Genomic DNA, 279,434 nt, shown 5'->3' with positions numbered 1-279,434 from the left:
TCTCTCTCATTTCCCAGCTCCTTCTGTAAATATGTCCCACGTGCTCTCGCGATCAGGCTGTGACTCCCTTCCAGTGTGGAAGGTGGCCTCCCAACAGCCTCTGTGCCCAGACAGTCTCCCCCATGGCACCTGGCTTAGGAGTGACCCATGACCTGGTTCTGATCAAGGAAACAAGGAGGGGAGGTCTTCTGAGGGGCGGCACAGAGGGGGCTCCCAAGAGGAAGACCTCAGAGGACATGCTGCCTCTGTGACTCTGGATGTTGTCATGCCCACTGGTGACATGGGCTCTCTGGTAGCCCTCATGCAGCCGCGAGGAGAACTGGCCAGAGGACAAAGGCAATAGTGGTTCCTGAACTGCCGGTTACACCGTGCCAATTGCCCACCTGCTTCTGGACTTCTTTCCACGTGAGATAATGAAGGTCCTCATTCGTTAAGCCAGTTTGATTTGGGGTTTTTTTTCCCACTCACAGCTGAATGTATCCGGCCTGATCTCTCCAGCTCCTACCTGCACATGCACCCAGCTCCGGGTTTTGTTCTGAGGACCCCAAGATGAGCCAGGCTCTGTGTTTGCCCTGGGGAAGCTCATAGTTGTGAAGAGGGGCTGGCAGGTAATTAGATGGTTACAAGCTTGTGAGCAGAGGTTGAGAGTATCTGGAAAGGGACAAACTGACTGTCCTGGGCAGTAAGAGAAGGATTCTGGGAGATGGGTTTTGAAGGATGCCTAGGAGTTTTACAGACAGATGAAAAGAATGTCTTCCAGGCAGAGCTAACAAGGTCAATGAAGGGGTATAACTTTGCTTAGAGAACATCAGTTCAGTTCAGTTCAGTTCAGTCGCTCAGTCGTGTCCGACTCTTTGCGACCCCATGAATCACAGCATGCCAGACCTTCTTGTCCATCACCAACTCCCAGAGTTCACTCACACTCATATCCATCAAGTCCGTGATGCCATCCAGCCATCTCATCCTCTGTCGTCCCCTTCTCCTCCTGCCCCCAAACCCTCCCAGCATCAGAGTCTTTTCCAATGAGTCAACTCTTCGCATGAGGTGGCCAAAGTACTGGAGTTTCAGCTTTAGCATCATTCCTTCCAAAGAACACCCAGGGCTGATCTCCTTTAGAATGGACTGACTGGTTGGATCTCCTTGCAGTCCAAGGGACTCTCAAGAGTCTTCTCCAACACCACAGTTCAAAAGCACCAATTCTTCGGCGCTCAGCTTTCTTCACAGTCCAACTCTCACATCCATACATGACCACTGGAAAAACCATAGCCTTGACTAGACGGACCTTTGTTGGCAAAGTAATGTCTCTGCTTTTCAATATGCTATCTAGGTTGGTCATAACTTTTCTTCCAAGGAGTAAGTGTCTCTGAATTTCATGGCTGCAGTCACCATCTGCAGTGATTTTGGAGCCCCCAACAATAAAGTCTGACACTGTTTCCACTGTTTCCCCATCTATTTCCCATGAAGTGATGGGACCAGATGCCATGATCTTAGTTGTCTGAATGTTCAGTGAGGCTCAAATTAGGCCCATTGAGGAGTGGTGAGCAGGGACTGAACATCTCACCCAGGAGTTGTTCCCAGGAGCGTACACAGGAGTCTGTGTACACTGGGGAGCCAGTGAAAGCTTCCTGCAATGTGTGCATCTTGGATCAGAAGAGCCTGGGTGCTCAGGAGAGACGTGACCGAGATCTTGCCTGGGTGGGGACAGGAGGGTGAAATGGGAGAACTGGTGAAAGAGGTGTTCTAGAGGCCCAACCTTGGGCCTTGGTGACTGAGGGAGAGAGTGAGAGTGGAAGGGGAGGGAAACATGATGGCTGGATTCCTGGTATGTGAGGAGGAGGGGTGACTGTATAAGTCTTGGAGGAGAGAACTATGGTAGCCAGTCTCCAGGATGGCCCCCCAACAATCCTGTGCCCAGACAGTCATGCCATGTGTAGCTCCCTTTCACACTGTTATCAGGAGACTGAGGGACGGGACCACGAACATAGGCAGAAAGGGTGATATGTGACTCCCCAAAACTGGATCAAAAGCCGTCGTAACTTCTGCCTTACTCTCTCTTGCATAACCAGCTATGGGGGAAAGCCAGCCAGCTGGCGCATTGGGTACATTCAAGCAACCTCATGAAGAGACCTATGTGCTACAGGAAGGGGCCTTCTCTCAACAGCCAGCAAGGCACTGGGCTCTCCTACCAACAGCCATGTCAGTGGGTAGCCATGGAAACAGATCTTCCAGTCCCAGTCAGGTCTTCAGATGATACCTTGGTTGTAACTTCAACAGAAGCTTTGAGGGACTTCTCTGGTGGTCCATTAGTTAAGATTCTGCTTCCACTGCAGGGGGCTTTTGATCCCTGGTTGAGGAAATAAGATCCGGAATGCCATGTGACCAAAAAAAAAAAAATAGAGAAGGCTTGAGCAGGACCACCCCGTGAAGTTGCTCCCAAATTTCTGACCCACAAAACCTCTGAGATGATAAATATTTGTTATTTTAAGCTGTTAGATCTGGGAGTAATTTGCTATACAGCTATAGATAATACTGAGACCTAGATCATCAAGATCTTATTTTTGTACCTATCCTTCCCAGAGTGGGAGAAAATTATTATCATCACTGGGAGGGATGCCCCCCAGCCCACATGGCCCATGCCGTCATCCACCTCTCTTTATAGCTTACAGAGTGTTTTTACATAAGGAAACTTTTCACTGTTGCAACCAACTCCAGGAGGTGGTTATCATCCCATTTTAAAGAGGGAGAAACAGAGGCCCCACAAGTTGGCGTGACTTACTGAAGATTATATAGGTTGTCAGTGGAAAGCCTGGACCAGAACCAGGCTCTGAGTGGATCCACATCCCACCTGATGTCCATCAAAGAATGCCGCCCACCACCCAGTTCTACAAGGATCAAGTCATTAGCCACTACAGTTACTGACCTATATATCCTGAAAGGAATTTAAGACCAAGAACAGGACAAAGCACTCTGTGCTTTGAAAAAACAGGCCCCTTAAACAGTTAGATATATCTCAGGAAGAATTATAATAGACCAAGATTCTTGCACTTTCCTATACATAGAAAAAAAAAAAAACACTAAAATCTAACTGAGATATCTGTACCTTGTATCTAACAGTGACCTTCTACCGAGAGAGATACTGGATTGCCTGTATTCCGCAGCCAAAATCATATATACATATATCCTGCCTTCTCTATGCCCGAACCTCTTCAGAGTAGTACCCTCAGAGCTATTGAGAGACTGTTTCCCAGGCTAGAGTCCTCGGTAAGTCTCTGAATAAAATCTGAGACTTAGAACTCTTAGGCTGTGTGTTTTTGTTTTTTTTTTCTCAGTCAACACTGAGCATACAGCAGGCCCTCAGCATAGCCTAGGGCCTGAGGGGCCAAGTGCAAAGCCGGGAGAGCCCAGCCCAGGAGCCCAGGGGGGGTGCTGCTGCCCCAGCCTCCCAGGACCCCTCCAGGCAGGTAGATCTATTAGCGGTGGCCCTGGCATTCACAATGATCTTGGAAGGCCAGCCTAGGTTCGATGGCACTCTCTATATTATTCAGTAGTTCTTCCCTGGTAGCTCAGATGGTAAAGAATCTGCCTGCAAGGAGAGAGACTCAGGTTCAATCCCTGGATTGGGAAGATCCCCTGGAGAAAGAAATGGCAACCCACTCCAGCATTCTTGCCTGGAGAATCAGAGGAGCCTGGTAGGCTACAGTCCATGGGGTCGCAAAGAGTTGGACACGACTGAGTGACTAACATTTCAAGGAACCCAGCTTCCTCACCTTTCAGGTCCAGGCCTAGGAAGTGCTTGATGCCAGGGACTAAGCAGCTGGTTCCATACTTTGAGAAGCGCGCGTGCAATGAAGGAATCAGGGAGGGAGCCCAGAAACATCCTTAGTTGGGGCTGAAGGAAATTGGCACAGCATCCCTTGCCTTGGCCTTGAGTTCCACCTCCATTGCAGAGCCCTTTATGCTGCAGCAAGTGGGGGAGGGACCATGAAGAAAGAACCCTCAAGGGATTTGTGCACCCACAGGGAGGCAGGCAGACACCTGGCAGCTTGCCAAGCAGCACAGAGGTGCTGTGGGTTGTACGAGGCCCCGGAGTGGGAGAAGCAGGGTGAATTCAATGCCAACCCATAGGCCGGCATGAGGAGGGCTACTTGCTGGCCTCTGTCAGTGGACTCAAAGGGCCTGGTCTCAGCACTGCCCTTCTGGAAAGTCTGATCTATCGTTCTCAACATTTCCATATATCCCACTGGCCCTCCAGGCATTGGCCATTATTCTTACTAGCCTCACTCTTACTATTCTGCCATGTGTTCCAAACAGAGGTTTATACAAAGGGCTATGGGAACACCCAAGGAGGGAGTGACATGCTCTACCAGAGGGGTGGCAGTCAGGGAAGGCTTCATGGAGGAGGCAGCTTTTGAGCTGAGGCTTGCGGGGTCTTTGGGAACTTGCCAGGATGAGAAAGAAATTGCAGGCAGGGAGGAAAATGCACACAACAGCATGGTAGGCGTGGTGATTGCTATGGCCTGGGGATGGATGGTGATACAAATGAGGCCAGCCTGAAGGGCCCTGATGACCAAGCTAAGACGTCTGTGCTTTACCCTGAGAACATTTTTCTCATTTTACTCAAGGGCTTCCCAGGTGACTCAGTGGCAAAGAATCCACCTTCCAGTGCAGGAGGTGTAGGTTCAATCCCCGGGCTCAGGAAGATCCCCTGGAGGAGAAAATGGCAACCTGCTCCAGTATTCTTGCCTGGGAAATCGCATGGACAGAGGAGTCTGGAAGGCTACAGTCCATGGGGTTGCAAAGAGTAGGACGTGACTTAGTGACTAACCACCACCAACACCTTACTTGACACCTCAGTGGCATTTGACCTCTTTGTCCCCCTTTCTTCTCTCGCCTTCTGCAGTTAATGACTCCCTGGCATTCCCTTCCTCGGCTCTTGCTCAGGGTCCTCAGTGAAATCCTGCTCCTCTACCTGGCCAGCCAGGGTCCTCGGTGTAAGGACCCCCTCACACCTCAACTATGTTCCTGTCCCGCGGAGCATTTGCGTGGTTGGTGATTCGATATTCTATCGTTTGTGTGGCTATGTGATTACTGGCTTTCTCTCCGCCAGCCTGTAAGCTGATCCTGTGCACCGCACCCGGCTCTTAGCAGACCCTTCATGAACGAGCTGATGAACAAAGGGCAACATGTGTGCTGGGGGAGGGGTGGGGAGGGGAGGCACCACAGGGGTGTGAACCGGGAAGAGCCCTGGCTTGTTTCCTTTATTCTGGTCATTCTGTTGCTTCCTGATCAGAGGGGGCAGGAAGGAATGGGGAATAAGGCACTGGCTGGAGAGGGGAGACCAGAGGGGAGGGAGAGAGGGGAGACCAGAGGGGAGACCAGATAGGAGGCTCTCAGGTCTCTGGTTCTGCCTCTGAGCACCTCAGACCACTCCAGGTGGGCCCTCAGTGAAGCAAACAGAAATTGAGAGATTCCAGCCTCTGCATTCTGCCTGTGTGCAAGTTGTCTCTGACTCTGTGCGACACTATGGACTGAGTGCCAGAGAATTGATGCTTTTGAACTGCGGTGTTGGAGAAGACTCTTGAGAGTCCCTGGGACAGCAAGATCAAACCAGTCCATCCTAAAGGAAATCAGTCCTGAATATTCATTGGGAGGACTGATGCTGAAGCTGAAGCTCCAATACCTTGACCACCTGATGCAAAGAACTGACTCACTAGGAAAGACCCTGATGCTGGGAAAGATTGAAGGCAGGAAGGAAAGGGGACGACAGAGGATGAGATGGTTGGATGGCATCACGCACTCGATGGACATGAGTTTGAGCAAGCTCTGGGAGTTGGTGATGGACAGGGAAGCCTGGCGTGCTACAGTCCATGGGCTTGCAAAGAGTTGGACACGACTGAGCGACTGAACTGCACTGATGGACTATAGCCCGCCAGGCTCCTCTGTCCATGGGATTTTCCAGGCAAGAATACTGGGTTGCCACTTCCTTCTCTGGAGGATCTTCCTGTGATTCCCACCTCGCGTGTCTCATCTCTGGACACCTGGCTTCTTCCTTGTAGGAAGAAAATGCCAACACCCAGCCACCTTCTACCCAGCCAGTTAGGGGCAAAGGCGGCAAAGAGAGGGCCAGCATGGTTTTTGAGTGAGCCTTCTTTCTGTAGACACAGCTCTGTCACTGCACCAACTGGTCCAGAATGCATCCCACCCTCCAGCCGTTGGCAGGAACATCCACAGAGACCCAGCAATTCCCAGGAAAGCCCTGAACAAGGGACCAGAGCCTGGAGAAGGGTGATGTCTGGTAGCCTTGTTTGCTTCTGAGCAGGGATCCAGACCCCTGGAGAGGTAAGGTCTGCTCATACCCCTGCCCCCTTAATCCTACCCTCCCAGGGCCCTCAGGGGGGTACAACCCCCTGCAAAGGATGAGGCTTGGGTGCAGGGCAGTGAGGGAGGAGAGACAACTTGGCTCCGGGTGTGGTTCTCACAGTAGGACATCAAGCACTGGGGAGAAATGCCCATTATATGGATGAGGCCCAGACTGACTGTGATCTGTCCCCATTCTGCCCAAATTCTCAGAGTTAATGGTCTTCATCACATTCAGCCTCCACAGCATCCCTCAGCTGCTCACCTTGGTAACAGGACCACACCATCTTCCGAAGCAGCCTGCTCATCCTTAGATGGGCCCCGCCCCCTCCGTACCAGCTCCCGGAGCAACCTCTGCAGTGGGCAGTATGACCTTCATTTTGCAGTTGAGTGACCTGAACTGGAGACCAAGGTCACACAGTAAAGCAGGCCTCCTGATGGCCATGCCGCTGCCCCTTCTCTCACACCAGGGAGCAGGCAGCACCCCTGTGGTCCTTCCATCTCCGGGGCTCAGCCCTGCCTAGACAGCCCCATCCTCCTCCTCTCCCAGCAGAAGACACACACACATGCGCGCGTGCACACAAATACACTTCCAGCACCAAGGTCTGTCTGCAGACATCAGCCCTGGGTGTTCTTTGGAAGGAATGATGCTAAAGCTGAAACTCCAGTACTTTGGCCACCTCATGCAAACAGTTGACTCATTGAAAAAGACTCTGATGCTGGGAGGGATTGGGGGCAGGAGGAGAAGGGGACGACAGAGGATGAGATGGCTGGATGGTATCACCGACTCGATGGACATGAGTTTGAGTGAACTCCGGGAGATGGTGGTGGACAGGGAGGGCTGGCGTGCTGCAATTCATGGGGTCGCAAAGAGTCGGACACGACTGTGCGACTGAACTGACTGACTGACTATATATATCCGGCAAATATTTGAGTGCCTGCCTGCTAGATGCTTGGACAGAGAGAATGAGAAGTGTTCTGGGCACAAGCGAGGGATAACACTGTGGATGGAACCAAGGCTCTGATCTCATGGAACTTAATATTTTTTTTTTAGTCATGCCGCTCAGCCTTTGGGATCTTAGTTCCCCAGCCAGGGATTGAACCCATGGTCTTGGTGGTGAAAGCACAGAGTCCTAATCACTGGAGAGCTAGGGAATTCCTTCATGGAACTTTGCATATATGTTGGGGAGGGGTTGGGTGAGAAGGAGGGGCTCCCGAGAGGGTAAAGGGGAGAGGAGCTCTTGGAGGGGGAGGGGGAGAGTGGGCTCCATGCAGGAGAGGGGCTCATGAAGGAAACTGGCCCCCCACCCCGCTCACATGCATGCACACACATGCACATCGAAATACAGATGTGTACACGCACACACATGCCTGCATATGTGTGAGAGCTCTGAGAGGACCCAGGTCCTTGCTGCCACCTCCAGCAGGCATTTTGGCCACCCTCTCTGCAAACCTGCTTCCTGGCCATGAGCAGGTCAGGATCAGTGGGCTGAAGACCTGGGTGCTCAGTAAGACTCTGCTTTCACTGGCCAAGTTGCTTTCTTCCCAGAGCCCCAATATGTTCATCCATAAAATGGGAGTGAGTCCTGGCCTCCCAGGGTGAGGTGGCAGGCTCAGGGACCCTGCAGGGCAACAGGGAAAAAAGAAACCAGGTCTCACATCCTCTGCCCTCACCCTGGCCTAGCTCCAGCCTTCAGAACAGGTGAAGGGGCATGGGCTTGGCTTCTGAAGACTGGAGAGAGCTGGAACTGTTACCTAATGCCACCCGGGGCCTCCCAGGGTGAGCCAGAACCTGACCCGGCTAGACCTTGGTTCTCAGGGAAACTGACACTGGCCCAGGTGCAGAAGCCACCAGCAGGGCCTGGCACCCTTGGGAAGGGAAAGTTCTGGGGCCTGCAGGGAGATTCGAGTTCTTCCATCAGGACTCGGGACTGCAGCATGAAGGCTTAAGGCTAGACTCCAAGCAGAGAGTTTCACCCACCCCAAACATTCTGGAGGGGTTGGCTGGACACCAAGAGGGACCGACCGAGCTATGCTGGCTGGAGGGGCCTGGGCGGAGGCCGACGCAGGGCAAGGCAGGGGAGGACAGGGCCCCGGCAGTCTTCTCGTGGGAGATAGTCTCTGGGGGCGAATGAGAGGCTGGCATGTGGGGTTTGCATCCACTCCCTGTGCAGCCTCGGGAAAGGCTTCTTTCCTCTCAGGACCAGAGGGTCTAAGGATCTTTTCAGCACAGTCATCGGAGCTCCGAGGCTGAACCAGGCTGGGGAAGGACCTTTCCCACTGGAGAGTATCTAATAGGCAGCACCGCCCGCACCTTCAAGCTGATCCACCTGCTCCCACGTTGAACACACAGAGCGATGCACTGGCCCATAACCTCCCCGAGCCCCCATACTCAGACACATTCTCAGCTGCTCCTCCATTCATCCCTGGGTTTCTCCCGGGAGGAAGAGGGGAGGGGGACGACATCACTGGGACCTACAGCGCTACCACTCAGGCCCAGCGGAGGTCCAGGTGTCTCCCGTCCCTCCTCACAACTCAGATAAGGGATACCAGATGGACAGGATCTGACAGCTGCTCTTAAAGCCAGCTGATTTCTCTTCCATCTGGAGGCCAGGGAGATGCAGGCTCAGGACTGTCCCAGCAGCCAAGATGGTGGCCCCCCCAACCTATCCCCACCGGCAGAGCCCTCGGGAAGGGAGAGCTGAAATACCCTCCTTTTCCCCACCTCCCACTTCCTCAGAGGGGATGAACTCAGGGCAGGTAGGATCTGGGGGCTGGGACACCTGGGTTCCAACCTTCCATTCTGGGAGTTTGGCTCTGCCCTGCTTCCCCGGTCCTGGCAAGCCACCCTCCTGTGCACCTGGAGTCCCGAGAGTTCACAGAAGAGGGGCCACACCTGGGAGCGGAGCACAACAAAGAACAAACAGGAGGCTCAGGGATTTTAGATTTCTTCTCCACCAACCACAGGAATGTTCCTGATGGCTCTGCAGGGGGCAGGGGGGGGTGGCGTGGGGAGCCCGCCTATCACACAGAGACCCAGAGAGCTGGCTCACCCTTAGGCAGAGAGCTTGGGTACATGGAAGAACCAGCTCTGCCTGTCCTCCTCCAGCCCCGAGGGCCCTGGGGAGGCGGGGGCAGCCCCAGGGGAGAAGCCTGGCTTCAACTGTGTGATTTGTGAGGCTCCCTCCAGACCGACCCCAGATTCCTGAACTGGGAAACCCGCAGTGGTCTCCACCACCCCCAGGGTCCACTCCAGGCTCCTTAGGCTGGCCGTGAGGGCCCTTCCCGCCCTCACTGCCATGGCCTCTCTGCGTCCATCCCTTGGCGCTGGCCCCGTTGGCCCTTCTACAGCACACTTTCTGGGCTGGCTGGGCATCTTGACCCAGGCTGCCCTCTCCTTCTGGAATGCCCTTCTCCACATTCTATTCTGGAGAGCCCTGCTCAGCCTTCCAGGCCAGGTGCGGGGATCGCCTCCTCTGGGACACCTTCCCTGGGTCCCGCAGGGCTGGCTTCTCCCTTGGCTGCGGGGGTGAGCAGGGAGTCTCTCCTGGAGCTGGGGTCTCCCAGGGAGCTTTCTGCCTCCCTCACCAGACTTCGATGAGAGCGGGGCTTGGTCATCTTTGTGGCCCAGCCCCTTGGATGAGGCCCAGATGCGGCAGATGCTCAGTAACTATCTGATAAGGAGATGAGTGAATGAATGAGGGCAGGCAGTGTGAGGACTCGGGCTCCCGGGATGTCTGACTCTTGACCGTGAACTCCCTGTGGGCCAGGTGGTTAGGTCATCATGGCTCAGAGCACCAAGCCATGAGCAAGGGTGGTGTGGCCTCCCAAACCCAGGCTGCCCACGTACAGATTCCCAGGGGAACAAGCATTCATTGAGCACCTACTGTGTGCATCACCCCAGGCCATTCTCCCCCATGCTCTGCCCTTCCCATCTGGCCCTTTCTTTGTCCTTCTTCCACCTGGAATGCTCTTCACCCAGATCCTCTTATGGCTATTTCTTGGATTTCATCAGATCTCTGCAGAAAAGTCACCTCCTCCAGGAGGCCTTCCATGACTTACGGTTCTCCCCTCTCTATGCCTCATTGTCTTGTCTTAATGCTCTGTAAGGGCTTCCTGATGGCTCAGTTGGTAAAGAATTTGCCTGCAATGCAGGAGATCCCGGTTCGATTCCTGGGTTGGGAAGATCTGCTAGAAAAGGGATAGGCTACCCACTTCAGTATTCTTGGGATTCCCCAGTGGCTCAGAGGGTAAAGAGTCTGCCTGCAAGGTGGGAGACCTAAGTTTGATCCCTGGGTCGGGAAGATCCCCTAGAGAAGAAAATGGCAACGCACTCCAGTTTTCCTGCCTGGAAAATCCCATGGATGGAGGAGCCTGGCAGGCTACAGTATCCTTGCCTGGAAAATCCCATGGATGGAGGAAGAGCCTGGTAGGCTACAGTCCATAGGGTTGCAAAGAGTCGGACACAACTGATTGACTTGACTTTCACTTTCTTTCATTTCACTTTAATGCTCTGCACCATGCTATCACTAGCCTCTATTTTTCATTTATTCATCTGTTTGGTAACTGTTTTTCTCTTCCTCCCTGCCCCCGACACACAGATTGTTAGGCTCTTTAAACGTAGGCATTTGGCCACCTTGCTTTCTGCTCCATTCCCATAACTGGAATAGGGCCTCACATAAAGGAGGTGTTCAGTAGATGTTCAGTGAATGAATAAACACAAGCCAGACAGTCCCCGTTTTCACAAGGTTCAAGGTGCAATAGACAGGCACCTGCCTGGAGAAGGCCACCCGCATTGGCCTTTTCCCCATCCACGGAAGCTACAGTCACGTCATGATAGTGCCTCTATCCTTTACTGACACCCCTGAAGGAAGGGATGGCTCTTTGCGTTTGACAGGTGAGGGAAGGAAGCTCAGGTGAGGCTGTGTGTTTTGCTCTCAGGTCACACACTAGGAAAAAAGCATGTTTATAACCCCTCTATCTATTACCTGAGGCTTTTCAGGTGGCTCAGTGGTAAAGAATCCGCCTGCCCATGCAGTAGACTTGGGTTCCACCCGTGGATTGGGAAGATCCCTTGGAGAAGGAATTGGCAACCCACCCCAATATTCTTGCCTGGAAAATTACATGGACAGAGGAGCATGGCTGCCCACAGTCCTTGGGATTGCAGAGCCGGATATGCCTTAGCGACTAAACAGCAGGAGCTTTATTACCTGTGTAATTCTCCCTCTGCCATCAGTGGCCTGCCCAAGGCCTGGTAGCCAGGAGAGGCTGCTGGAGCCTTGAGGCCCCCCGCTGCCTTCTGATCAGTGCTCCTTCCTGGGGCTACTCATTCCAGCCCTCCCTTCTCTCCCCGGTGGCCTGGGGAACTGGGTGAGGGGCGAGGTCTCTACCCTCCATGATCTGGGTTCTAGCACCATGTCTTTCCAAGGCCTCAGGCCATCTCTGCCTTGTGACCTCACTGGGCCCTACGCGGCATATCCCCTGAGCCCCTGCCCGCAGACCACCTCCCTCTTCCAGCTACTGTCTCCAGCAGGGAGAGTTCAAAATGTCATTTCTCTTCTACTTCCCTCCCGCTTTTCCTTCCCACCGCATGAGTACAGGATGCCATGGAACTGACCACGTTGCTGGAGGAGAGACGGGGGTGGGGGGCCCCAGGTGCAGGTAGAGGAGCCAGCTGTGGGGAGCTCCCCAGATTCTGTGTTGGGGTGGTGATGCCCTGAATGTAGCCATCTAGGGAGATGACCTTGCCTGTTTCCCAGAGCGGCTGTAACAATGCACCCCAAACTGGGTGGCTTCAAACAACAGACATGGAGACGTCCCTGGCAGTCCAGTGGTTAAGAGGTCGCTTTCCAATGTAGGGGGTACAGGTTCGATCCCTGGTCTGGAAGCTAAGATTCCACATGCCTCATGGCCAAAAAACCAAAACATAAGACAGAAACAAAACTGTAACAAATTCAATAAAGACTTAAACAAACAAACAAAAAAACCCAGACGTTTATTCTTTCACAGTCCTGGAGGCAGGAAGTCTGAAATCAAGGCATCCAGGGGCCTGTGCTGCCCTTGAGAGTTCTAGGGAGGAACACTTTCTCCCCTCTTTTCAGCTTCTAGTGGTTCCTAGCAGTCTTTGGCGCCCGTGGCTGGGAGACACGTCGACCCAGACTCTGCCTCCGTCATCACACGGCCGTTTTCTCCCTGTGGGGTCTCTGTGTAGCTTCATCTTTATGGGGAAGCCAGCTGTTGAGTTTAGGCCCCACCTGAATCCCATATGACCTCATCATGTCACATTCACAGGTACAAGTCAGGGCTATGGTTAGGACTTCACCATATTTGAGGGGACATGCAAATCCCATGGACGGAGGAGCCTGGTGGGCTGCAGTCCATGGGGTCGCTAGGAGTTGGACATGACTGAGCGACTTCACTTTCACTTTTCACTTTCATGCATTGGAGAAGGAAATGGCAACCCACTCCAGTGTTCTTGCCTGGAGAATCCCAGGGATGGGGGACCCTGGTGGGCTGTGGGGTTGCGCCGAGTCGGCTACAACTGAAGTGACTTAGCAGCAGCAGCAGCAGCAGCAGCATCAACTATAGGGTAAGGGAATTAGAGAAGGTGAAGGCAGAGAAAGAAAGAGACGGGCACTTTACAGGAACAGATCACCTTTAATGAGGCAGCATTAGAAGGGGCAGCAGTCGGGTTAGTGGGCTGCTGCGCTAAGAGGAGAGCAGGTCTATATGGAAAACATATACATGCGGAGATGCATTGTTTCGAGGGGTCTGTTTCTCCTCAAGATTATTTTTGATTAGTTAGCTTTCAACAACTGGGGCAAGGATTTCCTGAGACCGGCTGGAGACTGGGATCGGCTGGGGGCTGAACGTAATCAATCTTAACGTCCATTCCTTTCTTCGGGGGAGAAAGTTCTTTATTCTGTATAGAATGGTGGGAAGGACCTGAAGGGGAGGTTTAACTCCAGGCTATTTTGAGCCGTGTAGCTTTCCTTCACCAACGGAACCCACAGCCCTGACCACAGAGAGTGCAGGTTGGCGTGGAAGGCCCCTAGGTAAGATTTGTGAGTTCAGAATGTCGTGTCTGTTTTTATGTGACTGAGTTGGGTGTGTGTGTGTGTGCTTTGTGTCCCAACCGCCCCAAGCCCTGTCCGGTGTTGCCTCTGTGGGTAGCCCACCTGGTCCTTGGCTCCAGGGATGCTGTAGCCAGGCCCCTAGGAGGAGGAGTCCATCAAGGAAGTAGCCTTGGGGTGTTTAAGCAGACTCGGACAGGCCACCTTTCATGGGAGAGGAGCTCCAGGCTCAGAACGAGCAAGATCCTGGGTGGCCTGGGACCTGGAGAGGTGTGGCGGTGCTGAGCTTCGAGCCCAGGTGGGGGACTCGCTGCCTCTGGCTGCGGGCAGTTATCCAGGCAGAGATGCTCTGAGCAGAGCCCTGAGGGCACCCTGGGATGCAGGCCCGGGGAGAGGCCCCTGCAGGTCTCAGGAGCCAACTCCATCCTTCTCCGTCCCCTCATTCCTCACTTGGGGGAACCTCATCCTACAGGACTTTCCAACCCAATCCTGGGCCCTCCCCCACCCTGCCACCTGCAGGTGGGCAGACACCTTCCGGCAGGGCAAGAGCACCGGACACTGGGTGGGAGAGCTGTGTGCACACGCTTGGCCACTCACCTGCTGTGACCCCAGGAGGTCACTTTGCCTTCTAGGCTCCATTTCTGTCTGTCCCACCCCTCAGCCAGGGCCTCAAGCTGGGCACCCATCACTTCCAGCTCTTTCCTAGCTGCACATAGCCTCTGCCCTGCCGAACTCCCTTCCCATCTCTGCTCACACTATCGCCCTGGGTCCTGCCTGGTTAACTCCCCTCCACTGCCCTCCCCAGTCCCACCCCGCCCTGCCAGGTGGGCACACCTCGCCTCTGTACCTGGCTCTTCTCCCTCTCCACAGAGCACGTCTCCCACAACAGACTGGGCATACTGAAGCCTGGGCTCCTCCTTTTCTTTCTTCATGTCCCCAGAGCCGAGCACAGGCCTGGAGCTCTTGTTCCCCGCAAGTGAAGTGAAGTCGCTCAGTAGAGTTCGACTCTTTGCGACCCCATGGATGGTGGACTACCAGGCTCCGCCATCCATGGGATTTTCCAGGCAAGAATACTGGAGTGGGCTGCCATCTCCTTCTCCTAGGGCATCTTCCCAACCCAGGGATCGAACCCGGGTCTCTTGCATTGCAGACAGACGCTTTTACCATCTGAGCCACCAGTTGCCCGCAAAGCGCTTGTTAAATGAAGGAATGAACCAGCAGGCATCTGAAGGAGCCGGGCCTCTCAGAGCTGGGCGTCCACGCCTCTCTTCCAGACCTTATCTGGAAGGTCACATTTATGCACAGAGCTGGATCCCCGGCCCCACCCCAGAGGGGGCTCCTCCAAGGACGGAAGCACACTGTCTTCCTCCTGTAGTCCCAGCACCAGCCCCAGGGAAAGATTTCAGAGGTGGCCAAGGGGCTGCTTCTCTGCTGCCCCCTGCTGACGAAGAGGGGGAACTGGAGGACGTCTGGAAGCTTCTCTGGCCATCAGTGGGTCCGTCCTAGCCTGGGGAGCGGTTTCTATCATGCAGGGGAACAATGGCCTTCCCTTTGCCTGTTGGTCTGTGTTCTTCATGCGCCTAACAATAGCGAGAGGACCTAGTTAGGGCTTTCCCCTTTCCCTCCTTCCAGGGCCACCCCGCCCCCATGGAAGGATGTGTGGTCGGTATCCGACTGACCCCCAGATCTCCAGGCTGGTCTGGGGGCCTCTTCTGATGCCTGAACAGCGCCACTGAATTACAATTTTTCAATTGTCTACTCTCCCCCACTCCCAGATTGAGATCCCCAAGAGTAGGGCATCCCAGTTCATTTACTTGGTCAACAGATCTTCATTGTGTGTCAGCCCCGTGTTGGGGGTTTTCCGCCCTCACGGAGCTCACCTGTCTTGTCGAGGCCCAGCCTGAGGCTTGGCACACTCGCACAGAAGCGGGTACACATGGATGATTCAACAGGCAAGTGGGGGAGGGCTTTGGGATCCCCTCTACAAGTGCCCCTGCTCTGGTCCAGGCTGCCTGCTGCGCCCCAAGCAAAGCCCAGGGGAACAGGCAAAGAGCCAATTTCAGAGCGGCGCTTGCAGCAGAGGATGGGCTGCTGTCGGCTGCTCTGCCAGACCCACCCCACCTCCCAGGAAGCTGGTTAAGGAAACCAGTGGCAGAGGAGACGATGGAACAGAATGACCTCAGATGACCCTCACAGCCCTGCTACCCAGGGTCGCGTGAGGGTCCTTGAGCCTGGCCATCCACAAGGCAGGCCGCCAGCCTCTACAGCTCTGGCTGATCCAACCGGGAGGGCCAGATACAAAGGAGGTGATGGTAGCACGCTGAAAGGTAGGTGGCCTCCTCCCCTGCCTCTGGGCACAGGCCTGGGACTGGAGTCTGCAGTGGAGGGATGACGACTAGGGGACACACAGCAGTCTGCCCTCACCAAGTGACCCTATGGGAAAGGTGCGGGCGTGGTGGGATGTACCAGGCTCTTGGGACTGCAGTCTGGACTCCTCGGTTGGTGAATCCTGTTCACAATCCTCAGGAGCCACCCTCCAGGCTTCGTCCCCCCTCCCCAGCCAGTGCAGGCCATTCATCGCCCTGACCACTGCTGCAGATCTGTGGGTGTGTCTTATCCATCTCTAAGTCCCAGGCCTCTCCAAAGAGCCAGCCTAAGGTGGCCATCCAGCTCCAGGAATACACAAAGGCCACGTGTTACAGTGTTTGTCAGGACACCCGCACCAGGAGTGTTTCCTCAACGTGAGCCCACCTGGAGTCCAGCCGACAGCTGATCAGAAGCTACGAGCTCCCCCGGGCCTGATCAGGTGCCCGTTGGCTCAGTCACCTTCCTGTCCTGCCCTGCCCTGCCTCGAGGGGTGGGCATGGGGGAGCTGATTCCTGCGGACCACAATTCCTGGGCTTACTCGCCAACAGCTTCATGGTTAATTTAGCCCACGGGATCTCCTGCTGGGAGATCAGGAGACAGGCAGAGGCCAGGGCTCTCCTCCCTAACTCTTGCTTCTCACAGCGTCACCGCCAGTGCCCATGTCTCTCCTGTGTAAGGTCCCGCCAGGAAGCCCTTCTCACGGTGACCCAGCCTGGAGTGTGGGGACCACCACTGTGGCTCTCTGCCGTCCACCCATCTCAGGGTCACCAAACCTTCCCGTTTGCCCTTTCAGCTCTCCAGGGAGCCTCGTATCTCCTGCCCCATTTCACATCCCCGCTGGGGCATCGTCTGCCCGGCTGGACCTGGCTACAGTTCTCTTTGCTGCCCTCTGTATTCCCCGATCATAAAGACACAGCACGCCAGGGGCAGGCTGGAGGCAGTTTCTTTATACAAACGTAACCAACGCGACGGACCCGTCAACATACTGCTGGGGCACACGCAGGCCCGTCTCACCACCCCTGGGGCAGAAGTCTGGGTGGTGGGGGTGTCACTGCAGGGGAGAAACACTGCACAGGCCTGGGGACTGGCGAGCACACCAGCAGGGAGCTCCTGAAGGGCACACATGAACACACGGACACTGGATAACCAAGAGCACTACGCACAAGGCCAGGAAGGAGCAGAGAGCTGGGATGAGCCGCTGACAACCGATCCCCCTTCCCCGAGGTTTCTTTGGGGCGGGGAAGTGGGTGGGAGGGGCCTGGGCCTGAAGCCAAGCGCCCCAGCTGTGCCACAAGAGCCACGTGTCCTGACCAGGCACCCTGCTTTCTGCATCTGGGAAGTGGGGACCACTGTACTTCACGAAGCTGTCATGAGGGTAAACGAGATGAACAGGAACACATATCAAAATACTCAACACAGAGCGTGGCACATAGAGGTATCCAATAAATAACTTCGTGTCAAGAAAATCTTAGCTCACAGAGGCCCTTTTTGAGAAGGCCAGGAGGGGAGATCGCATCCCTGGAAACTTTCTCAGGGCATCAGGACCCTTGAGCACTCCTTAGAGCCTGTGGCCGCTGGAGTGGCCAGAGCCCCGGAATACACGGTGCCGGGGCAATTGAGGGGGGCAGGGGGCTGGACTCCCAGGGAGGCACCCGCGGAAGCTGGGTAGACACCCGACGAGTTGGGGGTTGTGCCAAAATGATTCTGCACGTAGCACAGGCCGGAGGCAGGCTGGTACGGAGGCAGGCTGGGCATGTGCCCAGGAGCACACGACGGCCAGGCCGCCAGTTTCTGGCCACTGGCGTGCTGCATCTGGGCGGCAGGGTGATTTGGGGTCAGGTGAGGGTGGCCGCTCTGCGTGGGGTAGGAGCCGGGCACAGGGTTCAGCCTGGAAAGGAACAAGAGAGAAGATGGGTGCTGAGCTAGTCATGCCGGGGAACAGAGCACCCCGAACTGCCGACCCGCAGGAGAAAGGCCTGGGCTCGCTGCACTGCCTTCTATTACAACATGCTGTGGACAGGCATTTCCTGTAACCAGCTGTACAAGTGCCACATGGGGAGAAAGAGTCGTATAAACTGAACAGAAAACAGGTGCCCACTCACCGCCCTGCAGTAAGCCAACAGGATGAGGGGCAACAGACCCATGCCTGAAACCCCTTGAGGTGTAAGGGCGGTCTGCAAGTCGGATGGAGTTGGGGATAGGATCACGGTAGTTAGTGTCTTCTGTGGCTGGCCTAGTGATTCAACCAAAGAGAACAGGTCCACTCCTGTGGGAGGTCGGAGGGGAAGGCTCCACCTGGGCAGCACAGGGCTCGGGCCCAGGCCTTGTCTGCTGGCAGACAGTCTACCCATGACAGCAGGAAAGAAGGCTTATAGCTCTAAGTCCTGGCAGGCAGGAACGGACACGACAGATGCGGGGAGCTGTCTGTGCCGAGGTCGAAGACCCTACCACAGACACAGGTGACTGGGACTACAAAGGAAGACACGTTCTAAGGGATTTAGCCTTCTGGAGTGGGTTGCCATTGCCTGTGTTAGGTAATGATTAAACCTTGATATGCTTCAGTCCAAACCTAGGCTTATAAATCAACTGAAGTACAGACGCACAACATTTAACAGCACTTTCAGAATTTGAAAAATGCACAGGCTCTGGCCTATAAGAAGCTTGGTAAGAGCCTCCAAGGGAAACAAAGCTGTCCAGGACTGATGCCAAAACCAACACATGTGTCAACGCTGCCCGTGTCCTGTTGTTGGGTCATCAGAAACATCATGTTCTGTTCTGGGTGGCTGCAGCAGGCCAAGATGTTACGGGGTGGGACACTACGCCATGTGGGTCACCATATCCCCAGCGAGGTCTGCACGTTATGGGGAAGCAGGATCACTGGGCACCACGAGTGTCACAGTTACAGAGAAGTGAGTGTGATCCAGCGTGCAAGACTGTCCTCACTGGGGGCTTCCTTGTAGAGCAAGGCCCCAGCTGCCAGGGGTCAAAATAGTCACCCTAGAGGGGCTTCCTTCACTGAGTGCGGCTGAGGAGTTTGCAAATGAGGACCCCTAAGTTCTCTCTGAACTGAACTTAGAACTAAGGTCTCTCTAGATTCTGTGAGAACAGCAATTAAGAACCAAAAAGCTATACAATACAGCTAATTCTAAATGTAAACACCTCCCACCTGTTGTTGTTGCCATTCAGTCGCTCAGTCGTGTCCGACTCTTTGCGACCCCATGCACTGCAGCACACCAGGCCTCCCTGTCCTTCGCCACCTCCCAGGGCTTGCTCAAACTCATGTCCATTGAGTTGGGAACGCCATCTAACCATCTTATGATCTGTCGCCTCCTTTTCCTCCTGCCCTCGATCTTTCCCATCAGGGTCCTTCCAAAAAGCTAAAATACAGCTAATTCTAAACGTCAGCACCTCCCACCCACTGAGACTCCAGGAATTCCTTGCCTGAGATAAAATGAGTGAATGTGCGTTTCTATTTTTCCCAGTACCCGTCCCTGCCGTTAAGCAATGGCCAGAGCTGGGACCTCCCCAGCAAGGTCCAGTGCTTAGGACTTGGCACTCTCACTGAGGGGGCCCCAACTTTGATCCCTGGTTTGGGGAGGGGGGTTAAGATCCAACAAGCCACACAGCATGGCCAAAAAAGAAAAGAAAAGAAAAGAAAATTGTCAGAGGGCTCTGAGTCACTGAAGGCTGAGAGTCCGCCTCCTAATATAAACTACAAGGAACAGCTTCTGATTCAACCAAGATCCTGCCTCCAGGCCAGCGTGGGGGACAAGATGGACTCCACAGCTGGCTCAAGGCAGAAATGGGCCGCTGACAAAGCACTCTGACTCTGCAGTGAGCTCTTTCTCTGGGAGGGAAACCTCCTCCGTCAGGAACTCTCAGCATCGGCAAAAACCAGTGCAGGCCACCTGAGGCTGGCAGCACATGTGCAGGGGGGACAGGAAGTGAGCAGCACCCGGGAGCAGGAGCCCCTGGCTCTCGACTGGGCACTTCTGGCTGTGTTACCTGGATAAAGACATTTGTCCCCTTTGGGCCTCCTCTCTGACAGGAGGGAGGGAGGCTGTGTGAGAGCTCCATTGAGAGTTAACGCACCTGGACTGGAAAACAGTAAATAAACTTCGCCTTCTCCTGCCAGGTGGCCAAGAACACCCTGAGGTTCGGGCCACGCCACCTCCTAAGCCTCCCAGTCAGTCAGGTGGATCACGCTTCTTGCCAGTGTCACCTGCCGGAGCCCAATCCCAGCCTCCCAGAAGGCTTGTCAGTGCTGAGGGCTGGTGATGCCACTGATGGGGCTGCAAGTCCCTCAGGATTATGTGCAAGGGCATTGAATGCTCTTCCTGCTTGGACCCCACTTTGGAAGCAGCTGGGCAGAGTCCAGGATGCTCGGGAGAAATCTGTGCACAGGTTTTGCTGGGTAGGCCCAGGCGACCTACACCCTCTTCCCTGTTCCCCAGGACACCAAAAACCAGTCGCACCCTATACAGCAAGGGTCCTCAACCTCTGGGATCTGGTGATCTGAGGTGGATCTGAGAGTAGAAATAAAAGTGCACAAAACATGTAATCGCTTGAAATACCCTGAAACAACCATTTCCCCCCACCCCGACCCCACTCCTGGTTTGTGGAAAAACTGTTCTCCTCGGAACTGGTCCCTGGTGCCAAAATGGCTGGGGACCGCTCTTTTATAGGCCCTGGAGCTGCTTCAGGAATAAAGCAAGCACAGCATTCTGTAACTTACTTTCGGCTTTGGGCTGCCCTCCTTTCGGCTGAAGAGCCGGAGATGTACTTGAACATCGAAATCCTCCTCATCAGGCTGAAGGGGAACTTCTGGTCGAGCTTCATGGCAACTTGCTCTGGGACGTCAAAGGAGAAGCAGTAGGTGAAGCCATCTGGGGTTGGCGTATTAAGGAGAAGTGGAGAGAGCTGAAGGGAGGGCGCTGCACACTGCCCCTAGGACAGAGGCGCCCACGCTGGCTCCATGGGGGGCCTGGGCTTATTCCACTATCATCTCTGGACTGCAGCTTCAAGCTCAGGGGACACAAAGAGTTTCTAGCCTCCGTACCTTGCAGCAAACACACACACCAACAGGACAGGCAGACAAGTGCTGACACCTCACCCATCCTCTCTCCTGGGCCCCTCGGGCTCCTGGAATGACCGTCAGAAGCCAGCATGCACCTCTCTCTCTAAGTGGGATGAAGCAGGTGGCTAGTCTAATACCCTCTGGGAGGTCTGACATCTTGTCCTTTGTCCCAGGTAGAAGGAGCCTTGCTTTGATGTGACCAAGTGAGCTTTCCGTAGGCCTCTGTGGCAGCCCCCCCCCCCGCCCCCACACCGTTACCAGCTCCCAGAGAGGTGAGGGTACCCTGGTCATCTGACCCGCATCCGCCCGTCACTGCTGAGACGGCCAAAAAGAGTCAGCCTAATTGCCAGAATGTTTATGCAAGGAATAGAAGGCTTATTCTAAGTTTCTAACCACTCATACTGTCAAGGCCTACCTTAAAAAATTTTTTTTCTTCTTCTTCTGAGAAAAAGACTAAGCCAAACAAAAACAGAGAAACCTGTTTCCTGGGAATACCTTTTTTTCCCTGGGAATACCTTTCATGCAACACCTCTAGCTCATGGTTATTTCAGGATCCTCCAGTAAAAAAAATTAGTCAAATGGGTTTACACCTTGAAAAAAACCAACTGGCAGTGCTGAGCCATTGTATGGAAAGAGCTAGGGGGATCTCTTCCAGAAGAGAAAACTCTGCCATAAAGAAGGGAAGTGACCTGCCTGAGGCCACATGGTTCCAAATCTGAAGCTAGCACACAGAATACCTACATGTGAATTCTACCTGCCTGAAGCCCCTGCCCCAACCCCCAGGACCTACAGTGTGGTTCACCCTTTGGCGTGTCAATGTTACTACATCAGCCCTCTAGGAAGGATACACGCGAGCCCGATTCCCAGGCCACAGACGTTACTGAGGAAGGAGGTCTGGGGAATGAGCCAGGAGGCACAGAGCAGGAGCCACGGCACCACCAGCGAGGGCACCACCATGCCGAACACCAGGGCCCGTCTCATCCGAGAGCGGACGCAGCTGACTCCCAGCATGGCAAAAGCCACGGGGGTGAAACCGCGAGCGTCCTCCACCTCCCCGAGCTTTGACAGCGATGACACAGCTTCAAATGACAGGAAGATGATGGCGCAGATGACGGCGAAGACCAGAGTAAAGAAGCAGTGGCGGACGGTGCCCACGGTTCTCTCAAAGTTGCCAGCAAAGCGCCAGATGACGATGGCTCCGCAGAGCAAGGAGACGGGATTCTCGTAGACAAAGATGTAAGTCACGAGCCTGTAAACTGCAGAGGGAACCGAGTTAGAGGCCCGGTGGTGGCTTGCTCCAAAAAGGGAAAAGCCAGGTTACAACCCACCTAGGAAAACGGGGAGCAGCTGGCTCTCGTTGCCAGGGAAAATCAGCCCGGAGCCAGTGGGATAAGCAGAGGGGAGCAACAGCGAAGGACCCAGGACTCAAAGTAGAGGCGGGGATGTCTAATCTTTGCTCTTTCCCAGACCTGGAGCAAGTCTTATCTGTGACTGGCTTCCACGTGGGGGAAAAAAAATAACGCTTTTTAGCATGGGATGGTCTTTTACAATTTGTAATGTGCTTTATAATCCTCTTTGAGGCTTTAATACTGACCTATCTCACCGGGCAGTTTGAGGGTTAATTAATTGTAACAGCTTCAGGTGGATTGAGTGGGTGTCACTTAACACTCTTTGTGCCCGTCTCCTCGGCTGTAATCCTGACCTCTCCTTCCATAGTGGCTGTTCAGAGGAAGAAAAAAGGGACCATGAATTATTGTGCACCTGTAAAGATGAGAAAACTATCACTAAGAATGTAGATACAGAACTCAGAAGTCTTTCTTGCAAGTGCTTATCCGGTCTTAGAGGCAGAGTGATGTTTGATATGCAATAAGACAGCAAAGAATCTTTTATTCTTCTAAAAGCAGTCCTCGCTTCTATATTTTTACATCCCTGCAGGCCAAAACACTAAACTGAAAGAGGGGGGTGATCAGTGAAGTGGCAGTAACATCGGATTTGGAAGCCTAAAGGAATCTTGGCTCTGTCACGTCTAGACTGGCTTGAGTTCAGTCCAGACACAGGGCCCTGTCGGCTTCAATGTTCTTATTGTAAAATAAAATGGATACACTCGAGGCCCTCAAAGGTCTCTTACGTGTCTAATACTCACATTGTCCATGAATCCCACACTCAAGAGAAGCCGCAAAGTAAAGGAAAAAAAAAAGGGAGCTCAGTTTAGGCTGGCATTTTGCATCTGTCTCTGAAGACAGACATGCTGTGTATATCCAGGGTGAGGGTGAGGGTGAGGGGGACCGCTTTTAGATTTGAGCAGGGAGGCAGGCTAAGAACCATATACCTCAGTCAGGCCATCTCTGTAAGGCTTCATTATCTGAAGAGTACCGTCATTACTTGTTGAGTACTTCCAACACTGAAATCCCAAGGGTACATGTGAAAATTCTAGAAGCAATTCTATATAATTTGGGGATTAGAAAGCCCAAGGTTCCAGTTCCAAGACGTCACACGATGCAAAGAACAATACGGGTTCCTGTGTCAATCGTATGACTCAAAGCTCCATGAGTCTTCGCTTTAAGCCTCAGTTTCATCTAAAGAATGGACAACAATAAAGCTCATGGGCAATAAAGCCTACAGTGATAATACGTCATGGGATCACCGTGAGAATGAAAAGGGATTAATGCCTGTGAAAGTGCAAAAGTCATACAAATCTCCCATTTTCCTCCCCAGAAAAGAATGGGGAAGAAACAGAGACTAAGAACATCTTTTATGAGCAGATATTTGTAATTAATTGGTCTGCAAAATCTCTCCATCTCCCCAAGAAAACCAACACCTCTCCCAAAGGTACAAGACACTCCGCTCCCGCTATAAGCTGGGAATCGGAGTCAGGATTAAGATAAAAACGAAGATGCAGAAGAAATTCTAAACCCCAGGAGGCCAGGATGCTTACAGAGGTGGCCACAGATACAGCTCCAGTGTCTTGAGAAGGTGAAAAAAAAAAAATTTTTTTTTCCAGTAGGGGGCTGGGCCCTAAAACAGACGTAGGAAAAAATAAATAAATAAAACAGACGTAGGTGTGATTGCGACAAGGCAGAGAAAAGTCCTCCTCGGCGAGCAAGCAGGGTGGAATGAAACCTAATTACTACAAATGGATATGGGAGCCTTGACCAGTACGATGGCGACAAGGACCGGAACAAATCTGGGTAGGGAAGGGTTACAAGGGATGACCAAGATGAGGCTCTGCACAAAGACGTGGAATATGGGGCTGGTCCTCCAGGTGGGGAGAATGATGCGGACGGAGATGGGGTGGCGTGGGTGCTGGGAGGCCGGAGCCCAGGGCCTGGCGAGGTCGGAGGAAAAAGGACTGGCACCCGGGACCCGGCCCCGCCCTGCTCACCTTGCCAGTTGTGCAGGGCCTCGGACCGCAGCGAGAGACCCGAGGGCGCCAGGGGCTGCTGCAGCAGGAACAGACGGGGCCCGGATACCAGCAGCGAGAGCAGCGCGGTGAAGAAGGTGGCGGATGGCACCTCGGGCCGCAAGGACCAGCTTCGGTACCCGGGCTCCGAGACCGCCATGGCCGCCAATGCTCCCGCTTACCTACGCAGCTCTGGCTGGTCTTCGGCTCCTTCCGCCTCCCTGCGGCTGTCACCCCTGGCAACAGCGGCGGAGGTGGCCGGAAGCCCCGCCTCCCAGAGGCCCCGCCCCGTGCGCCGTTACCCAATCCAGTAACTCGCGCTGGCATGCCTCCCACGCGCGTGGGCCGTAGGGAGTCCAGCCAGTGAACTCTGGCTGCAGCACCCTTGGGATCCGCTACGAGTCCCGTGTGGGAGCCGGTTGGGGGGCGCCGGGCGGGGCGGCTCGAATTTTGGATTTCGTCATCTCAGCTCTAACTACCTAATGAATAATGTGCCTTGCAGTTTGCAGACCCATCTTTCTCTCTCTCTCTCTCTCTCTCACACACAGCCTCCATTATCTGTGTTTACCTTCATTAATACCAGTGAAGACACTAGGGTCTGGGTAATGCAGTTAGATGGCAAAGACAATTAGAACGCAGGTTCCCGCCGTTGCTATGGCCTGGAATTGGCTACTGGCAAAGGGTTTGGGGGCAGGAGGAGAAGGGGACGACAGAGGATGAGATGGCTGGATGGCATCACCGACTCGATGGACATGAGCTTGAGTGAACTCCGGGAGTTGGTGATGGACAGGGAGGCCTGGTGTGCTGCGATTCATGGGGTCGCAAAGAATCGGACACGATTGAGCGACTGAACTGAAGTGAACTGAACTGAAAGGCAGGTTTTGGTGCCTGGATTAAAGTAACAGGGTAGGAAAGGAAGGAGGACTTCCACGGAAGGCCCTGAAGTGTTGTCCAGTCGCTAAATTGTATCCGACAATGACTGACTCTTTGCGACCCGGTGGATTGCAGCACGCCAGGCTTCCTTGTCCTTCGCTATCTCCTGGAGTTTGTTCAGATTCATATGCATTGAGACAGTGATGTTATCTAAGCATCTCATCCCCTGCCGCCCTCTTCTCCTTTTGCCTTCCATCTTTTCCAGCATCAGGATCTTTCCCAATGACCTGAAGTATTAGGGATGTAGTATAACAATAATAATAATCAAGGTCTGTTTTAGCCCTTAAAGTCTGAAAAGCACCTTCACCAGAGAAGAAAAGCACCTTCACCTTCACCAGTTGTTTAGACAACTGAACTATTGTTTCCTCAATTACAGATTCTCCAAACTAGGACTAGGATCTGAATCCTTGTTTGCTAAGTGCTAACTTTCTTCCCTTTTCACTATTTCCCTCCAATATCCTGCCTACTGCTACATGTATATAAATTTGACTACTGAGAAATGAACAAATGTTTCATTCTCTGTGCTGGACTTTCAGATTGGTTCCCAGACCTAGTCTGCCCCCCTGTCAATGGTTCTGGCAATGTCTGTGTTCCCATAAACCTCAGGAAGGGAACCTGAGATTCTTTTCATTATTTGTGTTTAGTACTCAAAAATAACTGTAGTTTTGCGGCTATAAATATACAGCCATAGAACATATTTCAGCGAATTCTATGTCAGTTCAGTTCAATTCAGTCGCTCAGTCATGTCCGACTCTTTGAGACCCCTTGGACTGCAGCATGCCAGGCTTTCCTGTCCATCAGCAACTCCCGGAGCTTACTCAAACTCATGCCCATCGAGTCGGTGATGCCATCTAACCATCTCATCCTCTCTTGTCCCCTTCTCCTCCTGCCTTCAAATTTGCCCAGTATCAGGGTCTCTTCCAATGAGTCAGTTCTTCGCATCAGGTGGCCAACTTATTGAGTTTCAACTTCAGCATCAGTACTTCCAATGAATATTCAGGACTGATTTCCTTTAGGATGGACTGGTTGGATCTCCTTGCAGGCCAAGGGACTCTCAAGAGTCTTCTCCAACACCACAGTTCAAAAGCATCAATGCTTCAGTGCTCAGCTTTCTTCACAGTCCAACTCTCACATCCATACATGACTACTGGAAAAACCACAGCTTTGACTAGACGGACCTTTGTTGGTAAAGTAATGTCTCTGCTTTTTAATTTGCTGTCTAGATTGGTCATAACTTTTCTTCCAAGGAACAACCATCTTTTAATTTCATGGCTGCAGTCACCATCTCCAGTGATTTTGGAGCCCAAGAAAATAAAGCCTGTCACTGTTTCCATTGTTTCCCCATCTATTTGCCATGAAGTGATGGGACCAGATGCCATGATCTTAGTTTTCTGAATGTTGAGTTTTAAGCCAACTTTTTCACTCTCCTCTTTCACTTTCATCAAGAGGCTCTTTAGTTCTTCTTCGCTTTCTGCCACAACGGTGGTGGTGTCTGCAAATCTGAGGTTATTGCTATTTCTCCCGGCAATCTTGATTCCAGCTTGTGCTTCATCCAGCCTGGCATTTTGCATGATGTACTCTGCATATAAGTTAAATAAGCAGGGTAACAATATACAGCCTTGACATACTCCTTTCCCTATCTGGAACCAGTCTGCTGTTCCATGTCTAGTTCTAACTGTTGCTTCTTTACCTTCATACAGATATCTCATGAGGCAGGTCACGTGGTCTCATATTCCCATCTCTTGAAGAATTTTCCAGTTTGTTGTGATCCACACAGTCAAAGGCTTTGGTGTAGTGAATAAAGCAGAAGCAGATGTTTTTCTGGAACTCTTGTGCCTTATCAATGATCCAGCGGATGTTGGCAATTTCATCTGTGGTTCCTCTGCCTTTTCTAAATCCAGCTTGAACATCTGGAAGTTCACGTACTGTTGAAGCCTGGCTTGGATAATTTTGAGCTTTACTTTTCTGGTGTGTGAAATGAGTGCAATTGTGCAGTCGTCTGAACATTCTTTGGCATTGCCTTTCTTTGGACTTGGAATGAAAACAGATCTTTTCCATGCTGTGTAGATTTAAACTAATGCTGCTCATGACACAGCAGTGGGCGTGAAAATGAAGGTTTTACTCAACAGGAAGCAGCATATGACTCCGAAGTGTGGTGGAGCAGCTAAAAATAGTGAGTGGGGACTTGGGCTGCTGGAACTAGAGTCTGGGCCTTGGAAAGAGGAAGGGAATGGTGGTCCCATTTCCTCTGTGCCACTCCAGGAGTTCTGGGTCTACTTTCAGACATATATTTTGGAAAAGGAGGTAGAAAAATTAGGGCTTGTCCAACAACAAGTGACTAGGATGGGGAGGGAAAGGGGGACTTCAAATCCTCTTTGATGAGGGACAATTAAAGAGATCAGAGAGACTTGCCTGAGAAAGCTTCAGGGGTCCTGACCACTGACTGACTATGTGAAAGGCTTTCCTGGAGGTGAGGGAGTAGACTTACCCTGTGTTACTCCAGGGGGGGAGACCTGGGGATGAAAGGTGGAAAACGATAGGGCGACACACTGGACTTATGAAAGAACTTGCTGACAATCTGGGTTGTCCATCTATGGCATGAGGTGCCTTAGTTGATAGTGAGCTCTCCATGACTGGAAGTGTGCAAGCAGAGGCAATCTGGGGACTTGAGGAGTCTATTGAAGTGATTCAAACGTCAGGTTGGAGATGGAACTAGATGCGTTTAAAATTTTTTCTGGACCCTCAGTTCTAAGGCTCCATAAACAAACAAATGCATATAGAGGGTTGAGACACTTGCCATTTACTGGGGTTGTTGTTCAGTTGCTAAGCTGTGTCCGACTCTTTGCAACCCCATGGATTGCAGCATGCCAGGCTTCCCTGTCCTTCAGTATCTCTTGGAATTTGCTGAAACTCATATCCATTGGATTCCATGCTATCCAATGGTGATGCTATCAAACCGTCTCATCCTCTGTGACCCCCTTCTCCTCCTGCCTTCAATCTTTCCCAGCATCAAGGTCTTTTCCAGTGAGTCGGCTCTTTGCATCAAGGGCCAAAGTACTGGAGCTTCAGCTTCAGCATCCGTCCTTCCCATGAATATTCAGGGTTGATTTCCTTTAGGATTGACTGGTTTGATTTCCTGCTGTCTAAGGGACTCTCTAACGCTTGCTCCTTGGAAGAAAAGCTATGACCAACCTAAAGCATATTAAAAAGCAGAGACATTACTTTGGTAATGGTCTGTCTAGTCAAAGCTATGGTTTTTCCAGTAGTCATGTATGGATGTGAGAGTTGGACTGTGAAGAAAGCTGAGTGCCAAAGAATTGATGCTTTTGAACTTGGTGTTGGAGAAGACTCTTGAGAGTCCCTTAGACTGCAGGGAGAACAAACCAGTCAGTCCTAAAGGAAATCAACCCTGAGTCTTCATAGGAAGGGCTGATGCTGAAGCTGAAGTTCCAAAATTTTGGCCACCTGATGCTAAAAGCCAACTCATTAGAAAAGACCCTGATGCTGGGCAAGATTGAGGGCAGGAGAAGAGGATGACAGAGGTTGAGATGGTTGGATGGCATCACTGACTCGATGGACATGAGTTTGAGCAAGCTCTGCGAGTTGGTGATGGACAGGGAAGCTTGGCATGCTGCAGTCCATGGGGTCTCAAAGAGTCGGACACGACTGGGTGACTCAGTCATGTCTGACTCTTTGCGACCCCATGAATCGCAGCACGCCAGGCCTCCCTGTCCATCACCAACTCCCGGAATTCACTCAGATTCACATTCATCTAGTCAGTGATGCCATCCAGCCATCTCATCCTCTGTCATCCCCTTCTCCTCTTGCCCCCAATCCCTCCCAGCATCAGTCTTTTCCAATGAGTCAACTCTTCGCATGAGGTGGCCAAAGTACTGGAGTTTCAGCTTTAGCATCATTCCTTCCAAAGAAATCCCAGGGTTGATCTCCTTCAGAATGGACTGGTTGGATCTCCTTGCAGTCCAAGGGACTCTCAAGAGTCTTCTCCAACACCACAGTTCAAAAGCATCAATTCTTCGGCCCTCAGCCTTCTTCACAGTCCAACTCTCACATCCATACATGACCACAGGAAAAACCATAGCCTTGACTAGACGGACCTTAGTTGGCAAAGTAATGTCTCTGCTTTTGAATATGCTATCTAGGTTGGTCATAACTTTTCTTCCAAGGAGTAAGTGTCTTTTAATTTCATGGCTGCAGTCACCATCTGCAGTGATTTTGGAGCCCAAAAAAATAAAATCTGTTTCCACTGTTTCCGCATCTATTTCCCATGAAGTGATGGGACCGGATGCCATGATCTTTGTTTTCTGAATGTTGAGCTTTAAGCCAACTTTTTCACTCTCCTCTTTCACTTTCATCAAGAGGCTTTTTAGTTCCTCTTCACTTTCTGCCATAAGGGTGGTGTCATCTGCATATCTGAGGTTATTGCTATTTCTCCCGGCAATCTTGATTCCAGCTTGTGTTTCTTCCAGTCCAGCGTTTCTCATGATGTACTCTGCATAGAAGTTAAATAAGCAGGGTGACAATATACAGCCTTGACGTACTCCTTTTCCTATTTGGAACCAGTCTGTTGTTCCATGTCCAGTTCTAACTGTTGCTTCCTGACCTGCATACAGATTTCTCAAGAAGCAGGTCAGGTGGTCTGGTATTCCTATCTCTCTCAGAATTTTCCACAGTTTATTGTGATCCACACAGTCAAAGACTTCAAATTGAACCGAAGGGGCTCTCAAAAATCTTCTCCAGCACCACAGTTGAAGAGTATCATTACTGTCCCCTGGTGGACAGTTCTGTGCAGGAGTCCTTTTTAAGTTTGTTGGCGAAGAGGCCACATCTGCAGCAGAATTCTGCCCCCTTGCCGGCTGTTCGGGGAAGTGGCTCACAAATAGATGGATGGCTTGATCTGGGGACACCTGAGTAGGTCCAAAATCCTGGATGGCCCCCAACATGGCCTCCAAGGTAATGTAGTTTCAGCCTTCCATGTCATTCATGTGCTGTGCCAGCCTACCCCACCTCTGTTTTCCCACACTCGTGGAGTGGGGCACATAGCAGCAAGCCCACTCCCTAAATACACATGCCCCCAGAGAAAGGAACACTGGTCCCAGGACATCTTCTGGCTGGCATCGCTGTTTCTGCGATGATCTTCCTTGGATCTCTCCCAACACTTGGTTTCACAGGGGCCTGGGAAGCCACACAGTGGAAGCCCTTGCCGGCTGTGGTGAGCAATGTGAATCTTATTCCAAGAAAGTGGAAAGTTTAGAGGGGTTAAACCGGATTTTCCTGAACCATTTATGGTTTAGAAAGTGAGGAAATGAGCCCTCTCAGACACTGGGAGGATTGAAAGTTGGTGGAATTTCTGTAGAAGGAAATTTGGCAGTATTTTGCAAAATGACTAATGCATTTATCTTTGATCCAGCATTTCCGCTTCTAGGATTTTAACCTACTGACCTGTTTTCATCCATGGAAAATGTCTTACATAAAACGTTAGCTACTGCGGTAGTAAATGCTGGAAACAACCAGATGTCCATCATGGAAAGAACGATGAATAAATAATGGTGCATTCTTCAAAGGAATATTCTATAACCATGAAAAGAAAAAAGAACCTGAGAAAGCTATGTATCAGTGTGGGATGATATCTGAAATATTTTCTTGAGTGGAGAGGCAAGGTTAATACCAGTGGATATACCGTGCTGCCGTAAATATAAAGAGCTGGGGAGAAAAAGTTACCTTACTCTGCAGGGAATAATTCTGAGGCTTCCAGGGAGAGGAACTGAATGACTGGGGAGTAGGTCTGGGAGGGCTCACTCCTTTGTAGACTCTTGGATACATTTAAAATTTTAAACCATTTTGCCATGGCCTGAATGTTTGTGTCCCTCCAATTCATATGTGAGTTTCCCTGGTGGCTCAGACAGTAAAGAATCTGCCTGCAGTGTGGGAGACCCAGGTTAGATTCTTGGGTCAGGAGTATCTCCTGGAGGAGGGCGTGGCAACCCACTCCAGTAATCTTGCCTGGAGAATCCTATGGACAGAGGAACCTGGGGGGCTGCGGTCCATAGCGTCACAAAGAGTCAGACACGACTGAACCAACACAGCACACACACTTATGCACTTAATGATTAACTGAGATCATTCCTCCTTTTTCCCTTTAAAACTTATCATGGCTGAGCAGAATCTTCAGGATTGGTCTCTGAACTTATCAGTTCACCCTAAATAAGGTAACTTTCTTTTCGATCAAAGCTTGCCTTGTTGGCTGTGGAGTGGTGAGTGGCTGAATCTGAGTCCAGTTACAGACCTTCACCAAGGCTCATTATGCCTCAGTTTTTCTCTCCAATCCTCCTTCCTTCCCTGGCATAGATGCTGATCCCAAGAGCGCTCCCCAGTAAATGACCACCTCTCTCTCAGAGTGTGCTTCCCAGAAAACCCAATGCATAAAGATAGAGTTAATTTTAGGAGTTTTCCAAAGTGGTAGGGTACTTTATACTCCTCCCGACAGTAAAAATGAATTCCAGTTGCTACACATCTTTGTCGATACCAGGATGTAGTCATTGATTTAATTTGCATTTCTGTGATGACTAATGATCGTGGCCATTTTGTGAAATGCTTGGATACAAATAAAATGTTAAAAACGAAACAAAAAAGATGCCTTGGAGAGAGATGACCATGGCTGGACACAGCAGCCGAGGTGGAGAAAAATAAATGGATGTGGAATACAATCTGGAGGTGGCACCTGAGTTAGCTGATGGAGTGGGAGTGCAGAGTAAGAGAAAGAGAAAAATCAAGGGCAATACTTACATGAATTACGGTACCCCATAAAGATCTGGGGCTTCCCTTGTGGCTCGGTAAAGAACCCACTTGCCAATGCAGAAGATATGGGCTCGATCCCTGGGTTGGGAAGATTCACTGGAGAAGGAAATGGCAACCCACTCCAGTAGTCTTGCCATGAAAAATTCCGTGGAAAGAAGGGCCTGGTGGACTACAGTCCATGGGGTCGCAGAGTTGGATGTGACTGAACACACACACAGTACTGGTGAAAGGACCGGTGGACCAGTGGAGTAAGACAGAGGACCCAATATATATAAACCCTCACGTATGGGATCAATTGATTTTTTTCTAAAGGTTTTTGATGTGGGCCAATTTTTAAAGTTTTTTTAAATTTGTTACAATATATGTTTTGGTTTTTTGACTGCAAGTCACGTGGGATCTTCCCGACCAGCGAAAATCTGGATCCCCTGCGCTGGAAGGCAAAGTCTTAACCACCGGATCGCCAGAGAAGTCCTTGGTCAATTGATTCCTGACAGAGGCACCAATCCCATTCAGGGGGAAGGAATAATCTTTTCAACAAATGATGCTGGGAAAGCTGGATGCCACATGCAGAAGAATGAAGTTGAATCCTTTTTTTTTTTAACCTCAGCACACTGGTTCCATATATATATATATATATATATATATATGGAAAGTTGGATCCTTATACCAAAAAAAAAAAAAACCAAACACAAAAATTAACTCAAACTGGATCAAACCCCTAAAACTATAAAAGCTCTTTGAAGAGAGCATGGAAGAAATCTCCATGACATTGGACTTGCAGTTATTTTTGGATATGATGCCAACAGCACAGACTATAAAAGACAAAATAGATACAGTGAACCTCATCAAAATATGAAAATTCTGTGCTTCAAAGGATTCTGTGAAGAGAGTGGAAAGACAACCCCCAGAATGGGAGAAAACTCTTTGAAGGAAATATAGGTGTAAATCTTTGTGACCTTTGATTATGCACTAATTTCTTAGTTTTTATACCAAAAACCCAAACAACCAAAGAAAATAAAGATATATGGAACATCATCAAAACTAAGAATTTTTATGTGTCAAAGGACACTATCAAGAAAATGAAATGACAACCCACAGAATAGGAAAAAAGTGTTTACAAATCGCATATATGGGATATAAGGGTCTAGTATTCAGTTTATAGGCTTCTTTGATTGCTCAGTGGGTAAAGAATCTGCCTGCTAAGGCAGGAAACACAGGAGATGTGGGTTCAATCCCTGGGTTGGGAAGATCCCCTGGAGGAGGAAATGACAACCCACTTCAGTAGTCTTACCTGGCAGGATACAGTTCAAAGGATCTCAAAGAGTCCGATATACAAATAATTTAAGAATAAAAAGACAACCCAGTTTAAAAACTGGGCAAAGGATCTGAATGGACATTTCTCCAGAGAAGATATACAAATAGACAACAAGAAAATGCTTAAGATCATTAATCTTTTGGAAAATGCAAATCAAAACCATAGTGAGATATCACTTTACAATCCCCGGGATGGTTATTTTTTTTTTAAAAAAAGGAAATTGCAGTGTTATTGGGGATGTGGAGAAGTCAGAACCCTCATAACTGCTGAGGAGAATGTAAAATACTGAAGCTATTGTGGAAAATAGTGGTAGGTTTTCAAAAAGCTGTGCATAGAGTTACCATATGACTCAGCAATTTTAACCCTGTGTACCTAACTTGAGAGAACTGGAAAACCAGCGTTCAAACAAGAATTTGCATAGGCGTGTGCATAGCAGTATTATTCATAATAGCTAAAATGTGGGAACAACCCAAATTTCCAGCTACTGATAGATGGATAGACAAAGTGTGGGGTATAAATACAGTGAAATATTTAACCATAAAAACGGATGAAGTACTGAAACAGCTGTAACATAGATGAGCTTTGAAAACATTATGAACAAGGTCAAAAGAGGGTCATATTGTGTGATTCCCTGTTTTTGAAAAGCCCAAAGTAGGTAAATTCAGAGACAGAAAATACGTTAGAGATGGCAAAGGAATGGGGGAGAGAGAAGGGATGAGGGAATGAGTACTAACAGGTATGGTATCTCTTTTGGGGGCTGATAAAATGTGTTCTAGAGTTAGTGGTGATGGTTGCATAACTCTGAACATGCTAAACACGATTGAGGGAATTCCCTGCTGGTCCAGTGGTTAGGGTTCAGTGCTTTCGCTGCTGTGGGCCTGCGTTCAATCCCTGGTTGGGGAACTAAGATCCCATAAGTCGCATATCATGGCTGAACTTGCTTTCAAGGCACTGCTTGGCTTCCTATCCCAGCTTTTCCACCACCTTGTGGCCGGCAGTGTTAGTGCACCTGAGACATTCAGGCCACTCTAAGGGACCAGACTTCCCTTGGTGGCTCAGATGGTAAAGCGTCTGCCTACAATGCGGGAGACCTGGGTTCAGTCCCTGGGTCGGGAAGATCTCCTGGAGAAGGAAATGGCAACCCACTCCAGTATTCTTGCTGGGAGAATCCCATGGATGGAGGAGCCTGGTGGGCTACAGTTCATGGGGTCGCAAAGAGTTGGACACGAATGAGCGACCTCACTCAGTCAAAGAATAAAAACCCAAAAGTAACTGAACTCTATAAATAGTGAATGAATTTTATGGTATGTGAATTATATTGCAGTGAAGAAAAAATGTGCTCAAAAATGCAAATAAAAAAATAAACTAAAAACTGACAGGATTGTATACCCCCCCCCAATGAATTTTCTTGTGTGTAAACTTAAAATAGAATTTTTAAGTATGAAGGAATTTCAGGTTTCTTGTGGGCAGACCCTATGTCTGCATCAAACCGATAAATCCCAGAAAGCTGAATACACTGCTTTATGCGATAAATCCCAGAAAGCTGAATACATTGCTTTATGCTTAATAGCTGTGGATTAAAGTAAATGATTATCAAATCCAAGTTATTTCCTTTGGGCGAGCATCAGCACATTTGGGGCAATTACTCTTAGATTTCCGCAGTTTAGGGCTGACAAAAGGTTCCTGTTTCTCTGTAATTGACACGTCTTCAATTACAGTGAACGCACATTGACCTGCAAAGTCACTTTCTAAGGTGTTGCCAACTGCCAACTAGGGTCAACGTACCCTAAGCCTTCCAGAGAAATAAACCTCCACCCACAACTTTTCTTCTGTGCTGTCTAACCCAACTTCCTCATCTCCTCCCCAGATCCTATACATGTGTAGATACTCAAACCCACAGTGAATTGTGACATAAACAAGAAATAAACGTTCGTTGGGTCAAACCACTGAGATCTGCTGGTCTATCTTTCTTATCAAGACCCTGGAGTAAAAGGATGACAGACAGACTCAAAATGGGGCCACGAGGCTCTTGGGACTTCCTTGATGGTCCAGTGGTTAAGAATTTGCCTGCCAATACAGGGTTCAATCCGTGGTCTGGGAACTGAGATCACACATGCCTCGGGGCAACAAAGCCTGTGTGATGCAATTAGGGAAGCCCGCCTGCTTCTCTAGACATAGAACAGAAAACAAAAACCTCCAAGACTCTATTTTTAAAAAATGGGACCCTTAAGGGAAACTTGGTAAAGGGACTATTTGTAAAGATGTGGCCAGGTAGGCAGGTAGGTACCCCAAGACTGGGAATGACTAAGAACCATTACACCTCCAGAGCCTGAGAGGCAAGAGGTACCAATAGAGGGATGACCCAATATCCGCAACACAAGAATAGACCAGTCTTCCCCCAAAAAAGATAGGGGGGCATTTTCTTTCAAAACCCACCTGCAACTTCCTCACCCCCAGAAGTAAGCCTAACCCTGAACTCCTCACTGTTGGGAAGTAGGTAGGAACCCAAAGGAGAAATCCGAGAGAGAGATCTAGCTATACAGGAGATGGCAAAGGCACCCACTGGCTGGAGGAATACAAAGAACTAAGGTGGGCTGCCGTCCATGGGGTCGCTAAGAGTCAGACACGACTGAGCAACTTCACTTTCACTTTTCACTTTCATGCATTGGAGAAGGAAATGGCAACCCACTCCAGTGTTCCTGCCTGGAGAATCCCAGGGACGGGGGAGCCTGGTGGGCTGCTGTCTCTGGGGTTGCACAAAGTCGGACACGACTGAAGCAACTTAGCAGCAGCAGGAGAAAGTGAGTAGGCTGGGGGAGATGACAAAGGTCAATCTGATCTCATAGGAGGATTTAGACTTTTGGAAATGAAGCAAAGTAAGAGAGAAAGGCAAGCAGAAGTATGGAATTTACAATTCTTTGGGCAGAAAGAGTAAGGAAAGCCAAGAACTGATGCTTTTGAACTGTGGCGTTGGAGAAGACTCTTGAGAGTCCCTTGGACAGCAAGGAGATCAAACCAATCCATCCTAAAGGAAATCAGTCCTGAAAATTCATTGGAAGGACTGATGCTGAAGCTGAAGCTCCAGTCCTTTGGCCACCTGATGCAAAGAGCTGACTCATTGGAAAAGACCCTGATACTGGGCAAGATTGAAGGCAGGAGAAGAAGGGGATGACAGAAGATGAGCTGGTTGGATGGCATCACCGACTTGATGGACATGAGTTTGAGTAAGCTCCGGGAGTTGGTGATGGACAGGCAACCCTGGCATGCTGCAGTCCATGGGGTCACAAAGAGTCAGACATCGAACTGAGCTGAACTGAACTGAAGAAGGAAAAGGGAACGGGGAAGGGGAGAACCCAGCGAAATTCTCATCCAGTTGCCCTGGTTTCAGACTCCATCCCCACCTCCTGGGATGAGTCAGGAGAGAAAACTCCTGCAGATGAGGCAACAAGAATTGGGAGAGATCACAACTCACATGTGTTGCCTTGGCTCCGTCTTGGAGCAAATCTGGGGAGACTTTTGAAAAGGGTTTGTGACTCTGACCCACTCCCAGGCAGTAGGTTCTGGAACTGCATGAGTGCTTTGCTGCCTGGTGAACGCAGAGACTCCCCTTCCAGGCCCCTGGGTGGGTCAGCCTGACACTGGCTTGGCATCCTATGATCGCATCAGCCAGGCAGCCATCCTCCAGGGACTGGGGCGTGGGCCTCGTGCACTGAGACATTTAAGCCCTCGTTGGAGGAGACAGGCAGTGTGAAGCAGAGAAGACACCCTGCATGGGAATTTCAAGACCAGGGCTTATATCCCAGCCTAGCCTCCTATGTCTGGCTTTCAGGCATCATTTCAGCTCCTCTGGGCCTATAAAGTAGGCCTAATAAGTCCCAGCGAGGCTGTTCTTATTCAGAATCAACCAATTTTCTTTCTTTTTTTTGGCTGATTTTTGGTTTCTTGAATGGCCCTTCTGGGGAGTGGACAGGGGATGGTTTAAAACTATATATAGGCGCATCAAACACAAAGAGAAGGTTTATATGAAATCAGAAGATACAAATTTGGATACATGAAGTCACATAGAAAATGTTCTTCAAATCTTAACCTTCCTACCCAGATGGCAAATTCCTCTCCATGAAGCACAGTCTAATCTCTCTCACTCTTTTTAAAAAAGGTTTATTTGGTTTTATTTATTTTTGACCATGCTGAGTCTTCATTGCTGTGGGCTTTCTCTAGCTGCAGAGATTGGGGCTACTCTTTGTGGGGGTACCCAGGCTTCTCATTGCAGGGGCTTCTCTTGTTGTGGAGCACAGGCTTTAGTAGCTGTGGCACATAGGCTTAGCTGCTCTGTGGCGGCATGTCGGTTCTTCCCAGACCAGAGATCGAACCTGTGGCCCCAGGCAGATTCTTGACCACTGTTCTACCAGGGAAGCCTCTGGTCTCTTAGGCAGAAATCAGTTCCTCCCTCCCCAAAGTTGAGTGATACTCAGCTGCCCACTTGGGACTTGAGTAAGTTACTGCTTTTCACCAACTTGTTTCCTCATCTGAAATGTACTTAACTTCATAAGTGTTTCTTGCCCACTCCTGATGTTTCCCTCCACGTGGTGGGAGTTCATTTGCATTACACTCCTGGCCTTCCTCTGTCTGTCCGCTTACTCTGTTCCAGAGAAGTTGGAATAACTCAGTTGCCTGGAAAGTTTGAAGGAGAATTCAAGTGTCTCTCCTCACCACCCACCCTCTTCTCCTTTGCTTTAGAGCTGGTTCTTTCCCTTGGAATATATTTTCTGTTCTTCTAAGAACAGGTTCCCCGCCCAAGCCTGCCCCATCCAGCAAACCAGTGACTGGGCAGCAAGGTTTTTAACTCTGGGCTTGTATATCTGATCCCATTATGGCCCTTATACCAAGCTGCCATTCTCCAACCTAGCCTATATTAGTGATAAAGGAGTCATTTAAAAAAATACATATTTATTTATCTATCTATCTGCACTGGGTCTTAGTTGTGGCATGTGGGATCTAATTCCCAGACCAGGGATCGAACCCAGGACCCCTGCATGAGGAGCTCGAAGTCTTAGTCCCTGGACCACCAGTGCTGTGTGCTTAGTCTCTCAGTCGTGTCTGACTCTGCAGCCTCATGGATGGTAGCCCACCAGGCTCCTCTCTCCATGGGGATTCTCTAGGCAGGAATACTGGAGTGGGTTGCCATGCCCTCGTCCAGGGGATCTCCCCAACCCAGGGATCGAACCCAGGTCTCCCATATTGCAGGGGGATTCTTCACCATCTGAGCCACCAGGGAAGCCCAAGTCCCTTAAAGGAGTCATTTTGATTGTCTATATGTTGTCCCCTTTGTCTTGTGTTTTAGTTCAGAACTCAGGTAGAAGGAGGGTTCTGTTATTTACAAAACAGAAACAGACTTACACACTCCGAAAACAAACGTGTGGTTTCCAAAGGGGAAAGAAGGGAGAGGAGGGATAAATCAGGAGATTGAGATTAACATACACACACTACTATATATAAAATAGATAATCAACAAGGACCTGCTGTATGGCACAGGGAACTCTACCCAATATTCTGTAACAACCTACATGGGAAAGGAATCCGAAAAAGAAGGGAAATATGTGTATGTATAACTGAACCACTTTGCTGTATGTCTGTGAAAGCTGGGCTTTCCTGGTGGCTCAGATGGTAAAGAATCTGCCTGCAATGCAGGGGACCCGGGTTCGATCCCTGGGTTGGGATAAATCAACCACAACCCAATGTAAAATAAAAATTAAATTTCAAACAGAAGGTTCTGGAACTTCCCTGGTGGTGCAGTGGTTGAGACTCCGTGCTTCCAATGCAGGGGCATGGGTTCCATCCATGGTCAAGGACCTAGGGTCCCATGTGCTGTGAAGGGAGGCCCAAAGAAAAAAGAGTTCTGTTCATTGGCCCCGTAGTAGGTTGTATTATTGTTCCAAACATTTACTGTTTTTCCCTAGAGAAGATTATTCTCTCCACACTCCTAAAGTCAGGATCGGCATTTATTGAATGTAGCTAATGAACCACGCAAGCACAAGTGTCCTAAGAGGCAATGCATGCTTCTACCATTCCTGTCCATCCTTTTTCTCTGCCGCAAGCCTGGCTTGTTCAGATATGAGCTGTTCTTGAAGCCTGGGATATGTGAGCATAGCGCGGCTAACCACAGAATAACACGCAAAGTGAGCACAAAATAACCTTTACCCTTTTTTTTTGGTAAGCAACTGGGATTTATGGGTGGTTACTGTAATATTATAGTGAATAATGACCTGTACAAAAATTGGTACCTAGAAATACGAACATCTAAAAATAAATTGCGTTGGCAGTCATCGGAGACCCAGGGAAAAAAATGGCAATTTGTGTTGCACAGTGGCAAAAGCTTTGTCAAAACTATCACCTGAACTAACTGGGAAGGAAGTTGACTTAGCTAATGAATTTTTGGCTTTGGGGTAAAGAAATGCTGTGACTAGGTTTCTCTCGGTTGCATCTGACATATTCATGAAGCTAACTAAATTCTTGAGAAAGTTGTAGCATCAAAAGAACCATTCATCTGAACTAATAAGGAAGTATTTCAGTATTTGAAATAATCCTGGGACGCTTCAACATTCTAAGGCAAGAAGGAAGCTGAGAAAGCTACTCAGCTTCCACAGAGAACTTGTGGTTCAAAGTCTACTTCAGATAAGGCCGCTGGGTATAATGGTGTACACAGAGCTTCTTCAAGGGCAAGTTCAAGAGCCGCAGGGAACAAGGACGAGGGAGACCCTCCCAGAGACAGAAACAATACCCAGTCAAAGAATTTTCCCCAAACCCAGGTAGGCAGCCTTCCATCTTTCTCTTGTTTGAGTGGGAGTGTATACTATGGTTAACCCTTCCTGTTATGCCGTTGTGTGTTTGTGAGTATTGGGTTAGGAGGAAGTCCAGAGATCAAGGAATTTCCCCCTACCCCAGTTAGGGAAATTTGCCAGGAGGATTTTAGAAATGGCTTATTAAAATGCTATTTAATTATGAAATGAAATTTAAAAATCATCTTCTTTTGGGAAAACATGAGCAACTTTAGGGCAAATATTCCTCCAGTCTCGTGGCCCAGTGCTGACAAGAGGTTCACATTTCTCAGCATTACCTTCACTGACATGAACACACGTTGACCTGGATCCGGGTCTGAGATGCTGCCAACCAAGGTCACCGTGCCTTACAGAGAAACAAACTCTCAATCTGACTGTGTCCTAACCACAGCTTCTTCTACGCATTTTGATCCAACTTCCTCTTCCTTTACGTTCTTTCCAGCTGCAGCTGAATTTCTCAACACACACACACACAGATACGCATACACTCACACCCTTATCTCAATCCCTTGACGACTCCCCAGACCAAAACACACACACACACACAGACACACACACACACACATCCCTAACTCAATCCCTTGACAACTCCCCAGACCAAAACATACACACACACACACACTCACACACACACACACTCACATACACAAACACAAACACACCCCTATCTCAATCCATTGAGAATTCCCCAGACCAAAATGTTCCCTTTCAGCTAGAGTTCAGCTCTGTGGTAAACCTCAGCTCTGCTGACAGCCTAAATTTAGATGAATTTCATTCTTGTTAAAGAGTTGAGAATTCCTGTTCACAGAGAGAACCCATCTTTATTTCACAGGAAGTCCCCTCTGAATCATGGGCAGAAGCTCCAGGCTCTTCAAGGCTGCCCTCTATATGGACAGGCTGGGAGAAAATGTCCAATCAGAGCAGACTTGGCCAATAGTGAGCAGAGCTTGTTATTTATACTCTAAGCTCTTTGCCTTAGACATTTTTGCCACAAGCATTTTCCCTGCAAACATTTAAAAAAAACTTTTTTTTTTTGCAACCTAGGGCTACTCATTGGAAAAGACCCTGGTGGTGGGAAAGATTAAGGGCAGGAGGACGAGGGGGCGACGGAGGCTGAGATGATTGGATGGCATCACCGACTCAATGGACATGAGTTTGAGCAAAGTCCGGGAGATGGTAAAGGACAGAGAAGTTTGGTGTCTACAGTCCACAGGGGTCACAAAGACTTGGACATGGCATTGAAAAACAACAAATTTGTCATCAGGCAATTTTACTGTAAAAGACAAAACAGTGCAAAATGAAAGAGGGACATTAAAAAGGACACCCTGAAACATGAAAACTGAATAACAAACTCCAACTAAAAAAACTTTATCACAAAATACAAAACATCTGAATAAATTGAACAGGTGTGTAAGTTTGTGACAAAACTGCGCAAATAAGTTATTTTGGGATTGTGCCTAAACCCTCGTCTTTCATAGTGTCCTGTACGTCTTTCATAGCATCATACATTTTTCTGCTTGTTGATTTGTATTCTCATTATACTTTTTTCCCCCCTTTTTCCCTAAAATTTCTTTTTTCAAGGGAGGTGTCAGTTTCCAGACGCTGGGATGTGTGTTTGTAACAGCTCCATCCTGCATTGGGAAAGCCAATGTACTGTTTTTGTTCTTGGTGTGTTGCCATATCCGGGCTGATAGATGTTCTATGGGAAATGTGGGTTCAACTCTGCACCTTTAAGGCCCTCAGCCTCTTTTTCCTCCAACATAGTATATTTAAAAATAAGAAACCAGCTGTTGGGGAACTCCTTGGCGGCCCAGTGTCTAGGACTCTGCTTTCACTGCTGAGGGCACTCAAGTTCAACTCCTGGTTGGGGAACAAAGATCCCACAAGCTTCGAGTGGGGGAGAAGAAAAAACATCCCAGCTCTTGGAGCCAATCATTGTCATCTATCAGCTCGATAAATCCATCAGTTAACATCATTAACTGGAAGAAATACTAACACATTTCAGCCAATTGAAACCGAAGTATTAACCAGTTACAGGAAGTCCCCTACATATGAACTGTCAAGTTGTAAACTTGTCAAAGAAGCAGACGTGCCTCTGTATGCCAGCTGTTGTACTATTGTACTTTCCAAGATACTCTACTGTAAGATTAAAAATGTTTTCTTTATTTTTTGTTTGTTTTTTATGTACATATTATTTGTTTGAAAACTATTATAAACCTATTATAGTACAGTATATATAGCTGATTGTATTAGTTGGGTACCTAGGCTAACTTCGTTGGGCTTACAAACCAATTGGACTTAACGAACATGCTCTCAGGACAGAACTCATCTGTATGTAGGGGACTTATTGTATTTTATCTTTCAAAGCCAATTAGCTATGTGGCGGCTTCCTGGATGGCTCAGTGGTAAAGAATCTGCCTGCCAATGCAGGTTTGATCTCTGAGTTGGGAAGATTCCCTGGAAGAGGAAATGGGCAGCCATTCCAGAATTCTTACCTGGGAAATCCCATGGACAGATTTCCATGGAAAATCTGGCTGGCTACAGTTCATGGGGTCACAAAGAGTTGGACACAACTGAGTGACTGAGTACACACAGCTGTGTGGTGAAAATGTTTGTAGCAAAAATGTTTGTGGCAAAGATGTCGACAGCAAAGATGCTTGAAGGCGAAATTACCTAGAACCGTTTCAAGGATAGATAGAATTCTGACCGCGTCTGGCAGGTGTGACACTGGTCAGTGATAAGTTCTCCTTACTAGAAAGGAAGCCTAACTTTCCACTCTGGGCCCAAGCTGCCAACACCTCAGTACTGCTCTTTGGGCCCAAATGTAGACGCTGAGATACAGAGCTCAGGGGCACAAGGGGAGGGAGGGCTGGCCTAGGGAAATAAAGCTATTTTCTGATTGCATAGCTGTTTTCTGGATGGCATCACCGACACCATGGACATGGGTTTGGGTGGACTCCGGGAGTTGGTGATGGACAGGGAGGCCTGGTGTGCTGCGGTTCATGGGGTCACAAAGAGTCGGACACAACTTAGCGACTGAACTGAACCAAAAGCTAAAGTAACACACATCTGTTGAACATCTACTTTGTTCTACAAGGTTCTTCTGTGTATTGAGTCTAGCAGGAGGCTCCAAGCTGGTGAAAAACCAGTCCCCACAGCAGAGCTGAAATGAGAATAAAGATCTCATCACTCTAACTCAGTACTAAGGAAATGTCCTTTATCAGCGTGAGTGGGAGCTGTGTTTCCTCTGGAAGGGGTAGAAATTTCACTGTAAGACAACCTGGAAAGAGGCCAGTCCTTGGACGGTAAATGGTGGTGGGGGATGGGGGAGACAGGACTCAGACTGAAGGAGAGCAAAGGTCTCTCTCTGTTCCCTGGCCTCAGGCCCACTGAACCTACGCTCTGAGGCTCAGGCAATGGAATGGTTCATTTTACGTGTCAACTTGGCCAGGCTAAGATGCCCAGGTGTTGGTTGAACACCTGTCTAGATGTGGCTGCGGAGGTATTTTTTAGATGTGGTTAACATTTTTTAAAATGTTCATTTACTTTTATTTGCTTATTTGCTTGCACCGGCTCCTAGCGGTGGCACTGGGATGTTCGATCTCTGTTGCAGCATGTGAGGTCTTAGTTGTGGCATGTGGGATCTAGTTCCCTGACCAGGGATCGAACCTGGGTCCCCTGCCTTGAGAGTGCAGAGTCTTAACCACTGCACCACCAGGGACATCCCCAGCCATGATCAACATTTAAATCAGTGACACTGAATAAAGCAGATCGTTCTTTGTAATGTGATGTTGCTGTTCATTTGCTAAGTCGTGTCCAACTGTGTGACTCCATGGACTGCAGCACACTGGGCTTCCCGGTCTGTCCTTCACCATCTCCTGGAGTTTGCTCAAACTCACGTCCATTGAATCGGTGATGCCCTCTAGCCATCACATCTCTCTGTCGTCCCCTTCTCCTCTTGCCCTCAATCTTTCCCCGCATCAGGGTCTTTTCCAGTGAGTCAGCTCTTCGCATTATAACGGGATGGGCTTCATCCAATCAGTTGAAGGCCTTAAGAGCAAAGCCTGAGGATTCTGAGAAAGAAGGAATTCTCCTCCAGACTGCAATACACAAATCCTCTCTGAGCTTCCGGTCTCCTGCCCTGTGAAACTTCGGCTTGACACTGTGACATCGGCCTGAACTTCCAGCCTGCCATCTTGTCCCACAGATTTTGGACTTGTACAGTTCATGTGAGCCAATTCCTCAAAATAAATCTCTATCTCTGTTTCTGGAGCTATAGATAAACACCCTATTGTTCTGCTTCTCTGAAAATCCTGACTAATGCAAACAATTTCTCCAGAAACCAGCTCCTGAGAGGGCTGGGGCTGGGAGTTGGGCAAGAATGGAGTTGGAAAGGAGGCTGTGGGTGGATTGATCCCTGTGGATTTGGGCTGCCGTCCCTTCCAAAGCTCAGCTGGGAGGGTGTGGATCAGGGTCAGCAGATGATGGCTTGTGAGCCAAATCCCTTGCAGGCCACTGTGTGCAGCCCATGGAGTTAAGATGGGGTTTTTCATGTTTCAAGGGCTGTCAAAACAATCAGTCAAAAAGAATATGTGATAGAGATTGTCCATGGCCCACAGTGCCTGAAACATTTATTATTTGGCCTTTTACAGAAACAAATCTGGAGACCCTGCTATGGATTATTACCCATTAATGTCCAAGATAACTATTTTAAATGCTAATTCCTTTATTTTATTTTGGGGTCTTCACTGCTGCGTGGGCTTTTCCGTAGTTGCAGAGAGCAGGAGCTACTCTCATTGAGGCATGAGGGCTTCTCATTGCAGGGACTGCTCTTGTTGCGGAGCAAGGGATCTTGGGCTCTTGGGCTTCAGTACTGTGGCTCCTGGACTCTGGAGCACAGGCTCAATAGTTGTGGAACACGGGCTTAGTTGCTCCAAGGCATGTGGGATCTTCCCGAACCGGGAATCGACACCATGTCTCCTGGATTGGCAGGCGGATTCTTTACCAGGGAAGCCCCAGTGTTCAATATACATAGTTTTGTTGGTTACAGTCTGATCACAGCTGCTCTGTGGGGAACTGAGAGATATATGGGATCAAAGAAAAACTGTGTCTTCTCCAGGAGTCAGAGAGATGAGAGCTGTGGAGAATACTGTCAGGAAGGGGAGCCAGGGCATGGTCATCTCATAAGACACAGATGTGGTCAGAAGGCCAGAGGGGAAAAAAACTGAGAAATTCACCTGAGTCTTGAGAAGCAGTCCTTGGGGAACACACAGAAATGACAGGTGAATAATATGAGGGGAACTGGGTCCCTATATTGGTAAAGCAGGCTCTAGGTAAATCTCATTTGGGGGTGTTTAACGAAATTAATGGACTTCATTGGGGAACTTCTGAACTTTTAAAAAAGTGTTTATTGAATTTGTTACAATGTTGCTTCTGTTTTCTGTTCTGATGTTTTGGCCTGCAGGCATGTGTGTGGGGTCTTAGCTCTATGAGCAGGGATCAAACCTGCACCCCCTATATTGGAAGGCAAAATCTTAACCACTGGACCACCAGGGAAGTCCCTGAATTTACCTTTTTTGTGAATGGAAGATCAGAATTATTCAACATGAAAACCAAGTTGGTAAAGTGAGGGGGTTGATAGGCAAGGACTCGAAGCCAAATTGTTCGGCGGGTCGCGTGTCATCCAGACTCTGCAGAAATATTCAGACATATTTCTGCTCCAGGAATAAGGATCTCTTTCTAATGATGAGATCCTCTTATTCATCACAGAAATACAGCTTAAATGCTAGGATATAACAAGACCACACAAAGTTCTTCTGAAGAAGCCTAAAATAAAGAGTCCTTTCCCCAACTTGAATATAGAAACTTTTAGGGAGAATGATGCTTGTTTATAATATTGTACTATTTATAGAATATTATTTATTAATTTAGTATATGTTCATTTCTTAAACTGCATGTTATAATGTATATATATATAGCAACTTATTAATTTGCAAATATTGGATTTCCCACTCTCTGATTTCATGAAACTAATTTGTCCAAATGCTTTCCTGAATCTTTGACACCAGTGGCTTTATTATTACTGAAATCCTCCTCTTAAACACACACACACCCATACCTTTCTATTTCAGAACATTTTAAACTTGTATCACATCAAGAGAACAGTACAATGAAACCTCAAGTACTCTCCAGTCATTAACAGTGCCTGGACAATTTCATTTTCCTTGTGTTCACCCTGTTCATCTCTCCCATATCATCTTTTTCTCTTTTAAAAATTGAGATAAGGACTTCCCTGGTGGTCCAAAGGTTAAGAGTGCGCCTATCAATGCAGCGGACACAGGCTTGATCCCTGGTCCAGGAAGGTTCCACATGCCGTGGGGCAAGCAGGCCCACGTCCCGCAGTTAATGAGCCCATGTACCCTAGAGCCCGGGCTCTGAAACAAGAGAAACCACTGCAGTGAACACCGCCTCGCCTGAGCACCACCCCGCTTGCCACACTTGGGAAGCTCACACATAGCACCAAAGACCTGCTGCTGCTGCTGCTGCCGCATCCCTTCAGTTGTGCCCGATTCTTAGCGACCCCATAGACTGCAGCCTCCAGGCTCCTCCATCCATGGGACTTTCCAGACAAGAGTACTGGAGTGGGGTGCCATTGCCTTCTCTGACCAAAGACCTAGCACAGCCATAAATAAATATCTTAGAAATTGAGGTAAAGATTACATAAGATTAACCATTGTGAAGTGTATACAATTCAGTGGCTTTGAGCATATTCACAAGGTACAACCACGCGCTCTAACTTCAAAATGTTTTCATCAGCCCCAGATAAACTCCTTACTCCCATTAAGCAGTTTCACCATTAACCACTAACCTGCTGTCTCTTTGGGTTTACTTTTCTGAATATTTCATACAATCTGTGATCTTTTGTGTTTTGCTTCTTTATGTCTTTAATAAATAAGGCTTTGGGATAATATAATTATAATGACAGTCTCCATTATGATAGAATCGTAATGACTATTACAACATCCTTCAAAATCAACAAGTTTTTAGAATCTCCTAAGACCCAATCTGGGTTCAGTTTTCCCAGTTATCTCAAAAATATCTTTTTATCATTGATTCATTCCAGTGAGACCCCTGAATAGGCCCACACAGTACACTCAGTTGCAATGCTTCTTAGATCTCTCTTTCTTATAATATTTCATCTTCATGTAGTTCCATTTATTATAGAAAATAATATATTAAGAATACTACTTCCCCCACTCTTACATTTCATGCAACAATTTTATTCCAACACAGCAATGCTTCTTAAGTCTCTTTTACTCTCTCTCTCTCTCATAATCCTTAATTTCCACGTAGTTGCACTCTTCATAGGAAAGAATATACTGATCAAGAATACTGCTTCCCTCACTCTCACATTTCATGCAACAGTTTTATTCCAACATGTGTATGTCTAGAGCAGTATTTTGAATTATTCAGGAGGGTAGCTGCAGTACAGCCACAGCACATACATATTGAGGATGTCTCTGGGTTTTATTAGAGCACTTTTAGAAACTGTGTATGATGTCATCATTGGAAATCTTATCACAAGCCAGAAGCAACCATCTGTGACATCTACAAAACTTCCATATTGTTTATTTTTTGCAATATTTTTATCGCTAAGTACTGTATTGCTTTTGTCCTCCCTTGTATTATGGAATATTTTTTTGGAATATTTTAAACATATGCAAAAATAGAACAGCATAGTGAGTTTTCATTTACTCACCACCCAGCTCAACAATCATCAGTTTATGACATCAAACTTCATGTGTGTGTCTTTCCATTTCACCCCCTCTCCAGTCTGTAGTATCTTGAGGCCATTCCCAGACATCATATCATTTCAGCTGTAAATATTATGTAAAAAATATAAGGACTCTCTTTAAAAGAACACCTATAATATCATTATAGCTAAAAAATTATTAATTCATTAATGTTACTAAATGTCCAGTCCATGTCCAATTCATCCAATTACTCCATAATATTTTTTCTAACAGTTGGTTTATCAACATTTTAACAAGGTACATACATAAGTGGTTGATATGTCTTTTTTGGGAGAAGTAAAGACTTTTTAAAATTAATCTTCATTGGAATATAGTTGATTGACAGTGTGTGTTAGTTTCTGCTGTACAGCAACATGAATCAGTTATGCATATACATATATCCACTCTTTCTTAGATTCTATTCCCATGTAGGTCATTACGGAGTATTGAGTAGAGTTTCCTGTGCTATACAGTAGGTTCTTGTTAAATATCTATTTTATATATACTATGTATATGTCAATCCCATCATCCTAATTTATTCCTCTCCACCTTTCCCCTTCATAACCTTAAGTCTGTTTTCTACATCTGTGTCTCCATTTCTGTTTTGTAAAAAGGCCCATTTGTACCATTTTTTCTAAGATTCCACATATAAGCAATATCGTATGATATTTGTCTTTCTCTGACTTAGCATGACAATCTCTAGGTCTGTTCATGTCTCTGCAAATAATTAATCATTCCTGAATGTCATCAGATGGCCAGTCTGTGTGTCAGATTTCCCCAGTTAGCCCTTAATCTATGTGCATCTATGCATACATCTTTTACAGTTGGTTTGTTTGAATCATTTGGTTTATTTCAAGGTCCACACATCGCAGTGGTGATGTGTCTTTTAAGTCTCTACTTCGGCCAACTACTGTTTGGCCTCCCTCCATCTATATTTTTTCCCTTGGAATTTGTTGCTTGAAGAGACTGGGCTGTGGACCCTGTAAAGTTCCTACATGGCAGATCGACTGCCTGGGGCACTATTCATATTTAATGTCTCCCTCTGTCCCCTCTAGTTCCAGGAAACCTATGATCGGTGGCTTAGTCTGTTTCAGCTTTAAGTGTTTTGCAAAGACTACTTCCTGGGTCACTGCGACCTTCCATTAGGAGGAATCTCATGCCCCTGTCTTTCTCTCTCTTTGTGATATCGAACGAAATGATCTTTGCCTGGATCCATTATTTCATTAGGAGGTTGAAAAATGGAACATTACGATCTCATCATTTCTTTCTTATTTATTAGTTGAAATTCATGGAGAGGAAGGTTCCCTTGGCAACTACTAGGTTGCCCTGGATACAGTTTGCACAGGAAAGCCAGATTAATTACTTGATTTGTTTTTCGGGTTTTTTTTTTCCTTTAGTTTTCTGGATGAGTTGTTTCCTTAGCATCCCTTAAATGTTAGGGGTTGAATTGTATCCCACTGTCCAAAGGATATATTCAAGTTTTAACCCCCCAAACCTCGTAATGTGAGCTGTTTTGAAAATAAAGTGAAAATAAAACTCACTCAGTCATGTCCGACTGTTTGCAGTCCATGGAATTCTCCAGGCCAGAATACTGGAGTGGGTAGCCCTTCCCTTCTCTAGGGGATCTTCCCAACCCAGGGATCGAACCCAGGGATCGAACCCAGGTCTCCAGCACGGCAGGTGGATTATTTACCAGCTGAGCCACAAGGGAAGCCCTTTTTGGAAATAAGGTTGTTGCTAACCCTAGGACAAGCCCTTAATCCAATAGGACTGGGGTCCTCATGGGAAGGGGAGATGATGGCCATGTGGCAATGGAAGCAAAGTGGCCCTCCCACAACCCAAGGGGTACCAAGGAGTGCCAGCAGACACCAGAAGCTGGAAGAGGCAAGGAAGGGTTCCTCCCTACAGGCTTCAGTTGTAGTGCGGACCTGCCAACACTTTCATTTTGGACAACTGGCCTCCAGAACAATGACACCAAACATTCCTCTTGTTTCGAGCCTCCCAGTTTGTGACACTTTGTTACGGCAACTCCAAGAAACTAATAGAGTAACTGATGAAGTTTCACTTTTCTTAGGTTATTTGTTTATTTTATTTCAGTTTTGGCTGTGCTGGGTCCTCAGTGCCGTGTGGGCTTTCCTCTAGTTGCGGAGGGCGGAGGCTGCTCTCTAGTTGCGGCGCGAGGGCTCTTTGCGGCAGCTTCTCACGTTGCAGAGCACGGCCTCTGGGGCTCGCAGGCTTCGGCATTTGGGGCACGTGGCTCAGTAGCTGCAGCGCCTGGGCTCTAGAGCGCAGGCTCAGCAGTTGCGGCGCACAGGCTTGCATGCTCCGTGGCACGTGGGATCTTCCTGGATCAGGGATTGAACCTGTGTCTCCTACACTGGCACGCAGATTCTTTACCACTGAGCCGCCAGGGAAGCCTGAAGCTTTATTTTTTAAGTGCCTCTGTGAACTCACAAATTTGACCATATTTTTTGTTTTAATCCATAGCAGTTCATAATTTTTGTTGCATTTCGAATTGTCCAGTCTTTAGTCACTGAGGCCCTCTTCACCTTGACACCTTCTCCCCTTTAGCACAATTGCAGTCATCTTTGCTTTTTTTGCTTATCTTGGATATTTCCAATCCCAGAACTGAAATAAGTCATTTTCTTTCAAAGTTCTCTGGTTTCTTTAGTGGGAAATAGTATTTAGAGACCACATTCTGGGCCTCTTAGGATTGCCCATTGCTACCATAAGTGGTCATTGTTCTGGGCCTTTTCAGTGGACAGAGCTAAGAAATATGAATTTATTTTTCTTTCTTTTTTATCAAAGAATAAAATCTTTACTGATACAGCAGTTGGTCTTATGATTTTCCTAGTACCACACATATTTCAAAAAATATATACAGACCGCTACCATTATTATTGTTGTCAACTTCAGATATGCAGAGGATACCACTCTAAGGGCAGAAAGCAAAGAACTAAAGAGCCTCATGATGAGGGTGAAAGAGGAGAGTGAAAATGCTGGTTTGAAACTCAATATTCAAAAAACGAAGATCACGGCCACTGGTTCCATCACTTCACAGCAAATAGATGGGGGAAAAGTGGAAACAGTGATAGATTTCATTTTCTTGGACTCCAAAATCACTGTGGATGGTGACTGCAGCCACGAAATTAAAAGATGCTTGCTCCTTGGAAGAAAAGCTATGACAAACCTGGAAGTGTATTAAAAAGCAGAGATATCACTTTGCCAACAGAGGTCTGTATAGTCAAAGCTGTGGTTTTACCAGTAATCATGTACTGACGTGAGAGTTAGACGTAGAGAAGGCTGAGCACTGAAGAACTGATACACTGAAACATGTATAATGTCTCAAACTGTGGTGCTGCAGAAGACTCTTGAGAGCCCCTTGGACAGCAAGAAGATCAAACCAGTCAATCCTAAAGGAAGTCAACCTTGAATATTCATTGGTAGGGTGAATGATGTTGAAGCTGAAGTTCCAATACTTTGGCCACCTGATATGAAGAGCTGACTCATTGGAAAAGACCCTGATGCTGGGAAAGATTGAGGGCAAGAGGAGAAGGGGGCGACAGAAGATGAGATGATTGGATGGCATCATTGACTCAATGGACATGAGTTTGAGCAAACTCCGGGAGACAGTGAAGGACACGGAAGCTTAGCAGGCTGCAGTCCTTGGAGTCAAAAAGAGTCAGATACGACTTAGCGCCTGAATAACAATATTCAATTGCATGGGTATTTGTTGTTGTTGTCACTAAGTCATGTCTGACTCTTTGTGACCCCATGGACTATAGCCCACCAGGCTCCTCTGTTCATGGGATTTCCCAGGCAAGAATACTGGAGTGGCTTGCCATTTTCTCCTCTATGGGATCTTTCCGACCCAGGGATCGTGTCTGCGTCTCTTCCTTGGCAGAAGGATTCTTTACCACTGAGCCACATGGGAATCCCTACTACATTTTATTTAACTATTCATCAGTTGATAGATGTTGGGTTGTTTCCACTTTGGAGCTATTATAAATAATGCTCTAAACATTATGCCAAAGTTTATGTCTTCATTTCTCTTAGTCATATACCTTAGAGAAAAATTGCTGGGTTGTATGCTTGACCTTTTGAAGAACTGCCAGACTATTTTCCAAAATGGCTGTGCCATTTTACATCCCTACCAGCACTGCATGAAGGTTCAAATTTTTCCACATCCCCATAACACCTATTTTTATCTGTGTTTTTGATTAGAACCATTACAGTCAGTATAAAGTGCTATCTCATTGTGGTATGAATTGCATTTCTCTCATGACTAACAATGTTGGGTATCTTTCCTCATGCTTATAGCTCATTTCAGTACCTTATTTGGAAAAACATCTGTTCAGATCCTGCCAGGAGCCAGCAGGGGGAACCTCGCCCATGGCAAAGGTCATGAGGAAGGGGTCTGACATGCAAAGGCGGGATCAGGCCTCGTGGGGCCCCCCTGGAACTTCTCGAGCATCTACCCCCAAACCAGAATCTGTCTGTCTTATCATTTCATGACTTTCACCGACTCCTCTAACATTAACAGGGGGCTATCCCCGACCAACTTTCTCTGGAAAAGGTTAACTTAGAGCTCCAGTTAATAGTATCCTGCATATAAAAGGAGTGTCTCAGCTCAAACCCCTCTGATGGCTCTCTGACTTGCCTGACAGTTTTCCCCGGACTTTTACAACTATGCATGTGATTGTTTACAGCCCCTCAACTGTGAGAGGCACGGGAAGCCTAAAACATAGAGCCTTTCAAAGAGTTAAAAGCTATTAGAATAGTGTTGGTGTAAGATTTCACTGTTGAGCCAATGCTTGCTGCCAAGTTCCCATATCCCTTATCCACTGTGCACCTGGGAATGCATTAGTTAACATAGTTGGAATGTAAGAAAAACAAGTGTAGCCTTGAAATTAACCACATCAGATCTTTGAGCTAATTGGTTCTTTCTTGTAACTCACTGCACCTTTACTCTGTGAGAAACGTAACTCTGTTTGGCATTTTCTGAGGCTGACATAGATTAGAAATAAAAAGAAAAAAACACTTTGAGGGAAAATAAATTTTCTAGTTGAACAGCCTTTATCAAAAGAGGGTCATAAAATGTTCACAGGCCTCCAAGGCCAGAAGATAATATACACAACATCATTTGTGGGAAAGGTTTGCAAAAAAAAAATCCTGGTTTCGATAAGGGCAAAACTGCTGGAATGTTTGGGCTGACTGTATGACCTTGAATCTTTCATTTCCCTCTATGTACAAGTTAAGGTATAAAAGTCCTTTTCGAAAATAAAAAGGGGCCTCACTGGAAGAAGCTTGGTCACCCCATGTCTCTCTCTCTTTTTTCTTTCTTTCTCTCTCTGACTCTCTCTTTCAGGCTAGTTCCCATCTGGAACACAGAGGTCCACCGTGTCTACTTATTTGCCTGGGTTTCTAAGACCTGAATGGGAAGGCGCCCTGCGTCTTCACTCCCTTGGGAGACCGGGAGGACACCTGTGGCCTTACGTAGACAGTGGCAAGTCTCTTGTCTTGAGACTTTATTGATTTTCTGTGTAAACCAAGGAACATCAGCCTCTTTCTCTCCTCTATTTTCTTATCTGCAACATTCTTTCTTTCTCTCTCTCTCTAAATCATTCTCTTCGCCTCTCTCTAAATCATTCTCTTCGCCGACGCCATCATATTTTGGATACCCTGGATCCAAGCCAGGGCAGGACCCCGGCAAGATCCTTTGTCTATTTTTAATCAGGTTATTTGTCTCTTTATTATTGAGTTATAAAAGTTCTTTACATATTTGATGTACAAGTCCCTTATCAGATGTATGATTCACAAATATTTTATCCTTTTCTGTGAGTTGTCTTTTCACTTTTTTTTTTTGAGTAGTTTTATTCATTTGTTTGTTTTCTTAGTATATATATTTTACTGAAGTATGTTTCAGGGACACAGCAAGGCAATTCAGTTATACATACACACATATATTATTTTTCAGATTATTTTCCTTTATAGGTTATTACAAGATATTGACTATAGTTCCCTGGTCTTTTCACGTTCTTGATAGTGTTCTTCACAGCACAAACTTTTAAATGTTCATGAAGTTCAGTCTATCTGTTTTCTCTTTGGTGGCTTGTGCTTTTTCAAATATAATTTTGTTTATTTATTTTGGCTGTGCTGTATCTTTGCTGCACAGGCTTGTCTCTCGTTGCGGCAAGCAGGGGCTACGCGCTCGTTGCGGTGAGCAGGCTCATTGCGGTGGCTTCTGGGGTGGTAGGGCACAGGCTCTAGGCTAAGTGGGCTTCAATAGCGGTAGCACGTGGGCTCGGGAATTGCAGCTCCTGGGCTCTAGGGCACAGGCTCAGTGGCTGTGGCCCCTATGGCATATGGGGTCTTCCCAGATCAAGGACTGGACCATGGAACCGGTGTCTCCTGCGCTGGCTCTTTACCGCTGAGCCACCACGGAAGCCCTGTGCGTTTCGGGTCATATTGAAAAATCCGTTGCCAAATCCAGGAGAGTTACCCCTATGTTTCCTTCCTACGTTTCATAGTGTTAGCTCTTGTGTTTAGGTTTCTGATTCATTTTGTTGGTTTTTGCATGTAGTATGAGGTAGGCGTTCAATTTCTTTCTTTTTGCGTGTGGATAGCCAGCTGTCCCAGCATCGTCTGTTGAAAAGCCTGTTCTTCCCCATTGAATAGACTTGGTACTTTTGTCAAAAATCAGTTAACTGTAAGTGTGCTATATGCTTGGTCGCTCAGTTGTGTCCCACTCTTTACGATCCTGTCAACTGTAGCCCGCCAGGCTCCTCTGTCCATGGGATTCTCTCCAGGCAAGAATACTGGAGTAGGTTGCCATGCCCTCCTCCAGAGGATCTTCCCAACCCAGGGATCGAATCCAGGTCTCCCGCCTTGCAGGTAGATTCTTTACCATCTGAGCCACTAGGGAAGCCCGTGAATACCAGAGTGCATAGCCTATCCCTTCTCCAGGCAATCTTCCCAACCCAGAAATCGAAACGGGGTCTCGTGCATTGCAGGTGGATTCTTTACCAGCTGAGCTACCAGGGAAGCCCTTGACTGTAAATATAATGATTTATTTCTGGGCTGTTAATTCTATTCCACTGATCTTTACATTGATCTTTATACCAGTATCAAACTATCTTGATCGGTTTGTAGTAATTCTGAAATTAGGAAGTGTTAGTCCTCCAATTTTTTTTCTTCCTTTTTGGCTATTCTGGGCCCTTTGAATTTCCATATGAACTTTAGAGTCAGCTTGTCAATTTCTGCAAAAAAGCCACCTGGTATTCTGCTAGTAAATCAACTTCTGGAATGTTGTCATCATAGCAATAATAAGTCTCCAACCCATAGACATGGAATGTTTTTCCATTTATTTAGGTAATTTTGAATTTCTTTCAACAATGTTTTATAAAATTTTTTAAAAAACAGTATTTTGTAGCTTTCAGTATATAATTCATTCACCTCCTTGGTTAAATGTATTCCTGGTTATTGTATTCTTTTTGATGCTATTGTAAATGGAATTGTTTTTCAATTTCATTTTCAGGTTGTTCACTCCTAGTGTGCGGAAATAAATAATCTTCCCCCCGCCCCCGGGACATACCATGCAGCTTGTGGGACCTTAGCTCCCCAACCAGGGATTGAACCTGTGCTCTTGGCAGTGAAGGTGAAGTCCTAACCACTGGACCAGCAAGAAATTCCCAGAAATATAACTTTTAAAATATTGCTCTTGTATCCTGAACTCATTTACTAGCTCTAATTGCGTGTGTGTGTGTGTGTTTGTGTTATTTAGGGTTTTCTATATATAATGTCATGTAATCCACAAATAGAGATGGTTTTATTTCTTGATTTCCAATCTAGATGCCTTTTTTTTTTTCTTGCCAAGTTGCCCTGGATAGAACCACCAGCAAAATGTCTACTAGAAGTGATGAGAATAGACACCCTTGGTTGTTTCTGATCTTAGGGAGAAAGCATTCAGTCTTTCACTATTAAGTACATTGTTAACTGTGGGTTATTTGTAGATGCCCTTTAGCAGGTGGGGAACTATCTGCCTAGGTTTTGAGTGGTTTTTCATGGAGGTGTTGAGTTTTGTCAAATGCCTTTCCTGCATTTATGAGATGATCGTGTTTCTGTCCTTTATTCTATTGATACGGTGTATTACATTGATTAATCTTTTATGTTAAAACAACCTTGCCTTTTTGGGATAAGTCCTGCTTGGTTATGGTGTATAATAATTTTCTTATGCTACTAGATTCAGCCTGCTAGCATTTTGTTGAGAATTTTTGTGTCTATATTTATAAGAGATATTGGTATGCAATTTTCTTTTCTTGTGATAATTTTGTCTGATTTTAGTAGCAGGCTGATACTGGCCTTATAGAATGGGTTGGAAAGTGTTTCCTCATTTTCTATTCTTGGAAGAATTTTTGAAGAATTGATATTACTTCTTCTTTAAATGTTTGGTGGAATTCACCAGTGAAGTCATCTGGGATTCAGCTTTTCCTCGTGGGTGGCTTTTGATTACTAATTCAATCTCTTGTCATAAACCTATTCAGAGTTTCAGATTATTCTTGAGTCAGTTTTGGTAGTCTGTGTCCTTCTACGAATGTGTCAATTCTGCTTAAGTTATCCATTTTGTTGACAAATAGTTATGCGCATTATTCCCTGTAAGCACTGCTTTAGTGGCAACCCATAAGCTTAAGTATAGTATGTTTTCATTTTCATTCATCTCAGAGTGTTTTCTGATGTTCCTTGTTATGTCTTTTCTGACCCATTGGTTATTTTCCTTATGTTCTTAATATGTATAGAATCTGCAGTGAGAACATCTCTTTTGTTCTTTATCCACCTAGCTAGAATTATTAATAATTTTATTAATCTTTCTAGTGAGCAACTTTGGGCTTTGTTACTTTACTCTACATTTGTTCTCTATTTGATTGATTTTTGCTTTTATTTTTATTATTTGCTTCCTTTTGTTTACTTTGGATTAATCTTTATAATCTTTTTCTAGCTTCTAAAGATAAAAATCTGGGTCACCGATTTGAAACCTTTCTCTCTCCCTCTAATATAAGCATTAACAACTATAAATTTCTCTCTAATCACTGTTTTAGTTGAATCCCACAACTTTTAATATGTTGTATTTTCATTATTACCCAATTCAAAAGCTTTTCTAAGCTTCCCCTGTAATTTCTTCCTTAATCTACGCATTATTAAGAAACGTGATGTTTAATTTCCAAACACATTTTCGTAGATTTGGTATTAGTGGTTTTAATTTAATTCCATTTTGGTCAGAGGAAAATGTCAGTTTTTAATATTTCAGTTTTTAAAAAATCTATTTATTTTTGGCTGCTGTGGGTCTTCCTTACTGCAAGCCGGCTTTTTCTCGTTGCAGCAAGTGGGGGCTACTCTCTACTTATGATGCATGATTTCCCATCTCTGTAGCTTCTCCTGTTGCAAAGCAAGGGCTCTGGTTGTTCAGGCTTCAGTAGTTGTGGCACATGGGCTTAGCTGCCCCAAGGCATGTAGGATCATTCCAGCCCAGGGATTGAACCCTTGTCCCCTGCATTGGCCGGCAGATTCTTAACCACTGTACCACCAGGGAAGCCCATATTTCAGTTTTTTTTTTTAATGTACTGAGAAATTGGCCAAGCACATTGTGTATTTCAATGGCCATATTATATGTATTTGGGAAAAAATATATTCTGCCTTTGTCGAAGGTAGAGGTCTATAAATGTCAGTTAGATCAAAGCTATTCAGAACTTCTATGTCCATACTGATTTTGAATCCACTTCTTCTATCAATTACTGAGAGAACTGTGTTATAATCTCCAACTATAATCGTGAATCTGTCTTTTCCTCTCTTTAATTCTGGCAATTTTTCCGTATGTGTCTTTGATTTATTTTTATTTCTTTGGCTGTTCTGCACTGTATGCAGGACCTTAGTTCCCTGACCAGGAATCAAACCCATGTTCCCTGCACTGGTAGTGCAGTCTTAACCACTGGACTGCTAGGGAAGTCCTTTTCTTCATGTATCTTTAAACTCTATTAGCAGGCATATACATATTTATAATTGCTATATCTTCCTGATGGATTATCACAAAATGTCCCTCCTTATATTTATATGTCTTCCCCCGTCTATTTATTTTCAACCTATCTGTGTCTTTATATTTAAAATTCATCTTTTGTAGACAGCATGTAGTGGAGTCTTGCTCTTTTATCCAGTCTGACAACCTCTGTCTTTTAATTGGAATATTTAGTCCTGTGCAGAAAAGAGTTATTCATAGCATAGTCAGCCTATCCTTAGACCTAGCCTTAGAAAGACCTGCTTGGTCTTTGGTTGGCATCTGGGAACTTGGTCCTTGGAGTGCATGCATGCTAAGTCACTTCAGTCCTGTCCGACTCTTTGTGACCCCATGGACTGTAGCCGCCAGGCTCCTCTATTCATGGGATTCTTTAGGCAAGAATACTGGAGTGGGTTGCCGTGCCCTCCTCCAGGGGAATCTTCCCAATCCAGGGATCGAACTTGCATCTTTTACATCTCCTGCATTGATAGACGGGATCTTTACCATTAGTGCCACCTGGGAAGCCTGGTCCTTGGAGTGTTTTCCTAGTCAATAGTTAACTAGATAAGGAAGATTCATTCTGGCCAGTTCAAGCAATATGGTTTATGCTGAACACCTGCCTTCCTTCTGGGATTCTAGAATTTGGTATGTTCCTGCCAAAGAGTGGGCTCCCCCTTGATGGTATCCCACCTGCAATGCAGGAGATACAGAAGACATGGGTTTGATCCCTGGGTTGGGAAGATCCCCTGGAGGAGGGAATGGCAACCCACTCCCGTATCCCTGCCTGGAGAATCCTCTGGATAGTGGAGCCCGGTGGGCTACAGTCCATGGGTTTACAGAAAGTCAGACACAACTGAACAACTAAATACACACACACATCTCACACTTAGTAACTCAGCTAAGTCTTTGACAATGCTTTTGGGCTGGCAAACAGGGTGGAGATCTCCATGCCCATCTTACAGGTGGGAAAACTGGGGTTCAGGGAGAATTAGTGAATTGTCTGCTCTCACTAAGGAGAAGCCAATGGCACCCCACTCCAGTACTCTTGCCTGGAAAATCCCATGGATGGAGGAGCCTGGTAGGCTGCAATCCATGGGGTCGCTAACAGTAGGACACGACTGAGCAACTTCACTTTAGGAAATGGCAACCCACTCCAGTGTTCTTGCCTGGAGAATCTCAGGGATGGGGGAGCCTGGTGGGCTGCCGTCTATGGGGTCACACAGAGTCTGACATGACTGAAGCGACTTAGCAGCAGCAGCAGCAGCTGCTCTCACTAAGCCGCTAAGTAGCAGAGCTGAAATCAGAATCTATCAACTCTTGGTCCAGTGTCTTCCCATGTGGCTGCAAGACTGCAAAATAGAACTGCTCATGCTGTGCAGACAGCGTCTCCTCTTGGCATCATCATATTCTGGGAGACTCTGTCCATCAGGAAATCATTCCTTGTAAGAAGCCATTTGTTAAGATCCTTGGTGGCAGAACCCAGGGGAAAGATGAGCAAAGTGGGCTTTCTCATGTACCCTGTCTTCCTGCTGAGGTTGTAAGCCTCCTGAGGACAGAGGGGGTTCACGGGCAGAGTGGTTGGTGCGGAGACTCTTCCCATCTCCTCTCTCAGTGCCATTATCTGTTTTGGTGCCTCCCATCTCTCCCAGGAGCTCATTTAGAACCCCATCTCCTCCAGACTCCCCAAACTTCCTGGGTAACTAACTACCCAACCCAACAAGGACTTTCTTCTGTGGCTTGAGCCACTGAGCCCATGGGTCTTGGATGGACTGGACATCACCATAATTCCATCACTCATTTCTACTCTTGCTTTGCAATTTGCAAAGTGCGCTTATAACTCTGTCATTCAAGCCTCCTACTGGTTCCAGAATGTAAGACAAGCAAGTACATACCAGAAGCATAAGATTTCCGATGATTCCAACCAATCCCACGAGATTTGGAGTCAAGCAAGTGGAAAGAGTGCGTCTGATCCCAGACCCACCTCTTCAATATCCTTGGGCAGCCCAGTGAAGGAGCCTCTGTGGCTCCAGCCTCAGTTTCTTTCTGTCTTGGGGAAGAAATCCAGCTGTGATAATCCTTCAGGAAGAATGCCCTTTCACTTCTCCTTTTACTGAGGTCCTTGGCCGTGAGCTTTTGTGGTCAGCAGAATCTGATCCTTCCTTGACTTCAATCAGGAGCTCTTTCTGCAAGAGAAGGATGGGACCTGGCCTTGGGCAAGACAGGAAAACTTGGTGGCTAGGGCTTCCTGTCCGCAAGCCTGGGGAAGCGTTGACTTCTTAGGCGTGGCATCCTTAGCTGTGGCCCATCCGAGGGACCCTGTGCACATGCCCAGAGGCCTTCCCTTCCTCTTGCACCCACCTGCTTTCGGTGAGCCTCCGGTTAGTAAATACCTTCCAGCCTCCCTCTCAATACCACTGTTTCCCCTCCTTGCATCTCCCAGGACTTAACGGCCATGAGTCCCCTAAGTCCTCAATCTGGGTTCCACCCAGTGGTACACCAAAGCTAGCTCATCCCACCTGGGACAGCATCTCTTCCCAACTCCATGTTCAGGTTGAAAGCTTGGGATCAGGCATGTGAGGAGTATTTACATCATGTGTTATCGTTTAGCCACTAAGTCACGTCTGACTCTTTGCAACCCCATGGACTGTAGCCCTACAGGCTCCTCTGTCTGTGGGATTTCCCAGGCCAGAGTACCTGAGTCAGTTGCTATTTCCTTCTCCAGGGGATCTTCCCGACCCAGGGATCCAACCCACGTTTACCACTGAGCCACCAGGGAAGCCCATTTACATCATAGGAATGAGCAAATGTTGCAAAACAGAGCTTTCCTCTCAGAACCAGTTAAAGACTTAACAGGGCATCACTGGGCTGCATCTCACCTGTCTGTCAACCAAGAGCTGCCAAGGTATTTGCTGATAATCACTGGTGTTGGTATCAGTCACTTCGTTGGAATTTCTGAGTCCCCTTCCCCAGCAGGTCAGCCTGACCTCAGGGGGCAGAGTCAGCCAGGTACTGGCAGATGGAAGCCAGGCCATGTGCCCTGAATTGATAAGAACCAGGGGATATGGGCAGACCATGAATAGTTTCACACACACACAAACACACATGCACACACACACATACATACTCACTCCTGGTTTACTTTAATATTTGTGGGTTTATTTCAATGCATATTGGAAAAAAAAACAGCCAGGACATTAAATCTGTGATTTCAAGGATTTTGTGTGTGTGTGTGTGTGCTTTTTTCTTTTCTTTTTTTTTGACTGTACACAAAACTTCAGGGATTTTAGTGGCCTGACTAGGAATCAAACCCAGGCCCTTGGCAGTGAGAGCACCAGGTCCTAACCACTGGACTGCTGGGGAACTTGGTCGTGGATATTTTTGGATGAACTCAATTTCAATTAGGTGTAAGATAGACTGGGTGGTGGGTAAACATTCTGGAGATGATGGAATGGTTGAAAGTGTAGTTGTTGGTGATGGGGTCCTAGTGAAGAATTCTAGGCAGGGGAGTGGGCTGGGCGGTTTACACTGTAGGAGATTTCTCCAATCTGTGCGCAGAACAGATGGGACGAAGGCAAGTTGGGGGGCAGTGGGATGGGGTTGAGAGGGAACAGGTGGGTCTGGGAGTGAAATAGGTTCAATCAACAAAATTGGCAAATTGGCAAAACCAATACAGTATTATAAAGTAAAAATAAAAAGTTTTAAAAAAAATTAGAGACATTGTTAGATATGGGGAAGGGGACAGTGGTGACTTGACTGGACGTTAAGGAACAATACAGGAGCTGCATCCGGGGCAGGACCATTGAGGTATGTTTGTGTTATCTCTGCTGCCAACCTCCCAACCTCAGCTCCTCTCATCACCTTCCAGAACTCGGTCAATCCGTTGCTCACCAGGCTTCCCATTGGCTTAGAATACCTTTGACCCCCTCGCCCCGGGGGAGTTCCTGCTGTCTTTTTTTAAAATTAATTTATTTTTATTGGAGTATAGTTGATTGATAAAGTTGTGTTAGTTTCAGGTGTACAGCGCAGTGAATCAGTTATATGTGTACATATACCCACTCCTTTTTTTAGACTCTTTCCCCATATAGGTCATTACAGAGTATTGGGGTAGTGCTCCCTGAGCTAAACAGTAGACCCTTATTATCTATTTTATATATCGTGTGTATATGTCATCCCAATCTCCCGATTTATCCTTCTCCCTTGCCCCCTTGGTAATCGTAATTTTGCTTTCTACATCTGTGACTCTATTTCTGGTTTATAAATAGGCTCATTTATACCATGTTTTTTTTATGTATAAGCGATTTTCTATGGTATTTGTCTTTCTCTGTCTGACTTACCTCACTCAGTATGACGATCTCCAGGCCCATCCGTGTCTCTGCAAATGGCATTATTTCATTCTTTCTTATGGCTGAGTAATATTCCATTGTATATATGCACCAAATCTTCTTTATCCGTTCCTCTGTCAATGGACATTTAAGTTGCTTCCATGTTCTGGCTATTGTAAACAGTGCTACAGTGAACATTGGGATATATGTGTATCTTTTCAAATTACAGTTTTCTCCAAATATATACCCAGGAGTTGGCTGCCTTTTCTTCCTGAAGCTTCCCCATCCCCTACATAGAGCCATGTTTTCCTTTGTGCTCCCAGAGCCCTTTGACCCTTTGTGCCTGGCAGGTGCTCCGGCACTAGCGATGACTCCCCCTTGTTAACATTTATTGCAGGTCAGGCACCCTGCCAGGAACATTATGTACAGCTAATGGTTCACTCTCTTCTCCTAATACCCCTGGGAAGTAAAGGGTTTCATCCCCACTTCACAGATGACAAAATCGAGGCCAACAGAGCCAGGATCTGAACCGTCGCCTAAATTACCTCTAAAGTGCATGCTCTTAATCTCTCTGCTTCCTATGCCTTATCATGCTCAAGTGTAATTATTCATTTGTGTGTTTGTCTTTGCACTGGACTTTGAGTTCTAGTGGCACTGAGTCTGAAATGGGTCCTTCCCTGGATCCCAGAACTTCAGAGCTAAATGGGACTTCTTCATCTAAAGCTTGAATTTCCTACTAGGGAGGTCTTCCAAGAAGTGCTTGCATGGCCCACTTGTTGGGGATCTCGATACCATCCAAGGTGGGCAGATTTGTCTCTATATGGCTCTGGCCACTACTAATATCTTCCTTTGTGGAGCTTTACCTCTTGATCCCTGCTTCTGTCTTCCTGGGACCTCCAGTGTCTAAGACCTAACAATGTGCCTGTATGCTCAGTTTTATCCAACTCCTTGCGACTCCATGGACTGTAGCCCACCAGGCTCCTCTGTCTATGGAATTCTCCAGGCAAGAATACTGGAGTGGGTTGCCATTTCCTACCCCAGGGGGTCTTCCCGACCCAGGGATGGAACCTGCGTCTCCTGCATTGCAGGTGGATTCTTTACCATCTGAGCCATTGGGAAAGCCAGGTGGTAGCACTGACTCTGAGATATGCAAGGGGACTGTCTAGTTCCCTTTGGTTTGGAGTTGTCCCAGTTCACTAGGCAGCCTGGGCTAGCTGGTTAGCAGTACCACTGTCTCTGCTCCTGCTTCCATTAAGTTGAGCTCTGGTCTCCGATGCTATAAGCATGTGTGTTAGTTGCTCAGTTGTGTCTTTGCAACACCATGCACTGTAGCCCATGAGGCTCTTCTGTTCACGGAATTCTCCAGGCAAGAATACTGGAGTGGGTTGCTGTTCCCGTCTCCAAGGGATCTTCCTGACCCAGGGATTGAACCCAGGTCTCTTGCATTGCAGGTGGATTCTTTACTGTCTGAGCCACAAAGAATTCCCTACTACAAGCTTGATGTATGATAAAAACAAATAGAGTGAATGCATCAATTCATACTGCAAGAATGATTATTTTCAATTTATGAGACTTTAATAGTTCTTATTTTTGAGTTCATTTTATGCACTGAGCCGCTGACATAATCATATCTTTAGTTTTTATTCCTTGGTCAAGAATCCTATTTTACCAGTATATTTATATATATCATCAATAAACAGGCCTACAATTATATTTTTTGATTCATTACATAATATTTCCTAACCCTGTTTCAGTTGGAAACAAACATCTTACATATTGGTGGTGTGTGTTTGCTGAAAGACTCAATGCAGTTTATTTCATTCACTTTTGTTAAAGATGAGGGTTAATTTTGTTTCTCCTTTCTTCTTTTTCTTTTCAGGAAATGTAGAAAAAAATTTATTTTAAATTCCTGGAGTTAGAAGTAACCAATGTGAATATTTTGGAATTGTTTTTAATTTTATTTTTAATTGGAGTATGATTGCTTTACAAAGTTGTGTTAGTTTCTGCTGTACAACAACGTGAATCACCTGTGAGTTTACATATATCCCCTCCCTCTTGAGCCTCCATCCTCTGAACCTTCCTACCCATCTAGGCCAACAGAGAGAACCAAAACGAGCTCTCTGTGCTATACAGCAGCTTCCTCTCGGCTATTTCACACATGGTAGTGTATATACGCCGACGCTATTCTCTCAGTTCATCCCACCCTCTCCTTCCCACCCTGGGTCCGCAAGTCTGTTCCCTTCATCTGCCTCTCTATTCCTGCCCTGCAAATCAGTTCATGAGTACCATTTTTCTAGATTCCATATATATGCATTAATATATGATATTCGTTTTACCTTTCTTCTCTTGAAGGAATAAAAACCATTCTTGGGGAGGAATTGAGACGTGAACATCTCTAACTAGGAAACATTTCTTACTCCATCCTACCTCTCTGTTAGCACCCCACCCCCCGGCCCTGTTTGTGTGGATCATCACCAAGCGGTCTTTTATCTGCCCCCAGCCTTGGCCACAGGCCTTTATTTTTACCCTGATGCTTGCCAATTGACACCTTCATCTCTATTAACTATTTATTTGCCTTTGAGATTACCTCATATTCACTTTCCAAATGTGCCTCAGTGGCAAAGAATCTGCCTGCTAATGCAGGAGTCTTGGGCTCGATCCCTGGGTCAAGAAGATCCCCTGGAGGAGGAAATGGCAACCCACTCCAGTATTCTGGCCTGGGAGATCCCATGGAGAGAGGAGCCTGGCAGGCTTATAGTCCATGGGATCGCAAAGAGTCAGATGAGACTTAATGACTCAACAACAGCAATTTTTTTTTTTTCACAGCCCAGTAAAATAAAGGTGTTTCATGAAAAAAAAAAAAAAGTTGAGTTCTGGGAAGTCCTCCCATCAAGAGATCAAAGGGCAAGGTGCTTCATAGCTGTCATCTGTCTCCCATTGCACTGCCCAGGGCCACTTCCCTTCCGGGATGGGGCTTAGGGTATGTGAGGAGATGACCGCCCCGTCAAAGAGCTCCCACTGGTCTATCAGTGGGCCGACCTCTCACCCGAGCACTCACCCCCACCTACCCCGCGATGCAATGAAGGCATGTTCTCAGATGTCCTCGTGAACTTTGGGCTTTTGAGTTTCCAAGCCAAGCAAAAATGAAATGTACAGGAGGATCCCCTCCCTGCCCTCGAGGCCCCTCCTCCCCACCTACTCTCCCAGACATGAGAGGAGAGGGGACATATTTCTAGACTTGGTGCTACGACTTGCCACTTTGTCACCTCCAGGTAAGTGGCTCCCAGGACCATCCCCTGCTCCCAGTCCTTTGGGACCGTGTGTGTGTTGGGTAACGGGCGAGGAGGGTACCAGGGATAGCAGTGATACCCCCAGCCTTCTCTCCCCTGAAACTCTGCATGTCCCACCCCAGTGCCCATCCATCCTCCTGGCTCCTTCCCGCATCTCCCTCACTTTCCACCCCAGACACTCTGTCTTCAGCCACCTTCAATTAGGAGGTCGGGGCAGGAATCCAGGAGAGAGCTGATGGAGCCTGGTGCCGTGGTTCTTCACCGGAAGATGGAGGACCAGTCCTGCTGCATCACGGCTCTGGGGCTTGAGTAGGTCATTTAACCTCTCTGAGCCTCAGTTTCCTCACCTGTGAAATGGGAATAATAAAGGATCAGGTAAGAGGTCAGAAAGGGGCTTCCCAGGTGGCGCTAGGGGTAAAGAATCCGCCTTCAAATGCAGGAAGTGCAAGAGACATAGGTTTGATCGGGAAGATCCCCCTGGAGAAGGGAATGGCAACCCACTCCAGTATTCTTGCCTGTAAAATCCCATGGATGGAGGAAGCTCAGGGGTGGCTCAGTGGTCAAGAATCTGGCTATCATGCAGGAGATGCAGGTTTGATCCCTGGATGGGGAAGATCTCCGGAGGAGGAGATGGCAACCTCCTCCAGTGTTCTTGCCTGGGAAATCCCACGGACAGAGGAGCCTGGAGGCTATAATCCGTGGGATAGTAAAAAGTCGGACAGGACTGACCAACTGGGCTTGCATGCACGCCTAAGGACACCAGTTATATCGGACTTTATCTCTTCTGAATGACCTCATTTTAACTTGATTGTCTCTGTGAAGACTCTGTCTCCAAATCAGGTCCCATTTTGATTCTGGGGGTTAGGACCCCAACACTCATTTTTTGGAGGGAGACAAAAATTCAACCCCAAACTTTGTTAACTGATTGATTCTTATTTTATTCAGCTCGTCGCTATCCACTATTACTGATCCAATTGTCCCAGACTTGGCCAGTGTGAGCTCCGGCAAGCTAGCTCCTGTGTCCTTTGGACATATGAGTCTTTGGGCAATTTCTTTCTTTCTGGCACCAAAAGGCTATTCCAGTTTCTGCTTTCTTTGAGCCAGCACTGGAATCGTTTATTTCTCCAAGGAGAAATATCTTTGCTAGGTATGCTCATCACTACTGTTTCTGAAAGATGATATTTACATGGACACCTCTGCTTTCAATTCAGCACCCTTGGGCTCACTCACTCCTTCCCCTGCTGCGTATTCTCTTTTTAAAACAGTTTATTTATTTGTTTATTGTTGGCTGCGCTGGGTCTTCGTTGCTGCACTGCCTTTTCTCCCGTCGCTGCAAGCGGGGGCTACTCTCTTTGCAGGGACTTCTCTTGTGGTGGAACACAAGAGTGTGCAGGCTCAGTAGTAGTGACACACAGGCTTCCTTGTCCTGCGGCATGTGGGATCTTCCCAGATCAGGGATTGAACCCGTGTCTCCTGCATGGGCGGGCAGACTCTTAACAACTGGACCACCAGGGAAGTGTCCCCACCCTTTGCATATTTTCAACACTCTTCTCCAAGAAGGACAAACCTGGCTTCCGTGATCCTCATTTCCAGAGGCCTAGAATACAAAAAAAACTCTCTTATTGTAAGCTATTATGTGCATGTGTGTGTATGCTCAGTTGATCAGTTGCATCCGACTCTTTGCGAACCCACGGGCTGTAGCCCATCAGGCTCCACTGTCCCTGGAATTTCCCAGGCCAGAATACTGGAGTGGGTTGCCATTTCCTCCTCCAGGGGATCTTCCTGACCCAGGGATCGAACCAGCATCTTCTGAGTCTCCTGCATTGACAGGTATATTCTTTACTACTAGCACCACCTGGGAAGCCCATTGTAAGCTGTTAAAAGTCACTTGTGTGTAGAGGGAATGAGTGTCTTTTATTGCCTTTTTATACAGTAGGCTTTGATATAAGAAGAGACAGAGGAGTCCCTTCTTATATCCCTTAGGATATAAAGATATAAGTCCCTTAGGAGGGTCAGGGGAGGAAAGAGAGAAAAGGAGGCCCTCAAAGCTTCATCTCTCTAAGGACTCGGCCACGGACCCTGCCAAAGGAAGCTTCCTTTTCTGCCTGCTTGCCAGGAAGTGTGCCCAGGGTCGGGGAGAGCCAGGGGAAAACCCACCACTCCCTGCCCGCCTGTGTGCCCTCTCAGATTTCATTCTCATTAATCAGACCCTTGGATGAAACTCAGGCCATGTGAGGGAGATAGACGAGATTTTTGAAACTGGGTGCGGCCTTAATGAAGCCTTCAAGGTCCCACCATTTGACCAAACATTTGGAAGTTTTCCTCAGCAGCTTCTTTTTTTGGGGGGGTGGGGGTGTTGTACTGCACGACTTGTGAGATTAGTTTCCCTGCCAGGGATTGAAGCTGAGCCCGTGGGGGTGAGAGCAGAGTCTTAACCACTAGATCGCCAGGGAATTCCCTCCTTTAAATTTTAATTGAGATAAAATCCACATCGCATAAGAATTCACCATTTTAACTTCTTTAAAATATACGTGTAAGTGGCATACTCACAACTTGTACAACCGTCACTACTATTAAATTCTAGAGCATTTTTATCACCTCCAGAAGGAACTCTGTATCTCCCTACTTTCTCCTCCTACCAGGCCCCCAGCAGCCAGTAATTTGCTGTAAGCCCCTATGGATTCGCCTGTTCCGAACATTTCTGACAATGGAATCATAGTGTCTGGACTGTGGTGCCTGTCATTTAACATAATGAATACGTCGGTACTTCGCTCCTTCTCGTGGCTGAATAAAATCCCGCGGCATATTCCACTGCACCCTTGCTCATCCATTTATCATTGGAGGGGCCTCAGGGTGTTCCCACTTTCCAGCTCCTATGAATAATGTTGCTATGAAGGTTCAGGGGCAAGTCTCTGTGTGAATGTTTGTTTTCCATTTTCTAGGATGAGGGTGAGGGTATGAAGTTATTGGGTTATATTGTAACTCTACATTTAACTTTTTGAGGAACTGCCAAATTTTTCCATAGTAATTATACCATCTTACATTCCCCATGAGTAATGTGTGAGGGTTCCCATCTCCTTGGCAACACTTTTTATTTTCTGTTGGTTTTTTTTTTTTTTCATAGCCATCCTTGTGGGTGTGAAGTGATATCTCATTGCTTTTCCCTATTGACTAATGATGTTGAGCATCTTTTCATGTGGTTATGGAACGTTTGTCTGTCTTCTTTGGACAAATACCTAGTTAAATTCTTTGCTTATTTTAAAATTAGATTTTTTGTCTTTGTATTGTGGACTGATCCTAAAATTATCAGATAATTACCAAATATTCTCTCTCATTATGTGGGTTGGCTACTCACTTTCTTGAAAGTGTGCTTTGATTTGCAAGAGTTTTTAATTTTAAAGAAGTCCAGCTTACCTATTTTTTCATTGCTTGCTTGTGCTTTTGGTGTCATAGCAAAGAAACTGTTTACTTAATCCAAGGTCACAATGATTTATACCTATGTTTTCTTCTAAGGGCCTCCCTGGTGGCCCAGATGGTAAAGAATCCGCCTGCAATGTGGGCCACCTGAGTTCTATCCCGGGGTTGGGAAGAGTCCCTTGGAGGAGGGAATGGCAACCCACTCCAGTATTCTTGCCTGGAGAATCCCCATGGACAGGGGAGCCTGGCTAAGAGTTTTATAGTTTTAGCTCTTTCATTTAGATCTTTGCTCTATATTGAGTTAATTCTTCTATGTGGTATGAAGAAGGGTGTCACTTTATTTGCTTATGGATATCCAGTTGTTCCAACGCAACTGTTGAGAGACTGTTCTTTCCCATCAAATGAACTCTGCACCCTTGTCAAAACTCAATCGACTGCAAATGTAAGTGTTTCTTTCTGGACTCTCAACTCGGTTCCTTTAATCTACATATCTATCCTCATGCCAGTATCAATCTATCTTGATTACCTTAGGATGCAGTAAGTTTTGAAATCCGGAAGTGTTAGTCCTCCAACGTTGCTTTCTTTTTCATGATTGTTTTGGCTGTTCTGAGTTCCTTGCACTTCCACTTGAATTTTAAGATCAGCTTGTCCATTTGTCTTCTTTTTCTTAACCTTTTTTCTCCCTCACGTTCCCCCTGTATTTCTAACACCCTACATGGTGGTTGAGGTTTCAGCTGGGACTCTGGGACTAGGAACAAGTTACTTCACCTCTGTGCAACAAAATGAGTGATATCTACTCCATAGGGTCATTATCGTAAAGATTAGATTAAATGCCATAATAGGTCACTGGAAGAGCCTGTGGATTGCTTAGTCGGTTCACCAGCTTGTAAACAAGTTAAACAAAATGAGATGACCACCTTTTGTTTGTTGAAATGTTCTAATAGGTATACACTTTAGTGAACTATCTCTTTGGTAAATGAGCCAATATTTTTGTAAAATTTTTAATGCTTCCAAGTCAATGAAGAGTTTATAAAAGGCTCCTTACAAAAGGCATTTTATATGTCATTGCCTGGCAGATTATAAGATACAATTATCACTGTTTTGTACTTGATATATTATCTCCCAATGAAAGAATGGTCTTTCTATGAAGAAATGAACTTTCTGAGTTGTGTTCACTCCTGGATCTCTTGTCCCTAGAACTTACCTGCTATTTATTCAATAATAAATATTTATTGGGAAATAAAGGAAACACATAACCATCTTTTTTGTGGGCATTTGATCTATCCAGATGGGGAGCCAAACACTTGACATGAGTTAACTTCCTGAGCCCTCATAATAACCTACAAGGCAGATATTGTCACTACGTCCCATTTTATAGACGAGGTGTGGACGCTAAGGCTTGGAGGAGTTAAGTAACACTGGCCACCCAGCTGAGTTAAGATTTCAGTCCTGGCAGGTGACACTCCAGTCTAGAAAGGTGGTCCATGGGACTCATGTACACCCATGGTGGATTCATGTCAATGTATGGCAAAACCAATACAGCATTGTAAAGTAAAATAAAGTAAAAAAAAAAAGAAAAAAAATAGAAAGGTGGTCCTCTGAGCCATGGCTCCTGGTCAGTCTTCTCAGGGTTTAGGGAGTGGCTTTATTTTTTTTTTAACTGATGCAAAATGTTTATTCCAAGTTGGGAGGGGCTTTAAAAGATGGGTTCTGGACTGACTTCCACAAAGTGGGCCTTATGAAACCTGTGGATGCTTCTTACCCACAATCCAGGACGCACCAGGCCAGTTCAGTTCAGTTCAGTCGCTCAGTCGTGTCCAACTCTTTGCGACCCCATGAATCGCAGCACGCCAGGCCTCCCTGTCCATCACCAACTCCCAGCCTATCATTTTGCCTTTTCATACTGTTCATGGCGTTCTCAAGGCAAGAATACTGAAGTGGTTTGCCATTCCCTGCTCCAGACGAACCAGGGGTCACACCCAGATTCTGCATCGCCCTCTCCTCTAGGCACCTCAGGTCGGTCTAATGTGTGGAGCGGAGCCAGTTAAGCCCTCTTGACCCCTGCCTGGCTCCCTGACCCTGGGAAGCTACGTAATCTCCGATCCCTGCCCCCAGTCCCTTCCTATCACACCTGCCGGTGGATCCAACCTGACTCGAGACCACAGATCTGACCTCGCTGACTCTGGACCTCAAAACTGAGTGGCCCCCCGCCAACAGGATCAAGGCTGAGCTTGCCTGGGGAGAGGCACCACCTGAACCTTGAACTCAGGTAGAACTCAGTTCAAATGCCAGCTCTTCCCTTTCCTAACCTCGGAGTTTCGGTCTCCTTGCCTATAAGGTGGGGGAAATTAACGCAGACAAGGGCTTCAAAGTACTTAGCAGTTTCATCGGCAAGTGGGGCTCTGCCCCACTGGTCTCCTTTCCTACCCCATGCACCCCAGCAGAGCATCATAACCCTTGTCTGTGGTCTGCTTTTGCACCACTTAGGGTCATCAAGGCCCATTCTTTCTTGCTGGGACACGTCTTCGTGTATGGAAGTCGTTTCTGGTCCAAGCTAAGAGCTCACCTCTACTGGTCAGTTCTTATGAGGATGTGCCTTGGAGTGCCCTCGTCCATTTGGCCGCTGTCCATTGGCCCAGCTTCCCTTTGAATTCTGAGCTACATCGTCGCTCATGGTGTGGCTCACCCAGGAGAGGCAACCAGGACAGCACCCTGGCTACTGTTCACGAGGGCAGGACCACTGCCGCCTGCTCCCTGCCAGGAGCAGCTCTGATCGCCCCAACTGCCCAATTCCTCCCCAGGGCCAGCTCCTCTGTACAGAACATCAGAGGGGAAAGGCCCTCAGCAAGGACCTTGGCCAGGCTTCTCAGACTTCAGATATTCTTAGATTTCAGATATACTGCCTCTGTTTCTGTCATATTTATATACCATTTGTTCTGTGATTTGCTTTATTTCGTTTTTGTGCCTCAGTTGGTAAAGAATCTGCTCACAATGAAGGAGAAGTGGCTTTGTTGGTTAAGAATCTGCTTGCAATGCAGGAAGCCTGGTTTCAATCCCTGGGTCAGGAAGATCCCCTGGAGAAAGGAATGGCAACCCACTCCAGTATTCTTGCCTGGAGAATTTCATGGACAGAAAAGCTGGGCTGGCTACAGTCCATGAGATCTCAAAGAATCAGACACAACTGTGAGACTTTCAGCCTTCGGGTTTTTTAGTCAACTCATATTTTCTCTATCACTGTTATAAATACAAAACCCCTCATCATAGAGAGACCCTAACAAGGCATATTTAAATTAAAATGAAAAGCATCCATTCTTGTATCACCTGTGGTGGTATGACTGCCACACCTGGGGAAACGCAGTCTGGCCAACACTCCCACTTCTCAGATGGACAAAGCACGGCAGGGGAAGGGGCAGGGTCTGAGCTGGAGTGGAGGGGCCCAGGGTGCTTCCCGGAGCAGCCCCCTCTCTTTTTGACCACCTTGCAGCATGTGGGATCACAGTTCATGGACCAGGGATCGAACCTGGGCCCCCAGAAATGGGAGCTTGTAGTCTTAATGAATGGATTCTTTCCCCAAGTCTTTGCATCCACTGTCTTGCCCTCCTGCCTTCCTTCTCTTTCTCTAGTTATCTCTTTCTATTCTGCTTTCTTGGAACCTTCAACTTACCCCTCTCTTACTTTGAGTAATTGCTCTGGCTGTTGGATTCCCCGCTTCAAGCGGGAATATGCAGGTCCCCGTGTTGGGAGTCGGGGTAAGTGGCTCTGTGGTGACGTCCAGTCACCTTTTGTAGATTTCATTTTTCCCCTTTGTAAAACGGGTTGGTAATCCCTACCTTACCTGCTTCCCCAGACAGAGCAGTGAGACTGGGTATCGTGTTTTGTTTTGTCTTGAACTGGCCTCTTTTATTTTTTTTAAAACTAATTTTTATTGGAGTGTATTTGTTTTACCATGTTGTGTTTGGGTGGGTTTTTGGTTTTTTTTTTTCTTTTGAAGTCTCTTGGGAAAGCCTGTAATTGGTGTTAACTAATCGGGGTGAGGCACCCCACCCCAAACCCTCCCGCTAGATGGCCTTCTGCCATCCCACTCTGGTTGCAACACATGGTCAGTGCACGAAGGCTTCCCACCCCGCTCAGTCCAGTCCCCACACTTCTCTGACGCGCTACTTCCCTTCCCAGTGCCCCCTGAGTCATGAAACCCAGACAGCAGGCTGTCCCCTCTGAATCACTGAGGAGCAAGGATTAGAAGGGGCGCCCTAAAATGGACTTGTGAACAGCTCTTGCATATGAAAAGGGCTCTCACTGAATGCTCCCATCCTCTGTCAGCTGAGAGTTGCCACTGCTGGCTGGGGAGGAGCTGAGTGGGGTGCTCAGCAATTTTCACTCCATCAACACGGCTCTGCTGATCAAGGCCTTCCCAACATCAGCCCTGTCCCCATCAGAGCACCTGCAGCGTGCCTCCCCTTTAGACCCACTGACCCCAGTCGGGCTGGGCAGTGATCCCACGGGAGTCCCTGATCCAGAGAGTGACCCAGAGTTGGTCCATCATATATTCATTCTACAAATACAGGCCATGGAAAAGGTGACCTGCATGGGACTTGGTGGAAATGGGACATTGATCTCAAGGTGTTCATGGTCGACTGGGAGACATAGACACACAGCTGGTCACCATCAGCCAGGTGATGTGGGCCACTGCCGTGCCCCACAGGTGTGCTCTTGCAAGGCCAGAGTGGAGAGGCTGGAGGAAGCCGGCTATTCCTGTGAGAGATGGAATGGAGAGGACAGAGTAGATTTGGGAAAGGAAGCAGCAGTGACCAGAGTCTCTAAACATGAGGTCCCAGGCTGGGAGCCAGGAATGGGGGACGGAGTTGGGTGGATATCATGTTCTATTCAGAGTGACAACTGAGCTGAGTATTATGGCTTACAAAGCTCTAGGACAGTCCCCACTGCCTTTTATCCGCCAAACCTCAGCACAGCCAACCTCACACCCTCCACAGGGCATCCCCTACTTTCTTCCTTGTAGAACTAGCCAGTCCTTCCAATGTCCCCTTTTCTCAGGTTTGGGTCCCTAAAGGAGACCCTGAGATGAGGATTCATGGGCCAGTGGTTTATGCAACAGTGCTTCCAAGGGAAACCAGCTGGGGAGAAGGGAAGCAGACCCCGAAGGGAGTCACTCAAGCCTTGTCTCACAAAGAGAAACTGACTCAATCCCGACAGGAACACTGGAAACTGTGTAGATCACACTGGACCTGAAGTCTGTACCTCTCCAGCCAGCATTGGTCAAGGGCTTCCCCTAGGATGTAAGTTTCCAGACACTCCCCACTTTCCTAGAGCCTGCAGGCTAGGCAGCTCTGGTAGCTTGGGGGCTAGAAAGGCAAGGTCACCAAGAGGCGGTGTGCATGAGCATGGGCAAGGGGTCTGAGGGGCTGGAGACGAATGATATGTGACTCTACGCCCACTCCGCCAGCACCTGCAATAGCTGACTCTGTGCACTTGATCTTCTATGTGCCTCCCCACTTAGAAGCCTGGCACAAGGTACGTGCCTAATAAGAGCTGCTAAATGAATGAGTGGACGATAACATTACCCATTTTCAGATGAAGAAACTGAGGCTCAGAGAGGCAAATGACTGACCCAGAGTCCCGCAGGCAGTGGCCAACATAGCCAGGCTCCGTATCAGCCTTCTGGCTGCATCCAATGTGTTTGCTCTGCACCCTGGCGGGGGAATCCCCTCCTCTTCCAGCTCTTTCCTAGCGTGCTCAGGATAACCCCTGACTCAGCTGGCAACAACTTCCCCTTTGGAGATCTGAGGCTTCTAGGACTTTGAATGAGGTGGGGAGGCTCCCCAAAGAGAGGCCGCTATATAAACTGACGTTTCCTCCTAGCTGCCTGAAAAGGGCCAGAGGGTAGGTCGAGTGCTCTCGTCCCAGCCGTTCTCCTGCCCGCAGCACTGAGCCCTGAGCTGCCCTCTCTACTCTCCAGGACATGGCAGGGCCCGTGACCCTGGCAACCAGCCTCCTGCTCTTGGCCCTGTGCATCACCCCTACAGGTAAGACCTCTGACCCCATCCTGGGTCTCCTGTCCAGGATGGCCGTCCCAAGGGCATGACTGGAATGGCGCAGCAGAGCGTGGAGGACCGAGCAGCCTGGGTCTGCAGGGGAATGGTGAGAAGGGGGGCAGTCCAGTGGCTGGACTGGAGGTGTTCATGCAGGGTGCGGGTATGCTGTCGCTTAAGTCATGTCCGACTCTTTGTGACCCTATGGACTTTAGCCTGCCAGCCCCCTATGTCCATGGGATTCTCCAGGGAAGAATACTGGAGTGGGGTTGCCATGCCTTCCTCCAGGGGACCTTCCCAACCCAGAGATCCAACCTGTGTCTCTTGCGGCTCCTATGTTGCAGGCAGATTCTTTATCCCTGAGCAACCAGGGAAGTCCTTAGGGTACGGGCCCTTACTGAAGCTCAGAGTCTAGGGCAGGCTAGCAGAGACCATGGCTCTTCTCTCTCCTGTCTTCTAGACTCCGTGATACTCCCCTCTTCCTGTTGCATTACCTTCATTTCCAAGAAAATTTCTGAGAGACGAGTGATTAGCTACCAGCTTACCAACAGGAGCATCTGCCCCCAGGCAGGAGTGATGTGAGTACCACTCAGGAGGGGAGCGGGGAGAGATGAGCCTCCAGGCCCACTGAGGGCCCTGCTCTGAGATCCCGGACAGGTCACCCAACCTGTCTGAGCCTCAGCTTCCTCACCATGAGACTAGCAAGAGGATTCAGAGTTGACCATCATAAACATACAAGGCAACCTTTGGGGCATATTTTTGTTGTTGCTGTGTAGTTGCTCAGTTCTCCTCACCCTTTGCCATACCGCAGACTGTAGCCCACCAGGCTAGTGTCCATGGGATTTTCCTGGCCAGATTACTGGAGTGGATTGCCATTTCCTTCTCCAGGGGATCTTTCCTGACCCAGGGATCGAACCTGTGTCTCCTGCTTTGGCAGGCAGACTCTTCACCAGTGAGCCACCAGGGAAATCCATCAGGACATATAACATTCCCCTAACTAACCCTCTCGGCCGTTATATCAGCTGCAGTTGATTATCCCCATTTGACAGGGGGAAATTGAGGCTAGAAAGGTGACTTACTCAAAGTCACTTAGGTCTTGAAATAAACTTCAGAGTTGTGAGACAGCAAGTGGGAGCTTACTTTGTAAAGAGCAGCAGCATGCCACAGAAATGTGATCTTTTCTTAACCCAAAAGGCGGTATTTGTTATGCATAACCATTTCCTTGTAGTGAATTGTTTAAAGCTGCTAACACTTGTTTAAATTACTTTGCATGCTCAGTCACCTCAGTCGTGTCCAACTCTTTAAGATCCTATGAACTGTAGTCTGCCAAGCTACTCTGTCCATGGGATTCTCCAGGTAGAAATACTGGAGTGAGTCGCCATGCCCTTCTCCAGGGACTCTCCCCAACCCAGGGATCAAACCCACGTCTCTTACGTCTCCTGCATTGGCAGGCAGGTTCTTTACCCACTAGTGCCACCTGGGAAGCCCCAAAAGCAAGCATATATGCAATGGTTTACAGAATTCAGAGAATTGTTTTTATCAGTCTGGAAGTTAATTAAAACTTTGAATCTTTATTTTGTCTGCATCTTTGAGGGGGATTAAAGAAAACCATTGTATTATTGTTGGTAATTTTCTCCATTGGCACCAGACCCAGCTCCACAGCCTGGCATCCCTGGCTTGGAAGAGGGCATTCCACTGCCTCCTCCCAGCTCTGGCATCCTTATTGACCACCTTTCCTTGCACAGCGTGTGAACTGGAGGCCCTTTTGTCTTGGGGGTTTTCAGCGCAACTTCTCCTCTCATTCCCTGCGCGTAGACACTGTGTCTCTCCCTTCAGACCCAGAGTTCTCTGCAGGCAGGGCTGGGCTCCCCCATCTGACAAGGAGGTTACTGAACATGAACATGAAGTTTTTGAAACAAAGGGATGCAGACGCCCAGAGAGAAGACATTGTTTTCAGAGCCTGCCAGGAGGCCGGGGCCGCGCATGTTCTCTGGGCTTCCGTGTGCCCTCCTCAGGAAGGGAAGGGATCCCACCCCCTGCCCGGCTTCATGGGTGCCCTGTCTTCTCCCCACAGCTTCACCACCCGGAAGGGCCAGAAGTTCTGTGGCAACCCCAAGTTGCCGTGGGTCCAGAAGTACATGAAGAACTTGGATGCCAAGCAGAAGAAAGCCTCCACTGGGACCAGGGCGATGAGCACTACAGCCCCCTTCTGGAGACACCCGGCCAACAGCACCTTCATCTAAGCCCTGCCCTGGCCCCCAGTCCTGAGCTTGGGCCTGGGTCTCGCCTCCTGGCAGGCTGCTTGGGGCCTGGTGAGCCAGCGGTGGTAGGCAAAGGACTACTGTTGCCGTTTCTTTCCATCATTCTCAGGGGATGTGTCTAGTTTATTTAAAAAACCCAAGGCTCCAAGGATCCCAGCCTCTTGCTTTTCCTGAGCTGGGGAGAGAAGGTCCTAGAAGCAGGGCCGTGGCAGTGCTGACCTGCAAACAGATTCTGTTTGTGCCTTAGTCTGCAGGTGGCTTCGATGGGCCTTCTGGTCTTGTAGTGATGCCTCCAGGCTGTCTGCCTGCCTGCCTTTCTGTCTGTCTGTCTGGGGATGGGTGACCTCTCAACACCTGTAGCTCTCCATCATGATGAGGATGCTCCTGGGATGTCCTACTCACAGGTGAATAAAAACCCAACCAAATCAGAGGGCTCTTGGTCACAGGCATTGCCAGATCCTGGCCTTCCTTGCACACCTCCGTGGGACATGATTAATAATGTTTTCAGGAACTCATTGGTTTTTGTCATGAAATCGACCTGGAGGACTTGGGTGAGGGGCCAGCCTTGGGAGCTGCATTCTTCTGTGAAGATATGGGATTGAGGAGATGTTTTGCTTCGTGGCATGTTTTGGCTTCCCTGCTGCTTTGGGGACAAAGACCCACTCTGCCTTTGAGGCTGGCCTTTCCCCTACGTCTTGCTGAGGGGTAGATGGGGTGGGCGTTGCGGGCGAAGAGGATCCCAGTTTTTTTACTACACCATGTCATTTGTCTGTCAAGTGTAGATGGACACATTGGATGTTCTGAAATGACAATCCAAGTAAAACAGAATCTTTCCTTCGAGGCTGGTCCTGTCTTTCCTGTTCTCATCTCCCTCAGGTGGGAGGTTTGGGATGTAAACAGTTGAACGTGTGCCCCAGAGATCACCCTGAATGAGTTGCCCATTCAAGGCTGGGAGGGAATGAAGGCAGCCTGAACCCAGGGCATCCCAGGGGTGGTCTTGTCCTGCCCTTGGGAATCCTGTTATGAACTTTGAAAAACAAACATGCACGGCTGGATTCAATTAAATTTCTAAACAGTTTCCACAGAACACATTGTTGCACAACAAGCTGTTTAGGCATCAGAAGACTATTATAAAAGATGGTCTCTGGTTTCAAAGGATGAGGGAGAAAAATAACACATCTACACTCACAAGTCAGAAGCAGTATAGCTTCCATACCAATCCTGATTGATAAACTGCGGGAGCTTGAAATATGTCACTTAACTTCTCTGAGCCTGTTTCCCTCATCTGTAAAAGGTGGTTGCTGTTGTTGCTCAGTTGCTAACTCGTGTCCGATTCTTTGTGACCCCACGGACTGCAGCACGCCAGGCTCCTCTGTCCTTCACTATCTCCCAGATCTTGCTCAAACTCTCATGTCCATTGAGTCAGTGATGCCATCCAACCGTCTCATTCTCTGCCACCCCCTTCTCCTCCTGCTCTCAGTCTTTCCCAGCACCAGGGTCTTTTCCATTGAATCGGCTCCCCAGGTCAGGTGGCCAAAATGTTGGAGCTTCAGCTTCAGCATCAGTCTTTCCAATGAATATTTGAGGTTGATTTCCTTTAGGATTGACTGGTTTGATCTCCTTGCTGTCCAAGGGACTCTGGGGAGATGAAACACTTTTCATTTTTGTTTGAATTTTCCCTAGAAGCAGTCCCCAGAACAAAGACTGGGGTTAAAATACTGCATTTGGGAGGTACTGGTCGCACGCACAGGAACCACCACCAGGAGGATGAGGATGTAACATGAGAGACTGAAAGCAGCCAGTAAGAGTGTGACATCAAGCAGAGGGGAATCAGCTCCAGTCACCGGGAAGTGGTGTGAGACCCACCCCTCAGCATTACACCTCCCTCCATCAGTCATTGCCAACTGGGAAGAGATCCCCAGCGGTCTTCCTGCAGGTGGGAGGCAAGCCAACCTTCCGCGGTTCAAAACGAGCTTCCAGGTGCAGGAAGTCTGAAGAGCACTGAAAAGGCCTGGCAGTAAACACTTCAGGTTCTCTGGTTGTTGTTGTTCAGCCGCTAAGTTGTATCTGACTCTTTGCGGCACCGTGGACTGCAGCATGCCAGGCTTCCGTCTTTCACTATTAGCTTGAACTCACGTCCATTAAGTTGGTGATGCAATCTAGCCATCTCATCCTCTGCCATCCCCTTCTCCTCCTGCCCTCAATCTTTCCCAGCATCAGGGTCTTTTCCAGTGAGTTAGCTCTTAGCATCAAGTGGCCAAAGTGGTGGACCTTCAGCTTCAGCATCAGCCCTTCCGATGAATATTTAGGGCTGATTTCCTTTAGGATTGAGTGGCACCTTCTTTTAACTCCATACAAAGCAGAATAAGGGTATGGGTAAACCACGCAGAAAAGAGGACATTCTGATGAGGGGGAAGAGAGCCTGCAGAAATCCTTAACAAAGAGCTGGCATCTGAATGGTGACTGAGCTTTCCCTCTGAAAAAAGAGTGGTTTTCTAAGGATGGAAGAGAGCTTTCATCTTCAGGGATGAGAGACTGAACCACAGATAGACATTGGTCTCACAGGTGACGCAAAGCCTCTGCAGCAACCAGCTCAGAACCATCATGAGATGGGTCAGTGACTGCCAGCGCCTTAATGGTCTCCCTTTTCCAACTCAGAACCAGCCAGAGAAAGCCAAATATATTCCTGGGGTTTTCCCTGGAGGACCAGTAGTAAAGAACCTGTCTGCCAGTGCAGGAGACACAAGAGACTTGGGTTCGATCCCTGGGTCAGGAAGATGCCCTGGAGTAGGAAATGGCAACCCACTCCAGTGCTCTTGTCTGGGAAATCCCAAGGACAGAGGAGCCTGGTGGGCTACAGTCCATGAAGCCACAAAGAGTCAGACACGACTGAGCAACTGAAAACCAGTTATTAAGACTCTTCGTCTTCCAGTGCAGAGGGTGCTGGTTTGATCCCTGGTCGGAGGAGCTAAGATTCCACATGTCTGGTGGCCAAAAAAATAAAACATATAAAACAGAAATAACATTGTAACAAATTCAATAAAGACTTTTTTCCCACACCAAAAAAAAATATATTTAGAGAGACAAACAAACTCCCAAATCAATCACAGTTGTCTGCTTCTAGTTATCCCATCTCCAGCTTCCTGACCCCAGCTTCTAATGAAGACATCTGTGCCTTCCTTCACGTCCTTGCTGAAACTCTCCCACCCACCCCCCTCCAGTGGCCCGTGAATCCCTGCAAAACGCGAATGATGCATCCGACTCCTCTGCTGAAGCAAGCGCTGAACGAACTGTCTTTTCTGGTTCTCATCTGGCAGTTTGTGCTTGTTCCATCAGATCTGGTACAGCGGCATCCAGGCTCATGAGAGGATGGAAGCAGATGACGGCGAGGAGATGAGTGCCCTTGAGAGGGTGGAGAGGCTGGAACTCTGTCCTACAGCTGGCAGGTGTGTCTCCTGGTCCAGCCTCTTTGGGTGGTCTGGGAGCATATGTTAAAAGCTTAAACACACATACCACTGACCCAGCAATTCCACCTCCAGGAATGTGTCCTACACACTTGCACAGAAGTGCATATAGAAGCATGCAGGAAGCGCTGTTCGTGTGTCTTCCCTTGTTTCAGAGCACGGGCTCAGTAGTTGTAGTTAATGGGCTTAGTTGCCCTGCGGTGTGCAGGATTGTAATTCCCAGACCAGGGATAAAACCCATGTCCCCTGCATTGCAAGGTGGGTTCTTAACCACTGGACCACCAGGGAAGTCCCCCAAGACATATTTTTAAGTGAAAAAAAAAAAGCAAGGTGCATAAGGGCATGTGGTTGTACGATCCTATTTGTGCAAATAAAGATGTTTGTATGCTTGGCAACTTGATGGACACAGACTACTCAAGGGTGGTTGCCTTTGGCAAGTCAGAATGGGAGTCAGAGAGACAGGAGATATTTCTGGGGTGTTTAAACTTCTTGCTATGTGCACTTATCCCTTTTGTAGTAAAAACTAGTGTACAGAAGCTGTATTGTCTGTGCCCCCTTCCCTTGGGCTGTGTACCTTCGGTGTGCTCCTGACTTCTTCCAACAGTCAGGAGGATCGGTGGCTCTGTGCCTGGCTACTTCATTCTTTGCCAGAAATACCAGGGAATGAAGAGCCCCAGGTAGCCCTCAACCAACAGCTAGTTAGAGTGGATGTCTTGAAGAAGGAAATGGCAACCCACTTCCGTATTCTTGCCTGGAGAATCCCATGGACAGGGGTTGAAACTGGTGGGCTATAGTCCATGGGGTTGAAAAGGCTGGACATGGCTGAGCCACTGAGCACGCATCAGTGTAGTAGCAGAAAGAAAAACGTCGTGTTCTGTTAACAAATAGAGTACAAATAAAATTAACAGAAATAAAATAAAGTAGACATCGAAACACCATCCCACGTCCTAACTCCTTAGTGGAAAAAGCCCTGGGGAATGTGTTCTCCTCTATCTGCCAACAAATCACTGTGTTTCACAATCAATTATAGACTTGACAACACACCCTTCTGGCTGCCTGTCCTTCTTGCTGGTGTGGCTGCTTCTCCTAAATAAACTGCATACTCTTGGACCCTCATCTCAGGGTTTGCTTCTGAGAGAATGCAAACCAAGTCAATCAATTTAAGTGACCAAAAAAAATAAATAAATAAAGGAGAGACCACTCAGTCTGAGGAGTCAGATGGATTTGATCCCAGCCCCCTCCAGTTTTGGCTGTGTGATGCTGGAGAAAGTTAATTGAGCTCCCTGGCCTCAGTTTCCACATCTGTAAAATGAGCATAACAGAAGTATCTGCTTCATGCGTCGGCCATGAGGACTAAATAAGGCACTTAATGCATGGGAAACACTCATCTTAATGCCGGGCACGTGGTAACTACTCAATGAGTGTTAACTGCAGGCAGGCTCAAGTTAAGGCAGGAGGCAGAGAGGCTGAAGCTGGTCCTGCTATGGCCAGGGCACCTGGTTGACTCTTCTGTGGCCATTCCAGTGTCTCTGTGTCCCCCTACTTCCTCCTGTCTCATTTCTCTGATGGCCGTTAAGCGCCTCTGCAGAAAGGAGGTCCTCATTGCAATGCTGACTGCGGAGCAACTGAACTGTGCACTGGAAGTCCCAGCCGGCCTTGACCCTGGTCTCTCTTTAGAATGTGAGCCTTGGCTGTGGGTAGTCAGTCTGTGTGTAGGGAGGTGACACCCTCCTGCCTTGCTTCTGGGTTGACCACCAGCACGATGACAATGCGTGGAGTCACCCAGTCTTTCTCCTGCTACCTTGAGATATTCCCGAGATGGAGAGGGTGCTGGGAGTTGCTGTGCTCAGGGAGAGACAGAGCTTTGTGAAACCAAAGTTGGCCTGTGTTTGGGAAAGTCAGACAAAGCTGTCATGACTCATTGAAACTGAGTTAATAAGCTCTGTTATAGCCCACGGCTGGTGGATAAAAAAGTATAATCGTAACCCAAGGGTAGGGGAGGAAGTGAGTACAAGTGAGCCCCTGAGCCCGAGGAGGGGGTATGAAGGAGACCCACAGAACAGCAGTTCTCAGCCCCCCGGGGCTTCAGAGTCTGGCCTGCTCTAATCACGGCGCATGGACTTCTCATTGCGGTGGCTTCTCGTGTTGCAGAGAATGGATTCCAGGGTGCACGGTAGTTCAGTGGTTGTGATGCATGGGCTTAGTTGCCCCTTGGCTCGTGGGAATCTTCCTGGACCAGGGATTGAATTCATGTCCTCTGCATTAGCAGGTGCATTCTTAACCACCAGACCACCCAGGAAGTCTCTGTGCAAAAGCTTTTCAGTTTAATTAGGTTCCATTTCTTTATTTTTGCTTTTATTTCTATTGTTTTAGGAGAAAGATCCCCCCAAAATATATTGTTATGATTTATGCCAAAGAGAGTTCCATTTGTGTTTTCTGCTGGGAATTTTATGGTTTCTGGACTTACATTAGGTCTTTAATCCATTTTTAGTTTATTTTTGTATATGGTATCAGAAAATGTTCTAATTTCTTTCTTTTTTTTTTTAGTCATTTAAGCTTTTATTTTTGTGAGAGGGTTCAAAGGAGAGCTTTAATACAGGTGAGACTTGAGGCTTTTGAAGAAGATCTAAGACTTGAAGTGATTCAGACTCAGTTCTTGAACGCATAATCATGGTAGGCCCCAGGGTCTTCAAAAACTTGTACTTGATGCTTTCCCAAAGAGCTAAGATTTGAATGCAAAAATGCAAATTGATTCATGTTTCTTTCCATTAGTGGTCCATGGATTTCTTTAAATGAAGTCCGTGTTAGCGTCCACAGATATCAGAGATCTGCAAAACCGGAATCCACTGTTCCAGGATGACCACAGATGCCCTGCCCCCTAATTTCATTCTTTTACATGTAGCTGTCCAGTTTTTCCAGCACTGCTTGTAGAAAAGACTGTTTTTTCTCTATTGTTTATTCTTGCCTCCTCTGTTGTAGATTAATTGATCATAAGTATGTGGTCACATTATTTCTGGGCTCTCTATTCTGTTCTGTTGATTTCTGTCTGTTTTTGTGCCCAAACCATATTGTTTTTATTACTGTCACTTTATAAAATGGTCTGAAGTCAGAAATGTGATTCCTCCAGCTCTGTTCTTTCTCAAGATTGCTTTCACTTTTTTGTGTTTCCATACAAAATTTAAAACTATTTGTTGTAGAGCTTGTGGTTGCCAGAGGGAAGGGTGGTAGGGAGGGATGGTTAGGGAGTTTTAGGATTGACATGTACACACTACTATATTTCAAATAAATAGCCAGTGAGGGCTTCCCTTGTAGCTCAGTCAGTAAAGAATCTGCCCGCAGTGCAGGAGATCTGGGTTCGATCCCTGGATTGGGAAGATCCCCTGGAGAGGGAAATGGCAATCCACACCAGTATCCTTACCTGGAAAATCTCATGGACAGAGGAGCCTGGTGGGCTGCAATCCATGGGGTCGGGCATGACTGAGTGACTAACACTGAGGACCTACTGTATATATATATATTTTTTAAAAAAGCAAGGTCTTCCCTGGTGGTCCAGTAGCTAAGACTCTAAGCCCCCAAATGCTGGGGGCCTGGGTTCAATGCTTGGTCAGGGAACTAGATCCTACATGTTGACATATGGCAAAAGCCACCACAATATTGTAAAGTAATTATCTTCCAGTGAAATTAAATAAATTAATTTTTTAAAAAAAGAGAATTCTGAAACTAAAAGACCCTGCATGCTACAACAAAGATCCAAGATCCTGCGAGCTGCAACTAAGACCTGGTTCAGTTCAGTTCAGTTGCTCAGTCGAGTCTGACTCTTTGCGACTCCATGAATCACAGCATGCCAGGCCTCTCTGTCCATCACCAACTCCCAGAGTTCACCCAAACTCATGTCCATCGAGTTAGTGATGCCATCCAGCCATCTCATCCTCTGTCGTCCTCTTCTCTTCCTGCCCCTAACCCCTCCCAGCATCAGAGTCTTTTCCAATGAGTCAGCTCTTCGCATGAGGTGGCCAAAGTATTGGAGTTTCAGCTTTAGCATCATTCCTTCCAGAGAAATCCCAGGGCTGATCTCCTTTAGAATGGACTGGTTGGATCTCCTTGCAGTCCAAGGGACTCTCAAGAGTCTTCTCCAACACCACAGTTCAAAAGCATCCATTCTTCGGTGCTCAGCTTTCTTCACAGTCCAACTCTCACATCCATACATGACCACTGGAAAAACCATAGCCTTGACTAGACAGACCTTTGTTGGCAAAGTAATGTCTCTGCTTTTGAATATGCTATCTAGGTTGGTCATAACTTTCCTTCCAAGGAGTAAGTGTCTTTTAATTTCATGGCTGCAATCACCATCTGCAGTGATTTTGGAGCTCCACCCCCCCCAGCCAAAAAGTCTGACACTGTTTCCTCAGCTATTTGCCATGAAGTGATGGGACCAGATGCCATGATCTTCGTTTTCTGAATGTTGAGCTTTATGCCAACTTTTTCACTCTCCTCTTTCACTTTCATCAGAAGCTTTTTAGTTCCTCTTTACTTTCTGCCATAAGGGTGGTGTCATCTGCATATCTGAAGCTATTGATATTTCTCCCGGCAATCTTGATTCCAACTTGTTCATCTTCCAGACCTGGTGCAGCCAACTAAATAAACTAAAAAAAAATTTTTTTTTTTACCAAGGGAAACAGAAGAAATTGTCAAAGGAAAAGTCTGGTAGATGTGATTAATTTAAATGGAACAAAAAAAGGGAAATTGTTGAACGTCAGTTAGCAACTGAACCAAGTTAAATGGTAAATGATAAATTGAGGGAATTATACTTTAAACAAACATAGCAGATAACATATAAAGGACTTTTACAAATCACTAGGAAAAATAAATGGACCAGTGGAAAATGAGTAATGGATAGGAATAAAGGAATTCACACAATAAGATAAGCAAATGGTTTAAAATATACATATATAGAGAGAAACATAACAATATTACTATTTAATGAAATAGGAAATAAGATTTTTATATCTAAATGGCAGATCAAATTTCCACCTTTTGTTGGATCCTAGAGAAAGCAAGGGAATACAAAAAAAAAAATTTTTTTTAAGTAGATGACAGAGCTTAAAAAAAAATTAGTTCTAGCTCTTTGGAAACATGTTCTTTGTATTTTGGGGGGAGGAGGGAGGGGAAATGCATGACAGTCTTTTCTTTTAAATGATTTTCAGTACACCAAGTAGTAACATGTAACAAGTTAGTGAATTCTAATCTAGCAATTTTGAATAAGAGAAACTAAAAGCAGCCCAGTACTAGGACCCATTGTTCTAACTCTTAGCCGGAGAAAGTACTGTATTAAGGCTGGCTGCTGCTTCACATCAGTTATAAATAACTACTACTTTTTTCAGAGATAAAGCCCCTGACCTTCAAGAGAGATTTAGGGAAGGAAATATTTTAATCCCATTCTTTCTTAAGAAAATTAGGTTTTTAAAAACTATCTAAGGAAGAAAAAGTCAGTGTTGATAATATGCTGCTTGACCGAAAAGGCATAGAAAAACAGACAACATATATCCATTAAATTTCTAAGATATATGAGGTAAAAAGATACAAGCTTTGGATAAGCTTGCAGCCTGTACAAAGAATCTATGTTTTCTATTCTGCAAAAAGTGAAGGGACCTACTACATAATACACAGAAATAATTTAATGCCTTTTTGTAAGACTATAACTCCAGCCTTGCTCAAGCCTCAGGTTCCATGAAGGCATTCAAAACACCAGTCCACAGAACAGGCGCTTTTCTCCCGCCTCTATCCATTTATGCGGTAATTCTCATGGATTTCTGGCCAGATGGCGCAGACAAAGGCCAAGAGGTTATCCAGGACTTCATCCCTGTCCTGCCGGAAGTAGATCTGAAGGATGGTCATGTTCTCGGGTGTCCTTCTCCATGTCAGGGCTGCAGCTACCGTGGGATCGCAGAGCCCAGCTTCCTGGGCCTGGAATTCCTCCTCCCGACTGACTAGCCATGTCGGTGGCAGCAGCGACTCCGAGGCGGCAGGTGGCAGCCGGCAGCCTAACTCGGCCAGATCACCCCTGTCCTTTGTGTCTTGAAAGGGACTGCACTGAATCTACAGATTGCCTAGGGACCGCGCGTGCCCGCGCCACGTTTGGGTCATGTCCGATTCTTTGTGACTCCAAGAACTGTAACCCGCCAGTTTCCTCTGTCCTTGGGATTATCCAGGCAAGAACACCAGAGTGGGTTGTCCTTTTCTCCTCCAGGCGATCTTCCCGACCCAGGGACCGAACCCGAGTCTCTGGCCGCTTCTGCACTGGCAAGCGGATTCTTGCCAGTTGGGAGGCCCAGATGGCCTAGGGTAGTATGGTCATTTTAACGACATTAAATTCTTCCAGTCCACATCCTAAAGTCTTGTACTTGCCCAAAGCCTTTGAACTTTTCAGAGCGTCCTCCCCTCCCTTCTTCTCCTCCTCTCCCACGTCTCCTCCTTCATCTCCTCCTCCCTTGGTTTTTCTCCTCTCTCCCACCAGCCAGCCTTCCTACCGGGTTCAACAAGGTCACCTATTGAGAGGACGACCGTATGATGATGGGAGTCCCTGCACGGCTGACTCCCCAGTGATCGGTTCCTTCAGAGAAGCAGCGGTTCTCTTCTCCCCGATTCCCACTTCCTTCCTGGAAATGGACCTTCTGGGAGGGGTTACTGGCAGGAGGCTTTGTTTGGCAGAGAAAGGTGTTTTCCTATCAGAACTTCTGGAGTCTTATTCCAGATCTAGATCTCAGCCCTTGCAAAGCTATTTGTTCCAAAGAATCCCATGGCCTCATCTCTTCAAGGCCTTGTGAAAAAGTGGTGGTTGCTTAGTTGTCAAGCCATGCCTGATGAACTGCAGCAATCAGGTTCCTCTGTCCTTCACTATCTCCTGGAGTTTGCTCAGACTCATGCCCATTGAGTCGGTGAAGTCATCCAACCATCTCATCCTCAGTTGCCCCCTTAGTTGTCCGGAATTCTCGATGCTCCGGCGGTTAGAACTCTGCATTCCCCTCAAGGGCTCAGATTCAATCCCTAGTTGGGGAATTAAGATCCTGCAAGCCACGCAGCCAAAAAAAAGTTATTATTTAACTTCCCAGAATTACATATTTATCAATTTCCAGGAAATCCCTTCAGAAAACATTCAGCTTTCACTCGCCTAAAGCTGTGTGCCTGGGTCTTTCACCCCAGAATTCCACCCAAGAAACGGGCAAGGCTAGGGCAGGAGGGGGAGGGGACGTAGGGAGGATAACTCTGGCACCTCCCCAGCTTGACTCCTGACCAACCCCATCTCCTCTCTTTCTGCCCCTTCTTTGCTAAGGGGAATAACCACGTTCAGATAAGTTTTGTTTGGCCTTTATATTTCTTGATTCTGGGGAAAAAAATATCTTGTGAGTGGCTTTCCCTGGAAACCTTGGTATCCTTCTCCTGACTCTCTGGTTGGTGGTGGTTTAGTTGCTTAAGTGGTGCCGGACTCTGCAACCGCATGAACTGCAGCCCGCCAGGCTCCTCTGTCCATGGGATTCTCCAGGCAAGAATACTGGAGTGGGTTGCCATTTCCTTCTCCAGGGGATCTTCCCAACCCAGGGATCAAACCTGGTCTCCTGTCTTGCAGGCAGATTCTTTACTGACTGAACTACAAGGGAAGCCCTAACTTCAGAACAGTGATAAACCCTAGGGAACATGCACTTCTTGTCCGGATGCTGTGGGTATGACCCCCCTGGTGATATCACCCAGGGACCTGTTTCCAAGAGTCACCTGGAAAAACATCTCTCAGATCTCAGAATTAGGAAGAGCTGCACGAATCTCAACCAGCGGCTTGCTTTTATGTTGTGTATGCTGTGAATCCTGGCACTTGCCTTTCGATATTATTAGCTCGTTGACAGCTTGCCAACCCTCGAAGGCAAACAGGTGCCGCACCTTATCTGTCCGTCCTTATTAACCCTTTGCTTTGACGTTATCGCCTAATTGAGGAGTTTGGCTCCAGGACAGAGCCTGAAGCAAGTCAATCTTGAGGCCCTTTCTCAGGGTAGGGGGGTGGGCGGGGGACAGGACCCTGAGACACTCAGAGGCAGGATAAGACACAGGCATGAGACAAAGCTGGCTTTGAACCTTGGCTCTGCCACCTGCTGTTGGGCTTCCCTGGTGCCTCAGCGGTAAAGAATCTGACTGCCAATGCAGGAGACACAGGTTCGATCACTGAGTTGGGAAGATCCCCTGGAGGAGGAAGTGGCAACCTACTCCAGTGTGCTTGCCTGGGAAATCCCATCACCAGAGAAGCTTGGCGGGCTACAGTCTGTGGGCTACAGTCGCAAAATAGTCAGACCCAACTTAGCGACTAAACAACAAAACAATCTGCCACCTGCTATCTGTGCGACCTTGAACAAATCACCTCCCTTTTCTGAACCCCAGTTTCTTTGGATGAAAAGTAAGGATAAGAAAACGTCCCCCAGAGAACTGCCATGAAGATAGATGGAGTGACTGGTAACAAACAATACCCTCTCCCCTCACCAAAAAAATAGCTTGTCTTTTTCCAATTCCTGGAAAGATGTTTTCTTTTCTGGACTCCATCCAGACTAGGATACCACCTGGGCTCACTGGTAAAGAATCCGCCTGCCAACGCAGGAGATGTGGGTTCAATCCCAGGATCGGGAAGATTCCTTGGAGGAGGGCATGACAACCCACTCCAGTATTCTTGCCTGAAGAATCCCATGGACAGAGGAGCCTGGAGGACTATAGTCCATGGAGTCTCGAAGAGTGGGACACAACTTAGTGACTAAACAACAGAACCCCAAGGACACTGCCCACCTCCGGGAGAAACCCTCCTGACACACTGTGGCTCCTTCTGGCCTCTCCTCTCCCTGATGGAGTTTCCACTGCGACCTTCCACAGGTGGACGTCATGCCCATTTACTCAGCTTTGGTAAGGACAGGGCTGGGTCTTGTCCAGCATGATCCGTCAAAGCCTTGGGGAGCTCCTGGGCACCTGGTAAGAACTCAATAAACATTTGTGAAATCAATGGGTTCCAGGCTCTGTGCTGAAGGCTTGTGAAGACAAACAAGGAGGCTTCTTACTTGTCTTCCGCATCCTGCTTGTCCCTCCCCAGTACACCCTCCTTACAACAGCCAGGGGGTTCTTTATAAATCTAATCTTATACACCGCTTTAAATTCCTTAATGTCTCCCCATTGTGTTTAGGATAAAGAAGAAAATGTTAGGAATTCCCTAGCAGTCAAGTGGTTAGGACTCTGCACTCTCACTGCTGAAGGGCAGGGTTCAATCCCTGACCCGTGGTCAGGGAACTAACATCCTGCAAGTCATGTGGCGCAGCCAAAAAAAAGAAGAAAATGCTTGACCCATGCTCTACACAGAAGGCAACAGAGCAGAGTCAGAGGAAATTTACCATGAGGCCTGTCACTTTCAGGATCCCTTCCAAGCCCTGAACCTCATTTGGTAGCTTTGCATCTAAAAAAAAAAAAAGAAGAACAAAAGGGCCACCAAATGTGTAAGCGTTCAGTCAATTCAGTCACTCAGTTGTATTAGACTCTGTGACCCCATGGACTGCAGCACACCAAGCTTCCCTGTCCATCACCAACTGCTGAAGCTTGCTCAAAATCATATCCATTGAGTCAGTGATGCCATCCTACCATCTCATCCCCTGTCATCCCCTTCTCCTCCTGCCTTCAATCTTTCACAGCATCAGGGTCTTTTCCTTTTTTTTTTTTTTTTTTTTTTAAGTGAAGTCAGTCAGTCATGTCCGACTCTTTGTGACCCCATGGACTGTAGCCTACCAGGCTCCTCCCTCCATGGGATTCTGGAGTGGGTTGCCATTTCCTTCTCCAGGGGATCTTCCCGACCCAGGGATCAAACCCAGGTCTCCTGCATTCCAGGCAGACACTTTAACCTCTGAGCCACCAGGGAAGCCCTAGGGTCTTTTCCAATGAGTCAGTTCTTCACATCAGGTGGCCACAGTAAAGGAGCTTCAGCTTCAGCATCAGTGCTTCCAATGAATATTCAGGATTGATTTCCTTTAGGATGGACTGGTTGGATCTCCTTGCAGTCCAAGGGACTCTGAAGAGTCTTCTCCAACACCACAGTTCAAAAACATCAATTCTTCGGCACTCAGCTTTCTCTATAGACCAACTCTCACATCCATACATGACTGCTGGAAAAACCATAGACTTTTCTGACTCCCTAGCCTCATTCACATTCCCTTAGTCTACACTCTTAACGCTCCCTGTGCTTCCCCATCCAGGTAGAATTAATAATCCATTGCAGGACTTCCTTGGTGGTCCAGTGGTTAAGAATCTGCTTTGCAATGCAGGGGACAAAAGTTCAATCCCTGGGCTGGGAAGGTTCCACGTGCTTCAGGACAGCTAAGCCTCAGGGCAACTAAGCCCACGCACCACAACTACTGAAGCCCGCTCGCCCTGGAGCCCAGTGCCCTGCAGCGAGAGAGCCATTGCAGTGAGAAGCTTGCGCACTGCAATGAGAGAGTAGCCCATGAACAGCAACGAAGACCAAGCACAGCTAAAAATCAATTAATTAAAAAATAAGCAACTGAGTGATTGCTTTCTGTTCAATATCTAGTCCCTCCACTAGAATATACACTCTCTGATAGCAAGGACTGCGTGTCTTGTGTTGACTAAAAAGATGCATGACGTGAGAGCTGGGAGTTAAGTTTGATTGGGGGCAAAATGCAGGCCGGGAGACAGTGTCTCAGATAGCTCTGGGAGACTGCTCCAAAGATGCAGTGGGGGAAGGTCAATATATAAGATATTGGTGAAGGGGGAGTTCAGTAGAATCAAGTGCTTACTTTAGAAAAGGTTTTGTGCCAGTGATGAGGATCTGATGTCATCATTTAGTGACTTAGTGCTCTTCTAGATATGAAGAGGTGAAAGGATTGGAATCATGAAATCAATTCCTGAAAATATGTAACTATCTGTTAGATAGTTCTAAGGAACAGGAAAGACGGGTTCCACCAGCTTCCCTTTTCATACCGTTCATGGGGTTCTCAAGGCAAGAAGACTGAAGTGGTTTGCCATTCCTTTCTCAGAAGTGAAGTGAAGTAGCTCAGTCGTGTCCGACTCTTTACGACCCCATGGACTTAGCCTACCAGGCTATTCTGTCCATGGGATTTTCCAGGCAAGAGTACTGGAGTGGGTTGCCATTTCCTTCTCCAGAGGATCTTCTCGACCCAGGGATCAAACTCGGGTCTCCCGCATTGTAGGCAGACACTTTACCATCTCAGCACAAGAATTACACAAAAAAGATCTTCATGACCCAGATAACCACAATGGTGTGATCACTCACCTAGAGCCAGACATCCTGGAATGCAAAGTCAAGTGGGCCTTAGGAAGCATCACTGTGAACAAAGCTAGTGGAGGTGATAGAATTCCAATTGAGCTATCTCAGATCCTAAAAGATGATGCTGTGAAAGTGCTGCACTCAATATGCCAGCAAATTTGGAAAACTCAGCAGTGGCCACAGGACTGGAAAAGGTCAGTTTTCATTCCAATCCCCAAGAAAGGCAATGACAAAGAATGTTCAACTACCCCACAATTGCACTCATCTCACTCGATAGCAAAGTAATGCTCAAAATTCTCCAAGCCAGGCTTCAACAGTACATGAACTGTGAACTTCCAGATGTTCAAGTTGGACTTAGAAAAAGCAGAGGAACCAGAAATCAAATTGCCAACATCTGCTGGATTATCAAAGAAGCACGAGAGTTCCAGAAAAACATCTGCTTCTGCTTTATTGACGATGCCAAGGACTTTGACTGTGTGGATAACAACAAACTGTGGAAAATTCTTAAACAGGTGGGAATACCAGACCGCCTGACCTGCCTCCTAAGAAATCTGTATGCAGGTCAAGAAGGAACAATTAGAACTGGGCATGGAACAACAGCCTGTTTCCAAACTGCGAAAGGAGTACGTCAAGGCTGTATATTGTCACCGTGCTTATTTAATTTATATGCAGAGTACGTCATGAGAAACACTGGGCTGGAGGAAGCACAAGCTGGAATCAAGATTGTTGGGAGAAATATCAATAACCTCAGATATGCAGATGACACCACCCTTATGGCAGAAAGTGAAGAAGAACTAAAGAGCCTCTTGATGAAAGTGAAAGAGGAGAGGGGAAAAGTTGGCTTAAAACTCAACTAAAAAACTTAAAACTTAAAACTCAACTCAACTATAAAACTAAGATCATGGCATCTGGTCCCATCACTTCATGGCAAATAGAAGGGCAAATAATGGAAACAGTGAGAGACTTTATTTTGGGGGGCTCCAAAATCACTGCAGATGATGACTGCAACCATGAAATTAAAAGATGCTTACTCCTTGGAAGAAAAGCTATGACCAACCTGCTGCTGCTGCTGCTAAGTCGCTTCAGTAGTGTCCGACTCTGTGCGACCCCATAGACGGCAGCCTACCAGGCTCCCCCGTCCCTGGGATTCTCCAGGCAAGAACACTGGAGTGGGTTGCCATTTCCTTCTCCAACCTAGTCAGCATATTAAAAAGCAGAGACATTACTTTGCCAGCAAAAGTCCATCTAGTCAAAGCTACGGCTTTTCCAGTAGTCATGTATGGATGTGAGAGCTGGACTATAGTCCAAGAAAGCTGAGCACTGAAGAATTGATGTTTTTGAACTGTGGTGTTGGAGAAGACTCTTGAGAGTCCCTTGGACTGCAAGGAGATCCAACCAGTCCATCCTAAAGGAAATCAGTCCTGAATATTCATTGGAAGCACTGATGCTGAAGCTGAAGCTCCAATATTTGGCCACCTGATGTGAAAAACTAACTCATTGGAACAGACCCTGATGCTAGGAAAGACTGAAGGCAGGAGGAGAAGGGGATGACAAGGGATGAGATGGTAGGATGGCATCACTGACTCAGTGGACACAAATTTGAGCAAGCTCCGGGAGTTGGTGATGGACAGAGTGCTGCAGTCCATGGGGTCACAAAGAGTCACACACGACTGAGTGACTGAACTGAACTGAACTGAACCAGTTTCCCTGGAGCACAGAGTGCCTCATTCTCCGGTCTGAAGTCCCCTCAGGGGGTGTCAAGGTCCACAGCTGCAATAGCACAGGATTCAGTCTCTGCAGAGGCAGATGGCAAACATCCTTGCTACTGTTTAGTCACTGGCAGAGGCTCTTGGCAAGTGCCAATGTGTAGTTGACACTTGTTTACCTCTGGATCTCAGCACCTAGCACTGTGCAAAGAGCATGAAAAAAAATAAATGTTGAATGAGTGAGTCAGTGAAGAAAGAATTTACTCTCCAGGAAGGAAGGTAGATAGATAAGCTGGTGAGTCTGAGAAGAGATGATGGTGCTGTCTGTGGTTCAGTGCTGCACAATGTTTTCTGGGAACCAGGGGAGAGCTTGGAAGGGAGGATGGAGGAAAGGTTTTGTGAGCTGGTGACATAGGTCATAGGTACAGAGAGGGTGAAGTCTCTGCAGAGGCAGCACAGGGCGCAGTGTCTCTAGCAGAAAGATATGTGGTTGTACCCGTGAGTCCACACATAGCAGGTACTGGGGGTGCTCAGCCCACCTCCCTTCACACCCAGCCTCCTATTTTCATTGCTCCTTCCATCTCCCATCTGAATGCACCTGAGGTGATTTACCTGAGGGCTCCCTCCAGGCCCACGTGCCCCCAGCCAGTGGTGATGGGAGGTGGAAGATGAAAGCTGCAGCTTCCTGGCCCTCAGTCGCAAGGACTCAGATTCTTGTTCAGAGGTCTGACGGAGCCATTGCCCTCAGTGGGAACATGCTTATTAAGCTGCCCGTTCATTATTGGCTGCCTTCCCATCTCTGTCTCACTCCTCCACACCCCTGATGCTATTTCCTTCGATCTTTACCTAAATATGTTGTTTGCACTCAAATTCAAGTCTCAGGGTCTGCCTCTGGGAAAACCCAACCTGGGGAAAAAATACAAGGAAGAGGAGAGAAGCCCTCACAGAAGCATGAGGCCGTGTTATGTAACTCAGGCTGCTGTAAGGAAATACCACAGGCTTGGGGGCTTAAACAATAGACATTTTCATTTTCTCGTGATTCGGGAAGCGGGGACTCCAAGGTGTCAGCAGGATTGGTTGTTCCAGGGCCTCTGTCCTCGGCTGGTAGGTGACCATCTCCTCCTGGTGTCCTCCGACCATCTTGTCTCTGTGCACACACATCCCTGGTGTCTCCTCCTCTTCTTTTTTAAAAACAATTTTATTTACTTAATTTTATTTTTGACTGCATGGGGTCTTCACTGCTGTTCACAGGCTTTCTCTAGTTGTGGTGAGCGGAGACCACGCTTCTTTGCGGCCCTCAGGCTTCTCATTGTGATGGTTTCTCTTGTTGTGGAGCACAGGCTCTAGACCTGTAGGTTCAGCACTTGTGGTGTGTGGGTTTAGTTGCTCTGCAGCACGTGGAATCTTCTTGGACCAGGGATGGAACCCATGTCCCCCGCATTAGCAGGTGGACTCTTATCCATTGGGTCACCAAGGAAGTCCTCCTCCTCCTCTTATAAGGACACTAATCCTATTGGATCAGGGCCCCACCCTTATGACCTCATTTGACCTTAACTACCTCTTTGAAGATGCTTATCCCCAAATATAGTTACACTGGGGAGTAGGGCTTCAACATATGAATATGAGGGGAATAAAATTAAGTCCATAAAGAGGGGAGTTGGGAAAAAGCAACTCAGCTAAGGAAAGTTGGGCTTAGAGATGCAGGTCAGTTGTTGAAGCTCAGTGCCCAAGATGACAGCACAGTAGGTCTGATTCCAAAAGAGTGTCCATAGCAATGGAAATGCAGATTTGACAGTTCATAACTTGGGAACCACACAGGATAGGGGTTCTGAGATACCCCTATATATGTGCTGGGAGCCCAGCTGGCAGGTTGGAGGGGAGGGGGCAGGGGCTTCAGCCATAGGGAAGGGTCTGGGAGGAACAGTGGGATCCCGGGCCACCAGCCATGGACTGACATTAAGGACATACTCAAGGCCCTGGCCAGATGGGCCTACTACACAAGTGCCAAGAAGAGGTTTCAGCAGAAGTCTATTTACAGACATGCTCCCTGTCTTTAGAGACCCAAACGCCTCACCGATACATAATTATTAACCATAAGAGGGGAAAGTTGATAATTTGGACTGCCTTGAAATTTGGAATTTATATTCATTCAGTTCAGTTCAGTTCAGTTCAGTTCAGTCGCTCAGTCATGTCCGACTCTTTGCAACCCCATGAATCGCAGCACCCCAGGCCTCACTGTCCATCACCAACTCCCAGAGTTCACTCAGACTCACATCCATCAAGTCAGTGATGCCATCCAGCCATCTCATCCTGTGTCGGTCCCTTCTCCTCCTGCCCCCCGTCCCTCCCAGCATTGGAAGACACCAATAAGGGAGTGAAAAAGCAAGAGATTTTTGCAATACACCTAGAATGGCTGAACTGCAGCCCTGCCCCAAATTCATGTCCACTCAGAACCTCAAAATGAGGCCTTATCTGAAAATACGGATTTTGCAGATATAATTATTTAAGCTAGGAAGAGGTCTTCACTTGGACTCTGGGGGTGCTCCAGATCCAGGAATTACAGCAGCCGTGACAAACTCTGGAGAGCAAGTAGGAACCTGGACGTTGAAGTTGGGCATGACGCTTAATATAGACTCTGCCAGGTTGAGGAGAGGCAGGACTTGGAAGAAGGAGGTAGAAACAGTGCGAACACACGTGACCTGAACCAGACTTGTAGACATACCGGAGGAAGGAGAGAGCTGATGGATTGCAAGAGTGGAACATGTGAAACAGCGAGCTAGTGGGAAGCTGTTATGTAACACAGGGAGTTCAGCCCGATGCTTTGCGATGACCTAGAGAGGGATGGGAGGAGAAAGCAGTGGCCCCCCACTCCAGTACTCCTGCCTGGAAAATCCCATGGATGGAGGAGCCTGGAAGGCTGCAGTCCATGGGGTCGCCAAGAGTTGGACACGACTGAGTGACTTCACTTTCACTTTTCACTTTCATGTATTGGAGAAGGAAATGGCAACCCACTCCAGTGTTCTTGCCTGGAGAATCTCAGGGACAGGGGAGCCCGATGGGCTGCCTGCTATGGGGTCGCACAGAGTCGGACACGACTGAAGCGACTTAGCAGCAGCAGCAGAGAGGGATGGGAGGGAGATTCAAGAGGCAGGGGGCATATGTATACTTAATGGCTGATTCACACTGTTGTATGGCAGAAAGCAACACAACACTGTAAAGCAATTATCCTCCAATTAAAAAATTAAAATACAAAAACAAAACAAATTAAAAAAAAATGTGTGGGCTGATGTGACAGCCAGCCAGCACTTTTCCCTAAAATGAGAAAAACATTCTCAGTACTAAAGGAGGAGGAGGAGAGCAGGGAAATGAGAGGTCATGACACCAATAAAAATTAACTGCAGAGGGATGTGTTTTAGTCACCATTTCCTTTCCCTTGATTAATTTATCAGATCATGCTTATTGAAATATAATACACACATCCTACGGATACAGCTCAGTGAATTTTCACAAGGATAAAAGGGTCCTCTAGCACACAGATCAAGGAATAGAGCATGTACCAGTCCCCCAGGCCCCCAGCTTGGCCCTTCCTTCCTTCCAGTCACTATGCCCAAGGCGTAACCCTATTCTGATTTTAACTGGAAGGGGTTAGTTTTGCTTATTTGGTACTTTACATACAAGGAACCCCATGATGTTTCTCGTTCATGTCTGGCTTCTTTTCCTCAACACTGGTCATCAGATACTTTTCCACATGTGGTGGTTTAGTCCCTCGGTCGTGTCGGACTCTGCGGCCCCATGGTCTGTACCCCACCAGGCTCCTCTGTCCATGAGATTCCCCAGGCAAGACGACTGGAGTCGGTTGCCATTTCCTTCTCCAGGGGATCTTCCCAACGCAGGGATCAAACATGCATCTCCCGAATTGCAGGTGGATTCTTCACCACTGAGCCACCAGCGCTCATTGGTTATGTGTAATTCTCGTTGTTGTGTGGTATTATATTACATTCATAAACCATGATTCATTTCCATTCCCTGTTGATGGATACTTTTCATACTTTCCAGCTTGAGGCTATTACAAGCAATGTCTTTAGGTGCGTGGATGTACACATCTCTGATGGATATACACCCAGGAATAGAATCTGTGAATGTTCATTTTTAGCAAATACTGCCAAGAATTTCCACTCTCACTGGCAACACGTGAGTTTCCAGTGCCCCATATTCTCATATTGAGTGTATTCCATCTTTTTCATTTTAGTCATTCTGATAAGGGTGTGAGTAATAGCCCATTCTCATTCTAGGTTGTTTGTATTTCTGAGAGTCCCTTGGACTGCAAGGAGATCCAACCAGTCCATTCTGAAGGAGATCAACCCTGGGATTTCCTTGGAAGGAATGATGCTAAAGCTGAAACTCCAGTACTTTGGCCACCTCATGCAAAGAGTTGACTCATTGGAAAAGACTCTGATGATGGGAAGGATTGGGGGCAGGAGAAGGGGACGACAGAGGATGAGATGGCTGGATGGCATCACTGACTTGATGGACATGAGTCTGAGTGAACTCTGGGAGATGGTGATGGACAGGGAGGCCTGGCGTGCTGCGATTCATGGGGTCGCAAAGAGTCGGACACGACTGAGCGACTGAACTGAACTGAACTGAATGACTCAAACAGCCCCTTTTCCTTTGCCATTAGGGTTTCCTCTTTTATAAAGTTTCCGTCACTTTTTTCTCTTGGGTTCATTGGTTTTCTCTTGTATCTTCCTTGTTGACTTTTAGTGTTCCTTAGAAATTCCGAGTTCTAGACCTTACAGCTACAAGTTGCATTTGTTTCTCAGGGCTTCTGGAACAAATTATCACAAACCATATGGCTGAAAACAAAAGAAATTAGGTTCTGGAGGCTAGAAGTTCAAAGTCAAGGTGTCAAGAGGGTCATACATCCCCCTGAAATTTCCAGAGGGGAATCTCTCCGTGTTTTTATCTTTTGGAAGATCCTGGGTGTTCCTGGGCTTGGAATGGCATCATTCCAATTTTTGCCTGCGTCTTCACATGGCCTTTTTCCCTGTGTGTCTCTCTACCTCTTCATATGGAACTTCTTAACAGGATCCCAATCATTGATTTAGAGCTGAAAGGGGAAAAAGAACCTTGGTTTTCTGTCTACTCAGTGAAACGCTGTACTCTGCATACTTTACTTCTGATGAAGATGTGGGACGGTTTTCCTCACACCCAGCAATTCTCAGACACCAGCTGAGTACCCTACAATTTATGCAGTTCTGACTCTGTCTACCTGGAGATTGTTTCAGATCCCATAGGCTAAGGGTTCAGTCCCACGAGATGGCACCCACACTTCAGACACCCATTGCAAGCCCAGGCTACCACCTTGTAACTGGACAAGACCCTGGGAGGTCTTCCCAAGACAGACCCATCCCACCTCCATCCTTCGTCTGCCTCTTTTTAATTACTGTTATTTATTTTTGGCTGCCTTGGGGCTTCCTTGCTGCTCGGGCTTTTCTATATTGGCGGTGGGTGGGTCTGCTCTCTGGCTGTGGGGGTGTGGGCTTCTCGTTGCGGTGGCTTCTCTTGCTGTGGAGCGCAGGCTCTAGAGCTCGCCGGCTTCCGTAGTTGCAGCTCGTGATCCCAGTAGCTGCGGTTCCTGGGCTCACAAGCACAGGCTCGGTAGTTGTGGTCCATGGGCTTAGCTGCCCCACAACATGTGGAATCTTCCAGAAGCAGGGATCGAACCCATGTCCCCTGCATTGGCAGGCAGATTCTTAACCACTGGACCACAAGGGAAGTGCTATTTGGGGATGCTTATAGAGGCTTTACTGTGCAGGCATAATTCATTAAATCACTGGCCACTGGGGATTATTTCAACATTCCAGATGGTTGTGATGTTCTAACAGACTTTGAGACCCTCTAAACTGGATGAGATACCCCTAAGTGGCCCCCTCAAGCAGCTCTGGCACATCACCTATGAGGTGATGTGCAGCACTGGGGTGCTAGGAAGGGCACATACCTGGAGCATCATTCTTGAACATCCGTTGTGTAATCACACTGCTCTACGCTCCTCTCCTGAGACTGTCCAAATGTCCCTGAGAACAATCAACACTTCAGAAACCATGAAAGCTTTGGCCAAGAACCAGACATCTATCTGGAACAATCATTGATTTATAAAAGCAATTGAGGTCAATTCACCAGAATTCTTATTTCATTTCCTCTGTTTTTGCTTCTAAAATAATCCAGTGTTGACTCAAACCATTCCACTGGCTGAGAGAGGTTCATGGTGTCCTGGCTCCTCCCCTCCCATGATACCTCCTGACTTTCCAGTCTCCTTTTCACAGATATAAGGTTGCTTCCCACTGAAGGGTCAAAAGAGCTGCTTTTGTGCTCAACCATAAAATTCTCTGGAACTACCTCCAGGGTTGGCTCAGCCCCATAAAAGAGGGTTCCTGACAAGACAGAGGAATTAAAAAGAAGGCTCTGAAGGACCCAGCTTGCACCACGATGAAGAACTTCCCTTTGGCTTCCCTTCTTTTCCTGGTTCTTATCCTGAGTGTCGATCTCGGAGCTGCCACACGTACGGAGCTGCCCCACTCCCTTCCCAGGCTGACCAGGGATGGAAGCAAAGGGCCAGCTCCAAGATCCTTCTTCTCTCTGTTTTTTTTTTTTCCTCTAAGGTGGCAGTGATGTGGCCAAGTTCTGCTGTTTCCAATACAGCCAAAAAACCCTTCCCTGGAAGCAGGTGCATAGTTATGAATTCACCAGGAACAGCTGCTCCCTGAAGGCTGTGATGTGAGTATTTCTCCTTTGGGTTTTTTTGGGGTCCCTTACCAGTTATGTAGTTCGAAAGGTGCTGAGCAGACCACACCCCCCACCCCAGGGCCAGGATGAACCTCAGGCTGGAAACCTGGTCAGTCGGTTATTGCTTAACCTCGGGCATTAACAAGCATGACCCTGAGCTTGGTTTCCTGACTTGCAGACCATGATCCAGGGATCTGCCAGGCACTGTGCTAAGTGCTGGGTATAAAAGAATAAACAGCTCTTATAGACCCAGGTGGCACTAGTTGTAAAGAACCACCTGCCAATGAAGAAGAATGTGGGTTTGATCCCTGGGTTGGGAAGATCCCCTGGAGGAGGGCACGGCAACCCACTCCAGTATTCTTGCCTGGAGAATCCCCGTGGACAGAGGAGACTAGAGAGCTACCGTCCAGAGGGTCCCATGACTGAAGCAACCTAGCATGCTTGCATAGATCTTACATCTAGCATCAGAAAGAGGGCATTAAAAGACACTTGCACAAAATAGGTCATCTCAGTTGTATGAGTGCTTGAAAAGGGCAGCAGGAGGGAGCATGTCATCGGAGAGGAGGTAAAACTTTATCTCTACCCTCCTTGGGGCTCTGGCTGAGCCTGAGAATTAAATGGACATAAAACAGATTAACAGCAGGAAAGCATACAGATTGTTTCATGCACATGGATCCCCACAGGAAGATGAAGACCCAAGGAAGCAGCAATATCTACATGCTTTTGTCCAAAGCCTACATGCTTTCGAACAAAGAGGGAATTGTGGAAAAGTAATTAAAATATATGGGGGTGAAGAAAGCTAAAGACTGATAAGAGTTATCTTAATAATGTTTGTTTGTACAGAGTTTTCTTGGCCTTGACTATCTCTGACGTTAAGAATAATTTTTCCTCCAGGTACAAGGAGGACATTTTTCACATGGGAGTTTTATCTCCTGCTTTCAGGAGGCAAAGGGGAGGTCAGAATGCCCTTCTTGCACTTGCTGGTGTTTGGGTTTTTCTGTTTCATTTCTTGGGGTTTTTTGTTTTTCGAGCTTTTTAGTGTCTTTAGCTCAAAATAATCCTTTTGTCAAAGTGGCATATTTGGGGGCAGCATATTTGAGTACCCTTCATCATAGTCACAGGAGGACCTCACTTAGCATTAGGAGGCTTTACTGGAGGAGATGACATTTACACTGAGAACCCCCGAGGGTAAGTGGGAGCAGACCAGGTGAAGGGGGCTGGCAGGAGCGTGGTGGATGGGGGAAGGGTGAACATATTTCTGAAAAGGCAGACAGGTGGACAAGAGGCAGGTCATGCCAAGCTCAGCAGCAGCAGGAGAGATGACATATACCGGGAAGGGCCCCTGGAAGGACTAAATGAGGTTAGTATATGCAAAGCGCATAGCTGAGCTGAATACTGAATGAATTCTGAATACTGAATACTGAATTCATACTGAATGCTGAGCCTGCATTCAGTAAACGTTCTGCAAATGGAAGTGATGCTAAGTTGCCTCAGTTGTGCCCAACTCTTGGTGACCCCACGGACTGTAGCCCGCCAGGCTCCTCTGTCCATGGGATTCTTCAGGCAAGAATACTGGAGTGGGTAATGGAAGCGATCTTTAAGTGTAAATACACAAGTAGGGGCGGTCACTGCTCTCCAGGACTTGGGGTTCCTCTCCAGGACGTGGGGTTCCTGAGCATGAGAGAATGTGCAGAAAGGTAGACGACAGGCTCCAAGGACAAACCCAAATATTGTCACAGTTAAGGGCAGGCAAGAGGCACCCCAGTGCCCAGCTATGCACGGGGTGCTCCTGGGCTCAGGATGCCCACCCTGGGTCTTCTCCTTCGTGTCTTGATTGACTTTTTGGAGCTTTAGAGACATTAATGCTTAACCAACAGCTGGCAAAAAGCCCCAAGCTAAGCTCAAAGCAGCGGCTCTGTCACAAGTTTTATGACCTTGGACACAAGTCATTTGTTTTAAAAGGAAGGTGAGGGGTCTAGATCAGCCATCTGTTGCTGCATAACAAATCACTCAAAGTCTAGTGGCTTAATCCAACAGTGATAATCTTATCTCTCATGGTTTCCCTGGGTCAGGAATTCCAGAAGGGCTCAGCTGCGAGGCTCTGGCTTGACATCTCTTATGTGGTTATGGACAGATGGTGGCTTCCCTGGTGGCTCACCAGTAAAGAATCCACCTGCAATGCAGGAGCCACGTGCAGGAGACGTGGGTTCCATCCCTGGGTCAGGAAGATCCCCTGGAGAAGGAAATGGCAACCCACCCCAGTATTCTTGCCTGGAAAATTCCATGGACAGAGGAGACTGGCAGGCTGTGGTCCACGGGGTCACAGAAGAGCTGGATACAACCTAGCAACTCAACAACAGCAGACTGACGGTGCTGGAGCTGGATCAGCTCGGGGGGCTGCAGGCATCTCTCCGCCTCCAGGGCATCTTTGTGTGATCTCTGTTGGGCTAGTTTGGGCCTCCCCATGGAGTGGTGACCTGGGGTGGCAGGACTCCTTACAAGGAGGTCCAAAGCTCCTGTATGAGTGCTCAGTGAACCAGGCAGAAATTCTACAACCTTCTATGACCTAGCTGCCAAGTCACATAGCATCACTTCTGCCATTCCTATTGGTCAACCAGTCCCCTAAGACTGGCCTAAATTCAAGGGGAGGAGACATAGACCCCCATTTCTTAATGGGAACAATGTCAAATGGATGTTTGAACATCCATGAAGCCCTTTTTCTCCCTTATTTTCCCATCCTTCGGGCTCTTCTCCCTTGCACGTACCAGGGCAGGAACCCCAGTGAGTACACGGTGCTCCAGCTTAGAGCAGCCTTAGGCTCTTGTCGCTTCTGAATGCTCTCAAGGAGCAATGGCTGAAAACAATTCAGGGACATCAACTACAACCCCCAGTCTTTTTTTTTTTTTTTCATATTTATTTATCTGGCTGCTCCAGTTTTTATTTGCAGCATGTGGGATCTAGTTCCCTGACCAGGGACTGAACCCAGTCCCCCCTGCATGGGGAGTGCAGAGTCTTAGACCCTGGACCACCAGGGAAGTCCCTCAACCCCCAGTCTTAAGGAGCTCATGGTGCAGTAAGGAACATGGGAATCTTCTCCACATGAACGGCTGTGGCAAACAACCCGCAATAACGTGATTAAGAACTAAGGGGCACCAGCATATGAGGTTCCTTTGTGCAGTGATGCAAATCTTCTAAAATTGATTGTGGTGATGGCTGTATCATCTGCAGATAAATGAAAACCCCTGAATCCTAATTATACACTTTAAGTGGGCCAATTATACGGTGTGTGAATTATATCCCAATAAAGCTGTTATATTAAAACAGAAGAATTTCAAGGCATGGTGCAGGTTGCCTGCTTCAGACCAGAGCTGCTGGAACATGTTTCCTGACAAACGTGGGCCAAGAAGCGTGGCTTCCAGTGGAAAACAAGCTAGGGGAGAGGAGGGAGGGCGGGGCCGGAAGAGGGAGCTGGGAGGCTTCCCTGGTGGGTCCAGTGGTTAAGAATGTGCCTGCCAATGCAGGGGAAATGGGTTCGATCCCTAGTCCGGGGACTAAGATCCCACAGGTCTCGGGGCAGCTGAGAGCCCGTGCCCTGGAGCCTGAGCTGGAGCCGGAACACCACAACTAGAGAGGGGCCCACAGCTGCAATAGCCTCGACCCAATGCAGCCAGAAGGAAGGAGGAGGGAACAGCGACGGGGGTACAGCAGAGGGGGTGCGATCAGGAGATCATCTGGGTCAGGGCGGGGGGGCTGCCCCTCAACTCCATCCTTTTCCAGGAGGCCAAAGTTCTTAGTATTGACTCTCAGCATCTCTCTTCCACAGATTCACCACCAGGAGAGGCCGGAAAGTGTGTGCCCAGCCGAAGGAAGCATGGGTGCAAAGATACATTTCAAAACTCAGAGCCCAGCAACAACTGTGACCTGACCGCTGAATTTTCGGTCCAAGACTCCTGGATCCGGCTCTGCACGTGGCTCTGCTGTCCTTTGATGGAGCCTGAAAAACTTCTCCAACCGAAGGCTCCACGGGTCTGGTAGGGTGGAGAGGAGAGTTTTCAACCAGTCTTGTTTTTAATAAAGATTTGATTTGCTCAATAAACATTCTTATTCAATTAAAAACAATTTTCTTCAAAGAAAATGAAGGAGTCAATATTTGCAGCTGACTACCTGGCCAGTCCCGAGTCCCTGATTGGACCATGGTTTTGAATTCTGCGTTATGTTTTTGTTTGCAGGGGGGGGAAAAAAAGCAGGGATGATGTTAATATATTTTGGCAAAATGCCCATGAACTGTTTTAACACTATATAGAGAGATAAGTTTATGTTATATGGAAAATTAAACTGTACAATACCTCATGGCCTGTTTTGGCAGGATAAATGAAGTACCTCCATATTGGGCAGGGTTTTCTCATAAGGTATTAATAAGCTTCCCTGGTGGCTCAGCAGTAAAGCATCTGCCTGCCAATGCAGGAGATGTGGGTTCGATCCCTGGGTAGGGAAGATCCCCTGGAGAGGGAAATGGCTATCCACTCCAGTATTCTTGCCTGGGCGATCCCCCGGACAGAGGAGCCTGGTAGGCTGTAGTCCACCGGGGTCACAAAAGAATCGAACATGACTGAGAGACTAACATTTTCACTTCATATAGCATAAACAACCTAAAAAAAAATTTTACAGATTCACGGGAAGTTGCAAAAATAATACAGAGAAGTCAGGTATACCCTTTAACCCAGTGTTCCCCGACAGTCACATCTTACACAATTATGGTAAAATAGCACAACCAGGAAATCGACAGTGGTGTAAACGTCTGTCTGAATCTGTCGTTCTATCACGTTCGAGATTCCTGAAGCCACTCAACAACCAAGAGCCAAACCTATTCTGTCACCACAAAGATCTTACGAGTGTTTTCTCTTCAGTCACGTCTCCCTTCCCCCACCATCCTTAACCCCTAGCAACTCCTAATCTGTCCCCCTTCAAAATGTCATTTCAAGAATGTTATACACACAGAATCGTATCAAACGTGAACTTCTGAGGTTTTTTTTTTAACTTCACATAACGCCCTTGAAATACATCCAAGTTGTTGTGGGTTTCCACACTTTATTCTTTTTTTTAACCAATGACTAGTATTTCATGGAGTGATGCACTGCGGTTCATTTAAACTACCCTCTCATAGGTTTTTAGTTTGAGGTTACTACAGATAAAGCTCATAAGAACAATCACGTACCCACAAAGGTTTTTACATGGACACAGGTTTTCATTTCTCTGAAATAAACGCCCAGGCGTGCAATTAATTGCTGGGTCATAAAATAAATGTATGTTTAGTTTTTTAAAGAAACTGCCAAGGGTCTTCTCTGGTGGCCCAGTGGGTAAGACTCTGAGCGTTCACTGAAGGGGGCACAAGTATGATCCCTGGTCCACTGGTTGGGAAACTAAGATCCTGCATGCCTCCCAGTGCAGAGAAAAGAAACTGCCATGCTAATTTCAGAGGGACTGTCGTTTTCACCTTCCACCAATACTAAGGATCCAGTTTTCCGTGCATCTGAGCTAGCATTTGGTGTTATCACTTACTTTTAATATTAGCTGTTCCAAAGTTAACTCACTAATGAGTGTGCGCTGTTGTTTAGTCACTAAGTCATGTCTGATTCTTTTGCGACCCCATGGACTGTAGCTTGCCAGTCTCCTCTGTCCATGGAATTTTCTAGGAAATAATATTAGAGTGAGGGGCTTCCCTGGTGGCTCAAAGGGTAAAGAACCTGCCTGCAATGCAGGAGAACAGAGTTCAATCCCTGGGCAGGGAAGATCCCCTGGAGGAGGGCATGGCAATCCACTCCAGTATTCTTGCCTGGAGAATTCCATGGACAAAGGAGCCTGGTGGGCTATGGTGCATGCGGTTACAAAGAGTCAGACACGACTAAAGCCACTTAGCACAATATTAGAGTGAGTTGACATTTCCTCCTCCAGGGGATCTTCCCAATCCAGGGATCAAACCCGCGTCGCTTGTGTCTCCTGCCTTAGCAAGCTGATTCTTTACCACTGCACCACGTGGGAAGCCAAGGCATCTTACTGGGGTCAGCTATGTGATGTGGATATCACTGCAATATCTTTTCACGTGCCTATCTGCCATCCGCATATCCTCTTTGGTGAACTATCTCTCATGTTTTTTCTCTACTTTCTAACTAGAGTGTTTGTTTTTTCACTGTTGAGCCACCAGATATGAGGCCTTTGTCAGAGATGTGGCTTGCAAATACTTTTTATCTGTAAGTTGTCTTTTCATCTTCTTAACAGCTTCTTTCATGGAGTTAAAGATCTAATTTTGATGGAGTTTAGGTTAATTCACCCACCATAAAATTCGCCATTGAGAAGCGTACAATTCGTTGATTCCTTTGTACTTTCACACGGTACTGCAACTATCATCACTGCTAACTCCAGAATACTTTCGTCACCGCCAAAAGAAACCCCATCCCTGTTAGTGTCCACTCCCTAACCGCCCTAGCAACCCCTTCTCCCAATTCTCTTCCATCTGAGTTTTGCTTTATGGCTCAGAATAGGTAGTGTTCCTTGCTGTATGTTTCTCAGGCATTTGAAAGGAATGTGGATTTTGCTATGGCTGGTGGGTGGAGTCCCTTATAAACATCAATTAGGTCCTACTGGTTGATGGTGTTGTTGAATTCTTCTGTATCTTTGCCGATTTCCCGAATAGTTGTTCTATCGGTTTTTGAGACAGGGGTGGATTTGTCTATTTCTCCAGTCATTCCTATCAGTTTTTGCTTCATATGTTTGGCAGCTCTGTTACTTGGTACATACATTTTGCAGAACTGCTGTTTAGGACTGCTACACCTTCTTGGTGGATTGGCTTCTTCATTATCATATAATGCTGCTCTCTGTCCCTGGTAATTTTTCCGCCCTGAAGTCTACTTTATCTGATGTCAAATATAGTTCAGTTCAGTTCAGTCACTCAGTCGTGTCCGACTCTTTGCAACCCCACGAATCGCAGCACGCCAGGCCTCCCTGTCCATCACCATCTCCCGGAGTTCACTCAGACTCGCGTCCATCGAGTCCGTGATGCCATCCAGCCATCTCATCCTCTCTGGTCCCCTTCTCCTCCTGCCCCTAATCCCTCCCAGCATCAGAGTCTTTTCCAATGAGTCATCTCTTCGCACGAGGTGGCCAAAGTACTGGAGTTTCAGCTTGAGCATCATTCCTTCCAAAGAAATCCCAGGGCTGATCTCCTTCAGAATGGACTGGTTGGATCTCCTTGCAGTCCAAGGGACTCTCAAGAGTCTTCTCCAACACCACAGTTCAAAAGCATCAATTCTTCGGCGCTCAGCCTTCTTCACAGTCCAACTCTCACATCCATACATGACTACTGGAAAAACCATAGCCTTGACCAGACGGACCTTAGTCAGCAAAGTAATGTCTCTGCTTTTGAATATGCTATCTAGGTTGGTCATAACTTTTCTTCCAAGGAGTAAGTGTCTTTTAATTTCATGGCTGCAGTCACCATCTGCACTGATTTTATAGGCCTGGCTGCTATCTTTTGATTAATATTTGCATGCTATATCTTTTCCCCATCCCTTTACTTTTAACATGCCAGTATTATTACATTTGAATTGAATTTCCTATAGACAGTATATATTTTGGTTATTAAACAAACATCTATTCTCGGGAGTTCCCTGGACTCAGTGCTTTCATCGCCATGGGCTAGGTTCAATGTATGGTCCGAGTGCTAAGATCTGGAAAACCACGTGGTGCAGCAAAAAAAAAAAATTTTATTCTGCCCAATCTTTGTCTTTTGACTGGTACATGTAATCCATTTATAGTAGGGAGTGATATCTAATTACCTGGGTGGGGATGAAAGTCTTGGCTTGGCCTTAAAAAAATGGCTAAAGGAAGTTGTTTAAACAGAAAGGAAAAGGTAAAAGAAGGATCTTGGAAATGTGTGAGTCACAGTAGATGTAAAAATGCGCATTCCATAAGGCTTGGGCTTCCCTGGTGGCTCAGAATCCGCCTGCAATACAGGAGACCTGGATTCAGTCCCTGGGTTGGGAAGATCCACTAGAGAAGCAAAGAGCTACCCACTCCAGTAGGCTTGCCCGGAGAATTCCACAGACAGAGGAGCCTGGCGGGCTACAGTCCATGAGATTGCAAAGAGTCAGACACAACTGAAGTGACTTAGCACACACTCACACACATAGCAATATGTACCAGCTAGGAGCAGACTGTCTGGGAGATCCGCACACCACAAGAAAAAATGTCGGCAGGATGGCAGTCTATAAGACACCATCTGCAAATAACGTTCAAGATCTCATGCGAGAAGTGACACGCCAACAAATAAGCATGGTGCAATTTGTCTTGTACCATGAGATAAGAATTGTCAGAATAACCAACATTTATATCATGACTTTGGGGCTTCCCTGGTGGCTCAGATGGTAAAGCATCTGCCTGCAATGCAGGAGACCTGGGTTTGAGCCCTGGGTCGGGAAGATCCTCTGGAGAAGGGAATGGCAACCCACTCTAATATTCTTGCTTGGAGAATTCCATGGACAGACAAGCCTGGGGAGCTACAGTCCATGGGGTTACAAAAAGTCGAACACAACTGAGTGACTAACACACACATATTTTGACTTAGTGTGAAGGAAGCACGTGCTGCTGGAAGTCCCGTCTTCTTAACTTAGCATCCCAGGTCTTCCATGATGTTTTAGATTTACTTTCACTGGAAACAGGCCTTGAGATTTAAAAAAATCTGAGTGTAGGACTTCCCTGGCGGTCCAGTGATCAGGAATCCGCCTGGCAGTGGGAGGGACACGAGTTTGAACCCTGGTCTGGGAAGAGGCCGCGGGGCGACTGGGCCAGTCCACAACTGCTGAGCCTGCGCTCCAGAATCTGAGCGCTTCAACAGGAGAAGCCACCGCGACGAGAAGCCCGAGCACGGCAACCGGAGAACGTCTGAGCACAGCAGCAAAGACCCAGTGCAGCCGGAAAGAAAACCTGAGTGTATCTAATATATTTTGGAAGTGATCAGAGGAGATACCAGTAAGAAATGGGGAAGCGAGACAGGAAAGGGAAGGCAAAGAATAAGGGTGTATTATTAGGCAAGTTGTCACTCTGGGCAACTGAGCTTAGTCTTGTTGGGGACCTCTGGGAGGCAATGATTGAACAGCAGGTGTCTCAGAGTTAACACGACACAAGGGGAAGAGAGCAAGGCTGTTTATAAACCAATTCCAGTCTGTCAGAGGCTAATAGACGCTGGCATCCAGGAGGCATACACATCCTATCTGCTGTGTATGAAGCCACAGTGGGCCATCAGAGAGAGCCCTCAAAGAGATGCAGATGCTGGCGGGCTGGGATACCAAGGTGAGACCTGAGGGCTTATGCGCAGGGCAGTGACAGCGTTAGCTTCACTGGGCCAGGCTGCAGCCTACTTTCCCAGCTGACTTACCTAAGCAAACACACTGGGCCACTCGGTGCTTTCCTGAATATCGTGAGACAATCCCTAGCTCACTTCAGGCCAACAAGTGGTCGTTTCCTCCATCTCCTGAAAGCTATTTCCTCCACCAGAACATCCCTTCTCCCGTTCCAGGCTCTCCCTGCCAAAATTCTATCTGCCAAACAAGATCCCCTCAAATGTCAAAATGCTTCTTCCATTTGCTGAGAACATTGAGGTTTTCCATGAGCTCTTGGTGATTTTGCTCCATGCCCCCGAACAGTGTATGCTCACTTCATTGTGTCTGACTCTTCCCAATCTCATGGACTGTAGCCCACCAGGCTCCTCTGTCCATGAGATTTTCCTGGCAAGAATACTGAAGGGAGTTGCCACGCTCTCCTCCAGGGGATCTTCCCGACCCAGGGATCGAACCCGTGTCTCCTGCATTGCAGGCAGATTCTTTACTGCTGAGCCACCTGAGAAGCCCCTTCCCAAACAGTTAGCAGACCCTTTGTGCCTTGGGAGGATGCTGGCATCTTTTGTTCATTTTCTATGGTACTCCTTGACAATTGTAACTTTTTCTAAAGATGTTTTTTGATGTAGGCCATTTTTAAAGTCTTTATTGAATTTGTTACAAAATTGCTTCTGTTTTATGTTTTGGATTTTTTGACCACAAGGTTTGTGGGATCTTAGCTCCCCAACCAGGAATCAAATCCGCACCCCCTGCACTGGAAGGTGAAGTCTTAACCACTGGACCGCTGGCAATGTCCCTACAGTTGTAATATATTTACTGATGTTCTTGGATTTCTACCAGACTGTAGGCTCCTGGAGGTCAGGAGTTAGGTCTAAATATCTTTGCAGAAATGAAGGATTTCTAAAAACACTTGTGAAAGTGAAGTCGCTCAGTCGTGTCCGACTCTTTGCGACCCGTGGACTGTTGCCCACCAAGCTCCTCCGTCCATGGGATTCTCCAGGCAAGAATACTGGAGTGGATTGCCATTTCCTTCTCCAGGGGATCTTCCAGACCCAGGGATCGAACCCAGGTCTCCCACATTGCAGGCAGACGCTTTAACCTCTGCACCACCAGGGAAGTCCTTAAATATGAGAATACAGTTTCTCAGAAAACCTCCTATAGAGACACAGAACTTCAGATCCAAGTACTAACATCAAAGATTTCAAGGGAGGAAAGGAAGCCAGGTTGAAAGAAGAAGGGGGTGGAGGCGGGAGGGGGGCGGCGAAAGGGGTGGCGTTACAGACGTCTCCTGCCATCTACAGATACCCAGGCGTTATGGGACTTTTCCCTGGGCCTCCAGAGAAGGGAGGACTGGAACTCGGCCCTACCAGAAATCAGACCAGACCAGAACCAGAATTCGAGTTCTCTGCCAAGAGGAGGTGATCAGTCTCCAATCCTCAGCTCAGGCTGAGGGCCCTTCAACCAGATTCCTGCGTCCAGGACCGGGGACTAGAAAAACAAAGAAGGATAGGAAGGGTTAAGGAGAGGAAAGAGAGAGGGAAGGGGAGAGAGGTCAGTAAAGTCTCTTGTTCCTTACTGGTCGGGGCACTCTAGCCAGTTGTCCACATCAGGAGGAGACCAGGGACAAAAGGGTCCCAGTTGCGGCCGCTGGGTCTGGTCCATTGGCAGGCAAGCTGGCCCCTGAGTACCCCGAGTGGTCAGGATGTCAGTCTCAGCGAAAAAGAGTCCCCGCCAGAGTCGCTATTTGTTGCAGGAAGAGGGACTCCTTCCAGGGCCCGAAACTTGTCCGAGGAGACACATGTGCTGACAAAGCAAGAGATTTTATTGGGAAAGGGCACCCGGGTGGAGAGCAGTAGGGTAAGGAAACCCAGGAGAACTGCTTCATTTGTGGACCATGCCAAAATGCTCCCAGACCTTCTTTGCCCAGGCTCCAGTAAGAGTGGTATATGTACACGCAAGCCTGCAAGACCAAGGTCATGTTGATGGGTCTAGTAGAAAGACAGGGTTTTGTGGAATTTCCCGGCGGTCAGGGGTTAGGACTCCCCATGCTTTCACTACTGAGGGCTTGTCTTCAGTCTCTGGTGGGGGAACTAAGTTGATCCCACAAGCATCGCGTTCATTGCTCAGTCGTGTCTGATTCTTTGCGACCCCATGGACTGCAGCCCGCCAGGCTCCTCTGTCCATGGGATTTCCCGGGCAAGAATACTGGAATGGGTTGCCTGCCATTCCCTTTTCCAGGGGATCTTCCTGACCCAGGGATTGAACCGCGGTCTCCAGTTTTGCAGGCAGATTCTTTAGGGTCTGAGCCATCAGGGAACCCCAAATACAAGAAAGGAAGGGGAACCCCCCGCCCACACACACTTTTGTCTGTAGTTCCCCCCATCTACCAGCAGATGGCAACCGTCACTTACCATCTGTCAAGGACTCTTGGTCCCTCTCCCTGGACGAGGGGACAATTTGCAGAGAAGTCCATTCTCTGAGTCTTTACTGAAGATCTACCTGAGATCCTGGATCACATGCAGGCAGCTAAGGAGGAAGGCAGAGGAGAGACAGGAGAAAAAGGAAGACAGTTAAATTTTCAGAGGGTAAAGTTCAGGGATTGAGGGTCTTGGGGAGAGGGGAGCAATGAAATACACACAAAGTAATTAAGACCCCATACAAGATAAAGGGGGGCTTCCCAGGTGGTACTAGTGGTAAAGAACCCACCTGCCAACGTAGGAGACATAAGAGATGTGGGTTCGACCCCTGGGTCAGGAAGCCTCCCTGGTGGAGGGCATCGTAACCCACTCCAGCGTTCTTGTCTGGAGAATCGCATGGACGGAGGAGCCTGGAGAGCTATGGTCCATAGTGTCGCAGAGAGTCTGACATGACTGAACAACTAGCATGCCCAAGATAAGGGACCTGTGTGAGCCTGACTGGAGACATGATCTCCCTGGACTCAGTTTCTTCATTCATAAAATCGGAAGACTGGAATAGATGCTTAAAATGAAGTGAGCACTTGCAGATCTAGCCGTGCACGGCTTTATGAAGAAGACAGGGGCTGGCTGCAGAAAAATGGGCAGGTTTGGTAAGGGAGACACAGTTGCAACATCTTTGTCCATGATGCCCTTGGTTCTTCCCATTCTTTGCACAGCCACTGATTCTCACTCACTCTGGGCTAGACACTCTGCTAGATGCTGGGGACACTGGGTTGGGGGGTGGGGGAGGGATGGCAAATAAAAATGGCAAAGCCTTTCCTAGGAGTTCATGGTCTAGTGGAGAACTGACTATTTACAGTGACATTTGTGCACTGCCTTGAGATAAGAGTTGTCAAGTACCTAACACTGATGTACCTATTGCCTTATCATTTATAAAACATACCTAGAGTATTCCTCAATCTGGCAAGGTGAAGAAGAAGAAAATGATTCCCATTTTCAAGGAAGCAGAGGTGGAGACAAGAGGTGGTAGGGTCAAGGTCACACTTCTGCCAGTAGTGGGGCGTTGTCGGCTAACACCAGTTCCTCCAAATCCACGTCCTGTGGTTTTGTCCACTTCCTCATCCTGCTTACAAAAATATGACCCTGCTGATCAGCTACAGAATTGAAAAATATTGTTCCTCAGAGCAGAGTATCAGAAAAATCCTTTACTCTATACTAATAAGGGAATATTCATTAGAAGGACTGATACTGAAGTTCCAATACTTTGGCCACCTGATGCAAAAAGCTGACTCATTGGAAAAGACCCTCGTGCTGGGAAAGATTGAGGGCAGGAGGAGAAGGGGGAGACAGAGGATAAGATGGTTGGATGGCATCACCAACTCAGCAGACATGAGTTTGAGCAAACTCCGGGAGAGAGTGAAAGACAGGGAAACCTGCCGTGCTGCAGTCCATGGGGCCGCAAAGAGTCAGATATGACTGAAGGACTGCACAGCTCTGGAATAAACAGATCTCTTGGTTCCTCGAGGGAAATCTGGGGCTACTGGGGTAGGACATGCTCCCAAAGCGACTGCCTGGAGCTGGTGTTCTTGCTCTGTCCCACGGTTACTGGCTCTCCAGAGCCCCTCAGACTCATCCCAGGTTGATGGGAATCTCATGAGACACTTGTCCTTCCCTGCTGAGCCCCGGAGGTCAGTAGTGAGTCACTCGGTCTCCAATTCCATTTGGTTAAAAAAGGAGCATACAGACTTCCCTGGAGGTACAGGGGATAGAAATTCACCTGCCAATGCAGGGGACATAGATTCTATTCCTAGTCTGGGATTATCCCACATGATGCTGGGCAAGTAAGCTCATGCCCACAGCTACTGAGCCTGCCACTAGAACACGTGCTCCGCAGCAAGAGAAGCCGCTGCAATGAGAAGCTCACACGACGCAACTAGACAGTCCCGCTGTTTGTGCAACTAGAGACAGCCCGTGTGCGGCCACAGAGACCCAATGCAGCCAAAAATAAAATAAAACACATCATTAAAAAGGAGCATGCTCATGTAGGACCCTGGAGATCCATGTGGTTGATGCCCCCATGGAGATTTCCAGAAAGACTTCTCAGGACCCCTTCAGCTCTGGACCTTTAAATCTCAAAATCCCAAGTTTTATACGTGGTTTGAGCTCAGTCACTCCATCTTTCTGAAAGTTGCTCAGTCGTGTCCGACTCTTTGTAACCCCATTGACTATACAGTCCATGGAGTTGTCCAGGCCAGAATACTGGAGTGGGTAGCCTTTCCCTTCTCCAGGAGATCTTCCCAACTCAGGAATCAAACCCAGGTCTCCTGCATTGCAGGAAAATTCTTTACCAGCTGAACCACAAGGGAACTCCATCTTTCAGTTTAGTTCAGTTCAGTTCAGTCGCTCAGTCATGTCTGACTCTTTGTGACCCCATGAATCGCAGCACGCCAGGCCTCCCTGTCCATTACCAACTCCCAGAGTTCACTCAGATTCACGTCCATCGAGTCAGTGATGCCATCCAGCCATCTTATCCTCTGTAGTCCCCTTCTCATCCTGCCCCCAATCCCTCCCAGCATCAGAGTCTTTTCCAATGAGTCAACTCTTCGTGTGAGGTGGCCAAAATACTGGAGTTTCAGCTTTAGCATCAGTCCTTCCAAAGAACACCCAGGGCTGATCTCCTTCAGAATGGACTGGTTGGATCTCCTTGCAGTCCAAGGGACTCTCAAGAGTCTTCTCCAACACCACAGTTCAAAAGCATCAATTCTTCAGAGCTCAGCTTTCTTCACTGTCCAACTCTTGCATCCATATATGACCACAGGAAAAACCATAGCCTTGACTAAACGGATGTTTGTTAGCAAAGTAATGTCTCTGCTTTTGAATATGCTATCTAGGTTGGTCATAACTTTCCTTCCAAGGAGTAAGCATCTTTTAATTTCATGGCTGCAGTCACCATCTGCAGTGATTTTGGAGCCCAAAAAAATAAACTCTGACAGTTTCCACTGTTTCACCATCTATTTGCCATGAAGTGATGGGACCAGATGCCATGATCTTCGTTTTCTGAATGTTGAGCTTTAAGCCAACTTTTTCACTCTCCTCTTTCACTTTCATCAAGAGGCTTTTTAGTTCCTCTTTACTTTCTGCCATAAGGGTGGTGTCATCTGCATATCTGAAGTTATTGATATTTCTCCCGGCAATCTTGATTCCAGCTTGTGCTTCTTCCAGCCCAGCGTTTCTCATGATGTACTCTGCATATAAGTTAAATAAGCAGAGTGACAATATACAGCCTTGATGTACTCCTTTTCCTATTTAGAACCAGTCTGTTGTGGGCCTTTAATTTCTAATTTAGGTGGTTTTTTTTTTTCATTTATAATAATCCCTTTCATGATTGCTTTTATTCTTTACAACATTGTTAGGAAATTTTTTCCTGTAATTCAGAGATTAAAAAATAATATCTATGGCTCCAACGGACATGAGTTTGAGTAAATTCCAGGAGATGGTGAAGGACAGGGAAGCTGGGCATGCTGCAGTTCACGGGGTCACAAAGAGCTGGACCTGACTTAGCAACTGAACAACAACGGGCTCCAAAAATTTATTAGTAGCTCAAGTGGCAGAGTCTGAATTCAATAACCCATGCCTTCAGCTCCCCTGCAACCTGCCCCGTGGTGCTGTGTGCGTTCTCCAAACACACCCTCCCCTTCCCAGCTCCCGAAATTTCTGCATGTGCTCATCTCTGCTTGCCAAGACCCAGTGTGAACACCAGCTTTCTTCAATCCTGAGAGTGAATTAATCCTACTCTCTGCCATGTCCTGAGCTTTGCAAACTGCAGTGGAAAGAACACAGTAGGGATCGGAATTCCCACCTCTGCCAGTTGTTAGCTGGGTGACTTTGGGCAAGTTTCTTAACCCCTCTGAACCTCTTTCCTCATCTCTAAAGTATACTATTGAGAGATCATTTTCAGAAAAGGCAAAATCATGACTTCATACAGACATGAAAAAGAACACTTGGTAAAGATTTTATTTTACGCATCATGAGGGAACCAGGAAACGGCTGGTTCAAAGGAGAGTCTGAGAAACAGACACCTTTATAGATCAAGAATGTTGAAATGAATCAAATCTGTTTTTTTAGGAAAGTGTGTCCGACATTTGTATGAAGAACAGACTGGGAACACCATCAAAAGCAGGGACGTATCCATGTTCATAACAACATCTTTCACAATGGCCAAAAGGTGGAAATGACCCAGATGGCCATCAACCAATGAATGGATACCCCAGATGTGAAGTATATATACAATAGAATATTATTCAGCCTTAAAAGGAACACAAGCTGCTCCATGCTACATGAGCGAACCTTGAGAACATTATGCCAAAGGAAAGAAGCCAGATACAAAAGGATAAATATTGTATGGGCCCACTTATATGAGGCACCCAGAAGAGGCAAATTCATAGAGATGGAAAGAAGCGTAGAGGTTATTGGGGACCAGGAAGGAGGGTGGTAAGTTATTATTCAGTGGATTCGGAGTTTCTGTTTGACTTGATAGAAAAGTTCTGGCAATGGATAGAGGTGGTGGTTGTGCGACATTGCAAATGTACTTGACATCACTGAATTGTATACCTTAAAAATGGTGAAAAGGATACACTTTATGTTACTATATTTTAACCACAATGAAAAACAGCTTTTTTAATAAAGCTGCGGGGAGGCTGCTGTAGAGTCCATATGAGAAAGGCTGAGGGCCTCGTGGAGGCAGGACAGGAGGGATGGGAGAGAGAAACTCCTGAGTTACCCAGGGCTCAAACCCAGAGGCTTTCGTTCCCACCTGGGTACTCTCCCGGGCTCACATGCTTTGATTCTATTCTAAAATTGCCTGCATCTGTTATACTACCTCTGTGAATTATCTAATACATCTTTGATATCGTGCCTGGGCTAATGTCTGACACATAGTAAATTCTTAATACCAATGTACTGGACGAAGGAAGGAAGGGATAAAACAAAGAGCCGAACTCCACAGCGATGGCTCTCAGGGGACACAGAAGAGACAGTAGCATCTTAGAATCACAGGGAAGCTTTTCTTAAGTGAACTTGCTCCTGCCCTTAGGTGAACCCTGCCCAAGGGCCACACCCAAATTCCAATACCTGGGGTCAGCTAGGATGCAGGCTGGGGGAAAAGGAACCCAGGTGAGGCGGACTCCTGGCAGGTGAGAAACCAGACGTATAGATGGATTAGGGTCTCAGCAGACACCGGGACCCTGACACAGAGAAGAGAGAAGCTGTGGGCAGAGAGACAGGAGCCGAGGATTGGCCGGAATGGGCTTGGATCCTTAGAAGCCAATCACAGTGCGTCCATCTCCCTGCTCTGGTCCTTAATGACCTTGCCTCCTCCATTATTAGTCCGGTGTTTCAGCTGAAGTTGTGACTCTGCGGGTCCATTAAGGCTCTCCTGGGGCTGTCTGGCTTCCACCAAGTGCATTAGAGCGGAGAAGGCACAGGCGTGGAGGCAGCACTCAGCCCCCACCGCGCCCATCCGTCGGGCCCCTCCCCTCCCCTTCCCTCTCCCCAGCCATCAACCCCAACAAATTCAAGGTGCTTAAGAGCATCCCTGCACTAACAGGTTCCTGGACCCTCCCACGTGTGAAGCAGTTTTCTCATTAGGGGACGTTTTGCACGTGATCGATCGGAACAATGCAGGGGGCGGTGGTTGGGCAGGGGGTGCGGAGTGGGGAGCGGGGATGCCGGCGGGGAGGCTGAGAGCGCCGACTTGGACGCCGGCTGCCTGGGCTGGGAGCCCAGGGCCACCACTTATCGCTTTGGGGATCTAAGATAAGTTCCTGAACCTGAACTCGATCATTAACCCCGGTTTCCTTACCGGCAAAGTGGAGATTATAGTGATACCAAGCTCCAGGGGTCGCCCTGAGGTTTAAATGAGGTAACTGCATTAAAAGCTGAGAGCGCAGGGCCGGCTCTGTAGTCAGTGATTAACTCTGGGCGGTTGCTGCAGCGGCTTCTTCTGTTGTCTTTATAATAATTGTTACAGTGAGAAGGTTGGACAAGATGGTCTCAGGGTCCTCTCAGGGGCTAATGTTCTGTTCATTAAGTAAATGTTTATGGAGCATGTATACTAGGCAAAGTCCTCTTCTAATAGAAGCGAGGAGATAGCCGGGAAAGAGAAAAATCTCTGACTTCGTATTTCCGGGAGGGGTCGGGGGAGAGTGCAGATACATGATAAAGGAATAAACATAATAAATAAATAAACTAGATAGTGCATTAGAAGGTAAGAACTTTGGAAATTCCACGCGGTCCAGTGGTTAGGGGGCCTCCCAGGGGGCCTCCCAGGGGGCACTCGTGGTAAAGAACTGGACTTACAATGCAGGAGATGTAAGAGACAAGGTTGGATCCCTGGGTTGGAAAGATCCCCTGGAGAAGAGCATGGCAACCCACTCCAGTATTCTTGCCTGGAGAATTCCATGGACAGATGAACCAGGCGGGCTACATACAGTTCATAGGGCTGCAAAAAGTCAGACAAGACTGAAGCAACTTAGCATGCATGCACGCCAGTGGTCGGGACTCTGAGCTTTCACTGCAGAAGGTTCAAGTTCTATCCCTGGTCTGGAAACTGAAATCCCACAAGCCCTGTGGTGTGGTCAAAAAAAAAAAAAAAAAAGGTAAGAGCTCTGAAAGAAATAGAAATGGTAGGAGATGCTCAGGAAGAGCCTCATTGAGAAGGTGACCTCTGAGCAAAGACTTGAAGGAGGCGAGGGCATGAGCCCGGCAGGTGTCTGAAGGAATAATATTCCAGGGAGTGACAATAGCCAGTGCAAAAGGCCTGAGACAGAAGTGTGCCTGGCTTTGGTAGAGGACACAATCTAATGAATGAGAAGTGAATGAAATGAAGACTAGCAGGTGAATCAGAGATAATGGGGTCAAAGCATGCAGGGTCTGTGACTTATTGTCAAGACCTTGGTTCTTAATGTGCACTGGTTATGAAACTGAATTGCACAGACAGTTTGGGGTGAAGTATCAATGGGAAAGAATAGCTTTATTCCTTTGCCAGGCAAAGGGGGCCACAGCTGGCTAATGCCTTCAAAACTGTGTGTCCCAATCTGGAGTGGGGTTGGGGGTGGAGGAGTCTTACAGTCCAGGGGTGGGGTTGTTGGTAAGGATTTGTGTGTGTGTGTGTGCTGGGCGTTCCTTCAATCCAGAGATCACCTGCCATCAAGTGGTGATGGGTGAACTGTGATGTGGACAGATGATTTGCATGCAAATGGAAATTATCAGGAATTAAGACAGGAGTTATGTTAGCACAAGTGACAGTGAGCTGGAATCATAAATATTTTAAAATGTAGGTTTTGAGACTTCTCTGGCGGTCCAGTGGCTAAGACTCCATGCTCCCAGTACCAGGGGCCTGGGCTCAATCGCTGGTGGGGGAACTCGATCCCACATGCTGCAGCTAAGACCTGCGAAATATTTATTTAAACAAAAAATAAATAAAATGCAGGTTTTATTATTACTCAGGTGTGTTGAGGCCGCCAGATCGGGAGATGACTGCCATTGAAAAGGTAGTTTGTTATACTCACAGATCCCAAGAGCTGGGTCGTGTCACCCCACACAGAACCCCACAGGGGAGCACCAGGGTAGATCAGGAGACAGAGGGAGAAAGGAAACTATGAGAACCTTTGTTGTGGTTTTAATGGGCGACGCAGGGTCAGCAGGGGTAGGGGTGGCTCCTTTGGATAACTTCAGCGGGTTCTGGGGTGTAGGGCCACCCCTAGTTCTCTGTACCGGCCGGGGGCTGATTACGGAAGGTGGGTTGCCCTCTGGAATGAGAGCTCCATAAAGGAGGAGTTAAGGTGTGAACCTTTGCATATGAAAGAAACACTCCAGGGAAGTTGCCATCTCTAAGAGTTAGTTGACCTAGAAAGGGTAGTCCCAAGGGAAGATTTCAGACTCAATGACTCCTTCCTTGATGCCTGAAAATCCATGAAGAGAGGTCAGAACCTCCCGCCCCACAGTGATCAGGAAGGGCCGGAGAGGAGAAGGGGAGAGGGAAGGAAGGGAAGGGAGGAGACGGGACAAGAGGGAGGAAAGGAAAAGGAGGAGAGAGGAGGATGATTCTTTTGGTTTATTCTCTTTGATTTTTAAAACTCTAAACATCATAACTTTGATAAAAAATTTTTTTTTAATTTAAAGAAAAAGAAAGATAATTCCAGTATTATTTCCTTGGACCTAACAGTTTACCATGGCAGGAATTAGTTAAATCCTTATTTTACAGATGAGGAAGTTGAAGGTCAAAGAGGTTAAGTGATGAGTACATAGTTAGCAAGTGGGTCTGGCACTTGGCCCCGGGTAGGGCCGATCCCAAACCCTGGGTTTTCCCCAGCTGCACGGGCTCACTGTCTAACGAAGAAATGACCAGCCACCTGATGCATGGTCTCTGGGAAACTTCCAGACCCACCGTCTCCTTCCTTGTCTGCCAAGGATGCTGGAAACTCCTCTAAGAGAGGAGAGAACCTCCCACCCTACAGCCATCAAGAAAGCAAGGAGCTCACCCCTGATGCTCACTGGCCACTTATATTGTGACTCTTCCTTCTTGTGTTAGGAATCTGGGTTCCCTAAGTCGAAGTAGCAGACACCTTTTGTACCTGGGTCCTTTTCTCTTCCCCACAGCACCCCTCCCCTGATAGGGACAGCCTCAGAGAGGGTAAACCCAAAGCCCTGCCCATCAAGACAGAAAATTGTCAAAGGGACACCTTAAAACCCTTTCTCTAACTGTCCTAGTCAGCCTGGCCTGAGCTCAGATCCTCTTACCCAAGATTTTGAATCTTGACTGAACCCGAAAGCCCACAGAAATCCTCTCCCAATCTCACTCCTCTCTAGACACAACCTGAGTGTCTCCCGCCTGTCTTCTCTCTCATGGCCTTGGACCCCACTGTGTGCTCCTTCGTGGCAGCCCGTAGCCCCCTCCTCCTCTTTCCATTTTTCTGCTCCTCCCATTTCTCCACCCTCGCTTTTCCTGACACATGATTTGGATTAGTGCCATAGAGCATAATGACAGCTTCTCCTGCTCCTGTTTAATTCACTTCTCAACACACTGCAATTTAGCGTCTGTATAGTAAAGCATTGACCTCACCGAAGGAGAGGGCTGGCTTTGCCTGCAGCTCCTGGGTGATGATCTCAAAGCCCTTCAAGTATCCTGCCTAATAAGAGTGTCTCTGTTGACCTGGGGACTCCCAGGTCTGACAGTGTTCTCCTACCTGGGCTCTGATGACACTGAGATCTGTTGGCCTCCCCCACCTTTGACTTCTCAGTCCTCATTTTCCTTGACTATTTCTTGCGGCTACTTCTTAACACTTGCTCAAGTGATAAGCATGGTGAGGCTTAAGCTCAGACCCAGATCCCCGTTGTTGTAAATCCCTAACTTGGTTCCCTACACTGTCCCCTTGCTCCTTAGTCATCCTGACCGGTGTGAAGGATTTAAAGTCAAGTAAATGGGGAGGGAGAGGGGCGGGATGTTCAAGCAGGAGGGGATATGGGTAAATCTATGGCTGATTCATATTGATGCTTGGCAGAAATCAACACAATACTGTAAAACAATTATCCTTCAATTAAAATTTAATAAATTAAAATAATAAAATTAGATAAAATGGTTTAGTTGCCAAGTCATGTCCGACTGTTGCAACCCATAGACTGTAGCCTGCCAGGCTCCTCTGTCCATTGGATTCTCCAGGCAAGAATACTGGAGTGGGTTGCCATTTCTTTCTCCAGGGGATCTTCCCGACGTAGGAATCGAACCTAGGTCTCCTGCATTGAAGCAGATTCTTTACTGACTGAGCTATGAGGGAAGCCCCTTAGATTAAAAAAAAAAATTTTTTTTTAATGTATATTTGAGGTTTCTCTGGTAGTCCAGTGGTTAAAGAATTCACCTGCCAATGCAGGGGACATGGGTTTGATCCCTGGTCTGGGAGGTTCCACATGCTGTGGAACAGCTAAGCCCATGAGCCGTAATTGCTGAAGTCGATGTGCTCCAGAGCCTGCGCTCTGCAACAAGACAAGCCATCGCAATGAGAAGCCCACGCACCATTACTAGAGAGTAGCCCCCATTCACCGCAACTAGAGAAAAGACCTGCACAGCAACGAAGACCCAGCGCAGCCACAATTAAATCGATTTTTAAGAGTATATTTGGTATATTCTAGATACATGTCCTAGTGTGTCCACAGGTGGACTCATTACCTTTCTCTGAATATATTCCTCGTCTAGATCAACGGCATTGTTTTGCTAGTGCAAGAGGAGGTCAGCTGGCCCTGCAGACCCTTGACCCCAGTGCATCACTGGGATCAATCCAGTGCTGTCTCTCCATTCCTGGCTTGCAGTCTGCTTGTCCAGCTTTGGTTCCGGTTCCCATTTGGGCTTAGTTCCTGTCTCCCTGGTTCTTGACTTGACGCAGGCCCTGGCTCCAGTTTCAGATTTTGCCTTAGGCTCCTGAGTCAATCAGGAGAGGCGTCCCCTTCCAGCTTAACTGGCCTAGTCAGGTGCGGGGCATCCTAGACCATTCCTGGTAGGGCTCTGCTGTCTTCTTACTGGCCACCACGCTTCTTTTCAATCTACCCTGACTCCCTACGACTCACACGCACAAAATTAACATTCTGAGTACTGGCTTGAACATGCAAGATCTGTCAAAGCCTTTAGACAATAAAGTATAAGTCATTGCTACATAACTAAGGGACACTTGCCATCTTGGAGCTTCTATTATGCACCAGCTAGTAATAAACTGAGAATCTGTTTTAACCAACATAAAAAGCACTTCTTGGGATATGTTTTGTTGTTTCTATATTTATCAAATATTATGTTTACATTTTCTTAATTTTATTTTCTAAATTAAAAGATCCATAAGGGTGTTAGGGTTAGGGTTTTCTTAGTGAAAAAAAGCCAGACAAGAATACATCCTGTATGATTCCATTTATATAAAATTCTAGAAAATTCAACTAATCCATGGTGGCAGCAAGCAGATCAGTAATTGCCTAGGCACAGGGGTTTGGGAGGAGGAAAGACTGGACTGGACCTCCCTGGTGGCTCAGCGGTAAAGAACCTGCCTGTCAATGCAGGTACGCAAGTTCGATCTCCGGGTTGGGACGATCCCCTAGAGAAAGAAATGACAACTCACTCCAGTATTCTTGCCTGGAAAATCTCATGGACAGAGGAACCTGGCAAGCTGCCCTCTATGGGGTCTCAAAGAGTCGGACATGACTTAGAGACAGCATGCACGCAAGACTAGATTACAAAGAGACATGAAGAAATCTTTGGGGGTGATGAATATGTTCTTGATGTGATGATGTTTTCATGAGTGTATATTTGTATGTCAAAACTCATCAAACTGTATACTTTAAATAGATGCAGTTTAATGTTGATTAATTATATCTCATTAAGCTATCAAAATATGTATACTTGGGCTCCAGGATCCTGTAGGAATAGTGTGGTCAGCTTCTGTGTTATATGGTATTTGGAGAAGGAAATGGTAGCCCACTCCAGTATTCTTGCCTGGAGAATCTCATGGACAGAGGACCCTGGCAGGCTACAGTGCATGGGGTTGCAACAGTTGAACATGGCTTAGCAACTAAACCACCATCAACAACCACCACCACCACAAGGTATTAAATCAAATTCAAACTAGATGTGGGGAGGGGAAGATTTTATCAGTTACAGAGAGGCAAGTAATAAGACAGATATGACCCCCACAATGGGTTTCCCAGAGATAAGATTCCATATCTGGAAACCAGGCATCCCCAAAACATATAAAACAAGTGGTCCCAACACTGCTTGGAGAGACTGGAGGAACTGAAGGCAGCGAGCAGAGTCTTATCATCTACATCCTGGGGGAGGGTTTCCCTCAACCCTTGGCAAAGGGTTTTGCTGCTGCGGCAAGTGGGAAATCTTATTTTTAACTCACTCTTGAGTTTCACGGAGGAAGGTAGCTCACTTGAGTCTTTCTCCACAGAGTGCCTCCAAACCACAAATTCCCGATTCCTACTCTGGTTTATCCTAATAAGAAGTAGGCTGATCCCTTAATCCTTGTTTAAAGGGCCCCTGTTTACTGAAGCTATAAACTCTGGGCAAAGGCTTACAAATCACTCTTTAGCTGGGTCCGGAGCAGGAGGTGGGCAGAATGGACAGCAGGAGGTGACACTGGTATGAAGCCTGTCTGTTTTCCTGGTAGGTACACTCTGGTGAGGGCCCCCTCTACCCCCGTCCTTTGCTGGGAGCTCTGGATCTAGCCTCCACTCATATCCACTCTGCTCTGAGCCTGGAAGGAGGGCGGTACCTGACCCATCACCCTAGCCCTCTTCTTCCAGCTGGGTTTGGCCAGAGGGAGGCACTAGTAGGAAATGAAAGGACGGGAGGTTGGGGTCTTCGGTGACTGATCTTCTACCTTAGGCCACAGTTCCTGCCAGGTACCTCGTCTCCATGACTAGAGCAAAGCCTGGAAAACTAGGTGACAGCTAATCTCATCCCAGAGAAAGCCAAGGGGGCACTCCAAGGCCTCCCTGACAAACACAGTCTAAGAGGAGGCGAAGCCAGTGCTTGCTATGCAGCTGTAGCCTCGGTGCAGCTCCCTCCATCACGGCGGGGGTTCAGTCCCCACGTTGTGTCCGACTCTTGCGACCCCACAGACTGTAACCTGCCAGACTCCTCTGGCCATGGGATTTCCAGGGCAAGAATACTGGAGTGGGTTGCCATTCTCTTCTCCAGGGGATCCTCTCAACCCAGAGATTGAACCTTCATTTCCTGCATTGGCTGGTGGATTCTTTACCACTGAGCCCCAGGGAAGACCCTTCCATCATATGCCACCCTTAAATCCTTCTTCTACAGAAGTTCTAGGGTTTCCCTGCTGGTCCAGTAACTAAGACTCAGTGCTCCCAATGCAGGGGACCATGATTTGATCCCTCGTCAGGGAACTAGACCCCACATGCTGAAACTAAAGGATCTCGCATGCTGCACCTGAGACCTGGTGCAATCAAATAAAGGAATATTTTTTAGAAAGAAAAAAAATTCTAATTCTGGCCCCAACGCTGCCTCCTCTCTCCCCCTCATTACTTTGTCCAAACCTGTTCACAGAACCCATCACTTCATGGCAAATAGATGGGGAAACAGTGACAGACTTTATTTTCTTGGGCTCCAAAATCACTGCAGAGGGTGACTGGAGCCATGAAATGAAAGACACTTGCTCCTTGGAGGAAAAGCTATGACCAGCCTGGACAGCATATTAAAAAGCAGAGACGTTACTTTGCCAACAAAGGTCCATCTAATCAAGGCTATGATTTTTCCAGTAGTTGTGTATGGATGTGAGAGTTGGGCCATAAAGAAATGCCAAAGAATTGATGCTTTTGAACCGTGGTGTTGGAGAAGACTCTTGAGAGTCCCTTGGACTGCAAGGAGCTCCAACCAGTCCATCCCAAAGGAAATCAGTCATGAATATTCATTGGAAGGACTGATGCTGAAGCTGAAACTTCAATACTTTGGCCACTTGATGCGTAGACCTGATTCATTTGAAAAGACCCTGATGCTGGAAAAGACTGAAGGCAGGAAGAGAAGGGGACGACAGAGAATGAGATGGTTGGATGGCATCACCAACTCGATGGACCTGAGTTTGACTAAGCTCTGGGAGTTGGTGACAGACAGGGACGCCTTGCCTGCTGCAGTCCATGGAGTTTCAAAGAGTCCCACCCGACTGAGCGACTGAACTGACTGATTCACAGAACCTCCCACAGGATTGAACTCTCTCCTGGCTTGCTAGTGGAGGCCCTCGTGGGCTCTCACCTACCGCCGGAGTCTCCCCATTGGTTCCCTTCCTTCCCGTCGCCCCCAGAATCCCATCCACACGATGCCAGCTGGCAAAGCCGTCAGAGGCTCCCCAGTGCCTACATAGGCCCACCCCCTCTTCTGCTTCTCTATTGAATGTGTGAATTTTTATCAAAAGCTCTTAGTCAAAAAAAAAAAAAAAAAGTAACGCCTTTCTTTACTTTGAGTTGCAAAAAGCATTTATTTTTAAAACATCAAAACTGGCATTTGAACAGAAAACTTTTAACTTTCTTCAGCATCTCGGCTAAGGATCTTACTTCCACCCCCTTCCATCCCCCCTACGCCTGTCGTCAGTACCTTGGCTGACGACGGAGCAGGATGGGAGGGGTGTCCCAGAGCCGGGGATAAATATTAAAATGTCCACATGGGTTTCTACCAACGAATACATCCTGACCAGATCCAGAGGGTGAGAGGTTTGTAAAGGTGTCGAGAAGTTTCCACTGACCCAGCCCAGCGCTCCCTGGTCTGCGAACATTACAAAAGGGATGGGCAGGGATTCGGGGCAGGGGCAGGACGAGGGAGAAGGCGGTGGGAGCCGCTACCCACGCCGGCCAGGTCTGCGACCCGCTGAACCAACCTGCGGAGGCCCGGCCTCAGGGCAAGCGCATCCTGGGACAGGGGCCGCCGAGCTGGTCCATCGCGCGCGCTCTTGTCTCCGGCCCGAAAAGAGTTAACAGGCCAGTCCCACGCGGGCCCGGATTCCCTGCGGCAGGCCCAACTCACCGCCAGCTTGACCCCCGCCCACCAACCAAGCCGGGACCTCGCGGCGCCCGGGGTGGGGTGGGGGGACTGGGAGAGTGCGGCTCGCTGGGAGCTCGCGGGTGCAGCCAGCGGCTGGGAGAGCCGCGCTCTGGGCGTCGGGGAAGGGGCGGGCTAGGGCAGGTCAGGCCCGCCCCCGCCAGGGGCGGTGGAGGCCGGTGACCGACAGGCCTCCGGGCCCGTCCCGGCGCGCCTGACGGTCCGGAGCGCCCTGCAGGGTAGGGCCGGGGCGGGGGCTCTGGAGAGGGCGGGGGCGGACGGGGAAGCCTCTGGGCTGGGGCGGGGCCTCGGCAGAGTAGCAGCGCTCTCAGCCAATGGGAGGCGGGCGCCTTCCCGTTAGCGCCGGATCCCAGTGGATAGGGAGGGGCGGGCGGCGCCGTGGGGATCCCGGGGCGGCTGAGGGCCCCTGACTCGGCTCCGCGCGGCGACATGGACCGGATGGCCAGCTCCATGAAGCAGGTCCCCAACCCCCTGCCGAAGGTGCTGAGCCGGCGTGGGGTTGGCGCGGGGATGGAGGCTGCGGAGCGGGAGAGCTTTGAGCGGACTCAGGTGAGGACCGGGGCGGGGTGGGGGACACCCCCGGTCGTGCACGGCTGGGGCATCCCGCAGTGTCCTGGAGGGGACTCGAAGGGAGTAGGGATCTTGCAGGCCCAGGGAAGGACTGAGCAAGGGGGCATCTGGTGCGGTGGTCAAGGCGGTCTGGGAAGGTCGGGGACCCCGGGGCCATCCCGGCTGGCCTGGGGGAGAGGGCAGGGCGGCTCCGAGCAGCTGGCACGGTCCGCGCGGTGCGACCGACTGGAGCCGGTCCCGGCGGGGCAGGGCAGGGGTCACGGGGGCGGTGAGAGGGGAAGGAACGCGAAAAGGGGGCCGAATGGAAGGGGTGCCCCTAGCTGGGGAAGGTCCCTGGCGGAGGGGTGGCGCTGGGAGTCGCAAGTGTGGCTGCAGAGAGTGGGGCGCTGAGTCGGGAATGTGAGGGCTGGGGCGCCCTGTACTCTCCGCTCGATCACTTCAGGACTGCGTTGACATTCCCCCCGTCCCTAGCATCCCCTTCCTTGTGCCTCTAGCTTGGCTCACGCCAGCCCCCAGCTGTCGGCCTCGGAGGACCGGACTGAAGGGGTCTGAGCCCGGAGGAAGGAATGTAGGAAATGCGGTGTGTGGCCGAGTTTGGAAGATGACCGGGGGCTGGAGGAGGGGGCCGGCCCAAGGACAGAAATTGAGGGTCCTGGACCAGTGGCCCCGATTCGGGTCAAGTTGGGTTGTCCTGGGGTGCCCAGAACCCTGAATCGGGGTTTTGATTTCATCCCCCCAAATGTGCCTGACAGCTAATAGGCAGCCTGCCCTAAATTGTCCAGCCTGAGCAGGGCTAGGGGCCAAAATTCCTCACTGTCATCAACAAAAAGCCACAATCCATTTTTACCTCAGAGTTTTAATGCCTGGTGTATTGATTGGACTGAATAAAGCTGACATGTTTATGGTGTTCATCGGCTGGTTTGTATGCAAAATCCATTTCGAAGGGCACAGCACTTCTTTTAATCCCACTGCCAAAGTTGTATGGGCAAGTTTGTTCCTCACTCGCGCTCACTCTTGCTCTCGGAGTGGAACCTTTGAAGAGCCAGGGGGCTTCCGCTGCCAGAAGCTGGTTCTCCCGTTCTGTTCTGCTCCCCACAGCCCTCCCCAAACTTAGTACCATGTGAGGGAAGGGCAGTGGGGTTTTAGATAAAGATTGTGAGGTCCTGATTGAGTGTTCCATGTAGGGAATCTTGCAAAGAAGGAAGCTTTTCATGAAAACCCAGGGGACTAATTCCTCTTCTTTTTCCAGGCACCTCTGGCCCTTCGCAGGTGTGTCCAGGTGGTGTAAAGTAGGCAGTGTCCCCTCCCTAGGTCATCATTCTACCCCGCACGGGATGGGAGAGAAGGCTCTTTACTTCTCTCTCCCAGGGTCTGGCTGGGTTTAAGCTTTATTTTCTAATTCTGTGGATTGGACCCCAGAAAGGAAGGAAGATGCTTGTCTGCTATGGGCATTATGCCCTCGTCTAGCTGCCTGGGCACACAAGGCTTCTTGCTCCAGGAAACAGTGTAAATCTTTCTTGTAATGGACAAGGAAAATAAATGGTAATTCATTCCTTTTAGAGTCTCCAGTAAAAACTGGAGCAATAGAGAAATACACATAAGAGTTTGACCCATTATAGTGATGGAAATTAGGTTTGTGAAAGTTTCTCTAGCTATCCAGGGACGTCCCAACAAGGAGAGTCTAGGTCAGTGGTAGGCAGTATCTTACATTCTGTGGGGCGCTGATAATTGGCCAGATTTGAGCTAGTGGCTTGTGTGTGTGTGTGTGTGTGTGTGTGTGTGTGTGTGTAAGGGAGGTAGAATGAATCAGGAAAAGAGTTTCTGTGTTGCTGAAACTATTAGGGCAATAAGAGAGTGAAGAAAAGGAAAGAGAACAATTCTAAAAACCTCACCTTAGTCAATCTGCAAAAATGTGTATTGTTTAATGACTACTTACCCAATGTATGTGTGTGTTAGTCACTCAGTCGTGTCTGAATCTTTGCTACCCCATGGACTGCAGCCTGCCAGGCTCCTCTGTCCACAGAATTCTCCAGGCAAGAATACTGGAATGGGCAGCCATTCACTTCTCCAGGAGATCTTCCCAACCCAGGGATCGAACCCGGGTCTCCCTCATTGCAGGCAGATTCTTTACAGTCTGAGCCATATGAACATGAGTTATAAAAAAAATTTAATGAGTTAAGAGACCATGGAATCAGTGAAGGTGGACGGATGATTGTAACTAATTATGTTTGGCACTTTTCTGAGTACTTTATTGTATCACCTTCTTTAATTTCAGTAAAGTACTGTGAGGTGATATTGACAAGGACCTATGAGGTGAGTATCAACCACAGTTTATCTGGAGGAAATTGAGGCACAGAGAAGTTAAGTAACTTGCCCAAGGTCACACAGCATGTTGTGATCCCAACCTTTAACCACAGCTCTGTGTGGCTTCTGAGTACTGGGCCGAGCACTGGTATGGGAGCTGGAAGAGGCTGAAATTTGATAGCCAGGCACATGGAGGGGCTGTGGCCCCAGGCAAGTTTTCCAGCTTTTCTTAGCCTTGGGTTCCTTATTGCAAAATAAGGATACTACTTACCTCACAGGTTGGTTATGGGAGACTAGATTAAATAATATACCTGGAGGCATTTTGTAAACTGGAGAGCACTGTGGCGATGATGATTGCTATAATCTGAGGAGGAGAGGGGACCAGAAAAAAGGCCAAGTACTGGGGCAGGCTGTGATGAACTGTTCAGTAGAGGGACAGAAGTGTTCCTGGTTAATGCAGTGATTACCAGGAGTGATTGCTTAAAGTCCAGGCTGTTAGGGTGCGAAGCGGGTGGGAGCCCTGCGAGGTCTGAACCCCATCCTTCAGCCTGAGCCAGCACTTGCTGGGGAGAGAGGAGGGATGGGGCAATTCCAGGAGAAAAGGTATGGTCTGGAGGCGGGTGTAAATGAGATTCATCAGTTAAGGTGGACAGAGCAGAATAGGCTCCTCCCACCTCCAAACGCCTTGCACCCTGTCCTGTCCCCGCTTCCCTGTGACCCCCAGCACCCCGTGAACTTCCTGAGGGTGGGACGGTGTCTCACTCGAACTTCTGTCCTCATGTGCCTAGGGCTGGTGTTAGTGGTGAAGTGACTGTAGTCTTGGGTCCAAAGTGACGAGTTGGCCCCTGCCGGGATGCCTGGCGTGGATGGGGAACTCAGCTCTGGGCCACAGGGCACATCTGTGATTACTTGATGTTCTTTCTTAATGGCCCCCAGTTCCCTCCTGGTCCTGCCTTGTCTCTGCGCTCTCAGCCCGTGGCCCTGCCCCAGGCCCCTCCATGGACTCTGAGTTCCCTGCCTTCCTTCCGGTCGGATTTGCGCTCCGGCTGTCTGTGCCCTCAGACCAGACTTGTTTTCCCACCAGTTGTCAGCCTCTTCCAGGAAGCCTTCCCTCCTCAACTCTCCTGGGATCATCCTTATATTTCACGTGATCACTGTCCCTGCCAGCCCCCGGCTCCAGCTAGACCCCCGGTGTGCTGCCCACCCAGCCCATTACCAGCGCCCTTCAGACTCTGGGGACATAAAACGTAGATCTTGCCCTCAAAAAAGCTACAGTAATAATGATATGTGGCCTGGAGCACTTTACAGTTTGTAAGTTTTAGCACTGTTGGGGCTGCACTGTGGTGGGTGTTATCACCCTCATTGTATGGATGAGAGCTTGGTAACTTGCCCAGGACTGCCAGTTGGTGAATGAAAGGGTCAGAATTCAAACCCAAGACTCGGGGTTCTAGGCCCTGGTTGTAGGTCTCAGGCCCTGTCCACCACACTGTCCTTACGTCAGCCAAGAGGGCGATTCTGGAATGAATCAGTAGGGTTGCCACTCACAGACAAAATGTCCTGTCTCTATTTACTTAGCTGGAAAATGGTTTTCTCCATGGTTTGCTTGTTTTTTCAACATCCTCTTGGTGAGTACATACTGTGAAGGGGACACAGAGATGAGTAAGATAAAGAGACTGGCCCCAGAGGAGCTCATGAGTCAGCGGGGAGGTGGACCGGCCACAGCGGGCCTCCTCCAGGGGGAACAGAGGACCCACGGCGCTGGCAGTGCTGGAGCCAGTAGCAGGGCAGGACCTGCTGCATCAGAGCCTGTATTTCAACCAGACACGGAAGTTTGAGCTGCTGCACTCTGTGGCAGCTGAGTGCTGGGATCAGAAGAGAGCACGAGGCTCTGGAAACACAGAGAAAGGGACAAACCCTTAGTCACGCTCTCTTGGATGGAGCCCACGACAGAGTAAAAGGTGCTAACCAATCATATAATGAGAAGAACCAGGAGACATAAACAAATATTTGTAAGGGCTTGCTGGCTCCTAGGGACTTGCTAGGTGATTTATAGCCATTATCTTATTTGATAGCTCAGGCTCAGAGAGGCCAAGTGACTTTTCCAAGGTCACACAGCAAGCAAATAGACCAGCCAGGGCTTCAGAATCAGATGGCCAAGGCCTCTTCTCCACATTTACATCATCTGCCATCGTGAACATGATCTTCAGCAGATGCTCAGCCTTCAGTTCACCAGCTGAAAAATTTTAGGGTTGGGCTGGAGGGATCAGTGGTTCTCAGATCTGGCTACACTGAAATGGCTTCTAACATAAAAGATTCTGTATATTGTCCCCTGCTTGCTCCCTTAGTGAGTACTGAAAACTAGAAAGGATGCTGAGAGCTTTCTTTGGCTCCGTAGTTTTGTTCTCTTCTGGTTTCCTCCCAATGATACTAATGAGAAAAGCCAGCATTGATCACACTTACTCTGTGCAAATGTAAAGGCCTTGCACAGACCTCCCCTTTTAATCGTTACAAAATACTTACAGATTATGAAGTGTTAGTCACTCAGTCACGTCCGACTCTTTTGTGGCCCCATGGACTATAGCCTGCCAGGCTCCTCTGTCCATGAAATTCTGCAGGTAGGAATACTGGAGTGACTGCCATTCCCTTCTCCAGGGGAATCTTCCCAACCTGGGGGTTGAACCTGGGGCTCCTGCATTGCAGCCAGATTCTTTACTGTCTGAGCCACCAGGACACCACCCTGTTTTATAGATGAGGCAGTTGAAGTTGAGAGGCTTAATAACCAGCTCAAGGCTCTGAAGTGAGTAAATGACAGAGCTGGGACTCGAAGCCAGGAAGACCGGCCCGCGAGCCTGGCTTTTCCGACTGCCGGCCCCGTGGCACTGCCTGGGCCCCTCTGGCTCCTGTCCGTCTTCCTCCCCTTGGGGAAACTTGGGGTCCCCAAGGCTCTGTCCTCACCCCACTTCTCTTTTACCTCCTGTCTACTTCCTAGCCCTCACTTCCATCTGATGGTTTCTGTTCTCACCCCCATGACACCGACTTCCTGGCCTGCGTGACCACTTTCCATTGGACATCTGCTCCCTGATAAACCACTCATGCCCCAAACTCCACTTGGGCCTCCCCGGCCGGTGAACCCCTGGGCCCCGCTCCCTTGACTGCCGTCATCTCCCAGGATCTGCCCGGAGCCCTCCCTGCCTCTTGCCCGCTCTGCCACACTGCATTCTGTGATGTTTCTCCGATCCTTCCCTCCTTGGCTTCTCGCTGTCCCTGCCCTATTTCCTCCTGCCTGCATCTTTGTAATCCCATCCTTTATGCCCCCTCAAAGAGCCTGATGACTGGTGGATTGTCCCTAATGCCTAGCACTGCCTGTGTAACTCGGTTTTTCCAAAAACCTGCGCTGGCTGCCCAGAGACCCTGCAGGATGTGGTACCTTCAGGGTCCCTAATCCCTGTCCTCACAGAGCATCCTCCACCAGGCAGCTCCTGTGATCTGGTTCAGGTGTGCAGGGGCCATTCCCTACTGTATGTCTCTCCTGTTCATCTGTGCTCACATCTTGGCTTCCTTTCCACGCTGGAAGTTCTTTTTTCCTTTTTTCCCAGTATTTATTTATTTATTTGGCTGTACCGAGTCTTAGTTTTGGCATGCGGGATCTTCAGAGATCGAACCAGGGCCCCCTGCATTGGGAGTGTGGACTCTTAGCTACTGGACCAGCAGGAAAGTCCTAAGACTGGAAGCTCGTGAGGGCAGGGTCTGAGTCTTAGCGGGCCCTTGCACGAGGCAGGCACTGGGGCCTGTTTGCCAAACATGTGAATGTTCAGCAGTCAGAGGATCTACAGCAGCCTGGGGCCGTAGGCAGGCCTCTGCTTGCAGAACGCTTTTCTTTGCACATTTTGGAGGTTCTCTCTCTGTCTCCTTCAGTTTCCCTAATGATTATATCTCACTAGATGCTGCCCTGTGTGCCGGGCCTGGGCACCCAGGGTACCGTGGAAGTACATCACTCAACTCCTGAGAGCTTGGTTGGAGAATTCACTCAGGAAAGAGCCTGATGGGGCTGGAAACAGAATTAAGGCTCAAGGGTAATGATTTGAATTTCCATCAAGTTCAGACACTTGGTAAACATTCCCAAACCATGGCCTTGGACTTCCTAGAACTTCATTCTGCTTCAGGTCAGATCTTTCTGAGCTAGAAGAGGTTATCAGGAAGGGAGAGAAACTGGTCTGGTGTCCTGGGCCCCTGGACATGCCCAAGGGCAGTGGCCTCTGTGCAGGTGCTGGAGTTTGGGGCTGAGCATAAGAGATGTTAGGATGATTGTGGGAACAGGAAGTCTGGGGATGTTAGGATGAGTATGAGAACAGGAAGTCTGGGGACATCAGGAGGAATACAAGAATAGGAAGTCTGGGATGTTAGGATGAGTACAGGAACAGAAAGTCTGGCTTTGCCCCTGCATCTCATTGCAAAATGAGGAGGCTGGAAAAGATTTCTGAGGGTCCTTCCAGGTCTCAAATATTTCAGCTTTTAGAACTCCTGTAAGCAGCCTTTCACATTAAGATCACGACACTTGTTTCTTCTGAGCTGTCAACTGCTGTCTTGAAAGGGGTTCCCAAATGCCCCCTGTCTGTGGGATGGGGCTCCAGTACCAGTGATGTGGGGCTCACAAAAGGACGGTGCTGCTCCTTAGGAAGGGATGGGGTATGTCCGCGTGGTCCAGGAGAGAAGATTCCCGGCCCCACTTGGGCTCTGAAAGTGTTGCTCACTCTCAAGGCACTGATGAGGTTCATTTTATGCTCCCCATCTGCAGGCCCACTCATTCCACTACCTCGGGACCAAGTGTGCGGGAGGCCTGGGTGGGGCGCGGGGTAGCCTGGGGCGGCAGCACCACGGGCCAGTGGCCAGGCCTTCTCCTGCATCCAGAAGGGTTGACGGCCTGGAGAGGTGCCCACCTAGGAAAGGGAACTTGTCAGCCCCACCTCTTGGCAGGATGGTGACTGCTTCCTGTTTTCCTGTCTGGGCAGGCAGGGAGGAGCCCTGTTCCCGGCTGTGGGCAGTGAAGTTTGACGCTGCGGGGAGAGGGCTGGGGACCCAAGGTGTTGTCTGGCATAGCCCGCGGGGGAGAGAGCACGCATCTTCTTGGATCTGAAAGGCCGCCCTTTACTGCCACCTCTGCGATCAGTGCTCAGAGAGCCCAGGAAGCTGGGCTATTCAGGAAGCCAGTGTGGCCAGTCACTTCTTTTACTATCACCGTGCGAAGTTTTCAAAGTACGTTTACAAGTAACCTCTTTTCAGCCGTGGAGCAACCAGGCAGTAGGTAATTTTGGTCAGTTCTCAGGCATGGACACTGAAGCCCAGAGAGCTTCTGTGGCTTGCCCAGGAGCACCCAGGAAGTGGCTGAGGAGCTGAGGCTGGAACCTGGTGGGTCTGACCTCAGATTGTACACTTTTTTTTCCAAACCCCTAAAGCTGAAGCCTGGCCAAGGTTGGTAACTTCAAAAAGGTACAGAGATTTTTTTTTTTTTTTTACTCCCTAGATTTTTTTTCAATTGACTTATTTGGACATTTGAAATTCCTCCCAGAAGATGTTTTGCAACACATCACATCCCAAAGACAGAGGAGCCTGGCGGGCTACAGTCCATAGGGTCGCAAAGAGTTGGACATGATTGAGTGACTAAGCATAGCACAGCACAACTATCAGATAGAGTAGGAAATGGCAACCCACTCCAGTATTCTTGCCTGGAGGATTCCACGGATAAAGGAGCCTGGCGGGCTACAGTCCATAGAGTCACAGAGGGTCGGACACAACTGAGCGCAGCACAGCATAGCAACTATCAGAAAAGCCTGTATCCAGAAGATGTTTAAAAAAAAGGAAAACCAGAAAGGACAACCCAATAGAGAAACAAGCAGGAGGAACTTCACAAAAGAGGATAAGCAAATGGCCAACAAACATATAAAAAGGTGTACAACTTTGTTAGTAAGCAGGGAGGTAAAAATTAAACTGAGATATTGCTACATGTCCATCAGGATGAAAGAAATGAAAATGGGAAAAAAATTCACAGTGCCAAGTGTTGGCAAGCATGTGAAGCAATGCAAGCGCTCGTGGACTGCTGATGGGGCTGGACACTGGTGCAGCTGTATTTCAAAACAGCCTGGTTGTCTCTCTAGTCAAAGCTATGGTTTTTCCAGTAGTCATGTATGGATGTGAGCATAGGACCATAAAGAAGGCTGAGCACTGAAGTACTGATTCTTTTGAACTGTGGTGCTGGAGAAGACTCTTGAGAGTCCCTTGCACTGCAAGGAGGTCCAACCAGTCCATCCTGAAGGAAATCAGACCTGAATATTCACTGGAAGAACGGATGCTGAAACTGAAGCTCCACCTGGATGTGGAGAGCTGATGTGGCCACCTGATGTGAAGAGCCAACTCATTGGAAAAGACCCTGATGCTGGGAAGGATTGAAGGTGAAAGAAGACGGTGGTGGAGGATGAGATGGTTGGACAGCATCACTGAGTCATGGACATGAGTCTGAGCCAATTCCGGGAGATAGTGAAGGACAGGGGAGCCTGCGAGAGAGTTGGACACCACTTAGTGACTGAACAACAGCAACAACATCAAAAATTAGCACACTCAGTAACTCGCCAAGTCCACAACAAGCAATATACCCAACAGAAATGTATGCCCACGCACCAAAAGGTATTCATAGAAGAATATTTATTCATAATCATGTTATGTAATAACCCCAAACTAGAAACAGCTCAAGAGCTTATCAGCAGTAGATGGATAAGTAAATTGTGATCTTGTCTCTCATGGTGATACTACATAGCAGTGAAAATGAGCAAACTCTAGTTACCCTCAACAGCATGGGGGACTCTCTTTTTTTCTGATATAGACCATTTGTTTTGAAGTCTTTATTCGATTTGTCACAATATTGCTTCTGCTTTATGTTTTGTTTTTGGCTATGAGGCATATGGGATCTTAGCTCCCCAACCAGGAATCGAACCTGCACCCCTTACATTGGAAGACGAAGTCTTAACCACTGGACCACCAGGATTAAGTCACAACATGACTCTTACAAACATAATGTTGGGGGCGGGGGGAGAGACAGACTCTCAAAGGACAGCTGTGAAGACTTCCATTTATATTAAGTTCAAAAAACAGGCAAAGCAAAACTGGGACTTAGGGGTGCTTGCATAGATGATAAAACTGTAAAGAAAAAAGGGACTGATTATTCTAAGAGCCCAGATAAAGGTCACCTTTGAGTGCAGGAGAGGTGAGTGAGGGGGAGGGTGTTCAGAACAGGGGCGCTTCTGTGGTCCTGCCATCCATCTGTGTACTGGCCTGGATGGTGGTTTATGATAATTCATTAAGCTGTGCTTTTTCGCTTCATGCAGTTCTCTCTATTTATATATTTCAGAATACAAAAGATTATAAAAAGCCTCTTTCCAGGGAGTAGGAGACTGTCTTGCGGAGGCTAAGTAAGAACCTGCCATTTAGATATCCACCCACCCTTTGAGGTCTCTCTCAAACACAGCCTCCCCCGTGAAAGTGCCTCTGACGCTGCCCTGGAGCTGGGAAGTGTTTGATTTATGAATCATGCGTCTACAAGCTGCACACTCCGAGTGCTGCTGTAACACGGAGCGGGGCGGGTGACACCTGTCATTAGGCCACGCTTAGCATGGTGCCCTCGGCTCCCGTTGACGTGTGTCTTGTGTCTCCCTTCCTCAGTGGCAGACAGGTACTCTTTCCTCACTCATCTTTTGGTGAGTTGCCCCAGTGTCTCGCAGAAGGCTTTACACCAGCCCCAGCTCAGGATGTCTGTTAAATACGAAATATATTAGAGAGAAGTTCTCTAAGGAGAGAATGAGAGAAGAAACCGTGTCTCTAAGCTCAAAAGAAAGCACATTTGAATAAACCAAAGACCCAGATGGTAGGCACAGAACCTCAGACTTGGCTCCTGCTCCAAAGATTTAGATCAAGCCGGACATGATGGAGGAGAAGAGGAGGAGAGGAGGGCGTCAGAGGATGAGATGGCTGGATGGCATCACCAGTGCAGTGGACATGAACTTGGACAAACTTCTGGAGATGATGAGGGACAGAGAGGCCTGGCGTGCTGTGGCCCAGAGGGTCGCAAAGAGTCGAACACGATAGGGCTACTGAACAACAACGAGGCGTGATGAGCCACTCTGAGAATCTGGGAGCTTGAGGACTGTCACCTGGGAACATGGCAGAAATGCTGACCTTCTATCAGTGGTTTTTTTGAGGTCTCTGTCTGGCTGCGTGGCCCCTGGGGCCAGCCCCTGGTGACTTTGCTCTGTGTTAGGCTGCCACGTGTCCCCTCTCCCATACTGGCCTGGATGCATATACCTTCTCTGGTGTTCCTTGGATCTGGCTTAACTGATGCTATATTCTTCCCTCTCATTTCCTATAATCCATCAGAAAGATACACAGGCGTGAGTGCTGTGGTTTCCTCTCTGAGCAAGATCAGCTTCCCCTGGAGTCACAGGTGAGCCCAGGGCTCTCCCTCTCCAGGGTTGGCATATGTGTGCTCAGCTGCTCAATCATGTTCAACCCTTTGCGACTGCATGGACTGTAGCCCACCAGGCTCCTCTGTCCCTGGGATTCTCCAGGCAAGAATACTGGAGTGGGTTGCCGTTTCTTACTCCAGGGGATCTTCCTGACCCAGGGATTGAACCCACATCTTTTGGGTCTCCTGCATTGGCGGCAGGTTCTTTACCACTTGAGCCATCTGGGAAGTTTCAAAAAAAAATATACGTTGAGTGCCTTTTCTTTGTCAGCTAAGTTCCTGGTGCAGCGTCTGGCCCTGAGCAACTCTCTGTACAGGTTTGTGGAATGAAGGATAAAATCTTTTTGGTGAAGGACTGAGTGAGCATCAGCCATTTTTGGTCCCAGTTCTGAACTGTGAACCCTGATTTACAGTCCCTGAATCTGGGATCACGTGAGCATAATTGGAGCCACCCAGAGGGACCCTGGAAACCCCGTCCCTTTGATGTAACTGTGGGTGGTCCTTGGGGACTTCCTATTGATTGTCATCTCCCTGACTCATGCTTGGAAGTGACTTGCCATCTCCTGCTTCCCTTGAGACCCTTATTCCAGGATGGGACCTCCCTGTGCAGCCGAGGCCCTGTTACTGCTCAGAAAAATCCAACACAAGCAATGAAAACAGAAAGAAGGAAGGAAGGGAAGGAGAACCCAGTCCATCTAAACCTGGACTCCACCTCCTGCCACAGACCTGCTCATTCTTTTTTGTTCTCAGTTTCAGGGAACCTCAGTTTACAAACTGTCCCAGGCCGTTCCACTTGGAATTGTCCCACTCATTCTAAGAGACCCCTCTCTTCTGCCTGGACCTCTACAGCTAGTCATCGAGTCCTGCTGTTCTTGTCTCCTTGACTGCATCTCACATCACCCCGACTTCTCCGCCACCGCCTCTGCCTGAGTTCAGGCCTTCATCTCAAGACTTAGCTATTTATTGCACGGCCCACCTGGCCCTCCTGACCTCCAGTCTCAACCCTCATAAGTTCTGCCCTTGCCTTAGCTGCCTGAGTTTGGTTTTAAGAGGTCCAAGTGTTTATATCACTCCAGATTTTAAAAACCTCTGTTATGCATAACTCTAAGCTGAAACCCAAGCTCGTTGGCATGACACAGAGCCAGGCTTTGCCAGCCTTAATGTCCAACCACCGCCGCCCACACTTCCTGTAGCCCAGCGCCACCAAGCACCTTAGAGTGCTCCCAGCATGACCCACGGCTTCTCCACTCCTGGTTTTTCCAGGCGGCAGCCTTCTCTTCTGCCCAGAACGCCTCTCCCATTTTATCCACCTGCCAAACTCTTTCCATCTGGTGAGTCCCACCTTCATGGCCACTCCTGTGGAAAGTCCCCTCTCCCTTCTCCAGGCAGATTTAGTGAATGGTATTTCTGTCTGTTGGGCTTCCCAGGTGGCAGTAGTGGTAAATACCCACCTGCCAATGCAGGCAATACAAGAGATGCAAGTTCAGTCCCTGGGTTGGGAAGATCCCTTGGAGGAGAGCATGGCAACCCACTCCAGGATTATTGCCTGGAGAATCCCTCGGACAGAGGAGCCTGGTGGGCTACAATCCATAGGGTCACCAAGAGTCGGACACAACTGAAGCGACTTAGCACATATACACTTCTGTCTGTTCTGTGTTAACATGTTTGTTTGGGTGTCTGTCCCACATTGGACCGTGAGCTCCCCTATAGCTTAGCCTGCTCTGTAGGCCTCTGCACCCCATGCACAGGATTCAGCACCCAGAAGGACCTTGGGAGATGTTTATTGAGTGAACTAATGATGCATCTTAAGGACCTGGTTGTGTTTGATTGTTGCTGCAACAGAAGAGGGAAGGGGCCCAATTCTCACCCAGGGCAGGTGCTCCCCACCTAGTGAATGCATTTGATCTGTGTCATGTTGACCTAAAATGAAAGTTTTGGCAACACTGGTAGGATAACTGTGAGCGTGTTTTAGGAGTGGAGACTTCAGTGGGAGGGACAGAGGTCGTTCTGTGTGCAGCCACAGTACACGCCTGGATGGGAACTAGGAGCCAGGATTCCTGGTTTATGTTCTACTGGCGGGCTGATTGGCGTTCCTTCTGCATCTCAGAAATATGATGTAGCAGGTAGAGAATGCCCCCCACCATCAACATAGCCATGTCTTCTGTTATATGGCAAAAAGGGACCCTGCAGATGTAATTAAGGACCTCAAGATATGGAGAGAAGCGACTTTCCTAGCTGTTCAGTGGTCAAGACTCCCTTTTTCTAATGTAGGGGGGAAGGGTTCAATCCCTAGTCAGGGAACTAAGATCCAACATACTGCATGGCATGGCCGAAAAAAAAAAACAGAGGAGCCTGGAGTGTCCAAGTGGACCAGTCTGATCACATGCCCTTAAAAGCAGAGAATCTTCTCTGACTGCCAAGTGGAAGGGAGACATGGCAGAAGGGAAAGCCAGAGGAATTCCAAATGGGAGAAGGATTCTACTTGCCCCTGCTGGCTTTGAGTGGGAGGGGCCCACGTGCAAGGGCCCAAGGGACCCTCTAGGAGCTCAGAGTGGCCCCTGGCTGACACAGCAAGGACACGGGGACCTCAGGTCTTAAACAGCAAGGAATTGGATCCTACCAACTACTGGAATAACCTTCAAAGCAAAATTTCCCCAGAGCTCCCTGTAAGGAATGTAGCCCTGCTGACGCCTTGATTTTTAGCCCAGTGAGATCTTACTGGCCTTCTGACCTACAGAACTGTGAGATGATAAACGGGTGTGGTTTTTAGCTGCTCAGTTTGTGATAATTTTTTTATGGCAGCGATAAAAGCTAATCCAAGATGGTATTAATAACAGGTAACTCGTGCCCTACAGCAAGAAGCCCAGTGGAACCCAAACAGGCCACCCTTTTAAACCTACAGGGACACTTGTTATTTCATCCGTGCTTTCTGTGGCCATAGAGAAAACTTTGGATTTCCACTTGGCACTTATTCACAGACATTTTCTCCTGGAAAAACAATTCAGCAGCCTGTTCAAAACATTCTTTCCTGCCGGGCCATGGAGTTCTCTGGTGCAGTTCCAGGTTTGAAGATCATAGGTGTAAGTTACTTAACTTAAAATTTTTTTTGTTTGTTTTTGATCAAGTAAGTGCTGTGCTATTAAAAAAAAAAAAAAAAAAAACCCAGGTGGGAAATCCCAGAGTTACTATAGGATCCTGATGGTGTCTGCACTCGAGGGAGCTGACTGAAAGTCAGGAAGCACAGGCAGGAATAAATGCAGGGCTTCCTTCAGGGTGGGCCTGCCCTGTTCTGAGACTTACCTAGGTTCACTGGTGGTCTGGAATGTTCCCGAAACTTTGGGCTTAGTCCCTGATGGCTCAGCAGGTAAAGAATCAGCCTGCAGTGCAGGAGACACAGGTTTTGATCCCTGGGTCAGGAAGATCCCCTGGAGGAGGAAATGGCAACCCACTCCAGTATTCTTGCCTGGGAAATCCCATGGACAGAGGAGCCTAGCGGTCTATAGTCCAAGGGGTCGCAAAGAGTCAGACACGACTGAGCACAGGGCCCATTGTAGCAAAGTTAATCTCTTCATTTTGATGATTTTTTCCTAGGGTTATATAAGATGTTAGTTAATATAAGGGGAAGCCAGGCAAAGATGTACGGGAACTCTGTACTATTTTTGCAATTCTTCTGAAAGTCTAAAATTATCTCAAACTAAAATGTTAAAAAAAAAAAAAAAGAATGGCATGTTGCTTGGCAAACGTTAGTCAGGGCTGAGTAAATGTACATTCCACTGCTCCCTTGGGTCATCATGGGGACCCTGGAGACCCCACAGACGTAGGGATGGGACAGTGGGGTTTAAGGAGGGAAAGCGTGGAGAGTCTGGGCTGCATCAGGGGAGGCAGCAGGGTGGGGTGCCTTCTCCAAAGAAGACCTGCTCTGAGCTCCCCCCGCCCCCGGCCTGGCCGAGGTCTCAGAGGGAGAAATGGCCGTGGAGGACCTTGTCTGTGGTTTCGCAGACACACTGCTCCCAGCCTCTACCTGCTGCAGTCAGACAAGCTTAGCTCCAGTTCCAGCTTGGTTACTTATCATGGGAAGGGGGCGAGGCTTGGGAAAGCTCCCAGTCCATGGGATAATGTACTGACATCTGGGCTCAGTGAGGGATTTGAATGAGAGGGCTCAGAGCAGTAGCCAGTGCCCGTGGTAGCTTCCCCTCCTGTGAAACCTTCTCGATTGGCCCCCACGGAAGTGCCCATCACCCTGCAGGTCCCCCACAGCAGTTGCTTTGTGTCCCTCCAAGGACCCTCTCTAGGGATGCCCTTCTGAGTCTTGTGGTTTGTATGTCTTGTTGGCCCATGACTTAGAGCTTTTGCAAACCATAGGGTTTGCCTATAGGGAAATGCACAAATTGGTGGGTGAGCAAGTGAATGAACAAGTGAGTAAGTGAATGAGTGAACCAGTGAACGAGTGAAATGGATGAGTGAATGAGTGAGTAAACAGATCTCCCTCCTGCCCCTCTAAAAGAGGACAGTATTTACTATATATGATTATTGGCCCAAATGCTTGTCTGGTGTCAGGCTGTCCTCTGGGATGACTCTGGGAGTGTTCAGACCAAGCACCCTTTTATTAGGCTTTTTCTCCCTCTCTCTTGGATGCCAGTCACCTCTCCAGAAAAAGCAGTCAACTTCTTTCTTACCCTGTTTGAACATCTCCAGCTCTGACACTGTTCGTCAGTCAGTGCTTTGGAATTCTCCAGGCCCCTCTCCTTGTTGCTGAGAACTTTTTGCCACAGGAAATCAGGCTCATTTTAAGGGCCAAACAGTCACTAAATATAGCCTCCTGGCATAGATATTTAAAGAGCTGTGTTGGTGATGTTATGTCTGAACAAAGAAGAAGGAGAAAATAACTTATTTTTTCTTGATAGAAAAGTGAAGTTATACCAGATTTTCTGTGAGTCCGCAGGGAGCCGAGTGCCCTGGGTGGTGTCAGTGTCTTAATTATGGAATCGCCAGCTTAGGGCTTAGGGTTTAGACTTCTGTGGCCAGCCAGTCATTTCTTGATAATTCCTTCTCATTTCCATTTAAAAGTACCTCCTGCCCTGGTAAATTACCTCGGACAAGTGTGACCTCCCTGCCACGGCCAGGGGCAGGGAGCGGGCAGTGCACAGGGAGGTGTGAGAGATGCTCTGCCCGCCCCAACTCCACCCCCCCCCGGGACTGCAGGGAGCCTAAGTGGTGAGCCCACCCGAGTGCTGGTTGACCAGCAGGGGACAGAAGTGGAAGGAGTGGGATGGGGCCCTGGGATCTTGGTGAAAAGCAGAGTTCAGAGAACGTTTCCTGCCTCAGAGAAAGGTCTGAACTGAAATTCCACTCACACTGGTCAGGTCCCCGATGGCATGGGCGTGGGGCTTCCGTGGGGGCTAACTGCATCCCACCTCTTCTTTCTCTGGCTTCCACCTTGGACTCATCGGGTGGTCAGGATAATATCAAGAGTATAAAGCTTCAGCGGTGATGCTTTGTTTTTTTGTTTGGTTTGGTTTTGCAAATGTTCCTTTTGGACTATATAAACAGAACTATTCTGGGAAGTTCTTCTGAACTTACACCTCTTTCTGTAAGAAGCTCTGTGCAGTGGGCTGTCATAGTCTTTATATGTGTGAAGATGCCTGTATTTCACCATCCTTTCCACCCCATCCTGTTATAACCGAGATTTTATCAATATGTACCTGTTTGGTGGTCGGTACACAAACATCAGTTCCTAGGCTAGTGTTAAAAAGCCTACACAGTGGAGCCACCAAACTGCCAAAGAATTACTCAGCCTCTGTTCCAGATTAAAATTTAGAAACTCTTTATTCATAAGTAGAGGACACCAGAGCTCAGAATCTTCAAATATTGCTAACTTGTAAGCCTTTTGTGAGGAATGTCCTGATAACACAGGATATGATGTCTTACACATTCTATCCACAGCACATTAACAGGGTTGGGGAAATTCCAGACCTTCTCCTGCATGATATTGCCACAGAGAGTGTGCAGTTCTGATAAGGAGACAAGAAGACCGTATAGAAGACACAGAGGTGATATAGTAGGGAAAAACACAATTATGAAAAATGGATCATTTAAATGACTGTCATTTGGGCTATGTGTATTTCAGGGGATTTGAATAATGCCCTTCACAGTCTGTGGAATGTTAAGTTTACATCTAACAAACCTCCCAACATTCCACTAATTTCTGGTCTTGCTGAGATTAACCAGCATACAAATTTTACCTCTTAAAAAGGCGATTGCACCTTTGTATTTACAGATGTATTTAGGACTCTCTCAGTGGTCCAGTGGCTAAGACTCTGTGCTGCCAGTGCAGGGGGCCTGGAATTGATCTCTGGTCAGGAAACTAGATCCCACATGCCACAACTACTAAGAGTTTGCATACTGCAACTAAAAAGATCCAGCTGCAATGAAGATCAAAAATGCATGCTGCAGCTAAGGCCCAGTACAACCAAATAAATAAATATGAAAGAAAGATGTATTCAAACGAGGGATATGGTGGGATTCCAAGCTTCTTAAAACTATGTTTCTCGAATTCCAGAAAACTTGCCATTTCTACAATAGTTACACAACTTGCTTCTTGGAGTTGCAGGAGAAAGGTTTGTAAGAACTATCACTAAGACTGGTCTAAGACCGCCTTGTTTCCCACCACTTTGGAGCCTGAAATATCTTCATTTTTAGATTCTGGCTCTGCTGTTAAGTTTCCTTTAGTCTCTCCTTGATGATCCTCCTCTGCCCATTTTCTTTTGCTTCCTTTTCCTCTTTTGTTGAGACTTTTCTAGCCAGAAGATTTATCCTTTCCTATAGCCTTTTTTTTTTTTTTTTGCCTAAGATTCCATTTTTTTCCAAAGCCAGCTTAGGTGACTATTTGCTGGTATTTTGGGTGTTTCTCCTTAGTGCCCATTTGGCAGAATTGGCCTTTGTTCTTGTTATCTTGGCCGCAAGCGGTGACTGTGGACACAGTGGGGCAGGGGTGTGGTGCCAGATACCTGTGGGTGCCCTGCAGAGACATTCCCAAAGCCAGGAGCCTGATCGTTCCTCCTTCTGCTACCTGAGCTGCTGGGATACAAGATGGAAGTGGAATAACAGATGGAACAGGATTAGGTTAGTTATTTTTCTTCAACGCTCTGAAGCTGCTAGTCTGTTGTCTTCAGACAGTTACCCTAATTGTCAATCCCTTGTATAATCTCCCTTTTCTCTCTGACAGCTTTCAAGATTCTTTCTTTTTAATGTGGTACACTCTGTACACTGGTGTTTTAGCTTATTGTTCTTGGGGCTTGTGTTAGCTTTTACTCTAATTCTGGAAGTCTTAGCCATTATCTCTCGGAGATTTTTGCCTCTGACTTTTTTCCTTTATTCTCCCTTTTGCAACTCTTATTAAATGCATTGTGGAGCTTATTGTTCTGCTTGCCATTTTATTTCATCTCTCATGTATATTTCCTGTCTCTTTTTCTGTGTTTTCACTCCAGGTGATTTTCTCAGTTTCATCTTCCCATTCACTAACTCTCTCTTTAGTTGTGTTTAAACATACCCTGATTTCTAGAATTTCTGTTTAGTTCTTCTTAAAATTCACTTGCTTGGGACTTCCCTGGTGGTCCAGTGGTTAAGACTTCACCCTCCAGCACGGGAGGTGCAGGTTCAATCCTTGGTCAGGGAGCTAAGGCCTCAGGTTCCTCTTCGGAATTCTCTTCAGAGTTCCCGCCTAGAATTTCCCAGAAAGGAACGCTGGAGGTAGAATCAAAGATCGATGTCCCAGGGACTTCCCAGGTTGCCCAGTGGTTAAGACTCTTTGCTTCCACTGAAGGGGCTTGGGTTTGATCCCGGGTCAGGCAACTAGATCCCGTGTTGCAGCTAAGAATTCACATGCCACAACTAAAGACCCCGCATGCTGCAACGAGGATCGAAGACCCTGCCTGTTGCAACTAAGACCCAGAGCAGCCAGATAAATAAATGAATAAATGTTAAAACAGAAAACAAAAACAGAAAGATCAGTGTGCCAGGGACTTCCCTGCTGGTCCAGTGGTTTAGATTTCATGCTTCCACTGCAGGGAGCATGGGTTGGATCTCTGGTCGGAGAGCTAAGATCCCACAAGCCTGACGTGGCCAAAAAAAAAAAAATCAGTGTCCCAGTTTTGGCTGCAAGTCACACTCCCTGTATGATCTTGGGCGAGTTACATCTCTATAAAGTGAAGACATTGTACCAGTTAGCGTAAATAAAATGTACAAGAACAACATGTAAATATTGACACAGCTCTGGGAGGGTCGATGGCAGTCATTCTCATTTAGGGGTAAAACTTTGCATGTTTCAGTGAAGCGCCACGTGGGTGCTCCAGGGTCATGAAGCCCTGTGAGACTTTTCTCACCCTCTTCTTATTGGTGTCCTTCATACATCATTTTTTGTCTCTGCTGTGGGTGTATAGGTGGTAAGTATCATGTCTGTCAGCCAATAAATTTCTTTTTGAGGGCTTGCTGTATGTGACACGGAGAAGGCAATGGCACCGCACTGCAGTACTCTTGCCTGGAAAATCCCATGGACGGAGGAGCCTGGAAGGCTGCAGTCCACGGTGTCACTGAGGGTCGGACACGACTGAGCGACTTCACTTCACTTTCACTTTCTATATGACAGGTGTAAAAACCAGATTCTGCCCTTGTGGAGGCTCTGCCCGGTCCCTGGAGGGACAGGGGCCCTGTTCTCTTTGGCTGGTTCTCCAGAGTTCCATCAGAGCTTTGACTGCGTGGGTTAGTTGCAATGCCTGCCAAGAAGATCTGCCCGGCAGCCTTCATCACTCAGCAGATAAGGTTTCCTAAGCGCCTGCAGTGCCAGGCGCCAGGAGTCAGGCATGAATCAGACTTGATTGCTGAGTTCAAGTTGCTCCTAGACCCCAGGAAGAACAACAGGGGAGCTGACCGGTCACCGCAGTCTGCTAGCCACGGAAGCAGAGGATGCTAGGAAGGGTGGGAAGAGCCCAGTGAGCAGGATTAACTGTCTGAAGTTGCTTATTAAAGAGCCCAGCATGGCTCAAAACCTGACAGCTGGAGAAGAGCAGGAAGCCCTGAGCAGACTGGAGGAGCGGGGAGCCCTCGGGGGCAGGTGGGCCTGGAGGAAGGCTTTGGAACACTCCAAAGGTGGGGTAGCTGAGGGGAAGAGGGCGGAGGAAGCATGCGTGAACAGGGACTACTGCAGGCAGAGGCTGCAGACTGGCGGCCCAAGGGCTGGATTCCTTTGTGGGCTTGTTTTATTTGGCCTGCACAGTGATTTTTTTTTTTTTAATTTTAAAATCTTTAATTCTTACATGCGTTCCCAAACATGAACCCCCTTCCCACCTCCCTCCCCTGCACAGTGATTTTTTTTTTCCCCCCAATGGAACTCAGTGTCTTTACACAGAGAATACACTCTTTCCTTCACTGCCATCCTTACCATTCCTCATTTTCATCACTGGCCTGTCTGAACACATTTATGGAATGAGCCTAGACCCCTGCCCTGCCCTGGTCACTGAAAACCCAGAAGAATCAATGGAAAAGAGTCTCCATATAAGGAATATAAGTGTTGGGAGTGAGATTATAAAAATCAACAATATATTGGCCTATATATCAGCAGCCAGCTTGAAACTATACCATAGAACAGATCCTAGTCAGTGCAGTAGCAAGACCATAAAATGCCCCTGTAAGAATCTGTGAGGGGCTTCCATGCTCCCAGTGTGGGGGCCCATGCTCCATCCCTGGTCAGGGAGCTGATCCCACATGCCCTAACTAGGCATCCCGAATGCTGCAAAGACCTGACCAAGTCAGTGTTTTTCAATAAGAGATTCTGTGAAATCTCTACTCCTTCACTTACGTTGACTGAGTGTCTGCTGTGTATTTTATTTTAAATTTAAAATTTTACTTAATTTTTGAAGAGAGAATATACTTACTTGGTTAAAAAAGAAGCAAAAAGGCTCCTTCCTGTTCCTGTCCCCCTATTGTCGAGTCCCTGCTCAACTCGAAGCGAGAGACCCACTCACTGATTCCTTTCTGTGTCCATTGAAATATTTTATTTTTATATATAAGCAAATATACATACAGTGGAATATTACCCTCATCCCCACTATTAATACAAAGGATAGTTCAGAATCTTGCCTTTTCAGGAACTTCTCTGGTGGTCCAGTGGCTAAGACTCCAGGTTCCCAGTGCAGGGACCCTCGGTTCAACCCCTGGTCAGCAAACAAGACCCCACATGCCGCAGCTAAGAGTTTGTATTAGTTAAGTTAAAGTCGCTCAGTCATGTCTGACTCTTTGCGACCCCATGGACTGTAGCCCTCCAGGGGCTCTTCCCAACCCAGGGATCGAACCCAGTTCTCCCATACTGCAAGCAGATTCTTTACCATCCAAGCCACCAGGGAAGCCCAAGAATACTCAAATGGGTAGCCTGTCCCTTCTCCAGGGGAATCTTCCAGACCCAGGAATCAAACCAGGGTCTCTTGCATTGCAGATGGATTCTTTACCAACTGAGCCACCAGGGAAGCCCACGAGTTTGCATGATGCAAGAAAAGGACCCTGCATGCCCCAACTAAAAAGATCTAACATGCTGCAACTGAGATCCGATGCAGCCAAATAAATAAATATATGTATATATTTTTAAAGAATCTTGTTCACTTAACCAACCGTCTTGGCAGTCTTTATATGCCAGCAGATAAAAGGTTTCCTTGTTCTTTCGTTCAATATCAATACAAATGCTGATTTGAGATAAGACAATTAAATCTAGAATAAAACTGCTTGGATTTGAACCTGGTTCTGTCTCTATGACCTATGACCTCATTGTCTATGCCACACCTTTTTTTTTTCCCCATGTGTAAATGGAAATGATAGGTACCAACTCAAACTGATGCAAGAATTTAGTGAGATGATGCTTATAAAAGGACTTAGAATAATGCCTGGCATCGAGTGAACCCCCCCAAATATCAGCTGCTTTTCTTATTCTTCTTAAAGTGATGGAACGACACACACAGGGTAAGGTAAAGGAATATGGAGTGACTTGGGGGGTGGTATTTGAGATAGAGGGGTCCTGTTGAAAATTATAAGACTTTACTGAGAGATAGAAAGCAGATGAGTTAATGGAGAGACGTACTTTGTTTCTAGATGGAAACGATGGACTTTGTAGAGATGTCAGCTCTTCCTAGTATAATTTATATTTGTCCTATTTGTAACCAAAGGGCTTCCCTGGGGGCTCAGTGGTAAAGAATCCACCAGCCAATGCAAGAGATGCAGGTTCAATCCCTGGGTCAGAAAGATCCTCTGAAGGAGGAAATGGCAACCCACTCCAGCATTCTTGCCTGGGAAATCCCATAGACAGAAGAGCCTGGCAGGCTACAGTCCAAAGGGTAGCAAAGTTGACTCGGCCTTGTTGACTGAGCGACTAAGCATGTGTTTGTAAGCAAAACCACAGTAGAATTTATTTTGGAACCTAAGTTTTTCAAAAATTTATCAGGAAGTATAAACGAGAAGAATGTTAAAATTTTGAAAAAGATTGTGGTGGGGAGAAACTTTCCTTATGAAATACCAAAACCCATTTAAATGATTAAAACAGTGACTTCCTCATTTAAGAATAAGTAGATTGGGACTTCCTTGGTGGTCCAGTGGATAAGACTCTCTGCTCCCAAGGCTCGGGCCCTGGGTTCTGTCCCTGATCAGGGAACTAGATCCCACATACTACAACTAAAGAACCCGCATACTACAATGAAGAAGGGTCCTGCGTGCCACAGCTAAGACCCAGTGCAGCCAAATAAATATTTTTTTAAGCAAAGGAAGTATAGATCAGTAGAATAAATAAATAGGGTAAATAGTCCAGAAACATACTTTATACACATGTAAATTAATTATATGTCAAAGGTGACCTCACACATCAATAGGAATGGAAAGATTACTTGATAAATTAGGTGGGGCTCATTTGGTTAGCTGTTGGGGAGAAGAGGATGTTTTCAGTTCTCACCTCAAGCTGCAGGCCTGTATAAATTCCAGACAGATAAAATGGTTAAATTTGAGGGGGAAGAAAATCAAACCTTTAGAAAAACACTTGGAGAAGGTCGAAGGAAGTCTGGAGTAGAGGCACTTGAAGTTTCAAAGCCATCAAAAATATCCCAGTGAGGATGGGAGCGGAGTCTAGGGGAGAATGGATACATGTGTATGTCTGGCTGAATCCCTTCTCTGTTCACCTGAAATTGTCACAACATCGTTAGCCGGCTGTATTCCAATACAAAATAAAAAGTTGCTTTTTTACAAAAGTCACAATGAAAACAATGTGAATTTATAGGATCACAAGAAGTTGAGGGTTCTGTTTTAGTTTTCCAGGTTGGCTGTTACAAAGTGCCATGTACCAGGCGGCTTAAAACAACAGAAATCTTTTTTCCCACTGTTCTGGAGGCCAGAAGTCCCAAATCAAGCTGTTGGCAAGGCCACGCTCCCTTTGAAACCTACGGGAAGAAGTCCTTCCTTGCCTCCTGTTAGTTTATGGTGTTCGCACTCCGTGTTATTCTGTGGTTTGTAGGCAGATTGCTCCCACCTCTGTCTCCTTGTGGGCCTCTGTGTCTCTCTCTTCTTATAAGGACACTAGTCATCTTGGATTAAGGACCCGCCCTTAACCAGTGTGATCTCATCTCGACTGAGCAACAACCCTTTTTCCATACAAGGTCCCATTCTGAGGTACTGGGGTTTAAGACCTCAACACAGCTCTTTGAGGGGCCGTCATTTTATCACTGGCTTTGTGCATCAGGGCACAACAGGGAACTTCAGCTAAAGTAGTGGAGTGGCCTTCATCTCTCAAGACTTACTACAATACTAGTGAAAACAAGAATGATAAAGGCCCACCAAAACAAAGGATGAGAAAGGGATCACTAGGCAATGAGATACATAACAGTTTACGAAGAATTGGAGAGACGGTAACAAGAGGAGTGCAAGTGGGTTCTGCTTCGTGCCAGTGCACTTGAACTTGGAAGCATCATGGTGGGGATGGGGGCTGGGGGGAGGCAGGACTGAAGTCAGAAGATGTCTGTCTGTAAGAACTGACACTCCCCCTCCAACACTGCATTCCAGTAGGCAGGCATTTATCCTGCAGCAGTGGACCAGGTGGGAGAAACTGACCCAAGGGATATCCTCATTCAGAAATGCTGTGCTGGGATTCCCTGGTGGTCTATGGGTTAGGACTCGGCACTTCCACTGCAGGGAGCACAGGTTCAGTTCCTGGTCGGGGAACAAAGCTCCTGCAAGCCTGCTGCACAGCTGAAAACAAAAAGAACAACAACAACAAACAAAAAACAGAAAACCTCCACATGGCAGAAGGTGCTAAGAACAAGGGATTATCCTGGAAGCATTGCTCCATCCCGATGAGTCAAGTGCATCCACCTCCCGGGCGGGGGATCGAAAGATGCTTCTCTGGAGAAATTCAAGTCTTTAAAACAAAACCCTCAATAACCTGATTTCAGGGATGCCCAGAGGTAGCCTGGGTCCCTGTCCACCTGTTCTAAAACAAAATTTGCCAGTTGATACATTCCACCCCCTGGCACTTCCACATGGACCTTTCAACTAACGTTTTAGAACCTCACAGCTAATACAACAGCCAATCAAGGTTTAGCCAAAGGTAAGGAAAGGCAAGTCCCAGCACAAACAAAAGAACAGTCAAGAAAGAGCAACTTACAAAAAGACAACGCCAGCTCGGAGGAAATCTGCAGACTTCTAAGTAGTATTCCCATAGAGTTCAAGAGGGCCGTGAACTCAAATTTCGTTAGAAGGTAGAGGAGATAAAGGAGAAGAAATCTCTCACAAAGTAGCAAAATAGGACAAAGAGTTGAAAAGCACAGAAAATAGATGAGAGTCATGGAGAATCAATCCAGAAGTGTCAATATAAATATATTTAGGGGCTTCCTTGCTGGTCCAGGGGCTACGACTCCACACTCCCAACTCAAGGGACCCAGATTCAACCACTGGTCTGGGAACTAGATGCCACATTCTGCAGCTAAAGCTCCTGTGGACTGCAACCAGCACGGCCATATAAATAAATATTGAGGAAAAAAACTAGACTTCCCTGGTGGTCCAGTGGTTAAGAATCTGCCTGCCAAGGCAGGGGACACGGGATCAATCCCTGGTCTGTGAAGATTCCACATGCCACGGAGCAACTAAAGCCCAGGTGCTCCAGAGTCCACCAGCCATAACTAGAGAGCTGCAGACAAATAAACATTGAAAATAAAATGAAATTAGCAAATGAAATAACAGGGTCATTGTATCAATCGGACATCTTGAATTCATTAGGAGAAGGGAATGGAGATCAAAAGTGGGAAGTTGAGTTGGGAGGGTGGGACGGATGACAGCTCACTGATGATTAGAAGCTGTCCTTACTGCTTGGTGTTGGTGGTGGTGGTGTAAAATTCACACGGCACAAAGTGAACCATTAACCATTTGAAAGCATCCAATTCAATGGCATTTATACATTCAGAGCTGTGCAGCCTCTGCCCCTGCTCAGTTCTAAGGCATTTTCATTGGCCCCTGCAAAGGAAACCACGTACCCACGAAGCCGCCCCTCCCTGGGAGTTCCCTGATGGTCCAATGGTTAAGACTCCACTCTACCAATGGAGGGTGCCCGGGTCAGGGAACCAGAACTCACATCCCTCGGCTAAGGATCCCGCGTGCCTCAACTAAGACCCGGCACAGACATTTCTTTTTTTTTTTTAAAGCAGCCCTTTCCCACCTCTCTGTCTCCTTTCCTTCCCCTGCCACCCCCCAGCTCCTGGCAACCACTAATGCACTTTCTATCTCTACCCATTCTGGAAGTTCGATTTCAGTGGAATCACACAATATGTGACCTTTTGTGGTGGCTTCTTTCACTTAGCATGATGTTTCTGAGGTTCACCCTTGTTGTGACATGTCTCAGTATTTCATGTCTTTTTATGGCTGAATAACATTCTGTCCTGAGAATAATACCAGCTTTGTTTGTTTATCCATTCATTTAACTGAAGGACATTGGGTTATTTCCACTTTGGGGCTGTTGTGAATAGCGATGCTATGAACATTCATTGTTCCAGTATTTGTTTGAATACCTATTTTCAATTCTTTGGGTATATACCTAGGAGTGGAATTGCTGGGTCATGTGGTCATTCTGTGTTTATATTTTTGAGGAATTTTCAGACCCTTCCGGTGAAATTACACTGTTTTACATTTCCTACCAGCAATGTAAGAGGGTTCCAGTTTCTCCACATCCTTGCCAACACCTGTTATTTTCTGTTTTGCTTTTTTTTTTTTATTCAGTTGACATCCTAGTGGGCGTGAAGTAGTATCTCATGATTTTGATTTGCATTTCCCTAACGACTAATGATGCTGAGTATCCTTTCAAGTGCTTTTTAGCCACTTGTGTACTTTCTTTAGATAAATGTTCCTTTGTGTTCTTTACCTATTTTTAAACTAGATTGTTTTTGTTGCTGAGTTGTAAGTGTGCTTTGCATATTCTGGATTTGTTGTTGTTTTAGTCGCTAGTTTGTGTCTGGCTCTTTTGCGACCTCATGGACTATAGCCTGCCAGGCTCCTCTGCCCATGGGATTGTCCAGGCAAGAATACCAGAGTGGGTTACTATTTCCTTTTCCAGGGGATCTTCTCAACCCAGGTTTCCTGCATTGGCAGGTGGATTCTTTACCACTGAGCCACCAGGGAAGCCCCTATTTATATTCTAGATACTAGACTCTGATCAGATATATGATTTGCAAATATTTTCTCCCTTTCTTGGTTGTCTTTTCACTTTCTTGATAGTGTTACCAGCTGACTTTAAAACTATATTCATGTGTGATTTTGATGATCTTTGTTAAAAAATTGAAATCAGTAAAAGAATAAATTTAAGATAATATGTTTTACAATGATAGAGTATTTTTTCCATTTTTTATTAACAAGCAAAATATTAATTTAAAAAACAACAACACAACAACAAAAATCCCTAAATTTGGAACTGCAGTAAGTCAAACTGCTGCTGGAGTTCAGAGTAAATGTCTTAGTATATAAACAACTTATACAGACCTCTAAGAAAGACACAGACACCAGTAGGTAACTGGTCATGAATAGATGACTCAAAGGCAGAAAAAAATTCAAAAACACAAGAAAAATAAGAAAGTAAAAGATGCAAATTAATCTAATAAGATTGATACATTTTTTCCTAGAGACATTAAATAATGGCAGGATATGCAAAATAGATACTCTTCTGATAAAGAAAGTACAAATTGATCTGCCTTTTTGGTAAACAGTTTGGCACAGTGTGTCAAGAATCTTAAAAATATTACTCCTTTTGACCCAGTAATTCAACCTCTAAGAATCTACCCTAAGAAAACAACTTGAAACATAAAAACCTCTTACATACAAAGATGTTTATCATGTTTGTGTGTTAGTTACTCAGTCGTGTCTGACTCTTTGGCACCCCATGGACTATAGCCCGCCAGGCTCCTCTGTCCATGGAATTCTCCAGGCAAGAATACTGGAGTGGGTTACCATTTCCTTCGCCAGGGGATCTTCCTGACCCCAGGGATCGAACCAGGTCTCCTGCATTGGCAGGCAGATTCTTTGCCATCTGAGCCACCAGGGAAGCCAGTTTAATAATGGAAAATTGTAAGGTCTTCCCTGGTAATCCAGTGGTTGAAGATCTACCTTCCAAAGCTGGGGACGTGGGTTTGATCCCGAGTTAGGAAACTAAGATTCCACATGCCTCAGAGCAACTAAGCCTGTGCACCGCAATGAAGACCCAGGGCAATCAAAAAATAAATAACAAAGTTGTTTTTTTTTTTTAAAACAAAAAAGTAATGAAAAAATTTAAACAACCTAAACATTCAACAGATGGTGGATGAGTAATTTCTGATGCACCCAGTGCTTGGAAATGCCTGCCACATAGTAGGCATAAAATAAAACAGTTGTTGAAATGAACCAAAACATCCATAGGGTGTTTATCATATTATGCAATCTTGTAAAATTATATTTGTATTATTTTTAATAATGTGGAATTATTCAACTTCAAGGAGAAAAATGACATCCAAAAGTTTATCTAGGGACGTCCCTGGTGATCCAGTACTTAGGAATCTCCATGACAATGCAGGGGACGCAGGTTTGATCCCTGGTCAGGGAACTAAGATTCCACATGAGGCTCAGCAGGGAAGCCAGGGCATCGCAGCTGGAGAGTCCATGCGCCTTGACCAAAGATACCACACGACCAAATGAAGACCCCCGCGTGCCCCAATTAAGACCCGATGCAGCTAAATAAACAAATTAAAAAATCTTTTAAAGTTTATCTGGAATATGGTCTAACTCTCTCTTTAAAAAGAAAAACAAACTTTTTGTTTTGTATTAGGGTTTAGCCAATTAACAATGTTGTGATACTTTCAGGTGAATAACAAAGGGTCTCGGCCATACATACACACATCTAACCATCTCTTTTTAAAAGATTTCATTTATTGGTAAAAATAAAGATAAAAAGATAGCGTAAGGAAAAGAAGGAAATAAATAAAAAGGTTACCTCTGGGTGCAAGTCGCTCAGTGATGTCCGACTCTTTGTGACCCCATGAACCATACAACCCATGGAATTCTCCAGGCCAGAATACTGAAGTGGATAGCCTTTCCCTTCTCCAGGGGATCTTCCTAACCCAGCGATCAAACCCAGGTCTCCCACACTGCAGGCGAAATTTGTTATCAGCTGAGCCACAAGGGAAGCCCAAGAATACTGGAGTGGGTAGCCTATCCCTTCTCCAGCAAATCTTCCCGACCCCAGAATCAAACTGGGGTCTCCTGCATTGCAGGTGGATTCTTTACCAACTGAGCTATCAAGGAAGCCCTCTGGGTGGTGGAATATTAAATGAACCATCTCCCTAGCTGTCGCACAATCACTGGACCTATCTCAGCTAGGACAGTTTTCCCAGGATTTCCTCACCTGGCAGGGCAGAGGAGGATCAGAAAGTGGAGAAGACAGCTTGGGATGGGCTCTTGCTGCACCTGTGTGATGATTTAAGTAAAGGTTTCTGCCTTCCTTAGGGCTGGGGCATCTGACTCAGAATGCTGGGAAATGCAGAATGCATGAAATTTATTACCAAGCTCTTACCAGCACCTGTTTTGCACCAGGGACCAAGGGTGCAAAGTTCAAGAAACCTCTCAATGCCAGGGAGTTCATATTCATGATCAAATAAAATCCATTAGGTTTTCAGACCCTCTTCCATGCATGCACCTGTCACAACCTGCTCAGTTGACATCCCTCCACCTGCAGCCGTTTCTAGGTTACCTGAGTGTTCATTTTGTGGACAGTCTTCACCCTCTATTTATTCTCATGGTTTGTGGCCTGGGCTCCTCCTGGAAATACAGACAGTCACTGACTGTACTCTAAGGAGACCGACTGCCCCATTCCCACCGCCAGTGCCAGGGCATAGCCAAAATATGTGTTTAGTGTATTCATTCCTATATGTATGAAAGTGAAGTGAAAGTGTTAGTTGCTCTGAGTCCTGTCTGACTCTTTGTCCTGACCCACCAGGCTCCTCTGTCTGTGGAATTCTCCAGGCAAGAATACTGGAGTGGGTAGCTATTCCCTTCTGCACTGGATCTTCCCGACCCAGAGATCAGACTCAGGTCTCCTGTATTGCAAGCGGATTCTTTACCGTCTGAGCCACCGGGGAGGCCCTTGGATATGTGTAGATAAATTTATATTAGGTTAGCCAAAAAATTTGGGTTTTTCCAAAACATGCATGTATCTATCCCCTGGTGAAGGGAATGGCAACCCACTCCAGCATTCTTGTCTGGAGAATCCCATGGACAGAGGAGCCTGGCAGGCTACAGCCCATGGGGTCGCAAAAAGTTGGACATGACTGAAGGGACTTAGCAAGCGGGCACGCACATACATATATACGTAGTTTTCTACAGTGAGCGGGTGTTGCCTTTGTAAAAAATTTAAAAAGAGTCTGCTCTGCATTTCCCTTTAGGGTTTCATTCTGTGTGTTGGCTCTGTTGCTGTCTGTGTCGTCTGCAGGCTGTCCAGAAGGCTCTGAACAGAGGGAGGAGGGGTCCTGGGTGTAGCCACAGAGTGGAGCTGAGCTCACAGAGGATGAAGGGGGCCTTGAAGAGAGCCTCCAGTCAGCAGATCTGCTGGAAGCACTAGTCCTTTGCCCATCACTCAAGTCGAGGACACCAAGTGCCATGGGGCCACTGTCTTGCTGCTGGCGGCTGGGGAGATTTCAGCGATTTGAGGTTGTTCTTAGGAGCCAGAGCTGGGAGGGTTGTGATGAAGCCCCTCCCGTGCGCGGGTGCGGTGCAGCTGTCCCGGAGAGAGGGCCAGAGGCCACAGATGGGGGAAGGGAGGGGGGACGGCAGCTGCTGGCGGGCACAGGGCCCGGCCCGGGAGAACCGGGTGGGCGGAGCCTGACAGGTGAAGCTCTGTGTCCCCGGTGCCCTCATCCGGAGGGGTGGCCTAGTGCATCTCCCTCTCATCCGGGCGGCGTTTGGCTGCCTCCTAAGTCGTTCACCCCTTGAGAGTCTCCTCCAAGAGCCCCACCCTCACCCCCTCTTGCAGACCCAGCAAGGTGGGCACCCTGTTGGAGCCTGGACTCCAAGTTCCCCGGGTCCTCTTGGCCTTGGACACTCATTGTGAGGCTGAGGCCCTTCTGTTTTTGTGGTGGGACTGTCTCACTCTCCGATCACAGAAAGTGCTAGCCATCTCATCCTGTGCTGCCCTTTTCTTCTTTTGCCTTCAGTCTTTCCCAGCATCAGGGTCTTTTCCAATGAGACAGCTGTTCGCCTCAGATGGCCAAAGTGTTGGAGTTTCAGCTTCAGCATCAGTCCTTCCAATGAATATTCAGGACTGATTTCCTTTAGGATTGACTGGTTTGATCTCCTTGCAGCCCCACTCCAGACACCTCCCAGTCCTTCTTAAATGTCAGGTGGATGATGAATGTGGATGTTTGCTGCTTGGGGTTCATTTGAATCCTGCAGCCTCACTCCTGAAGTCCTTGAATAGGAAACCCCATCCCGTGTACCTTGGCCTTGCCTGACCGGCAGAGCGGGGATGGATTAGCAGCAAATCCTCCTATATTAGCAAGGAGGAAGTGGGTGCACGGTCAGAATGGTTTGCTTCTGTTTATGAGTTTTGTAGCAGGTGTGTTCTGGAATGTACCAGTGTGTGTCTATATGTATCTGTCAATGCCTCCTTAAGCATCCCAAGATCAAAGGCTTGTAGAAGCAATGAAAACTCTTGTCTCCTGAAAACTGGAATATTAATTTTCTCTGGGCTACTGGATTTGTTTGTTTTCTATTGGGCTTTGTGTGTGTGTATATGTATAAAATGAGGATTTTAGATAAAGAGTTGATTTAGATAAAGAGTTTTAACAGGCATTTAATTTTTAAAAATCTTAAAAATATGCTAAAATCATAAGTAACTGAAATATTCTAAGATGGGCTTCCCAGAAGGCTCAGTGGTAAAGAATCTGCCTGCCAGTGCCGGAGACGCAGGTTCAGTCCCTGGGTCTGAAAGATTCCCTGCAGGAGGAAATGGCAACCCATTCCAGTATTCTTGCCTGGAAAATCCCGTGGACAGAGGAGCCTGGTGGGCTGCAATCCATGGGGTCACAGGAGTCAAACACACTGAGCACACACATGCATATACCAGCTATCATAATTAAAGCAGTTTAGAGTTTGGCAACTTTTAGCTTAGTGACAGACAAAAGAGAAAAATCAGTTTATTTAATACTCTTTCATGGATACAAGGAAATAAATGAGTTTTTCTGAAAAGATCAGTTTCTTGAGAGATAATTTAACAGGCAGTTATTGATTGCTGGACATGAGCAGGCATTGTGCCAGCCCTGTTTGCACCTGTGGTGAATGGACAAGGCAGGTACCACTTCCATGGGTCCAGTGGGTGGGCAGATTGTTCAGCACGTGATGACAGATGTGTTGTGGCCATAAAGAAGAACAGGTGCAGGGGGTGAATAATAGGAAAACCGCCTTGGGGGTGGCAGGAAAGGAGACTGAGGCCAAGATTGGAAGGAAGTGCAGGAATTATCTGGAAGAGAAGGTCAAGGACATTCCAGGAGTGGAGAAAACACTGCTCATTCCAGGAATGGTGTGGCATGCCTGCAGGGTAGGCAAGGAGGGGTTAAGGGGTTTAAGGTGGGGATCAAGCCTCAGGATAGATGCACAGGATCTTGAGGCTGTGTTGAGAAGGTTATATTTTATCCTAAGGACAATAGAACACCTTCAAAGGCCAATGAATGTCATGATTGCCCCCTGCACTCTTTCAAGATTTTTTTGGCATATAGTTGTGACCCCATGAATTTTTGAATGAAGTGGGTAGGACAGGATGAAAGGGAGGCCTCATTGTCAAGAAAGAAGGGACTTCCCTGGTGGTCCAGTGGCTAAAATTACGCACTTCCAATGCAGGGGGCCGGTTCAAGCGAGCCCCGGTCAGGGAACTAGATCCCACGTGCCAACTAAAAAAGAACCAGTCAAGCAGAGATCCTGGGAAAGAGGTTTTCAGGAGGAGGAAACAGTATGTGCAGAGGCCCTGAAGCAGGAACCAGCGTTTCAGAGTTAAGACTGCCTGAATATCTGGAGCAGAGTGAGTGAGGCAGAGAGGATAGGAGATGAAGTTGAAAGCTATTGTGTATAAAATACATAAAGAAGGACCTACTGTGTAACACAGGGAAATGTACTCAATGTCTTATAATAACCTGTAACGGAAAAGAATCTATAGATATATACCTGTATATCTGACTCACTTTGCTGTACCCCTGAAGCTAACACAATATTGTAAATTAACTACATTTCAGTTAAAAAAAATTTGTTAAGAGAATAAGAGGAAACGAGATACCCTATTATTAGGGCTCAGTACCCTGATTTTAATGTCTGTTTAATGAAATCAAAGTGATTGAGAATTCAAGAATTGGCCTTGGATTTTTACAGTCACAATTTAATTTTGAATTGGAGGTATGCCCATGCATTAATAAAGTGTGTAAGGTGGTATGACTAATAATATTAAACTAACATGGTTTCACTGGTTGACAGGTTTTTTTTTTTCACTTACAGTGTCTCGCTTGATCTCTACAACAACAATAAAAACAAATTTTATTGTTTTCACATTTGTTTTACATAAGGGAAAAGAAGCTTAGGGAGTTAATTAAGACTTTGCTTACTAGCAAGAATCCAGGTCTTCTAAATCTCACGTTCTTTCCAATATTACCCCATAAGTCAAGCAGAGGACTTTATCTTTTGTTTATTCAAATCCTCAGGGTATGTTGCCAAGATATCTTTTTCCAGAAAGTCTATTTTTGAAAAATGTTAATAACTTTGATGCTTTCCTATTCTAGCAATTATTTTTAATAACTTTTTTCTGTTAATAATACTAATGCTAATTGTAGAAAATCTAGAGAAACATTTTTAAATCCCACTCAGATAACTGCTATTGATATTTCAGTGTGTTTCTTTCCACTACCTGCCTATAAATACACTGCCTATAAATATGTGTGTATATATACACGTTGTTGTGTTTAGTCACTCTTTGCAATCCTTTGGACTGTAGCCTGCAGGCTCCTCTGTCCATGGAATTTCCCAGGCAAGAATACTGAGGTGGGTTACCATTTCCTTCTCCAGGGGATCTTCCCTACCCAGAGATCAAACCCAAGTTTCTTGAGTCTCTTGCGTTGGCACGCAGATTCCTTACTGCTGAGCCAGCAGGGAAGCCCATATATGCACATGTGCTCAGTCACTTCAGTCGTGTCCAGCTCTTTGAGACCCTGTAGACTGTAGCCCTCCAGGCTCCTCTGTTCGTGGAATTCCCAGGCAAGAATCCTGGAGTGGGCTGCCGTGCCCTCCTCCTCCTTCCTGACCCAGAGATTGAACCCACATCTCTTGAGTCTCGTCTCCTGACAGGGGGATTCTTTTACCACTAATGCCACCTGGGAAGACCTGTATATACACATACATATATATTAATATATTGATAATTTTTGTTAGGAAATTGTGCTCATACTGTAAACTGTTTCATATGATGTTGTGAAAAGTGACACGGCCTGACAGTGGAGGTTAATTAGGCCCTGAAACCAGAATGTAGCAGCCCTGTTAGCTGTGCACCCTTGTCATGATACGTAGTCTTTTTGGAACCTTAGAACACTATGAGCTGATGACAAACCTTCGTGCAGTCTCCTCCGATCCCAGGTGAGCTCTGTTCCTGGGATCAGGAGCTGCCCTGTGTCTGAAAGCCGTCCTCTCCCTCTCCCCTTGGCCAACAGGGTCCTTGCGGTCAGTGCCCTCGCTCATACCCTCTGATTGGTTGCCCCATGACCTCCGTAACATCCACTCCGAGCAGCTGACTCCCAGAGCAGGCAGGCCCCTTCCAGTCTCTGGATGATCTCCCTGAGGCAGTCTGTGAGTCTCCAAGCATATCCCCATACATACAACAGTCTACATATCAACAGTGTCCAGGTAACAATATACAGGCAACAAGGTACATATCAACAGCATCCACCTAACAGTGGACATCTTGGATGTTGTTTATATCAGCGAAAGGGCTTTGCTTTTATTTGTTTATTTTGTTTTTGTTTGTTTTAAACTGCCAAATAGAAGGAATGGTTTCTTTTTAAACAGTACTTATTTATGGGTCTCCCTTGCTGGTCTAGTTTTGGAGAGCAGGGGCTTCTCTTGTGGCTCCCAGGCTCAGTAGTTGTGGCATAGTTGCCCTGAGGCATGTGGGATCTTCCTAGAGCAGGGATGGAACCCATGACCTCAGTGACCTGTGACCTCTGGGCTCAGTGTTGATTCCAAAACACTAAACCACCAGGAAAGCCCCCAGGGGAAGGGTTTTTAAAGCATCTGTGACACCAAGAAGCTATAAAGAAGTTGATCAATTTGGCTATGTAAAACTCAAAAGCTCCAGTACAGGAAAAGATACCCTAAGCAGAGTCAAAAGACGCAACACCCTCCACATGCAGCTGGGCCTCTAACACTGCTCTGTGACCCTCTTACTTGTTCAGCTTGTACTTTCCAAGAAAACCAAAGTCATCAGGTGTAAATATTCTCTGCTTCTACCATCGGACCTGTAAATGTATTTGAACTCAAACCCATCCATTCCACCTCCTACCTATTAAAACCCATCCATTCCACCTCCTGTCTGGGTTCCCTTCCCACCTTGCCCCAGCAAGCCCGTGGCTGTGTTAATTGCCCTCTCGCCCTACCTGCTGCTCCTGGCCTGTCCCTTACACCCCGCCTGCTGGGTTTCACCTGGATACGTCCTGTCTCTGTCCTCTCCTCTCTTTCTCCCCTTGGCTGCTCGGGGGCAGGCCTCATCATTTCATGTCTGGACCATTGGCAGCAGCATTCTCTGGGGTCTCTTTCAACCTGGCCATCCTTTTTTTGTTTTGGTTTTATTTTGGCCAGAACTTTTTTTTTTCCCTGACCACACCCCTCAGCTTACGGAATCCTAGTTCCCTGACTAGGAATGGAACCCCGTTCCTCACCAGTGAAAGCGAGAGTCCCAACCATCAGACTGCTGTCTGCACGGCCACCCTTGATATTGTCCTCCACACAGGTGCCAGCGAAGCCTCTCACACTCAGACCTGCTCACAGCCCCTGCCATCGGTCACTCCCATCTTCTGCAGCTTGGGGATCAGAGCGGTGTGGAAGGAATGCCCTCCTGGGTGGGGAGCACCTGTAATTGGGGAAAAACCTCCCATCTAATCCGAGTCCCAGCCTTGATCTTGACATTGCAAAGCGCTCTCCTCTGGGACCCCTAATTGCCCAGCTCCCCAGACTCACCTGCCTTGGACTTTTTGCCTTAGTGACAATAGCCTGCCACACACCTCCCCACCCCTTCCAAGAACACATTTACTGCCCTCCACCAGGGCAGCTTCTGGTCATCTTCCAGAACTCCACTCAGCCACCATGGACCCTGAGCCCTGGGCTGGGTAGTGACACCCCCTCCCCCGGGCAGCCCTAGCACCCTGCACGTGCCTAGGTGGTTTGCTGAGCAGCCTAGTGGTCTGGGTGCCTCTTAGGAGGCTGGTTGGGAGCTGGCTGTAGAAGGTGGAGCTCATATCACCACTTGAGCCTCACTCAGCTTTGGGTTCTAGCAGCCAACTCTTGGACGATGGGAGCTGCCCCACTTCCTTCCTCTAGAGCGTCTGTCACAATATTGAAACTGTATTAAAATGATGTCTTTGTGTTTGTCTCCACCCTCCACTGTAAGCATCTTGAGAACAGGGGCAGTGTTTTTTTCACACTCCCTGGCATGTACCCAGTGCTACAGCTGAACCGAAGAGGGATTTGGCAAAGCCCAGACAGGGTTTAATGTTTTCTTGGTCTTTGTACTGAACAGATGGTCATAAAGACAGTTTATGAGATGTCATTAGGATAAGTGTAAATTCCTGTCGTTTCATCCAAAAGTTACAGGCATGTGAATTTCGGGAGGGCCACTGTGGCTTCGCAGCAGTTCATGTGATAAGAGGTGGGGATTTTCATGGAGGAAGCAGCCAGGGTGGTAAGGCTGCAGAACGCTGCTGGGAGGTTGACCTGCCCAGCTGGTGTCCCCGAGACGTCGCTTTGTCATTATCCCCACTCTCTCTTGTGTCTTCAGTAATTTTCCCTCCCATCTGTCTGTCCTCTCAGCCTGTAAACATGCCCATGTGCCCCCCAACCTTTCTTTCTCTTTAAAATATTTATTTATTTATTTGGTTGCTCTGGGTCTTAGTTGGGCTTCCCTGGTGGCTCAGACAGTAAAGAATCTACCTACAATGTGGGAGACCCAGGTTCCATCTCTGGGTTGGGAAGAGCCTCAGAAGGGAATGGCAACTCGCTCCAGTTTCCTTGCCTGGAGAATCCCATGGACAGAGGAGCCTAGCAGGCTACAGTGCATAGAGTTGCGAAGAGTCAGACAGGACTGAGCAGTTAACACTTTCACCTTCTGGATCTTAGTTGCAGCATGTGGGATCTGGTCCCCTGACCAGGGATCGAACCTGGGACCCCTGCACTGGGACCTTGGAGTCTTAGCCACTGGACCACGAGGCAAGTCCCTCCCTTAACCTTTAAACCCACTTTCCCACCCGGCTTCTTCCTTGAGGTGTCCCCCGACTCCTGTCCTTTCTTTTCACACACCTCTCCCTCCTCATGATCTGCCCTTCTTTCAATCAGAGAACCCTTTCCCACCTTCAATTCCAGGACACTACGTTCTCTTGATTCTTCCTCCCAGCCCGGAGCTAACTTTGTCTTATTGGAAAGACGTTGACCCTCCAATGCCAGCTGCTTCCCTGTTTCTGATTTTGCCCACCATGACGCTGTTGGATACACCCCCCTCCCTGCCCCCAACCATGGTTCACTGACTCCCTGCTTCCCTTGAGTCTGTCTTCTCCTCACTCCATCATCCGTCTCTCTTCGGTTGCAATTCTTGTCTGCCCATGAACAAGTACGGATCTTCCCCATCCTTACACACCCTGCTGGCTTCTCAGGACTCTTTCATCCCCTTAGGAACCTTCCTGGGATTCTCTACTCTTCACCGTTAGCCTTCTCCAAAGAAAAGGCCACCTCCCCGCCTCCCTCTTTCCCCTCTCCCCAGATGTTCAGCATCACACAGTCAGACTTAGATCTGAGTTTGTCTGCTGTGGTTGCTCCCTAAATGACATCAGAGACCTAGCCAGCAGCTTTTTTTTTTCCAGCCACACCATCAAGTTTTGGGGGTCTTAGTTCCCCCATCAGGAACTGAACCCGGCCCCCTGCAGTGAAAGCACCGAGAGCCCTAATCACTGGACACCATGCAATTCCCAGCACCTTTAATTGAGTGCCTTGCTTCCCTCTCTCTGGTTCCCGTCCTCAGGGATCTGCCTGCAGGATTTGGCCAACTCCTTCTTCGAGGGCGGCCCCAGGCCTCATCTTCTCCTGCACTGTCTGGACTTTCTTGGGCTCTGGCAGTGGCCAGTCCTCCCATCCTAGATGGAGACTTTGCCTGGGGCTCTGTCCTTGGTCTTCTCCCTTCTTAACACTTTTCCCATTGTTTATGATAATGAATGTATTAAATAAACATATTATCATGTCTGGGGACAGCCTGGAGCATTTAACAGTGATGCTTGCCTACAAGGGGGTACTCAGTGTCCTCAGGAGCATCAGCTAATGGGAACAGCATGAGTTTTAATGTAAACAGACCCAGATTCTGATGCCGATCCTGGCCTTGATCTTTGTCTGTTGCTTGATCTCAGGCACATTGATTGCCTTTCTAATTACAGTAATCGAGGGGATGAAATGTGATAACGGGTGCTCAGAAAAAGCAGGTTCCCTCTCCTTCCTGAGATGGAAGGAGCTGGAAAAAAGTGGAGTGGGGTGGGCACACCAGCGTGGGAGACCCTAGGACACGCAGTGAGATCAAAGCCAAGCATTTGTGTGGCTTCAGGATTCGGAGGAAAGCCATTGGCATGACTGTTCTCATCTGCCAGGACCCAGAATCCTTCCTGAATGATCTTCAGTTTTAGCCCTGGAACTGGCCGGAAGTAGGAGGAGACAAGATGACCTGAAGCAGCATCTGAGGACATGCTGAGATCACTGGCTGTGCCCCCGCCCATAAATGACCGGCCAGTAGTTGGAATTTTGCTGCCCTTGCCCTGGCCCTTTTGGCCTTCACACTGGCCTGCCTTAGTTCACTCTTCTGCTGTTTTTATAGTTGTTTTCCCTGCTGTTCTTCATCCCTTGACCCCCACTACATGCATGAATACCAATACCCAACCCTGATGCCCCCTTCCTGACTTTCCCTCCATCCGAGTTCAGCTGCTGGGATAGGAGGTTCCAGGGTCTTGTCACAGGTCCTCAGCTCTTCAGATGTTAATAGCATCACATCCTGTCAGCTGGGAGCTGGGTAGATGTGTATCCCACCTGCAAAATCCTTTGAAAATGAGAAAGAAGCTGGTTAGCCAGCAAGCAGATTTATCTGGCAAGATCCAGGGTGTCTTTCTCTCTCTCCCTTTTTTTTTTGAGTATTTTTTTCTGTTAACATTTTTAGATCAGCCTCTTTCTTTTAACCTGCCGTGTAGTATTCCTTAGAATTAAAACGCCCTCTTTTGTTTGGACTTTGTGCTATTGTGGGAAGATTTGAGCTGCTCTTGCTTTTTCCCTAGGAACGATGCTTCAGGGAGTGCCCTTGAACATGACTCATGGGAGTGTTTCTCTAGGACAGATCCCAGGGCTTAGAGCAACGATCCCCAAGCTTTTTGGCACCAGGGACTGGAAGACAGGTTTTCCACGGACCAGGGTTGGGGGGAGAGGGGTTGGTCTCAGGATGGTTCCATTTTATTTATTGTGCAGTTTATTTCTATTATTATTACATCAGCTCCACCTCAGATCATCAGGCTTAGATCCCGGAGGTTGGGGACCTGTGGGTTAGAAAATATAAGTATATTTATGTGTATTTGACATTTTATTAGATCCTGCCAGATTGCCCAGATCAAAGACTGTACCCCCACAAGGAAAAATGTTTCATTTTTGGTGTCATCATTTCATGTCTTGCCTAAGAAGATATTCTCATTGCTAAAGGTGTAAACAGGTTTTTCTGTATTTTCTTCTAAGTTTGTTCTTCTGAGTAAGTTCTAAAAAGTTTTACATTTGACCCCACACACCCTGGAGCAGGGGGATTTTTTTTTTTCCATTGTATTGGTACCTCCGCTTTGTTTTTAGACTTGCTGTTCCATTTCACTGACCCATATGCTTACTGCTGTACTACTACAGTCATGTTTTAAGTGTTTATCCTGATAAAAAGTTTTTTGATCATGTAATATATATAAAACATATTCCTGACCCAGGGATTGAACCCGGGTCTCCCGCATTGTAGACAGACGCTTAACCGTCTGAGCCACCAGGGAAGTCCTCAAATAAATTTTATATAAATGTAAATTTATATATGGATATAAATTTATAAAACATAAATTTTCCATCTTAACCAGCTTTAAGTATACAGTTTAGGGACTGCCCTGGTGGTCTAGTGGTTAAGACTTCACCTTCTAGTGCAGGGGCGCGTGTTCAGTCCCTAGTCTGGGAACTAGGATGCTACATGCCTGGAAACTAAAAAGCCAAAACGTAGAAGCAATACTGTAACAAATTCAATGAAGACTTAAATGGTCCGCATTAAAAAAAATTTTTTTTTAAATTATACAGCTCAGTGGCATTAATGACGTTCCCTGTGTTGTCCAACAGTCGTCACTGTTACCACAATTTTTCATCATTCCAAATAGAAACTCTGTACCTGCGACACAGTAGTTCCCTTTTCTGCTTTAACCTTGTGCCCTGTGATGTCTACTCGACTTTCCGTGTCTGCGAATTTCCGTATTCTAAATTTCACATAAGCGAAATCATACAGCAGTTGTCCTTTGGGTCCGGCTTATTTCACTTAGAATTAGTTTACAGGAGTCGTCCACGTCATATCATAAATCAGAACTTCATTTCTTTTTATAGCCGAAGAATATTCCATCGTATGGATATACTCCGGTTTATATATCCGTTCATCTGTTGACCAGCGACTTCCTTTTGGCTGTTCTGAATAGTGCTGCTCTGAACATTGGCATACACCTGTCTGTTTGAGTTCCTGTTTTTAATGTTCTTGGGTACATACCCAGGAGGGGAACTGCCGGGTGCTTTGGTCATTCTGTTCAACACTTTTCCTTGGTGGTCACAGAGGAGAGATCATTTCCTTCATTTTAGTAGTCACTCAGTCCCTGAGCCTTGTTCTAACTCCATTTTTTTTTGCATTCACCTGTCCCCATTTCCCCCCACCCGCCAAAGCCAAGCACTGATATCAGCACAGGGTGGTGCCAAGTGCAGGTCGGCCTGGGTAGACACGTGAACTCTAGACCATAGGAAGGGCAAGGTTCCCCCTGATTCTGTCACAAGACAGCAAGAAGCCATGGAAAGAGCCTGCGGTCTTAATGTGGTTCAGTCGCTAAGTCATATCCAACTGTTTGCAACCCCATTGACTGCAGCATGCCAGGCTCCTCTGTCCTCCACCATTTCCTGGAGTTTGCTCAAATTCACATCCATTGAGTCAGTGATGCCATCCAACCATCTCAGCCTCTGTCGCCCCCTTCTCCTCTTGCCTTCAGTCTTTCCCAGCATCAGGATCTTTTCAAATGAGTTGACTCTTCACATCAGGTGGCCAAAGTATTGAAGCTTCAGCTTCAGTCCTTTCAGTGAATATTCAGGGTTGACTTCCTTTAGGATGGACTGGTTTGATCCCCTTGCTGTCCAAGGTACTCTCAAGAGTCTTCTCCAGCACCACGATTCAAAAGCATCAATTCTTCAGCACTCAGCCTTCTTTATGGTCTTACTCTCACATCCGTACATGACTAATGGAAAAACCATAGCTTTGACTGTGTGGACCTTTGTCAGCAAAGTGATGTCTCTGCTTTTTAATATGCTGTCTAGGGTTGTCAGTCTTAATACTGGTGTGTGAATCCAACAGGAGACCTGAATTCTGTCTTACGTGAGCCCTTACTTTCTGTGTGTCTTGTTTAACTCATCTGTCAAAGGCAACAGCACCCGGATGCGCAGGACATTGAGACATAAGATCTGGGTGTGAAAGCCCGTTGCTAAAGTCAAAGGCACTCACCAGTAGGAGGGAGAGAAGAGTCCAAAGTATGTGCCAGTCAGAGTGGAGCCTGGCACGCTGGTGAACTGATTTCTTGCAGGCATTCATTCCTGCCTCCAACCACTCTCTACTGAGTGACTGCTCTGTAACAGGCGATGTTCCAGAGGCTGGGATTCAGCCATGAGCCAAGAGACAGAAAGAGGCCCTAGCCTCATCAATCTGCTCAGTGATCCAGGAACAAACCCCAAGAGCCCTACCTCCGTTGCCAGTGCTTTTGGTACCAACTCAAGACTTTTTAAAAACACAGCACGACATGACGTGGTGAAGAGCTTTATTTTGAAGAGACGTCTCTAGCTTTAAGGAGAAAAATGGGTTTGAAGATGTAGAACAGAGAATACACCAGGGAACTAAGGTCGTGCAAAGATCCCGCATGCCATGCGGCATGGCCAAAAAAAAGAAAAAAAATGAATAGGCCACCTACTGGCAAGTCCCATCTGTTTGAGACGCCACGAGAGCCTTTGGGGGTTTCTGCGTGAACCAAACAAAGAGAAATGATTTCAGCTGCTCCCCCCACTGCCACGCCCTGGGAAAATTTCAGAGCTGTGGCCTCCAGGTCTCTTCTCAAAGGAGTTTAGAGATGGGAATCAGGGTGAGTGTCACCAGGATCTCTGCAACACTAGGTCTAACTAGGAATGGTGGTGGTGACACTTTGGCCCTGTTTGGTCCCACTGGAGACAGGGATTACTTATCCAGTTTGGTCACTGAGCCCTGCCCCTCGGGAACCCTTGGAGGTGACCCTAAGAGTCCATGGCCTCTGAGCACACATGCCACGCCCTGGCTGTCCGTCAGCTCCTTGAAACCTCTCCATAACCCTCCACCGTCTCTGAAAAACAGATTCAGGCAAAGTTAAGGAGGGGCTTCCCTGGTGGTCCAGTGGCTAAGACTCCAAGCTCCCAATGCACGAGGCCTGAGTTTGATCCCTGGTCAGGGAACTAGGTCCCGCAGGCTGCAACTAAGACCCAATGCAGCCTAAATATATAAATATGTATATTTTAAACAAAATAAAGTTAAGGGCCTCGGTCCAGGTCACACAGCTATGCATAACAGAGCCTCTTTTGGGGATACTTGTTGAGTCAGATTCCAGGAGCTGGGCAAAGCGAGGAGCAGGAAGGTTGATGGGGTAAGAATTGGCAAGAGATTCTAGGTAGTAAAACCTGTTAGACTCATGAGGACAGGTTTTATGATTTATTAATAAACTCAGCAATAAAGGGACTTTTCTGGAACTTGGAAAATTTTATAGGCACTAATAGTTTCCCAAGTCCCTTCCCATATGTTCTTTTTCACTTGATTATAACAACCTCTTTTAAGAGCGATTTTTAAAAATGCATTTATTTATTTATTCAGCAGTTGTGGCACATGGGCTTAGCTGTGGAATCTTCCCAGACCAGGGATTGAACGTGTGTCTCCTCCATTGGCAGGTAGATTCTATTTCCACCTATTTCCAGATTACCAAGTTGTTGGAAATAAATATAAATAACATATAATATACACACTAGATATGTCAATATATATACTGTATACACACTACATTATAATAGTGTATGTATGTATAATATTAAACACTGGACCACGGGGGAAGTTCTAGGCAATTCTCCTTTTAACCTACGTTAACTAGCTTCCTTTCATCCATGGGGAACTTGAGGCACAGAGAGGTTGAGGGACTTGCCCAAGGCCACACAGCACCAGGGTTGCAGCCCAGGGTCTCCTGTGATTTTCCAGGTAACCTGCCCAAGGCCATGTGGCAGTGAAAGCTGGAAGCTGGACTTGAACTTGGGAATTCAGATTTTGAAAGCTTCTATTCATCCAGACTCTGCCTTCAGAATCCTGGGATGTTTTTACTGGGGGGGAGCAGTGCTTGAAGGCCCTCTCACTGTCCTTCCTTCTCGCGAGGGCCCTGTGCTCACAGCCCATCTTCCTGCCTGAGCAGCTACCTTCTGCTTTTGTACAGAGCCCGTGTCCTGGCTCTTAAAAAGGAATGCGTGGGATGAATAAGCACCTAAAAATAACTCTGGATCAATTTTGGGTGGGGGGAGAGGACTGTTTTCCTTTCTCTTCTCCTCCTCCCTCCCTCTGCCCCCAAGGCCCACAAACCGCTCTTGGCTGACAGCTGGGCCAGGCTGGCTTCCTGTAAGGCTGTAATAACATGGAATTAACCCAGCAGCCGCCCTCTCCAGGACGGAAATGCCAGTGCTTGGTCACTACAGACGTCTCTGAGTCGATACCTTCCTGCCTCAGTCCACGCTCCCGGAACAAGTCTTTTTGCTCATCAGCTTAGAGATTCCTGAACTTGTCTTCCTTGGGGAAGGAGCAGTGGAAAAACCCCTCCAAATGAGAGGCTGGCAGCTTCTTGACTGGGCCATCTGAGGGAGCCCCAAATTCCTGCCTCCCGGGAGGGGCCAGGCAGGCAGGAGCAGAGCAGCCTGGGCCCCCATGTTGAGGTTTCCAGGCCGTCTGCTGACTCAGGGACTTGGCCGAGTGGCTCCTATCTGTCTCTGTGCTTCTAACAGACCCCTGACTCCCGCCGGTCACCCACGGGCTGACGGGAGAGGCTTTAGAAATCCAGCACATCTTTGCTGCCCAGAACCTACCAGCTAAAAGCAGCATCCTGAGAGTGGACACGTTTCTTCCTCATAGGGTCTCTCTTGGAAAATGGATTGGTTCTGGGGATGTGCTACACATTCTCATATAGCTCAGCCATGCTTGGGGGTCTCTTTCCCTGTGATATCAAATACATAGAGAGGGAGATCAGTGTTTAATGATGGTAAGGGTTGGGGGATGGAATGGCAATGTAAAGAAGCAAAAGAAATCTACCAGGGGCGGGACTTCCTGGTGTTCCAGTGGTTAAGACTCCATGCTCCCAATGCAGGGGGCCTGGGTACGATCCCTGATCGGGGAACTAGATTCTGCATGCCACAAAGACCCCGCCAAAAAAAAAAATCTATCAGAGTCATGGGTTCAGAGGTCCCCACTTAGGTTGAACCTTTGGCCAAGGGATGGAAAGTTCCAGAATTCCCAGTGTAGGAGAAGTGCGAAGGGAAGTGCCGCACCTCCTAGTCCTCTGTACCCCTCATTTCAGCCAGGACTGGGGTGGGGCTTCCTGAGCCAGAGCTGTGTGGTCAGGGGTTGAGTTGTCCCCAGTCTTGGGTGCACATCAGCACATTCCCAAGAGGAGCTTTAAAATGCAGATGCCCAGGCTCTGTCCCCAGGCCATTTATATCAGCATCCCTGAGGTGGGGCCCAGGCTTGCCAGGTGACTGCAGCATGCATGAGGTTGGAGAGCCACTTCCAGCAATAACAACCTCTGTTTCCCTCTCTGCCACTGTCTTGCTTCTCAGCTTCTGATTTCTCAGATTCAGAAGTGGGCATTGCCATGTCAGGCATCGTGTCCCACGTAAGAGGGGCTTGGTAGAGCATGCTGAGGGCCGCTGTGTCCCTGGTGATGATGGAGATGATAGTGATTCTGGCCACACTCCAAGGAATAAGAAGCATTAGAAATGAGCTTTTGTGTGACTTCCTTAAAAGGAGTCCCAGGATTCCCTGGTGGTCCAGTGGATAAGAATCGTCCTGCCAATGCAAGGGACATCGGTTTGATCCCTGGTCCGGGAAGATCCCACATGCCTTGGAGCAGCAAAGCCTGGGCACCACAACTACGGAGCCCGAGTGCTCTGGGGCCCTGGGGCCGCAGCAAGAGCAGCACCACAAGAAAGTAGCCTCTGCTTGCCCATGCACCTTGGGGGAAAGACCAGCACAGCCAAAAATAAATAAAATACTTATTTTATTTATTAAAAAAAAAAAGAAAAAGTGGGATTTCCTTGGTGGTCCAGTGGTCCAGTGCCTTAGATTCTGCACTCCCAATGCAAGGGGGCCCAGGTTCAATCCCTGGTCAGGGAACCAGATGCCATATGCCTCAACTAAAGATCTCACATGCCACAACTAAGACCCATTGTAGCCAAATAATATAAATAAATAAAATGAAGAAAAGCAACCCCATAAATTAAAATGCATACTGACAGTAACATAGTTCAAACTTCCTGCCAACCCCAGTGAGGGCAGGTTTCCCACGGGCAGGGCAATGCCAGATGCCCAGCATGATTCAGTGTGAATCTGGAGTAAAGGTCTCTGGAATATACTGCCTATCTTCAATCCTGGGTCCCCTGACTATTAGCTGGGGGGCGCTGGGAAAGGCGTTTAACCTCTCTGGGCCTCCCTCCTTATCTGTAAAAAGTATAGGAGATTGTTGTGGGAACTAAAAGAAATAATGCTTGTAAACTGCTTGTCACAGTGCCCAGCACCTGGTATATTTTTAAAAAATATTTAATTATTTACTGGGTCTTAGTAGCATCATTTGGGATCAGGTATCCAACCCAGTGAAAGTAAAAGTCGCATTCAACTCTTTGCGACCCCATGGACTGTAGCCAGGCTCCTCTGTCCATGCAGTTCTCCAGGCCAGAATACTGGAGTGGGTAGCCATTCCCTTCTCCAGGGGATCTTCCCAACCCAGAGATTGAACCCAGGTCGCCCACATTACAGGCAGATTCTTTACCTTCTGAGCCACCAGGGAAGCCCATCGAACCCAGGCCCCCTGCATTGGGAACTCAGAGTCTTAGCCACTGGACCACCAAGGAAGCCCCTCCTTTTCAGCTTTTTTAAGTGTCCTCATCACAGGGTTTTTTGCAGAGTTTGATCCCTGATTGGGGAACTAAGATTCCACAAGCCGCACGGCACGGCCAATAATAATATTCTATCTGCCTTACTTGAATTGAATGAGATACTGGACAAAAAGTCATTTCGTAAAATTTATAAACTTTACAAAGTTTACAGCTCTCTGCATGTGCTTGTTAGCAGTAGCATGCTGCTGCTGCTGCTGCTGCTAAGTCGCCTCAGTCGTGTCTGACTCTGTGCGACCCCATAGACAGCAGGTCACCAGGCTCCCCTGTCCCTGGGATTTTCCAGGCAAGAATACTAGAGTGGGCTGCCATGCTCCCCTCCATATACACACTGCTGCTGCTGCTGTTGCTGCTAAGTCGCTTCAGTTATGTCCGACTCTGTGCGACCCCAGAGACGGCAGCCCACCAGGCTCCGCCGTCCCTGGGATTCTCCAGGCAAGAACACTGGAGTGGGTTGCCATTTCTTTCTCCAATGCATGAAAGTGAAAAGTGAAAGTGAAGTTGCTCAGTCGTGTCTGACTCTTAGCGACCCCATGGACTGCAGCCTACCAGGCTCCTCTGTCCATGGGATTTTCCAGGCAAGAGTACTGGAGTGGACTGCCATTGCCTTCTCTCTTAAACCTCGTTACTTGGAATTAATGAACTCTCAGTGCTCTAGAAGACACAGCCCTGAGCTGCTCAGTGGACTCTTCAATGTGGTATTTGTAGGGCTAGGCTGCAGAATCACAGTTCTCCAGTAGGTGTCACCCTCCACCAGGACACATTCTCTGCATCGTCCCTCCTGACCTCCTGCATCCATTCAGCACTTTGTTCAGTCCCTAAGTCATGTCCAACATTTTGCAGCCCCATGGATTGCAGCACGCCAGGCTCCTCTGTCCCCCACCACTTCTTGGAGCTTGCTCAAATTCATGTCCATGGAGTCGGTGATGCCATCCAACCATCTCATCCTCTGTCATCCCCTTCTCCTCCTGCCTTCAATCTTTCCCAGCGATCAGGGTCTTTTCAAATGAGTCAGTTCTTTGCATCAGGTGGCCAAAGTATTGAAGCTTCAGCCTCAGCATCAGTCCTTCCAGTGAATATTCCGGGTTGACTTCCTTTAGGATTGACTGGTTTGATCTCTTTGCAGTCCAAGGGATTCTCAAGAGTCTTCTCTAGCACCACAATTCGAAAGCATCAGTTTTTTGGAGCTCAGCCCTTTTTATGGTCCAGCTCTCACATCTGTACATCACTACTGGAAAAATCATATCTTTGACTATATAGTTGGCAAAGTGATGTCTCTGCTTTTTAATACACTGTCTAGGTTTGTCATAGCTTTTCTTTCAAGGAACAAATGTCTTTTAATTTTGTGGCTGCAGCCATGATCTTAGTTTAAGTTAAGGGTGGAACAGTGTTGTGGGTGTGGAATTTAGGTGGAAGAGAGCCTGGAGGCAGGGAAGTAAGTATGGGGTGGGTTGCTCAGTGAGGCTCAGCCTCTGCCTGAGGGAACTCAAGTGAGCAGAGAGAGCCGAGGGCAAGAACCATCCCCATCCAAGGTTGATGCAGGCTGTACCCAGAGGCTGTCCTTTGCTGGAAGGGACACTGAGTGACTGGCTGCAGCTCAGTGGGTCAGGGATGCCTTTGTAGAGAAGGTGATATTTGAGATGGGTCAGAAAAGGTAAGAAAGAGCCTTCCATGCTGAGAAGGTGGGAAGGGCATTCCAGGAGTATCCCAAGATGCACTGGAACCTCATTGATGGGGGTGGACAGGAGAGGATGGGAGAAGGTGGCTAGAATGGAGGGCGATGAGGCCAGATGAGTAAGGACCTTGAAGGCTGGGTGAACTGTAGAAAGGTTTTTTCTTTCGCTTTTTATTCCATTTGGGGTTGGCCAGTAAGGAGTCACAATTAAAGGTGTAGAAGATGAACTGGACAGGTAGAGACTGGAGGCGGGGAGGCCAGTGATTTAGTCTTATCCAGTGCAGGAGCAATTGGTATTGGGATAGAAGACATAGACTGGAAATTATTTGCAAGAAAGAATCACATAGACATGGGAATTGATTAGATGGGGTGAGAGTGGGAGTAGTCAATGGAGGGATTAAGGCCAGCCTTCACATTTCTAGCTTGATGAACTAAGTGGAGGTGGAACAGGAGCAGATGGTGAAAACAGAGGTAAAAGAAAATATTATCTTTGGATTCCTTGAGTTTGTGAGTCTGAAGCCCCCAGGTGTTGATGTCCGGTAAAAGTCGCTCAGTCGTGTCTGACTCTTTGCGAACCCGTGGACTCTATAGTCCATGGAGTTCTCCAGGTTACAATACTAGAGAGGGTAGCCTTTCCCTTCTCCAGGGGATCTTCCCAAGCCAAGGATCGAACCCAGGTCTTCCGCACTGCAGGCAGATTCTTTCCCAGCTGAGCCACAAGGGAAGCCCAAGAATACTGGAGTGTGTAGCCTATCCCTTCTCCAGCGAATCTTCCTGACCCAGGAATCGGACTGGGGTCTCCTGCATTGCAGGTGGATTCTTTACCAGCTGAGCTATCAGGGACGTCCAGTAGATAGTGGAATACAGTGACCTGGAGCTGATGATGAAAGAACATGGTAGGGGCTTCCCTGGTGGCTCAGTGGTAAAGAATCCACGTTGCAGTGCAAGCCTCCTGCCCCTAATGCAGCAGGAGAGGAACAGCCGCTACTCCTGGCTCCTGCTGGTCTTAAGAGCAGCTCCCTGGCAAAGAAGTCCAGCAAAGAGGGCAGCCCTGAGGCCGGCGCTGTCTGGAGCCTTGACACTGTCCCTCATTACCTTTGCCCAGTGTGTTAGTTTCTTAGTTGTATGTTAGTGTATTAGTTTCCTGTGTCCAGTGAAACCAATGATCATTAACTTGGTAGCTCAAACGACAGAAATGGATTCTCTTGTAGTTCTGGAGGCTGGAAGTCCAAAATCTACTGAGACAAAATCAGGGTGTCAAGGGGGCCCCTTCTTCCCACAGACTCTATGAGAGAGTCTGCTCCTTGCCTGTTGGAGCTTCTGGTGGCTGACAGCATCTCTTAGCTTGTGGCCGCATCTCTCTAATCTCTGCCTCTTCTGTGGGTCAAATCTCCTTCTTGCAAGGATGCACAAGCCCCCATCAGAGGTCTGCCCAGATAATCCAGGTCCTCTTCCCACCTGGGAATCCTTGGCTTAATCCTATGTGCCACTTGGGTAGTATCTACAGGTTCCAGGGATTGGGGCCTGATATCTTTGGTCGTGTTGGGGCTGGGGGTGGGGGTGATGATTCAGCTTACTCCAGGCAAGGTTTGGGAAAGTTCTTTCATTGAACCCTTACCACCTGTATGTGAAACAGGTGCCACTATTCCCATTTTAGCAATGAGAAAATGAGCTTTGCCAGCTAAGAGGTCATGATCTATTGGGCTATCTTGATCAACCCCAGCTAAGGGTTCATAATATATTCCTTTAAGATATTTATTTATTTAGGCTGCACTGGGTCTTAGTTGCAGCCCTCAGGATCTTTAGTTGTGGCATGTGGGATTTTGTTCCCTGACCAGGGATCAAACCTGGGCTCCCTGCATTGGAAGCACAGAGTCTTAACCTCTGGACCACCAGAGGCCGAAAAATATATAATATTTTTTAAACATGAAATAGATCTCTTTTTTTTTCTATGCTAAAAAGGCCGTTGTGCATTTAATCAGGTGGCAGATAATCCAAAACTCATTTCTGTGTCAGGTGGCTCCTGCTGGCTCACCTGGCCCTGATCTCCCTTGGGTGTCCATGTTGGAGGATGAGGAAGTGGTGGCATGCTTCCCTCCTGCCTCGTACCTCGTTGGGGTTCACCCTTGTGGACACGCATCAGTAGCAGGGTCCATGGAGCCCAGAATGCCAGCACCGACAGAGGAGCCTTCCTGTCTTCCCTGGCTGGGGCACAGTGCGGAAGAGGCTTGCCAAGAGGAGCTGTAGGGTAAGGTGGGACAGTCAGTGTGCAGTCCACACTGGGGGGGTTAGACAGAGGGACCTGAGCCCAGAGAGCCCTTTCCTGCAGCTGAGGGCCCGTGGACTGGGCTCCGGAGCTGGGAAATAAAAATAACCACTGCGACAAAAGCCCCTGACCCTCCTGTTCTTCTGCTTTTCTATCTTATCTGTATCATCCTTTATTTCACAGGCTTCTCACATCCCCCGAGAAGGCAGGCAGAGAAACACTGGCTATGTTATAGATGGAGAACTCAGTTTTGAAAAGGAAGGGGCTGTCCTACTCAGCCCAGCAGGCCCTGGGGCCAAGAGTGGGGACTTACTAGCGCTCCTCCTCAGCCTCTTGGTGTGGGTCAGAGGGTCAGGAGGGTTGCAGATGCATGTGATCACCTATTCAGTAGAAAGGATTTTAGAAGCTGGACGCTCGGGGGTGGCCTGAAAGCTCTTTGGGGCTCAGGCTGCACTGTCCTTGGGCTTCCCAGGTGGCGCTAGTGGTAAAAACCTCCTGCCAATGCGGGAGACTTAAGAGATGAGGGTTCAGTCCCCGAGTTGGGCAGGTACCCTGGAGGAAGGCATGACAACCCATTCCAGTAATTTTTGCCAGGAGAATCCCATGGACAGAGGAGCCTGCAGGAATCGCAAAGAGTGGGACATGACTGAATCGACTTAGCTCCATGCACACTGTCGTTGGTGAGGTTTCTTCTGCCCTCATTTCCTGCCAAGTGTGTGACCTGGGGCAAGTCACCTCCCTCTCTGGGCCTCAGATTCCTTACCCTGTAAAGCAGGCTTGGCCTCGGTGGGCTCCGGTTTCTGCTGACTCGGTTAGTAGGAAGCTTTCTTCTTCCTGCTCAACCAAGGATGCCAGTGAGGAGCCTGTGTTGAAACCAGAGGCGTTGGGCCTCTAGCCTTTTTCTGGAGACCTGTCTCCCCAGAGAGCATTTGCCAAAGAGCCTTTTCCACCCCCAGCCGCATCTCCTTGCAGAGGGGCGTCTGTCTCCCATTTCTCGTAGGCAGACAAGATATTGAGTAAGGGAGGGGGGCTCTGCGCTCAGGGTAGGCTTCATTTAGAATGTCTCGCACTGCAGGCAGGGTTGGAGGGGGACCTTGGAGCCTTCCGGGGATACCTGTACCACTTCCTTCTATTCGTCCATCTGTTTGCGGACCCCAGACTCAGCTGGGCCTACCCCCCCCCCCCAAAGCCCCCCTTCCCGGGGGGGGGGGGGATGAGCCGCACGCGGGAGGCTAACCACTAGGTCTGAATTCTGCCTTTGTCCAGTGAAGCCAAGTTGGGAGGGGCCGAGCGGACCCCCTGCCCCCACTGGAATGTCGGCTCGGTGCGCGGGGTGGGGTGGGGGCAGTCCTCGCCCCCCCTTTTCAGCCGCCTCCGCCGCTCACTTCCTGAGTCCCCCTAATCCCACCACCCCAGCGCGCACACGCGCGCATACACTTCCCGGAGGCCCGGCGGCCTCGCTGCGGGCTCAGCGATCCCGGCCCCAGGCCTGGGGGAAGCGGAGAAGCGCCCTTTTGTTATTCAAATCACACCCTCGCCGCGCGCCCTGGCCGCAGGCTCTCCAGCCAGGGGAATCCATCCCCCGATCCCACCCGCCCCGGAGCCCCCGCACCGCCACGGCCACCGTCGCGGAGGCCCGGGCGCCCGCAGCCGAATCCGGGATTCCCCGGTCCCCGGGGCTCCGCCGCGCCGCGCCTCCCCCGCCCCCGGAGCGCGCTGCGGCTCGGCCCCCCGCCCCCGCCCCCTCCCGCCTCCCCTCCCCCTCCCCCTCCCCTCCCCCTCCCCCTCCCCTTCCTTTCTCCGGACCAGTCTCGGTCCTGCCGCCGCCGCCACCGCCTTCCCCGGTCCGCGGGGGCCCGCCGGCCGCCCTCCCCGCAGCATGGCACCATCCGGGCTCAATTAGCCGGGAGCAGCGTTCGGGGCCCGCGGGATCTCCAGGGGCGGGGGGCGCCCCTGCAGCCTCCGTCATGGATGTGAACAAGATGGTAAGTCAAGAGCCGGGGCCACTGCCCTGGAGCCTCGGCGTCCCCGTCCCTCCCCCTCCTTCCCCCGCTCCCTCCCAGTCGGTTGGATCCATTGAAAGTTTCTGTATTGTTGATCCTGCTGTTGGCCCCAACTCCAGGCGTGCCGGAGGAGGGAGCGGGGCCAGGACTGGAGGCGGCTGGCGGACACGGCTGGGCTCCCCGGTTTCCCGCCGCGCTGCCGCCAGGGCTGCCCCGGAGAGCTCGCTTAAGACTCCGGGGAGAGACGGCCGTGGAGCTCGCCTCCCACACGGGGGAACCAGCCTGGTGGCGGGAGGGCCGGGCTGCAGGAAGGGGGTTCTTCCGAGCTCCTCCAGAGCCCCCTGCTTCACGACGATTTCAGATTTAGGGGGAGATTTTTGGACTGAGCCAATGAGCAGGGGGGCACAGGTGGGTGGCCTGGGAGGGCAGAAGCCAGGGCTTTAACCATCCTAGAGGGTGATGGGGCAGGGGTAGAATCCTTGGCTTAGAATCCTTGGGGGGGAGGGTGTTCTGGACTAGAGGCTTGCTTGTAGACCCCCCAGCTGCCTTGGCCTGGGGGGCAGCAGACAATCCCCGGCCTCTCAAGCATGTGATTCCCTGGTGAAACTGATTCCTCTCCCACGGCTTCCCGCCCCGCTACTCCTCCGGGGGCACCAAAGGAGCTGAATACCTTGTTCATTGACTGATTGAGGAGCATACCTGGGGCTGGAGGGTGGGGGGCGGCTGGATGTGATTTGGGGAACTCTGAAGGGAGGAGTTCCCCTGGGGCCTTGGAGAGCTGGGGCAGGTTTGCCTAGGGGTCCTTATGGGCTCCTACTCTGAATCTCAAGTGTTCTTCAGATCACTGACCCTGGCTTTAGACCCACACCCCTGCCTCATAGCCTTTGAGGGCTGGTGTGTCAGGCTGGAGAGGTATCCCCTGATATCCTGTGCTTCGTGGGGGCCCCAGGGCTTCAGAAAAGGACCTGGGTTGGGGTGTGTCTGGGGAGACGGGGTTCTGGATCTGCTGGTACCTTAGGGAAGAGAAGGTACTGTAATTTCAGTTCATCTTGTATAGAATTAGGCTAGCTATTTTTCCAGAGTGCTCTTTTAAAGTAACCATCACTTTGCAGAAGGCAGGTGAGTTCCTGGCCCTGCTAGGCCTTTGGCATTCAGTCTTAGATAGGGCACTGTGAGCGAGGAGGAGATGATGGGTGAGAGTCATTCCTTCCCACGGCAGGAGACCACGCTTAAACTGAGTGCTGCCCTGGGGCCCCGGGTGAGGGGCCTCACTGGCTCCCATCTTCATCTGAGGACACATAACTGCCCATGGTGGGGCAGTGCCAAGAGGCTGGACCACCATTCCCTATGTGCGTACCATAAAAGCTTATTTTCTTTGGCTAACTATTAGCTATACCTTTCCGAGAGTCTTCTGTGCACCTGCAGGGGTGGGAAGGTAGAAGGCCTTTTCCTTGGGGTGTGTTAGCCAGACCAGAGTCACCTGTCTAGGCTGTGGGGGAGGTGGGGGTAGTGAGAAGGACAGGGAACCTAGAGTTCTAGACCAGTGGCTGCCAAACCAGATCACCTGTGAGCTTCCTTCTGTCCCCGAGCTTAGATTCTTTCCAAAGCCTGGTCTGTGAAGACCACCTCACAGGGTTTAAGGACCTCTCTCTCTGGAGATCTGGTCCACTTCAGACACTACCACCTCCCTCCATCTATCCCCTCTTCATTTTATTTATTTCTAAAGATAATTTTATTTTTTTAGTCTATTTTTAGCTGTGCTGAGTCTTCTCTCTGGTCGTGGTGAGTAGGGGCAGGGTGCAGGCTTCTCATTGCAGTGGCTTCTCTTGTTGTGGAGCAGAGGCTCCGGGGCACTTGGGCTTCAGTAACTGTGGCACGTGGGCTCAGTAGTTGCGGACCCTGGGCTCTAGAGCACAGGCTCAGTAGTTGTGGCACACAGGCTTGGTTGCTCCGAGGCAGGTGGGATCTTCCTGGATGACAGAGGGAACCCGTGTCTTCTGCATTGTCAGGTGGATTCTTTACCACTGAGCCACCAGGGAAGCCCCCATCCATCCCTTTTTGAATGCAACAGCATTTATTTAATTCCTGTCTTTCTATAGAAAGTACCATGTGAAGGAGACAGAAACATAATGTATGGCCTCTCTGGCCCTTAGCATCTAGGTGAGGGGTCCAGAGAGATGCAAGCCAACTTAACGGTTGTCAGTGCAGACCTGGATCAAAAGTTCTCAGCTCTGAGTGCTGTGGGCTCTGAGAACGGAGAGGCTACAGAGTCTGGAAGAAAGACCCTGGGCTGGGTCTTCAAGGCTGAATGGTTTCAGCTCTGCTGAGAGTAGTGAGGGGTGTTCCTTACCAGTGGGCAGAGTTGCAGGAAGAAAAATGGGCAGAACCCATTGGATGAGGCTGAGGACAGAGTTCTGAGATGAGAAAACGTTGAGATCGCTGGTTAAGGTCCAAGCAGAAAGGCGTTGAATGCCAGGCAAGGCATTCCAACCTTGGCCTGTAGGCAATCGGTAACCTCTGGAGAATTTTGGGCACAGGAGAAGCACATGTGTTGCCTCTTTCCTCCTTTAGTTTGGGGTCCAAACAAAAGTGATACTATATTCTCATTAATCATTGAGCAGCCAAGCTCCCAGCCCAGAAACAATTGTTCTCGGCTCTTTGTAAAGAGCACAGACCCTGGACTGTGGAGTAAGAAGAACCTTACCCACCCCAGGGAGTTGGCATCTGCTTCCCATTCCTGCTGAAGGCCAGAGTTGCTATTTGTTCTGACTGTGAAAACCCTGCTCTGGTTTAAAGTTCTCATTCTGGGGGTCCTTAGTTCCAGGGTAGACCTCAAACCCAACATTGCAGCCACATCCTTGAATGAGCCTTGGGGTTTCACTTGCTTATCACTGAATGAGAAAAAGCAGATTATAGTTTATCCCTTTTGAGTGTGTTTCTTAACCTTTTAGCCTCGTGTGTAAAATGATCCTTGAGCGTCCTCATCAAAGTTGGAAATAATTCTTTAAGGCACAGGACCTAGCATAGTAAGTCCTCCATGTGTAGTGGCTGCTATGAGTCATGTCCGACTCTTTGTGACCCCATGGACTGCAGCACATCAGGCTTCTCTGTCCGTGGGATTCTCCAGGCAAGAATATTGGAGTGGGTTGCCATTTCCTTCTCCAGGGGATCTTCCCGACCAAGGGATCAAATCCAGATCTCCTTCATTCTAGAAGACTCTGCCAGATTCTTTACTGTTGGAGTTACCCGGGGAAGCCCAGTGAAAGTCCCCGAAGTCTCATCTGATTCCCCCCTCCCCCAGCACAGCCTTTATTTTCTTGATTGACCCAAAAAGCTGAACTTGGGCTGTATTGCAGTTGACTTGCTTTGGGGAACCTCTTCTCCCAGGTCTGGTTATCTTTCTGAATGACGGTAAAAATGATTGAGGACAGTGGATTCACCAGCTGCCGTGACCTGATGAATTTTTGATGACATCAGCTATCTGGCCAAGGGAGAACTGGTTTAACCCGGCAGTTTAACCCAGAGTTGATAATGAGGTCTGTGCCTTTACTGAACACAGAGCAGGAATGCACGGTGCTGTAATTGCCAGAGCAGAGGCAACACTTCTCAATTCTTTTTTTTTTTAAATATCTATTTATTTTTAATTGATTGATGATTGGTTTATAATATTGGTTTGATTTCTGTCATACATCAACATGAGTTAATCATAGGTGTACATATGTCCCTTCCCTCTTGAACTTCCCTCCCACCTCCTGCCCATTCCCACCCCTCTAGGTTATGACAGAGCCCCAGTTTGAGTTCCCTGAGTCATGCAGCAAATTCCCATCGGCTGTTCACATATGTTAGTGTATAATTCATCCATGCTGCGCTCTCCATTCATCTCATCCTCCTCCCCTTCTCCGCTGCTCTTGTCCATAAGTCTGTTCCCTAAGTTTGTGTCTGCTCTTCAAACAGATTCGTCAGTACCATCCTTCTAGATTCCATATACACGCATTAATATATGATCTTGTTTTTCTCTTTCTGACTTACTTCACTCTGTATAACAGGCTCTAGGTTCATCCACCTCATTAGAACTGACTCAGATGCGTTCCTTTTTGTGGCTGAGTAGTATCGATTCTTTTTCTTAAACAAGTTTTATGTGTTTATTTAGCCATGTCAGATCTTAGCTGCAGCATGCAAGACCTTTGCTGCATCCTGCAGGCTCAGCAGTTGTGGCACGCCAGCTTAATTGCTCCGTGGCACGCGTCATCTTAGTTCCCCTGTATGGCAAGGCCCGTTCTTAACCACTGGACCACCAGGGAAGTCCCGAGTTCCTAACAAAAGGTGGTATAGTTTAGATAACAATTTATATTTGCATTATAGTGTTGTTCAGTTTACAGAGCATTTCCACCCATGTTCCTGCTCACCACAACTCCAGGAGAAACTCAGGGCAGAAAGAATTAATCACGCTTTACAGATGAGAAAACTGACGTTCAGGAAAGGGAAATCTTGGAACCAGCTCTGGTACCCCCAGTTTTCCACATCACCAAAATGGTGACAAAGTCGATAAAGGGTAAGGAAAAAGATTTAGGGACCGGATTCTAGAACCGACAGAAGCTCATCTAAAATGATGAGCTGGAGGTGGTGGCTTTTGGCCTCTCCTCTCCCAGGGGAGAAGATCCGGGAAGAAGGGATTAGCGCTTATGTGGACTGTGTGCCTATATGTATATATACACATATATATATCCTGGGGAAGGAAATGGCAACCCACTCTTGCCTGGAGAATCCCATGGACAGAGTAGCTTGGTGGGCTCAGTCCATAGTGTTGCAAAGAGTCGGACCCGACTGAAGTGACGTAGCATGCATATGTACATATCATTTTGTTTATTTATTTTTGTCTGGGGCCATCCTGGGTCTTCATCGCTTGGGCTTTTCTCTAATTGTGGCCACAGGGGTTACTCTCCAGTTGCCGTGCACAAGCTGCTTGTTTCGGCAGCTTCTCTTGTTGCAGAGCACAGACCTTAGGGCACACAGGCTTCAGTGTCTGTGGCTCTTGGGCTCTGGAGCACAGGCTCAGTAGTTGTGGCCCATGGGCTTAGTTGCACCAGGGCATGTGGGATCCTCCTGCATCAGGAATCAAACCCATGTCTCCTGCATTGGCAAATGGATTCTTTACCTCTGAGCCACCAGGGAAGCCTGTACTGCTGTTTCTAAAGCTTGGGGTGTCTTTATGCATCTCGGCTGCCTGCTTCAGATGTTAGATTTCTGATCCCTGGGACGCTCCAGCTTAGGGTCTTCCCAGGTAGCTCAGCAGTAAATATTCACCTACAATGCAGAAGACATGGGTTCGATCTCTGGGTTGGGAAGATTACCCCAGAGAAGGAAGTGGCAACCCACTCCAGTATTCTTGCCTGGGAAATTGCACGGACAGGGGAAGCTGGCAGGCTACATACAGTCCAAGGAGTCACAAAGGGTCGGACGCAACTTAGCAACTAAACAACAACAGCAACAACCCTCCCGCTTATACAACAGGAAGATGGGAAGAGGTCAGGAAAAAAGTGGAGAAAAACATCTAGGTGTCCTGAGTGAACAATGTTGATGGCAGGGCAGGAAGTAGCTTCAGGCCAAGCTGCTGTCTGCTGAGATTCGTGTGGACTTGCTGGATGGAGGAGAGGCATGGAGAAGAGCTGAGCCAGAGAGATCTCAGTGTAGAAAGATGCCCAGGACTCCACCCACAGCTCACATCAGCTAATAGCTGCGTGGAAAGGAAAGCTTAGTGTCTGAGCTGAATAATCAGTCAAAGCTGGACATGGATGACTGGCTTGGTGAAACCAGAGGAGCGTGTTCAGTTCTGGGTCACAAAATAGCGGTTTAGTGGGTTGCAGCCAAGCTTTTGAAAGAGTGAAACAGACCAGAAAACATCCAAGTGTCTTCCAGGTTCATGCAATCGGTTGGGTTGTCCACACACACACACACACACACAGACACACACACACAGACACACACACAGACACACACACACACACTGACCTGCCTTGTAAGAGGTGCTTTTTACTGTGGTTAGTGTCAGAAAAGGTTTGAGGCGTCTGACCTAGAGACTATTCAGAGGGCAGTGAGGAGGATGTCAGCCTTGTGAAATGAGTAGTCCAGCCAGTGAAAGAGAAGGCTGATGGACAACTGAGGGCTGTTGGGAGGAAGAGGTAGTTTACCTTCTCTAGGGGTCTCTGGGAGGCGGGGTTTTGGCTGGCCAGGACTGCCTCACAGCAGAGCGCCCATCCTGTGGCAGAATCCACTTCCAGATGCGAGAGCGCACCTCGGAGCCGCTGGAGGAGCATGGCCCCCAAGTCCTTGCCAGCCTGCAGACTGGTTCAGGCTTTGGGAACAGTGCTCGGAGACCTGTGATTCCACATCTAAGGTGTGACGGGCTGCAAGCAAAAGGCAGACTCCTTTTCACGCTGGGGAGCAGTTTCGGAGGAGTGAGCTTTAGGTACCACCAAGCACAGTTTCTCAAACTGAGCTGAACATCATGGACCAGACACTTTCTCAGGACAGCCTGTGGAATAAGATCAGGGGTCAGAGCCGACATTGGCCTCAGCCAAGTGGCAGCGGGGAAGGACATCTGTTATTTGCCTCTTTTAAAAATGCTTAGGGGGGAAAAAAGAGTTTTTGATTTACCATCTGATGTGTGTGTATGCAAAGTTGCTTCAATCGTGTCCGACTCTTTGAGACCCCATGGACTGTAGTCCGCCAGGCTCCTCTGTCCATGGGATTCTCTAGGCAAGGATGCTGGAGTGGGTTGCCATGCCCTCCTCCAGGGGATCTTCCTGACCCAGGGATCGAACCTGCGATTCTTACGTCTCCTGCACTGGGAGGCAGGTTCTTTAGCACTAGCGCCGCCTGGGAAGCCATTTCCATCTGCCTGCTGTTTCTTATTGTCACCAAACACAAAGATTTCATCCTGCCCAGATGAGGTTCCCATTTAAATCAGACACATGTGGGATTCTCACCTTATGCGCAGGCCCCTGGGGGTGGGTGTTAACATGCCTGGGACCCAGAGCTGAGGATGGCCGAGTTGTCTGTTGAAAGATTTGGAATCAAGGAGGGGAGGCAGATTTCCTTGAAATGCTTTAAGTGGGAGGACACCTAGACATTTGTGGTTGGTAGAATACTCTTGGGTTTTCCTTGTGGCTCAGTTGGTAAAGAATCCACCTGCAGTGAGGGAGACCTGGGTTGATCCCCGGGTCAGGAAGGTCCCCTGGAGAAGGGATAGGCCTCCCACTCCAGTATTCTTGGGCTTCCCTTGTGGCTCAGCTGCTAAAGAATCCACCCGCAATGTGGGAGGCCTGGGTTCGATTCCTAGGTTGGAAAGATCCTCTAGAGAAGGGAGAGAATACCCACTCCACTATTCTGGCCTGGAGAATTCCATGGACTGTATAGTCCATGGGGTTGCCAAGAGGTGGACACAACTGAGTGAATTTTTCATCATTTCATCATTATCAGAACACTTTTACCTGGATTATTTTCTCCCTTGAAATAGCCTTGAGGAGTTTTCCTGGTGGTCCAGTGGCTAAGACTCCACGCTCCCAATATGGAGGGCCTGGGTTTGATCCCTGGTCCGGGAACTAGATCCCACAGGCCGTAACTAAGACCTTGCATAGCCAGATGAATAAATAAATATTATGTTTACCTGTGGCCAATTCATGTTGATGTGTGACCAAAAAAATCACAATATTACGTAATTATCCTCTAATTTAAAAAATCAACTTAAATAATTAAAAATTAAAATAAAAAAATAGTCTTGAGAAAGAGACAGGATTTAGTGTCCTCAGTGGGCTTTAAAGTCACTCTGCCGATCAGGGACTGAATTCAGATGCACCTGCAGGATTTTTTTTTTTTTAATACTTATTTATTTGACTGTGATGGATCCTAGTTGTGCGCACAGGCTTAGTTGCTCTGCAACATGGAGAATCTTAGTTGGGATCTTAGTTCCCTGTCCAGGAATCGAACCTATGTCCCCGCATTACAAGGCAGATCCTTAATCACAGGATCACCAGGGAAGTCCCCACATGCAGGTTTTAAGACAGCCCAGCTCACAGATGACCAGCCCTCCCTGCCGACCATTCCCACCCCCTACCCCTCACCCATACACAGCTGGGTGCTTTTCTTGAAGAGCTCTTTCCACTCCACCTGTGTCTCCCTTCTTACCCAAGAGGTCCCAGTCCAAAGCCAGACAGGCACGTGGTCTGGCAGCTGCCCCTGGACCGAAGAATCTGGGAAGCCAGACAAAATTCATATTTCCCGGATCCCCAGAGAAATTAAGCCATTTAAGAAGAAGGAAAAAACAAAACAAAACAAAACCCCTGTGTCCTCTAGATTCCCTGGTTTCTAGTGAGTCTTTGATGTGGAGGTGATTGCTGTGAGCAGGTAAGATGGTGATCACAGAGGGGGAGGCCTGTTTGTAAGTAGGAGTGGGAGCCAGCCCCTCCCCTGCACACAGAGGTGACCTTGGTGTCCTGAGACCACCGTAGACGCTGACCCGAGGCTTTGGAATCACAAAGGCCGGAGGCTGAATCCTGATGCCACTGTAGTACCATGGACAGGTTAGTTGACCTTGCTGAACATCAGCTAACTCTCGAAGATCAATTGGTGTCTGCCGACTCTTGAGGGGTTAAGATGACATGTTTACAGTTCTTGGCACCTGAGAAGTGTGCATCTGGTTGCTCAGTTGTGCTGACTCTTTGCGACCCTGTGGACTATGGCCTGCCAGACCTCTCAGTCCATGGTATTCTCGAGGCAAGAATGTTGGAGTGGGTTGCCATGCCCTCCTCCAGGGGATCCTCCCCACCCAGGGATCAAACCTGCGTCTCTTGAGTCTCTGGCATTGGCAGGATTCTTTTTTTTTTTTTTTGGAAGGAGGATTCTTTACCACTGTGCCACCAGTCCATAATTATTAATATTGTTGCTCATTCATTCAGGCAATAAATAAAATCTTGAAACTTTAGGTGAAGGCGTAGAATAGTCTTTCTTTCAGGATGACCTTTGCTGAGTGAGCTCAGTCTAGTGGGGCAATAAGTAATTACAGTACTTGCGATAAAATGCACAGGGTCCAGTTGTGGGATTTGCTAGCATGGGAGAGAGTGGTACTCTGCCTGGCACTAGAGGAGGGGGGCTCACTGAGAAAACTGGAGGAGGGGAAGGACCTCGCCCAGAGGGTTAGGAAGGTCAGGGCATTCTAGGCAGAGAAAGCCACGCACGCAAAAGCACAATGTTGGGGCTTCCCTGGCGGTGCAGTAGTTAAGCCTTCGCCTTCCAGTGCAGGGGGTGCAAATTCGATCCCTGATCAGGGAGTTAAGGTCCCACATGCCTTTCAACTAAAAAAAAAAAAAAAAGGCATTAACTAAGACCCAGTGCAGCCAAAGAAAACAAAACCCCCAGCAAGGTCACAAGAGCCTGGGATTGGTTCAGGAACCACCTGCCCCTTTATGCCAGATTAGGGGTGATCCCTGTTTCTGTGGGGCTAGCGAAGTTCCCAGGACATGGGGTCCAAAGCTTTATACCTTGATGCTCCCTGAAAGAGTTGATGTTTAAGCTGTGCTTAAAGTCCAGGGAGCAGCAATGTCATTGATGAAAAGACTTGACGCCGGGTAGATGCTGACTGAATGGGCGATTCAGTGAGGAGACATTCCAGTTGGGAGCGTGGTGCTGCGTGCTGGCTAAAGGATGTTGAGTGGATCTGTCAGGAGCAGGGCCAGAGGAGTTGGGGAGGAGAGATAACTGAGGGCAGGGCGTGAGGGTCCAAGTTAAAAATAATCCACAGGTGTCTCGTAAGTGAGGCGGTCTCCACTGAACAGTCAGACTGGAATGTGCTCTACTGGCCAACGGGCTCACACCCCTTGTGGCCCCAGTGCCTGGAGATGGTCCTTACTAGTGCCAGGATGAGCGTGGGACCTGCATACCATGGGTAGGTGGAAGTTATTTTGAAATGAGCATTTCATTAACTTTCTATCATGACCTCTCTTTGGAGCACTGGTTCCGCCTCATTTTCTGGGACCTGAAATAGCTTTTATTTTGCTGGATTTCTCCCAGGCTGGATTCTTTGGAAAATAGTCTTACCAAATCCATGCCTGCTTGGCCCCGCCAGCTCAAAGATGTGTGTCAGCAGTTTTAGTGCCGGACAGCGATTTTCCTGGTGCCGTCACCCAGGGTCCTGGTGGTCATCCCTTTTGTCCTGTACATATGTCAGCCTTGTCCCCTGAGTCAGCAGACTCTGGCTCTGTCTCCTACAACTTTCTGCCCATGCTTTGACTTCTCAGCTCTCGAGGGGAAGTGGCCGTGAGTGCCCTGGCCTCGGGTGCGGTAGTTGAGGAGGAGGGCTAGGCTCCTGAACTTTGGGTACATTTTGTTTATTTTTAAAAATTATTTACTTACTTATGGCTGTGCCGGGTCTTCGTTGCTGCTCAGGCTTTCTCTCGTTGCAGTGCAGAGGTTTCTCATTGCAGTGGCTTCTCTTGCTGTGGAACACAGGCTCCAGGGCACTGGGGCCTCAGTAGTTGTGGTTCCTGGGCTGAGAGCACAGGCTCAGTAGTCGTGATGCACGAGCTTAGTTGCTCTGAGGCATATGGGATCTTCCCGGCTCAGAGATCGAACCCATATCTCCTGCGTTGGCAGGTGGATTCTTTACCGCTGAGCCACCAGGGAAGCCCACATTTTATTTTTATTATTATTATTTTGGCTGCGCTGGGTCTCCCCGCGCTGCGCAGGCTTCTCTATTTGCAGCGCTCTGGCTTAGTTGCCCCGGGATCTTAGTTCCTCCACCAGAGCTGGAACGCCAGTCCCCTGCATTGGAAGGCAGATTCTTAACCACTGAACCACCAGGGAAGACCCCACTTTTGGTACAGTTTAATCTCACGTAGCTGTAGTGAGGAAACAGGTCATGCACAAGGAAACATTTAACTTGTGCCAGTCTTCAGAAAATGTGAAGAAGTATAAGGAAAAAAAAAAAAAGGCAAAGATCAGGCATATATATTCTCACCATCCAAAACCACCGCTAACAATTTGGTATAGATCCTTACAGACTTTCTTCTCTGTAGGCCTGTAGGTATACATACCAACACACATGTACACGTGCAAGACTGAACTGGCTGAAAGGACAGTTTTTAGAAGTAAAAAATGGCCAAATGTTCATTTGACTTGACCAAAAGTAAGCATATCCATGGGCTTCTCTGGTGGCTCGGACGATAAAGAATCCGCCTATGATGCTGGAGCCCTATGTTTGATCTCTGGGTTGGGAAGATCCCCTGGAGAAACGAACAGCTACCCACTCCAGTATTCTGCCCTGGAGAATTCCACGGACAGGGTCCATGGAGTCCAAAAGAGCTGGGCACGACTGAAAGACAGCTCAGCATAGCACAAGCACATGCATGTAGACAGATACACACACACGTTAAAATGGGGCTGTGCTGTAATGCAGTTTGTAAACTTGTAGTTGAGCTTTCACGGTGTCTTTGATCTGGAAACGCACACAGAGTGGTCAAGGTCATGGGTCCCGTGTTCAGATTCTGTATCCATCGCTTGCTCACCTGGACAGCCGACTGGGGCTCCCTGAGCCAGGGTTTTCCCCCATGTGTAGGGGAGTGTGAAGGGCTATCCTAAGGGCAGAGGAGTTAGTGTGTCTGTATGTGGTTTAGACCAGTGTCTGGTGCAGAACAAGCACTTAGCAACCATCAGCGATTCATATTTCCAGATGAGTAGAGCCATGTATCACTTCACTGTAATCATTCCCACACTAATAGACAGTTAGCAGTATCCATTCTCCACAGTTGAGGTGAGATCCTTGTATACACATTGAAGCGTGTCTATCTAGTCACTGCTTTTACACTTTAATAACTCGGCTTTAAGATTGGGGCTTTTAAGGGACTTCCCTGGTGGCTCAGTGGTAAAGAATCCACCTGCCGGTGCAGGAGACATGGGTTCCATCCCTGATCCGGGAAGATCCCACATGCTGTAGAGCAGCTAATCCCGTGCCCCACAGCTACTGAGCCTGTGCTCTAGTGCTCAGGAGTTGCAACTACTGAAGCTCACGCACCCCGGAGCCCATGCTCTGCGACAGGAGAAGCCACTGATGTGTTTCGGGCGGAGTGGTGCTTACAGGGAAGGCTGCTTGGACAGTTCTCTTTTCTGTTGCCCTGTAACTCTGTGAACTGGCCTCTCCGGTCCCAGCCTCCTCTTGGCTTTTTCACACTCTGGCAATACTGCCATTGGGCACTGACCCCCCACTTTTGTGACCGGCACTGGCTGGCCTCTCCCCTGAATGCCCCTTCTCTAGGCAGGCTCAGTGGGTCCAGGGAAGGGCTGCCATGTCTGACTTGTCCAGCCTGGTGGGATGCTTACCCCCAGGCCTCCCTACATCCTGCACCAGCCCACCCCTCTTCCCACTGGCAATGCCACCATCTTTCTCCCCACCTACATCACTGTCTTTGAAGCCAGGACTTCTGACTTACTCCTGAGTTAACTGTGAGTTAGCTGAGAGTTAACTGAGTGCAGCACTTGACAGAGGTGCTCAGTATTTGTTTGATGGGTGAATTTATTGAATGAATACAGTCATGACTGACCAGGTAATGGCAGAACTTAAATAAACCGATGGTTTGGGGAAGGGGTGTTAATCTAGGTTATAAGGGTGGCTTGAAGCAGAGGCTTACGGTGCTGCTGTGAGTCCCTGGATGTGTCTAGCATGGTTGGAGCTGTGCTTTATTTTTATTTATCTATTTTAACTATGCTGTGCAGTTTGCAGAATCTTAGATCTTTACCAGGGATCAAACCCGTGCCCCCTGCAGTGGAGTGCAGAGTTTTAACCACTGGACCACCAGGGAAGTCCAGGAGCTGTGCTTTATTATTATTGCTTTTTAAATATTTATTTCTTTGGCTATGCCAGGTGTTGGCGGCATGTGGGATCTAGTTCCCGGACCAGGGATCAAACCTGGGCCCCTGCGTTGGCAGTCCTAACCACTGGACCACCAGGGCAATCCTTAGGAGCTGTACTTTAGAATGAGAGGTCTGACCATGTCGTGATCATCGGGAGATGGTAGCCCAGAAACCAGCAGGGCATCGGGCCTGGGTGCCTGGTAGCGGGGGGTTCACCGTGCCTGGGCCCTTTGGGCGTCTCCCTCTACACCCTGCACTTCTGAACCACGTGGCTTTTCCCCAGAGGAAGGGCTCTCCTTCACCCCTCGAGAAACAAGAAGTGAACGTTTCTGGCTGCTCTGCTTTCCCAGGAAGTCACATCACAGCCCCAGAGCTGATGACGAAATCCGCCTCCAGAATTAGCAACCACCCGTCTCTCCACTTTAGAAGACCATTTAGCAGATCCACCCCAGCTCGTTGCTACTGCCTGGGTCCGGGGCTGGAAATATCCATCAGGGTTTCCGCCTGCCGGCTGGACAGTCCAGAGCCTCCCGAGAGTACCTGGATCCTGCCTGCTCACGTCCGCTGTCCTCTCTTTGGCTCTGACCTGAGTCCAGTGACGCCTGTGCTTCGGTTGTCTGTTAATAGGCATGTTCCTGGAACCTTGAGCTTGACATTGACCCACGTATTCTCTCAGTGGAGATGAGTCAGAAGGATCTCTCCCCAGGCCTGGAGACACGCAGCTGGGATGGATGGGCCTGTGACGGGACTCCAGATGTTTCGTCCTTATATTTCCTCTGCTTCCCCCAGACGCCCATCCCTGCCGCCTCCCCCTCAAACTGACACATCCACCGCCAGCTTCCTGGTGCCCATTCTCCCAAAGCAGGTCACCCCCCTGTCTTTCTCGCAAGGCCTCAGTGAAGAAGGATCACCAGACTGACCAAGTATATCTGAATATTGATTCCGTTGCTGCTGCTGCTGCTGCTAAGTCACTTCAGTCATGTCCGACTCTGTGCGACCCCAGAGACGGAAGCCCACCAGGCTCGCCCGTCCCTGGGATTCTCCAGGCAAGAACACTGGAGTGGGTTGCCATTTCCTTCTCCAGTGCATGAAAGTGAAAAGTGAAAGTGAAGTCGCTCAGTCGTGTCTGACTCTTAGCGACCCCATGGACTGCAACCTACCAGGCTCCTCCGTCCATGGGATTTTCCAGGCAAGAGTACTGGAGTGGGGTACCATTGATTCCGTTAGGGTCTATCTATCCTGATGACTATCAAACTGATGTATCTAGTAAGAACTCATTAGTAAAGAATGTGCCTGCCAAGCAGGAGATTAGGGTTTGATCCTTGGGTTGGGAAGATCCCTTGCAGGAGGAAATGGCAACCCACTCCAGTACTCTTGCCTGGGAATCCCATGGACAGAGGGAGCCTGGTGGGCTGCAGTCCATGGAGTCGAAAAGAGTCAGACATGACTGAGCGACTTAAGGGTGAGTGAGAACCTCTCTCAGATTCCAGGCTTGCACGTCCCCTGGCTCATTTATAGCTCCTTCTGGATATCCAATGAGCATCCTGTATTTAACATGTCCAAAAAGAAGCACCGATCTTCCCTGCCCCAAACCTGTCCTCCCATGATTCTCTGCATCTTGTTAATGGCAACTTGGGCCATTTCATTACTCTGGCAAACAATTATGGTGCCCTCCTTGACTTCTTGGACTTCCCTGGTGGCTCGGCCGGTAAAGAATCCGCCTGCAAGGTGGGAGACCTGAGTTCAATCCCTGGGTCGGGAAGATCCCCTGGAGAAGGGCATAGCAGTCCATTTCAGTATTCTTGCCTGGGAAATCCCATGGACAGAGGAGCCTGGTGGGCTACAGTCCATGGGGTCGCAAAGAGTTGGACACGATTGAGCAACTAACACTTACACTTTCCTTGACTCCTTCCTTCCTCACACTCCACGTCCAAACATCAGCGCATCCTGTCTGCTTTCAAAACGTATCAAATCCCACCACATCTCAGCTCCTCTACTGTCTTCAGCCGGGTCTGAGCTCCCATCATCTCCGACATGAACTAACGCAGCAGCAGCTTGATCATTGTCCCTGCTTCCAGGCTGGTCCCTGAAGCCTCTTCTTAGCACAGCAGCCAGAGGGATCCTCTAAAGAAGTGAGTCAGATCATGTCACCCTTTTGCTCAAAACTTCCCAGTGGTTCCTGTCTTGCCCAAAACAAAGGCTGGTCCTTAACAATAGCCCCTAGCGATTTGGCCCTTCCCACCTCTGACCTCTCAGCGCCAGCTACACTTGACCTCTTGTAGTTCATTCGCTCAGTCATGTCTGACTCTTTGTGACCCCATGGGCTGCAGCACGCCAGACTTCCCTGTCCTATGCTTGACCTCTAGCTATTTCTTACACCTGCCAGGTAGGCTGTGCCTGGAACTGTTCCCTGAGGTGTCTGCCGGGCTTGCTTCCTCATCATTTTCAAGTGCGTGCCTGTGTCGACTTCTCAGACAGCGTCCCCTGATGACCTTGTGTAAGGTTCTTTCTAACACCAGCCTGGAATGCCCCAGCCCTATTGTTAGCCTTGTCTTGCTTCTGTAGATCACCGTCTCATGTACTGTGTATTTTATTTATTTATTTACTTCCTCTCTCCCACTGTTATATAAGAGTCACAGCATCAGAGACATCATTTTTTTTTGTTCACAACTGTATCCCTAGTTCAGTTTAGTTCAGTTGCTTAGTCATGTCCAACTCTTTGCTACCCCATGGACTGCAGCATGCCAGCATGCCAGGCTTCCCTGTCCATCACTATCTCCCGGAGCTTGCTCAAACTCGTGTCCATCAAGTCAGTGTTGCCATTCAACCATCTCATCCTCTGTACCCCCCTTCTCCTCCTGCCTTCAATCTTTCCCAGCATCAGGATCTTTTCCAGTAAGTCAGTTCTTCGAATCAGGTGGCCAAAGTATTGGAACTTCAGCATCAGTCCTTCCAATGAATATTCAAGACTGATTCCTTTTAGGATTGACTGGTTGGATCTCCTTGCAGTCCAAGGGACTCTCAAGAGTCTTCTCCAACACCACAGTTCAAAAGTATCAATTCTTTGGTGCTCAGCTTTCGTTATGGTCCAACTCTCGCATCCATACATGGCTACTAGAAAAACCGTAGCTTTGACTAGACGGACTTTTGTTGGCAAAGTAATATCTATGCTTTTTAAGATGCCATCTAGGTTGGTCATAGCTTCTCCTCCAAGGAGCAAGCGTCTTTTCGTTTCATGGCTGCAGTCATCATCCCTAGAGTATCGCCCAACACACGAGAGGCTTCAAGGAATATGTGTTGAATAATTGAGTATGAAAAGAATTCAGGGACTTCTCTGGCAGCCCAGTGATTAAGAATTTGCCTTGCAATGCAGCAGGAGCAGGTTTGATCCCTGATCACTCAGACCCCACACACCTCAGGGCAGCTAAGCCCACATGCTGCAGCCACTCGGCCTGCACACTCCAGAGCCTGGTGCCACAACTATGGAGTCTGTGCACTGCAGTGAGGATCCGGAGTGCCCAAGCTAAGACCCGACAAAATAAAGAGATAAATACTCTTGTTTAAAAAAAGGAAGTTCAGAGCAGTTTTCCCTTGAGTTTAGGGAAGATAAGAGATTCCAGGGGCCCTTTAAGAATCAGTGAACCATAATCAGATAAAACAGTAGGTGACAGAGAGCAGGGCTGGGTATCTTTTGGAAGAAGATAGGTGACCATCTCTATTGGGCCAGTTCTATAGTTAGCCAGACTACATGGCAGGAGAACTCTTTTTCTGAGGTTTATGTAACAGGGGTTTTGTATAAATCACACTTCTGTAAAAGGAATCCTATTTTAAATGTACTAGCGGAGAGATTTCTATTTAAAGGCATCTGATGTCAAATTCTTCTGTAAAACGAATAATCTCCTAATTTGTCCTTAGCGTCAATTCACGTTTTCTGGGAAAAAAAGATTATATTTACTTTATGTCAAGGTATGAGTGTCTGAGCTGAGGGAATCTCTTCTTTTTCCATTTTTCCACTGTCTATATTATTTCCTTTTCCTTTGCTCTCATCCTTCCTCCTCTTTGTTCCCGATTTTCCCTTGGCTGAGTTTTTTCTTCTCCCTTAGGCTCTGACATAAAATGTTCTTCTGTAACACGGCTGGGCTTAGAGTATGATGAATGGTGGCCCCTTCTCATACCAGAAGAATCGTGGGTGGAGTAAAGGAATCTCTTAGGTGCATACTGGGATCCAGGGGTCGGCTGCTGGGTGATACTCAGGTACAGCCAGGTTGGAGAGCCTCTGACCAAAAAAAAAAAAAAAAAACATCATGTGCTATTTGTCCTTCTCGCATGCATGCTTACTCTGTGTAGAACGAGGCTGCGGGGAACTTCCCTGGTGGTCCAGTGGCTAAAACTCCCCACATTCCCAATTCAAGGGGCCTTGGTTCAATCCTTGGTCAAGGAACTAGATCCCTGATCAGTTCTGAAGTTCCCACATGCTGTAACTAAGAGCCGGTGGGCCTCCCTGATGGCTCAGCAGGTAAAGAATCTGCCTACAGTGCAAGAGACACAGGTTCAGTCCCTGGGTTGGGAAGATCCCCTGGAGGAGGAGATAGCAACCTACTCCAGTGTTCTTGCCCGAAAAAATCCCATGGACAGAGGAGCCTGGTGGGGTATAGTCCAAAGGATTGGAAAGAATCGGACATGACTGAGCGCGTAAGAATGCAGCCCAGTAAATTTTTTTTTTTTAAAGAGAGAATGAGGCTGGACAGGCATCCCCTTTGGGGCTTTGCAGAAGGTCCCTCCTATGAATTTGGCCGTAGACTGTGAGCAGGGGCTGGCTGATTTGTCTGGGGACTGGGGTTCAGGGCTCAGGAATGTCCCTTCTTGGTCCCCTCTCAGTACGTCATCCACCTGTCACTATCTCAGATGAGAGCAAGCTCCCGGGGCCTCTGCCCGATGGAGTGTAGTCCAGGTGCTCTCAACAGTATCTGCCCACAGGGACCTTGGACGCCACAGGCCCAACACTCAAGTCTATTTCCCCTCAACCTGGAGCAAGTTCTTCTCGAGAAAGAGTGAAAGTGATCGTCACTCAGTCGTGTCTGACTCTTTGCGACCCCATGGACTGTAGCCCGCTAGGCTCCTCTGTGCATGGGAGTCTCCAGGCAAGAATACTGGAGTGGGTTGCCGTAGTGCAACTGTGTGTTATGGAGGTTTGGTGGGAGGTGTGCCCACAACTGAGACCTGTTTCCATGACAAGAGTACTAGTTGATTTGTTTAGAGGCTGACTGACATCAAGGACGGTCTTCTTCAGGTAGCCTATCTAGGTTTTCTGAAAGACTTTCTCCTTTTTTGTTTTCATGGGACCAAAAGATCATAACAGATGTGCTGAGGTCAGAGCAGGAGTTTAGTAAACAAGCTGGCTCTGGCTAAGAATTCAGTTGTAACCATCAAGGTTGTACAGTGTCGAGCCTGTGTCTGGCTGGTGTGGCTGGGTCTCTCTGAGCCCACTTGTTTATTTATAAAGTGTGCCCAGGGTCCAATCTACCTTGCAATGCAGGGGATGAGGGTTTGATCCCTGTTTGGGGAACTAAGATCCCATATGCCCTGGAGCAACTAAGCCTACGGGCCACAACTAGAGATCCCACGCTAGGCAACCAAGACCCAGAGTGCCTCCACCAAGAACAGATACAGCCAAATAAATAAATACTTATTTATCTTAAATAAGCATTTGTTTATCTTAAAATAAATAAGTAAATAGAGTGTGCCCAGTTTCCTTGCCAGGGTTTCTCAGCATCATGCAAATGAATGCTCTCTACAGACTGAAGGGCTAGACGATAAAGGAGCAATGCCGTTGCCGTGATGATCCAGGCACACCTGGTCCACACATCTGAATGAGCTGAACAGGTGAATTGGGAAGATTTAACATGACTGGATTCACTGCCGGAGTCAAGTACCATATTTTCGTGCAGCCACCCCCTTGTGTAAAATAGGTCTCTATTTATAAGTTCTTTGGGAAAATTGGGTCACAGTCATGTGGAGACCACCATCTGAAGTGAGAAATAAAGCTGAAGGAGGAAGTGTGAGGGGGAGTCGCTGCAGCCTCATCAGAGTTTTGATTTCCTGAGATCAGTGACCCCATGATTTCTCAGCTGGGAGGACTCATGAGTTATTCTTGCTGCTATATTTGTGTCTGGGGTAGAGAGTAGAGGGAGAAGGCTTCAGAGTAATATGGAGGTGAGTTTGCTTTGAAAGGTGCTCTGTCGTGTCCGACTCTTTGTGACCCCATGGACTATACAGTCCATGAAATTCTCCGGGCCTGAATACTGGAGTGCATAGCTGTTCCCTTCTCTGGGGGATTTTGCTGTAGAAATAGAGCAAAAAAGCAGAGGTTTGGGGGATAGGGGAAGTGGCAGGCTCTGGCACTAGCAGGGTGTCCCGAGTGCCTCCTGACTCATTCGTTAGACACAGAGACACTCCTAGTGGTGTCTGGGAGAGGCACGGAGCCATCCACATGCCCCTCACCCCCCACATCCCCTGATGCCCCACCCCTGTGTCTTGGGAAAGTCAGAGCAAAGTCACTTCTGTGCTGCTGAAAGAGAAAAGGCGAAATGAACCTCCAGGTTGGAAATCTGGGTGGAGGAGAGTGCTGGAGGGCATGGTGAGGGGAGGAGAGGAAGTTGAGCAATGTGGGTGGTTTGGGGAAAGACACAGCTCAGGGTTTCCACTCTTGCAGACCAGCTGTCCCTCTGGAAGCCAAGGCCATTGCGAAAGGCTGCTTGAGCCCAGCTCGGCCCCTCCTGAATGACGAGGATGCGTCGGACGGGCAGGCCCAAGGCATCACTTTCTAGGCAGAGTCTTGGCCCCAAGAGGGACTCGCGTGAGTCCTCAGCTCAACCCCTGTGAATGTGGCGGCGAGGCAGTTGGGGTCACTTGGAAAGCAGAACGAGGCTTCCTCTGTGACCAGAGAACAGAACTGGGGTGAGGGCAGGGTGTGCCTTTCCGAAGCCACAGCGCCTGCAGGTGGGGGAGAGGGAAGATGAGCCAGCGTCGCCTTTTTCCCTGAGACGCGGTGTCTCAGGATCTAACCCTCATGCCCTCCATCCCGGGACCTTCTGAAGGCCCTTGTGGGTACCCCACGGTTGTCATAGATGCCCTCCCCTGGGAGGGGAGGCAGCTGGTGTGCAGAGTGGCTCAGCCCCACAGGAGACACTGGGCTGCTCTCATTGATGGGGGACAGGAGCTTGCATTTGGCTGGGGGACAAAGCGTGGGGAGGATGCTGATCTTTGTCTGAGAATGTGCAGAATGGCCTGGTTGAAGGGGACTCTTCCATAGTCCTGATAAATGAGGGTGGGAAGGCAGAGCTTGTTGGCTCCCTCCCCCTATCAGGAGGATGCATTGGGGTCCCCCTTTCTGTAATCAGTCACTCCAGTGCTGGATGCTCTGATTCAGAGCCTGTCGGAAATTTCTGGGGATCTTTAGGGGTACAGAGCTGGGGGGAGGCGTCTTTCCCATCATGTTAGCCCCTATTCTTTCTCATCCTTGTCTACAAGATGTTATGCGAGACTGTGTTAAGATCCTTGAGGATGGAAAGTCAGATGCACACCCCATCTGCTTAGTTTTCCTGAGATGCTGGCCTAATGTCTTAAAGGGGAAGAAAGGTCAGTCTCACAGGACTTGCTTCCAAGAATGTAAGTGGGCTCCAGGTGGTGGGTGCTGCCTCTTCTTTGAGGAATCTCTTGTGAATAATGTGTGGAATTTTGCCTTCTTCTCTTCCGGTCAGTCACCTTTATCCTCACCCATGTCTGGTCTTTGGGCACCAGTCCATTTCCCCAAGATCTCACCACGATGCCCAGAGTATTTGTGTATCACCTTTGTGTTGTTGTTGAGTCTCTCAGACATGTCAGACTCTTTTGCGACCCCATGAACTGTAGCCTGTCAGGCTCCTCCATCCATGGGATTCTCCAGGCAAGAATACTGGAGTGGGTTGCCATTTCCTTCTCCAGGGGATCTTCCCAACCCTTGCTGTCTTAATGCCTTGTGTGTTGGTCGGAAGCTTGAGCTCACTCAGCACTGGGGAGACTCCTGACTCACCTTGGGTTTGCTCTCTCGACACACTCTGACTGTTTTAGTTCAAAGATCATTCTGGACAGAAAATACAGAGGCAAAAAATAGGCGTTTATCATTGATATGGCATCATTGCTGAAAGCAGCACGCCCATTCCCTGCTTGTTCTTTTGACTTTTCATGTGATATGGTAGAGAGAGCCCTTTTGGGGTCTCCAAACGTTTTCTGGAATTCCCATCTCATTTTGGCTTTCGCTTTCTGGTCTTGCTTGCACACACAGGCATAGGTAACCCGTGCACCCACGCTGCTTTCTTTCCTCATGTGAAATTGCAGAGTCAGGACAAGGAAGGAAAGAATAGGAAGAGGAACAGGAAGAGGATGGTCTTTATCTCCCTATAAACAGTTAACTCTTTGGTGACAAGATCCACTTTCACTCCCATCTCCAGTGACACCAGTATGGTATCCTGAACACAGGCAGCGCTGGTCCAGGTACATGGATCATCCCCATCGCCTGCGAAAGACCCACCTGGCTTTGTATAGCACAGTCCTACAGCCTAGATGGCAGCCCTGCCCTGCATATAGTAGATATTTGGTCAAAACCACAGTTCTTCTGTATTTTCTTCCTTAAAAAAAAATTTTTTTTGTTTTACACGTACCATAAAATTGTCCGTCTCAGCCAATGTAAAGTGTATCAGTTCTGTAGCATCTCATACGCTCATGATGTTGCATGACTATCACAGCTCTCTAATTCAGCCCATGTGTTTCATCACTCCAAAAGGAAATAGTGGACCTATTCAGTCGCTCCCCTGTTCCCCCTCCTACCTGAATCTGGCAATTAGCAATCTGCTTTCTGTCTCTGTGGATTGGCCTATTCCGGAGCTTTCATATAAGTGGAATCATACAACACGTGGCATTTTGTGTCTGGCGTCTTAGCGTCATGTACCTGAGGTTCATCCCTGTTGTAGCATACGTCAGTTCCTCTTTTTGTGAGTTTTTATCGTGGTAAAAATGTGTATACCGGGACTTCCCTGGTGGTCCAGTGGCTAAGACTCTGAGCTCACAATGCAGGGGCCCCAGGTTCGATCCCTGGTCAGGGAGCTAGATCCCACAAGATGCCACACACCACAACAAAGATCGAAGATTTTGAAATGTCCATGTCATAAATTTTACCATTTTAACCTTTTTTAAGTGTACAGTGTGTACTTTCATATTTTTGCATGACCATCACCACCAGCCATCTCCAGAACGTCTTCATCTTCCGGAACTGGAACTCTGTCCCCATTCAACCTTAGTTGTCCATGCCCCGCTCCTCGCAGCCCCTGACAAACCCTGTTCTATTTCTCTCTGCACGTGACTCCGCTAGATTTCTCATGCAAGTGGAATCCAACAATGTCTGTCCTTTTGTGACTGGCTCATCTTACTCAGCCTAATGTCCTCGAGGCTCATCCATGTTGGAGCAGGTGTCAGGATTTCCTTCCTTTCAGAGCTGCATAATTGTCCGTTATGTGGAGGCACCTCATTCTATATTCCCCTGTGGAGGGACACTCGTGTGGCTTCCCCAGTGTTTTCCACCTTGAACGCTTGTTTCTTCAGCTATTCTGGGTGTTTCACAGCCCTGGCCACCCTGCTCCCAACACTGGTTTGTACGACTCACAAGTTACAGAGCTGAGGGACATTTTGAATCCTTTCTGCCCTGCATCTCGGGATCAGGCACTTGGAAAGAAGATTCTGGAAACTTTTGCAGGATTGCAGACTCGGGTACGGGAGGTAGATAAGAGAGCAAACCAAGTCACAGGCGCTAACAGGACCACCCGCCTCATCTGTTTACCCCAAGCTTCCAAAGCTGATGCAGTAAGGGTTGCCCCTCACCGCACCCCCACCCCCCCACCCCGTGCTGGGCATCCCTGAGGCCCTTGGTGGTGGCCACCTGTGGCTTTGCTGAGCAAATGCTTCCCACCCACTGCGTGCCCTTGTCATTCCTTCTGTCTCCTTTCTGTCCCACTTCCTGCTTTTTCCTTCTGCCCTGCCTGGTCTCCGGTTTTCCTATACTTGCCCCAGGCGGTGAGCCCTCTGGTCCCTGGCTTTGGGGACCTGCCACCACCCCCTGCCAACGCCCCCCACCATGCCCCCACCAGGCACATCCTCGGTGCCTGCCCCTGCCATGGAACCTTTGCGAGCCAGCCCGGCCTTGGCAGACCGAGCACTGGGCCCTGCCAGCAGCTGTGTGCGTGACCCGACCGTAGCCAGCTGCCCCTGCAGCCCCGGCCTGGGCCTGGCTTCCCACAGAAGCATGGCCTGAAGAGTTCCCGTTGGCAGCCACTGTCCTGAGGGCGCAGAGGACAGTGGTGGGGGGCTGGGGAGGGGGTAGGCTGGGGGAAAGTGGCCCTTCCTGCCGTGCCTGCTGATAATCGGCTCTCCGGAACCAGCCTGGGACACAGGGGCCAGCTGGGTCAGGAAGTGGCGTACAATGCCGCTCTTTCAGGGGAGATGCTGCGCGGTCTTGGGGCCTGTGTGACTCCGGAGGAATCTGGGGAACAGCCTGTTCTTGGAGGATGTTCTGTAACCTGGGCCGGAGGTGAGCAATGGAGCCCCAGACTTCCCACCCTTTGCCTGGGGTTCGGCCCCTCAGGCATCCCCCAGCTCCAAACCCGATTATTTCCTTCAGAGGAAAGAGAGGAAAGAAAGCAGATTTCCTTAGGAGACCATGAATCACATTCCTGGTGCTTTTTAGAGGCAGGCTCACGGGGAAGCAGTCATTAAGTCCTTAATGATTTGATGGTTTATTAAGACTCTGTCCTGCCTTAGCAGCTGCAGGCCCACGAGGGCAGAAGCCAGGGTCCTCACCCTTGGGATTTTAGTCTCGGTACGGGAGGTAAGACGATATGCTTGTTGTCAAATGCATAAAGAGAAACGGGACTTCAAAAAGAAAAAAGAATGAGTTACAAAGGATTGGCCGTCGATGCCTTGTGGTGATCTAAGTGGGAAGGAAGTCTAAGAAAGAGTGGAGTGTATGTGTACGGGTAGCTGATTCACTGTGCTGTACAAGAAACTAACACAATATTGTGAAGCAAGTATACTGCAATAAAAATTAATTTAAAAAAATTATTGGCCAAAGTGGCCTGGCAAATCTAAAGGAGAGATTCAAATTGCCAACATTCATTGGATCATAGAGAAAGCAAGGGAATTCCAGAAAAACAGCTACTTCTGCTTCATTGACCATTCTAAAGCCTTTGACTGTGTGGATCATAACAAACTGTGAAAAATTCTTAAAGGGATGGGAATATCAGACCACCTTACCTGCCTCCTGAGAACTCTGTATGCGGGTCAAGAAGCAACAGAACCTTGCATGGAACAACTGACTGGTTCACAATTGGGAGAGGAGTATGACAAGGCTGTATATTGTCACCCTGTTGATTTAACTACATGCAGTAGGTTCACACACACGCTAAGTCACTTCAGTCGTGTTCAACTCTTTGTGATGCTATGGACCGTAGCCCACCAGGCTCTTCTGTCTATGGGATTCTCCAGGCAAGAATAATACTGGAGTGGGTTGCCATGCCTTCCTCCAGGGGATCTTCCTGACCCAGGGATCCAATCTGTGCTTCCTACTGCTGGTGGATTGCAGGTGGATTCTTTACCGCCGAGCCTCCAGGGAAGCCCATATCCAGAGTCCATGTGTGAAGTGCTGGGCTGGATGAGTCGCAAGATTGCTGGGAGATATGCAGATGATAGCATTCTAATAGCAGAAAGTGAGGAGGAACTAAAGAGCTTCTTGATGAGGGTGGAAGAGGAGAATGAAAAAGCTGGCTTACAACTCAACATTCAAAAAACTAAGATCATGGCATGTGGTCCCATCACTTCATGGCAAATAGAAGGGGGAAAATGGAATCAATGACAGATTTTCTTTTCTTGGGCTCCAAAATCACTGTGGACAATAACTGCAGCCATGAAAATAAAAGACACTTGCTTCTTGGAAGGAAAGCTATGACAAACCTAGACAGGATACTAAAAAGCAGAGTCATCACTTTGCCGACAAAGATCCGTATGGTTAAAGCTATGGTTTTTCCAGTAGTCATGTATGGATGTGAGAGTTGGACCCTAAAGAAGTGCCAAAGAATCGATGCTTTTGAATTGTGGTGTGGGGAAGACTCTTGACAGTCCCTTGGACTGCAAGGAGATCAAAACCGAAGCTGAAGGTCCAATAAAGAGCCACCTGACGTGAAGAGCTGACTCACTGGAAAAGACCCTGATGCTGGGAAAGATTGAAGGCAGGAGGAGAAAGGGATGACAGAGGATGAGATGGTTGGATGGCATCACCAACTCAATGGACTTGAATTTGAGCGAACTCCAGGAACCAACTCCATTGAAGGACTGAAGAACAGGGAATCCTGGTGTGCTGCAGTGCGCCGGGTCCCAAACAGCTGGACACGACTTAGTGCCTGAACAACAACAAAGAGGTTTCCATGCCTCTGCCTGTATACTTCTTTTTTTTTTTTAACTTGTTTTTCACTGCGCTGGATCTTCACTGCTGCGTGCAAGCTTTCTCTAGTTGCAGCGAGTGGGGCTGCTCTTGTTTCAGAGCACAGGCTCTAGGCACGTGGGCTGAGTAATTGTGGCTCATGGGCTTAGTTGCTCTGCCACGTGTGGCATCTCCCCAGACCAGGGATCAAACCCCTGTCTTCTGCACTGGCAGGCAGATTCTTAACTGCTGGGCCACCAGGGAAGTTCTACTTGTATACTTCTAATAATAGGAAATTCTCTTTTATGAGACAGCTTTAAACTTACCCAGAAACCGCCTCACAGTACTTCTACCCATTGGTCTAGTTTTGATCCCTGGAGTTATTCCTCCTCCCACATAATCCACCTTTCAGAATATTGATATTCCTCTAAAATTTTTTCAGGCGCCATGTGCATCTCACTCTCTTCTAGAAGTAGTCTAGTTTGTCAGTTTCCTTGATAATGTACAAAGTCTAACAGTGAATAGATAGTGGTTTACATGTGAATTTATCTTCATAGAGAGTTAGAACCATCCCCTCCTTCATTTTGAACCCTGTGCTTCTTTTAATACATCCAGAGCTCAGACTTGCAGTTTGATCAACCACACCACAATGTTGCTTTTATTAAGTTAGCAGCCAAATAAAACACCAAATCATTTTCACAAGTGCTGCTCTGAGTCATATCTCCCCTGTGCCTTCTTTAGACCTAAATATAGGGAACTTCCTTTATACCTGCTGGATTGAATCTTGTGAAGTTTCACCCATCTCTCCAGTCTGTGGACCTTGTCTGTGGTGTGGAGCGGGTGGCTGGTATGGGGTTTGTTATCCAGAGCCTAAGCCGTGGAGCCACACTTCCAAGTCTGAGTTCTAGCTCTCCACTGGCTGGTGGAGGGGTCTTGGCGATTTACTTGGCCTTCCCCCACCCTGCCCCAAATATTTATTTTCCTGCGTCTTAATTGTAAATCTAGGTCCCCGAAAGTGAAAGTGAAAGTCGCTCAGTCATGTCTGACTCTTTGTGACCCCATGGACTATAGAGTCCATGGAATTCTCTAGGCCGGAATACTGGGGTGGGTAGCCTTTCCCTTCTTCAAGGGATCTTCCCTACCCAGGGATTGAACCCAGGTCTCCCACCTTGCAGGTGGATTCTCTACCAGCTGAGCCACCAGGGAAGCCTGTGACCAGGGATCAAACCCAGTTCGATCAGTTTGATCAGGGGTCAAACCCAGGCCCCCTGCATTGGGAGTGTGGAGTCTCAGCTGAGCTGTCTGAGCCACCAGGGAAGACCTGCTGGCTCAGACAGTAAAGAATCCGCCTGCAATGCAAGAGACCTGGGTTCGATCCCTGGGTTGGGAAGATCCCCTGGAGAAGGGAATGGCTACCCACTGCAGTATTCCTGCCTGGAGAATTCCATGGATGGAGGAACGGGGTTGAAAAGAATCAGACACGACTAAGTGACGAACACTTTCACTACCGGGAAGTCCTTATTTGGCCTTTCTTCCTCAGCCTTGGTTTCCTCATCTGTAAAATGAAGATGATTAATACTAATGCCTACGCACAGGATGTAGAGTATAAGACATTAGTGAGGGCTTCCCTGGGGGCTCAGAAGTTAAAGCGTCTGCCTCCGATGCAGGAGACCCAGGTTCAATCCCTGGGTCGGGAAGATCCCCTGGAGAAGGAAATGGTAACCCACTCCAGTATTCTTGCTTGGAGATTCCCATGGACAGAGGAGCCTGGCAGGCTACAGTCCAAGGGGTTGTAGAGTCGGATATGACGGAGCGACTTCACTTCACTTATTAACACAGGGCCTGGTAGTAATCACTCATTAGTAGCCATTACCTGGATGATTATAACCATTGCCACTGCTGGTTCACATCCTTGTTCTTTTAAAAATGGCTGTTTCTCACCGCCCCCTCCCGAAGCCTCTCGGTCCTTGCTTAGTGACCCCTCAGTCTGAGACGCCTGTCTTTGTTCTGCCACCAGCCCAGCTCAAATCCTCTGAAGCATCTTCGAGTCTCCCCTCTCCTGCAACTGGGAGCTCCTACCGGCCAGTCCTATTGTAACCGTTTCATAGCCCACCTTATGGCCCGTTCTTCCCATTTTCACGTCCACCCTTTAGATTGAGAGCTTCATTTCTTCACTTCCCTGCTATTCATAGCTGCTTCCAGGACTTCCCTGGTGGTCCAGTGGTTAACACTCTGAGCTGTCCATGCAGTGGGCGTGGGTTCGATCCCTGGTCAGGGAACTAAGATCCCACATGGCCAAAAAAAAAATATATATATATATAGCTGCTTCCTTCAACTCTTCCTCCAGCTGCTTCCGTCCTTTCCTGCCCGCACGAAGCCCGTTGCCCACCCCCACCCCCACTGAGTGCCACCTCCCCTTCTGCTTTTTTCCCCACTTCTGCTCTTGCACATGTGTGGTCCTGTGGCCCAACTGGTCCTCGTGTTCCCAGCTTTTCCGGAGCTGGGCTCCAGGATCTGGCCACTTGAATAGTATGACCTTGGGCAAGTGGGTGTCTTAGCCTTTCTGGGCAACAATCGCAGATGCCCCTCGAGTTCGTAGGCGGCGTCAGTGAGAGGAGTCAGCGAGTGGCAGGGGAACACCTGGGAGACAGACAGATAACCTCCTTCTTCCTTTGTTAGTTTCCCTGAGCAGCATCACAGTTTCACAGGACAGAACATTTTCATTTTTCTCACACACACAGTCTAAAGTTACAGACTCGTGAGATATTCTTTTATGTGGCTTAAGGAAATTTAAAGGTTGTTTTTGTTCTGTTTCTTTGTTTTGTAAGCGAGGCTCATACTGACCACAAATTTGGGCAACTGGTCTTTGATCCGTCAGTATAAACAGATATTTGTGGACTAAATCTAAACCCCACCCATCACAGCCCTCTCTCGAGACCCTGACTCGGTTTCTAGCATTTCCGGCCAACAAGGATTTCTCTTTTTCCATCACAGCCCTTGCAGCTGGCTGTCTCTCCCGACCTCCTAGGACCTGACCATGTCCAGTTCACACCATCCTGGATCTGAGTCTCTTGACTGTCATCTTACATTTATTAGGTCCCTTATAATTCCTTATGAATGCAGGCAACCTTTAATGGCTCAGCAAATGTGGTCACTTTGCCCAGAGGTCTGTCTACAGCCAGGATCCCATCATTGTGTCAGGGCCAGGAGAGAAACATAGTTGAAAGCGTGTGACTCGCCTGAGGAAGTCTGAAGAAAAGGGAAAAGGAAGCAGAAGCCGAGAAACAGGTTCAAGGAAGGACTTGTGAAAGGAAAGGAAAGCTGGAAGCACTGGGCCTCCAGAGGACACGAGTGCTGCCTCAGTGGGAGATTTGGGGCAATAAACTTTTCAAGCCCTAATGTTGCCAAAGATGCTGATAAACACCTGAGATTTACTTGTTTTCTTAATATTTTATTTATTTATTTGGCTGTGAAGTGAACTGAAATTCGCTCAGTCATGTCTGACTCTTTGCAACCCCATGGACTATACAGTCCATGGAGTTCTCCAGGCCAGAATACTGGAGTGGGTAGCCTTTCTCTTTTCCAGGGGATCTTCCCAACCCAGGGATAGAACCCAGGTCTCCCACACTGCAGGCGGATTCTTTACCAGCAGAGCCACAAGGGAAGCCCTTATATGGGTCTTAATTGCAGCATGCGGGATCTTTTTTTTTTTTAAGAGTCAAAGAGAGGAGGCTTGTTTTATATTTTATTTATTTATTTATTTATGGCTGTGCTGGGTCGCCGCCACTGCACAAGGCTTTTCTCTAGTTGTGGCAAGCCGGGGCTACTTTCTAGTTGCCATGCACAGGCTTCTCGAATCACATGGGATCTTTAGTTTCAGAATGCAAACTCCTAGTTGCAGCATGTGGAATCTAGTTCCCTGAGCAGGGATCGAACCCGGGCCCCATGCATTGGGAGCTTGGAGTCTTAGCCACTGGGCCACTAAGGAAGTCCTGGGAGTAAACGTCTTACTCCTTTCTTGCAGCATGTCTTACGTGAGATTCCTTCTGAACTGGTCTAGCCGTTGCACTGAGATCCAACAACTGTGCTCAATGGCGCCCCCTGCCTGTGCTGTAGAGAAGAGGGAAGGAAGTGTCCACCCTCTCCTTGTCTTCAGGGAGGACTAAGCCTGATGGGGAAAGGATCTTGTGTAAGTCTCTTGGGGCTGCCACAACCAGTTACCATGTATCGGGTGGCTTAAAACAATAGACATGTGTTGTCGCAGTCCTGGAGGCAAGCAAGTCAAAATCAAGGTGCCAGTGCGGCCATGTTCCCTTTGGACGTTCCATCCTGGCCTCTTCCTAGCTTCTGTTGGTTGCCGGCTGTCCTTCGCATTCCTCGGCTTGTAGGCACATCCCTCTGGTGTCTGCCTTCATCTTCGCATGGCTCTCTTCTCCCTGAGTGTCTGTGTCCCTGGGTTTTCACGTGGTGTTTTTTATAAGCACACGAGTCATACTGGACTTGGGACCCACCCTAATTCAGTAAGACCTCATCTTAACTATCTCTGCAAAGACCCTATTTCAAATGACATCATGTTCACGGGTGCTGGGGGATTTGAACTCCAACGTATCTTTTCTGTGGAGACATAATTCCACCCGTAACAGAGCTTATGCTGTTAAAGAATTTGAATCTGGCTCACAGACTTATGTTTGTGAAACAAACTTATGGTTACCAAAAGGGTTGTGGGGGTGGTGGTGGGGGAGGTAAATTAGGAGTTTGAAATTAACATGTACACACTACTACATATAAAAATAGGTAAACAAGGATTTCCCTGGCGGTTCAGTGGTTAAGACTTGGTGCTTCCAATGTGGTGGGTGCCAGTTCAATCCCTGGTCAGGGAACTAAGATCCCACGTGCCACGGGGCAACTAAGCCCATGCCGCAGTAAAGACCCGGTGCAGCCAAAAGTAAAAATAAAAATAAAGAAATTATCCTTAAAATTTTAGGTGTGATCATATTAATAATATAATGGTTAATATTCAGAGTCTTTTTTTTTCTTTTTCCTGTAGAGATTTTTACTGAAATATTTGCTGGTAAAATAGCATAACACCTGGGATTTACTGCAGATAATCCAGGGAGCAGGGGAATCAGTAACCAATGGTAAAAAGCCAAGGTCAGCACACCAGGCATGTGCTCAGTTGCTCGGTGGTGCCCAACTCTGCGACCCCATGGACTGTAGCCCAGCAGGCTCCTCTGTCCGTCGGACTTTTCCAGACAGGAACACTAGAGTGGGTTGCCATTTCCTTCTCCAGGGGATCTTCCTGACCCAATCAAACCCGCCTCTCCTACATGGGCAGGTGGATTCTTAACCACTGAGCCGCCAGAGAGGCCTCAGAACACTAGGCGCAGGCGAAATCCAGACCACCTCCTGATTTTGTAAATAAAGTTCTTTTGAAATGCAGCCACAGTCATTCATTTCTGTATCTCTGAGGCTGCTTTTTCACTCCAGTGGCAGAGTTAACAGTTGTGATGGAGACCATGTGACCTGCAGAGGCTAAAATATTTACTAACTGCCTCTTCACAGAAAATGTTTGTGACCCCCTCATCCCTAAGAAAGCGTGTTTGGCTACAAGTTCATAATCGCTGGTGCTGGGGACCGATTATATGAGGGCTTATTAGACAGACCATTACATTTGTGTGTGCTTGGACTTTTCCATATTGAAAAGTTAAAAAAAAAAAAAAAGACGTGGAGCCAGTAATCTCACTCCTTATACTCTATTCCTTGGGAATGAAAGCATCAATTAATAAGGATATATGTATAAGAATGTTTACTAAAAGAGTTTAGTGGAAATAGATTGCCTCCCAGTATCGGTTGCTATAAATCACATCCACCCACACTTTGGAATATTATGTTATCTTTTTAAAGAATGAGCCAGAGTTTTACCAGTTCACTTGGAAAACATTTCATGGGATATTTTCAAGTGATATTTTCAAGCAAGATGTAAAAAAGTCTGTGCATGACAGTCCCAGTTTTATGGGACAGTGACAAAGTTAACCCTTCAGAATGTTGGAGTGTGTGTGTGTTTGTGTGTGCGTGCGCGTGCGGGGGTACGTGTAGGGTACATGACAGGTTGTTAACATGAGTTGGAATAGAATGACATTTGTGGAAGGGAGCAAAACAGAAAAAGGCTGTTACTTCAAAAACCAGGCTACCTGACACCATCCTGTGTGTGTTTGTAGAAATTACATTCATATGTGTACCGTGCTTTGTTAACTTCAAGAGAGAATTTTGATTCTGAAAACAACCGGAAGGAGTGAATATTTGTCATGCCTTATAAGTAAAAGGGAGTTTGGTTGGAAGTTGGAAAGTGCCTGAGAGCAGGGAGACATGAGAGGAGAGTGGCCAGCCAGGGGAGGCTCCATGGAAGGTTCTAGCTGGGCGGGGGGTGCGTCCGGATGGTCTTTGAGCCACAGCCCCTCCCTGATCTCAGCGCCTCTTCCTCCTGCTCCCGGAGAAATAATGTTTCCCCGGGGGATGAAAGACATCCCTTTGTGCAGGCTTTAATTGCCATGTTGTTGTGCCAAGTGAATGAGTGGCAGGCGGGCGCAGCAGCTGGGCACAGCCAATGCCAGGCAGCAAAGCCCGCTGCCTTAGGACAGCCCGGGCCAGCTGGCCTGGGAGCGCTGCCCGCCTCTGCCCCCCCACGGTGGGGGCTGGGGGCCGAGCCTGCATGGGGACAGGGGGACAAGGGGGTCTGTGGGGAGAGAGGAGTCATTGGAGGGAGGGGAAGGGGCGGGGCGTCTGGGAGGGTCTCAGCCACTGTCAGAAGCTTATTCATCTCATCCTTCTTTCCCCTTCCCCACCCCCACCTCTTGTTTTTCAGACTGTCAGCATCAACAAGGCCATTAATACACAGGTAGTGGCCGTCAAGGAAAAACACGCCAGAAATATCCTTTTGGAGGTTGCTCTGAAGACCGACCCTGAGGAGCATCAGCTTGTGGGGACGGAGGTCAGGGCGAGGCATCCTTGCTCAGCTGCAGGAACGGGCATCCCCCGCTGGCCAGGCCCCTGCAGGGTCTGAACAGTGTGGGTTGGCAGCAGCTGGCTTCAGAGCCCACAGCCCGTTGGGGTGGAAGGGACCGCAGCAGCCATCCAGCCCAGTCCCGCTCCTCTCCTGTGACTTAGCTTTGCAGAACTGCCAAGACCTTTGAAGTTACTCTCCTTTGAGATGTTTCCTCGGGGCACCGGAGGTCTTTTCCCTTGTATCATCAAAGGACTCTGGCCCTGCACTTTGCCACCCTGACCACCCCCTTGGGGACCTGATCAAATGCCTTTCTCTGAGCATGAAAGCAAAACAGCGATCTGGGCAGCAGCGGTTGGCCTTAAGCCGACACAACGGCTCTACCATGGAAATATGAGCCTCTTGAGTGAGCTGGTTCAGCCCAAACCAGAGGGAAGAAGATGGGAAGGTCAGGGAGAACTTGGGCAGTGGTCCCCAACCTTTTTGGCACAGGGACTGGTTTCATGGAAGACAGTTTTTCCACAGAGGGGGCAGGGGGTGGTTTCAGGATGATTCAAGCACATTACATTTACTATGCCCTTTATTTCTGTTATTACATCAGCTCCACCTCTGATCATCAGGCAGTAGGTCCCTGAGGTTGGGGACCCCAGGGTTAGGAAGCTGATGATTTGAGGGTTTTCACCAAGTGCCCCCGCCACCAATGCAGAGTTGGCAGAAACCTCAGCTTCCCCAGCGGCTCAGTGGGTAAAGAATCTGCATGAAATGCAGGAGCCGCGGGTTCAATTCTTGGGTCCGGAAGATTCCTTGGAGGAGGAAATGGCAACCCACTCTAGTATTCTTGCTTGAAAAATTCCATGGACAGAGATGCCTGGCGAGTTACAGTCCAAAAGGTCACAAAGAGCTGGACACGACTGAGCATGCACGATAGGCCAACTGGGCAGCCACCGTCCCAGGTCTGTGGCTTTGGAGAGAAGTGCAGGCAGCATGCTGGCCAGCGGATCCCTCAGGAGCTGCTCTTGAAGTCAAGTCCAGGTGCTGGAGGGCTATTCCCCAAAGGCCGGAGGAGCGGCTGCCAGTGGGGAAGCCTTCGTGTTTGCTGGGACGGAGCACAGGGCAGGGAGGCTGGGAAGCTGCTTCTTGCCAGGGTTCAGCAAGGCAGCTGCCCCACAGCTAGTCGGGTTGGCGTAGCCTGTCTTGAAGCCATCCCACTCCAGCCCCTCTGTGTAGGAGACCCACCAGTTTAGAAGGCCAAGGAAGCCCAGTACTGTCAGGGCGATGCCCAGGAGAGGTCAGGCCCTCAGGAAATGTCGCTGACAGCGTGTACAGCTCTTCAGTGGTGGGAAAGCAACTGTCTTTAGTGGAAGAAGCTTTGGTTGGAATTAGGGCTTTGCTGCGAGATGGGGCTGTTGAACCCCTACCAGGTACCCCAGAAACCTGGCCCAGTGGTGAGCCTCGCCAGACCTTGCCCTTTTACTCCCTTGTTGCTTTACTGAGTCAAGAAAACCAAACCAAGAAAAGCCTTCATTATTAGTGTCTTCCCAGATGGCTCAGCGAGTAAAGAATCTGCCTGCAATGCAGAAGACACAGTAGACGAGGGTTTGATCCCTGGGTTGGGAAGATCCCCTGGAGAAGGAAATAGCAACCCACTCCACTATTCTTGCCTGAGACATCCCATGGATAGAGGAGCCTGGTGGGCTACAGTCCATGGGTTTGCGAAGAGTTGAACACAACTGAGTGACTAATACGTGAATCAGATTAGTGTCCCAATTGGTTGTCTCAGAGAGTTACCCAGTCCTGACCCTTCCCTGTGAAGAATACCAATTGGTCAGTCTGTTGTGAGATACGAAGTAAGAGAGAGACAGCTGTCCCGGGCCAGTGTGCCCTTCTGAATGGGGTGTGAGCACAGAGATGGCCAGGGCATGCCTTGCCGGGGAGGCACCCTGGGGCGATGGAAGGGACCTGGAGGCAGATTCCGGAATCCCATCTCTGGAGCTCTCTGACTTGCTCTGGGACGTTGAATGGGCCCAGTGAGGCCTCTGCAACCCTTAACTCCCTTGTCTGTCAAATGAGAGTGTTGGCCAAAGAAGCTTCCAGAAGCTAACATTTCAGCTCTTTCTGGAAGTCTCTCTGCCTCCCAGTTGCTAAGGGGTAAATAAACGTGGAAAAGATTCCCTCCACAGAGTTTTAAAGCCTAAAGATCTCACAGAACATTTATTCTTTATAGGTACTTTTTTTTTTAATTGGAGTATAGCTGCTTTATATAGTTATGTTTGTTTCTGCTGTACAGCAAAGTGAATCAGCTGTTCAGTTCAGCTGCTCAGTCCTGTCTGACTCTGTGACCCCATGGACGGCAGCACGCTAGGCTTCACTGTCCATCACCTTCTGCCGGAGCTTACTCAAACTCGTGACCATTGAGTCGGTGATGCCATCTGATCATCTCATCCTCTGTCGTCCCCTTCTCCACCCGCCTTCAATCTTTCCCAGCATCAAGATCTTTTCCAGTGAGTCAGTTTTTTGCATCAGGTAGCCAAAGTGTTTGCATCAGGTGGCCAAAGAATCAACTGTAAGTATACGTACAGCTTTAGCTTTTTTTACGTTTCCTGCCCACTTAGGTCACCACAGAACTTTGAGTGGAGTTACCCGTGCTGTGCAGTGGGCTCTCATTAGTCATCTGACACATAGTTGTGTGTATACGTCAGCCCCCGTCTCCCGATTCATTCCACTCCCTCAAGCCCCCTGTCCTGTGTTCACACGTCTGTTCTCTAGGTTTGTGTCTTATTTCCGCTTGGCAAATAAGCACCTCTGTATCACTTTTCTAGATTCCACATACAAGCAGTTTTATACAGTATTTGGTTTTTTGTGTGACCTATTTGACTCTGTATGCCAGTCTCTCGGTCCACCCAAACATATGGAAGCTAAATGAATTGGCCTGCCATCCTCGTGTGGGGGCCATGCTAGTCTTCTCTGTATCGTTGCAGTTTTCCTATGAGTGCTGCCACAGTGCGCAGTCTTTATCAGTACATCTGTAGAGCATCATCTCCCCGCATTACCAGCTAAGTAAGCGTTGGGAAGCCTGGCTTCATTTAGAAGCCATTTATCCCCGGTGCCTGACAGGGGAACAGCTTGGCATCCCCGACTGTGGTGTCCACTCCTGGAGAGCTGGGGAGTGGGTCTTATTTTTCTTTATGTCCCTGAGTGCCTGACATGAACTGGATGCATTAAGATGCTTTTAAAATTAAAGACAGAGGGGTCTGCTTGCCTCTTTCCACGCTGGCGTGCGCAGCCAGCTCCATGCCTGCCCTGGCTCCTGTTTTGACACATTGTTCTTGGGTAAAGGGCTTCCCTGGTGGCTCAGATGGTAAAGAATCCGCCTTCAATGCAGGAGACCTGGGTTCAATCCATGGGTTGGGAAGATCACCTGGAGGAGGGAATGGCTACCCACTCGAGTATTCTTACCTGGAGAATCCCACGGACAGAGCCTGATGAGCTACAGTCCATGGGATCGCAGAGTCAGACATGACTGAGTGACTAAGCACAGCAAAGGGGCCACAGTCTGCTTTGAGAAGTCATCTCAAGGGAGGGTAGGGGACTGTCTGTCTCTCCTCTTGGCTTCCTTCTAGTCCACGGGGGCTGTGCTTGAGGTGAAACTGTAAGTTATTTCAGAAATCAGTCTATAAGAATGAAGGCTGGGGACTTACCTGGTGATCTAGTGGCTAACGCTCCATGCTCTCAATGCAGGAGGCCCAGGTTCAAGCCCCGGTCAGGGAACTAGAGCGCACAAGCCACAACTGAGACCCAACACAACCAAATAAGCAAATTAAAAAAGAAGAATTTTTAAATATCATGTATGTATTTACTTTTGGCCATGCTGGGTCTTTGCAGCTGCTTGGGCTTTTCTCCGATCGTGGCAGGCGGGGGCCGCTCTTCATTGAAGTGCATGTGCTTCTCGTTGCAGTGGCTGCTTCTTGGGGAGCACGGGCTCTAGGCATGTGGGCTCACTAGGTGGAGCTCCCTGGCTCTAAGGCTCAGGGTCAATAGTTGTGGCGGACGGGCTTAGCTGCTTTGAGGCATGTGGGATCTTCCTGGATCAGGGATCGAACCCACGTCTCATGCGTTGACAGGCGGGTTCTTTACCGCTGAGCTGCTGCTGCTGCTGCTAAGTCGCTTCAGTCGTGTCTGACTCTGTGTGACCCCACAGACGGCAGCCCACCAGGCTCCCCCATCCCTGGGATTCTCCAGGCAAGAACACTGGAGTAGGTTGCCATTTCCTTCTCCAATGCGTGAAAGTGAAGTCGCTCAGTCGTGTCTGACTGCGACCCCATGGACTGCAGCCTGTCAGGCCCTTCTATCCATGGGATTTTCCAGAGAAGAGTACTGGAGTGGGGTGCCATTGCCTTCTCCAACTGAGCCACTAGGGAAGCCAAAAAACCATTTTTTTAAAGGATGATTTCAGCTTCCAGACCCAGAATTGTGTGTTCAAGGTGACCCTTCTCAAAATACAAATATCAGTCCCAGGAGGGAATTTTACCACACCTTCCAGCTCAGAAGCAAAGTAGCATGTGTTTTGGGTAAGTCCCATAGTTTCTAACCTGAGGCAAGTCTTTCCTAAATGGTGCAGTGCCTCTTACTAGAGCTTGAATGTGCTGTGCTGTGCTAAGTCACCTCAGTCGTGTCTTGAGTCTGTGCGATCCCATGGACTCTGTCCGCAGAATGCTCCAGGCAAGAAGACTGGAGTGGGTTGCCATGCCCTGCTCCAGGGGATCTTCCTGCATCTCTTACGTCTCTTGCATTGACAGTGGGTTCTTTATCACTAGCTTCCACCTGGGAAGCTCAAGACAGGATTTGTACTTGGAGTTGATGATGCCCAGATACTGGGTGTGTGAGGCCTGCACAAGCTTCCATCACAAAAGAAACGTGGAAATCCTCTACTTTCCTCCAAAAGGGTTCCCTAATTACAGAGGCCTGGAGGTCTGTTAAAATCACTCAAGGCCAGAAGGACATTTATTAAACTCAAACCGTGGCAGGTGGTCCATGGATGGCAGGTAGGTTTGAAATTGGATCTGGGGGCAGAATTCCACACACATGGAATTTAAGGTATTAGAAGATGACGGCACCCCTGAACGAGGCCAGGAAGATTTTTAGAAGATGTGGAGTGAAAGGGTCGTTTTTTTTTTTTTTTTGCTGTGCCACAAGGCATATAGTATCTTAGTTCATTGACCAGGGATCAAACCAGTGCCCCCTGCAGTGATGCACATAGTCTCAACCCCTGGAGTGCCAAGGAAGTCCCAAGAGTCATTTTAAATTTAGAGAAAATATTAATACATTTTAGATAAAGACTGGCGCTTTCAGGGTAAGAGCAGAGTGGCTCTTAGGAGAGGAATCAGGTGCTACTTGGAAGAGGAACCAAGGTGTCAGCAGAGGGCCCTTGAAGAACTGAAGCACGCCCTTGCTTTTGAGTAGTGGATACGAGGGAATTTTGAGAAGCCATATTGTGTTGGTAAGATATTAATTGCAGTTATGTCCCCCTCACAGGCCCCATCACAAACTCAGCAAATCTAAAGGGCAGAGTCTCCCTTCCCACAGCAAAGCCCTAATTCCAATCAAAGCACCTTCCCACGAAAGGTCAGCCAGGACCACTGCTGGCCCAGAACTTACTTTGCAAATTAGAAAAAGTCACTCCTCCCAAGAGACTGCCATCTCTGGGGAAATCATCTAATAAAATGAATTTTATTAGAATAAGGTGCCTTTTTGCTATCCGTCAAAAAATTGCCAAGATAACCTACCCAGATCCGTAGTGCCTTTATTACAAGTGGCGCCCCCTGCTGGATAGTGCACCATGAATAAGGCACCACCCCCGTGGCTGCCTGCTGCCGGCCCCATCCAGGGTTGGTGCCCAGGCAGGCCCCATACATGCCTTTGTTTTCCATGACCCTCCCTCACCGTGCATACTGGGCACCCACCACGAGAAGGGAGCGCAGACCTTTTGGTCTGTTGTCAACCGGCTGCCCCTGTCCAGCAACGCAGTGCTCTGCTGGAAGTTCTGCCACGTGTTCCACAAACTCCTCCGGGATGGACACCCAAACGTGAGTGCCTGGGGCTGCAGAGGACGGGCGGGGAGCCTGGGACCCACGCGGGGAAAGTGCAGGTGCCTGGGTCACAGGGGCCACTGTCCACTCCGGCACAGGATGGCAGCTGCCCCCATCTCCTGGCCTTCTGGGTACCAGTTTCAGAGATGGGGGCAGCAGGTGGTCCATGGATGGCAGGTAGGTTTGAAATTGGATCTGGGGGCAGAATTCCACACACATGGAATTTAAGGTATTAGAAGATGACGGCACCCCTGAACGAGGCCAGGAAGATTTTTAGAAGATGCGGAGTGAAAGGGTCGTTTTTTTTTTTTTTTGCTGTGCCACAAGGCATATAGTATCTTAGTTCGTTGACCAGGGATCAACCCTCCTTTCACCAGCCTCTTTCTCCTCTCCTCGTCTTCCCTCTCCAGGTTCTCAAGGACTCTCTGAGATACAAAAGCGAACTGAGCGACATGAGCCGGATGTGGGTGAGTCTGAACCCGCTCCTTGGGGCTGCCTGCACTGCCTCGTCCTTCCCCAGAGGCCACAGATCAAGGAGTGTGGGATGGAACAAAGTCATCTCTTTCACCTTGTTTCAGACTTCCCTCACAAGCCTCAGGGAGGGGTTTGGGGATGCCCCCACGTGGAACCAGAATATTCATAGTCTTACCTGGAGTCCCTGGAAACTGTTGGGAGGTTCCAGGGCCAGGGAGTTTCTCCTGCCAGTGGAAGCTTGTGTCCCAGTGGTCTCCGGGCACTGGGATCCCTTGGCAGTAACAGTCATAGTTCCTATTTCTTTCCTTCCCCTGGTCCTATGGGGGTCATAGCACCTTGAGAACTGGCATTCCCAATCTAAATGCCAGTGGTTTTCCTTTCCTGGTTAGGGATTCTCGGTGCCTTAGGAAGAGGGAGGAGGTAGGTGGCAAGATCTGAATGCGTTGAAAAGAGTGTTTTGGCATACATGCCAGAATCCCTCTAGATTCAAGGAGTATGTGTAAGAACGGGAGGTAACCTGCTCTTTGTAGAATCTCCCCAGTGGTCGCTGGTGTGTCTTTTTGTCCCACTGGATAAGAACTGCTATGTTAGCCCTTTCCTTAAAATTCTTACCTGTATCTGTCTGCACTCACAAAATGTTAGCAATTATGTAGTGCAATCTACCCATTATAGATGAGAAATACAGATGCAGAGAGAGGAAGCAGCTTTTCCTAAGTCATTAAGACTAGTGGACCTGAACAGAGCAGAGGTTTATCCCCAAATCTCCCAACTGTATGCTAGAGAGTTTTGTTACATTTCTGTAACATGAAAAGCTAAGGGCTTTTTCTTTTTTGTAGAATTTATCTGGTATATCTTTTTTCATCCTTTTACTTATAACTTTTTATATTTTAAATATTTTTTACATGTATGTGTATCGCATTGTGGCTAGAGAATCAATATCTTATTGATGTTTCAAAGTGTTTTGAGCCTTGCTGTATGAGCTAGTTTATGGTCAGTTTTTCTTTAATTGAAAAATTGGTTTATAATATTAGTTTCAGACGTACTGCATCATGACTGACTGACTTTTCTGTAATCTTTTGTCTTGGAAATATATTTGTCAATAGCATTTAGTTGAAGTCTTTAAAAATTCAAGAGGCAGTCTTTGTCTTTTAACTGGACCTTTACTCGGTTTACGTTTATTATAATGGATAATATCTTTAGACTTGTATCTCCCGTCTTATTTTATGCCTTGTCCTGTCTGGTTTGTTTCTATTTCTCTTGTTGTTTACCTTCTTTTGGATTAATTGGGTATTTTCTTTCTCATTCACTTTCCCCCTCATTACTAGTGGGAAGATACAAAAGTAAAAGCAGAGCTGTTTTTTTTTAATCTGTTGATAATGTTGTCTAAAAATGAAAAGGGTATGCTTATGTTATCCTTGTCTAAAATTCATGTCTTTGTTTCCCGTATAGCACAAAGACCTTAGAATATGTTAACACCCTTCTTTCCCTTGTATGCTGTTGTCATAGATTTTAATTTTGGTTGTTTTTAGACCCTATGTTTTATTTTAATTGTTGTATCTGGTGCTCTTCATTTCCCGTTACATCTCAGAGCATGCGTTTGGGATCTTGAGAGTCTGCTGGTGGGAAACAACCACTTTTGCCTGATGGAGAATGTCTTTCTTTCACCCTCATTCACGGGAGAAATTTTCTCTGACTTTAGAATTCTGGGATGATAGTTCTTTTCTTTTAGCACATGGAAGATTTAGCACATGGAAGATATCAGCCAAGATACCCTTCCACTGGCTTATGGCTTCCTTCATTTCTATGAAGTCTGCTGTTAGGCTCATCATTATTCTTTGAAGCTAATCTGTATTTTTCTTTTCCTGTTTTTAAGTTCTTATTATGTATCTAGGTGTGAATTTAGTTCAGATTCTCTGGACTTCCTAAATCTCTAGATTATTATCTTTTATTAGTTTTGAAAAGTCCTCATTGTCTTTTCAAATATTGCCTTTGCCTCATTCTGTCTTTTCCTCTGAGACTCTGGTTAGCAGTATTTTCAACTTTCTCACTCTATTCCCCACGCCTTTAAACCACTATTTCACTTTTTTTTTTTCTCCCTGTTTGTCTCTGTACTGCATTCTGGATAATTTCAGTAGATCTAGCGTTCATTTCACTTATTCCCCCTTCAACAAGGTCTAATCTGTTGCTAAACCTCTCCATAACGTTTTCGATTTTAGTATAGTTCTCATTTCTTGGAGTTTAGGTTTTGTTTTGTTTTCAGATCTGCTTGGCATTCTTTATAATTTATTGTGCCCTGCATATATTTTAAAAGTCTCTAATTTATTTGGGCTTATTAAATATATGACTTCATATATCACTTTTTATACTTCCAGTGTCTAAAGTCCTTAGAGATCTGTTTCCGCCATCTGTTGTTTTCGTGGATTTTGCTCATGCTCTGTGGTTTCTTTTTGTGCTTAGTTATTTTTCTACTGTGAATTGCTCATTTTCCTGGACTTTTTTTTTTGGTGGGAATTCTTTGAATTCTAACAAAGGCAGGTTCCTCCAGAGAGAACTGGCATTTGCGTCCATTGAGATCACTCTAAATTAAATTCGCAGCTTCAAAGTTTTATGAATTCTGAGCAGATCCCCTTGATAACTGGCTCACGGTTCAGTTCTTGGAAGTAGTTTTTCCCTCCCTCTGATCACAACAGTGGTTTAAGGCAGTGGATTTTCTTTGCAGTCCTCGGGGGGACTCCTTCAGCACAGAAGTACATGTGTGTTATTTCCAATTTACCCTTAATTCCCCTGCACCAGGAAGGCAGGCGGCTCTTCCACTAGACTCTTTAACTTGGGCGGGTGAGAGCCCTGCCTCCGGCCCTGGCCCTGGAGACTCAGAAAACCAAAACTCAGGTTCACTTGGTACGAGAAAGTATCTCCCCACCCCCCACCCCTGCCCCTGCCCCCATTTTGACCCCATCAAGCCATTTGCTTTCTGAATATCTGAATTACTCAGTTCCTGGCCTGAAGATTCCTTACTCTCTTGCTAGTTCATTAATACCTTCAAAGTGTTTTTAATGTCTCACTCAGTATTGTTAGTCGTTTTCACTGGGGGAGGTCAACCCAGGTACCTAGCCCCCCTGCCTTATCCAAAATATAATTCTTCTATGTTGTCTGTCTCTTCCATTTGACTAAGACTTTCTGAACTTAGAAGCCTCTTTTCCTTTTTTTTCAAAGCAGCTTTGAGACTCCATGGAGTACAGAAAGCAGTTTTAGGTTCACTGAAAAATTGAATGGGAAGTACAGAGATTTTTCCATGTACCCAGCATCCAAACATGCGTATAGTCTCCTCTGTTATCAGCATCCTCAAACCACAGTGGTGTATTAGCTGCTGACACATCCGTCATAATCGCCAAAGTCTATAGTTTACAGTACGGTTCACTCGTGGTTGTTGTACAGTCCTTGTTGTTATTGTTTAGTCGCTAAGTCTTGTCCAACTCTGTGACCCCTTGGACTGTAGCCCCCCAGGCTCCTCTGTTAATGGAATCAGTTCAGTTCAGTGGCTCAGTCGTGTCTGACTCTTTTCGACCTCAGGGACTGCAGCACGCCAAGCTTCCCTGTCCATCACTAACTCCTGGAGCTTACTCAAACTCATGTCCATCAAGTAGGTGAGGCCATCCAACCATCTCATCCTCTGTCACCCACTTCTCCTCCTAACCTCAATCCTTCCCAGCATCAGGGTCTTTTCCAGTGAGTTAGTTCTTCGTATTAGGTGGCCAAAGTATTAGAGCTTCAGCTTCAGCATCAGTGCTTCCAACGAATATTCAGGACTGATTTCCTTTCGGATGGACTGGTTGGATCTCCTTGCAGTCCAAGGGACTCTCAAGAGTCTTCTCCAACACCACAGTTCAAAAGCATCAATTCTTCAGCTCTCAGTCTTCCTTATGGTCCATGGAATAGCTCTATAATTTTACCTTTTCCAGATTCCATATAGTTGAAATCATATAGTATGTAGTCTGAATTTTCAGACTTAGGTCCATTTTTTTAGTTGAATTGTTTGGCTTTTTATTGTTGAGTTTTAAGAGTATATTGTACATTTTAGATAAGTGTCTTTTATGAGATACGTCCTTTGCAAATATTTTCTCCCAGTCCATGGCTTGTCTTCTCATTCTCTTGACAATGTCTTTTGTAGAGCAGAAGTTTTTAATTTTAATAAAGCCCAACGTATCAATTATTTCTTTCGTGGTTTGTGTCTTTGGTGTTATGTCTAAAGAGCCTTTGCCACACTCAAGGTCATCCAGGTTTTCTCCTCTGTGACCTTCTAGGAGTTTTAGTTTTGTATTTTACACTTCAGTCTCTGATCCGTTCATCTTTCACTTTTCGACCCTTGTGCATTTTCCCATGATGGTCTCTGGTGGTCAGGCCGAAGATGACTTGCTTGCAGTGTCCTTTTTTATATTTTCCAAATTTTCAGCAGGGGATATATGTTATTTTCATACTCAGGGGAAAACAAAATATATTCTTTTAAAAAGACGTCCCAGCTATCGGTCTTTCAACCTGAAGTTCTCAGTGCTGACAGCCTGCTTTCTTTCCTCTTCATCGAAGGGCCACCTGAGTGAAGGGTATGGGCAGCTTTGCAGCATCTACCTCAAACTGCTGAGAACGAAGATGGAGTACCACACCAAAGTGAGTCTTTTCAGCAATTCTGCCAGCCCTGCCAGCCGCCCCTCACAGACCACCCTGCCCCCGCCCGGGGCTGTCCCGTCTCCTCACACCTGGCTGGGCTTTTTTGGTTTGTTTTTCGGCCGTGCTGGGTCTCGGTTGCAGCAGCAGCTTCTCTCTTTGAGGCACAAGCACTTCTCTTGTGGAGCACAGGCCCTAGAGCACGTGGGCTCAGCGTTTGCAGCACGTGGGTGTCATTGCCACAAGACATTTGGGATATTAGTTCCCCGACCAGGGATCGAACCTGTGTCCTCTGCATTGGAAGGCAGATTCTCAACCAGTGGACCACCAGGGAAGTCCCCCCTGGCCACGCTAATTGTCAGGTTTTCCAGGTAATAGGACAGCCTGGCTTCTCAGGGAATGTTCACACCGTATCCCAGCTGTGTGAGAGGAAACATTTTATAGAGCGACTGCAGTCAGTGGGATGTGGCCTGGGATTTTGGCCCGGGTCCTCTGCACCTTTTGTTCCGAATCTTGCAAAGAGAGAAACTTGATCCACCAAGTGTGTTCATTCGCTAAGTCACGTCCAACTCTTCGTGACTCTATGGACTAGCCCGCCAGGCTCCTCGGTCCAGGGATTCTCCAGGCAAGAATACTGGAGTGGGTTGTTATTTCCTACTCCAGGGGATCTTCCCAATCCCGGGATCAAACCCGCGTCTCTTGTGTCCCCTGCACTGGCAGGTGGATTCTTTACCACTAGCGTCACCTGGGAAGCCTGATCCACCAGGTGGCCTTATGAAAATATTTCAGAAGCACTGACTTGACTGGTAATAGAAATAACTCCTTCCATTCATACAATAAGTGTCCACACAGGACTTTCTGCTCAAGATATGACTTTAGTTAGTATTTCTCACATACCTAATGCATATAAAAGTGTGTGCCAAGTGGCAGATAAGGATAAGGAGAAAGGGTCTGCTCTTTAGGAGGTCACAGATCCACTGGGGAGAGAAGCTTACACACTTGCAATAGCTGTATAATAGTGCCAGGTGTGTGCCTGCAGAAAAGTGCCAGGGATGTTTTGAAAAGATGGGAGGGGTGGGGCTTGATGTAATCCTTGAAGGGTGGGCATGATGGCAATAGGAAGTAAGGAAGAATGGCCCGCCAGGTGGGAGGGGAAGCGGCCTGAATTAGGGAGCTGGCAGTGGAAACAGAGAAAGGAGGAAACCTAAGAAGAAATACCATAACTTAGTCTGTTTATCTCCAGTAACTTTTGTATACTCAAGGAGTATCTTTGATTCATGAAAACCATCCTAGTCGATTCAACCTTTTTTGAATATCATTTAATCTTCACAACAGCCCTATAAACATGTACGATCATATCCTAGGAAAGTGAAACCCAGATGGTGGCTGGGCGCCTTAAGGACCTTAGTCAGAAAGCTCCTCGGTGGTGAGGTGGGATTCTAACCTGGGCCAGGTTGATTAGAAGCTCATGCTGTCCTCAGTAACCACCTTTACTCCCCTGGTGTATCACTGAGGGTCGACTCTGGACTAGGGCGAGGTGAGGTTCTGGAGAGAAAAAGAGAGATAGACTTTGCTGCTGCCTTTGGGAGTCGCAGTCTGGTTGGGAGAGAAAAAGGAGGGCCCACAGAAGTGAGTCGTGGGGTGTCTTGCCCAGGTTCGGGCAACCAGGTGGGCTTCTAGGAGGTGGTGACACTTGAGCTCAGCGTTAGGGCATTACAATTACCTGTGCTGGATACACATCACCCCAGAGCTTAATGACTTAAAACAACAGCAGTCTTTTGTTATCTCTGACATTCTGTTGGCCTGGGGTTCCACAAAGGCTTGGCCAGCAGTTCTGGCTGGAGGTTTCCCATGCAGTTGCAGTCAGATGCCAGCTGGAGCTGAAACGGTGGCGGGCTGGCCTGGCATCTCTTCACGAAGTCTCAGCACTAGTCAGGGCTTCCTTGCAGCCTGGTGAGTTGGCCACGAGAACAGGTAGAGTTCATTTAGATGACCCAGCCTCTGAAGTCACAGAGTGTCCCTCCCACCATCCTGTGCTGGTGGAGGCCATCACAGAGGTTCCTAGAGTCACAGGGAGGGGACTGTCATCACTCCAGGTGGAATATCAGGGTCACATCATAAAGAGAGGGTGTTGAATGGGATATGTCACTTGAACCACGGTTCGCCCTCTGGTCCCACCGTTCCCATCTCTCTCTGCCTGCTGTGGAGTACTTTTTCCCCCTTCTGCAGACCCCAGGCTGCCACTTAGCAGGTAGAGAGGAAGGGGCAATGAGGAAGGGCAGGATGGGTGTTCCTGGCAGTGGATCAGCTGAAAACATAAGGGCAGGAGGCCCAGGACACTCTGGCGTCCACGTGGCATTATCAGGAGACCCACGTTAGTACGAGAAGCAGGCAGGGTGGAGAGCGACAGGTGCCTGGGCTGGTGTGTGAGGTCATCCATTCAGTGTGGAGGATGACTTGGGCTGGGCTGTCGGTGTGAAAGATGGGGAGAGCCAGGTTTAGACAGTTATCTCTGGGACAGACCAGGGTCAGGGACTTCCTGAAGATTGGCGGGAAAGGGAGGAGAGGTGGGGACAACAACTGGAGGAAGATGTGGGGCCGTGGGAAAGACCTGGAGCGCGGGATGCGGGCAGGAGCTTATGGAGGCAGGTAGAGCCATGGGCGCTCAGCACTGTGGGTTCCCGGAAGGCCAAGAGCAGGGGTTCGTGTCTCCCTTGTCCCGTGTGTGGCCCAGCATCTGGCCCGTAACAGGAGCTCAAGCAGGATTTGTCGGGATGAGCGAGAGAAGGAACCAGAAACTAGATTGGTTCGGTAGCACGCAGGGAGGGGCTGATCCTGAGTCCGGAAGGTGTCGACTCCTCTTTGAAGCTGGAGGAAGGGCAGGGCAGGTGGGTACCTTTGAAGCAGGGAAGGGAGTGGGAAGCAGAATGCCGAGTTTTGATACAAGAAAGCGAGCGCCTGACGTGGTAAGGTGCCGAGGGTGATGGCGTGGGATCTGGGTACCAGGTGCAGAGCTGGGCAGTCATTGATGGGAAGGGGAACCGACGGGCCAGTAGCAAGGACTGTTAGTTGCTCAGTCGTGTCTGACTCTTTGCCACCCCATGGACTATAGCCCACCAGGCTCCTCTGTCCTTGGAATTCTTCAGGCAAGAATACTGGAGTGGGTTGCCATTTCCTCCTCCAGGCAATCTTTCGGATGCAGGGATTGAACCCGGGTCTCCTGCATTACAGGCTGATTTTTTTTACCATCTGAGCCATCAAGGAAGCCTCAACAAGGGCTGTTAAGGGGCAGTGGAGCTAGAGAGCAGGCTTCCCCGCTGGCTCAGTGGTAAGGAATCCCCCTGCAGTGCAGGAGCCTCAGGAGACATGGGTATGACCCCTGGGTAGGGAAGATCCCCTGGAGGAGGTGCATGGCAACCCACTCCAGTACTCTTGCCTGGAGAATCCCATGGACAGAGAGCCTGGAGGGCTATATAGTCCATAGGGTCGCAAAGACTCATACAGGACTGAAGTGACTTAGCAGGCACTCACGCAGAGCTATAGAGCGCGGTTTCATAGTGATGAATTGTGAGTCATTCTCGAGGGAGAAGGGCAGCTGGTCTGAGACACAGAGCATGGGACAACGATCCAGACTCACTGGGGTTCTCGGCACTGTGGTGTGAGGACGGGCAGGAACGAAGAAGAGGGCGAGGTGCCGTACGTAGGTGCGGTAATGTCCAGACCCAGTGAGGAAGTAAACGGCCAGAAGGGGGCGATAAAGGAACCGGCTTGCGGACTTCCCTTTGGTCCAGTGGTTAATACTCCGTGCTTCCAATGCAGGGAACGTGGGTTCGATCCCTGGTCAGGGAACCACATGCTGCATGGTGCAGCCAAAAAATAAAATCAATTAAAAAAGAAAAAAGCAACCGGCCTGAGTCTCTGAAGCAGAGGAGCCGGGGTGGTGGGCCTCAGGACAGGAGGGTGTTACAGCCAGAGATGGAGGTGCCCGAGTGGAGGATTTCTGTCTTCAGAGCCTGAAGAACTCAGCCTGGAATTTAGAGCCCCCTTGGTGGACTGGCCACCATCTCTCTGTGCTCCCTCCGCTCTGGACAGACCACACGGAAAGACAGGAGACTACAGATACTCAACAACTGATAATCCCAGATAACCTCCCCTGACTGCGGGGGTGCTTCCTGTAATCTTCTCCAACCTTCAAGTTTCTTTTACTAATTCCATTTTGCTGAAGTTAATATGAGAATCGGTTTGCCTGGCCCTGAACTCACAATAGAAGCTTCCGGAAGTGGTCAAAGGACAGCGGGAAGCCTGGATAGGGTTCGGAATGTACTAGGGATAAGCAGAGGCTACACTGCCTGCCTGGTGTGGGTGTCTGGTTGAGGACCGCCGGCAGTCACGCGCTGGGTGTCCTTGCCCCAGGGAGACGAAGTCCATGGTACAGGCTATGGGGGTGGGGCCCTCCCTGAGGTCCCAGGGATGGGATGGAACCTTCGTGTGTGTGTGTGTGTGTGTCTGTGTGTCTGTGTGTGTGTGTGTCTGTGTGTATACTCCCCACGGAGCATGCAGGCACCCACACCAAGCAGAATCCATCCTGTTGCTGCCGGAGCTCAATGGGACTTGGTGTGCGTGATGTCAGCTGTAGAGAGAGCTCTCGGGGTGTCCTGTTCTGACTTCCTCTGCCTCCTTCCCAGAACCCCAGGTTCCCAGGCAACCTTCACATGAGTGACCGGCAGCTAGAGGAGGCTGGAGAGAGTGACGTCAATAACTTGTAAGTGGCCGTCCTCATGCCCTGGCCCGAGGGGGACGGGAGCTTGTGTAGGTCTTCTCACTTCCAGTTAGGGTCATAGAGGGCCTGAGGGCAGGGCCGGTGGCTGAGGTGGGGACAGAGCCGCTAAGTGACTTGACCCTGGGGCTGCTTACTGCTGGTGCCTTGCCCAGAACACTTCCAGGGTGTTTCCCGCTCCAGGCCTCCCTTCTCTGTGCCCCTCTGCCCTCCCAACACAGTGTGGAACCTACCCTCTTTCTCTTCTGCTGTCACTGTTGAATTCGCCCTGCTTGGTCTTCCAACGGCCTTAATATCCACTTAGCTGGGGGCTGAGACTCAGAGCTGGTGTGTGTGTTTGTGCGTGCACACCTGTACATGCGTGCTTTTGGGCTATAGAGTATAAGCTCTCTTTCCTCTTGGGTCCAGTTTCCAGCTGACAGTGGAAATGTTCGACTACCTGGAGTGTGAACTTAACCTCTTCCAAACTGGTGAGTCCCTCCCTCCCATCTGGCCCAGGCTTTCCTGGCCAGCACCTGACCCCCAGACTGGTTCCCTCCTGGGAACAGCCAGCCCAGCCCCCCTCTCCGTGCAAGTTGTACAGCACGGGCCAGGAAGATGGAGCTGCCCCACCGTGTCTGTGCCCTCGGCCCTGGTACAGAGGTTGAAGTCCAAGGGCATTCTCAGAGTCACGTGACCAGAAGGGCTGCAGTTCCCCACTGCATTGGCCTCCCTGCTAAGCCCGGGCCTCCGAGAGTCCAAAGACACTTCCAGCCTCTCTGACAGTCCCTGGACTGTGGCCCCAGCACTGGCTGGTCCTTTGGCCCAGACCTGTCTGCCGCTCAGCTGGGCTGGCCCTCTTTCTGCCCCAGCATTCCATGATACTTGGCTCTGTTTCCATATGCCTTGATCCTTTGGGTTATTAGCAATGTATGTTGAGTGCCTCTTCAAAAATCAGGAACTAGGCCTTGCTCACCTCTGTTCTAGCCCCGTGCCTGTCATTGCAAGTGCTCAGCAGCCAAGTTCAAGAACACTTGCTTTCTAGATGAACAGCAATGAAGAAACAGCAGGTGAACAGAGTTCATAAACTGATGTCAACATCCATCTGAATGCTGTGGAAGTGTCTGGGGTGAATTAGCTAGAGTTCTCCTGAGAGCTACCCGAGTCTTTGCACACACTCCTCTATGGTTGAATGCTCATGGTTTTCCCCACCCTCCTCCATCCTCATTCACCTCTTGGTGGTGGTGGTTTAGTCACTAAGTCGTGTGACCCCATGGACTGTCGCCCATCAGGCTCTTTTCTCCATGGGGATTGTCCAGGCAAGAACACTGGAGTGGGTTGCCATTGCCTTCTCCAGGGGATTCCTGACTCAGAGGTCAAACACATATCTCCTGCATTGGTAGGCAGGTTCTTTACCAGCCACCAGGGAAAAGCCCATTCACCTCTTACGAGCCCAGAAACGGAGAAAAATGGGATCAGAAGTCTATCCAGCTTCTAAGTCTTAGTCTGTGACCTTGTAAGATCTGGATCAGAACCTTCAGAAGAGGGTGCCCCAGGTTTTCAACTGTGGGAACTGTGGGCTAGTTACAATGAATGTTGATTGGATGCACCTGCAATGATTCTCAAAGTGTGGTCCCTGGACCAGCAGCATCCGCATCACCTGAGAATGTAGCCCACCAGGCTCCTCTGTCCATGGGATTTCCCAGGCAAGAATACTAGAGTGGGTTGCCATTGCCTTCTCCAGAGGGATCTTCCCGACCCAAGAATCGAGCCCGATCTCCTGCATTGGCAGGCAGATTCTTTATGGCTGAGCCAGCCCGGAAGCCTTGCCCCCCGCCTTACCCTAGACCAATTAAAACAGAAGCAGGGATGAAGGAGCTGCAGGCAGTCATGAGTCTTCTCTGCGTTTCCCTGGGTGATTCTAATCAGTTTCCAAGCCAACCCGAAGAACCACTGCAAGTTGCTATGCCACTTATAGGACATTCTCATTTAATCCTTACAAGACCTCCTTATGAGACCCTTATGAGGAATGTGCCATTAGAACCATCTGCATCTCACGGAAGAGTACCTAGAGGCACCAAGAGATTGAGTAACTTTGCCCCCGGTCACACCACTCTAGATGTTACTGGATGCCAAGGGGCATTCCTGGAAAGCAGCTGACCAGCCAGGAGTAGCCTGAGATTTCCTGCCAGAGTGGAGCCTAGGGAAGCCAGGAGACTTGGGGATGGCCGCCTCGCAGTGACAGCTGCTTCTAATTTGTGTCAAGAAGAAAAGCTGCCTTTTAATTAGAACTGTTTGGGACTTTTTTTTTTTTTTCAGTTGCCAGACTTAAGCCTGTTAACGGGGATTAGTGTGGCCAGGGAAGGTCGAACACAGTGGCTCTGGGCTTTCCTCCGGGGCTGTCCCATGCACTGAGGGCCTGCAGGGGGATGTCTCTCAGTGTTGGCCACATGTGGAATCTCTGGAGGCGGCGGGCAGCCACTGCGGGGAGATCAGCCTGGCCGGTGGTGTGTGCTGACGGTCCACGGCCAGGCATCTGGTTGCTTGGTTTAGGAGCAGGGGGCAGGAGGTGAGCATGGAGGGGTCCGTGGGAACATCTTGCCCTCTGGAGCCCGGGAGAATGGAGGGCAGGTCACCCACTCCCTACAAGGACCTCCATCAGCCTTGATCCTGACAGTTCACCCTCTTCCTGGCTCCTTGCCCAGTGTCCTCAAAGCCTCTCTGGTTGTCCACCCGAGGTTCCTGCACGTTGCCCCATCTGGTGTTCCAAGAACCCTGGGAAAACCCACCAGGAAGCCCGGGCTGAATTATCGGCTCCTTAGTGTTCTGATCAACGTTTGATATTTTCCCCACGTGCTTTCTACTGTCACACCCAGATCGGGAGTTTCTTAGGGTCCAGGCACCATGAGACCAAGCTCATGCCTGAGATGGAGGGCTGCGTGGGGCTGTGTGCACAGCCCCTTCCGATCCTGAAAATCTGATTCCCCGTAAAACTGAGAGCTTCTCTTGAATAAGAATTCACCTCCCACATTAAATCAGAAGTCTACCAGGTGCTGTGTTCTGCCTGCCAATGTGGGGCAGGGAGCGTGAAGCTCCTCAGACCGGAAGGAGGCATTTGGGGCGCTCCCCCACCAATCCCTTCTTTCCTGGCCTCCCACTGGGCTGTACACGGCATAGAACCAGTCATTTCACTGGCTTGTGACACAGGGAGCCTGATGGCTGCCAGGGACACAGGCTCCTCGTCTGTTCTCTGGCCACGGGGGCTCTGGCTTTTAACTCAACATCTCTCAAGCAAAACCACTTCTTGGCTTTGTGACCTCCTTCAAGTTGCTCACCTCCAATTTCCTCTTCTGTGTAATGGGGATGCTTTTAGCTACCCCGTAGGAGTGTTGAATGGAGGAAGAAACAACCACCCACTCCAGTATTCTTGCCTGGGAAACACCATGGACCCAGGAGCCTGGTGGGCTACACTCCATGGGGTCATGAAGAGTCGGACACGCCTGAGCATAGCACAAAGCAGAGAAGTGCTGAAAAGGTTAAACACATTAACACGAGACCATGGTTGCACAGAACAGGTCCTCCGGTGCCGAACGCTTGTCCTCTGCCCTCAAAGAAGGTGGCCTCTCACTCCCCAGCTCTGCTCACGTCTCCCCTTCCTGTCCCCTAGTGTTCAACTCCCTGGACATGTCGCGCTCCGTGTCGGTGACCACAGCCGGGCAGTGCCGCCTCGCCCCGCTCATCCAGGTCATCTTGGATTGCAGCCACCTTTATGATTACGCTGTCAAGCTTCTCTTCAAGCTCCACTCCTGTGAGTATTCCGGGCTTGATCTCTGGAAGCTTCTGGCCGCAAGGCCGTCCCTGGAGAGAGGCAGCTCCTCCCGCCCCGGCGCCCTTGGCTTTCTGCTCATATTCTGGAAGGCCCCCGGAGCTCCCAGCTGTCTTGATAATAATAAAAGATCGGGGCCAAGCCTTGCTGTGCGCAGGGACGCACCCAGCCTGCCCTAGCGGTGACCCAGGATGGCCCTGCCCTGCCCTTCCAGGCTACCACGTTGTTCGTGAACCGATAGTGATACGTTGTTATTCACTGAAGTCAATGTTCTATGCACATTTCCAGTTTGTGCCTAATGACCTTTTTCTGTCCCAAGATCCCATCTGGGTCGTGGTGTCACATTCAGTCATCAGGTATCCCTAGGCTCCTCTAGGCTCTGACAGTTCCTTGGACTTGCCTTGTTTTTGATGACCTCGACAGTTGTTTTTATTGCTTTTTTTCTCCACTTTATTTTTGGGTGCCCTGGGTCTTCGTTGTTCACAGGGGCTTTCTCTAGTTGTGGCGAGTGCAGGGCTTCTCACTGGGGCAGCTTCTCTTGTTGCAGAGTACAGGCTCTAGGCTCCAGGTCTCAGTGGTCGTGGCTCACGGGCTTAGTTGCTCTACAGCCTCCGAAATCCTCCTCGAATCCATGTCTGTGCCTTGCACTGGCGTGTGCACTCTTAACCACTGACCACCAGCGACGTCTTTAAGGAGTCCTGGTCGGATACCTCGTAGGATGTTCCTCATTAGAGTTCGTCCGATTTCTCTCAATGATGAGAGAAATCTCACCACTGAATTTCCTGGGTTCTTGGGAGAAAGATTGTTGAGGGAAAGTGCTATTGTCATCACTGTAAACTTTTGTTCCTTTGAATTACTATATTTATATGTGTATTCCGTGTTTATACTGAATGATAGTATCAAGTTCAGAAATTTCTAAAATTGAAATTTAAGACATCTGTAGCTGAACTGCATAGAACTGTACAATCTGGGAGGTGAGCGGTCCCCACTCTGCCACGGAGGAGGCCGGCCCTAAGAGGCTGCTGCTTGTCCAGCATCGTGGAGTCCGCAGTTACCGAGCCAGTGCTGGACTGGCTCCTGTGGGTCTCAGTCCTGTGGTGTTTGGCCCCCCGGCAGGCTCTCTGGGTCTCTCCCAGACTCACGTTTGCACAAAGCCTCACCCAGGGCATCCAGTGCACATGACCCCTGGGAGAGAGCCCCCTTCCAGGGCCTGCCCTGGTCCACCCTGCTGCTGTGGTTAGGGGCACAACTTCCAGCCCTCTGTGCCCAGGGAGCTCGCACTCCAGGAGCAGACAGAAGGAGAGTTGGCTGATAAGCACCTCCAGAGTCCCTGCTGGCCCCAACTGGGCCCAAGAGGTTACCAGTTCCTGGGCAGCTCTAGGTCAGGAATGCCTTCCCCTGGGCTGACCACTGGCCCCAGGAAGGATGGTCCCCTTCCCTCCCCAGGTCCCCTGCCCTCTGCCCCTTTCCTTCCCTCTCACTCTTTTCCGATTCCTTCCAGGTCTCCCAGCCGACACCCTGCAAGGCCACCGGGACCGCTTCCTGGAGCAGTTCACAAAGTAAGCGGCTTGAGTGACAGAAAAGAAGCGAATCTAAAGTGCTGTAAACGCAACCCATCCTTGCAGGAACTCTTGCTTTGATTTTATTTTATATTTTACTTTTTGGCCGCACCATGCTGTAGGCACATAGGATTTAGTTCCCCAACCAGGGATCAAACCCGCTCCCCCTGCCTTAGAAGCGTGGAGTCTTAACCACTCGACCGCTAGGGAAGTTCCAGGAGCACTTGCTTTTAAATCATCGAGGGACAAGGGTACCTGCTTTATTGCTTTAAAGGCGAAGGAAAAGAAGGTGTGGGTAAAACTGCCAATGATTGGGGAAGCCATCAGTTCTCTAATAAATCTCAGAGGAAGGTGATTCCATTCATTCATTGATTGCTACCCTTAGGCCCAGGACTTCATCCTCTTCTCCTTTTCTTTACCTAAATTCTCTTGGTCTCATGCCATGTGCATGCTGACAGCTCCAAGAGATGTATCTCCGACCAGACCTCACCTCTGAATGCCAGGCTCACATCCCCAGTGGTCTGTTTGACATCTCTACACCAAATTTGGGCTTCCCTAATAGCTCAGTTGATAAAGAACCTGCCTGCAATGCAGGAGACCCTGGTTCTATTCCTAGGTCGGGAAGATCTGCTGGAAAAGGGATAGGCTACCCACTCCCGTATTCTCAGACTTCCTTTGTGGCTCAGCTGGTTAAGAATCTGCCTGCAATGCAGGAGACCTGGGTTTGATCCCTGAGTTGGGAAGATCCCCTGGAGAAGGGTACGGCTACCCACTCTAGTATTCTGGCCCGGAGAATTCCATGGACTGTAATAGACCATGGGGTCCCAAAGAGTTGGACACGACTGAGTGACTTTCACTTTTCACACTAAAATTACATCTCAAACTGAACTCTAGGCTTTCTTCCAAAAATGTTTTCTTCCTGATCTTTTTTATCTCAGTGAATACTGCCCACCATCTGCTTAAGAGAGAGATCTGGAACTCACCATTCTCCTCATTCCCCACGTATAATCTATTAGCGAGCTCAGATGACACTTGGTTTATCTACAGACAGATCTTGGCTCTAGTTCTGCCTCCCACCTTGGCCCCTTCCTTTGCTGTCTACCAGGACCCTCCAGTATGGACACGGTGCTCTGCTCCTGTCCCCTGCAATCCCATCCCCATCCAGCAGTTAGAATGACCTTGTGAAAACATAACCCCCTTGCTCCCAACCTTTCAGTGGCTTCTGATAACGATGAAAACCAAATCTAAGCCCCTCTCTGTGGTCTGCAAGGTCTTTGCATGATCTGGCCTCTGTCCGTCCTTGCTGACCTCTTGTCCTGTGCTCATAGTGTTTCAGGCATACTTTGTGGGGTCCTCTTCCAGTTTCTGAAACATACCCAGAGCTCCGAGGCTTAACACTTGCTATTCCCCCTCCTCAAGATGCTCTTCTTCCAGCCTGGCCAGCTCCATCCAGGTCACCTTCAGTTTCCTCCGCACAAAGGAAGTCTCTATCCACCTTATTTAAGTGGGGTCTTTCCCCCCATCTCCTGTTCCACCTCACCTCCCCATCCACCCACCCTCGTATTCTCCATTATAGCAGCTTTCTAGTTCTAAGAATGACTTTATTTTTGTTCGACTGTCTTGCCTGTAATTGTATCTCTAGCACCTGAATTCATAATAGTTCCTTAAGACTGTAGTGTTTAGTCAATGTTTGAATCAATTCAGGAACTAATCAGCCTGCTATCTAGTCTAGAAGAGGAAGAGCTTGTTTGACAGAGGGGCAAATGATTCTGCTGCGTTTTCGGGAAAGAAAATTGGTGATGAGATGACAAGTCCAGTTCATCTTTCAATTAAAGTCTGCCTGAGAAGAGGGGCCAGAATGGAGGAGAGACAGGGGAAGGAGGGAGCCAGGAAGGACACTAGTGTGATTGTTTTCCTTGTTAATTTCTTCATCCTTGACTACAGGAAAAGCATCGCCCCCAGAACCCAAGCCCAGGCTTCTCTTGCTGGTTGCTGAGTAGCAATTAGAGGGCAAGTTCAGAGTTGTGCTAACCACCCGGTTCCTTATTCTGTTTGAAAAGCCTTGTATGTTTATGCTATAAAAAATGACTTATTAAATCCTAGGAGACAGGCCCTGGGGCCGATTTCCTGGAATGTTAAATTCCAGTAGCTTAGGAAAGCAAGAGCCTATTACTGTTGGCTCCAGCCCAGAAAGCGGGGGACGTGTGGTCAGGTGATTCAGTTTCCCTTCATTCTTCCAGCTAATGAAAGCATCACCTTCTCTTTCGCGGACACAGCTGCGGGGAAAGCAGCAGTGAGGTCACAGGGACAGTCCTAACCTTGGGGTCTGATGGGCTGTCCTGAGACCCCAGCGGTTTCATTTATTGGGCTGAGCAGGACAAAATTCGGTGCTGCAGAGCGAGGGCTGATATCACTAACCCCCTTTCATCTCAGAAAGTATGTCTGATGCTCTCGGCCTTCCATGCTTAGATACAAAATGGAGACTTGAGGATGAGAAAAAATTGGAGTTTCTTCATTCCCATATCCATCCAAGATTATTTGTTGTTGTTTTAGTCACTAAATCGTGTTCGACTCTTTTGCGACCCCATGGACTGTAGCCTGCCAATCTGCTCTGTCCATGGGATTCTTCCAGGAAAGCATACTGGAGTGGGTTGTCACTTCCTTCTCTGGGGGAATCTTCCGGATCCAGGGATTGAACCCGCATCTCGTACATTGGCAAGTGGATTCTTTACCCCTGAGCCACCTGGGAAGGCTGTAGTCCACGGAGTCGCAAAGAAGCAGCCCCGACTTACAACTAGACACCACCAACGTTGCTCACCCCCAGATCAGTGAGGGCTGGCAATACATAATGTGTCCCAGCAGCGTCATAATTGCACCATGGAGGGCATCTCCTTGGCAGCCTGCGGCCGGGGCTGGGCAGGCAGTAGGAAAGCGGGGTGTCCCCTCCTCGGGGCTAGTGAAGGCCCCCAGCAGCCCTCCAACCTCTCTCCACCCCTAGGTTGAAAGATTTCTTCTACCGCTCCAGCAACTTGCAGTACTTCAAGCGGCTCATTCAGATCCCTCAACTGCCAGAGGTAAACGTGCCAGGGGATTGCTGAGCCCAGGAGGCCTGTCCTTGAGGTGGGCAGGCGGGCAGGGTTCGAGAAATGTGTCTTCCCGCTTCAGAACCCACCCAATTTCCTGCGAGCCTCCGCCCTGTCAGAGCACGTCAGCCCCGTGGTGGTGATCCCAGCCGAGGCGTCGTCCCCCGACAGCGAGCCGGTCTTAGAGAAGGATGACCTCATGGGGATGGACGCCTCCCAGCAGGTGAGAACCTCATAAGAGGAAGCTCACTTAGCCCTTCCCGGCGCCCCCGGGTACAGGGAGGTGGGCGGGAGGACCATGGCCAAGCTCGGCCACCTTCTTATTTATTTATTCATTTATTTGACTGCACTGGCTCTTTTTATTTTATTTTTTACATTTTATTTATATATGGCTGTGCAGGCTTTTCTCTTGTTTCAAAGAGTGGGGGCTACTCTTCGTTGCAGTGCAGGGGCTTCTCTCTCTAGGGCACATGGGCCCCGCAATTGCCGTTCTTGAGCTCTGGAACGCGGGCTCAGTGGTTGCAGCACATGGGCTCCGAGGCATGTGGTATCTTTCTGGACCTGGGATCGAACCTGTGTCTCCTGCGTTGGCAGGCGGAGTCTTTACCACCGAGCCACCAGGGAAACCCCTGCAGCAGGTCTTTGCTGTGTCACACGAGATCTTTTTAGTTTGCCATTGGGGATCTTTGGTTGAGGCATATGGGATCTGGTTCCCTGACCAGGGATCAAACCTCGGCCCCCTTGTGCTGTGGGGCTCCCTTCACAGGGACCACCAGAGAAGTTCTGCAGCCACATTGTAACCCGAGCGCCTACCTAGGCAGATCACGCCACCTGCCGTCCCTAGGAGGCGCTGTACCTGGATTTGAACCAGATTAAGAAAGCACCTGTTCCCACGTGTGGCTGTTGAGACCCACATAGACCCCTTTGGGTCTCTAACCTTGTCCTCCTTTCTGGTCGCAGCAGAATTCATTCGACAGCAAGTTCGATGACATCTTTGGCAGTTCCTCCAGCAGCGACCCCTTCAATTTCAACAGTCAGAATGGCGTGAACAAGGACGAGAAGTGAGTCCGGGCTGCGGGGTTAAAGCAGATGGTGTGGGCGCTGTGTTAAGCCAAGAGCTCAATCGCCACACCCAACTGAAGAGGAATTCTTGGGCTTCATAGATAAACGTCTTGACCTTCGAGTTGTTGTTTAGTCGCTAAGTCGTGTCTGACTCTTTTGCGACCCCGTGAACTGTAGCTTTCCAGGCTCCTCTGTCCATGGGATTCTCCAGATGAGAATACTAGAGTGGGTAGCCATTCCTTTCTCCAGGGAATCTTCCTAACCCAGGGATTGAACCCATTGGCAGGCGGATTCTTTACTGCTGAGCCACCTGGGAAGTCCTAACCTTTGAATACTGACCCCTTTCAAATCCTAGAGGAGTAGCCAATGAGGCTGAGATACCTGTGGGCCCGTGGGTGGTAGATTAGTATCTGGAGACACTGCGGGTCTTAGAGTTTAACTTACAGGATTTCAAAGAATTGTTCCCAAATGAACATCGGCTTTTAACCTCCTCCCCGGGTCTCCCAGCTCGCATTTCAAAGGAAAGCGGAGCACAGTGGAAGCAAACTTGCTCTCCTTCTCTTCCTAGGGATCAGTTAATTGATCAGCTGTTTGGAGAGACCAGAGAACTGAAAGCACAGCTGGAAAACATGAAGACTGAGGTATGAGCTGGGCTCGGATCCACCTCTGGGCTTTACCGGAACGTGATAGCTTTCGATATTAAATTCTCTTCACATCCACTCTTGTTGAGCCACATCTTAGTGGAGGGTTAATTAGTAGAAATGCCAAATGCCAATACAGCAGGTCATGTATTTCCAGTACACTTACTCTTGGGAACAGCGTTTAAGCCACACTCCAGGGGCCCTGTGATACTTGGAGAGAATCATGACCACCAGCTGGCTGTGAAGCTGTGCCGTGAGATACCTGTTCTTGTCACGTGGTGATGAGGTTTGGCTTGTAGCTTTGCCAGTCATTTGCTGTGTCTGGTGCTTACTCATGGCTGATCAGATCCTTTACCTGGGACCAGCAAGCATTCCAGAGAAGGCGATGGCAACCCATGCCAGTTCTCTTGCCTGGAGAATCCCAGGGACGGCGGAGCCCGGTGGGCTGCCATCTCTGGGGTCGCAGAGTCGGACACGACTGAAGCGACTTAGCAGCAGCAGCAAGCATTCTCCCCTTCCTCATTCTAGCTGGTCTGTCATTGCCCCCAGGCCCCTCTAACAGGACCGGAACTCCCCTGCCCTCACCCCCTGTTGGTGGGTGGCTGGCTTGTAGTGACCACCTCTCTTTGCGAGGCCTTGGGAGTGAGCCCGTTGGGAAACCCCAGGTGTTTATTCAGTTGGCACTGGAGACGTGGTAGGCGGGACCCTCTTGTCCCACCCCGCGCTCACACTCATCCCCGGGCCCTCCCCACAGAGCCAGCGGGCCGTGCTGCAGCTCAAGGGCCGCACCAGCGAGCTGGAGGCCGAGTTGGCCGAGCAGCAGCACCTGCGGCAGCAGGCGGCCGACGAGAGCGAGTTCCTCCGGGCCGAGCTGGACGAGCTCAAGAAGAAGCGCGAGGACACGGAGAAGGCTCAGCGGAGCCTGACGGAGATTGAGAGTTAGGAGCTGTCGCTGGGGTGGGCGTGAGGGTGGGGCCGGGGAGGGCGGCGCCCCGCCAGCGCTGCAGTGCAGGCTGAGGCTGGGCACCAGGGTCCCTGCCTTGCGTCTGTCCAGAGAGGTGAACACTAGCATCAGCGGTTAGGAGGGTAGGTGGCAGTTCCCCGTGGGGCCCTGCTGGGAACAGAGAGATGAGGAGACAGAGGGTGACAAAAGAGAAAGAGCTTATGAAAAATTGTGGCATAGCAGCCAGTAACACTGACTTTAGAATGCCAAGTGTGGAATGCTCAAGGGGCATGAATCAGTGCAGGGACTTGAATCGGGTGATTCTTTGTTAAAGCAGACGTGCCGGAGGACTTTAATTTTAAGTAAGACTTTTGTGGGAGAAGGAGGTATAGATGTTTGTGGAAAAGCAAGGTAGTCTTCTAGGGACTCTGGCTTACAGAAGAGCAGAGGGTGCCCCGCCAGTGCAGACCCCTCACCTTGCTCCTTGACAATTCAGGGAAAGCCCAGGCCAACGAGCAGCGCTACAGCAAGCTCAAGGAGAAGTACAACGAGCTGGTGCAGAACCACGCCGACCTGCTGCGGAAGGTAGGACCCTCACCAGCACCGGCACCCCGGCCCCCGTGCACAGGGCCCCCTGCCCAGGGGAGACGTCGACCCCGGCTGGATGGCTTCTCCAGGGCCAGTGTCCCCACCATTTCTTGGAAACCAGAGCTCCCTGGCTGTCATATCTCAAACTCCCCCTTAGGTACCAGCCCTACTTGTGATAGCCCTCATCTTGATCATTTTTGCAATACTTGAGAGTCGAGCATCTGAAGGCAACAGCTTCCTCTGGGTGGGGAAGCGATGTCTGTGTTCATCTTTAGAGTACTCGCAGTCTGAATGCCGTCCTTGGTTCTACAAGGGTAATGGCCTTAAAGCGGGAGGTAAGCCATTTCGAGACACCGTTCTTCTCTTGCAGAATGCGGAGGTGACCAAACAGGTGTCGGTGGCCAGACAAGCCCAGGTGGATTTGGAACGGGAGAAAAAAGAGCTGGAGGATTCTTTTCAGCGCATCAGTGACCAGACCCAGCGGAAGGTGAGTGGAAAGAGAAGTGGGTGGGAGTTGAGGAGGGGTGCCCTCTTTCTGAGGTGGAGGGGGATTTGAGCACTGCACAGAATAGAGGGCCTTGTCTTCACGGGCGGATCTGCAGGGAGGGTGGCAAGGGGCCCTAGGGCACAGGACATGGTTGCTCATGTGTATGCTGTCAGGGGCATGACGTGATGAAAGGTCCGAAGTTGAGTGGGGCTCATCAGCTAAGATGAACCTCGAGGAGGTTTTGAAGTGGAAGCAGGTGGATGTCAGGAAGAGAGGATCGGCATTTACAAAGACCCACAGCCAGGAGTTGTCTGCAGCCGTGCCTTGGGGTGGAGTTGGCATTAGGCGGCAGGTCCCGTTGGCATAAGAGATGGCAGGTGGATAAAACAGAGTGCCTTCCACTTAGGAGCAGGGGCTTTCACACTTCTCTGTGTCCCAAAGTAAAAACAGCATCTAATGGAGGGCTTCCCTGGCAGTCCAGTGGTTAAGACTCTGCGCTTCCAGGGATGGTATGTGTTCCATCCCTGGTCGGGGTGCTACGATCCCATGTACTGCTTGGTATGGCCAAAAAGTTTAAAAAAAAAAAAACTAATGAAAATCAAAGTTTCACAGAGTGATACTTTACCTTATTATGTGGGTTACTTTTTGGCTCTGTTTATTGCATTAAAAAAAATGTTTGCTATGAATTCTTACTCTGCTCTTTGAAAAAAAATACCACTTAAAAATCAAAGAAGGGGGATTGCTTCAAGATGGTGAGATAGAGTGAGTCAGCAGAATACCCACCAGGTGTTGGGATGCCTGAATTAAAAATCTGGTGCTGCTTTAATTAGTGTTACTTGTGGGCTCAAGCATGACGTTTGAGTGTGGTGCTCAGTTGCTCAGCATGTCTGATTCTTTGGGACCCCATGCCTAAAGCTCCTCCTTGACATTTCCTGTAACTGGAAGAAAAATTATTGGTTCATTCTGACCTCTCTTGCTTCTATATAAAAATTATGCAGGGACATCCTTGGCAGTCCAGTGGTTAAGACTCTGCACTTCTGCAGGGGGCATGGGTTTGATCCCTGGTCAGGGAACTAAGATCCCACATACCATATGGCATGGCCAAAATTTAAAAAATAGTTAAAAAAAAAAAAAGATTAAATCTACATTTATAGCTTGGGGATTTTTTTACACGTATTTATCCCTTGAAGCCACCACCTAGATCATAGTACTCCTGTTTTCCTTCTCCTTCAGACTCAAGAACAGACAGAAGTACTAGAGAATTTGAAGCAAGAACTTGCCATCAGCAAACAGGAACTCCAGATTGTCCAAGGCAGCCTGGAAAATTCTGTCCAGGTGAGTGTCGCCTGTCTTTCCCTTGCTCATTCTCTTCCCCTTGGGCTTTGGGGTTGCTGTCAGCTAGGGCTTCCCAGGTGGTGCTAAGGAAAAGTTACAGGAGACTCAAGAAAGGCAGGTTCAATCCCCGGCTGGGAAGATCCCCTGGAAGAGGGCATGACGACCCACTCTAGTATTCTTGCCTGGAGAATCCCATGGACAGAGGAGCCTGGTGGGCTACAGTCCGTGGGGTCCCAGAGAGTCGGACACGACTGAAGCAACTTAGCACAGCGTCCGTCCCCACCAGCATGTGGCCCACCTGGTCCCATCCAGGATCAGTCTTCACTCGGGGATGCAGGTGGCAGATTCCTCGTGGCCTGGGGGTGGGTTTGGATCTCTGGGAAAGGGACAGTTTCATTCTCCCAGCAACTCCCTCCGGGCCACTCTATCCCCATCACAGTCGGAGGCAAAGTGGACCGCCCGGATCACAGAGCTGGAGAGGGACCGGGACAGCCTGATGAACGCCATGGCTTGTAGGGAGGAGGAGCTGTCCGCTCTTCGGAAGCAGCTGGAGTACACACAGCTCAAACTGTCCAGCGCACAGGTGAGTACCGGGTGCTCCTGGGGCAGACCAAGTCCAACTTCACACCTGTGGGCGCTGGGTTGTGGGTATTGGTGGAGGTGGGGGTGCTATGAAAGGAAGTTTGGGGCCTTTGGCCAGATTGTGAAAGCGAATACTCGGCAAGCATAACTTGTGATGCCTCGCACGTAGCAGATGAGAAGGAACCTGGCTCTCTCTTCCCAAGGGTGGAGGATGGGCGGCCGTGGTCCAGCGCCATAGCCTCCTGTGCTTGGTGGCACAGGCCCGCGGACAAGGTTAAAGGCTTTTTCTCTGTCAAGCCATGTGGCTTGGGCCTCATGAGCAGCAGCTTGAGCTAAGGTGCCAGGAATCCCAGCTGTGTCACCGGCGGGTAATGGGTGGAGGCTCATTAGGGAGGTCTGTGGCCGACCCTCACCCCCCGGGACCACCATCTCTAGGACTCTATATGCCAGCTTGAGAAGGACCAACACAAGATGCTTCTGGCCGAGGCAAGGAGGGCTGCAGAGCAGGTGGTGCAGGAGGCCCTGAGGCTGTTTGAGGAGCCCACTCTCTCGAGCTGCGCTGGATCTGCAGGTGCCCCTCCCCTCGCCTGGCTTCTGGGTGTCATCCCCCCGTCCCCCCGTACCGATCCTCGTGTTGGTGTTGAACTCCGTGTGACCCTGACTCAAGCTCCCAGCCCAGCTGTGTGTTAGGATCACCTGGGGATGCTTGGGCCCCACCCCCTAGGAGCTGTAAAATGGGCAGTAGGACTTTCCACACCCTCAGCCACCTCCTACAAGGTGGGACACCTACTGCGTGGATCACACCTGTGAAATGCCTTCTGGGCGCTGTGGCCTGAAAACACTTCTAAATGCCAGGAGAGGGAGGGACAGGCAGCCCTGTGTGCCTCTAAGGAGGACAGTGTGGTCTCAATCCAGACACAGCTGCTGTGAGCTTCAGATCTAGGCGGGGAGGCATCTTCCTTAAGCACGGAGGGGCAGAAGCGATACCTTCCCCCTGTGCACCCCCAAGAGTCAGCAAGGGCGTAAGCAAGGGCCCACTGCTCCAGCCTCCAGAGTCCTCAGGGCATGCGTTGGGGTCAGAGGGGGCCCCCATCACGAGAGGATGGGGCACACATTAGAAGAGCATCCGGGCCCTGGGGCATCTGGGAAGGTGTGGACAGCCATGAATAGATTCCAGCTTGCTTTGAAGCAGAGGGAACTTGTCGGCAAAGTCCTGAGAGGTCCCGCTGAGGACAAGGCAGAAGGGAGGGAACAGATGGTTTTCAGTATCAACTAGAAAGGTCTCGATTTGGTGAAGTATTTCAGGAAGGACTAGGATATCTTGTTCAGCGGGGAACCCATCTCTAAGGAAACCCCACAGTTACAAAGGAAGGAACACACGTGGGTACCTTGTTGACTGCAGAAATGCTAGGAGAGCAGGCAGCCGCGGGAGGGTTCCTCAGGAGATGGTGTGAGCTGGGTTTTGAAAGAAGAGGAGAAACGTGAAGCCATGGAGAGGAAGAAAAGTGGGGAGTAATAACCCATAAAAGCAGCCGACGTTGCGGCATGCGGGATCTTTAGTTGTGGCGTGTGCATTCTTAGTTGCAGCAACTAAAGATCCCTCAGGCTGCAATGAAGATCAGAGATCCCGCACGGCGCAACCAAATTAAAACCAGAAAGCAGGAAGAGCTGCCATTTACCACGTGCTCGCTATGCTATGTGAAGGCACCACTCTCAAGGCATTACACGCCTCGGTCCAGCGATCCTCCCCGTGATGCTGGGGCATGGTACCGTTATCCCTTCCTTTGTCGGGTGATGAAGCAGGTGCACGTGACCTGAGAACACAGCCAGTAGTGCTAGAACCAGGGGCTGCAACGCCTGTGCAGGGAGCCTGCTCTTCACCTCTTACGCGATGCAGTCTCTGGATCAGAGCACAAAGGCGCAGCAATGGGAATGACTGCATTGTGGGCAGAGCGTGAATCTAAATTAGCCCCACGGAGCCAGGGCTCTGAGCTCAAGAGGAATGAGAATCCAAGAGCCTTTTTTTGTTGTTTAATTGAAGTATAGTTGATTAACAATGTTGAGTGTGGGCTTCGCAGGCGGCACTAGTGGTAAGGAACCCATCTGCCACTGCAGGGACCGTTAAGAAACAAAGGTTTGATCCGTGGGTCAGGAAGATCCCCTGGAGGAGGAAATGGTAATCCACTCCAGTATTCTTGCCTGGAAAATCCTATGGACAGAGGAACTTGGCGAGCTGCAGTCCCTGGGGTTGCAAAGAGTTGGACACGACTTAGTGACTGAACATAAAGTTTCAGGTATACAGCAGAGTGAATCAGTTACACATATACTTTATAAATATTTTTTTAAAGATTCTTTTCCTGTGTAGGCCAATGCCTAGGGCCTTGAAAGACTTAACAGGAAGGCGAGGTTAGATTCAATTGGCAGTGATGGAAAATGAAGGGCGGAAATGAGGCCGCGGTGTGGTTGCCGTGGTTCTTGGCTAAAGGACCAGATAACTCCAAAGCAGAGCCTTTGAAGCTACAATGAGAGAATCACATGTCAGCATAGCTAACGATCTCTCCTCCCTCCCCACTCTCAGGGCAGCTCCTGCAGTGGAACACGCCTCGCCCTTCCCCAGGGTCATCCATGAGGCAGATTAACTAATGGGGATGAAGCGAGCTGTGACTATGGCTCTGACTTCACCCTGTCTTCCCTCTCACAGATCACCTGCTGTCCAAGGTCAACTCCACTTCCAGCTGCATTGAGCAGCTGGAAAAATGCTGGAGCCAGTACCTGGCATGCCCAGAAGGTAAGACCTGAAGGATAAAGTAGGGTATATTGCTAGCAACAGCCAGGTGACATTCAGAAACGTTGGAACATAGCAATGACGATCGGTTCCTTTGCCCCCAGAAAAGGAGTGTATGTGTCCCTCTTGCAAAGTGGGGAGGAAGGAGGGACAGAAGTGACACCCCTCCAGCAGGACTGAGAAAGTTCCCTTTCAACTCCTGCAGATATCAGTGGGCTCCTCCACTCGGTAACACTCCTGGCCCACCTGACCAGTGACACCATCGTTCACGGCAGCGCCACCTGCCTTAGAGCCCCGCCGGAGTCAGCCGACTGTGAGTACCGGAGGGGAGGGGCCACCCCAAACGCACAGGGAGCCAGGGGGACCTTTGAAAAGCCTCTGTCGCCTTGCCTCTGCAGCTCTGATCGAGGCCTGTAAGCAGTACGGCAAGGAGACCCTCACCTATCTGTCTTTCCTGGAGGAAGAAAGAATCTTTGAGAATGCCGACAGCACAGCCATGAGAAGCTGCCTCACCAGGATCATGGCCATTAGTGAAGTATGATCGGTATTATTTATTCCTGCAGAAGGTAGTTCTTGGAGTGAGGGCTGGAGGCTTCCTTGGGAATGAGTGATGTTCCAAGCCAGTTCTTTCTGCACTGGAAACTTGATTTAAAGTAAGAGGACTGCAAAACCCGACCGCCTGACTGACTTTCCAGTTCTACCTAAATCACTGGCTGTTAATGGAGAGTCCACTGTGTGATTGTCACCGTGCTCAGCAGCGTCAAAGACGAATGAGCACGGCTCTCCTGTTTTCAAGGGTTTTTATCTGGTTGGGCAGGTAACACCTGAAATGAAGACAATATATTTATTCACTCACTGAGTGATTAACACCCAGCAGATGTTGAATTTATTGAATATGCATACGAGAGAGAGCAAAACAGCTAAAAAGAGAGCGATCACACGGGGAAGGCAGGTTCCCATGGGGGAGAAGTGGGCCTTAAGATGGAGAACCTGAAATCTGTGGATGAAGGATGACTATGGTGAATGAGAGGCTGCTAACCTTTCCTTCTAGAGAGTGACATAGTCATAGGATTTTTTTTTTCTTAAGTTTTTTCAAAATTTATTATTTATCTGTGACCGCACTGGGTTTGCTGGCAAGCAGGGGCTACTCTGTACTTGGAGTACGTGAGCTTCTCATTGCAGTGGCATCTCGTGTTTTGGAACATGGGGTCTAGGGCACGTGGGCCTCAGTACTTGGAGCTCATGGGCTCAGTAGTTGTGGTGCCTGGGCTTCGTTACCCCACAGCATGTGGGATCTTCCCAGACTAGGGATCAAACCGCTGTCCCCTGCCTTGGCGGGCGGATTCTGAACCACTGGCCCTCCAGAAGTGTCCCACACTATGATCATTCTTATATACCTCCTCATGCACACACGTAAGAGTTTCTGTATAAACCCAGGAATAGAATTGCTAGGTCATAGAATGAATATCCCACACGGAATGCTGAGTGAAAGAGTCGATCATAGAAAAATACTTGCAGTATCAGTTCAGTCACTCAGTCGGGTCCGACTCTTTGCGACCCCATGAACCGCAGCACGCCAGGCCTCCCTGTTCATCACCAACTCCTGGAGTCTACCCAAACCCATGTCCATTGAGTCGGTGATGCCATCCAGCCATCTCATCCTCTGTCGTCCCCTTCTCCTCCTATCCTCAATCTTTCCCAGCATCTGGGTCTTTTCAAAAGAGTCAGCTTTTCGCATCAGGTGGCCAAAATATTGGAGTTTCAGCTTCAATATCAGTCCTTCCAATGAACACCCAGGACTGATCTCCTTTAGGATGGACTGGTTGGATCTCCTTGCAGTCCAGGGGACTCTCAAGAGTCTTCTCCAACACCACAGTTCAAAAGCATCAGTTCTTCGGTGCTCAGCTTTCTTCACAGTCCAGCTCTCACATCCATACATGACCACTGGAAAAACCATAGCCTTAACTAGATGGACCTTTGTGGACAAAGTAATGTCTCTGCTTTTCAATATGCTGTCTAGGTTGGTCATAACTTTCCTTCCAAGGAGTAAGGGTCTTAATTTCATGGCTGCAGTCACCATCTGCAGTGGTTTTGGAGCCCCCCAAAATAAAAGTCTGCCACTGTTTCCCCATCTATTTCCCATGAAGTGGTGGGACCGGATGCCATGATCTTAGTTTTCTGAATGTTGAGCTTTAAGGCAACTTTTTCACTCTCCTCTTTCACTTGTAGTATGGTTCCTTTTAAATAAAGACCAAAACATGCAATCTTTAGTTTTGCAGCCATATCCAACTCTTTGCAACCTCATGGACTACAGCCCACCAGGCTATTCTGTTCATGGGATTTTCCAGGCAGGAATATTGGAGTGGATTGCCATTTCCTTCTCCAAAACATGCAGACTCAATATTATATTGTTTAAAGATACATTCATAGGGATTTTAAAAACAAAAAAAGACATGATAAGTATTCTTCTGAATTGTTTGTCTTTACGTGGAAAGTAGGAAGGAAGGCAGATGGAATCAGGGCAGGATATACAGGAGATTTCAAAGTATTGAGGATGTTTCTTGAGCTTTTCCTTAAGTTTGGGTGGTAGATAATATGGGTCATCATATTCTTGACCCACTCATATCTATTTTATACTCTTGTGTATATAACACTTACTATTTCTCAAGATCACAGGCTTTGCCATCAGACCAGAGTTTAGATCCTTGCTTCTCCATCTGTTAGCAGTTACTGTGGTCAAGATATTTGACCTGAGCCTTGGCTTCCCATCTCTAGGACAGAAGTAGTAACTGCCTCGTATGATTGCCCTGGAAGCAAAGTTAAATAAGGGACAGACTGTGTAGTTGGAAGACATCATCCCTACTTGAAGATGTTTTTGAAGTACCTCCCAAGCAGCAAATTCAATTATTGCTACTTTGGGTGGGGTCAGGGTCTGAGCAGCTACAACTGAGGGGCTTTGGGGGGGTCAGTGGAGATGACCTTTTGGAAGGAGGTAGGTTCTGAGTGAGCATAGAGGTGGGAGGAGTGTGGAGTTGGAGAGCTCGCACGGTAGAGAGAATTCCAGACAAGCCCCTCCCTGGCTTGCAGAAGGGTTACGTGGTGGGGCCCTCGTACCTTCTGTCATGTGAGGTTTACTGGTCTGCTGTGGGAGGACAGAGAGGAAGTCTGAGGGTGGCCTCAGTGTTCATGATGCTGTTCACAGGATCTCCTGCCCAGAGGCCTGGACATCAAACAGGAGGAACTGGGGGACCTGGTGGACAAGGAGATGGCTGCTACTTCTGCAGCCATTGAAGCTGCTACGGCCAGAATAGAGGTATGGGAGTGTCTGCGAGATCGCCTAAAGTGATGCTTTGCAACTGCTTCCCGTCTGCAGCATTGCCCATTGGGTATATCTCAGTCATTCTCTGCAGAGCCCCCATGTGCGTGCATGGGGAGTCACCTCTGTCGTGTCTGACTCTTTATAACCCCATGGACTATAGCCCACCAGGATCCTCTGTCCATGGGATTCTCCAGGCAAGAATACTGGAGTGGATAGCCATTCCCTTTTCCAGGGGATTTTCCTGACCTAGGGATCAAGCCCAGGTCTCCTGCATTGCAGGCAGATTCTTTACTGGTATTATTTACTTCCACCAGGAAAGCCCCCTTCTCTGCAAAGCCCGCTACAAAACAAACCCAAACCCCCTAGGATCTCTGAGAAACAGAAAATAGAAAGCTCTAGCCAAGGGAAGATGAGGAGTTTCTGTAAGGATCCCATACTTTGGTGTCGGGCCATCCAACCTCAAGTTCCAGACTGATCACTCGCTAGTTGTGTGATGTCCAATAAGTTACGTTAACCTCACTGAGATTCAGATTCCATCTCTATATGATGGTGATGACACTCAATCCTTCCTCAGAGGAAGCAGGGGTCCCTAACCTCCGGGCCACTGTCAGGTACCTCCTATCAGATCAGCAGTGGCATTAGATTAGAAATAAAGTGCACAATAAATGTAATGCCCTTGAATCATCCTGAAACCACCACCACCACCACCACCACCCCCCCACTGCTGGTCAATGGAAAAATTATCTTCCACGAAATCGGTCCCTGGTGCCAAAAAAGGTTGGGGACTGCTATCATAAACAGTTCGGTGCGATAACGCACAGGTGTCTTGGGTCCAGGTGCTCAGTAAATCGACAGTAGCTGTTGTCTAAGAAAAGCTGAGCTGGCACCTTGGACAGGTCCTTTGATGGAAGACTCAGGCCATCCGCTTTGGTAGGAGGACCTGCCTCAAGGACCTGGTGCAGCTGCCCCTGTTGGCATGGTACCATACTTCTCAGAATTCTGGGCTCATCAGCCCAGCACCAGGATGTTAAGACACTCACAGGCCATACATAGGTCGCACCAGCTGCCTCCCACTGAGTAGTTTGGAGCTCTGAGTTGTTTTCCTGCCCCTCACGAGGACATGGGTGGGCACTGCTAGGTTTCTCGGCATCTGCGGGAAGTTGGACCCAAGATGTAACAGGACGCCAGTGGGTTCTCAGTCTCTGCGATGTATTCAGAAACCTTGCTTCTTTTTGAATAGGAGATGCTCAGCAAATCCCGAGCTGGAGACACAGGAGTCAAATTGGAGGTGAACGAAAGGTCAGTTTGAGTGGCGTGGTGGCACCTGGGTGATGAGGATCCATCTTCTCCTGCCTTGGCTCATACCAGTTAGAGCAGAACATTAAGCTGCCACGGGGAACAGCCAAGTCTATGGAATTGTCAGTATCAGTATGATTATTATTTTTTGGCCATATCACACCCCTTAGCGTGTGGGATCCTAGTTCCTGGACCAGAGATCAAACCCGCATCCCCTGCATTGACAGTGCGGAGTCTTAACCGCTGGACCACCAGGGAAGTCCCAGGATCAGTGTTATCATTAATACCACGACACCTCTATTGCTTTACAGGGGAAAGGAACCCCACGAGTCACCACTGTTCTGTTCCTTATGGAGACGATCCCCATTCCAGTCTCCTCTCTCATGCACCTTTCCTTCAGGGCTTCACCTCCAGAATATTCCCTACCTTCTTGCGCATCCCAGGTCTGCCTCTCTTTAGGCCAGAAAACAAAAGCAGTCTTTGGCGTTGTCGGGGATCTCTGTTTTGCACCCTTGACGATTTTGTTGTTGTTCTTGCTCTTTTGCAGAATCCTTGGTTCCTGTACCGGCCTAATGCAGGCCATTCAGATCCTGGTCCTGGCTTCGAAGGAGCTGCAGAGAGAGATAGTTGAGAGTGGCCGGGTAGGCATGGGTGAGGGCCCTGGGCAGAGCGGGCGCTGTTACACTGGTTACTGAATCCCAGCTCGCTGAGAGGCTGAGTCTACTCCCTACACCTTCAGCTAGGACTTGGTGTGTGCCGTCCAGCTGTGTGTGTCCGCCCGAGGGTACAGCTGCCATTTCCATGGACGTCAGCAAATGCCATGGAAAGAAGCTGGGGCACAGCCAGGTCCCCTGAGGGCAGTGAGCCAGAGCCTCCAGCGGCAGGCTCATTCACCCCAACCGATGTCACCGGAACCTCCCAGAGAAACTCAGGGTGCGTTGTACGTCCAAGCCTCAGAGGAGGAAGTGAGGACTTTAGAAACCGGGCAAGTCAGAAGCACCAACCTGATGCCAACTTTCCACTGTAGGCTCTGCCATGCCTCTCTCTCTCTCTTATTTTTGGCTGTGAAGCATGGCAAATGGATTTAGTTCCCTGGCCAGAGATCAAACCTGCAGCCCCCTGCAGTGGAAGCTCGGAGTCCTAATCACTGGACCCCACCAGGGAGGTCCCTGCCCTGTCTTTCTAGCAGCAGTTTCCTGGGTGATGCAGACAGACTCCCTCCGTCACCTGTTGACAACATTCCTTCAAGTTTCTCATTCCTTTGCTGGCATCATCACCCTCTTTTCCTTTCTCATATCCCCGTGTACAGCTGCTGCTCAGGAGACAGTGGTCCAGGGAGTGGGTTATGAGCCTAGAAACAATCCTGTAAGGAACGAAGCCACATCTGCTTTGGTAGTGCTTTGGGTCAATCTGAGAGGTGATTTTGTGTGTGTGCCGGCTCAGTTGTGTCTGACTCTTTACGGCCCCGTGGACTGTGTAGCCTGCCAGGCTCCTCTGTTCATGGGATTTTCCAGGCAAGAATACTGGAGTGGGTTGCCATTTCCTACTCCAGGGGATCTTCCATATCAGTCATATATCCATATCAATCATATATCCCTGATTGATATATGATGCTGTGTAAATTTAAGGTGTACAGAGTAATTGGTTGGCTTACACGTATGAAGTGATTATCATAGGAAGTTTAGTGAATAGCCATCGTCTCTTATAGATGCAAAATGAGAGAAACTGAAAAAAACTTTTTTTTCCTTGTGATGAGAACTGTTAGGATCTATTCTTGAAAGTAAAGTGAAAGTGTTAGTCGCTCAGTCGTGTGCGACTCTTGGCCACCCTATGGACTGTAGCCTGCCATGCTCCTCTATCCATCGGATTTTCCAGGCATGAATACAGTAGTGGGTTGCCAGTATTAGGGGGATCTTCTCCAGGGGATCGTCCCAATCCAGGGATCAAACCCAGGTCTCCTGTATTGCAGGCAGATTCTTTACCGTCTGAGCCACCAGGGAAGCTCTGATTTAGTAGCTTTCATACATAACACATAGCTATTTGTTCACTATATTTATCATGTACATTACATCCCTAGTACCTTTGACTGCCTTCCTCGAATTCCCACTCCTCCAACCCCTCAGGAATAATTTTGTTTTTAATATGTATTCACGTGGTTGCGTTGGGTCTTAGTTGCAGCATGTGGGATCTAGTTCTCCGACTGGGGATCGAACCTGGGCCCCTTGCATTGGGAGCATGGAATCTTAGCCACCGGACCACCAGGGAACCCCTGTGTACTCACTGTCCTCTTCTGGCAAATGACAGAGAGCAACTAGACACCCTGAAATAAGTTATTTGTATGTACATATGAATAGTATATTTTCTTTTCTTTTGATGTGGACCACTTAGGAAGTCTTTATTGAATTTGTTACAACATTGCTTCCGTGTTAAGTTTTGGTTTTCTGGCCACAAGGCATGTGGGGTCTTAGCTCCCACAGGTTTGAACCTGCACGCCGTACATTGGAAGGCGAAGTCTTAACCACTGGACCACAAGGGATAGTCCCAGTATATATTTTCTTATATGTACAAATTAGAGATATTGGGATGTAAGGGAAATGCTGTCAGCTTTGGAGTCAGAAAAGCCTAGGATTTGTTTCCATTTATTTTCTGTGTATCCTAAGAGAAAGTATTTTTGCCTCTCTGAATCTTAGCTTTCTCATCTGTAAAATGGGAATAATAATGTCCACCCCCCTCAGAGTTACTGTGAAGATTGCATGGGCTAATACATATAAAAAGTACTTGGCAGGTAGTGGGCATACAATAAAAGTTCGCTATTATTATTTCTCTCTTCCCCAGGGTACAGCATCCCCTAAAGAATTTTATGCCAAGAATTCTCGATGGACGGAAGGACTTATCTCAGCCGCCAAAGCTGTGGGCTGGGGAGCTACTGTCTTGGTGTAAGTATCTGTCCGACCCAGGGCTCCTCACCTTCACCCCCATTCCAGTGATCCACCCCAGGGAACAGCTAAGGGGAAAAATCTGGCCCCTAGAAATGGATTGCTGATAAGGACGTTAATAGAACTGAAAGTTTAAAAAGGAATCTGGGTCTCCTGGGGCATCACAGGAGTAGGGCAGGCAGTCTGGGTTCCCGGTCTGCCAAGGTGATGGAAGTAGTCTCAGTGAGAACAGAGGGGTTACAGCTGTCAGTTTCATAACCCATCTGGTCTCCTGACTCTCAAGAGACGCAGCTGATACGGTGGTGCAAGGCCGAGGGAAGTTCGAGGAGCTCATGGTGTGTTCACGTGAAATTGCTGCTAGCACCGCCCAGCTTGTAGCCGCCTCCAAGGTAGGATCTGTGATGGGCTCCCCACGAGGGAGAGGGGTCCCCAGCATCCAGATCGAATTCCTGATGATCTGAGGTAGAGCTGTTGTAATAATAATAAAGTGCACAATAAACATAATGAGCTTAAAACATCCCTGAAGCCACTTCCCCCTAGCCCCAACCCTGGTCCATGGAAAAATTGTCTACCACGAAACCTGTCCCTGGCGCCAAAAAGGTTGGAAACAGCTGCCCCAGGGCACTGTAAGGTCTGGCTAGCTTAGAAACCTGAACCCTGGCGCTGGCCCCAAGAACAGACGGTTTATCCAGCATCCAGGTAGGTTGAGTCTCAAAATTCTGCCTCCAGGGGTCTCCTAAAAGCCTTCGTTCAGCAGGGAGCCCCTCTACCCAGCTCTCCACACACACTCCTCTTGGCTTCCTCCCTTTTATTGCAAATGGCCTTTAAGGGTCCAGCCATGCCTACCCCCGAGCAACCATACATTCAAGGAGCACTCAAATGAGCTCAACGCCGGCCCAGTTAGCTGGTTCCCTGGCTTGGCTCTGAGGTTCCACAACCAATGTCTGCCTCTCTTCGAAAGGCTCCAGATTCGAACCATTGCTCCAGCTAATCCCAACACAAAGCTCATCACCAACATCCTTCCACAGGGTGTATAGTTCTCCGGGGAGTGTTCTTTTACTGTCCTTGTTTATGTTCCCAGGTTGGGTTTCACAACTGGAACACTTGATCAAAATAGAGGGGAGAGAAGATGGGATGATTTGAGAGAGTAGCACTGAAATATATGCATTGCCACATATGAAAGCCAGTAGGAATCTGCTATATGACACAGGGGACCCAAAGCCAGGGTTCGGTGACAGCCTAGAGAGGTGGGCTGGGGAGAGAGGTGGGAGGGCGGTTTTAAGGTCTACAGCCATGTGTATGCATATGGCTGATTCATGTTGACATACGGCAGAAAGCGTCACAATATTGTAATTATCCTCCGATTAAACATACATTTTTCAAAAACTGATAGAGTTCAAGGCCACCAGGCAAATAAGCCAGAAATGATTTTTGATGCTAGAGAGTGATGCCAGCGGTTGACCCCCATAGAGAGTGATTTTTGAGAAGTTCATGGGTGACCACGGCAGAGCCCATATATTTGTCAAGAGCCATCAGTTGACTGTTGTGTGACCCTAAATCTGCTTGGTCCTGGCAGGTGAAAGCTGATAAGAACAGCCCAAACCTGGCTCAGCTGCTGCAGGCTTCTCGGGCCGTAAACCAGGCCACCGCCGAGGTTGTGGCCTCAACTATTTCCGGCAAATCACAGATCGAGGACACAGGTAGGCTTTCAGAAGCCGAGCTTTTCTTCTCCATTGTATGTGGGTGGGTACATTCTTCTCCACCGTCCCAATTTCCCACAGGCCGGCTTCCAAATTCTCTCTAGCTTTTTGTCTTTGTATATTCCAACTTATTTTCTTATAAGTTGAGATACCCCATGGGCATGCTATTTATAGCACTATATGGACAGGCCTTAGCTAGTTTTTCCATTGAGTCGTTCCTCTGAACTCAGAGAAATGACCGCCCAGGCCTGATTGTCCATTGGGGAGGGGGGGGTGTTCCAATCCTGGTTCCTCTGTCTTCCTTCTACTCCGCCCCATTACTTACATCCACGCATCTGTTGGTAAATGACAAACCAAGCATTTCAGCAGAATATTGGCATCGGCCACTTCTCAAGTAAATGTCAGCTGGAGTATCATTCAACAAGACCCTCCTTTTCCCATTCTTACAGACAGCATGGACTTCTCAAGCATTACACTGACCCAGATCAAACGGCAGGAGATGGATTCCCAGGTAGGAACTCCATCAGTAAGTTTAATCAGACTATTGCCTATGACACTGACCCCAAATATTATTTCCATGGGGAGAAGTCAAAGACTCGTGGGAGAAATGAATACAGATATACATATCACCCCAAGAATGAACATAAATGATGCTGGAAGGAAACAGTGGAGGTGGAGATAGGTGATTAGGAAAGATCAGAATCTTGGGTGTGTAGCATTGAAATACATACACTTGTTTAATTGCTAAGTCGTGCCCAGCTCTTTGTGACTCCATGGACTGTAGCCCACCAGGCTCCTCTGTCCGTGGGTTTCTCCAGGCAGGAATACTGGAGTGGGTTGCCATTTCCTTCTCCAGGGGCTCTTCCCAACCCAGGGATCGAACCCGTGTCTCCTGCATTGGCAGGAGAATTCCTTACTGCTGAGCCTACAGGGAAGCCCATATATATATATATATATATATATATATATACACATACACACTGCCATGTGTAAATTTAATAGCTAGTGTGAAGCTGCTGTATAATACAGGGAGCTCAGCTCAGGGCTCTGTGATGACCTAGTGGAGTAGGATTGGGGGTAGGAAGGAGGTCCAAGCAGAAGGGGGAGATACATACACACACACATACGTATATATACATATATAGCAGATTCACTTCATTGTACAGCAGAAACTAATAAACATTGTAAAACAATCATACTCCAATAAAAAAAAACATTTGTAAAGTTAATGAGAAGGAATAACCAAGAACCAACCCTTCCTTTAGTGAGAGTGTACCTTTTCCTGCACAGGAATAACGCTAAGTTATACCAACACCTCAGAAAGACCAGAACCATTGTATTTGGTTTCTTCCCAGACTTACAGGGAACTGGGATTGAAAGACGGGTTGTAACTGGATTAGAATATATCATACAGATAGACTTAACATTAGAGTTTGTCCTCCCCCCCCCCCAATTTCTTTGTTGTTATTTATTGAGTTGATGAACAATGTTATGTTAGTTTCAGATGTATACAGAGTGATTTGACGTTTGCATTTACCATGAAATGATCAACTTAAGTCTAGTAACCATTTGTCTCCATACAAGTTATTACAATAATATTGACCATATTCCTTATGCTCTATATTGCATCCCTATGACTTATTTATTTTACAACTGGAGGTTTGTACCTCTTAATAACTTCACTTATTTCCACCCCCCTTCTTTCTTGCAACCACTGTTCTCTGTATCTGTGAGTCTCTTTTCATGTTGTTTTATTTTTCAGATACCTCATATAAGAGAGCATTATACAGTGTTTTTCTTTCTCTAGCTGACTTATATCACTTATAAGACCTTCTAGATCCATCCGTTTGTTGCAAATGGCAAATTTTCTTATTTAATAGCTGAGGGTGGCTCACCAGTAAAGAATCCGCCTGCAGTGCAGGAGACCTGGAGTCGTAGGTTCGATCCCTAGGCCAGGAAGATCCCCTGGAGGAAGAAATGGCAACCCACTCCAGTAATCTTGCCTGGAAAATTCCACAGACAGAGGAGTGTGGCAGGCTACAGTTCATGGGTTCACAAAGAGTCGGACATGACTGAGCAACTTTCACATACATTCAGTATGTTTTTAGTTAGTGATTTATCAGAGGAATATGAGATAAGCTCTTCTCTCCTTTAAGCATTGGTCGTAAAGCATCATTTTCAACAGAGGATCCCAGTGAGAAAGACCCTGGGATAGATGGATGAACCAGAGGGTGGAAAAATCAGAGCAGAGACAAGGGTGAAATTGAGGACTGGTTGAGCTATGGAAACAGCATGCATAACACAGAAGAAGTCCCAGACCACAGAGGAAAGGGATTGGTCAACGTGAGACCGTTCTCAGGTTCCTGCTCAGAGAAAAGGCCAATTTTCCCCACAGGTTAGGGTGCTGGAGCTGGAAAATGAACTGCAGAAGGAGCGTCAGAAACTAGGAGAGCTTCGGAAAAAGCACTACGAGCTGGCTGGGGTCGCCGAGGGCTGGGAGGAAGGTGAGCCTGGCCGAGGACTGCACAGCCCATGGGGTTGCTGGGAGGATGTGATGAGGGCCTTCCCCCTCCAGGAAAGCTGACCCAGGAACTTCTCCCTCCTCCCTTCTCTCTACTGTTGAACGGCCTGAGAGCCCCAAACGAGGGTAGACCGTGGTGAACAGAAAGTTTTTGTAGTCACCTTTCAAGACCTAAACGTTGACCGGTGGTCGGGCACTCACCACTGCCTTTCAGGCTCAGTTAACCTGGTTTTCTCCCCCAGGAGTTTTGTTTTGGGCCAGCATCCAGTTGAGTAGTGAATGGTCAAGACCCCAGCAGATAGGGTTCGTGAGTTCCAAGCTTCCGGCTGCCTAGAACCAGTGATGGGTAGCCACGGCAAGAAACTGAAAGGGGTCAGGAGCTAGAAACAGGGTGGCGTGGAGGAAGGTTTGGCCTGCCAGCCCGGGAACTCCCGGTCACCCAGAATCTAGGTGGACTGCTTTTCTACATGTCCAAAGAGGCCAACTTCATCAACCGAGATCGTGATTCTTGTTGGGCTCGCCGGCTCTGGGAGCCCACCACAGATGCCTCCCTGGACACTTGACCCGGGAGATGCAGTTAACAATCACATGTTTTAGAGCCCAGCCTGGCAGCCGAGGTTGTTGGTTAGATGAATGCATGTGTGTAAAAACACTGTGAAACAGAAGTAACTTGTCTTTTAGGAACCGAAGCACCACCATCTACACTGCAAGAAGCGAAAACCGAAAAGGAATAGAGTCACACCGATGCCCCGCGTGTCAGAGTGTAAATCCTTGCTGCCCATCGATGTGCGCGTGCGCTCTTCCCCCAGTCACGGGCCAGACCCTGGGGGTCCACCCCAGTCCCACCCAGGCCTTCCAGAGATTCCTTCCACGGGGACACCCTCTGTGTTCCAGCCCGTGATCTGGGCTCTGTCACAGCCCCTCCCTCAGAGGAGGGGGGACTAGGGCCACCCCAACAGAGGGGACCTCCTTCCTGGGAAGTCCTGCTTTACCCCCAAACATCTGATGTCCTTGTTGGTGGGGGGTGGGGGCGCTGCTGCTGCTGAGCTGGAGAGGAAGGATCTTACGCCTTTTCTCTCCTGTCTTCCTTTCAGTCTTTTCCGTTTCATCATTTGCACAAACTTGTGAGCACTGGAGGGCTGATGGATTCCAAACCGGGACCCGACCCTGAGTCTGCGCAGAGTCGGAAGTGGAGCAGAAGTGTCCTGGCAGAGAATGCCAAGGCTGTGTCCCCTCTTTTGGCAGTTCCATGGATTCCCACTGCTTCTTATGGTGGTTGGCTGGGTTGTTTTTTTCTTTTCTCCCCCCAAGTTCTACTCACATAGCCAACTTTCTCAGGGGATCGCCCCTGAAGCCCTGGGCTATCGCAGGCCCCCTAACCACAGCAGCTCACAGCGACGGTGCTGACCAGGCTTCGCCGTGGTGCTCCCCGCCAGCCCCCGAGCCGAGTGTCCTGCTGAGAGAGTGTGGGTCCACCGAGGCCACTCCCCGGGGTCGAGCGGAAGGAGAGCGAGTGCCTTGCCTTCTAAAGCTGGAGCCCAGCCGAAAGCCTCTGCCCACCTTCACAAGGGAAGGGGATGACAGAGAGAGGGAGAGGAAGGATGCCCACAGCCCAGGTCTTCAGGAGTCCCGCCCATCTTAGAAACTCCCTGTGACTGGGCTGAAAACCTTAACCCCATGCTTGAACCCAGCCGGTGAGAGTTGCCACATTTCCTGGCCCCCCGCCCCCAAAGGAATGTTCCATGGTCCCTCAAGTTGGCACCTCCCTTCAGACACAGGCAGGGCCCTAAGGGGGGAACATGTGAGGGGTTTCCAATCCCTTTCTGCCTTGGCATCCTCTTGAATCTCAAGGAGATAGTTCCATGTTCTACCTAATCAATAGACCCAGAAGATCAGGCCAGCTCCCAACAGGAAAGAACCCTGGGCTTGCTTTGGTACCTTGAATATTTATGACTAACCTCCATTAGCAGCAGCAGCAGCAATCACAACCTACAAAAAAATGCTGGCAGCAACTGAGATTTCAGGTGTGACTATGGCAAGGCGTGCATCGCTGCCCTGGGACATCTGTCTTTAAGAGGCAGAAGCAAGGTCAAGATCTGGTCTGTTACCAGTTTGGATCTCGAAGCAAGAAAGTTCTCAGAGAATCTGGGTCAGGGAAAACCAGAGGGGCGGGGGGGGGACCCCTGGCTCCGACGCCTTCCAACCACAGGTCCCGGGCCCTGACAGAATGAAGGAGGAGGATGAATGAGAAGGAGGAGCGTGAACAGTGTCCTGGAGACAGGCAGCTCGCCAGCGCTTCTTCACCTCCAGATGGACCCCGGCATTTAAGTGACCTTCCCATCTTGGACAGACGATGTCTTCCTTCTTTAATCTGTAGCAGCTCATAGATTGTAGCCAACAAGCACGTCCCAGGACCTGTCCCCAAGGACCGTAGCTGAGTGCAGCTACGTGACAGGTTGTGAGACCCCTGTTTGATCACTGTGAATCCACTCTCCTTCCTCCCCACCCACCACCAACTCCCCCTCTCTGCGTTTTCTCAGGCACTCGAAGAGCTGCCTCCCATTAGCTCAGATTATGAGACTCAGATGTGTGCTCTCCAAACTGGGCTAAAGAGGCAGCAGCCGTAGAGACTGACCAGTCTTACGTTGACTGCTTCTTTGTGCTCAGCTATGGATATTTTTCCATCCAAGGCTCAGATGGAATCATGTGTATGTAGCATCCTTGGCCCCGCTGTACCAGTTAAGCCGATGGGTATGTTCTCAGCGTGGGTCAGCATTTCCAAAGGTGGCTGGTCCTTGCTTCCAGCATCCCAGCCATTCAGGTGATTGTGCTTCAGATTACCGGGGGGAGAAAATCTAGTGTATTGAGCCAAAATTAGGCTTCTCTAAATGACCCTCCCTCTAAAAAGAAGCCACAGTAATTTTTAAAACTTGCATGAGCTTTTCCAGAGTAATAAAACAATTATGGAATTACTTAAACAGGAACACAGGCTAGTTCAGTCTCCCATGAAGAAATATATGTCAGAATTGGTATAATTACTTTCATAATCACTTAGAAGCTAGCCCGTTCTCCAGCTAAAATCAAAATGTCGTACTTCGGCTGTTCTAAAAACGAGCGTGTTATTCTGGGTGTGAAACACCTGGATTAAACCATTAATCACATCCTAGGGCTAAAAATGAACCTCACAGTCTCTTAGTCACTGAGTATCATTCGTGACTGGAGTCTCATGGGTCAGTATAAGTGGGTCACAGCAAGGCAGGACAACAACAAAGAAATGGCATAGGGCTGACAAGAGGTCGAAATAGAGCTATATCCATTATCTTAATGGTGTAACACCGTGTCTCTCATCTCTAGAGTTAGGATATGAGTGTACCTGATAAGGAAAAAAAAATCAGAAGACCCGATTTTGCGGGGTTAAATCTGTATCTGAGCACGGAGTTTAAGTGAGACTCAAATTTAGATTGTTCGCTAATTCTGCTGCGCACGGGAGGATCCCTGGGATCCCACCTGATTTTGAGTCCCTAACCCAGTGGCTGGAAGAACCATTGCCCAGAGCATCCTTTCTTGGAAGTGTCTGAGCTGCCAAGGCGGACAACAGGCTTTACACCGGGTACCATGGGGGTCACAAGCACGTGTCAGTCTGGTTGATTTGCTTCTGCCTCCTGCTAAGGAGCTGGTTCTGAGCTCGCACCTGGCTGGTGCCTGCTTCTTGGCCAGCTCCTTAGTCTAGCAGGGTCTCCTGGCTCCACTTACCTTGGTCTTTAATGAGTGGTGAAGTTTCTTGCTACCTTCTACCACCTTTCCACGTCTCTGGAAATCCTTCCCACCAATGAAAGCCTTCGGTCCTGGCATTGGCCTTCCACCTAGACCGGCTTTGCCCTCTCTCTGCCATCCTCAGTCCTCCAGAGACCACACTGCCTGTCGCAAAGAAAACCACCACCTCGGGCCTGCCAGCCGTCAACTCAGCAAACCGGGCCAGCTGCCTGCTGCTCACGACTCCCAGGTCCAGACCAAACAGGATCAACAGCCCACAGGGGTGACTCAGTCTCTTACCCCAGGAGCCAAAGCAACACGAGACAGTTGGTCAAGCATCGTTGGGTCCGATTCTGAGAGTAGGTTTCGTCTTTCAGGTGACCCTCGACTACCTCAGGTTTGAAGGCCCTAAATTAAGCTGATTGCTACTCACGGGGACAGACCGAGGAGGGTTCGGAGAAATCCTGGTGATAACGCACTTGTCTCAAACTTGCAACAAACTCTTCCACGTTTCGGTTTGCAGGGGTGGGGTTGGGTTTGTTTTTCTTCTGTTTTTAACCTTTTTCCCCCAGTTTTCCATTAGAATAGTTCCTACAAATGAATTTCATTTTTCACTGAGTGCCTACCTTCCCAGGGCAGGTAGCCACTGGCTTTGTTTCCTTCCAGCAGTACTTTTATTATGGGTATTAAGACTTTTCTTTGTATAATACATTGCATCTGTGTTTTCAATTTTTCAATAAATACTTCAACCTGGCAATGGAGAGTATTGATAACTGACCAACCAAACTGGTTTTGAGATCTGGAATTCCAGTGAAAAGCCTTCATTCATATCCCAAGGTTCACTGAAGCATACAACTATCACATTTCCTTTGCTCCTTTATTTATTTATTGGCTGTGCTGGGTCTTTCTTCCTGCCTGTGGGCTTTCTCCAGGTACAGTGAGCAGGGGCTCTTCTCTAATTGCAGTGCCCAGGCTTCTCAATGCAGCAGCACAGGCTCTGGAGGACATGGGCTTTAGTAGTCTTGGCACACCGGCTTAGTTGGCCCACAGTATGTGGAATCTTCCCAGACCAGGGATCAAACCTGTGCCCCCTGCATTGACAGGCAGATTCTTAACCATTGGACCACCAGGGAAGTCTTCCTTTGCTACTTGAGAGAAAAGAAACATTAATTCGCACCCTTTAGAAGTTTCCCATCCTCTGTGTGCTCTCTTGTCCTTGGGAATGGTCAGAGCACGTCAAGTGTGCAATATAGTGCTGGAATTTATTTGGAAGACCAGGTGTCTGCCTGAAATCTCGGGTCTCAAGCTATGGATATTTTCTTCTTCGTCCTAGGATAGGAATGTTCAGGCTCTTCTGCCGTTGGAATTTCCCAGGTAAGAATACTGGAGTGGAGGGCATCTTCCCAACCCAGGGATCAAACTCGATTCGCATCTCCTACACTGGCAGGTGGATTCTTTACCACTGCTGCCACCTGGGAAACTCCTGTCCATCCTAAACCTGTGAAAATCATCGGCCATCTTAAAGTTGCATGGGATGAATTCTGCTTGGGGCCAGAGCTGCCAGTCATAAGAGGATTGAGAGCAAGCCAGTCGCAGCTACCAGAGGATTTACAGAGGGAGCTGACAGAATGGGACCAGCTGCATGAGGACTTTCCTGTCTGTAACTTAATGCTGCCAGTGTGTTAAGCTAAGGGGACCTATCAGGGAGGGAGGAAGATGGGGAAGACCTGGGGTCGGCAAGGAGGAGAATTGCCCAAAATGATTCATCAAGAACAGAGAGAAGGAAACAAGTGGTTTTTGTGTTTAGTCAATCTGTCCAACTCTTGGCGACTCTGTGGACTGTAGCCTGCTGGGCGCCTGTGTCCATGGGACAGGAGGGCAAAGAATCAGGATAAGAGGAGAAAAGTGGTGCAAATGCATAGGGTGGGAGATGCTCTGGATAAATACAGGGGGACCCTTGCCTGTGAATGCGTTTTGTTTTGTGGTTTTTGCTGCATATTTGCAGCATTTGCATGCTGGTGGCCACACGGTGTGGCCACAGATTTAAAAATAAAGCCAGTGAGGCTTCATCTTGCTCACCATGGTTGTCATCAGCCTCTAACACATTACCCAATGTAAGTTTAAACATTATGGAGTGAATGAACTCTCTTTTTATACCACACTCTTACACACAATTCATGTATCCATTCATTGCACATCCTCTGAAATGCTTAATGAAGCCTTTATGTTCCCTGTCATCAAAAGTTACTTTCACATATTCATTGTCCCCTTTTCAAGGATCTACTCTACCAGGCACTGGGAACACCATGGAAAGCAAAAATAGATGTGGTCTTGCACTCCTGGAGCTTACAGGCTATTGTTGAGTCACTTGGTCATGTCCAATTCTTTGCAACCCCATGGACTACAGCATGCCAGGCTTCCCTGTCCTTCACCGTCTCCCGGAGCTTGCTCAAACTCATCTTCATTGAATTGGTGATGCAAGCCAACCATCTCATCCTCTGTCGTCCCCTTCTCCTCCTGCCTTCCATGTTTCCCAGCATCAGGGTCTTTTCTAATGAGTAGCTCTTTGCATCAGGTGGCCAAAGTATTGGCGCTTTAGCTACAGCATCAGTCCTTCCAATGACCATTCAGGGCTGATTTCCTTTAGGATTAACTGGTTTGATCTCCTTGCAGTCCAAAGAACCCTCAAGATTCTTCTCCAACACCACAGTTCAAAAGCATCAATTCTTCAGCGCTCAGCCTTCTTTATGGTCCAACTCTGATAGTTCAGTTGGTAAGGAATCCGCCTGCAATGCAGAAGCCCCCTGTTTGATTCCTGGGTCAGGAAGATCCACTGGAGAAGGGATAGCCTACCCACTCCAGTATTCTTGGGCTTCCCTTGTGGTTCAGCTGGTAAAGAATCTGCCTGCAATGTGGGAGACCTGGGATCGATCCCTAGCTTGGGAAGATACCCTGGAGAAGGGAAAGAATACCCAGTCCACTATTCTGGCCTGGAGAATTCCATGAACTATATAGTCTATGGGGTTGCAAAGAGTTGGACATGACTGAGAGACTTTCACTCACATCGCATACATGACTACTGGAAAAACCATAGCTTTGACTATATATATATAATATATGATTATTATAGAGGATAATATATATTATCCTTTATATATCCTCTATAATATATATATCCTATATATATCTTCTCTATATATAATATAAATGTATTAATATATATAATATATAATTTATATAAGTATAATTTATATAAGTTATATATATAATTATAAATGTAATTATATAATAATTATTTAATATATAATATAAATAATATATAAATATATAGTATGGAAAAACATAGCTTTGATTATATATTAATATATACATATATATTGTATTATATATTTATAGTATACAGTATATTATTTATATAATAAGTATATTATATATTATATATATAATATATATTAGCCATGCCAGGCATCTTGCAGGAGATATATATATATATATATATATATATATATATGCGCCATGCAGGATATATATATTATCTAATATATATATTAGCCATGCCAGGCATCTTTCAGGATTTAGTTTCCTGACCAGAGAGTGAACCTCGGTGCTCTTCAGTGAAAGCATGGAGTCTTAACCATTGGACCACCAGGGAGATCCCTCCTACATTGTTTAAAATGAAAATTATTACAACAGGTACATCCTCTAGAATCAGCAAACACTGCTGTGTTCTTATTGTACACAAGAGACTACAGGAGAGGGAAAAATAAGAGATGGTCCCTTCTTCAAGAATCTTCCAAACATGGGACGAAGACAGACACATACATTAGAAACTGCAGTGTGGAAGGGCTGAAACATTATTTCAAGAAACCTGGCAGTCTCCAAAGAGAAAAATAGGCGATAACTTTAGGAACTAATGGCATCAAGAGAAAGCTTTTAAGAAATAAGATGTAAGCATGTGCCAAGGCTCAAAACAGTCAGAGCAGGTAGACACTGAAATATGGCAGAAATCAGGGACCCTGATGCTGGGAAAGACTGAAGGCAGGAGCAGAAGGGGACGACAGAGGGTGAGACAGTTGGATAGCAACACCAACTCGATGGACACGAGTGAGCAGCTCCAGGAGTTGCTGGTGGACAGGGAAGCCTGGCGTGCTGCAGTCTGTGGGGTCTCAAAGAGTCAGATGCAACTGAGTGACTGAACTGAAGTGAGAAGCAACTTCCTTGAGGTGCAGATTCATTTATTCTTCCCACAAATCTGACTCCATGTCTACTGCGTTTAAGGCACAAGGGATACAGTGTCAGGGCAAGCCATCCTCCTGACACTGAACAAATGTGATGCATGACCAAAGGGTGCGTGTAAAGGACGTTGAAAGGGAGCTAATACATTCAAGGAGGTCCAAGGAAGCTTCCATGTAGAAATGACTTTTAGGCTAAAACCTAAAGATAAGGAAAAGTTGGTAGGGGAAGGATATGCCAGGCAAAGCTAACAGCAGTGAATGCGAGTGTGAGGAATAACAGAAGCCCTTACCAGCTGCGTGACCAAGTTAGAGCCCAATTATAGAAGTCCTTGAATGCCATTTGAATTATGTGGGACGTTACGCTGGGGATCTTAGGCATGGTGTAATATAACACCTCATCGTCCTCATAACTTCATAACCTCAGTAATCTCCTAAATCTTCCACCTGCCTGAATTCTGCCCCTCTCACGCCATCCTCATTCTGTAGCTGGAGTAATCATCCACCCTCCAAGTTACATCTGATCTCGTCAGCCCCTGTTGTTCTGTCACTCAGTCGTGTCCGACTCAGCAACCCTGAAGACTGCAGCATGCCAGGCTCCTCTGGCCTTCACTGTTGCCCAGGACTTGCTCAAACTCAAGTTCATTGAGTTGGTGATACTAACTAGCCATCTCCTCCTCTGCCCTGCCCCTCCCTGGTCACCATCTCTGCTTTCTAAAACCATTCAATGGTCTCCCATTGTTGCTTCATAAAATTGAGGTGAAATACACATAACATAAAATTAACTCTTTAGAACATTCATTTCATTCACATTGTTATGTAAACAGCACCTCAGTCTATCAATAGTTGGCAAACATTGTCATCACCCCAAAAGAAAGCATGGTACCCATTAAGCTGTCGGTCCCTATTCACCCCTCTCCCCAGCCCCTGGCAAGCATCAGTGTGTTTTCTATTTCCACGCAGTAGTGTTCAACAGATGGCGTTATAAACCAGCAAGGAAATATGAGCTATCTAAACACTCAAAACATTAAATTTTTATGGATAATATATATTTAGGTTGGGTTTCCCAGGTGGCGCTAGTGAAAAAGAACCCGCCTGCCAAAGCAGGAGACATTAGAGGCGCAGGTTTGATCCCGGGGTTGGGAAGATTCCCTGGAGAACGGAATGGCTACCCACTCCTGTCACTAATGCCTAACGCGGCTCCCGCCGAAGTCCAGCTCCAGCACACTCCAGTCTTCTGGCCTGGAGAACAATCCTGTATAGTCCATGGGGTCTTGAAGAGTCAGACACAACTGAGCAACTTTCACTTTCTCCTGTTGGTCAGTTCCTGCTTTCCTGTTTGTCTCGTTTGGTATCCTGGGAGCTTGTCTTGGCTTTCCTCCTGCCAAAGCGTGAAAATTGTCAGTTCTTTCCTGTGCAGGAGGCCAACTATTGGGTAGGGTTCCCAAGAATATGGCCAGAAATGTGGGCTGCACCCCATTTGCAGCTAACGTCCTTCCAATTGTTCCCAGCTCTCTGGGGGAAGCAGTGATCTCTTTCTCTGGGCTGTCTTTGGGAGTGGCTCCAGTTCTGTAGAAGACTGTATCTTTGGCACCCTCTTTGGGGAGACCCCTGCTAAATCATATAAGTCTTACTGGTTTTAGTTTTGAGTCAAGACTTCCCTGGTGGCTCAGATAGTAAAAGAATCTGCCCACAGCATGGGAGACACGGGTTCGATCCGTGGGTTGGACAGATCCCCTGGTGAAGGGGGTGGCTACCCACTCCAGTAATCTTGCCTGGAGAATTCCATGGATTTCGTAGGCTACATAGGGTTGCAAAGAGTCAGACACAACTGAGCAACTCACACTTTCAGCGGGCATACACATGCCTTTGGTTTCAAAAAAACGAAAAGGAGGAGGGTATTCAACACTGCCAGGAATATTTGTTGTTAAGCTGGGCTGATAGTAAGATATTTGAAATAATTCAGGGGGTGGAGGGGCGGGCAGAGGAGTTCCCTGATGGCCTAGTGGTTAGGATTCGGCACTTCCACTCCCGTGGACCAGGGTCAGTTCCTGGTCAGGGAACTGACATTCCCACAAGCCACGAGGCATGGCCAAAAAATAAAATTTTAAGAAACTTTTAATTAAAATTTAAATATAAAAATTATTAAAAGAAAAAGAAAAAATTTTAAAAAGAGTTCTGTGGTCAGAAGTTGGCCTTGTAAGCCGATATTCAGTTCTTGATGGGAGCTATTTTTTCAGGCTTCTTTTGTTCTCTGTGGTCCTGCTCCTTCATGGGAACTTCTGTCAACTGAAATCCCCTTCTTGAACCCCTGCCAACTCTGGTTCACCAACCTGTCTTCCTCTCCCTTGCTGACACGATTCTACTGAGGATAAGAGGAATGTCATTGGTTTCTTTGGGAAACTTCAGACCTCCCCGCACTGGCTCTGCTTCAACCTCTTCCCTACCATTCAGATGAGCTTTGGAGACTTCCAGACAGTGGCTAGATGTCTCCTCAGTCATCAGTCATTAGCCTAAAATGTAGTTCTCAGCCTCCATCAGATTACCTATCCAGGGCAAACAAAAATCTCACAGAACTGCTCCATAAATAATGTTAAAAAGAATTAGCCCTCATATTGTGTACATAACCTCAACTTGTCCCATTTGCCATGGGATAAAATTTGGATAAAAATATAAAGTGGGTATAAGGGCTTCTATGGTGGTCCAGTGGTTAAGACTCTGTGCTTGCAATGCAGGAGGTGCGGATTTGATCTCTGGTCAGGGAACTAATATTCCACATGCCCCGTGGCCAAAAATATAAAATGGGTATAAACCAATGAATTTGTATTACTAAGTTTTACTGACTCATGGCTAAAATTTTAAAATGAAAGCTAAAAGATCTCTGCATTTGCTTATACGTGCATGTCTATGCATGTATATTACAAAATGTTTAGGTGATATTTTTCTGCCTTTGGATGCTATTACCAAGTCAGTTATAAAATCCCTTAAAGGAGTTCTATTTGAATTGATTTAGAGATAAATGTTCATTGGAAACATTTTTTTAGATTGTATGACAGCTGTCATAATAGCATGTGTTTAAAAAACCTTATCAAAACTGGTGAATTTTGTGTAGCATTTTGATACTGAAGATGGAAGGAAATAAAGCAACATTTTCTGCATATTATGCTTTATTACTTCAAAAAAGGTAAAAGCATAATTGAAATGCAGAAAAAGATTTGTGCAGTGTATGGAGAAGGTGTTATGTGACTGATCCAACAGGTCGAAAGTGGTTTTTGAAGTTTCATGCTGGAAATTTCTCACTGGACAATGTTTCACAGTCAGGTAGACTAGCTGAAGTTGACATCAAATGGAGACCTTAATTCAGATCAATCAATGTTTTACCACACCCCGGAGAGAGCCAACATCCTCAAAAAACCCAAATCAAGCATGGAAAAATCATCTGCTGTCACAATACAACCTGGCCCAAACTGAACAGCTAACACCTGGTCTATTAGTATGAGCAGTAAAGAAAAGTCCTTTTGGCTCCTCACTACCGCTCTTCACGGAGCTTCTACCTAAAACCACAGGTTCTATGAGGGAAGGCAGCAACCTACCACGGCTACCACCCTTCCCAACCCCCGGTTGCCTGGCAACCAACTCCCTCCTGCCCCTCTCGCGTGAGTCGCCCGCAGTGACGCAAGACAGGCGCGGTGCATGTTGGGACCACGCGGGTTTGCGTCCTTCTGGGCCCTCTGGTCAGCGAGGCTGACAGGTCTTCGCGGCCTAGACTGCCGAACGTCGGAGACTTGCGGGCCTCAGCCGCCTGGGCTGGCTTGTTACCAGGGCCGTGGCCAGACCGTCCACCCTCACCTGGAGGTGCGTACTTGGGTAAGCCCCTTCCACGCCCTCAGGCCGCATAGGTGTCTCAGGCTTCCCTCTGAGCTGGTCACCAGCGGCTTCGGACTCCGATGATATGGTGGACAGAGCGGTGTGTGTTGGGGTTTGTCAGGCACGTCATAATTACGAGGCGGTTCAGTGCTTAATAGGTGCACAGCATTTGTCCCTTAGTGAGGGCCCCAGCCATTCTTTGTTGGCCTTCCTCACTGAGTGTGCCGCCACCCTCATGGGTCCCACGATGCTGGAACATGATTCTGAGATGACAGCAACGTATCTCTCTTCAGGATTCTGTTCTTGGCCCTCTTTTAACAGATGCTGGTCTGCTACACTGTCTTCTCAGTTACAGGGTGGTTTTAGATGGTTTTTAGTTCTCAAGTAACAGGACTTCTAAGCTCTAAGTCAGCATTTTGTCTGTTTGTAGGGACTTGTGTGCCTTTTTTCATATCTCAGACTTTTCTAAAGTGAAAGTGAATTCGCTCAGTTGTGTGCAACTCTTTGTGACCCCATGGACTGTAGTCCTCCGTCCATGGGAGTTTTCCAGGCAAGAATACTGGAATGGGTTGCCATTTCCTTCTCCAGGGGATCTTTCCTACCTAGGGATAGAAGTTGGGTCTCCCACACTGTGGGCAGACTCTTTACCATCTGAGCCACCAGGGAATCCCTTGTGTGCCTTTTTTCATATCTCAGTTCAGTTCAGTTCAGTTGCTCAGTCGTGTCCAACTCTTTGCGACCCCATGAACTGCAGCATGCCAGGCCTCCCTGTCCATCACCAACTCCCAGAGTTCACTCAAACTCACGTCCATCGAGTCGGTGATGCCATCCAGCCATCTCATCCTCTGTCGTCCCCTTTTCCTCCTGCCCCCAATCCCTCCTAGCATCAGAGTCTTTTCCAATGAATCAACTCTTCGCATGAGGTGGCCAAAGTACTGGAGTTTCAGCTTTAGCATCATTCCTTCCAAAGAACACCCAGGACTGATCTCCTTTAGGATGGACTGGTTGGATCTCCTTGCAGTCCAAGGGATCCTCAAGAGTCTTCTCCAACACCACAATTCAAAAGCATCAGTTCTTCGGCACTCAGCTTTCTTCACAGTCCATCTCATATCCATGCATGACTACTGGAAAAACCATAGCCTTGACTAGATGGACCTTTGTTGTTCATATCTCAGGCTCTTTCTAAATCTGAAGTCAAAATAATTCACTTTCTTTCCCATTCCTCCACCTCTTGTGTGTTCACTAAATTCCCATAGTTACAAAGGCATGAAACTGTCAGATTTGACTTTTAGCCAGCCTTGTAGCCCCATTGTTCTATGAGATTCCAGGTGCTATATACAGCTGTCTCCATCCTTTGCATTTTTTAGCCCACTTTCTGTTTATTTGGCTGCACCAGATCTTTGCTCATCGTTGCAGCATGTGGGGTCTTCTACTTGTGTCATGTGGGATCTAGTTCCTTGACCAGGGATCAATCTCGGGCCCCCTGGGTTGGGAGCACCTGAGTCTTAGCCACTGGACCACCAGGGAAGTCACTGTTCTTTGCATTCTTACTGCTCCTCCGCAGGCCCCCCAGGGTCTCTTTGGTGTCTTCCCTTAGTTTTCTTTCTGCTCCTCAGGCTGGATAACTTCAAAGGATCTGTCTCGAAGTCTGCTAGTCTTTTACTTCTCAAATCCGCTGTTGAAACCCTCTAGTGAAGTTTTCATTTCAGTCAATGTACTTTTCAGTCCAGGACTTCTGATTGCTTCCTTTCTATAATTCTTTTTAGTAATGTTCTCGTTTCGTTCATCCGTTATTTTCCTGATTTTCTTTGTCCATGGTTTCCTAAGCTCATTGAACTTGTTTAAGATGCTTGATTTAAAGTTTTTGTTTAGTTAGTCCAGTGTCTGGGCTAATTGTTTTCTTTTTTTCTCTTGTGAATAGCCCATACTTTCCTGTCTTTGTTTTAAATTTTTTTGTTGAGAGCTGTATATTCTAAGTGTTGTAATGTGTGATCAGTGGCTCAGTCGTGTCCAACTCTTTGTGACCCTACATACTGTAGCCTACCAGGTTCCTCTGTCCCTGTGATTTCCCAGGCAAGAATACTGGAGAGGGTTGCCATTTCCTACTCTAAGTGTTATAATGTGATAAGTCTCAAAATGTGATTCTTACTCATCAGGGATTGCTAGTTTTTGCTTGTTGAGGGCTGGAGCTGTTACTTTTACAAACTATTTTTGCAAAATGTGTATTCCTTGTTTTTCTGTGGTCACTGAAGTTTCTGTTCCATTTTCTCTGCTGTCTGTCAGTGACCTGACATAGGACCTGATTTTCTTAAATGTTTGACTCTAAATAGGGAGCAAGGGGAGGTGTATTCTGTCTCTTTTAATCTGATAGACGCTCCAGGAAAAGCCAAAGAAAACAGATTTGCCAGTAGGGTCAAATCCAAGGCAAGCATCAATGCTGATCTTCAGGGACCCATCCGCCCGATCAAACTGTGTGACCCCAAACTTTGGGAGGACAGTGTTTCCACTGTCCTCTCTGGCATCAGCCAGCTTCTTCAGGAACATAGGCTGCTATCCTATACAGCTGCAGCATGTCTGAGGAACGAGGGATATTGACTAGTTTGCACATGTTCTTCACTTGTGAAAGATCTGCAGCCTTTCCCTTCATTGTAAGAAGGACTCCTCAGGTTGTTAAAAGTTTCTGGTCGTGTTCCGAGTTACAAAATAGTTGATTTCAGTCATTCTTTGTAGCTCAATGATTGCTTTGGTGAAGGGACAAACCTGTAGTTCCTGCTCTGTCATTTTGTGTGACATCACTCTGACTCATAGTTTTAGAAGAATATATTCTGATAATCTCTGTTTTCTTAATTGGTCTGTTTAGATGATTTACATTTAATACCATTTTTGATTGGTTAGGATTTAAGTCTGCCGTTTTACTTATTTTCTATTTGTTCCTGCTTTTCTGGTGCTTCCTTTTCCCTTTTCTTGTCCTTTTATAGGATGGATACTTGAACATTTTTTAGTATGTCATTTTAATATAGCTGTGAAAGTAAATGTGTTAGTCGCTCAGTCATGTCCGACTCTTTCCGACCCCATGGACTACAGCCCACCAGGCTCCTGTGTCCATGGGATTCTGCCACTTTCTTCTCTAGAGGATCTTCCTGGCCTAGGGATCGAACCTGAATCTCCTGCATTGCAAGTATATTCTTTACCACCTGAGCCACCAGGTACCCTCCCTAATATAGCTATAGATTTTTTTAATGTAGCTTTTGTTGTATAGGTTTTCAGTGGTTCCTGTTGAGATTATGTTACACATACTCATGATAGGTTACCAGTAGCATCAACCTTTACAAGTTCAAGCAGAATGTAGAAACTGTACCACATTTAGGTCCCTTTTCTTCCCTTTATGACATTGTTGTTTCAAATTTTACCTCTACATACATTGAGAACCACATGAGACAACATTATAACTTTGTTTTCATCTATCAAACATAACTAAAAATTCAAGAGATCATATTCACACAGATATTTGCCCTAAAAAATTGCTTTTTCTTCATTCCTGATATTTCAAACTTCTGTTAATTTCTTTTTATTTGGAGAACTCTTCCTTTGTCATTTCTTTTAGAGCAGGTCTGATAGTGGCAGATCACTTCATTTCCTCCATCTCTTGATATTTTTAGTTCACCTTCTTTCTGGAAAGGTATTTTCACTGGATATAGAGTTATGCGGTCATTTTTTTTCTTTTGGCACTTTAAAAATGTTTTGTTACTTCCTTCTCTCCTCCATGGTTTCTGATGAGAAATCTGTAGTATTTCAAATTGTTCTTTCTCTGTAGGTAATACTTTGTTTTTCTCCATCTGTTTTCGAGATATTTTTTCTTGATTTTTAATTTTCAGACATTTGATTATGATGTATCTGGGTGTTGACTTATTTGAGTTTATTCTTTTAGGGTTTGCTCAGGTATTTGAACTGTCAGGTTTATGTCTTTTGCCAAATTTGAGAAGCTTTCAGCCATTATTTCTTCAAATAGTTTTTGTGTGCTGTACTCTTTCTCCCCTCCTGGGACTCCAGTGACACGAGTGTTTGAGATCTTCTGTTATTGTCCCTTAGATACTTATGCCTTTTTTTTTTTCCCCCTATTTTGTCTCTTTTTCTTAGATTGGATCATTTCTACAGACACATCTTTAGATTCACTGATTCTTTTCTCTGTTAAATCTCCATTTTGCTATTGAGTCCATACAGTGCATTTTTTAACTTATTGTAATGTTTAATTCTGAAATTTCAATCTAGATCTTTAGGTATTTTTCTTTGATGAGACTTTCTATTTCTTAGTAGGTTTCAAGAGTGTTCATAATTATTTCTTGCAACATATTTATAACAGCTGCTCTAAAATCTTTGTTCAACAATTTCAATATCTTTGTCACCTTGCAGTCAGTCTGTTGATTGTATTCCCTCATTTGAATTCTTTTTCTTAGCACTTAGTATGAGGAGTAATTTTTAAATTTTACCATGGACATGTTGAATGTTATGAGGTTCTAGTGTTTTTTTTTTTTAATCTATTTTAGGAGGAAACAATTTCCATATATTTATATTCAGAATGCACATTCTCATCTAATTTTGTGGGCTCTGGTTTGAAGATCAGTTTCATTTTCACAGCATTTTTCAGAGCTGTTCTGGCCTGCCCAGCTTGTGTACTACCCAGACACCAACTTGGAACCTCAGAGTATTCCTCATTGAGGTTCAATTCCCAGAGCTTTTGCTGTGTTGATACGGATTGGTTTCACACGTGCACTGCTCAGGAATGCATGACCGATCCTTTGCACACATGTTTAAAGAATGCCTTTTTCTAGCTCCCTATTCTCTACTTGAGAGGGAGTAGCTGCCACCTTTTTACTGTTACTCAGTTAGCGCAGGGTGTGGCTCCCCACAGTCTCCAGGACCTGGCGGGTAGGGGAGAGGCGTCACCTCTCTTTGTTGGTACCAGGTGGGCGTAGCCAGCAGGGCTTTGTCTTACAGCCTCAGTACCTGGTGGGGAGGGAGAAACGTATGAGTTCTCTTGTGGCCTTTGCCTAGAAGTAGGGTGACTGTAATCAACAGGGTACCATCTTGCAGAGCTACCCTCCTCATGATCATTTGCTAGAGAGTATAGGCTTTCCTTAGGGCCTGGTTTTTATGGGTTGCTTTGCTTTGAGAAGGGCTCATTGCCATTTTCTAGTTGCAGACTGCTCTAACACCCAAGCCAAAATATATAGGAGTCAAAACAAACAGACCACCCAGGGAACTCACCACTGAGTTACCCCTTGAGTCTCCAGCCAGTTTGCCTTCTTTTCTCCGCCTTTTGAGAGGTTTATCTGATAGCTGTGTCATGTGTTTTGAACAGCAATTTTGGTTGTAAGTAGTGAGAGGAAGATGATGGAATGTGCATACTCCATCTTCTTTGCACCAGGAAATAGCATAAGGCATTTAAAATAGTTTTCTTGGGACTTTTCTTCCAGACTGGTAGTTAAGAATCTGCACCCTCAAAGCAGGGGGTGTGCATTCCATCCCTGGTCAGGAAACTAAGATCCTGCATGCCATGCGACCAAAAAAAAAAAAAAAGTAAAATTGGTTTCTTGGTGAGTTTTAGAGCATAACTTCTCATTTTAATAACAATATACTTGTTCGGGTGATGGAAAATCCTACCGGTTTTGTGTATTATGTCTCATGGTCCCATGCTGCAGCAGCCAGCTAAAACTTAACTCCCGTATACAACCCAGACCTTCTTCCTAAAGAGCTCTGTTGTTCAGCCCCACTGCCTTTGTACTCTGGCTTATGAGACCTCTCCCAATCTTCTTCCTCATTCCATCTATCCATTTGGGCCCTCTCCTCCAGGTGGCCTTTCAACCCTTGCTGAACTTGGAGTAGGACTGTTGGGAAGATTAAATAGACTGATACATGTCAAGCAGTTAGAGCAGCAGCTGGCACAGAATAAACGGTCTTGACATCGTAGTAGTGGTTGTTATACCCTCAATTTTGGCATAGCTTCAGCTTTAGGTAAAAGAAACCCCAACTGTCTGTGGTCTACCACCAAAGTAGGGAAGTCAGATTCTTGTCAGCTTCAGTTTAAAGATGAAATTCATTCATGCAAACATTTACTGAATGCTCACCACGTTGAGTATTGTGAACAAGACACAATGTCTGTCTTCAAAGAGTCCAGAGTATAGAGTAGGGAGTAATATATATGTGAATGAGCACAATTAAGTAAGTAAATGCAATGTAAATAGTCCGTGCAAGATAGTAGGGACACCAGGGTGGTAGTGGCTATATCTTTGGGACTAAGGAAGGGTTCACAGAGGTGGCAACACTTAGGGTGAATCTTAGAAAATAAGTACTTTTTCCCCTGATGAGTAAACGCATTTCATACAGAAGCAGGAGGAACAGAATTTCAGACACATGAGTCCGTCTGGCAGCTAGTTTAGTACTCACATAATTTGTCGTGCGTCTGCCGTTGGGTTGGAATTGTACGTTTAGAGAAGCACACAAGCCAGACTCTAACCTGAATTTCAAGGTCCCTCATGATATAGTTCCTATTTTCTAGCTTTTTCTTGCATCTCCTCCTTTTTTTCTCCCAATTTAAGTGTAGTTGATTTACAGTGTGTGTTAGTTTCAGATGTACAGCTAAGTGATTCAGTGATACACGTACATATATTCTTTTTCAGATTCTATTTCAGGTAGTCCTTGTGCTATACAGTAGGTCCTTGCTGGTTATCTATGTTGTATATCTCTAGCGTTTTCTCTTGACATTGGCATACAGATGTTTATAATTTTGTCTGATATAATGTGTTAATACCTGCACAGTGATACGCAGTATCCATTCTCTTTTTTTAATTGATTGATTGATTTTGGCTGTGCTGAGTCTTCGTTGCTGCGTGAGGGCTTTCTCTAGTCTCAGCAAGCTTTGGCTGCTCCTTGTTGCTGTGCCCAGGCTCCTCATTTCTTTGGCTTCTCTTGCTGCAGAGCAGAGGTTCAGTAGTTGTGGTGTACGAGTCTAGCTGCTGCGCAGCATGTATGTGGGATCCTCCCAGACCAGCGATTGAACTCATGTTCTCTGCATTGGCAGGTGGATTCTTAACCACTGCACCACCAGGGAAGTCCCACAGTATCCATGGGATCTGTGGATCTTTACACACCTCTTGGATCTGACTCTTGAGGCAAGACCAGCAAGGGAGGCACATTAAATCCTAAGTATAAAGTGAGAAAAAAAATTCAGTCATTAACCTGAATTGAGGTTGAGGGAAAAGAGTACAGGGCAGCAGATGTTTATGTGATGGCAACTTAGGTTGTTAACTGTAGCCTTGCAGGGTCGCCCCACCTCCACTGTGTTGCTGACACGTCCTGTGCAGTTTCTTTTTATCCACAGCTGCCTCAGGCTTAATTATTTCTCCAGACTTTCCTTATTTTATCTGGATGAGAGTTAGTCAGATTCAATTTTATCTTCCACGCAGGGACTGCTGGGGCAGGATATCTACTAAAGCACGCAGCTTTCCTCCACTTTCACCAGTTTGGGAACAGCCATTGCCTGCTCTGTCCTCTCCAGTCTCTCTTTTCCTGAGACAATGCTGACTGGAGGCTGCTCCTGTTCGCAGGGTCCAGCGTGGAGGACATGAGCCAGGCCTCTCGGAATCTCCTGTCTGGACCCTCCCCTCAGCACTTCCCTCTCGCCTTCCATGCTCTTGTCACGTGGACGTGCAGCATTCAGACATTCCAGCCTCTCTTTGGACTGCAGTCATACCTGTTGATTCCTCTACCTAAAGCTCTTTCCAAGGCTCCTCTTAGCCCTTCACCCCCTCAGCCAAAGACAAGACCGCCTCACAGAGGCCTTTGCTGACTGACCCTCTTGGCTGTTATACCCCGTCCTGTGCTATCACGACAGCCGGTGGCAGATGGAGTTTTCCGAAGATGGCCACAGAAACGTTTCCCGTCACACATGCTCATCTGACTATATAACCTTACAGCTTCTTCCACTAAGTAGTGGGAGGTCTGTCTCTACCTCTTAAACCTGTGCAGATCTCAGTGATTGCCTTGACCAAGTAAAGCAGGACAGAGAGACTCTATGTTAATTCCCAGGTGAGGTCATCAAACGCTGTGCACTTCCACCTCTCTCTCTGGGAACGCTGGCTCTTAGAACTAAGCCGCCATACTCCAAGGAAGCACCTGGTAATCCACATGGAGACACAGCACAGAGAAGAAATGTGTACATGTTCCCGGCCCATGATTCAGCAGCTGTCCCAGCTGACAGCTGTGAGCAATGTGAGTGAAGAGGCATTTAAGCGATGCCAGGCTCCTGCCATCGGTCATTCCTAGCCTTTGGGCCTTCCTAGTTGAGCTTTCAAATACTGAGTAGCAAAAACAAACCAGTCCACTAGCATCAAAGAATCTCTGAGGATAATGACTGGTTTTTGCCACTGCACTTTTGGTGCGGGGGCTGCACTGGGTCTTTTTGCTGTGCCCAGGCTTTCTCTGGTTGCGGCAAGCGGGGGCTACTCTCTAGTTGCGGCGTGGGGGCTTTTCGTTGTTGTGGAGCACAGGCTTCAGGAGTTATGGCACACGGGCTCAGCTGTCCTGTGTTATGTGGGGATTCCTGGACTAGGGATTGGACCGGTGTCCCCGGCATTGGCAGGCAGATTCTTAACCACTGGACCACCAGGGAAGTCCGCCACTGCATTTATTCTTTATTGCTTTCTTATACTATTAGTAATCGAAACACTCTTTACTATTGACTAATTTGGTACTTTCAGTGCTCTTCTTACTATTTAATCTCTGACTCCTTTGTTAGACTACATGCTCCTTGAGGGCTGGTGCCGTGTCTGTGGTTGGCGTTGCTGTATACTGGGTAGCTCAGAGCAGGTAGCGGGTGCACGGTAAATGGTGAACTGACAACTGGAAGGGACGCATTTCTTCTCTTACCATGGTAGACGCCAGGCACGTGTTCCCACTTCCAGAACCGCTTCTGGCCCGCGGCTCTGTGCTTACCAGGTGTCTCCACCCCTCACAGGCACCCCCTCTTTCTCCCCACCCTGACTCATCTGTTAGTGAGAGACGCACCTGGTTGTCTCCACCACATATCTAACTTTGCAGCGGTGCCTATAACTGTTCATACCACCTCTGCAGGGGGGAGGGTGGAAAGGGTGAAAAACAGGAGGCCAGGAGTTCCAGAGACAAACTTGACACATTTTAAAATTCTGTTGAGAGAAGAAAATACACATCTTGGGTAGTTTGGTGTTTCGTCCTTAATGACAGTTCTTCACTGACAGTATTAGATTGTTGGGTTAACAATCCACTGGGGACAAGCTTCAGGCTGCCCTCTAGTGGGAAGCAGCACAAGAGTCCTCTTTTGGCTCAGATGGTAAAGAATCTGCCTGCAATGCAGGAGACCAGGGTTCCATCCCCAGGTGGGAAGATCCCCTGGAGAAGGGAATGGCAACCCACTTCAGTATTCTTGCATGGAGAATTCCGTGGACAGAGGAGCCTGGTGGGCTTCAGTCCACAGGGTCGCAAAGAGTCAGACACAAATGAGTGACTAACACTGTCACTTTCATAACGTGTTACACCCTGAGGCAACCTGGACCTCGGCAATGAAGAAAATTAGTGTAGGAACCAGCTCTGTCTTGTTGACTATGTATCATTAGCACTGATGATATTACCTGACATTTAGTATAGGAGCTCAACTAATATTTATTGAACAAACTAACCAACATATACTATTCATGAGTACTAGCACGTTTCTTGAGAACCTACTATGTTTAAGACACCAAGACAAGCACTGTAGGTTATGCAGATCACAGCCGGGTAGTAAATATTTTAGGTTTAGAGGTCATATGGTCTCTATTACAACTACTCAACTCTGCTCTTTTGGTGGAAAAGCAGCCACAGACAATAGAAAGCCTAATGAGTGTGTCTTAGTTCCAGTGAAACTTGATTTTTAACGATTAGTCTACAGTACAAATTTGGTGTGAGACACAAGATTAAGGCCTAAAAGGCATTGTGGCTTCCCACCTTTCTCACTCTGGATTAATTGCTCTGTGGGAAGCCAGCTCCCATGTGATGAGGACACTTAAACAGCCCTGTGGAGAGGTCCATGCAGTGAGAAAATGAGGCCTCTGCCAACAGCTGGCAGGGAACTGAGGCCTTATAACCAGGCAGTGAGCTGTCTTGGAAGCAGACCCTACACATGGCAGCGTAATGTCTGGACTGCTGCTTCATAAGAGATCCAGAGCCAGAACCCCCACTTAAGCCACTCCCAAATTCCTGGCTCTGTAAGATAAGAGAGGTTTGTTGAGTTAAGCTACTTAATTGTGGGATAATTTGTTACGCAGTAATAAATAACAAATACATCCAAGGTTCCAGCATCTTCCCCATTGAATTACAGTGGTGCCAATATAGAACACTGGTTGACCACATGTATGTTAATCTTTTTCTGAATTCTCTCTTTTGTTCCATTAACCTATATGTCTGTGTTCATGTCAACATACTGTCTTGATTACTATAACCTTTGCTGTAAGTCTTGAAGTTAGATACTATAAGACCTCCAATTTAATTGTTTGTCAGTTGAGTTGACTGAGCTATTCTGGGTACTTTGCACAGCTATATAAATTTTAAGCCACACTATCAATTTCTAGTTAAAAACCTGACATTTTCATTGGGATTGCACTGAATCTATAGATCAATATGAGAGAGAAATGGCTATCTTAACAATATTGAATATTCCAATCCATAAACATATATCTCTCTATTTAGATCTTCTTTAATATCTCTAAAAATTATTTGCAATTTAGTGTAATGTTTTAGTATTGAAGTCTTGCATATATTTTGTTACATTTAAATTTATCTGTAAATATTTCCCACTCCAGTATT

The 279,434-nt window shown here is 48.2% G+C and overlaps 4 protein-coding genes, 2 long non-coding RNA genes and 3 other non-coding genes across 21 annotated transcripts; 4 read left to right on the top strand and 5 right to left on the bottom strand.

Moving 5' to 3' along the window:
* Positions 1 to 16,724: 16,724 nt before the first annotated feature.
* On the bottom strand, positions 16,725 to 24,549 carry RHBDD2 (rhomboid domain containing 2). Of its 4 annotated transcripts, none has more exons than XM_069571100.1 (5): positions 22,469 to 22,593; positions 22,203 to 22,369; positions 21,723 to 22,130; positions 20,533 to 20,683; positions 16,725 to 17,685 (listed from the first exon to the last, which is right to left on the bottom strand). In XM_069571100.1, the coding sequence occupies exons 3-5, from the start codon at positions 21,883 to 21,885 to the stop codon at positions 17,328 to 17,330; spliced, it is 672 nt and encodes a 223-aa protein (XP_069427201.1). In that variant the 5' UTR covers positions 21,886 to 22,130; positions 22,203 to 22,369; positions 22,469 to 22,593; the 3' UTR covers positions 16,725 to 17,327. The 4 variants fall into 4 exon arrangements, with proteins under 4 accessions (XP_069427201.1, XP_069427200.1, XP_069427198.1 ...); XM_069571099.1 differs by having other exon boundaries at positions 22,203 to 22,365; XM_069571097.1 differs by lacking the exons at positions 22,203 to 22,369; positions 22,469 to 22,593 and adding an exon at positions 24,257 to 24,549.
* A 19,273-nt stretch (positions 24,550 to 43,822) lies between these two features.
* On the bottom strand, positions 43,823 to 43,895 carry TRNAE-CUC (transfer RNA glutamic acid (anticodon CUC)). The gene has a single exon. It is a non-coding gene; the product is annotated as a tRNA-Glu (tRNA).
* Positions 43,896 to 62,984: 19,089 nt separating this feature from the next.
* CCL24 (C-C motif chemokine ligand 24) lies at positions 62,985 to 78,187 on the top strand. Of its 6 annotated transcripts, none has more exons than XM_069569522.1 (5): positions 65,228 to 65,606; positions 74,253 to 74,335; positions 74,919 to 75,082; positions 75,549 to 75,666; positions 77,163 to 78,187. In XM_069569522.1, the coding sequence occupies exons 3-5, from the start codon at positions 75,019 to 75,021 to the stop codon at positions 77,329 to 77,331; spliced, it is 351 nt and encodes a 116-aa protein (XP_069425623.1). In that variant the 5' UTR covers positions 65,228 to 65,606; positions 74,253 to 74,335; positions 74,919 to 75,018; the 3' UTR covers positions 77,332 to 78,187. The 6 variants fall into 6 exon arrangements, with proteins under 6 accessions (XP_069425622.1, XP_069425623.1, XP_069425620.1 ...); XM_069569518.1 differs by lacking the exon at positions 74,253 to 74,335 and adding an exon at positions 65,800 to 65,999 and having other exon boundaries at positions 65,253 to 65,606; positions 75,016 to 75,082; XM_069569523.1 differs by lacking the exon at positions 74,253 to 74,335 and adding an exon at positions 65,800 to 65,999 and having other exon boundaries at positions 65,279 to 65,606.
* A 2,209-nt stretch (positions 78,188 to 80,396) lies between these two features.
* LOC138429493 (uncharacterized) lies at positions 80,397 to 127,243 on the bottom strand. Of its 2 annotated transcripts, XR_011252819.1 has the most exons (4): positions 126,849 to 127,243; positions 112,420 to 112,534; positions 99,835 to 99,910; positions 97,225 to 98,943 (listed from the first exon to the last, which is right to left on the bottom strand). It is a non-coding gene; the product is annotated as an uncharacterized lncRNA (long non-coding RNA). The 2 variants fall into 2 exon arrangements; XR_011252818.1 differs by lacking the exons at positions 97,225 to 98,943; positions 99,835 to 99,910 and adding an exon at positions 80,397 to 81,687.
* On the top strand, positions 100,081 to 104,715 carry CCL26 (C-C motif chemokine ligand 26). Its single transcript, XM_069571096.1, has 3 exons — positions 100,081 to 100,395; positions 100,496 to 100,610; positions 104,443 to 104,715. Exons 1-3 carry the CDS (start codon positions 100,323 to 100,325, stop codon positions 104,537 to 104,539), a joined length of 285 nt encoding a protein of 94 aa, XP_069427197.1. The 5' UTR covers positions 100,081 to 100,322; the 3' UTR covers positions 104,540 to 104,715.
* Positions 127,244 to 127,374: 131 nt separating the features above from the next.
* Positions 127,375 to 261,220, top strand: HIP1 (huntingtin interacting protein 1). Of its 4 annotated transcripts, none has more exons than XM_069571092.1 (32): positions 127,375 to 127,579; positions 211,935 to 211,998; positions 218,013 to 218,155; positions 218,569 to 218,625; positions 223,214 to 223,294; positions 227,977 to 228,053; positions 228,477 to 228,538; positions 231,715 to 231,855; positions 233,375 to 233,432; positions 236,431 to 236,506; positions 236,598 to 236,738; positions 237,476 to 237,576; positions 238,146 to 238,218; positions 238,973 to 239,156; positions 239,658 to 239,746; positions 240,120 to 240,236; positions 241,470 to 241,571; positions 242,011 to 242,154; positions 242,589 to 242,724; positions 244,855 to 244,941; positions 245,144 to 245,251; positions 245,337 to 245,473; positions 248,141 to 248,251; positions 249,498 to 249,556; positions 250,101 to 250,194; positions 252,389 to 252,489; positions 252,773 to 252,878; positions 254,066 to 254,189; positions 254,639 to 254,700; positions 256,585 to 256,693; positions 257,392 to 257,473; positions 257,805 to 261,220. In XM_069571092.1, the coding sequence occupies exons 1-31, from the start codon at positions 127,460 to 127,462 to the stop codon at positions 257,442 to 257,444; spliced, it is 3,117 nt and encodes a 1,038-aa protein (XP_069427193.1). In that variant the 5' UTR covers positions 127,375 to 127,459; the 3' UTR covers positions 257,445 to 257,473; positions 257,805 to 261,220. The 4 variants fall into 4 exon arrangements, with proteins under 4 accessions (XP_069427193.1, XP_069427194.1, XP_069427196.1 ...); XM_069571093.1 differs by having other exon boundaries at positions 127,389 to 127,579; positions 237,479 to 237,576; XM_069571095.1 differs by lacking the exon at positions 127,375 to 127,579 and adding an exon at positions 179,471 to 179,652 and having other exon boundaries at positions 237,479 to 237,576.
* On the bottom strand, positions 177,511 to 179,688 carry LOC138429490 (uncharacterized). Its single transcript, XR_011252817.1, has 3 exons — positions 179,474 to 179,688; positions 178,431 to 178,501; positions 177,511 to 177,642 (listed from the first exon to the last, which is right to left on the bottom strand). It is a non-coding gene; the product is annotated as an uncharacterized lncRNA (long non-coding RNA).
* TRNAV-CAC (transfer RNA valine (anticodon CAC)) lies at positions 201,639 to 201,711 on the top strand. The gene has a single exon. It is a non-coding gene; the product is annotated as a tRNA-Val (tRNA).
* LOC138429815 (U6 spliceosomal RNA) lies at positions 214,975 to 215,078 on the bottom strand. Its single transcript, XR_011252905.1, has one exon. It is a non-coding gene; the product is annotated as a U6 spliceosomal RNA (small nuclear RNA).
* Positions 261,221 to 279,434: the final 18,214 nt, after the last annotated feature.

This window comes from Ovis canadensis, chromosome 24 (assembly GCF_042477335.2).
Source record: "Ovis canadensis isolate MfBH-ARS-UI-01 breed Bighorn chromosome 24, ARS-UI_OviCan_v2, whole genome shotgun sequence".
Lineage (NCBI taxonomy): Eukaryota > Metazoa > Chordata > Mammalia > Artiodactyla > Bovidae > Ovis > Ovis canadensis.
The sequence above is the reverse complement of the archived record's forward strand: the minus strand, read 5'-3'. Positions and strand labels throughout refer to the sequence as shown.

What these genes read in the sequence shown, in the direction of transcription:
- CCL26 (XM_069571096.1), top strand. Translation starts at nt 100,323, where the DNA reads ATGAAGAACTTCCCTTTGGCTTCCCTTCTTTTCCTGGTTCTTATCCTG. An exon ending in CGATCTCGGAGCTGCCACAC is followed by an intron (nt 100,396 to 100,495) that starts GTACGGAGCTGC and finishes TTTTCCTCTAAG; the next exon opens with GTGGCAGTGATGTGGCCAAG. An exon ending in TGCTCCCTGAAGGCTGTGAT is followed by an intron (nt 100,611 to 104,442) that starts GTGAGTATTTCT and finishes TCTCTTCCACAG; the next exon opens with ATTCACCACCAGGAGAGGCC.
- RHBDD2 (XM_069571097.1), bottom strand. Translation starts at nt 24,434, where the DNA reads ATGGCGGTCTCGGAGCCCGGGTACCGAAGCTGGTCCTTGCGGCCCGAG. An exon ending in CCTGGGAATCGGGCTCGCGT is followed by an intron (nt 20,684 to 21,722) that starts GTATCCTTCCTA and finishes CGCCAACCCCAG; the next exon opens with ATGGCTTCACCTACTGCTTC. An exon ending in AGGGCAGCCCAAAGCCGAAA is followed by an intron (nt 17,686 to 20,532) that starts GTAAGTTACAGA and finishes GTTCCTTTCCAG; the next exon opens with GCTGAACCCTGTGCCCGGCT.
- CCL24 (XM_069569518.1), top strand. Translation starts at nt 65,979, where the DNA reads ATGGGAATAATAAAGGATCAG. An exon ending in TGGGAATAATAAAGGATCAG is followed by an intron (nt 66,000 to 75,015) that starts GTAAGAGGTCAG and finishes TCTACTCTCCAG; the next exon opens with GACATGGCAGGGCCCGTGAC. An exon ending in CCTGTGCATCACCCCTACAG is followed by an intron (nt 75,083 to 75,548) that starts GTAAGACCTCTG and finishes CCTGTCTTCTAG; the next exon opens with ACTCCGTGATACTCCCCTCT.
- HIP1 (XM_069571092.1), top strand. Translation starts at nt 127,460, where the DNA reads ATGGACCGGATGGCCAGCTCCATGAAGCAGGTCCCCAACCCCCTGCCG. An exon ending in GAGCCTGACGGAGATTGAGA is followed by an intron (nt 239,157 to 239,657) that starts GTTAGGAGCTGT and finishes TTGACAATTCAG; the next exon opens with GGAAAGCCCAGGCCAACGAG. An exon ending in AAATTGGAGGTGAACGAAAG is followed by an intron (nt 249,557 to 250,100) that starts GTCAGTTTGAGT and finishes GCTCTTTTGCAG; the next exon opens with AATCCTTGGTTCCTGTACCG.